The sequence below is a fragment of the Lates calcarifer genome, linkage group LG4 (assembly GCF_001640805.2).
Source record: "Lates calcarifer isolate ASB-BC8 linkage group LG4, TLL_Latcal_v3, whole genome shotgun sequence".
Taxonomy (NCBI): domain Eukaryota; kingdom Metazoa; phylum Chordata; class Actinopteri; family Centropomidae; genus Lates; species Lates calcarifer.
This window is the reverse complement of record NC_066836.1, coordinates 12,568,734-12,850,378: the sequence shown is the minus strand read 5'-3', so window position 1 is coordinate 12,850,378 and position 281,645 is coordinate 12,568,734. Positions and strand designations below refer to the sequence as shown.

The window sequence follows — 281,645 nt, the reverse complement described above, 5'->3', positions numbered from 1 at the left end:
AAAATGAGAAGAGAAATAATGGGGAGTATGGAGAAGACCACAGGAGGTGAACGCAGCTGGTACATGCAGTAAATGAAAAGGAAACAACAACTAAAAATACATGGTTGTAACCTGGACACGCTGTGAAGCTCAGAAGTACATTTTGTGCAGGCTGGAACCTTTAAGTGCAAACGTTTGCAAGAAAATCATGACATCATTTACTAAATTTCCTCTCCCTTTCCACTGAAACTGATCACACAGTCTGCTGGACACATTCCCAGAGCCTGTAGATGTGTTCTGTGCGTGTGTGTTTCTGTATGTGTGTGTGTGTGTGTGTGTGTGTGTGTGTGTGTGAACGTGAGAGGGAACATAAAAAAAGACCATACTAGAGAGGAAAAGACTCAAGAGCAACACGAATGCTTGTCGGAGCAGCTTAGTGATGTGCCAGAGGAGAGAGCTCACAGAAAATAATTGGATTTCATTTTGGTCCTCAGGAAAAAAAAAAAAAAAAAAAAGATGCATGCTGTCTCCTTGGAGCTTCTGCTACAGGTATCATAAAGGCCGAGAAATGTCTGAGTCCTGCAAGTACACAAAGCCCAGCTGCAAGAATAGAAAACTCTTCCTTTTGATAATGAAGAAAAACCTGTACTGCTTCACAAAAAATGCCCTTTCCAACACTACAAATAGAAACAATGCTATAGGTGGTTTTTGGATACTGAAGTTAGACGCTAGCAGCTCCACTCATCCCAGTGTCTTTTTTAACTGTGCCTTTATCATGAAATCCACAGCTAATTCATCACAATAAGCCGTTTATTTGCACATCAGCACCTGTTGTTTACTTTGAGAGCAGGCTGTGTGGTGATGTAGTGGATTAGTATGCATTGAGGATTTCTGCATTAGCTGGCATGCCATAATGATGCCTGTAATGATGACAAGATAGTCACAGCTACAACATCTGTATTTGGAATATGTGCATTTATATTCAAGGCATCCATCTTGAATGGTAATTTTCTTATTTCTGCAGTATCGGTTGTGAAGATGAAGAACAAAATTAGGACAAATGCATTGATTGATTGTTAAAAAGGCTGAAATTATGCATGTTTATGTTAGTCTGTGTCTACTTGTGGTCTTAAAATTATGAAGTTATGGAAGCCAGTGCAGTGTGTGAGAAGCTAACAGCCAGCAGCTAGTTAGCTTAGCTTTACAGGTAAGGCTTGTGTTCAACCAATCATTGTACACGTTCCCCCTTGTGCTGGGAGAGTGCCTACTCTGAACTGGGTTCTAAAAAAGTCCCTCAAAACATGTTCTAAGAACCATAATCATTCCCTGTTCTTGCAGTGCGGATGCAGTAAAAAAAAAAAAAAAAGAAAAAGAAAAAAAAAAGGTTCCTCTGGTCCAAAAAACACCTTGAGTGCAGCCTCTGTTTCCTACTGTTTCTGGTATTTATGCTAAGCTAAGCTAACCAGCCACTCAAAATATTGAATAAAGAGACATGGGCATGGTATCAATCTTCTCTTCTAAATTTCTTCTAATATAAATATATTAATGTAGCATAAATCTAACAGGGTCATTTTAGAAGACACTGATAGAGTTTCTGATAGAAATAGTACATCAGAAAACACTCCTTGGAGTTGTTTTCAAAAGCATTGTCTGTGTTTAGATTCACTTTGTAGGAGTTGTAGTCCTTATAAGGGACCATTGCAACTTGCTTAGATCCATGCACCAGCCATACATGAAAACCTCATTTATAACTACTGTAGTTTAGAGAGATTTCAGCTACAGAACCTGCCTATTGCTTCTCCTGCAGAGTCCTGTGCTCAGGAGTCTGTATTTGAACCTCTTAATAATGTTCCTCTGCAAGCTTACTTCAGATCTCTGTCTTCAGACAAGTCCACTTCCACTGCCAATACAAATGCCATATCATAAATATTAATGTAAAGGTCTAATAAACATTAATGGGAGAGAAGATAAATCCCACTGAAGAAAATACCCACTCTATTCAAGAGACTATTTTCCGGTGCACAGGCGAAGAAAAATAGCTAGTTAGAGTTATAGGACATAAAGTGGCCATCTAGGGACACACACATTTTTACAGTCTATTAATCTATGAATAATTAAAGGCTCTCAGTAACCCCAGAGGAGATTACAGCACTTTGTCTTTCAATACAGCAACTTGTTTAGTGCTGTCCAAGTACAGCACATTGCAGACTCTATTGTCAGGAGGCTGGCGCACAAAAAATGAACACCTGCACTAAATTTTTACAAAGAGCAGAACAAAATAGGTCAAAAAAGAGGGTGCAGTGCTCTGATATTGGTATTGTCTAATTGGAAGTGACAAAAATATGCAACTACCAAATTCCTTTTACTTGTTATTTTTATTACAAAGCGACAAGAGATCATTTTCCTTTTCAGTTCCTCTTGCTGGGGAAGAGGTTTTTCATCAGTTTTACACAGGAAAGTATTAAAATCATTTGTCATTATTCTGCCACAGTCATAATGCAGCAGGATTGATGATGATTTTTTCCAGTTTTCTGGGCAGTGAAGAGATGTCCAAACAACAGCTGTTATTGCTGCTTCGCTTGCTTTGAGATTTCAAATGCTCGCTCACAGCGCTGGTGACAGTAAACAAGAGCTTCTGCACGCACATGATAAAAACAAATAGTTTCCGATCTCATCAAAGGCCAGGCGGACGGAGATGGATTTGGAGCCAAGCCGCTGCCAGCGTCAAGTGTCTTATAAATGAAAACATTCTGTTTTTTCTCCACACTGTATTCTGCTCGCAGTAACAGAAGACCACCTTCATTGGCACCGACAGGCTGATTTATATTTAAATCTGCTAATTCAAATAAGGGTTACGGATGCTGGTATTCCTGATACTGACTGTATCTGACTGAAATGTTAATGATAGTGGTGTTTCTGATGTGTTGAAATTAAATAAATGAATAAATAAATTATAGAAATAACAAGATAATGACATTGTATATTGATTAGAGAGCAAAACAATAAAAACAAGGTGAAACAACTCTGATAAAACTAAGAGTGCCTAACTGAGGTAATTTCCATTGCCTTCAGTGTCATCAGCAAAATGTAAAAACTTTACAGGCAATTTCTGAAACTCTCAGGGAGACAGTGACAAGAGACAACTGTGGGTGAAGCCGTGGGTGTAATAAGAGTCCTGTGTCCTGTAGTTACATAAAAATTGCAGCATTTTGTTTGAGCTGGAGGTGGATGATTGATTTGTGTAATGAAATAGTTCAAATGAGATAACTGCTCAAGATGTGTGATTGTAAAGACAAAAATATATTTTGGCTATGATCCTAAGAAATTTTACATCATTCTAAATATATGGTTTCCGCTTTTACAACTTTGGATGAACTGGGTGAGAGCTGACAGACATATAAATGGGGCCTGGTATCTCAAAGTTGGATTTGATGGGCTGTTTTTCCTCATTCTAGACTGAAGTGGCCTTTTAAACCAGATTAAATCAAATGTGGCTCTTTAGATGTGCTTTAGAATAATCCTTCAGTCCCACTATGAGTCTAATCCCTTCAATTGGTTTGGGTGATGTGATAATATTCTCTAAATCATAAGGTGATGGATATACCTAAACCATTTAATATTTTTCCATACTGTTTATACAGAGGTATCTAACTGTTAAATATCTCTGCTATCTTTGCAGGTAACATCACAGGTTAGTGAATAAAAAGGTGACTTCCCAATTCAATTTCTAGACCCAAATTTGTGAATAAGGATCAATGTCACTGTAATATATCACATATAACATTATAACAACAGTTTTATCTCTTATCACCCACTCTATATCACTATAGCATTCGATTTTGGTCACAAAATGATTGAAGGACCAGTAAGTACATTTTTCTAAGTGTATAATCACCATCACTACATAGGGAGGGGGTCCTCTTCCATGGAGTCTGCCATGTTGCGCCACCATGTTTCTACAGTAGCCCTGTGTGGACAAACCAAACAGTGGCTCTATAAGGGACCTTTTGTGTTTTTACATTGACACAGTGATAACACTGTTTCCTTTAGGGAGACTGTTATGGTGTGGTGGGTTGTGTCCCCTCTGCTTGCTGAGTGTCAGTTAGTTGGAGATAAATTATTGCACATGCATCACTAAACGGGTATCTAATCTTTGAGCCTAAAATACAAAAATATGCAATAACAGTGAAAAAAATTAATGAATAAAAAACCAACACATAGACCACAAAGGAGAGTTTGGAAAATACACATAATTTGTCAGAGAAGTAAGATAAACAAATTACATTAATTATAAATTTGGAGACACAGGTAAGAATTAGGGAAGGGCTGACATTTTGAATTGTGAAAGCAGGAAAATAACAACTGCAGCTAATAACATTAATGATGGGTCTTTTCTATTTATATGCGGCAATAGCTGTAAGCCAGAAAGAACAAAACCAGAATACCTGGTACTAACACACGTCAATGAAATTATGTTGTTACGGCAATTATGTTGTTAGTTGTATGTGTTTGAAAAGTTAAAACATCAGAGAGCAAGGTTTAAAGTGGACTGTTTTTCTCAGCTTCTTAAAAAGGTGCTCATTGACATAAAGGAGGATAAAGATACTTAGACTGTCTGGTAGAAAAACTACATTTGTTTAATCCTAGTGTCCCAGAGGCTCAAAAGCATAATTAATATTGTTTAATCAGTTTGATACATCATGACTTTTCCTAATAAAACCTGATTTTGAACAACTGTGTGAATGAGAAAATGACTCCCCTCAAGGGAAAATTCAGCAGCATCAAGCAATATAAGCGAGGCACGTCACACCCATGGGATATCAAACTGTGGGTAAGGAGTGGAATCTCTGGCATGCTCTGCGACTTTGATGTGTGCCAAGGCAGTGTCAACAGAAAAGGAGCCAAATCTGAACCTGGATTGTCAGGTGATGTGATGAAACTTGCCTCCATGCTTCCAAAAGGTCCAAACTACAAGGTCTCTGATGAGAAGAGATTGAAGAAAAAAGGGGAGAGGAGTAGAGTGGGTGACCATGACTATATACTGTTATGGGGCTACATAAGCAAACAACCCTGCAAAAGAACCCTTGGTTGTTCTGCTTATTTGTTCAGACAATGTGATCACAAATATAGAAATTCTCCTCCCAACTAGGGCCACTGTTACAATAGAACATTGTTTCCCAAAAAACATACTAAAATGTAGAACATTCTCAGGCTAAAAATGCCCAAAAACATGAAATCACAGTGACCCTGATCTTTGACTTTTGACCACCAAAATGTAGTCACTTCTTCTTTGAGTCTGAGTGACAGTTTCTGCCACATTTCAAGAAATTCTGTAAAAGCATTATTGAGATATCGCGTTCACTAGAATCAGACTGAGAATATAATGCCTCCGGCCATGGCTGTCACTAGAACGGAGGCATAAAAATGGGCTTTACAGGGTTAATAGCAAAGACAAAGAATGAATTACTCCTTTTACAAGAGTGTTCCTGAAAACTATGGCTTGTAACTGCAGACAAGGGTTTTTCAAGCATGAGACAAATGTGGTAGAAATGGGAGGAAATTGGTAGACAGCACTGCCACTTTTAAAGAAATGGTGAACAGAAAGAATGATTGTGTTGGTGTGAGACAATGGTTATCAAACAGGTGAAAAGAAAAAGACTTGCAGTTAATTTTCTTACTGAATAATAAGAACAATATTTCAGTACAACTGTCAACATGGCAGACAATCATTTTACATAATGCTGGACTGACCCACAAACAAACTGGAAAACAAACCTACGGTAAGAATCGGTCTCTAAACTTTTAATCACTTTAACACAAAAGCATCTACTTCCTCTCAGTCACAAAGCAGTAATAAGTGGAACCATCCCAGAAATGTATTCATGAAAAATGTGGAGGGAAACAGTGTCACAATGTTACTGCAGAGACTGTTTCATTTTTCTTCAGCATTATTAGGCAATTACCTCCTTCCATTTATCACATACTGAGTTCAGCAGACAATCTTGCATATAAACTAACTCAGACCCACGTGTATGCTCTCCCTCTCTGTCTCTGTCTCTCTCACACACAAATTCACTTTCTCTAATGACAAGCATGCATGTAGAGGTGTCAACACGGAAGCGCATGCACACACATATACACACACAAGCACACATCTCTGTTCCAATAGGATTAGCATATCATTTCACAGAATAAAGTGGAGCTTCTGTGCAGGAACAGACACACTGAAGAAGAAGCAGCAGGTTTCTGCGGATTAGACGCATATTCATGAATACATGAGGCCTGACATCTTCTGCTTGGGCAGATAATTTGGCTGTAATTAGTTGAGATGTTAAAGTCTGTTATGAAGTGTCTTTGTAATTAAAATATTTGCAGTTCTTGAAGAAGGACGGAAAGAAAGAGAAAAAGAAATTTTACAAAAATTGAGAATGATAAGATTGGTGGTTCACAAACTGAAGAAAAAACAACAACTTTTAGATTTTGATGATTATGGTTACACCACCTACAGGCTAAAAAGGCTTATGTAGTTTAGTAATGGATATAGAGAAGATGTGTTTGGGTAAATGTAGCTCACATATACTCACAGGGGACCTAGTGCGCACACCTTCCAAAATCCCGGCTACCCATTATGTGTGTCTGCGATGGAGGCTGGTAGAGCAGAGAAGGATATCCAGGAGCACTGGAGGTTGGACCGGCACCCAACTATGAATTAATAAGGGCTCTAACAGCAAAAGCACAGAGGCTGAGTATTTTATTTCTTTTCTAGCCAGGCAAGTTCAACAGGAGTTTTATTTTCCTGGTTACTTCTTCATTTTCTCTACATTGTGGTTTGGTAAATCCAACACTGCCCCCTAATGTTAATGTTTTGTGCATGATATTAACACATTACTGGACACTTGGAGATGTCGGAACTCAGTACAGGGACTTTTGAGGGAAGTTTTGGGTTACTACTGACACAATAAGCATATTCTTGTCATCCATAAGTAAGATTCTTCGCTTATTATCAAACCATTTTTGATTTGGCTATTTCCAAAACAAAAAAATTGTCTTCAAGGCTGCTTACTACTGTGGTATGAAGGACTTTTGAAGGACTTGTTCATCATTTTAGAAAAACATGCCAGGAGGTAGATGAGAAGATTGACACTAACCTCATGTCTGCTCGGTGTATAAATGAAGCTAGCTTAGCTTAGCATAAGGACCGGAAAACAGAGAAGACAGCTAGCCGTACAAAACAAACAAAACAACGGAAACATAAATGCCTCCTGGCTCCAGTCTCATATGAGTCATAAGAGTGGTATCAATCTCATTTAACCCTTAGCAAGAAAGCAAAGCAAAGCATATTTCCTAAAATGCTTCCTTCCTTCAAGCCTGTAGATAATGAGAAATTAAAGTTAATGTTTTAGCTTGCCACGCCTGTATATCAGCGTTGCACCTTTTTGATGAAGGAAAAATATTTTGGCGGAAGCACCCATTTCGGAGCAGCTTGAAGAGGAATGCCATAATTTGATTCGACCACACACATTCATCAAACATCGCACCCTTTTGAACGCAGCAAAAATGTCAACACTCTGTTCACAGTGTGAAAATACTGGAGAAATCAGTACACTCTTCACAGCAGAATCGAGCCGACTTGACGTGATTTGCATTTCTGCTGAAGTGCTGAGTGAAGATTCATCTCTTGAGAATGCAGTAATTTGTCTGCATCTGTAATTAGCAGAGATACACACAAGGATGTGCATACCTGATAGGAAACCTGGTTTTATTGCTTGTTACAGAAATCAGATAAGTAAGCAAAAGTCAAAGTGAGGAAAGAGGTTGTAACAGATGGTGAGCAGTAATATAAAACTTTGCTCATGCAAATGAGTGTCTGACCTGGCTACAATATGCACGAGTAATAATTACACAAAAATATGTTAATTTAAATGAGAAGTCTTGTTTAGATGTAATTTTTCTGAAAAATAATAATCACAATAATTAGTGATAGAAGAAAACACCTTATCTGCAATTGGAGTGTTCTGAAAAGTCACTCCTAAATGTTCAAAACATTGCAGTATGGTTGGACATATTTTTCTTTAGTTAAGACTGTCATTGTCCTCAGAGAGACCTGAACTGTAACTGAGATCCAACAGCCACTCTAATTCCAGTGGCGTTGCGTTTGCCTCTCAGTGTCAAAGTGCGCAGCAGGGACTGCCATTGTGTAATGCCGGAGGGCTGTTTCCACTCAACAGTGGCTGACTGTGTAGATATGTGAGCTGTGTTTGGCCTCATGGATCCTTCTCTAAGTAACAAATTTTGCCAGACAAACACACTCAACTGGACAAGTTCAACTGGACAATCTTTCACATATCTGAAATCCTAACAAGAACTAGATTTGAGACAGTGAAGGGTCTTGAACACATGGTTGCTCTGAAAAAATCCAAAAGCCTAATAAGTGATGAAGGCTGCAAAACAGTTATAACTACCCCCTAAATACATGACATCTGTTGCATTGCTTCTCCCGCTCAACAATATCTATGTGTATCGCCTGTTAAATAAACTAACACATATAATAGGCAAGCTTTTATTTCACTGTCAGAAGTTAGTGATCAAGAGTTCAATTGTCAGCAAACTGACTCAGTGATGTGAGTTACACAGTAAACACACTACACACACACACTAATGTTTGCTGCCATAAGCTAGACCATATAAAGCTATATCAGTGTTGCAAAGCAACTACATTTACTTGGTAATGAATTCAACTTCATGGATAAATAATTCTTTCAAAGTTTAAGTAGTCTCACATTAATACTTTCTTTCCTGTAATAATAACAGCTAGTTTGCTCACACAGTCTGCTTATTGACAAAAAGGCAGAGGCTCATAACGATGACGGTAATAACAAATCTCTTTATAGCTGCTGTCTCCAGTGTCTTTACTGAGAAGAGATTAGAGGAGATGAGGCATTGTTGGGAGAAATGTTTGCTTCACCTCCATGAAATTACCAGACTGAGCACTCTTGGTGACACACTAAAACCACACAAGCAGCTCTTAAATGGACCCCAAAGTAAATTAAGCCAATTCAAGAAACACCATTAGCATCTTTCTGTGCCCGGTGGTATTACCTCCTACATGTGTGAACATGCCTTATACAAAAGTCTGGCTGACAAAATCTGGAGAAACAGAAACAGAAAGAATTAGAATTCTCATGATCAAATTGTCAACATAATTAACTTGAGGCTTGAGCTTTATGGGAGGTCACAGGCTAAAACTTGGAGGGACTCCTAAGAACTGTCATTTTTCAGAGGAAGAGGAGCAGGAGAGAAGTACTGATTAAAAATGTGTTCAACACTCTTAGCCTGGAAGTGAAGTGCTTAGCCAGGAGAGAAAGAGGAGAGAGGAAGAGTTGAGTGGAAGGGAGGAGCAGCAGTCAAGGCCTGTGCCAGCTGCTCTGTTCTCACATGGGATGGCTGTAATTAATTTGGACACTTGGCTGCTGGGTGGCATCAGCGATAATATGTGTGTGTGTGTGTGTATGAGTGCACGTGTGTGTGTGTGTGTGTGTGTGTCTGTCTGTCTGTGTGTGTGTGTGTGTGTGTGTGTGTGTGTGCATGCACAGGCCTTTTATCAGTGATGACATATCCCTGCCCTCCTACTGTATGTTGCCCTTGAGGTGGCTATTTGCATTAGTGAACAGGGCACATAAGCTAGCTGACACACACACATTCACACACACACACACACACACACACACACACACACACACACACACACACACACACACACAGCAATGTCCGCTAATACCATTATACAGTATATAATTATTATTTCTGATATTTTTGCAATTCACAATTGGAAATTGAGTAGTGGCCATATGTATAAGAAACAATTTTGCCTATCACACCAGGGAATAACAGTGGTTTCCCATGTTTAAGTCCTGTATTTTCTTGACCCATCCATCCACCCCAGCCTCTTCCTGACTTGGACTTTGTTGCCATTTCTACTACATCAATTAACTTCCTCTTTTGCTCCCATCATAATTACTGAGACCACTAGAGGTTGCATGACAAAAAAGAATATAAAAATAAAAAATATAAGTATGGGATGTAATAGCCTGCCTGCAAAGATGACCTATAGAGTTGGTTTTCATTTTGCAGGTGTTCTCATAACTATGGATGAATGAGGCATCTTTAACCTGTTGAGAGAAGAAACCTGGGAAAACAACAGAAACCAGACTTTTCCCTGGCACAGTGTCAATCCCTGGGTGCCTCTTGTTGTAAATCTTTTCCATACTGCACACCTCAGACCATGAGGGGTAAAATATTATCTTAGTCTGAGTGCCAATAGCAACGTGTGAGGGCCAGGCACCAGCCGCCTCCAATCATTTCAAGGAGTATAACATCAAATTAACTGAGAAGGATAAAACCAAACCCCAAGATTCACAAATTGCAAAGGGAGGAAAATCAGCTATCAGCAGATAATTGTTAAAGCATTGTTTAATGATGGGGCAGGGCTACAAGCTGTAAACCCAAAAGCTTAGATATGAGGCTTAGATGTGTGACAACACAGCAAGCTTAAGTATAAGTTGCCTGATAAACATGAATGTTTATATTTATCCAGGGGAGCTCTACTGAGCACACTCACTCTTTTCCAGTAACAATTTCCCAATGCTGGCCACTAAGGTGGATGTTTCAGCAGCTGGGATGCTCTCGCCACCAACTCTGGAGCTGCAAAGAAGAATTTCACACTTCTTCCATTCAATCACTTGGAGTTTGAAGTTACTTTCAAGCAGGCCATCAAAAGAGCATGAAAGTCATGCAGAACGTCTTACCTCTGGCCCACTGGGGAGTACTGTCACCAAAGGTATGATGTTGAATAAGGATTACGCAACTGACATAGGTGATTTCCACACACTTGGTTGTCCACCATAGCAATCTGGGAGTCCATTGCAAAATGCCAAACTGTTCTGCTCCTGTGGACTATCTACCATGTGTCACATATGAACTGTCCACATGCTGGTCTGAAGCATCTTTTTTTCTGCAGCTACTGTATGCAGACCGTGGCTTCCAAACTGGCCAAAAATGAATGGTTCAGGCAGGCTACATCATAGGTAGAGATATACAGCACTTACTGTGAAAGAGAAACTGAGTTTTTGTTGCCATAGCCACATCAGCGAATGGAATGTGACTAACTATACACTATGGAATAGGAAATGTCACTGTCTGTATGTTGCTTTGATGCAGTTGTGTAATATTTACTCATCTGGTGTGATACATCGTCCTTAGAGTCTCTCTAACAAAAATTGCACTGTCAAATCAGGATTGTCTGGCTTCAGTTCATGGGTCAGGATAAAGGGAATTTCATGCAGACCATAACCATCAACTTTCCCCATAACCTTAACTAAAAGTTTTAGTTGACTAACCTTGACCATTCCTTAAAGAAATTCTCCAGCAATTTAGAGTTGCACTCAGATAAAGTTTGACTCACAAGGGACAGATTAAAAAAAAGGGTTGGTCAAAATTGAAGCAGCAGGAGGAATGCTATTCTGACTTTTAGTCCCTCATATAGGTCAAGCTCCACAGACACTGGATCAATAGCATCTTTCATTAAATCTTCCCTGCCTCCTAAATGCCCACTTTGTTCAAAAACCTACACCCACAGTTTGTAACACACAAATTCTATTAAAACTTTTAAGTCTTAAGCCCAAGCCAAGATAACCCTGAGGTCATTACTTGGGTTATTTTCTTTGTAAAACTTCCTCAGTATGTTCCATGAAGTTGCCGAAGGAAGATACCTACTGCTGAGTTACAGTGACCCAAATGGATGAAGGGGTGGATATTCAAATGATGACACTGACAGTGGCAACTCATTCAGTCCCAGCAGGAAATCATGCTCTAAATGCATGTTAACATCTTCCACGATGACTGTAAAAAGGACTTCTATAGGTTATTTAAACCATTAGCCATATTATGGCCTTTTCTGCAGTCACTTAAAAATTATCTGAAATGAGAGTAACATGTGAATGTGTGCTCATTCTATTAGACTTGTCCATTTACCACCAAGGGACCTTGGCATGACTCATGCTGGCATATAATTATGTTCTGCCACTCCTACGTACAGACTCTACAAATGGCTGCTATGGGCACAATTCAAACTCAAAGTCTTCACTTACAGGTCCAAATACCAGATAGCAGACTTGGCTTTGACCAACAGGCTTTATTATAGATATTCAGAGTGCCCCCTAATGGTCCAGCTGGGATTATGACAAGCTGTAATCAAGAGTGAGTACTTGAGTACTGTCATTATACAGTATATCATGAAAAAAATGGTGCAGCTGCTTCAAATTAGTAAAAAAAAAAAAAAAAAAAAAAAAAAAAACATATTTTAAAGGGAGAAATGAGAGATATATTTAAATGAAGAAAAATGTTTATATGTGAGGAGGAGAGAGAAAAAAGAGGAAATGTGCATGTGCCACAGTCCTAATTAGTCAACCTTGGGCAGGCTGATGAAGGACAAACCATCGACAGAGCGCTGTGCCTGCAGGCAGCCAGAAAGGGGAACACACACTGACACAAAAATACACACACACTCCGTCCCTCGCTCTCCCTTCCTCCCACCCACCCACACACACGCACTGCTTTAATTAAATTTACAGATGTCAAAGCTCTGATCACGAAAGCAAATCCCCCTCCTCCCTCCTGTCATTCATCCGTCCATCTATCCTTGCATCCGTCCCTCTTTCCCACCCATCCCGAGCCATGAGGATAGCTCTGAGTGGTGTGACGGTTAAAGTCTTGCCGTTCAAACTGAAACACTTACCCCACACACACACACACACACAGGCAGACTCCCTTACATCCACTCTGTCACGCACACATGCTCAGACACACACAGAGAGAAAGTGATTCCAGACAGCTATTGATCTGTTATGTAGCTGATAGGACAGTAATGAACTTCCTGTAGAACAAACAGCAGCCTGTGGAAAGAGAAATCTGCTCCAAATGTCCCTGGCACATCAAAGATTTCTGACTGATGTTTTTATTTTAGTTTTTTTTATAGTCTGCACCGACTTTTACATTTTTGAGAGCTTGTATTTTCGCAGCACATAAAACTGCAGCACTGTCAAACCATTTTGTGTCATAATAGCTGAAGTGGCATTCTAGTGATGACTGTCTTCACCAAGGACAAGAAGGATGGAGAAAATGAAAAAAATGCATATATTTTTAATGTTTAACCACTTTTCTTACTTCACATTCTCCCCTGAGATAATGAACTGCTTTACTATACTCTATGTCAGTGTTTCCCAGTCAGAGGTATGTGTATCCCAGGGGGTATTTCTGCAGTTGCCACTGGGTACATAGAAAGACTGTGAGTGACTCAACTAATTTGAAAAATTGATGATTAGGTACCAAAAAATATCTAGAGATCGACATATTTGTGTTTAAGAAGAAAATATGCACACAAATAGGATTACAATTTCCTGTGAGGATGATGCTTCTGGCTCAGGGTGGTAGTAACACCTGAACACTTTGTGCTGCATTTGAGAATGAAAAATTATTTGGCACACGAGCACTAGAATACGAAATACATGGCTAACATGGATAAATGGTTAAAATATCAAATTGTCCCCAAGTGGTGGCAGTACAACTATAACTGCAAAGGGAACAAAGGAAAGAAAGAGTAAACATGAAATCTGATACTATACTATGCTTACTAACCAACTGCGATATTTTTTGAAATACTATAATTTCCTCAAAACATCTACTTTTATTTTTGTTTAAATACTGACCAAACAATTTACTTTTACTGCTGAAAAAGAGCTGCATGCTTATACAGTATTGTTAAATGTAATCACTGAAATAATTAACACAGATGTGTACATATAATTTACAATGAAAGTTTTGCACCATAAATTCTAAGTGATTTCAGTGGTGTATCAGGCAACATAATCATACTGGGATATTATATCAACAAGTGCCTGAGACATACATAATTAATGTTGATTCAACATTTACAACATCATTTGACTCTTCAGTTAAACCAGTTGTTTCCAGCTATGGAGTAGTCAAATCAATCTAAGAGGGTCATGAGATGGTTATGAAAGCAGAGACAAAAAATATATTTATTCTTTCAGGCATTTCTCTAATCTTCTTTTAATGTGAATTACTGGTTAATTTTAGCACTTCGGATCTCTAGAAATTATTCAAATAAATCACACTGACACTGGCCTGGTGGAAATATGAAAAACAAAGATGAGATTTAAGAGGTCACGAATCAAAAAGGTTGGGGGCCACTGATAAGTAACAAGGATCAAGGTGATTGTTGTGAGGGATTGTAAACAAGTTTTTTTTTTGTTTTTTTTTCTTTTTCATAAAATAACACATTTTTTATTTGCATCTTGATTTTTTTCTTACTGTATACTGCAGAGCTATACAGTTACTAGCCTCCAGAACACTGGACTGTAACTTACTGTTTTGTAAGGGGTCACAAGCAAAAAAAGTGGAGTTGGAAACCACTAAGTTAAACCAACCAAGTGGAAAATCATTTCAGCCAACAAACTCTTGAGTCTTTTCATTATTAGACTCACAGACAGCAGTGGAAATCTATAGGCTATAGCAGGTCGAGTGCACAAACTCACTCACCCCGGCTACATGAGGACGAAGCCCACTTTGAGTGTCAGGTTAGCTCCATGTTCAACTTGTCAGGCACTTACATGGATGACCTGAAGTGCTGATAGGCTCCATTACACTCTCCAAAAGAGACCAAATGATCATGAAATAACATGATAAGGACTGACCTTGCCTCCCCTCTCTTAACTGTGCAAAGAAGTACTTCTCTTTGTCTCCCTGTTCTCCTCACAGAGCTGTATCACCATTAAGGTAATGGAGCCGCTGGAGCAAAGTCTGAGTGTGCATGCGACAGAGATACAGAGAGAGAGAGTATGTATGTCCTAAATGCCCCTGGCGCCTCCCTTGAATTTAGAGAGGAGCCCATCAATCTTGGTGTCCGGCTGCCCGTCCAATAGCAATGACACCACGGTACGGTATCTGTATTTGTGTGTGAATAAGTGTGTGTGTGTGTGTGTCCTAGGGGGGACTTTCTGCTAAAAGGAAGATAATGGGATGTAATGGAGACGAGGCTTATATTCTTTCTCTCTCTTTCTCTATCCCTCCTTCATTCTTTCTCTCTTACACCTCTCTTCATGCTCTCTCTCCACAGAAAAGCCTGTGTTTCACTCTGACTGACAGTCAACACAGTTCTACACAGTTAAAACTCCTTTGCCTTGGGCAGCAGCTGAACGTAAATCTTAGATATTCCTGTAGGATGCGCTGCATTCGGGCAGGGTTTAAAAGTGAGAGAGCAAGAAGAACACCACCCCCCCACCCCCATTTCATGGGAAAACTGAATCCAAGCAGAATCTCCAAATGTATTAATTTTGTGCGTCTGCTCTTTCCTCCTTCACGATAACAAGCTTTTAATCCACTTAACTTTTTTTTGTCAGTTAAAAAACCCCAGCAGTAGTTTTCAACTTGTCAGGGATCATTCACTCCGCCCCCAACAACGTGCATAATCTAAAATTCAAGAAAAAAAAAAAACACTTATCAAAAATGTCTACCCTCTAGTGATAATATAGAGAAAATAAAATAAACCAGCTTGGATAATATACAGTTCACAACACACACGCACAGCTGTATCATAAACCTGCTCATGCACATACATAAACACACAAGCAGCTCCATCAGCATGACTTACACACACATACGCAGGGTTTCAGGGAGAACTCTAGGGGCTGCTTTAATAGACAGGGATTTACCTTTAGGATTTATCATAAGAGCCCTGTAATAAGAGAGACAGAGAGAGAGAGAGTAACAAATAGTAAACTGAGCTGAGCTCCAGGCAAGAAGAAGCAATGTGTGGGGAGAACTAAATTATAATTTCAAACATTGCTTCCTTTTCTCCCTCCCTCCTCTTCCCTCCTCCTCCCTCCAGTTCTTCTCAAACACAGTCCCTCCTCCCTCCTCCTCCTCTTTACGCTCACCTCCTCAGCCTGAAGTTGGATTCACACGCTCATGTGTCAGGGTGTTGCAGGGATGAGATCTGAGGCTGGAGAAATTGATGCAACACTCATATGCCAAATGGGACAGCCTACTCAACCAAGCATCATTTTGACGCAGTGTCAATTACTTAAGACAGGGTTGTGACTGTGTATGTAACAGCTTCTTTTTGTCACAGTTTTGTCTCTATGGTGTAATGTACTGCACTGGCACTGTGCCTTCTTTGGGTCTGTCTTCACAAAATATGACAGATGTGAAATTTTATGTGAAGTGTTTTGCATATTGTCCCTCAAAGGCAAAGTGCTAGATGTGCAAGGTCCATTAGACCCACACATGCATAACAAAGTGAGTGATTGAATAAGTAAGTATATTTCAAAGAGTCAATGTGTTGCAAAGCATTACATCACTTATCAGTGTCTTCAAGCCATACAATCATAAATCTTTCAAACAGGCATGTTGTTTAATTAAAATTCAAGCACATTAAAAAATTATGCAAGTTGGACAGTTACATATTAAAATCTTTACTAATGAGATGGGGAGTCGATGAGCTCTGAAATGCAACTGGCTGTTGCATTTGCTTACCAACTCCATCTCTACTAAACAAGATGGAGAGTTTGTGGCCATGCTAGCAATTCTGTGAGGCAGCACTTACCCAACATAAATGCTAACAACAACAAGCTAATGTGCTCACAATACTAACATGCTGGTGTTAAGTGGGTATGATGTTTACCATGTTCACGATCTTAGTTTAGTGTGTTAGCATGCTAACATTTGCAGACACAACAAGTGCAGCTAAAGCTGATGGTAAAGTCATCTAGAGCTATTTTGTCACTAACCAAAGCATTGGACACGCTGTAGTTTGTGTCAATTCAACTTGTAGGTGTTGAGGTTTAGGTGCTAGTGTGGCTAAACAGTCTTGACATGACACTATCCTAAGGTGTTTTGTGTGCACTTGAAAAAGTCCAGTGTAATGTTATGTGTCACTACAGCTGTCACATTTTTTAAGGTTTGCAGAGACTAAACATCTTCCACAACAACTGCACCATCTTTATGGTTCCTGATTTTTGCTTTAACATACAGGACAGCAAAAAAATGAGCATGACAGTTCAGTTTTGGCCACGGAAATACTACTTTTACAAAATAAGTTAATTATCTAGGCTCAAACTCCATTTTCTAGCCAATAAATGGACCTTGACAGATGCTTATTTTAGCAGAACTATAATTTTCCGTTTGCTGACTTTTAGTTACTTTACAGTGGAATAGATTTGGTTTTAGTGCATTTTATGCCACTGGGAGCTGTGTGTTGTTTATGCAACACGCTCAAGCAAAAACATTGCCTGCAAAACAAAAGGGATTTTTGCAATATAGGATCCATGCAGTTCATACAGTATGTACAATACAGCTTCGACTTCATAACCTCTGAACTTGTTGTCACTTGGATAGCAGTACATCATAAATTATTTTCAACATAACTTTCTTTCTTTAAGTTTATTCTTACTTTTCAAACCAAAATGCAGCCATACAGTACAAGTTCAGCTGAGTGCAGTGCATTGGAAACCAGTGTTATGCCAACATGGTCAGATGGGGGCAATGATAATCATTTTGAAACACCATTACACACACCATATATCCTTTTATATGATCTGTGAATGGACTTCACTGAGGAGGATGCCCACTTTGCCCTTGGTTTAATGGCAGTGTAAGTTGATAGAGTCGCTGCTACAGACACTATAATGTGCCTGATGCATCATATTCCTCTTGCTCGTTCTCTACACAGTTTGGCAGCAATGTGTACACTGTAAGGTCATCACCATGACTTCGCTAGGGGGTTCATTGCAAACAAACGACCCATAGACCTTGAGAAGGTGTCATTACATAGTAAATAACATTCAAGCTTGTCATATCACTCAAACCCTCTGCAAACCTTCAGGACATTAGGAGGCAATGGAAATGGGCAGTTTTAACAGCCAACAGTATTTGCAGCATACGTATGTGTGTTCTGTATTACCCATATTACTTCAGGAGAGGCCTTAGTCTTACTCATCTAATATCAAATACATCTGAAAGTTGCATCAAACATTTGTTTAGAGCAGTCACATTCCCTCATGTCCAAATACTGTTGTCATCTGTAATTAGAATAAGAATAAAGTAGTTATATCAATAGCTGAAAAACAGCAGCAGAATTTCTATTATATATTTGGATGTTAGCATGCACACTGTGTATTTGAGAGACTGCAATGAGATGGAAAGATAACCCCGCCACTTTCTTCACTGTTATCTGTACTCAGCGGTGGTATTTAGCCTGACAACCCCTTCTTTGAAAGCGAATGATCTTTTTTTAATACATATTCATGATTCCCATGGTGTATCCTTCTCATGACCTCTGGATCAGTAACTCATCTGCAGCCAACAAGGATGGTGTCACACACTCACACACAGAGCCTTGATCTGAATAACATCCAGAGAACTGGAGCCAACAAATGTCTATTTTTTTTTTTTCAATCAAATCCAATTACTTACTGTGCGGCCGGTAAAGCATGAGATGGGGAATGATGGATAGATAAAAACGTAGAAGCGTAACCAGAGAGAGAAAATGACAGAATGGGGAGAGGGGAGGGGAAACTGGGAAGGTGTAAAAGCAGGTATGGGGAAAAGGGGGGGGTGCGAGGGTGGGCTGTTATGTAATGAGAGCAAAGGAACAATGAAGGGATCAATGCAGAAAGACAGAGTAATGTCAGCTGGGTGAGTATGCAGACAGAGGGGTGAGGAATAATAAGAATATATTCAATTCTAGTGCTAAATGCTAGTTGTAACCTAGAATAAAGTAGATGGTAGGAGAAGAGAACTTATGGGGGTACAGTATTAGAGAGGGATTGGGGTTGGCAGAAATATAGATTATAGCCAGAGCTATAAAAAAAAGAAAAAAAAGATGACACCACATCTGTGGCTTGTAGATTGCTGCACTGGCTGCCTGTTTTGATCATCTGAGGTCAGGGAAAACTAGCGAATGCAGCAGCCCCAGCAGCACAGTGCAGCATGCTGAGACAGTTACAACTGAATATCAGAGTCTCCGCTGAGTAAGAAGAAAGACTCAACTCAACCATGGAGCTGTTCCCAGTAAAAAGAAATTAATCTATAAATACAATATAGTTTTAAGTGTTTTTGAATAACAGTGCTTCACTTCATTAAACAGAAACAACACTACAAGTCTACAGAAATGTTAGTGGCTCTGTAAGGCTGCATTTAGGCACAGCACTGAGCTAAATGCTAACACCAATGTGCTAATATTCTGCTATTTAGCAGATATAGCGTTTATCATCTTAGTTAAATGTGTTATATTGTTAATATATAGTAGATATTTTGCCATAAAACAAAGTATTGGACAAACTGTATTGTTGCCCCGATAATGGCACTATATGAAAATAATGTCAACAAAAGTTTTTATGGTTCATCCTAAAGGGAACACGAATGTTTGTACTAAATTTCATGGCAGCCCATCCATTAATTGTAGACATTTCTCTCAAAGTCACAAAAGTCAACTTCATGGTGGTGCTGGAAGCAAACTCAGCAGGATTCATCCTCTGGACACCATGAGTATTAATACCAAAATTCATGAAAATCCATCCAATTGTTGTTGAGATATTTGAGCTTGGACCAAAGTTGTGAAAAGACTGACAAACAGATACTGCCATCCATACCGCCACACCACTAGCTTGGCTAAAAAACACAAATACACAAGTGCTAGTGGGCTGTTTCATTTGTGTGACATACACTATCCAATACTGGCAGTGTGATATATGTATACTGGTACCCAAACTGTCTCCTGCTTATTAATATTTGAAAACAAAGTTACAAACAGACAAGTGTCAGGGTCTGCATGTGTATGAATCCTGGAGGGATATACTGTATTACTCTGCTGCACAGCAGCTTAGTGGAAATGTAATATGCCTGTGTCGATTTGGAGGAGCACGGTACAGATAACTGTCTCCGTCTCTGGCTGGCAGTGTCACAGCCACTTGGGGGTTTTCTGTCACATCTGATTTTCTACACACTGCTCCTCTACATGTGTATGCTTGTGAGTAACAGAGTGATTAACATTTAAGGGGTTGATTTAAATTTTTTGATTCAAATGACTGTAACTCTGTGATGGGAGAGGAACAGGAAGCAGATGTCAGATCTCGCACTCTCTCTCTTTGTCTGTCTATCTTCCCATATCCACTCTCCCTCCAGTGAGAATAAAATGTAGGTGTGAAGGAGTGTCAGGGGAATAATCAAAAATATTTCATTATTTAAATTTCAGCTGTTTTGCTCCCCATTTCTCAGCTTTTATAGCATGACTGACTATGCAATAAAAGAGGTGGGAGACAGCCTTTTCTTACACTACACTTAGGAAGCATAAGCAAACAGCCAACTAACACAGTTATAAGAACCCAACACATAATAATAATATGACATGGAAAATGTGGCTTGTATGACAGATATCGCAGCAGTTCTGGTGTCATTATTCACCTCGCTACAGTGTATTATAGCTATAGTGCAAATGACTTCTTTAATGCTGTCTCAGTTTCATAGTCATAGTGCATTAGTATACAAACCAGTGAATGCTACGTTTTTATATCATGAATACGTTACAAAATGACTCTGTCAGTATCTCTAATGCAGCATATTTTTTCTATCAGCGCATTTTTTATCTGCTGGTGTCTGAAGGTTTCATCCCTGCCAAGGAGAGCAACAGGCAGAGCGACGCTGAATGAATGCAATATGCTGCTGGGGCTCCTGTATGTTGATATTATCTGTCAGGTATCATTGGTGTTACACTGGAAACTTGAAGCCAAAGAAACATCGACTGTTCAGCCATCCATGTGAACTTTAAATACCCAGTCTGTTGCCTTACTATGAAGCACAAAACCTGAAGCAGCTCCTGTCAGATTAAGTCTCTCAAATTCAGTTAAAAAATGTTACATTTCAGTGACATGAATAGATTAGATAAAGCCTGAAATTAGCAACAGACAGTAACAAACACTGTCGGCTGTTGCTGACTATCAATACTTCTTGCTGTTAGTGTTCAGTTAGTTTTTTCTTTTGAATGAATATTTCATGGAGACGTTGCCATCTCTGCAAATACTATCTATTCCCTCATGTTTTAAGTTTTTGTTTTTCAATACACCTCATTCAGTAACAAAGGAACTGAACACATGCATATACATTTAGGGATAAGTATTGATGCTGTACACAACAGAGCTGACTATCTGACAAGCACAGATGCTATGAAGAGTAAAGAGTGTTGGTATTGCAAACAGATTTAAATTCAAAACTGACAACAGTATGGATTTTTTGGAGGCTCTCCCATCAAATTTTATGCTCATCTCTGACTAAGATCTAACGCTCCCCGCCAACTCACGGAGAAAACTTGCTGACATCCTTGACACGCCACTCAGTCCCTGCTGTTTTGGATTGACGACGCCGCACTGTGACAGAGGAAGCAAACTAATACTTGCCACTCAACCAGGCTGGATAGCAGGAGACGAGTGATTGCACTGTTGATGGGGGTAATTCTGCACAGATAGAGGGTGGGGGGAGAAGGAGGAGGAGGAGGGGGGGGGCACGATAAATAACAGAATACAAATGCTGCGTGATTGATAAATACAGTGTGACAGTACTCTGTCTGCTCTGTGAAAGTCAGCAGAAGAGGAGGCCGTTCTGAATCAATGAAAGACAACAAAAACTGCTGCAGTGAAACTTTACAGAGGAGGAGGTACCCAGAGGAAAATCTTTGCAAAAACCAGTGCAGCCACCATATTTTGTCATATCATAGGATCTTGAAACAGTGAATTATTCTGCCATTAAAGAAATTGTTTTAAAACTTTAAGCTTATTTGCTTTCTTGCCAATTTAGACCAAAACCATTCTCATATCTACACAATAAATATGACGCTACAAATAGCAGCCTGTTAGCTTAGCTTAGCATAAAGACTGGAAACGGGGACACGGCTTGTCTGGGTTTGTCTGAAGATAACAAAATCCTTCTATGAGCAGCTCTGTTTTCAAGCTCAATGCTACGCTAACCAGCTGCTGGCTCAAGCTCAAAAAGACAAATATCAATCTTCTCATTGTACTCAAGACAGGAGACAAAAGTACTTCTCAAAACTATCATATTAAAGGGAGGGTTATTCACCTGAACTATGAAAAATAATGTTTTGTTGTCTATCTGTGCAGGTTTTTGCAAAGAGATTCATCGCCATCTTGTCGCTGTCCAAATGCATGTACTAGTACTACATATAACTTCCTGTAAAATGGTGGACTGATGTTTTTTCTACTTCATTTTATTTCTGCATATGAAACAAAAAGCATTTAACTTGTAAATCTGAAAGCTTCTGGAGGTGCTGGTAGGTGAATTTTGTTTCATTTGGAAAGACCCATCCAGCTGTTTCCAGTCTTTCTGCTAAGCTAAGCTAAGCTAACCGGCTCCAGCTTTGTATTGAACAGACGAATGTGAGTGTGGTATCAATCTTTTCATCTGACTTTTGCCAAAAAAGTGATTAAGCCTATTTTGTCTTAACTGTAATCGAGTATCATCACAGGACAATTTTGTCACAGCCTGGTTGTAATTTCAAGTAAGGGTGTTTTTAGTTAGAGAAAATATACCAATTTATAAGACCCCACTTTTGAAGGGAGACAAAAGAATTCCTGAAAACAAAAAATGCACTTGATATTAAAACACAAAGAGCAGAAGGCAAAAAAAGGAGAACAGTCCAAACGCCAAGTGTATTTCAATACGCAACCTAGTAACATTGTCTGGGAATTGTTCAACGAGAAAATGTCATTTGGCCCATGTGGATCTCTATCTGTTTGGCTTATGACATTTGGCAGGCATTTGAGTTCCTGTGTGGGAAACCTTTTCGAAACTGATTTCTTAAGCAAACACAGAAGAAATGCAAAAGAGTTTTCTGGTGGCTCTGAATGTTTGTGGATATACTCCTTACTTTCTAATCTCAGCTCAAGTTATTTTACCACAATTCTTTCCCATAACGCTCCTGTCTATGTATGGAGGAAATGAACAGAATCCCAGAATCCTAGTGAGTGAATTTACAGTGCCAAATAAATATTATCCTCACACTGATGGAAGCAGCTCGTGCCAGAACAGTTATTTTCTCCATGATGCACTCTTCATCTCAAGTCTGCCTCAAAGCATCAATCTAGTCTTCTGTCAGCAGAGAGCAGCTCATATTATTTAACTGACATCTTAGAAAGACTGGCCTCAAATCATCACACCCAGAGAGGGAGAGAGTTATGCATGTGGACAGAAAGCACTAGAAATGAAAAGAGAGAAAACTGAGTGAGAAAATAATACATATACATTCATAACCTAATGTAAGGACAGAAATAGAAATGTAGAAGAAATAACTGTACAATGATGTTGCGAGCCCCAGCAGACTCTATCGTGGGTGTCTCAGCTCCTACTCTATATAATTCTCAGTGCTCCTATGCTCTTTGAGGAGAGGCTTTAGCATATCTCCAAGACCAGGAGGTCAAATATGGAGAGAGTCCAATGGAGTGGGAGAGATAATACGCTAAAAACCTGCGTTCTCCCAGGAGCATACACCGGGACCCAGGGAAGAAGACAGGAGGAGGAGAAAGGAAAAAGGGAAACCATAAGAGAGAAGAGAAAACGCACCACCTGAACCCACTGAACAGGCCAGCTCAGGTGTTGTGAGAGAAAGAATTGTTACCACAGTAAATGAAAAGTGTGTTGGATGGCTGTCATCCCACTTAATTATTTTGGAAAAAGAGTCAGTATTTGTGGCACAAGGAGGACATCTAGTGGTTCTCCTGTGACTAGCAGGGCACCTGTATCAGCTTAATGGAGGTTTAGACTAAGAAAGCTGTAACTAATTATATTCATTAGTGATTAATGTTACAATTATCATCTCAATTAATTCTATTCATCTATAAAATGCCAAAAAAAAGTGTGTGTTTGGCATTATACCATGAAAAACGCCTGGTGAACTGTCTGTTGATCGACTAACTGACTCAGCTCCAACTAAAGCACTAAAATTCTGATTAATCTGAATTTACATGGAAGAAAACTTCCAAAAAACAGACCTCTCTGCTGTTTCCATTGCTCTGTTTTCACCATTACAGTGCCAGTGTTCCCTGATCCGTTAAAAAATCATAATCACGTAGATAAAAAGTCCAGCACAGAGTTCATGACTGGATTTACTGATTTAAGAAGCCTGATTGTGTCCTGCTCTTATTCAACTAATGTTAATATGCAAATCATCCTAAACAGATCACTGAACCTGAGTGAAATATATAGTTTTGGTGGACACACCTGTTATCCACACTGTACCTCATTTCATTTTACATGAGTTAGTATTCTTTGACTTTCATTTCAGACCTCACGGTTGGAAATTGACTCATGAGTGCAATCAGAAAAAAGTATCTAACAAAATTAATGAAAATATTGTTAATCCAATTTTGTTTTCAAATTTCCCTGTAGGCCTATGTGACAAAACTTAGCCTAAATCGTAGTGAAGCTCATTTTGCATTTTCTCTTGCTCTTCATCAAAAGTTAATGCAGCTGAATGGTGTGTTTTCCTGATGTACACTTGAGAGCTTGCCGTATATTCAAACTACAAACATCAAGTATTTGATTGAGAGCTTCCTGTGCTCTCTCCCTCTCTCTCACACACACACACACATACATCAGGACATCCCAAAAGTGCCAAGGTTTGTAGCTCATTAAAAGTCAGAGAGATTCCTTTTATTACTCTTTTCTAAACATAGTTAGGCCATGTGTAGATCTGCCAACTATCAGCATGTCTAACCTCCTGAGCAGCCACCGGCTTAACCAGGAACAGGCTGACTCTTTCCCAGAGAGCAAAGCTGAAGAAGTTTCTCCAATGCTCTTGATGGCAAAGTTGATGGGCCTTGAAGCAAGCTTAAGCGCTGGCAGAGAACGAGAGAGGATAAACATGCAAGCAGGAGAGGGAGTGATTCAGGGGGGTTGGATCAAAGTGGGAACTCTAAAACCAGATACACCCGCCATACAATTAAATCCAAAAACTCCAAGGAAGAGAAGAAAGTCAACAGTTCTGCTGTCAGTGCTGCTTTGGCAAGATATTAAACCCACAACAGCTCTACAGGAGTTGGCCGGATCTGTCTGTCTGATTTAGTTATTTAAGTAGAAATGTAAAAAACTATCTTTCTTCACAAAACTCTACAAGCTAACAGACAGGGTAAAGATAGACACTAAAATGGCAGTCACATACATTTATTATTAAATTCTTTTGGAAAAAAATCTGCAATTCAGTGATTCAAAACAGTGAAGAACACTCCCACTTTTTATTCATTCTTTTAAAAACCCACATTTTACTTTCTTATGTATTTGTGTTTTAATACAGTTGAAAGCAGGGACTGTTGCAGTGCCCTCCTCTGTGGTGCGTTGAGTCAACTACAATATTTGAAATATGATTTGTCAAAAAAGCAAAGCATCTGACCTGTGTTGTCAGGGAAATCAGACCAAGAAGACAAACTATGATCAAACATTGACGTCATAAAAGCAAACTGCAAGTTTGGTCATTTGCTACAATAAAATGTTGCAGTTCAAAAGCATTATCTGAACTCTCACATGTCAGAATGTCCTTGAACTGTCCAAGAACGTGACTTTAAAACGGTCCCTCTTCATGTATTATTATCAGTGCATAACAGAACAATGGCTTACTTTACTTCACTGTGATAGATACCCTGGCGCATCTACAAGTAGCTGCGAACTCAAACATCAGATCAATCCAAAAACTTATGGCATAAATCCAGTCATATGTAAAGTATACCAATTTGTAGCTACTGAGCTAAATTGTGCAAAACCACTGATACAGTTCTTTGAAAAGTTACTTCTCAGTTCTCTGAGGCCACATCAGGCATCGCTGCAACTCAGGCTTATGAGGAGTTGATGGAGGCATGATGTAAAAGAGCGATATCATTGGCAGAGTCTGATTTATAGCTCAACAATTAAAATTCTGTCACACTGATGAAACAAAACATTTAAACAATTATTTTCTATCTGAATCCCTCCAGCTATTTACGTAAATATGAAACTTTACAGTGACAAAAAAAGAAGATTAACTGTGCTACAGTTCCCAGACTTTTAAGAGAATTAAAGTTTTTCAGTTTGAAACTGACATCATTATTATTACACTTTAGATGAAGAGAGGACATAGACTACAGCATTTCCCAACAGCAATCCCCTTCTTCCCTACATTTGGGGATGATTTAACCCAAATTTTACAACTATCTTACCCTTAACATTCACTTTTTTCACTTTCTTATATTGCACCCAGAACTCAGGGCCTTTATCTCATATACCAACATAAAGCTAAATAGATCCTTACATTAGCTTCACATTCATTTAAAACAGTCATTGTCAGACTTTCTTGGCACCCCCCCAAAAGGACTGAAAGTGTATTGTAAAACATCATCAATTAAGAGCTTGTTGTAAAAACTGTGTAAATGAGTGTGATGACAGTGTAAACATGATCAGTTAAAATGAATTACATCTGTAAAGACCCTCACCTCTGTGTTTCTGTTTTTCATTTTCATCAATGTTTTGATATCTATCAATCCAGTTCTGTATGGCCATTCAATTCTTATTGCTCCTTTTCACGACTGCTCACACCAAATTAAATCTTTACTTCTTTTTCAAGCCACTACATTCTTTCTCCGTCTCCCTCTGCCCCTCCCTAAGCTCTTACCACTGCTCTTGCTGCTGTACCTCTTTTTCTTTGTTTCTGCTTCTGGCTCAAAATCAGAGTCATTCTCATTTTTTGGTCGTCTTCTTGATCTCCCTGTGCTCTTCCTCTGTGGCCGTTTCTCCTCATTTTCCTCCTCCTCCTCCTCCTCCTCCTCTTCTGAGATGAAGGAAACATCGCTGTCTGACTGCTCGCCCTCACTTTCCTCATCGTTGGAACCTGTTTTCTTTAACTTCTTCACCTTTGATTTGGAAGTCTTCCCGTTTGAACGCCGGTCTTCATTTTGCCCCGACACACCCGAGTCGCCCACTGAGTTTCTCTTAGGCCTTCCTCTGGGCCTACCTGTGCTCCTCTTTTTCTTTTTTGGCGCATCTGTTCTCTCCTTCTGCACCTCCTCTTGTGTATCATGTTCCTCCTCTGCATTCTCAAACTCCGAGTCTGTGCCTCGCTTATTCTCACTGACCTCAGCGTCGCCAACGTCGCTCACCTTTTCGTTGATCTTACCCCTCTTCTGTTCACACCCAGAAGCAGACATGTGGTAACGCTGGACATGACTCTTTAAACTCACGTTGTGGTTGAAGGATTTGTCGCAGTGCCGACACTTATAAGGCCTCTCCCCAGTGTGCAGACGCATGTGAGATTTGAGGTGGCTCGTCTGGTTGAAGCCACGCTGGCACACCAAACACTTGTACGGCTTCAGGCCTGTGTGCACGACAGAGTGTCTCCGCAGATGATGCACATCCTTGAATTCAATCCCACAGACTCCACATTTGAACTCCTTTGGCCTTCTGTGGTTTGACAGGTGGACGCTGCGCTCTTTACTGGTGGCAAATGTCTCTGGACAGTCGGGGCATTTATAGGGATCTTTGCTGTCTTGATGGATCTGTTCGTGTTTGAGTTTGTCCACCCTTGTTTTGAACGTGATGTGGCAGTATTTACAAGGGTGTTCATAGGTTTCATCATGGATTTTGCTGTGATTTTTGAGAGAAATCTCAGTCACACATCTTTTGCCACAGATATTGCAGGAATAGGGCTTAATTTTGTGCTCGCACGTGTGAGGCTTCAGAATATTGAAAAAACTCCCACACTCTGTGCAGAGCTCATTAATTTTGAGGCCGCCCGGGGAATCAAACTCTTCCTCCTCTTCGCCTTCATCTTCGGTTTCCTCCTCGGATTCCTTTGTGAGCTCCTCAGCCAGCAGAGAATCCTCAGCTGGATTCCACTCCCCGTCTGAGCTCACCCCGCCTTCATCACCTTCCTCCCCTTCATCCGAGGGATCGCTTTCTTCATCGCTAAAAGTAACAATCTCAGAGAAAGCTGCACTGCTGGGGTTGTCATCTGTTGGCATTGCCTAAGAACAAGACAATGACAAGAATGACAACCTGGGTAAAACTTTTCCAAGTCTATGCAGCACTGAGTATTACAGCCAAATAACCAAAAATGGCGGTGCAAGCAAAGGACACGTTAATTTACTGTTCTAAATCAGAGTTTTTCAAACTGTGAGGCGTGCCCCCCTGGAGGGAGAGAAGTGAGGCAGGAGCTGCAATTTGTGTCAAAATTCCTACTCCTTCTCTGAACCATGAGTCAGTCAAAGTGTCACAGCGTCATGCTTTGAAAACCTCCGTTCTAAATGAACGGTTTATTTTATATGAACCAACCTTTGGGGTCTTTGGAGTTACTTCTTCAACTGCTGGGACGCTGGCATTGACCTGGCTTTTCCACTGATGTCTGTACTCACACTGAGGGCACTGCTGGTTGATGATCAGTACCCCACAGTTGACCTTCTCCATCTGAAGTTTAGAGCCGCACGACGGGCACTTGCGGCGAAACAACTCGAGCAGGCAGCTTTCGTTCACTTGGTACTTTCCTGTCATCTGTAGAAGTGCAGTTCTAAAAAAACAAAAAAACAATCAAAATGAAGTCATGTGAGCTACATGGGTAGAATGCTGAAAAATGTTAAGAAAGTTTAACTTACTTTTCCTTGTTGAAATCAGTATTCTTAACATCTTGCTCATTCTGGTGATATCCAGGGGTGTCAGCATCTGAAACATGAGGTGAACACAACACTTGACACTGGACTTGCTTGGAAACCGACAAGATAAAGTTTGCAAATCACATGTAAAAAATCACTGTGTACAGTTTCTTACCATTTAAAGTAAATTTAGACTTTTCAGCGCAGGAAGTTGGACTGTTACATGTATCGAGCTCATCACACTGACAAGCAACTTCTGTGGTTTCCACAGGCTCCTGCACAAAATCACAAACGTTACAAACAAAATGCTTCCATCCACAGCAACTTAGAGTGACGTGAATATATATGTTTATACGACAGCTCTGTGAGTGCGGCGACTGAACGATGTGTATACTGGAGAAGTGCACTGTGAATGGTCTCATTAGACTGCACGTGTGGGCGGTGGGATAACGTAGTCTCACAGTGTTTATCATACTGTGTGTGACCTCAGCAACACTGCAGGCGAAAGTCAGCTGGTCATAGCTTTATGACCACCTGTCAGTGCAGGCAGAATTTAAATTGGGTTAATTAAGGACACACATATTAAACTATGTGGACATCATTTATTTCATGCAGGCCATATGTTCATATCAATTAATCTGCCAATTGTTATCTTGATTAATTATTTCCCAGAGCACAAGGTGATGTCATTAAATGCCTTGTTTTGTCTGATCAATGATCCAAAATCCCAAAAATATTTAATTTACTATAATGTAAAACAAGAAAAAGCAGCACATTCACACATTTGAGAGTTTGGAGCTGTAATGTTTTTTTTTGTTTTCACTGCTTAAATGATCCAAATAGTTAGGAATTACACTTCTTCCAGTTCATTGTGATTAGTGTGTCATACAGTATGTTGACAGATTGGTCATGTGAATGCACAGGGGTTATGTTTATTATCATATACATACTTCTTTGATATTCTTTAACTACACGGACACTCAGGTTTTCTCCTGCTCTGTTAGTTTGTCACTGCTTAATGTGACAAACACCTCGATAATGAAACACTTTGACTTGTCTTCATGATTGATCACTTGATTAGGTTACAAACATTAACGACCGCTGAGATTAACTCCTCTAAATAAACCCCGCGTGCTGCTCGGGTCAAAGGTAAAATGATCTGCAACCATCAGCTGGAAATGTTGGCTTTGTTTTACATACACGGTCCTCTGATGTGCGGAGTAGACAGGAAGGGGGTTAGTGCAGCAGATGTTACCACAGCAGACTCACCACATGTTGTGGGCTCTCCAGAGGTTCCTCTGGCTCTGACTTGATACACACTGATGGGGCAGCGTTGGGCTTCAGCTGGACCGCGCCAGTCGGAGCCAGGTTTTCAAAACAGTCATCAGTGAAGTGTTCACTACAGATGGTGATATCAGTCCAGCACGATTCTTTAAGTCGCTGTCCATTGACTTCGAAGACAAACTGGACCCACTCGAGTCTCTGCTCTGGATCCTCCGGTAACTTGAACCGCTGTGCACTGCGACGCCACGAATCACATCCGAGGACGGAGCACATCCCGGGTGTGTGATTGGTCTCTCCAGCTTTGAAGGTGGTTGGACCTGACTGACAGAATATGTGGGTTGTTGAAGTTTGACGGACAGTGAGCCAGACTGCAGGGTCAACCGATTTCCAACAACAACACTGACAAGCTAGCTGTTAGCCATTTTTACTGTTGGTCGTGGTAGTAACGGAATGGGCGGGGCTTCTGTGGCCGGGTGCGCATGGTTTGGTGTCCGGCGTATCCCGGCGACATGTCTATATGTGATGAAATCCCATGTAATTGCTGTCATTTGGGGTCATAACTTACGCAAATAGCCTCTCATAGCATTCACATTGTTTACTGTGGTCCAGCAGCGCGATGGTGTGACAGTGAGGACACTGAGAACTCAAATACTGTTAACAGCAAACCTAAAGTAGTCAAGTAACATAAACCTGACACAAATAATAAATGTATAAGCACTGTGTACATGTAGAAGCCCCTCACTTCACCAGCAGACTCGGTAACATATACCACAGATGTGTATTGATGCAGGTCACCATGGGTCTGTAGAGCTTATCAAATTGACAGATTCACAATTTTCAAGTCTTAAAACAATAGTCAGGAACCCACATTGCTTTCACCAGTCATTCCTCCTATTCATACTAGCCACTAAAAGACCCCTTCCTTATGCTCTTTCAAATCCACAGTCTTCCTTCCATGCAAAAATGTGTGAACAAAGCTAATGAGGATTCTGCAGTCTCGGTTACACAAATCAAGTGGATATATTCCAAAGTAACCGTCATTTTAGTTTCACCCTGAGCTGCAGAGAAGGGATAGTCACAAAAAAGTCAGTTTACCACTAAAAATGCCTAACTTTGAAAGATATCAATTTAATTTGTTTATCTCAGACTGCTGAGGTCTCATATTGACTTTAGGTAAACTTTTAAATACTTTAAATCCCTCTCACACTGGAATCACATTAGTGATGGATCTCTAAATGTGATTATAGGAAGCACAAACTGTTTTGGTCTTCATATGGGCACCTGATTATTGCTTACAACCACACTTGAAAAATTGTGAACCCATCCTCTAAAGGGCAGCACACCTCAAATTATTATAAAAATATTTCCTCATGGAGTTCCATTATTTATCTAACTAGACAGTTAGTTTTGAGACATCCATCTCTGGTATTTCTGCCTCCACCACAACAGAGAGGATGTGAATTAAATACTGAGCGAGATATCTCTCCAGAGGTTGCTCTGAGCAACACAAATAAATGAAAATTCTTTTACTCATATTGGGCTGGAGGTAGAAATCTGAGATATCAACAAACCTGAACAAACAAAATCTATCTGTATAGCCTGGCTGTTGCCAGTTGGATATGATGCGGTATTATTCAACATTACTTCAGTTTTCAGGCATTTAACATCAGCCCAGTTTAATCTACTTGTACCCAGTCTGATCAGTTAGCAGGATTCAAAAGTATCTTAGAAGTAAAGTAACGTTATCTCTTAACAGTACAAAGCAATGAAATTTGACAAGACCTCAGCCAGAGTACCTGTTTAGTTTCTCATACTATCATGGAAAACAGTCCAGTTCTATATGACATTCTCACCCGTATTTCTCTAAATAAAAGCTCACTTCAGTAACTTTTTTAGCTCAAGTGTCTTCAACTGCTTGATTCTTTCTTGGTCTCCCCCTGCGTTTCCCTGAGCTTTTACCACTGCTCTGGCGGCTGCGCCTCTTTTTCTTCGAGTCCTGCGGCTGAAAATTAGAGTCATTGTCAGACATTTTTGGCCTTCCTCTTGATCTGCTTGTGCTCAACATCCCTCTCTCACTCCTCTCCTCTTCCTCCCCCTTTAAGTCAGAGGAAAAATCGCTTTCAGTCGGCTCATCCTCACTTTCTTCATCACTGCAATGTGTTCTCTTTGACTTCTGCATCTTTGATTTTCTGGTCCTGGTGCGTGAACTCAGGCCTTGCATTTCCCTGGCCAGCTCCAAGCTGCCTGCTGCATTTCTCTTAGGCCTTCCTATGGGTCTGCTTGTGCTCCTTGTTCTCCTTTGTGGCAAATCTATTCTCTCCTCCTCTACCGTCTCTTCTTTATCACGCTCTTCCTCTCCATTGTCCAGCTCAGAGTCTGCACCTCTCCTGCTGACGTTCTCCTGATCGTCATTAGGATCGCTTACAGTTTTCTTTACTTTTCCCCTCTTACGTCCACACCCAGAAGCAGACGCGTGGTAACGCTGGACGTGACTCTTCAAGCTCACGTTGTGGTTGAAGCATTTGTCACAGTGCTGACACTTAAAAGGCCTCTCCCCAGTGTGCAGACGCATGTGAGATTTGAGGTGACCTGCCTGGTTGAAGCCACGCTGGCACATCGAACACTTGTACGGCCTTACTCCCGTGTGCACAACCAGGTGTCTCTGAAGAGAACGGGGGTGGTTGAACTCAATCCCGCAGATGTGACATTTTAACTGCTTGGGGCCTCTGTGAACCTCCAGGTGGACTCTGCGTTCCGTATTTGTGGCAAATGTCTCTGAACAGTCGGGACATTTGTAGGGCTTTCCTTGAGTTACGTGAATCTGCTGGTGAGTGATTTTGTCCACCTTTGTTTTGAACGTAACGTGGCAGTATTTGCACCGATGCTCATAGCTTTCATCATGGACTCTGCTGTGAGAGTTTAGAGCAACTTCACTGACACATCTCTTGCCACAGATATTGCAGGAGTAGGGCTTAATTTTATGCTCACACGTGTGAGGCTTCCGTTTATTGAAGAACATCCCACACTCTGTGCAGAGCTGACTGTACTTGACAGGGAGTGGAGGATAATCATCAAAATCATCTTCGGTTTCCTCGTCAGATTCATTATGAAGCCCTTTAGCCAGCGACATCTCATCCGTTGGATTCCAATCTTCGTCTGAATCCTCATCACCGTCATCACCCGATTCCTCTGTTTCATCCATATGGTCCTCCTCCTTATTGATAACGGCAACAGCTGTGACGCTGCTGTGGTCGCCATCTACTGACACGCTCTGTAGAAGGACAGTGACAAGAATGAATGTGGCTAAAATTTTACTGAAGCTTTCTTTGATGCACAACACTATCAAAACGTTAGACTCTTAAGTTATAAGCAGTGTGTCTGGATATAGAGCAGTTTATCAGACTACTGACGTCCTACCTCTGGAGTTACGTCTTCAGTTGGCGGGACGCTGGCATTGACCTGGCTCTTCCACTGGTTTCTGTACTCACACTGAAGGCACTGTTGGTTCAAGACGATGAGTACACCATGGATAACCTTCTCCACCTTCACTTTAGAACCACATAACGGGCACTTGCTGCTGAACAACTGGAGGAGCCGGTTTTCATTCACAACATACTTCCCCTTCATCTGAAGAAGCGCGGCTCTGATAAAAGAATTTGTAAATAAAACACTTTGAGACCCTGGTGGTTTTAGAAGCTAATCTGGTATAATCAAAGATAACTGCTAGTATAACTTACTTTTCCCGGATCATATCGATATTCACAATCTTTTGCAGCATCTGACCATAATCACACATGAAAGCATCTGAAGTATCGCTCGGCACTGGGCTTACTGGGACAGCTGAAAATTAAAGTTCATAATTCACGTGAAAAGATTTGAATACATACCCAAAACATTTATACCGGCACATGACTATCTGAAGTTTCTTACCTACTGATTCTTCAGAAGGACCATCACATGCCTCAAGCCGATCACACTGAGAGGCACCTTGTGTGGTTTCCACAGGCTCCTAGAAAGAGTAGCAAAAGCACAAGGTCATAGGTGAACAAAGACGGGCTGCCACCGAACCACAGTCCTTGAGTTATTTTATCATCTCTGCATCAAAGACATTGGAGGTGTGACCAAATCAGTAAGAGCTTATGAAACACGTGTCAGTACAACATTTCTACTGGAAAAGTGAAAATATGCAGATGTGAGTTACTTTCACAAAGCACTCCTGTTATGATTCTTAATGTGTGTTTCTAGTTTGATATATTTTATATTGTGTATATTACATATTATGTATGTATGAAAATTGTATGAAAAGCACTTAACATACATACTTGTTTCTTATTTCTCTCTTTAATACTGGAGGAGGCAGAAAAAATAAACCTAACACTTAATTCAATTAAAGTATCATGCTGAAATAATCCTGGATGTTAGTGTGTCGTTACTTTAATAGATAAAATAATAAAACCAGAATACTTAATTAGTCTACTCATCAGCCTAGTAAAACACTTGGAGTATAATGTCTGCAGTTGGCAACTATAATATCCTACTGCTGTGGCTGTTCTTACTGCTTTTAGTTATATTTGGTTCCTTTAATTTATGTATTTGTTCAGAAATTGAGAGCGAGCTACTGGAAAGCGCCTGAAAGCATCTTTGAGTGTAAGACTCAAAGCAAACCACCCCCGAGGAAAATATAATGCGAATCATCAGTCTATAGCATCTTGTTGATATGGAGAGTAGGGACAAGGGGATACACAGTGTCTTTTAAAGTGTAGTAGGTTTCACCTGTCGAAGCAGACACACCTAATGTGGACTCACCTGATCTGGCTCAGGCTGAGACTTCGCACATTGTTTTGGGGCAGCGTTGGGCTTCAGCTGGACCGCGCCAGTCGGAGCCAAGTTTTCAAAACAGTCATCGGTGAAGTGTTCACTACAGATGTTAATATCAGTCCAGGACGATTCTTTAAGTCGCTGTCCATTGACTTCGAAGACAAACTGGACCCACTCGAGTCTCTGCTCTGGATCCTCCGGTAACTTGAACCGCTGCGCACTGCGACGCCACGAATCACATCCGAGGACGGAGCACATCCCGGGTGTGTGTTTGGTCTCTCCAGCTCTTTAAGTGGTCGGGTCGTGTTATGGTCGTTGTTTACGGTGCCTATGGAATAAACCCCTGTGTGGACCCTTGCCATCTAGAGTTTAGAAGTGTCAACCAGCCATTTCTGCTACAGCAGTGGCGCGTAGTGGTGGCGGGGTTTCATGAGTGGGCGTGGCTTAATGGCGAGGTTCGCGCGGTTTGTTTTCCGGCGTATCCCGTCGGCTTTAAAGTCAATACACGAGATTACTTGGAAAAATACAAGGAAAGTTACAAAGGCCCACGATTTTTTATTTCTTCCTTTGCTGCTGGAGAGCGGGAAAATAAAAAATCGTGAAAATAAAGGTCTGTCACGCTGACACAATCCTGTTAGTATGTCATTACTTTAATGATAAAATAAATACTTGACCATTTAACACAACTGCTTACCTGTGTCCACCTAAAACAATGCAGTCCTGGGCAGAAGTTTTAGAGCGCTAAATAATGCTTTAAAAACTAATTAAGGTTTTTAGTTAACATGAATATTCCAGGTATTAGAGTTTTCTAATAGTATTTGATATCAGAAAAGGCTACTGCCTTTGCAACAGGTGATTTTTCTAAAAGAAGCCACTGATAAATTTATTTAAAATTAACTCTTAATGTAACTCATTGGTACAAAGGTGTGAACACCACAAACTATAAAGTCCATTCACCCCTGTTGTACTGGGTCTAAATCTTAGTTGTGTCTAAAATGTGTGGAATAAGTAATTTACAATTAAATCATATGGTATGGAACAAATCAACCAACCAGTATTATAAAGGATAACATTGGGAAGGTACAGCAGAAAGGAATACAGACACTTTATATTAGTCCTATTTAATATACTTATATCCAGTCTGATCCAATGGTGCACACATCAGTTGACAAGATTCAATAGTAAAGCTTCTAAAAACCATAAAAGGCAATTCAATTTGACCATACTGACAAATGTACACCCAGTACATGTTTTGTCAGTCAGAGTATGTAATAAGTCCAGTTCTGTTACATGGCTCCTTTCTTTTCACAGTTGTAGAAATTCAATCAATTCTTTAGCTCCATTTGTTTGCGCTTCCGTGATCTTTTACCACTGTTTTGGCTGCTGTATCGCTTTTTCCTTTTATCTGCTGGGTCAAAATCAGAGTCACTGTCTGAATTTTTCGCTCTTCCCCTTGATTTTGCTGTGTTCTTCATCGCCTTCTTCCTTTTCTCCCCTTCCTCCTCTGCTGAATCAAAGCCAGTAATGTCACTGTCAGTCGGCTCGTCCTCACTTTCTTCATCGCTGTGCTGTGATCTCCTTGACTTCCGCACTTTCCGAGTCTTAGTGTTTGAACCTGGTTCTTCCAACTGAATTGCCACAACTACACTGTCTGATGCATAACTCTTAGGCCTTCCAATGGGTCTACCTGTGGTTTTCCTTTTCTTTTTATGCCTGAATCCTCCCTCGTGCTGCACCTCCTCGTCTGTATCCTGTTCCTCCTCTACATTCTCAAGCCCTGAGCCTGCACCTCTTCTGTTCCCATTACTCTGAGCATCACCACTATCACTTGCCCTTTCAATTGTCTTTTCTTTCTTCTGTTCACACCCAGAACTGGATGTGTGGTAACGCTGGACGTGACTCTTCAAGCTCACGTTGTGGTTGAAGCATTTGTCACAGTGCTGACACTTAAAAGGCCTCTCCCCAGTGTGCAGACGCATGTGAGATTTGAGGTGACCTGCCTGGTTGAAGCCACGCTGGCACACCGAACACTTAAAAGGCCTTTCGCCTGTGTGCACAGCCAAGTGTCTCTGAAGAGAAAGGGGCCACAGGAATTCAATCCCACAGATGTGACATTTTAACTGCTTGGGACCTCTGTGAACCTCCAGGTGGCTTTTGCGTTCCTTATTTGTGGCAAATGTCTCTGAACAGTCGGGACATTTGTAGGGCTTTCCTTGGGTTAGGTGGATCTGCTCATGGGTGATTTTGTCCACCTTTGTTTTGAACGTAACGTGGCAGTATTTGCACCGATGCTCATAGTTTTCATCATGGATTCTGCTGTGAGAATTCAGAGCATTCTCACTGACACATCTCTTGCCACAGATATTGCAGGAGTAGGGCTTAATTTTATGCTCACACGTGTGAGGCCTCCGTTTATTGAAAAACATCCCACACTCTGCGCAGAGCTGACTGTACTTGACGGGGAGTGGAGGATAATCATCAAAATCTTCCCCTGTGTCGTCATTTTCGGTTTCCTCGTCAGGTTCCTTCTGACTTACTCTAGTTGAAAATGGATTCCTCACTGGCAGCCAATCTTCATCTGAATCTATATTCCCCTGATCACTCGATTCCTCTGCTGCGTCCATTGGATCACTCTCCTCATCAATGACAGCAACGATCTCAGGGAGGCCTGAGTCATCTGCTGGTGCTGCCTGTGATACAATGACAAGAATGGGTATGGGTGAAGTTAAACATTCAACAAGAATATGCACAGAAATGAACCGCAAACATGCTCAAATTTGCAAAGAATTAAAATAAATACTGTAGCTGCTACCACTCATATTATTCAAATCCAATTTGTTATTGTGTATATAGTCCTGTTAACATCATTTCATATTGCTTATAAAGTTTTTAATATTTTGTCTAGTTTATATTTTATTTTGTATTTTCTATTATTATTACTGTTACTATTATCTCTTATCCCAAATGCATAGGAAAAATATTGGATGTCATAGATTTTAAAGCTTTCTTTAATGCACAATACAATCAAAAAGTAAATTAATCTCTCTGGGGGTGTATGTGAATAAAGTGGTACTGACGTCCTACCTCTGGAGTTACGTCTTCAGTTGGCGGGACAATGGCATTGACCTGGCTTTTCCACTGGTTTCTGTACTCACACTGAAGGCAATGTTGGTTCAAGACGATGAGTACGCCATAGGTGACCTTCTCCATCTGAAGTTTACAGCCGCATAATGGGCACTTGCAGCTGAACAACTGGAGCAGGCGTTTCTCGTTCACAACAAACTTCCCCTTCATCTTTAGCAGTGCAGCTCTAAAAATCAATTTAAATGAAATATTAAAACAGTATCTGACATAAAAAATTGGGAAAGTGAGCAAAAATGTTGAGTGCAAATGAAAGAAAACATACTTTTCCCTGATCAAATCAATATTCACATTTTTTGGTTGGATCTGGCCACATACAAGAGTATCTGAAGGACCCTTTGAGGGTGATACACCTCTTGGGACTGGGCCTCCTTGGGCAGCTGCAAAATTCAAATTCAAGAACATGTGAGGAAATACTTCACTTTACTTAACTTTTAATGACACACATGTATTTTTTTTACCCATTGAAGTTAGTCTTGATTCTTCAGAAAGGGAAGATGGACTATCACATGTTTTAAGCTGATCACACATAGAAGCATCTTCTGTGGTTTCTGCAGGCTCCTACACAAAAGTCACAAAAGTATGACCTTGTAGTTAACCAAAAGCAACACATAATACACTGAAAATGGTGTTTGGTTTATATTATAGTACTACATATTTTGATTTTATGTGAATATATGGAAGGTTTGTGTGTGCACTTACTGTACAGTGTGTATACTCACCAGCTAAATGGTAAATGGCAACCATCTTTGTTAGTGTACCTTAATTTTATATGACCTTTGTTTGACCTAAACACCATTCCCCTGCCTATCCAGGCAAAATCCCCAACATGGTGCAAATGGTGCAAAAATCCCCAACATTTAACCAAACCTAGTCAGTGTTAATTATGTATTTATTCATCAGAGGTGCATCACCACAGCATGGAAATGACCACCTCTACAAACATAAACATTAACAATGTATTTTAGCTTAACTTTCCTATCTAACTAAACTAGGAGTAGTCCAGTCCTTTTTACAAGTGTATAATATGTGATTATATTACATTTAGAAACACAGTGGTATTACAAATAAGGCAGGAACATTATTAGTAATCTTAATACTTAATATTTTAGTTAGAATTAATCACTTGATTTCATTTATGAGCAGTTATTAAACAACTAACGGCAACAGAAAGAAAACGTGGTAAATAAAACAGTGTGTTTTGACTGTAAGTAAGTTCTATGTTATCAGCCATCAGAGGAAACTTTCAGTGATGTGTTGAGTAGGAGAAACTAAAGTATCTGGTTCAGAGTTACAGTTTGTAATGGTTGGGAGCTGCAACAACAGACTCACCACACGTTTTGGTCTCTCAACATCTGGCTGCGGTTCTTGTGACTCCGACTGGAGACACACCGATGGGACAGCACTGGGAGTTAGCAGGACCGTGCCAGTCGGTGCCGCATATATAAAACAGTCACCTTTAAAATGTTCACTACAAATGGTTATATCAGTCCAGGACGATTCTTTAAAACGCTGCTTGTTGACTGTAGCGAGAAACTGAACCCACTCCAGTCTCCTCTCCGGATCCTCCGGTAACTTGAACCGTTGCGCACTGCGACGCCACGAATCACATCCGACGACGGAGCACATCCCGGGTATAGGTTATGTCCCTCCAGCTCTGTCAGTGGTCGGGTCGCGTTATAAATGTTAATAAAGACCGCAATATGCACGGACACAGCTGTGTTTTTCCAACCTCAGCCACAGCGCTTGGCTAATTTAGCTAGCCGTTGTTTCTACGGTAGCCATGGCGGCCAAATAGGCGTGGTTGTGATGGGTCCGCATGGTTTCTGACCAGGCGTACACCGGTCAATCTAGAGACTAGCGCACTCAGTTGGCAGCATTTTGGTTACACCCAGCTAAATGTATTAATGTAGTCTAAGGAGGCAGTCCCGCAATAAGTTCTTCCTACATGAAGATCATTATACAGACAAGTGTTTCTATTATTTTGTCCACCTCATTTATGGAGGATATGAATGACGGAAACACCTCTCTGTATGACACTATAATTCAACGGCACCAGAGTCGGTTATGAAGTATCTGACCAATATTACTGAGAATTTGACCATTTGAATTTAGAAAATTATTATTCCTGTAAATATGATTTCTGTGTCAGCTCCTGACCAGAAAATGTGAGAATCAAACCAGTTTTGTCCGATTAAAGTTTCGAAAATAGCAGCTGACGTGTATGCCTGTGCAGGTCTGGAAACTTTCCAGGAGGTGTCACTATTGAGCTTCTAAAGTTTTGTATCATGACTGACTGTAGCCAGTTGGTTGTTTATGGTATAATAATATTCAAATTCACCTCTCAGTTCAGAATCATTCTTTTGTTAAGATTAGCCTCTTTTTATTACCTTGTGTATGTACAGTAATGTGAGTTGTAGGCACTAATGGTATAATGAGCATGCTTTCACAATTAATGTCACGAATACTTTTTTAGTTATGAATTAAGTTTATACAAAGTGCAGCAAACAGAAAGGATCAGGGCTCTGTGGGGTCCAGGCCAACAGCTGCAGAACTCCTTGCTCTTGCTGTCACTGAAGTCAAGTCAAGTCAAATTTTATTTATATAGCGCCAATTCACAACAGAAGTTATCTCGAGACAGTTCTTTATCACTGTGGTTGAGGTCATTGTCATGCTGGAGAATGAATCTGGGACACACCAGACACCTCCCCGATGACTCTGTGTGATAGATAAGAATCTAAACATCTAAAGTGGCTAAAACCTTTTTCACAGTAAAATCATATGCATATATGAAAAGCTGACCAACTATAACCTAATCAGTGAGGTCACACTGAGATTAAGATTTCATTTGCAAGAGAGTGCCTGGAAAATAACTGATTCTAAGGAACAATACACTTTTGATTACTATAACAAGTACATTTATTGCATCAGAATAATGTGGGGATCAAATTTCCAATATCAACACTGCACTTGCTGCATTTCTGTTTCAGCTACTGGACTATCACCAAACTACAGAAGTAGTTGTAGCCCACAGGTTCGTGCTCTGTTCTCAAAAATATTAAAATACACTGCAAACTCCCCTGAGGATCAGTGGTTACCCTCTCATACATCCTCAAAAGATGATCTGCTAGATGTAAAGTGGAAAAGAAAAAACAGCACTATGTGGCTCCTCTCAGCTGTGTGTGTGTGCGTCCATGTGTGAAGCAGTAAAACTATCAAATCCCCCAAGTCAAAGAGCACATGTTTTCCAGGAGGTGGAGTTGTATAACCAAAGTGCATGCCTCAAACATGCCTTTTGTGTCTCATGGGACCTGTAAGTGTAAATAATCTTTAAGATTCACTGAATTCTGTCTTTAACTATTTAATACCTGGAGTCCAGGGGTCCAAAACATGGCATTATTAGCAGCTGATGATCCTGTGACATACTATGCATCCTTGTCATTGTCAAAGAACAAACATTTTCAAATGTAGCCTGCATAAAAGAGCAGAGGAATCGTACAGCTCATATTGAAACTCATTGGGAAATTGATATTTAACCATTTTTTTCTAGAGGATTTCACAAACCTGCTTGTTTTTTGTTTTTATTTTTGTTTTTGCTTTATAAATGAAATCCTGAATTGCGTCTTCTAAAGCTGATTCTTCACTCCTGCAGAGGCACGTGGCTGAAATATGGGTTCGGGGTCATGTGTGTGGTTTTAAACACATGGCCCCTGAACAAACAGGAATGCCATTCTCAACTACAGTTGTTGCAGCAGGCTTGCGTAGCAGGTGGTGACAAGTTACATATGTTACACTTCTGTGTCTCTCTGGACATAACACACATATTTCTAATGCCCAAAAGCATGGTATAAGGTCAAGACAAGTCTATTAATCACTGCTGCATATACACTATACAGTATAGTTGTGACACCTGTCAAGCAATCTCTCATCACACTGCCTCAAAATTAATTTGTATCCTTGTGTTTGTTTGTGTGTGTACATGCCTGTGATATGTGTGCAGTAGCTATTATTTATTATTTTATTGAGTGTTTGAATAAGGCTGTGTTAATTACCATACCAATGTGAGGTAAGGACAGTCTGCATTCCAAAAACCGCCTCTTTAATATCATCACTCACCATCAGTATTATTGGTTGAATGTGCTGAAACCTCAATGAGCAAAACTTATTAGGAATGTGCTGTTAAACAGTAAACATCAGGATAGGGCAATAAACCCGGCAGTGCACACAAACACACAGTGTGAGAACTGCATGTTTACACAACAACAAACCCGTTCCTTTCACGGTGATTGCGGTTCAGTATGAAGTTCCCATGTGACTGAGCCAGAGAGAGGAGGGGAGGCCGATCCAAAAAGTGTAGAAAATGTAATTTTCTTGGATGTTTGAGCACAAAGGAATTTGACCCTCTGACTCCCGTTTACATTCTCTCATCTGTCATCATATAAATTCTGGGAAAGAAAGTGAGTGAGGGAGAGAGAAAGAAAGCGAGAGAGAGACGTGGTCGAAACATGTCAGCTGCCTTTCACATCCACAGAGGAATGTTGGCGAGTCTTCACAATGTTGTCAGTCAGTGCGCCAGATAAGAGCTCTCAGTTCATAAATAAGATTGATGGCATCACATACCACCAGATCCTGCTCTGTGTTTTCCCATACAAGCCTCTCTGTCAAAAGCATCCGTGCTATCTCACCAGCTCATATCCTCTCTGTCCAAGTCCAGGCATGCTGAGGTGTTTCAACATTATTCCTCCTCCAATTATCGAACCACACAACAGCAGGATACAGTCTGACTTTGTTCGCACAGTTGTGAAGGGGAATGAAGAGCAAATGTTTCCTGGCGCAGAAAACTGACCTTTAATACTTTGTTTAGTGAACAATCGAAGAAAATTGTGTTTAGGGCCCCACAGTGCTACTCAGTGACATTAAGCCAAGGAGCCCTCAGAATACTAATATATGAAAAATAAACTCCTTCTTGATATATTGTCAAATAAGTTCTTGCACACAATCACATCTTGATGACAGGCATTCAAAAGGATCAGAAGAAGCCACAAAATCCTTTTTCTTCCTTTGATATATCTGTGACATTTTTTATACAATAGAAAATGACCTCAGTCTGGAATCAAAGCTGCCTTTGTTGACAAAAGAGACGGTTACAAGAGATGGTCACAATTGAAGCAACAGAGGACATAACATATATTTTTAGTCCCTAGTGTAGATTAAGTTCTTAAGATACTGGATCCTACATAGCACTTTCGCACCTTTTGTTAATAAACTACCCTTGCCTGAGGTAATGCCTGCATTTTTCAAACACCATGCCACAGTTTTTATTACAGTTTTTCTGATTAAAATGTTCAGTCTTAGCCAAGATGATGTCATCAGGGTTATTGTGGAAATCCTCTTCTAATGGATCTAGGTCTAGATCATCTGGATCATGGTTGATGGACTTTTCACTTCCTGGCAACCCAAACTTTGTTTCTATTACTGGCTTATAACTGATCTATGAAGCATTTTTAGATTTAACCTAAAGCTAAAATTAGGTGCTTTATCTTAAGGTAACTTTATAAGGGAAACAACATAGATAGCCAAACGAAACTGAGTATTACAAGTGTGACATGGTTTAATTTTGATATATCAAGCTTCTCTTCCATAGCTAATTGTTATATTTCACACAAATGTTGCATGTGTTTGGATGACTGGTGAACCATGTGAGCGGACACTGATGACACCATAACATCCATTGTCCTCGTCATTGTCATTCTCATTGTCCCACTACATTGTAAAGTCTCATTGTGAGCACTGCTCAACCGGCCCAAACTGGTACAAGTCAATATTTGTGACTATGTGTGTTCATGCACAAGTGTGTGTGTGTGTGTGTGTGTGTGTGTGAGGAGAGACAGGGAGATATATCCTGAGTCAGATACCTCATAGCTGAGCTTCCCATTCTCTCCATCCTCACGACCAGAAATAGTACATAAACACCTCTGGGTGTGAGGTTTAAATCGGAGGCAATGAGAGCATTTAGGAATGCAGGACACGTTAGCAGAGGTGGACAGTGGCACACGGGAATTTCAAACGGTATTAGTGGCTAATCCAGGAGAAACCTGTCTTTGTCATGTATAGGGTTACGTGTCCCCGCGAGAATGTGATCTATGTCAAGCATGCTCTTCATGGAAAGAGGAGAACAAGAGAGCAGGCCACCCGAGAAAGCTGAACTCAAAAGAATTCAGCTCTGGTATTCATTAATGAAGAGCACTCTGCTGTGGTAGAATGAGGAGATCAAGTGACAATGTGAGAAAGAAGATTCATAACATTTACCAGAAAAACAATAATTTTATAAACAAATAAGAGGAAACAAGAGTAAAATCCTGTGTAAATGACACAATTCACAAGTCAGGGAGCCAGTTAATGTATATTAGAATATTTTATTGCTTTATGAAATGTTGCATGAATTCAACTGTAAAAACCTTCATACTGTTTGAAGTTCACAGAAATGTCTGTTTTGAAGTCAACACTTGGTTGGTTGGGTACAGCTTGACATGACCGTGATTGTCGGCACATAACTTACGACAAACATACAAACATTAAACTCTTTGGCGTCCTGCTCAAAGCACTATTATATCTAAAATAACAATACAAACATCTGTATAAAATATATAATAACAATAATAATAATAATAATTAACCTGTTTGTTAGTTCAAAGCTCACAGTAAACAAGAAACCAACACGGTATAGTTTTCAACTTTTATCCCGTAGTGGTGATCCAAACCAGCAGAATCACCACATCAGGAAACACACTCACATACTGTAATCACACATGCAAACATAGTCTGAGAAGGAAAACGTCTTTAAAAAAAAAAAAAAAAACACACACACACACACACACACAGATGATGAAATCAACACTATGATGCATCACCCTCCCAAAAATACAAACAACACCAGGTCTGTGTCAGTTTGGCAAAAAAAAAAAAAAAAAACATACCAAATTGTCATTTATATATTATATGCATCTCACTGTTTGCACTCCTCTGAGCCTTGTATAGAACCAGCTACTTGGGCTTAATGAATATGGACAGCGAGAGCATTTAAATCAGCAGTGTCTCATGTGTTATCAGCTTAAATTATTGAGCAAAAGGGAAGTCTTCCAAACAGATAATATGCATGTGATAGGAATGAGGTTATTCAGATCAACATTTTCTGGAGAGGAGGGGAATGCAGGTCACATAGATAACCTTTTACTGAATATTTATCTAGAAGAAGAACACGAGGCTTAAGTTAATATTTGGGGAATGTGGAAACCAGATAAGATAAATATGTAGCTTTGTAATTCACTGGATTGGGAAAAGAGATAAAGAGGGTGATGAATGGGGGTGGGAAGCAGCAATTATTTTATATATATATATATATATATATTTCTATAAATATTTTGGCATACACTCTCTGAGAACATGTTGCCCTATTACAATCCACAATACTGTCCAAGTACCTCAGAAGATTCATCTTTTCTCACCCAGCCGGGCAGACTGCCTGCAGCTGTCCAGCTCAGTGAGAGTAAGTGAGTCAGAGCACAGCTCTGTAAAAATGTGAAAACAGTCCTTTTTTTATGCTTTGGCCTCTTTCCACAACATTCTTGTATTCAATGTTTTCTTCCTCTCGCCATTCAAAGACTCGCACTCTTCACAGATTCTCAGAATTGCTTTTGTTTTCTCATTTAAAATCCACTTCTCAGTTCTTTAAATGAAGATTTCCACTGCCTCTGACTCCAGCTCTTCCAGGCCTCTGAAAGGGTTTAACAGCAGCTTCTTTGGAGCTGCCTTGTCTGGAAAAAGAAGAAAGAAAGAGGAGAGAGTAAGTAATTATAGACATGTTTTGAGGCTAAAACAGTGGAAAAATGTTCCAGATACAGCTCAGCTATCAGTGAGTAAAGGTTAACAGAGAATTTTCCGCAGTCAAACAGGCCACTCTGGTGAATGTGCTCGGTCAACAGATCCACATTATTTCCTAACCATGCACATTCCACAAGGCCCACATTATGAACCATGACCTGGACAGATGGTATCTGATTGGCTGGTTAAGCGACAGCATGGTTAATCAATGTAGAGACAAAGTGGAGGTCCAAAACTCCTCTCATATAGGCAGAAAAAGCCTGCTCACATGCACTGTATGTGCGTGTGTGAGTGTGTGTTTTGCGCAGCGGAGTTGTCTAGTCACACTCTACACTGCACGTGTGCAAATCGTTCATCGTTCAGGTTTTATACTGAGAGTATTATCGGATTACTGGCCCTCGTAAACAAACACACTCATACATATTTGATAGATCACTCACCATTGTGGAGCTTAGTCGTGCTGCTGGCAGCCTCTTTGGCTTTGGTTCCCTCCACCTGCCGCTCTAGCGTTCCCGGTTCAGACTGAGCGGAGAACTGACGGTTCGGCAGCGTCTGATCGTCTGAGAGACTCTTACCTAAAAGACAACATTGCAAGGAAATGTCAGCATCTGTCAACTCTCATTGATTCCAAAGAGTTAATTCACAGAAAAGCTACCTCTGATTATTTATTCTCCTTATATATTTTAATGGTGTCTGTCTGAGGATGTGAGATGTACAGTAGGCTGCTTTGCCTTTGTAAACCCCCCCCCCTCCTGCCATGTTAATAATTTAGATAAGGGAACATTATTCTCCTCACCTCGACTCTTTGCGTTGCTCTTGAGGGTGTTGATGGAGGGAGTGGAGGAGGCGGGTCGTAGCGGTGCCCCCGCCACGTTCAGGAGGTTCGTCCGGGGACTTTGCTCATCCTTCCGTCCCTGGTCCTGGTGCAGCCGCTGGTTGAGGATCTTAATGACAGCATCCTTTTCTAAGATCTGAGCATAAAGGGCACGGATCCTGATACAAAACAGAAACATAAAAATACAAATTAGCGAGCAGAAAAGCTAATGGTGACAAAACCTTATGTAAATCTGTCAAGATTTGCACAGGTAATTCTTCATAGGTATGCACCTGTTCTCCATCTCTTGATTCCTGTAGTCGGCAACTGGCAGGTCCTCGTTGAAACTGTTGTTAGAGGAGTGGCAGGGCGAGTGGTTGATGATGGTGGTGTCTCTGAAAAGGTTATGCAATCACAGTTTAGCTTAAATGCCAATGAGCTGAAAAATGGAATGTCTCAGCAACTATCAAACCCCATATTTACCTCTGGGCGGCAGCAGTGGCAGCCACCTCCATGGCAAACTGCCTCATGGTACTCTCCTCTAGGTACTTCTGCTCCCAGCGCACCATGTCGGCTTCAAGGGCCAGGATTCGCTCCTCCCGCTCACGCAGACGCTCCTGGAGGGAGCTCATGGTCACTCCTGGTGGCTGGGATTGCCTCTGTGGTGGAAAGAAAAGGCAGGAACAGACAGGTTAGTTGATAAGAAGCGCCATGAAACAATTAAGTGCAGAAGCTTGACGCTCGCGTGTTACACCGCATATCAAATGCAGATGGGTTTTGCATTTTCCGACAAAATTCACCTGTTGTGCCCTCAGACTCCTCAGCTCCTGCTCTAGTCGCGTCCTGAGCTTCATCTCCAGGCTCTCCCTCTTCTCGCAGGTGGACTGCAGCTGAGCCAGCGCGCTCTGGAGCCTCTCCACCTTCTCCACGTAGGCCCTCTTCCTCCTCAGCTCCTCCTCGAGCTGGCGGCCGCGTCCCCGGGCCGCCTCCAGGGCCTCCTCGAGCCGCTTCGCCTTGAGGCTCTGCTCCTCCGCCGTTGCTCGCAGCCGCTCCAGCTCTCGCTCCGCGCGCTCCCGCTCAAAGTTCTGCTCCTCATCTAAAGCAAAAAATAAAAGTAAAGGAAGCTGAGTTAAATACATGTTTGATGCCTGTGGACATGATTTTAATAGCAGTGACGCACAAATGTTATGAGATCCTCTCTAAAAAAAAAAAAATCTATGGCCGTCAATCCACAATTTCTCCCTCCTGAGCCTAAACCAAGTAATGAGTACCAGAGTTGCTGCATGGTGGCCAGTGTTCTTCATTTAGTGAAGCTCTCCTGGAATGCTGAGAGGAAGGAGGAAGGGGGAGAAAGCCGCCCTATCCCTTTGACCCACATAGCATGGAGCATTCCTCATCAAGGCCATACAAACACCACCACCACTCTGCTTGAGTCCAGTTCCTCAAACAGACAACATAAATCACAGTAACAACAGGTGAGGGTGAGGGTGGTGGTGGAGTGGAAGGGAGGTGGGGGGGGGGCTTCTTTCTACCACTTCCCCTGCTGCTCTGTGATTTAGAGCCAGGTCATTTCCCTCCACAAAGACAGAGGTGTGTGGATCAAATTCCCTCATTATTGAGCCTTCTTACCAAATGAGCTGAGCTTATGCAAGTGAAATTCCATGCATGCAGGACGCCCTGAGCTACAAAAAGGGCCCCATGCCATGCTGCAATCCAGTCCAATCAAGCATGTTGATTACAAAGAAGGACGTGAGAGAGCGGCAGCAGAGGAATCTCGCCAAACAAAGCCATATAACTTACTTTGCTCGAGGAGTTTTGCCATGATATGCTGGTTGTGGTCGGCTGCTTCGACTTCTTTTGCAACGTGCGTTCTGGCGTTCTCCAAGTTTTCTGTAATGCAACACAGAATTCAAATTACATTAAGCTGTAAACCAATTTATGCATGTTGGGGCTGTTACTGTGCCAGACTATTTCTACAGCATGTGGTGTTGTGATGTTCTTGTGGCAGTACCTCTGAGGTCTCTGTTGAAATCCTGCAGCCTCCTGATCTCAGCCACCAGCCTCCTCCTCAGCGTCTGCTCCAGGTTTTCCCTCTTACTGCTGCCCTGCATCAGTGTCTCGTAGGCCTCCGAAATACGCTGGATCTCCTGCTCCAACTGGAAGGAGGAAGGAAGGGAAGAGAGAGAAGGAGAGATGGAGGAGGGATGGAGGAGAGGGGGAAGAAAAGAGCACAGAGACGAAGAGGAATATTTTGGTTAACCTACTTCACATGCCAGGGAGGAGCTGGAATGTAGTTTCATGTTGTCACAGTACATAGATATACATATGGGTACATTTTGTGACTGTGTATATACAGGACACTCAGTGTGTGTGTGTATATCTGTGTATACGTGGTATAATTCTGAGAAGGAATTCAAGCCCGCACCACTCCCTGTGAGACTGATTTATATCTACATTCCTGAGGGCTGATAGCTCTAGTTCCAGGTGTGTGAGTGCACAAGAGCGTGCACGTACACAACACACCTCAAGGTTAAAATGCACACAAAGACTCTCTCTCACACACACACACACACACACACACACACACACAGAGGTCTGGGAAGGCTGCCAGCGGAGAGGGAAGGTGTGCATGCCTGTGCCTGGGTTGTGGAAATGGCAAAAGAGACACCCACCATTACAGCAGTCACACAGGCATGTTTACTCAGGGCTGCGGCCTGACGGAGAAAACTTTCCAACCCCGGCAATTATCATTCTTCAGGGCTGAGACAAGGCAACGGCCATGTGACATAACTCCAGCAGAGAGTGGAGCAGATTTTTTTTATTTTTTTTAATAAAGATTGGCAGAGGTGTCGGGTTTCTCTGAAGCTGTTTCCACCATGTTGAACAAGAAAATATCTCATTTTAGGGCCTGGTTGGTCAGAGAGTCAATCATGGGTGGCACTAAAAAGAAAGTGGAGTAAAAGTGAGAAACGAAGGTGAAAAAAGTGTTGTTTGGTGGAAAAACAAAAAGGGGCCTTTCACTTTTTACACACCACCTGCCATGGACCCTTCCCCCACCCACCAACCCCTCCTCCCCCCATCAGCTGTGTGTGGTTCGCGACCCGATCGACTGCTCTCTGACAAGCCCTAGATTACGCTGAAAATCTATGGCCTCCCTGGAACTAAAAGCGTGCACACACACACACACACACACACACACACACTCTGTCTGTGGCCTACACTGGGTCAGCTACACAATGAGAGGAGTGTGTAAACACAGTAGCAGGCTGTGACCTCTGTTTGTGCCTCTGCGGTATGAAGGTAGCAGCTGCTGATCTCATCTGTCCAGTCCAGATGAGGGAGTGCTGCCTGGAGTTGGATGTCAGGGAAGACAACTGTCGACCGGGGTTGTGTTTCGTAGACAGGTGGCTGAGATGGAGGATGTTGTCTGACCATTCAGCCAGTAAATAACTACTTTGAAGTATTTCCATATGAACTTTTTCTTTTGCCATTTTAAGCTGCTGCTACTAACTTTTAATCCTATATTTGAAGATTGCCTTTTACCTTAATTGACGGAAATTTGAGTATTTCTGGAGTATTCTTCCTGATGGATATGTCAGCTGCATTAAAAAAAAAAAAAAAGAGATTTTCTCTCATGGATATACCTTCTGAATACGGCCAGTCTTCTCCCTGTGTGCCTCCAGCTCTTGCCTCAGCCTCTCATTCTCCATCAGCAACAGCTCCACCTGGTTGGGCTCCTCCAAGCCAGCAGGTGGCAGGCTGGTGAAAGCGTTGTAGCAGGGGACATCAGCTGGCTGACCAGACTGAACATACCTGGGTGAAAGAGAGACATTATTAAGTGAAAACATACTCATATCTTAATGATGTATCTGAATTTGAGGCCACTCCAGCTGAATTAAAACATCTGGAGTTAGAGGAATGAACTTTATCTTTTGAGCAAGGCATCTGAAATATCACTCTATTCCTGTCTATCACCAAGCAGACAAGCTGACTCCAGTGTAAAGAATGTAAAAGTCTATATGAGGAACATACTTTTGTAAAAGCATCCGAGGCAACACAAGCATGTGAAACTATCCTGTTGCAGTATGCCAAGCATTACAAACACCTACAGGGCTGGACTTGTTCTCCTCTAAGTATTTCAAGAAGGAAATTGGTACACAGGCTATGGTGTGACTCACTTTAATAGGTATGTGTTTACGCGTGTGAAACACAATGACGAGTCCTGAAGGATGAATACAAGGCGGGTTCTCGTACGATAAAACTACACCACAGAGCATGATGTAATGTAAAAGTAGTTTTTAAAGCATGCACACATAATCACAGATATGGCCGTGTCCACTGAGCTCCTCTTTGTACCTGTGCTGCTGTGCCTGCACTGGCTCCTGGACCTGGTGGGGGATAAATCCTTGGCCCTGAGTGGGGGCTGAGTACTCTGGAGGGGGGCTGCGCTTTCCCAGGGTCGGCCCGGCGCTCTGGAGGGCTTGCGGGGTGTAGTAAGGTAGCTCCGGGTAGCTGTGAGAGGTGCTCTTGATGGCCTCTGCTTTGGCAGCTGCATCATTCCTCTCCAGAGATATCTGCATGCGGTGTTCACTGAGTGACCGCACATGGCTGCACTTGAGCTCCATCAAATCTGCCTCCTCATGGAAGGCCCCCTCTTGCAGGAGCTTCTCCTCATGGAGCTGCCTGATGGGACCCGTGGAGGCCCAATGAGAGGCCAGATACTGCGAGTGCGCCTTGGCCTGCTCGTAGGTCGGCAGCTCCTCCCCGTGCAGCTGGTAGAGCTGGTAGCCACTCTCTGAGTGGTGGTAGTCTCCCTGGTGCTCCTGGCCCTGAGGCTCCTGCCTCGCGGAGAGCTGAGGGAATGTAGGGTCCTCCTGGGTGAGACTCTCCAAAGAGGATCGTGGGCTCCTGCCCATGTCGCCCCCGCTGCTGGGTCCGCTGTTGCTTCCACTGCCTCCACGCAGAGCCTGCTGCTGGATGGCTAGTAAGGTACGAGTGTCTGTGGGGTTTCCATAGCGGAGCTGCTCCTGGATGAGTCGGTGCAGGACCGTGCCAGACGGCTCTTCAGTGGACGACATACTGCTTTGTGTACGTTGCTATTCTCTCTAAAGACCAAGCTGAGCTCTTTCTCAGTATGAAAGTATTTAAATAAATCAGCTGTGAACCTGGGACACAACAAGATGAGAGAATAATGTAGAATCAGTCTGAGGTGACCAAGATAAACATAAACAACATGAGACAATTGATAACTAAACACATTAACATACTAATAATAAAGTCACATACGGATGAAAGGCTATTTGTTGAAGCATGTAGGCCTTGACACAGACTTTTATATCATGCAAACACATTTCCCCTAATGTCAAATCCTTTACATAAACATCTTTCATAAATGTTTTGTTCCAGTATTTACATGAAAATAGTAAAGCCCCGAGTCTCCTGTACCAACAGCGACAACACGGGGATGTGGAGACATTTTCCACAGCAGGCAGAAAGTGCTTGCGCCAAAAATTCCAATCTCACGGGGGAGCAAAAGCGCACAAAAAACCGCATCGTAAAATAACTTTTTCTTTGCTCTAACAGGAGTTTTGTCGCTGTTAATAACTTTAAATTCCCTCCCAACACACTACATTCTCAAAGTTTAAACCAGAAGTAGCAGTGTAGCTGCCTTAGTCGTGTTTTGTGTTCAGTTTTCTATCGTGGCAAATAGAAGGGGGGGAAAAGACGCTCTTCTTACCAGCTCACGCTCTCATCATAACAAAACGTTGTTCTCGATCTCGAAGTCAAATTCAGAGTAATTCCACTATTTCCATGAGGATTTCCTTTTTTTTTCGACTCAAACGTGTCTCATCTTTCTCCACCCCCCCAGGACGGTCCGTCGCGGTCCTCTCTTGCTGTGAAATGATTGTGGAGCGAGAGCAGGCGGCGATAATAAGTAACCGAGGAGGGACTGAGGTCGGAATGCCAGGAATGTAAAACGCGAGGTCCCTCGGGGATCAAAAGCGTAAAACCACACGGGAGGCGGGGGGAGGAATAGGAGGAGGGAGGTTGCAATGCGCTTTATCATTACCAATGAGGAGTTAAAAAAGAAGTATAGGAAAGGGCATTTGTTTTACAAAGCGGGGAGTGAATGTGTTTGGGAATAAATGCATTCATGCTCAGAGAAAGAGCGAGAGATCTGTCTTCTTTTCCCTCCTATGAGACTTTACACAGGTTTTCAGTGGCAGCACTGGTGCTCTGTTTCTCTGATTAACTGATTCATTAAGTACTCCGATCACTTACTCGAGTTACAGTAGCAACACCACATTATAAAAAATGTGTACATTATAAAAAAAAGGAAGTTTGAAGTTGAGGTGCAAAGTTGTATAAAAGGTAAATGCTCTCTTAAAAGCACAGTTATCTCAAAATTATGCTTGATTACAGTACATTAGTGAATGACTGAGTTACTCTGCACCACAGGAAAGAATATCTGTGTCAGTATATCTTTATTACTGATATACTGACACAAGCAGTACTTTAATGCAACAGTTGGTTGAGTTGGGGCTTAATTTAATTGCTTTATACTGCTGAGTTCTAAATCTATACCAGTGCATCATGTTTTACAAACAGATCACATGTTTTGCATTTAAAATATTGATCTAATAAGTAACTATAACTCTTAAACAAATGTATTGGAGTAATAAGTACAATATTTCCCTCCAATATGTAATAGAGTAGAAGCATAGAGTAAAATGAAAATACTCAAGTACCTTAAAATGTACTTCCTACTGTTGAATACATTTTATGTCTTTCTAAATATATGCAAATACATGCTTATGTAAGTATTTGTATGTATATGTATGTATGCTTCTTATGTGTGATAGACATACGCCTCTATACTCGTAATTTTAGTGGTATATGCAAATCACTGCAGGCATTCACTGCAGGTCAGTATGGGTAGGTAAAAACTGTCTGTACAAGTGTGTGAAGACTGTGCATGCCTTAATTCTGTGTGTGTGTGTGTGTGTGTGTGTGTCACTGTGGTGTGTGTGGCAGCTGTCCCCTGGAATCTGAGGTCTGTGCATGCCCCATTACTACAAACACAGTGGCTCTTTGTACCCAACATCACACTACATGGTGCAGAACAGCGCCTGCCCTGGAGAATGCCACACATGGGCACTCCCTCCTGCTGATTTACAGGTTCAAATCTCAAACATGCAGGGCTTGTCCTCCGGCTGAGACGAGGTTACACACAGAATCACAAGACGGATGGATGGAGACTCAGTCAGAAGGATAATTAACCCTTCTTCCAGTCACAAATTAGGTCATTTGCACAATTTATCTTCTCCAAATGATAGGCCAAACCGCAACACAACATCCATTTTTGCTTCCTTGAAGAGATAAACTTCCCGCCTTGAGGGAGGAAGCGAGTCTTTATGACACGCTTTATTTCTGTCCGAGCCAAAAAACAAGACAGAGCTATTTATTACCTGCTTGGACATAACTGCTGCTATATCAAGGACTTTAGACAGGGACTCTGGATTCTACTGTAGGCCTTTAAATAGCAGAGATTTTAGGCATAACACTCTAATGATATCTCTGGGCAGTGGAGGGAGAGAAAGAAAGGAAGAGAGAGGGAGGGTTATAGATGTTATCCTGCTCCTGAATAATCCACAAATGTAGAAAAAAGAAAACAAACTCCAACAGAATCAATAAAGAAATGGATGCAATCAAAGCACGACAGGCCACAGTCATTGATTGTCTTACAGTATGCGACCATTGGCCTGCGGCTGGTTATCTCATTAGACCTAGAAATCTATAGGCCCAATCAGTTGGTATTGATGGTATGTGTCCACAAATATCTCTCTGGCTCTTTCACACTCCTTAATTAAACACACACATGCATACATACACATTCCCCTCATGTTTCAGATGCTGTGTATTCTTAAAGTGGCTCTTTTTAAAAAAAAAAAACATGCAGACACTGCGTCTCTGTGGGCGGCACTCACACTGGTCAGCAAAGTGGAACATGTTTGCGTTTCCCCTTCAGATCCACACAGCGAAGCAGCAGAGCCTCCACCTTTTTAAAAGTCTGGTCATGTCATTTAACACCACCTCACTACTTCCTCTGCTCCCTCTGTGTGTGTGTGTGTGCCTGTTGGTGGACAACGCCTCTGGCCATTTTGTCGTCCATTGTAGCACACTTCCTGTGAACTTCCAGAGGAATGCAAGGCCGACCCTTTGAAAATTATGGATGCTTTCAAAGAGTCATTACAGGAGATGAACATCTAAAATGGTGTGCCACAAAAATTCCTCACTGTCTGTCTGAAGGTGCTGAAACCCCAAAGCAGACAAACCTTAAATTTCATGAGTTATTCCTTGTTTGCACTCAGAAGAGTGGCACTGAGGAATATTTGAGGACACCCTGTAAAATAAAACACAATTGTGTTGTTGCTATACAGAGTAAAACTATATTGCTTTTGAGGTTTTGGTGGAAACATGAGCACAAATGAGGCAACAGTGAGAGTACTCAAACTACCAGTTACACAATTGGAAACAGTCTGACTCTAAATTTACTCATCTGTGCTGTGTGTTAAAGTCAGTATAAAAATGTCTTTGTGAAAGGGAGGGAGGAAGGAAGACAACACGTCTGTGTGTGTGTTAACAGACGGGGAGCCCTTAAAGGTACAAACTACCATTTCAAAAAGCTCTTTGATCAATGCACTTCATGCAACTTTATTGATTTTGACTTCACCAAAATGGATCCAGTACAAAGAACCAGAACAAAAAGAAACAGTAGGTTATGAAACAGAAAAGACCCATACCCTCCTACGTAAGAGCAAGATAAGACAGATTGAGACAAAAATGACACGCTGTTTGATTGGTGGTTTTGTGTCTTTTTGTAGTTTTTCAGTTTCTCCTTGAAGTCATTTTTCATCTCTTTGTAGCTCCAATAAGAAAAGAGGCCCTGGCCCAGGGGCCTCCAACACCTTGGGCAGTGCTACTGAAATATTAGCTTGTATCTTAAAAGTGACTTAATTAATTATTTTGCAACCAACAGGAGAACAGATCATGAGGCTGAAACATAAATTAATTATGTTTAGTTCAACAGCTGTTAGAAAGAGAGGCTATTTAATAACATTATCCAGTATATTTGTTATACTGTATATGGATAAGAGACTAGTGATTTTAATGTTACTTTAATGTTACTTCAAACTATAATCCCCCCACCCCCCACTACATGTTACATTAATGTACATATATGCATTACATTAATGCACATCCGGACAATCACTGCCACCTTCTAACATTTTTGCACTTTACACTTTACTTTTTAATTATGTATATTTATGTTCCTTGTAAATATAATTCTTGCTCTTTGCTCTTTTCTTTTACTATAACTGTCCTTTAGCACCAATACACCAAGACAAATTCCTTGTATGTGCAAACTTACTTGGCAATAAAGTCTGATTCTGAGTCTGAAGACAATTGTTAATAGGTACTGTGTCCAGGGACAGATCTACTGTAATGTCCTGTGTAGATGGTAGGTTGCTACACTGTGATTCTTGAGGGTAATGTCAGCAACAAAACAAGCTATTATGTTACACCTGGTGGGATCAAAAACATTGTGATGCCCAAGTCAAAACTATTATATCAACATCAGTTACTGGGCTAATTGACAATACAGAAGCTATTATGAGATTAAGTGTACGTGTATTAAGATTTCTTTTTTTTTTTTTTTGCATCTGTCTGTGTAACATATCCATCAGGTTGTAATTATTGCATAATTTGTATTGTTATGTGCATTTACACCTAACAGAAGAAAACAGAGGAGACAGATTTGTTTATTTATAATAGGTCTGAGTAAAAGTAAAATAAGCACATAAACCAAAGTTACTGTTTCACTCAGTTTAGTATTTAAAAGTCAAAATCCAATTTGAAAGTTTTCCATAACGCTCCCAGCTTTGTCTCTGTGCTGTGAAAATGACTTAATCACACAGGTTTCGACTTGCACAGATCAACGTTTCCTCATTTTTAAAATGGATCTCACAGCTCCAGTAACTGAGCAGATGTGGTGAAGGGTAACTTGATGTACAACTCAACAAAAAACGTCTGCTTTTACATGTTGTAAAAATGGCCTCAATTAATTGATCATGACAGTTTCAGTATACATTGTAAACTGTTTATTTTTGATATCATTTTTTTGACAAAGCTTACTGTCCTGTATGTGCTCTCCTTTTTCTAAACTCTACAGTAGCACCAAACATTTTCTCAGTTGTATTCTTAGTCATTTATATAGACTAATGCTGCAAAGCACTTGATGAGACCAACGTTAACACAACACTTGAAAGGAAGCAACAGCCAGTTGTTTGGAATTGGTTTCAATCACAGATTTGCGACACCACAGCACATTTGCGCTGTGAGTCTGTACAAGCGTTACTGAAAGGCTGGTTAGTTTACATTCCCTGATAGTTATAACTCACAAGCCCTGATATACCAAACAGATACTGTCCAGGTAATGTGGTTGGACGACAGGTTGTGGTGCTCAGTGTGCAGATGTTGTATTAATTCCATACAAAGTTCAGCAAATATTTCATGTGTGTCTCTGTGGACGTACAGGGACAAATGTGAACTTGAACTGATGGCAGACAAACTTGCTGCCAGGAACAGCTGCCTGTACAGGCCCAGTTACATGCCAGTTACACACTCTGTGGCACTAATCAACAAGGTGTTAAAGAACAGAGGTGGAAAATATACTTTCATGATTCCCAACCAGGGGGCTGACACTCCCACGATTAACAGCAATGGACATGTTTCTGCTACGCAAACACATTAGAAACATAAAAGACAATTTTAAATCTTCAGACCTCCAAAAATCTCAACAAAGAAAATAAGAAAAATTGCATTTGGTTCAGTTGCGTTGAGTTCATAGTTCACTGACAAATAGACTCACCTGTCCAATTCATCCAAATTTTTAAAAGAACTTTTAATCCTGACCAAAGATTATTTACTGCAGTTGAGGCTTCATGTGTACATGTATGATCCATATCTGTAATTATCTCTATGTATTCTTATAGATATATACAATGATGAGGAGATCTGCTGCTTTTCTTTCACTGAAGATCCATCTTCCAGTGGAGATGGAGCTTCAGTGGAGACAATGGAGGCAACCACACAACAGACACATAAAGCCTCATATATTAGAGCCCATAATAGGTGCTGAAGGCTGTTTCATTTATCATAGTTTAGATAAGTGATTATATGAAGAGGGATTTGACATATTGTGAAACTGAAGACCAAACAATTAAATGTTTGACTCTCTCCCTATCGCTCTGTCTCTTTTTCTATCTATCTTGGTTTCTTTTCATTCCCTCAGGCATGTTAAAATCTGCAGATTACTTGATGATTATATCCGTCTTGAGACAAGCATTAAAAGGACTGGATGGGACAGGATGCATGTTACAGTGTTGGACTGTGTGGGAAAGAATGAGACAGAATAGCAGACAAGGTCATCTGATATGGCAGGATTGGTGAGGAATGTAACTGATAGCGTTGGAAGTAGTGAGATGGATTCCTCTCCTTGGCTCTCACATCCATGGATGGCTTCCTCATTCACACAATACACAATAGATGAGGACAAGGTGCGCTGCTCTTAAGCAGTATCCTGTTCTCAGGGAAACGCTGACAACGGGCTTCCCATGTATTCGTATTTCGCAACAGTTTGGCTTGTGATGTTAAGGTTGGTTTCCAGATAAAACTGTTGAGGCAAGCATGATCTAACCTAATTCTTCTTTGACACCTCTTAAGAGTAAAAGCAAAAGAAAACAAATAGGTTATTGGTTAGTTGTTTGTTTAAACTGAAGTGACAAAAAGGTTCTGCATGTCACAGCAAGTCGAGCTGCATTCAAGGGAATTTCCAGACGTTCATAGCAAACAGACTTCAGACGTGAGTCACAAGAGATGAATCTGTTAAATGTGCAAAGATGACAAAACAGATGTGTAGCGCAATCATATATGGGGCAGGTTTTGTTGTGTTGTCTTCAGTGAATGATTAAAGGGAGATGAAAGTATTCAGTGCCATTCTGTGACCAGAATGAGGCCTAAAATTTTAAACGAATACTTCCAAACTGTGGGAAATATGCTTAATCACTTTCTTTACCGAGAGTTAGATGAGAAAATGGACACCTCTCCCATGTCTTTGCAGTAAATATGAAGCTATGGCCAGTTAACTTAGCTTAGCGCAGCATAGAGATTGGAGACAGGATGAAACTGCTAGCATTAGTGTAAGCTAACTGGCTGCTGGCATTAGTTTCGTATTTACCACACTAACATGCGAGTGATATCAATCCTCTGATCTAACTCTCATCAAGAATAAGCACATTTTCCAAATGTCAAACTATTACTAAACTTGACTCTGTAATATTACAATGTACTACTGAGAGCATCTCTGGCCCATAAATGTTTATTTTTTTAAATGGACGTCATGATTTAAAGTTGAGTTTTTGACTTGCTTTCAGTGGACCCTAACTGTGATGTTCAGGTGTGTTTTCAGAGACCACATGCACACCCGACCCTGTCTGTCTGCAGAACCGGAAAATCCACATTTTTCTCCTCAGTCATGATATCTGAGAGGTCTTCTTGTGTATTGTCCTTTGCTGCGTGGAAGTCACTGTTACCAGCATTCAAAAGTGAAAGGAAGCCTAGACTATTAGCAAAAAAAAAAGAAAAAGTGACGTGTTCCTTTTATAGTACAAGAAACGTTTCTTGACATCTGTTAGTTAATTGCCCTAATATCAACCAGCACAGCATACTGCAGTCTGTAACATTATCGATGGTGATCACAAGTCACACATACAACAGAGAGGTGCAAGTTAATTAGCACGGATGCATACAATAGAAATGCCTGCATGTCACATACTGCACTATGCATGAAAATCCAGCTTTATGTTCTGTTTATTCAGGCTTTAAAAATTCCAGTGAAACTTGCGGCACACTCTCTTTATCTATTATTGAGTAGCTAATAGAAATGTTATATTTTGATGGGCATTAATCCAAAACAAAGAATACAGACTGGTAAGCCAGAAATCCACCCAACCTGATGAGCTAATAGTTGAAGTGTTAAGCAACAGGCCCAGATTTAATGGGGATTTTTGTGCTGTTGGGTAATAAAACACCTGTATGTTGCACCTTTAACATACGAGATTAATATGTTGATATCACCGTGGCAACTCTACTGTTTCTTTTTTCTCTCAAAACACCCTGAATATTTGGCCTCTGCTCTCAGACATATTACTCATACAGCACTGAGGGCAAATAGCTGAGTGTCACTGTAATGATGTTCCCTTTTCCATTTTCTTCCCATCCCCTTATTTCTCATGCTTCTTTTCTTTCTGTTCTCTTTGAGTTAACTAAAAAAAACATGCACAGCTTCTCTTGACTTGAAGGTGTTTGTTTCTTGAAGGTATTTGGAAAGACAGGTCAAGTGTCGAGACAGAAAACGAGTCATAAAGTTGTAGGTCCTACAACATGAACCACCTGCCACAGGCTACTAATAGCCAGACGCTTGATCATTTTGTAGCATGACTAATATTTCAGTTTTCTAGCCTCAGATAATAGCCCACATTTATCTCTCAGAATAGAAAAACTGGTTTTGAATCACACAATAAATCCTCTTAAAGTCTCAGTCATAACCATCTTCAGAAACTGAATTAAACAAAGGGCCTTTATAGATACCAGCCCAATCTGCCTTTTAGAGGTGGGAAAACATTTTGCAGTCTTCTGCCCTGGAGACAACATGCCTACCCCAGACGAATGACACAGCAACAAGCCATGACACCCTGTCCTAAAACAGCCCTCCAGGCCGGTGGTCCGCTGCCATCCTGGGAGGTCACCAGAATGCCAGTCATTCATTTGGGCCCCAGCATGTGTGCCCCCAGCAAATAGCTGTGCTCCTCTGCTGCTGAGGCTGCACATAGCATGTGATCTGATGGCCGGCTTTGGCCGACGGCACCATGGAAAGAGAGAGACAGAGAAAGAGAGAGAGAGAGAGAGAGAGGGCCCTGTGTCTGTGTACGAGCTCAGCAGCTCTGAAAACCTACCAGGGGCTTTCCATGGTCCAGAAGCAATGAGGGGAATGTGGGCTGGGATGGGAGGTGGGGGGCGTGGTGGGTGGGTGTGTGAGGGGTCAGTGAGGGGTGAGAAGAGAGGGTGAGCAGGTAGGTGATGGACATAGAGGCCTGGAGGGGATTGGGATGTCATGAGGGGATAGAAATTTGTTGGAGCTTGATTTGAACCGTCAATTCTAAATTAGGCAGAAAATGTCATTAGGATGGACTAGTTTACAGGATTATCATGCACTATAGATGTAGCAGCAACAGCAGAGCATACTGTATTCTCAGAGTATACTCTTAGTCTAAGATTTGTTTAAATAAATGGTTTGAATAAAAATTATCTAAAAATATTGTAGTTTCATTGCATTATTTAATCAATCTCAGTAATAATGACGGCATCATGGTTTGTGTTGTGTGCTAAAGACTGATGAAGAAGACACGCTGAGCTTTATCAACTTTCACTTTGATCTTAATGACTGACAAAGATCACTAAATAAAATGGGAAAATCTAGTTATTGCAACATAAAATGCTGAGTAGAATCTTTGGGTAAAAAGTAGATTTTGCTGCAGAATTTAAGCACAAATAATTCAACTTAAATGGTTGCTTCCAGTCTAATAGCATTCAAGTCAGTTTCACACAAATAAATTAGTTTTTCCATTGAATTGTGCATGCAGTGTGTCACATGTCAAAAGTTGAACTACATTTCTAATAAGGGTGTTTACGTTCAATCTGCAGGTTAAACATGATTTATTAACCCTGATGTATTTTAATATTATTCCTCTTTACTTTATAACTACTTGACTATTTGCACTCCTAAAAGTGTCAAACTTATATTGTGCAATATTATAATGTTTAGTCAGAGCCATTGTGCAATACCCCACTGTTATTTTGTAAGATTGCACACTAAGCCATCAAAGGCACACTCACTGGATACACTCCTCATACTTGCGTTAAAACATGATTAATAATACTTTTTTCCCCATTCCCTACTACATTACACTTATATAACTTATCTATCTTTCACCTGATCTCAGTTTACTCTCTTTTATTGTTTTATGTTGCCCTTTGCAAAGTATATGGGAATCATATGTCCTATATAAATAAACTATATGACTATAGACATTCATATTACTATAAATTATATGTAATATGAGGGTATTTTTGAAAGGGTAGTTCACCAACTAACTCTGTGGATAGTTTGCTGTTCTAAGGTTTTGAGATATCAGCCTCTGAAACAGCTGCTCTTTTAAATCAACAGCATTGTGTCTTTTCATAAATAAATAAAGTTAAATGAGAGATACTGTGTCTTTTGTTGTTGTTGTGGTTGAAAGTACTTGTACCAAAAATAAATCAAATAAATGTTTTCATAATCCAGATTAACTGATCCTTTAAATATCTCAACTACCCTTATCCATTATCTTAATTTAGACTTATTCAGCTGTGCATAGTTGTAGATGCTATAGATGACACTTAAACAGATTTTCACTGTGATTTAAACACTGGGACTTAATTGTGTCTCATGTTGCCACAACCTCTATGTTGGGGATGAGGAAGCAGTTATCATCCTTAGACAACACCTTGAACAATAACATGTACCGTAATATTTTTTTCAAATGTTTAACTCCCTCTGTGGCAGCTTGTTTCCCTGCTTGGCTTGCTGTCAGCCTATTGTGCAAATCAAACAATTTCTGAAAGTGTCAGCTGGAAAAAAAATCCATTATCTTGCGAATGACTTCCAGCTTTGGTGTTATTACCAGTAAGTGATGATGATTCAGCTGTAAGATATGTTAATGGTTGCAACTCAAGGCCTGGATGTGTCTGCTGACTTACAAAGACTCTATTGTGTCGACTAAAAGAAGGTCATTGTCTTATTTTACACAGACAGTCTATTTTTAAGGCAAGGGGCAGAGAAGCCAGGGGAAAAATATCTATTCTGAGATTAGTTCAAATAGCCAATCACAAAAAATGTTTTTAAAAATCATTTTAAATCACTTTTCAGTTGATGAAAAGTCACATTGTGCATTGACCCAGATAGATAAAGCTGTTGCTGTCTGCACTGTTTCGCTCATGTTCTTGGTAAAGAGACAGAATCAGTGACATGTTTTTGATCCTGACCAAATGTGATTACTTATCTCTATATTATCTTTGTGGTTATAATGTCCATCACTGATCTGCACTGACCAAAAACATGTCTTCAAAATTGACATAAATCACATCTGAACACAACTGACCCAAACTTTGCTCTGATGTGGAGAAAATGTCACAACATCTTTCACCCTTTCAAGAAATACAAAATAAAACCACAGTCCTTAATGTTTAAATCAAAAGCTAAACCAAGCAATCACGCAGCTGTAAGAATGACAAACAACTGTAACAGCTGACATCGTTCATTCAGAATGACACTCAAGAAGATTCAGTTATCTGATGTATCACTTTAAGAAATGCCCCGTGCACCCAGCATGATGACACGGCTGGCTTCAGTCACATTATGTGTGTCACACTTACTTGAACTTATTTAGAACAAATCCATTCAATGTGAAGAAATTATCCCAACATTACACAGTTTTTCAAATTCACCATATGACATTACGGTCATTTTGTGCTACGATGACCTTATTTCAGCTCAACAAGAAGAGCCTTTGTTTGCAGTTTGGGTCACCCTGATGCAGACATGTGAAATCAAAAGTCAAGTAATTACAGAGAGTTTAACATGCTTGACAGTCACATAAATTCTGACTTTAATTATGTTTTGATTTCATTTCTTTTCCTGCCTAATTCACGAGGCCACTTGGAGACAGTGGAACAAGCTGTGAGATATCACCTTATAAAGCTGACATAGCAAACACGTGTATGCACACTGTTGCTTATTTATATATCCATCAGTTACAGAGCAATATTATCATTCATTTGGAGACATGTTTCATACCTGATGAATGTACATCCAATTTTAGCTCTGTTTTGGTCTCCACCAGCTCCATCAGCTAATATTACAGAGTCACTGACTTCATGACTCTTTGCCACTGTTGCAACAGCAAAAACACTATACAACTATTTTATTTTTATTTTAACAGCCTCAAAATCATTTTGATGGTGAACTGACTTGTAATAGGGAGAATGGTGCCTCTGTCATTCCCAATTCTCACCCCAAATGCCTGTTGTTGCACTATGTAACTTGGGTTGATCAGGTACAATCTCACACAAGATGTGTAGTCAGTGGCTTAAACTGCTGGAATCAGGCCTAGCAAGTTCAAGAGTAATGCTGATCAGTCAAAAAGACTTGGAAGTCATCAAAAACCAGCATTCATCCAATATCCAGCTAGGAAACTTTGAAAATATCCATCCATCCATTATCTGTATTGCTCGTCCTTAGGGGTTGCAGGGGAGCCAAAGCCAATCCCAGCTGACATTGGGCGAGTGCCGGGCTATACCCTGGACAGATCACCAGTTTATCACAGGGCCAACATAAGCAAACAAACAATTACACCTATGGACAATTTAGGGTCACCAAATAACCTAACCTACATGTCCTTGGACTGTGGGAGGAAGAAGCCAGAATACCCAGAGAGAACACATGCAGGTGCAGGGAGAATATGCAAACTCCATACAGAAAGACCCAATGAGAACCAGGTTCAAACTCAGAACCTTCTTGCTGTAAGGCGACAGTGCTAACCACTGCACCACCGTGCCACCCACTTTGAAAACATCAAGAATTATGACAGAGTTTGAGGTGCTTGTTACAACAGCAGCACTTCTCTTCGCTTCTAGGGGTATACAGCCTCCAGTACCCTTAATTGTTCCAACTCTGAACCCAACAGAAGTAAAGCACCAGCATTCTGTACATAATTACCACTTCAGAGGCCACAGTTGCTCATTAAAAGTTACACAATGTTGCTTTAAACTACTATTAACTTTACAAAATGATATGATCAAATCATATTTCAATATGAAAAGGGTGGAGAAACGGCACAGCTCAAAGTATCACCTACTGTCTGAAAATATTGTCTGTACCTGTGTCACCTCTGTCCAGTTCACAGTGTGCAGAGGAATGCTCAACATCTGCTAGCCCTTGTTTCCCCTCATATAATTCTCACTCAGGACAGGGCTGTGATCACAGGAGACGCTGTTAGCGCTGCTGTCCCAAAGAAAGAATGCAAACACCCGAGAAGCTCTTCCAAGAATCCCCAGTTGAGGACTTTTCTGGAATGTCCTAATGAGCCTTCTCCGCTGTGTTTACAGTTCCAGACCGATGGCAACCCTGCAATCTGCCCTCCCAGCGTATCATTATCTGGCCTCCTCAGGGGACACACAGAGGAACAGTGAGAGTTAGAGGAGTTTTTTTTCTCCCTGACCAGACATTTAGATATTTGTCTTCAGACCATATTACTCTCAACAGCAGGAGAAAGACAGAGACAAGGGGCAACCACAGACAGTGACTTCATGAGTTTTAATCAATTGCTGTAAAGCACTTCAAATTAGGGAGATGTTCAGACAAATAGCTGGATACTGGAGAGCCACTGTCTCGTCAGATTAATCTCATTGTGTTGCGGTTGCTCAGTATGTCGGGTCTTAGCTGTGTAGTGGAGAAGAAAGGGCATTGATTCAACGTGAAGCAGAGCAAAGGGATCATTGTTTTTGACTTAAGCCCTGGTGTCAGGTTACAGGTTGAGCATCACTCAAACCAAACCAGGAAGGAAAAGTGACCTTGACATTTTACTAAAAGTGGAAACTTCATGTCAGCAGAGAGAAAAGAGTAAGCGTTTCTTGGCAGAACAGGGAAAGTATGCAACACACAGCTGTGTTGGTGGTGGTGGTATGTGTGTGTGTGTGTGTGTGTGTGTGTGTGTGTGTTGGCACTGTCTTCACCTCCAGCTAACAGTATGTTCTGATCTCCTTCAGTGAGATCAGAAACACAAATACGATCTCCGACTTTATTGACCTCAGACCTCTCTTATGTAACACAGGAATGTTGGAACGGCACCATCTCATCTCACCAAATCAAAACATTGCAAAGGAAACAGAGGTTACAGTCTGAAAAATGTTAGGGAAACCTTCTCAGATATAAAGCAGGAATGCCTTAAAAATATTGTAATCACATAGATCAGATCATGTTATCTTGTCTCACACTGTAGTTTGATCGCTTGTTTGTTAAATTCCCAATCAGTAATGGTGAAAGAAGATCCTTTATCCTAAAAGCAATATCACAATGTACTCCATGATAAGCAAAAGTCCTATGTAATTTTATGTTAGTATAGACAAATACACTTGAAGAATCAAAAGTAAAAATACCTGCTATGTAGACCTTATCAGTTGTAATGTGTTCTGTGTGTATAATTTACTGCAGAGTAACTATGAAGGGGTTACAAGGTGCAGTATTTCCTTTCTGAATGCACAGTAGATATAAGAAAACATCAATCAGACAGCCTCAGCAGCAGCTCCAACAATCAATACACATTAAGGTCAGTGAGCTTTTCCAATTGTTAACTCCCTGTGCTGATGTCTCCCAATCATGAACATACTGCATTTACAAATGTCAATGGAAAAACAGAGTGGGTTGGCATCATCCAAAACAACAGTTGAGCATACAAATCACCCAATAGCTACCTATCATATAATTGGAAATATTGATGATATAGGAAAATATTCAAAATACTTCAAAATAGCATCTTCCCATTAATAAAGCCAAATAGTGGTTGGTCAGTGGTTTAAAGAAGCAACACTTTCTGCTCTGAACTTCACACCAAGACAATGCAGGGCCCCTTGCAATTTCCTGCCTATAACAATAGTCTAAAGCGAGAGTGAGTGGTCCTGACTGGAAGTCCTGCAGGCTTCACCTCTTTCAGAAACCCTCAGACCATCAGTGGCCCAGCAGGGGAACAACCTGGAAGGCTGCCCGCAGTTATAAAGTGCCAAAAAATGCGAGGAGAGGATGCCCAAAGCGTGGGAATTTAACCTATCATATTTTCCCCGTGAATTCCAGGCCTGTGACCAGTAGAGTTGTAACAGGATGTGTGTTGGTGTTCAAGGAATTTAAACTTGTGATTTTGTAATGACTTACTGACCCAGAATGGGCGTGTGTTTGTGTGTCATTGTCTGTTGTTATGTATATGTCTGTTATTATTATTTACTTTAAATCCTTGCTCGCTCACTTACTAAACATTACACTTACTAAACATAAACATTAAACATTTTATTTATTTATTATTATCAGCCTGACAGAGCAGTGAAAAATTTACAGGTCAATACATTTAGGTTTGTTCACTAATTGTTTTTAACATTCAATTAGTGAGTTTTAGAGGTCCTGGTTGATGGATTTTTATTACCTTTTGACCAAGCCATGCTAACTGTTTCCCCCTGTTTCCAGACTTTGTGCTAAGCTAAGCTAACTGACTGCAGCTTCATTTATACCACACAGGCATGAAGTTGGTGTCAAATCCTCTCATCTAACTAACTAACTGTTCCTTTAAGAACAGCATTAGGCAAAAGTGTGTACATGATGGCCGTGGCCTTAAACAAAACACTGCTAATACTCTTGATAACCTTTGTGACATTTTTGCCTCATTATACATCATGTAGGAATGTGGCGTGGCAGGAAATAAAGTATGTAAGATTGCAGAAATGGTATGATGCAACAGAGGTGACGAGCAAGCATCAGGCCCACAACATACAGGGTACTATTTATTGGCAAACTGTTATACACAATATTTAAAACCCTTTGTGGTGCTCAGATGCTGAGTGACCCATGTTTTGTATGTACATTTAGACAGATAAACTGTATGGGAAAAGTACATGTTATTTTAGGTGTAAGAACTTAAGTATTACCACCAGAATAGACTATAGTATGAAAAGAAAAAGCACTGATTAAGCAGCAGGATGATCCCTGTCAGAGTGTGAGAATATGTTATTTTATTAGTATCAGTAATGCACCAATATGTAAGCAGCATTTTAAGGTTGCATCTGGTTGAGGTCATGCTTAGTATACTGTATTTCATAACCTAGAGCACTACATATTAATAAAAAGTACAATATTTTCCTCTGAAAAGTGATAAGGTAAATGCATAAAGTTGCTTAAAATGGAAATACTCAAGGAAAGCATGTGTACCTAAAACTGCACTTAAGTATAGTACTTAAGTAAAAAGGTACTTTCCATCACTTGTCTGTTTATAGGTCGCTTACATAAAGATATTTTCTTCATGCTTATCATATACTGTATTGTTGTTGGAAATAGTTGTGACAAGTGTCTTTTGATGTGATTTAATCTGGGTAATTCCCGCTTCTCTACAAACACAAACATTGTTTTACTGACAGATATACTTCCTGTTATCATACTGAGAATCATGGTCCATTGAAATACTGTACAACTGCATCATTTCTGATGGGTGCCATCTAGTGGTGAGAAGTTGTATGCCTTTTCCATTTCTGTTAAAACAGAGGGAGCTCTTGGGATATTTTATCAGTTTTTCCATGTGGTCGCTCATGTGGTATGCAACTAGAAACAGAAGAAAGCTCTGTGATAGTAGAGCAGGAGTCATGATAGAGGCCTGTGCAGTTAAACAGTGTAAGCAGATTTTTTTAATGCAAAATATCCCCCATCAGCCAGAATGGACTGGAGAATGAGAAAAATCATCAAATTAAAACAGAAAATCTGACTGTAGCAGCACTAACTTGCTGCCATTTACACTTTAAACTTTATGTAAGGTTTGTTATTCTCATTGCATGAAGTGGTCTTTGATTTTTCTGTTGTATCTTTTCTAGAAAAGATACAACAGAAACTGTTGTGTCTCTCTGTCAGTGATGTTACTTTCGCTGCAAGGACACAGAGCCCTCAAGGATATGCAGGATGTTTCATGAACCATTTAGAAAGTGGACCAATAAATAAACAGAGACACACATGCACAGATACACACACACAGACACACAGACACACACACTGAAATGAGCATGTTTCTCATCCTCTGTTTTGGGCCTGTAGGAGCTGAGAGCCATGGCAACCAAATACCGAGGGGAGAAAAATCTGTGCGCTGCCTGGCCGAGCTCCATTCCTCTGGCAGTCATGCTCAAACTCTTGAATCCCATGACAAAAACAACATTCCTCATCTAAGTGATAGTCTTCAAGGAATTCCTGTTAAACAGAGGCATTTCTCAGGGTGCATACCTCATTGTATTGAAACCATCTGGTATAACGTGTGAATGTAAATTCTTCTCCAGATCCACACAGAGAGACAAACTTGTCCTTGCGCATATGTGGAAATTTGCATTGTCTTTTTTTTTTTTTTTACCACCTGTCCATATGTACGTGTGTTTATTTGCTGTTATGAGACACTATTCTTGTCTGACATTGGTGTTAGTTTGCTGCAAAACTAGGCCCTGATATGGGATTAACGTCTTCTATCCTCTCCAGCACAGTTTCCCTTGTCCATGACATCTCTAATCAGAGCAGGGGGAAATTTGGGAATCTTGTCCAATAGTATAGGGTGCACATTAGTGACAAGGATGGTCAGGAAAACTTTAAGTTTCACCACTTCTGTCATTTGTCATTTGTTCAGCAATACGGCCCTAAAAGCCCAAGGTTCATTGAATGTCAGGTTATGGTAATTTGATTTACTGCAGATTTACTACATGTCTTACATTACTGACTAATTTTGCAGCCATGTCTTGTGACGTATATGACGTCAAAATCTAGTTTCAAGAACTACAAGAGCTTTGGTTTATGTATATATTACATATATAACATGACATGATACATATTCCTGAACTAAAGAGTGGTACCTTGGAGGCAACTGTTCCTTTAATGGCCATGTGTTACAGTAAAATGAACACTTCATGGTTTATATCAAAAACAGTGGTTTTGACTTGAAGATTATGTAAGTCTGTGCCACAGCAGTATATTTTAGAGTAAATGCCTCTCTGAATATTGGCTACTGTAATCTGTCTTGTCACTCTTTAAAAATCTGCAGTTTGAAAAAGTCCATTTTTCCATCATACATTTATTTCACTTGCAGTAAGAAAGAAACAAATCATTTTCACATTGCATAAGCTCATTTTAAATCAGATATGCTCATTTCATCAATACAATATTATTTAAGACTGTGAGAGCATCGTGCATGAGTGCAGGCCTGATCGTCTGTCCATCACTGATAAAACCCTTGAGAGTCTGAAAGAGGCCTAGAGATGTTGTGGAAAGCCCATTGCAAGATGCCATCAATGGAGCCCTGCTGAGATACAGAGAGAAAAAAAAACACAGTAGGATCAATTGTAACGCACAAGGCCATCATATGGTAAATGTGTGTGTGACAATATCACACAGCAACAATCTTTACTACCCTAGTAGTGGTCTTGGAGAGGAAAATTCTCTTAAAAGTCAGTACATAGAGAGTGCAGTGCAGCAGAGAGGAACTTTAACATCTGTGCACACCCTTTTCAGGCAACACAAAACACGAAACAACACCATGACACATTGCTCCCCATCACTTATTGTTTAGTCCTCTGGGCTGTGATTTACAATGATGACTCATTCCCCGTCTGTGTGTGATAAGAAGTGCAGCCATCTTGTGTCTGACATGCATGACCGCATTCATATCATGTCTACATCTGCAGTATCGACGTGTAACTGAGCCCCACTCACATCTCCCAGGATGGAGTCCAGTTCATCTTTATGGAGGACGGGTTCTGGAACCGAGGAGCTCTGATCATGACTGAGTGTGTTTTGAACCACTGGGGTGAGCTGGAGGCACACACAAACACACACACAGACACACACACACACACACACAACAGAGATTACACAGATTATACTCAGACATATTCGGATAATTACAGTTTATATACTCTAGACACAGACTATTCAAACTTGGCCTTTGTGTACACATGTGCAGACCTACCTGTAAGCCTCTGGATTCAGCCTCTTTCTCTGCAGAGCTACACCAGGGCCTGGAGCAGGCCGAGCAGATGGATCTCCCTCTAGCAAACACACATGTGCATGCACACACACACACACACACACACCGTGAGTGAGTCAGACTGTTCTCTGCGGTGTATAATGTTACTGTCAATCAATATGTCATTTCCAACACTCAAGAGGATTACAGAGGAAGAGCCCCAGATCCTTTCATATGGCAACGTAAACTGATTACAGGAGCTCTTTATGTGAAAAAAAAGAGAAATACTACCCAATATTTTCAATAAATGTTTTTAGATAATGTGGCACTGAAAAGATTTGAGTTTGTGTTTAACATTCAATCACATATAGAAGAACAAATCTTAATTTCTCAGTTGAATAAATAGTGTTGAATAAACAAGAGATCATCACATGGAGTCAGCTTCCATTTGGGATCTATGTCTCCACTGATCCTGATTTGCACTATACAATATACCATACATCCTGCTGCTGGGAGGGTAAGTACACATCCTTAGAGCACATCAACACTAACACAAACAGGAATCTACAGTACATTCACAGGAAGGACTGTATATACACAATGTGCAGTAGATGATGTTACAGTGACGCAGAGATTATGATTTGTCAACAAGCTTGTGGGAACTAAACACACCATAGATGGATCCTGTCATCTTCTAAACATGCCTCATTTTGAGTCTGCAAGATGTTATTCTGTTTTCAAAGAAGAGATGAGGAGATGTCTTACTTTGAGAAGAGGCAGTGTACGTGGAAACGCTCCAAACACTGGAGGCACTGAGTCAGGTCTCCTCCTGCGAGATGACAAACACCACACACCTCCCTCACACTGACCAGATCTCCACCTGAGCACTTGGATGCACATTAACAAAATAAATAACAGTGACTCAAAAATACAAAATGTCATTCAGAAGCCGGAGAATAAAAAAAAGGAGAGAGAAACAAATACAAAGATAAAATAAAGACAACAGGCAGAACACCAGGTCTTTACCTGGTTTCTGACACTGGGCCCATTAATAGGAGCTGTGACACTTGTGAGGGAGGAGGACGACAGTGAGGAGTAGAAAGAGACATCTATGATGGAGTTACTGGAGTTGGTGTTTGTTTGCTGAGGCTGGGCCACGAGTGCCTGTAATACAAAATGTTTTTAACCATGATCAGTATCAGAAAATTCTGAACATCAGTATTGCCCAAAACCTTAAAACAAAGCTTTTCAAACATGCAGTTGTGGGATTATGCCTTTTGAAGCAAATTTTTGCATTTGATCTCGCAAATTGTCATACAAAAATAGCATCTATTTTTGCAATATGTACAGTTTATGTAAAACAATGTGTGACTGTCTTTCAGGAACTTACCTGTAAAGGAAGTTGAGCTTCCTCTCTTTTCACTCTGTTGCCACAGCACCAATCACATTGCCAAGTGCCACTGCAAGGGTAGAGAAAACAAGGTGTCCCCAAAAACAGAGAGACTTTTATTTTGGAAAAAAAAGAGAGATGCAAATGAGTAGTTTTAACTGATTTGAATCTTTTATTTTCCACCTTGGTATGGATATGAGCGGAGGGTCGAGACAAGTCAGATGAAAAGCTCGAGGACAACCATCACAACAAATCAGCTCTCCTCCATCCTTACATACTGCACACTCATCATCATTGTAGTGAACCTAAGGACACACACATACAATACATATAAGATACATATAAGGCAAATAGACACACACACATACAATCAGAGGAAGGCCAGGTCACTGTCAGTATAAGCGGATGGAACTGGGACCTTTACCATACTTGTAGATGTCTCCCCCCTGTGGTGAAACATGGTCTTAGCAGCCTTGGACTTAGATGCTGCACTTGTCTCCTCTGATGAACCACAAGAGTAGAACTCCCCACTAACTTTAATGCACTTTCTGGCAGTCCCTGTTGAATGACAAGCATGAATTTAGTGCTGATATTCAGACAAAAAAGGTACCACTGGGAGTATATTTCAGTTCAGTTCAGGAAAGCCCCACGTTACTGTATTAACTTGATGCTGTTTAATACAAAAACTTATATTTAGTGTCCTGATGACGCATGACAGTTTTAGCAATGTTTGGAAAGATGCAAAGAATTAAAATGTTCATCCCGTGGCTTACCATCTGAGCCAAACACCTGCTTGATATGGGTCTTTTCTCTGGCTTCGTGGCTGACTGACGGCTCAGTGGAGGTGGAGGACAGGGTGACTCCTTTCTGGACAGAAGAGGACACTGCTTGCACGCCTGTGGGAGAATTTTGGTAACGTGTATCCAGAGTATGAAAGAATTGTTAATGTAATTACAGTTTAGCTGAAATTACCATTTCCAGACAGTAGCTGCGGGGTTGGATCTTCACTCTTCACTCTGTATAACTTCACCTTACCCCCTGGAGCAAAAACAAGAAAACACAAGATGAATTCTTATTCAATGCAAAACCATAAAACTTGTAAGTGTTGGACTGCTTTCAAACAAATAATTTTCAAATTTTTATTAAATTAATTAAATTCTTATTGGCCACCAAGAAGAACACATCTTGAAATGTTTCTTTCTCTTCATTCCTGTCTTAACCTTAAAACACAATAGACTGCAGTACAATAGAATGGGTGCATTATGGGAAATAACCTGGTCCATCGCTTGTCTTGGCATGATACTGTGAATGCTGATTGTGGGAGTCTCTGTCCTCATGGCTCCTCTTCTTCATGTGAGTTTTGTCACCTCCAGACGATTTCTTCTCACCTCTGGACCTTGCAGCATCTTGTCCTGTCAAAAAGAATCAGTAGTAATATAGGACATTAAGGAATAAACAGAGATGTAAATCATTTTAAAGTCTGTCCTAAAGGTTGCTGTTTCAGCTCTGCTATTGTGCCAAATGCAATTGAGATCTTAATCAACTAAACTGAAAATTTTATAAAATATGAGATATAACATAATACTAAAGAATTATATAATGGATAGTATCCTACTCTGTTCTGATCTAGATCCAATTTGGATGAACTAACACTGAGAAATAAATTCATTTCTAAGCCAAGTATTGTCTTTCCATAACACCTGAACGTCACATACTCGAGTGCAGGTTAGTGAGCAGTGTCTGCAGCTTGGGGTAGCTGTCCAGGTTGTAGTCTTTGCTCATGTTGCTCCAGAAGGCCTGGATGGTGGATCTTCTCTGCTCCAGGACCCAGGACAGAAGCGAGTACATGGCCTTGTGGATCCCTTCTCTACTCTCCTTCTCTAGAGTGTCCTACAGATCCACACAAACAGCAAGAGATACAGTATACTGTTGAGAGCTTTGCAGTAAAATCATATATTTAAAAAAAAAAAAGTCTTACCTTCAGCAGTTGGTCAGTGATGATGTTTTTGTCCGCCAAACCATAAACAAGAGGGAAAGGGTCATCTACAGCCATAGCTATGTCTGTACGCAGCTCCTTTAGTAAGGAGCGAAGGTTTGTGTCCCTAAGAGCCTCCACTCTGGACATGATCTGCTTTGCGTGGAAATGAGACACAAAGTGACCAGGACCTGAGATCATTCAAGCAGTAGTTTGGATATAAGAGGTGTGTCCTATTCAGGGAAGGAAATATTGTACAGGTGCATTGTTTCATGCTGACTGGATATGTGGGATATGCTGAACTCTTTGTGTTCAAGAACATCTTTTTTAAGTAATCCTGCCCTTCTGCTTTTAATCCATGCATACCAACACATTCATATTTACACAAATCACACTACCAGTATTGTTGAGTGCTGTTTATTGACTGGTTGGGGCTTTGAGAAACTCACAACTGAAGATCTCACCCGTGGGGAAAGCCACCCCCTCAACCTCTTGTCTCTGTGGACTTCATCTGTCCACTAACAGTACTAACTGCCTCTGTCCGCCTGTTGAATCCTCAGGGGATCAAATGACGTGTTGTCAGTCCAGGGGAATACCTGAATACCTGTCCCCTTTCATCAGGAGAACTGAGTGGAAGTGACCTGACACGTCACAGTGACAGTTTTCTTCTTAAAAGGTTCTTTCCACCTCAACTTCCCCTTAACTATCAGATTTTCAGACACTGACTCACTGCACAGAGTTTAGGTTTAGTGTGGTAATTATAATGTTGCAACAGGCAGGAAAAAATTAACACTGTAAACAAGTGATTGACAGATTGATTGTGTGACTGACTGATTGCTATGTAGCACAATTTCCTCAGCTGCTCTTAATGTGACAGGCTTCAGTAAGGAAATCATAAAACCTTTTCAAACAAAACAGAACATTTTATGTATATTTAAGGTATCAGTTAAGGCTAACTCTTAGCTAGCCAATTAGTTAAACCTCTTACATTAATTTAGAGTTTAACAACTTAGGTAATACTCTTATTCTCTTTCTCAACATGAGATGAAAGAATATATGTGTTTCATATGTGTTGCAGTTTCCCAAAAAAATAAATATTTCTTTAACTGTCTCTTGTTATGCTCTGAAGTGTTGCTAGCTTATTAGATGCCACTTAATTGTCAGTTAAGGCTAAATGTTAGCTAGCTAGTTAGTTATAATTCCAACTAAACGCTAACGTCAACCATGACAAAAATGAAAATTGTGTTGTATAAACAAGGACCTGGCTAAACGCTATTAGTCAACAATTTCCCTCCAAACACCAATTTCTCTATCATTTAAACAACAAAATTACAAACATGTTATATCTTTAAATGCTGTCTACAGGGGCCCATCCATTTTTTGTTAATAACTTATTTAATATGTGACTGACATAACAACCTGCTTGTGTATAATCTTTCCAAAACCTGTCCTCTTCTGTTACACTCTGTTGATTATAAAATATGTTCCATATCTGCAATCAGTAAAAACTGGACATAAAATTCAAAATAACATTCAATAGAGTAGACCATTTTGCTACCAGGTAAATGTTGATGGTTAGGAGAGTGAAGCCCTTTAATCTGTAATTTATTAATCATTAAACATTATTACATTATTCATACTGGTGAACAAGGACCACTTCTACAGAGGGACGTTCACAACATACATATTACATTATTATATACAGTGCAGTGCATTACAGTGGATCGTTATATGTGTATCACCGGGATGGAGGGATGGGGAGACTGGAAAGAGACAGGGATACAGGGAGGAAAAGAGGCAAAGGAGAGGAGTGGTTGGAGGGAGGGGGGAGTTGTGATAGTAAGTTGTCTTTTTATTACTTCTTTTTTTTTTTTTACCACAGTACAGTTTGTTCTATAAAAGTTAAACCCATAGAGATAGAGTGCCACATTTTCACAGCTACTGTTAGGTGAACCTACTGGAAGTTGACTCTTGTGGGAATATCAAATGAGATACGTTTTGTCATGAGATGCTATAGAGAGATGCTATAAAACATTCTAAGATAGTCAACCTCCTTCCAGAGTGCAGAGACTCTGGAGGGCAGGCCAAAGGTCAAAGGTCAAAGGTCAAAGATCAGATCAGCGTGCATGCGTGCTGCAGACATTCAGACGTGTTCGGCCCCCTCACTATTTCTCCTTCTATGTTTAGGCATCATTTTTGGTGCTTTCCCTTTTTATATATAAAAAATACAAAACATAACAGCGAAAAGAATTCCATTGGTTGTCCTGTTTTTCTCCCTTTTTCATTTTTCCAAAACTGTTTTTTGTTTGTTTTCATGTCAGTATTTTTTTTTCATCCCTTTTCTCCGCCAGTCACTTACATATTGACAAAGTATACAATATTTTACAACTGAACAAGACTGAGAGATAACATTTGATTTGTCCAATCAGATACAAGGCCCGGATCCTATATCTAATTAGAGAAGTCAACTGGAAGCTAACCAGTAGTAAGCAACACAACAAGCCTATGGTGTGAAGGGAGCTATCCGATAGCAGCTCTGCATTAACATGAGCACCCGCCCTCGGGGACAGTAGGCTCTGCCGGTTTGTCCAGCTTGATGTCGATCACTGGGAGTTATCCAGTTAAGGAAAAGGCAGGTGGCTGAGAAAGAAATCTGATATTATGACCTGACATGTCACAGTCAAATCATGCTACATTCATGCAAATGACAGATTGTGAGGAACAGGGAAAAGCCATTTATTCACCCCTTATTCCAGTGTTGTTAGCCTTGGTGCTAACAGTATAGTCACTACAAATAAACTGAATATAAGAAGAATATAACGTAGAACTCTAATTTCATTTTCAGACAGTCCCTCTCCATCCTCCATCATGCATCCTCAGCCCATGTCATTCCCTACACAGCCACTATGTTGTGCTGTATCTGTGCATGCACAATGTCTTCCTGGCTCTGTGCATTTCTTCCCTATTAAGCAAAAAAAAAAAAAAAAGGTTTAATGGCTCAAGCCTCGGTAGACAGTAGACTGGGCGTTCTGTTTGTAATAGTGCCAGCAACCACTAAGAGATTAAAAATAAGATGCCTTTTTCTCAGCTGTTTGGCTCTCGGGCACAGTGAGTCACAGCTGCTGTAAAGGATACTGCCTTCAGGATTTGCATCGTCCAAGCTTTCCATTCCAGGTAGGGCTGCTGCAACCCGACGAAACAGCTAGTATGAGGGAGGAGGAGGAGGGCAGAGGAGAGGAGAGGAGGGAGAGGAAGAGCCAGGGTGAATAGAAGGTGTAGAGAGAGGAGAAAAAGAAAGAGAATGCACAGGAGGACAGCAAGAGAAGGAAGTTAAAAATGTGTATGAAATGGCTTTTTTAAAAATGTTTTTGTTTATATGTAGTAAATTATTTTTGATGATGGTCATTTTTAGCAGTATATGTATATATTCACATGGATATTTACCTGACATGGGATCTTTAAGACTGGCATGTTGTATCAATACATTTTATTATAATTGTAGCTTAAGTATTCATGACCATTGCTTAAGAAAAAGTAGCAACACCACACTGTAAAAATACAAATAAAGAGTTCTGCTTGGAATATGTTACTTAGCATTATCTGACTGTAATGTACTTAAATATAAGAAAATATTAAAAGGAGAGAAATTCTGAAATTTTGATTATGGTAAAAAATGATTAAAATAAATAGATTATTTTATTATATTATTGATAGTGTTACACCATTATTGATTCAATTTTTAGATTATTATTGCACATGCATTAATGTGTAAGCAGGAGTTTACTGTTGTAGTTGGCTGATGTTGAAGTCATTTAAACTATTTTGTATACTGTATGACTGATTTATTTTAAATTTAACAAGTATATCTTGTGTATGATTTCTGTGTAAAATTGTAAATTGTAAAATAACTAGCTGTCAGAGAGATACAGTGGAATGAAAAAGTACAATATCTTCCTCAGAAATGTGGTGAAGCTGCAGTATAAAGTGACATTAAATGGGAACACTTGAGTACAAGTACTTCAACGTATTGAAATGCAGTACTTAATTAGGTGAACTTGCAATGTTCAGTGAGCACAAGGGTTAAATGTGCACACAATCTATTACACTTCACTGTTGCATATTATGCATTTACTACATTTTATTAAGCCACATCGATCACCTTGGAGGGGACACCAAGATGGCAGAAAGCAACTGATGCCCAAAATGCTGTGAAATATGGTGAAACTGCAGGCATCACCTGTTTGACATTGCAGCCTGTTTTGGCACTGGTCTCGATGAACATGACGTTCAGCTCTTTGGCTCTCTGCTCTCCTTCCTCGATCGTGATTTGCCTGCAGGAGAATCAGGCCAGACTCAGCATCTTGATGTTGAAGGCTAATTTATTCAATTCTGACATGTTGTTGCTTTTAACGAAATGCTCTTCGCTCAGTTAACAAAATAGCCCCATGTCAACGACTAACTTAACTGTAGCTAAATGTCTTTTATACACTGAGACTCACCTCTTCTCCTCCAGATCTGTTTTGTTGCCGACTAGCATGATGATGACATCACTTCCTCTCTCTGTCCTGACATCATCAATCCATTTGCAGGTCTGCTGGAATGAGTTCACATCTGTGGAGACCAGACTTTCAGTTCACATCCAGTCCTTAGAGTTTAAAGATTAAAACAAACAGTACAGTGCAGTGTGTGCACACAGGTAAATTAGCGGGTTGCTGCTCACTTGTTATGTCATAGACGACCACAGCTACTGTAGAGTCACGTATGTAGCTCGGGATGAGGCTCCTGAAACGTTCCTGTCCAGCTGTGTCCCACAGCTGGAGCCTTACCTGAATGTGCACACAGATAGAAACACACACCCTCAGCAGCTGTCTCAACATCACACCACATATAGAACCCTTGTAAGTACACTTCCAAAGGGGATAAGCTGTGCAGGCTGACAGAGCAACCGACAAAAAAGCAGTATTAATGCTGGCTAAAGTAGATGATCCATGGGAAAGGCTTTGACTTCTTAGGGCTAGAAAAGGCTAAGGTTTATTTCTGGCCATTACTACCCAGAAATAACCTTAGGATAATCATGTTAGTGTGTGAAGAGAACAGTAATTAAGCAAATCAAATCAAGGATTAGTCAAAACAGAGTGGAAATTGGGGCATTTCTTACTTAGGACATTGACTGACTAAAACCCCACAAGAACAAATACATGAATTCGTCTTTATGTGTGTATCGATGTGTGAATGCTCAATGACAATCGAGGTTTCCTACTGTTCGGTCTTCCAAGTACATCGTCTTTGATAGGAAGTCAATTCCAATGGTAGCCTGTGGTGGAGGAGGCACAAAAGAGGGGAAAAATCATCAGCATAACCCAGATTTAAAAAGCTAAATGTCTCCCTGCACTATCTGTTGTCCCCAGCAGAGTGAATGTTGTTAAATAAGGGGAAAATACAGAAAGCTGTTAAGAATACCAAAAAAAGAGCCAATAAGCACTGAAATTGAATCAGACTGAAAAACTAATTTCATTTGTAGTGCCCTCAGGGCTCAATCATTCAGACTTCTTATCTACCCAACTTCTGAGAAAGGCAAGGGGAATAATCATCTGTATTCTCTTTTAAAGAATCAAATATTAATATTTCCTTTGGATGATTGCATTGACGGTGTTTATTTTACATGGACTCTGATTGCAATTGGCCGCCAAAAAGCACTCACTGTAACATTAGACATTTATTAATTAGTCACTATTATAACATAAAATGCTTAATAGATTGTAGACCTGCAGTGTGATTAGTCACATTATTCCATTTATTTAAATTTAACATTTGAGGACAGTGGTTAGAAAAATCATTACACTCCATAAAATATGTCAAAACTAAGTGCAAAAAGCTTCCCACCATCACCACTTAAATTCAGTAATTAGCCATATCTGTCATCATATCATGCATTAAAATTGTGTGTTTTCTGATGTTGGTGATCTGGACCTGGTCTGAATCTTACCTGATATGTGTTGTCGAAACTGTCATACATGAATCTAGTGATGAGAGATGTTTTCCCCACTGGAACAGAGCACACAAGATGTTGATTTTTAGTAAACACGTTAATAAACAATTTCTGGAGTAAATTCCACATAATGATGGGAAAACTGGTTCATCATTTCTCAAAGGACAAAAATGATAAACTTTGATCAAATAATAACCTACATTTTGGAGGATTCATCCCTCACAATAACATTCATGTCATTGTAAAGTAAATAATCATTCTTAATATTCTACATTTTCTGTTATCTAGAGAAAGACTGTGTTTAAAAGATGCAGATATGGACTGAAATTAACCTCATTATCAAACACTGATTTCATAAAAGCATGAATTATTTTCTACTAACAACTTAATCTGCATCTGTTTTGATAATCAATGAATCATTTGAGTACAAAACATTTTCCTTGTTCCAGCTTTTCCTGTTGTCCTTTGTCATATGTGAGAGTAAACGGAATATATTTATATATTTGGGTTTTAGACTGTTTATCTGACAAAACAAGCAATTTGAAGATGTCACCTTGGGCTTTAAAAAATCTCAGCAGGCATTTTTCACCGTTTTCAGACATCCTGTCAAAAAAGATGCAGAAATGGTCCTGACCATCAAACCAATGTGGAATAAATTTATGGTGACAGCAATGCCAATGCTGGAAGGTGACTAAGCACATGAGATTGAAAGGACGTGCGGTAAGACGTGATGAGGTAAAATCCTGTTTGTCAACAATTTTTGAACAAATAGAAGTTGTGTCCACAAATTACATATGAGGGCAGAGGGCCATCCCATCACAAGACAGACAAAAAAACCACATGAACATTTGAGGCATTTAGCAGTTTACTAAACCCAGATGGCGACTTCTCCCAGGATCAAGGTGAGCCTGGTGAGCTCCATCTTTATTTACATCCCACCCGGCACCATCTTTAGCACCATTTTACATCAGGTCTACACACACACACACACACACACACACACACAGAGGGGGTGAGGACGGGACTTCTCCAGCAGGCCCTGGGCTCTCATGCAGAGGACCCTCTTTGCAGACAGCAGTGTAGTTTTGAAGCCAGCAAATTGGGCAGTGGCCACGCCAGGCCTCGATTCAGCACCATGGACAGTAACATTGCAGTACAGGCCACACACAAACACACAGGGAGGCTTTTAGTCGACATACAGCCTCCTCATAGACATGCAGCACACACACACACACACACACAGAGAGAGAGAGAGAGAGAGAGAGAGAGAGAGAGAGAGAGAGAAAAGGCATCACAATGTAAGACACAAACACCCAGTGAAGCTGCTGTCATATTAGGCCTAATTACGTGCATCCTGCTTTTTGCTGCTGTATTTTCTGGGATATGAGCTCCTCTGCTGCCACTCTGGATGTCTGATGTCTGAACACGTATCCGAGCCGCTTTACAGCGCTAAACCACTATCGATCAGCACCTCCTGAATTTGTGCCATCACATCAAACCGCGTACAGAGCCATTCCCCCACCCTCAGAATAGATGGATTATTGAATATAAAGTATAATGTTGTGGCGCTGTCAAGCCCGTTTTTGTTTGATTATTTATGGGACCGAACCGGAGACTGCGAGGTTTGGAGATGCTACCGACATCGCCAGCCTAGGGTGTGTCCCGAACTGACACATGGGGACTGTTTATTATCTTCTCTTTATTTAAAAAAAACACGAGAGGTGGGGGAAAATATTAGAGACTGTCATGTAATAGAATAAAGGATTGTTAATGTTAGAAATAAGCGATGTAAGTGAAATAAAGCCGTTATCTGGACACAGGCTGTGCATATTTGTCGGTCACTGCAGCACATCAAAACATCCGAATCCATATCGCCTGCTATGATGCGAAATATGACAATTTGCGACAACTAAATATTCCTCAGGGATATTCAGGACAATTATCTTATATTTTGGAGTGATCACAGTTGTTATATTCAATCCAAGGGTGCTTTTTATGTGCATGCGTTTTTTTTTTCTTTCTTTCTCTTTTCCTTCCTCGGTTAATCAAATTTTGTACTGTCACAGATTGTGCCAGGAGAAACATGGGCGTCAGATACACCAGAGCCAAACCAGCGCATCCCCTGGATTCAGCTAAAACTTTCAAAATCAACACGATTAACATACATGGCCTTCAACATATAGCTGCGCATGTTTGGCATTAGGGGAGGATAACCCAAACCTTCTCCCCTTCACCACCACCACCCCGAGCACTGACTCACCGCTCTGCTCTCCCAAAAATACGAGTTTAAATTTCCTCAGGGGGTTCCCCAAATCTCCTCCAGCTGACATGGTGGCAGATAAAAGAGCTCAACGTGGGTTATTTTATATGTTCTTATCGCTCGGCGTCTCCTCCGTAGTGGGTGCGCAGGGGGATCCTCCTCTCCTCACAGAATGATGGGAATGCAGCTCAGCATCCTTCTGTCAATTTCGGGAGCTTGTGCGCCTGCGCGACCTCACCTATTTCAGTCCCTCACCTTTCTATTGGACCTGAGACTACAGTTGTTATACATTAGATATAAAGTAAAAAGCTGTCATGTTAAGGAAAATAAATACAATTATGGTTACAAGTGATTTCACAGATTACCTATGTTTATATAAAACATATAATCAGCTTATAGAATATAATTTATTGCTATAGAGACTTACTTATAAAGAATTAAAATTAGATTAGTCTTTTGATTTAAAAAAAAAAAAAAAAACATTTTACAGACAAAAATGATTAATCAAATAATCCAAAAAAAAAATATCATCAGATTATTAGAACAACAAAACTTATTGTTAAGTCATTGTTATATGTAAGACATTGAATGCAGCACTTTTTCTTGTAATGGAGTTTTTTTTTTTATCATTGTTTTTTAATTATTTACAGAGTCAAAAGGAGAATGGTGAATATCATCACGGTGGAGGCAGAGAAATTCCAGATTTTAGTCTCCCATATGGGTTTTTAAAAAACTGGATCCTACACATCCCATAATGCAGTTTAGAGTCCTTCATTAGTCCCTGCCTAGTAAACACCCACATCTTTCAACCTTCATGCCCCCAGTGGTATTGTGAAATAAGTGGATTGCCCCTTTAAGTAGCAGCAGTGCTTACAAATTACAAGAGTCCTCAGAGATCTCACCATCTGAATGTAACTTTCTATCGCTATGTCATAAAGCTCTTTTAAATGTCAGTCATAGCATCATTTTGTGTTTGCAGAAGCTACAGGACTGGATAAGCTGGAGATTTGCAATAACTTTGCATCAATAATGCAACATCTCAATATACTTTTATTCAGGTCCCATCAGAAAATAAGCACACCTACATGCTATCATTTAGTGGCAAAAATGTGACATTTATCCTTAAGACTAATGTTCAAAATCAAACAGCTCTGCCTCCTTCTCCTTCCAGAAGGCAAAGCTGCGGTCAATGTATTTACAAATGTCTTCATTGTTGAAACAGGAGAAGTCTGTGCTGCTGCACTCATCTGGAGTAGCAGTTTGAACTATGACTTTTGGTACTTGTCTGGAATCTGGCAACAGTGACGTTGACGATGGTGGTGATGACGGACTGCGGCACGGTTTTGAGACCCCGAAGAAACGGACTTTGATGTCCTCGAAGCCATTGCTCCACTGTCGCCTCCCAGCCTGGATTTCCTGGAGAACCGCCTTGTGGAAATCCCGTACCGTCTCCCAGGGGAAACTACCGACATGGTCAAACACTTCAAAGCAGAGGAGATGCCTCATCTTCCTCTCCTCGGGCGACAGTTCTTGCTCTAAGATGTGGAAGTATCCCAGCATGAAGAGGTCAAGGGTCAAGCTGTCGTAGCTAACCGGAACACCGTCCTCGTCGGGCAGGAATTGTTCTGGGGAGTAGGTGACTCGAGAGGGGGAATTTTGTGAGGTAGAGGTGGACCAACAGGACTTCTGCCCCTCTTTGAATTCTAGTTTATTCTTCCAGGAGTTTAGCATCTTGTCCACAGCACCTCGTTGTTGGCAGAACTGAAACATGGAGGTGATTCTCTGTTGGGGTGGTGCTGCTGTCACTCTCCCTGACGCTGCCTCTTGTCCCTGTCTCTGCCTGGCTGCTCTGACTGAAATAGCATATGCAGATTTCTTCCAGTGGCTCAGAAACAGCACCACTATACGCTCTTTCCTTAAGCTGGTGGTCTCCATCACAGGTATAAGTCTTCTAGGAGTATCGCTGTGGCTTGCCTCACAACTGGGGCCTGTGCTGACACTCGGATTGTTTCCTCCTGAAGCCCCAACCACTACCTGGTTCTTCAACTCCTGGCCTCCTTTCACAACCCCAGCAAAGGGATAAATACCACCGATTTGACCTTCAAAGTTGGATCTTAGGTTTCTGACTGACACTCCAGACTGCTGGATCTCCTTCTCCACCCTCTCTCTCCGTGCTCTGCTGTAGCTGTTGGTCTCCAAACGGTGGCTGAAAGCAGACGCCATGCCGATGTGAGGTATCCTACAGGATCCACTAGAGGTCTCCAAATGACCCATCTCTTGGCCTTGTTGCTCGAGTCCCTGGCCCAAATCAATTCTTGAACTATCTTTCACGCCCTGCAACCCCTTCATTTCCTCCATCATGCTTTCCATTATTCTCTTCTCACCGCTATCTTCTGTGGTGTGGGTAAGATTGGCCACCAGCAGAGACATACTCTTGACAATCTCTGAAACACGACTGCACCAGACTGGCAAGGTCAGGTGCATTTTCCCCTCTGCATCCATCTGCTGTAGCACCTCTTTGTTAAGGGAGATGCTGACAATGGGATCAGGCAAAATGGCCCTCAGCTCCTCAGTCAGCCTGGTCAGCTCCAGCTCATAGACCTGGCAGCGTTTCTGCAGTGAAACAGTCTCGATCTGCTGCTGCAGGTACACCAGGTCATCCTCAGTCAGGAGCTCACCAAAAGGCCCCAAGACTGCATTGTGGGCTTGGGAGTACTTCCAACCATCCACTGGTGTGAAGCCATTAGTCATGTCCTATTAGAGGGACGGAGAGATTTTAGAAAACAGTCCAGAGGGATGATTTTGTTAAAGGAATAGACGACTTGTTGGCCAAGAGAAGTGCTTTCCAGAAGCTGTGTCATCATCGTGATTTTGGAAATTACAGCCCCTGGCTAATTAATAGTCCAGTGTATAACCTTCAATAACAACACAATCTGTCATTTTTACACTTTGGTTTCTGTAAGCGTTACACAAGACTCTTAAGAAGTGCTGATTTTGTTCCCTTTGGACAGAGCCTGACAAGTTGTTTCCCTCTGTTAACAGTCTTTATGCTAAGCTAGGTTAACTGGCTGCTGGCTGTAGCTTCATATTGATTGGACAGACACAAGAGTGGTATCAATCTTCTCATCCAGCTCTTGGATAGAGAGCTAATAAGTGTATTTCACCAATTGCCAAACTATTTCTTTACCAAAATCATCATTTTGTAAAAAGTACTAAATATATACAGTATATATATTTAAAATGAAGCATTTGTTCAGACTGGATAGACATCCACACAGATCTCCATCACAATAAACTTTTTTTTTACACACAAAATAAACAAAGCCCATTGTGTTGTGTGTTATGTGGTTTCTTCATACTACAGTTGACTGTGTTTTTTCCTCCTTCATGAAAGTCTATGCATCTTGCATTGTGCACACACAGAGCACAGAAGAAGAGTACCTGTCTCCTCTGTTCCTCCTCATCCTGCAGCCTGACCTGCAGCTGCCGCACCATCACCTGTCGTTTCCACTCTGCTATGGGGCGGCCGGCTTCATCGTGAGTGGGCACTAGGGAGTCGATGTCGGCCAGGATCACATCGACGATTGGTACCTCCTCTAAAACCTCCTCACTGTCAAGCTTCTGTCAGCGTTCAACAACGGAAAACAGTCAGTCTCACTGCTGTGCTCTGCATCTGGAGCCACATTTGAGAGTATAACATCTCTTTTTTTTAATCTCTCTACACCATCTAAAGGATTTATGATTATTGGCTGTGCAAGTATCATAAAACCAAACATCAGTAGGCTACAAGTCATGACAAAATAGTGAATTGTTTTTATTAAAATTTAATCAGCATCAGATCAAAGGCCCTAAACATCTGTGGTCTTATTTTGCCTGAATACACCTTCCTCTGGACTGTGTGGGTGTATACAAGCTCCACTTTACATTCTTTTTTTAAGTGTTGCCTGTCCTTGTCATTCGTAGATCATGAAGATTAATAACTTTACATAACTCCCAGCATATTTCCACCCAGCTACAACCTGAGCTGAGGCCTAACAGGCCTTTTTCACTGCAGACATTTTGACTTGCCGTGGCAGGAAAAGCACACGTGTTATTGACATAAAGACAGCTCTGTTCTGTTCAAGTGTCTAAATGGTATTCAGCATTCATTCATTTTATTACATATACCTGTGCCTTTACTTCTTTTTTATGTTTTTGTCATTTGAAAAACAAAAGTAGATAGCATATGGTCTGCTCTAACATAATTCGCAAATATTACCATTCTCAGCTAGTTAGATTACTACCTAATTTCAAAGCAAAGGAGCATATACAATAATAGGCAGTACTTGTCATATTAGCAGACAAAACCACTCATGTTTAACTTGAAAAATGTGGCAGCATGCTCACCGTCTGCCCAGTGAAGACCGCAGTAAAGCCAGCGTGCCTCAGAGACTTGATAGACTTCATCTGAGACATCAGGGTGAGATCTTTCTCTGGAGGCTTCAGATGGCTGAATGACGTCACCACTGTAAACAGTTATAATAAAGGTCAATGGTCAATGATGCAGCTTCAAAATCTGTCAGTATTTCTTTTACCAGTTACTCCTATTTTAATCTACATGCTGAAATCCAAATATGTTCTGTCTCTGTTAATCACCTGAGGAGGCCACCTGTACGTGCTGGATGGAGCCTGGGGTGTGTTTTTTTGAAGTGGCAGCAGGGGTCAGAGAGGGAGAGGTCACAGGAAGTGAAGCAGGAAGGCGCGGCAGGGGGAGCACTTCCTTCACTGGCTGCTGGGGACACACACACACACACACAGCAGGGATGAGTCATATTTAAAGGGACAGTTCACCAAAAACAACAACAAAAGATTTTTGCCTCAAATGTTTCTGTAATTTAATTCCCTCCACTGATGATTGGTCACCTTGTTGTTCTCCATGTTGACCCTGTGCATTCACACTCCAGTGTTTCACAGCAGCAGGAGCTCCTCTTCCTGAAAATGACAAAAACAACAACAATATACAGTGACATCAACAGACACCAGATAAACTGAGCAGAAGAAGACCCCACAGGTAGAGAAACGTGACACAGCTCGCACAGCAGTTAACTGCTCCAAAGTAATCTTCTGAGAGACTGAGACCCCCTAATGGCGTGCGCACACACACACACACACACACACACACACAGTTAATGTAAAGAACCGAGGCCGTCTAAGCTCGTAGTACCTGGAACAAAAACAAGAAATGGTGAAACTAGACCCCGGTCACTGAATGTAGCGTAGCCCACACAGAGAGCAGGAGAAAGCGTGGTAGAGTTTGGAGAGACATGATATCCTGCTTCAGGTAACCTTACTGATTCACAGGATTTTTTCACGAGCTCCATGCCATTCAATAGCCTAAATACTACAAAGACAATTACAGTGTTTTGGCAAATTAAATGCACACGACAGAGTAAGATATAAGATGACGCCTTACAGGTAGCTTCGTAAATTCTTTATGCACAATATACATGACCATAATTTTAAAAAATATTTCTATCATCTGATATCTTCATTCCACCTGTGACTGGGGAAAGCTTGCAACAGATGAGATTTTTTTTATCTGCTTCATGCATTGTATTTTATGCATTTACCAAACTGGTAACTGATGTTTTCAATTCCACCTATTACTGGCAATGGTTCATACGTTGTCTGTAACTCATTGCTACTGCTACAACATCAATTCAAAATCAGTTTTTCATGTGTTTTTTTTTTTTAATCTAATATATCTTTCACTAATTTTTCACTAATTTTTCATTCAAACTATCATCATTAGAATTGGCATATTCGCTCCAGCAATCACAACATAAATGTATACAGTACTTACAGTCTAGTTCCGAAACTGTGGAATCACCAATAGTGTGACGGCAGAAAATAATAACTGGTGACAAAAGAAAAACAATATTGAATATATATATATTTATATATATATATTGATAGAAAAAGGTAAATATTAAGGATGAAAATCCAGAGGCTGTTGTCAGCCTCTTCACCCCAGAGCAGCTAATAAACCAAGGAGCAGCATCACCTGGACCCAAACCTCAGATGGGGGGCCTTCTTAGTGTGCATAATTAAACAGGTGGGATAGGGTGACCTGAACCTGGAAGTATAGAACGATAGCAGTGTGAATGTATATAGGAGACAAGGCCGGAGGGACAGGTGTGTGTGTGCATGTTCCTCCATGTGCTCAGGTGTGTGTGTTGGTGTGTTCACACTTAGGACAGATGACAGCCACACTACATGCGTGACCAGTTGACCACTGCCTCCTGTAGCATGAGTAACTGGTATCCATGGCAGTCATATTCTAACTGACAAATGCTACATCCACCATTTTGTCTGATCTGTGAAGAAAATATTGACATAAATATTTTACCTACTCTTCAAATACCCTTGTTGGTGAATTCATTTTTAATATCTGTTTTAAAACAGCTCTTTTGTCTTTGGCTAGTTTTTACTACCTTTACTAGCCTTTCGTATTATAAGCCTTTTGTAATACAGAGTACACCATCAGCTCACATAACTGAGAGTTCAAATTTGCCAAGTTCAGCTCAGGAGTCCTCTGTTTGGTTTTCCATGAACATGGGACAATGTGACTAATGTTTGTTTCTGTATGTTTTCTTGTTACTGTACCTGTTCATTTTTCACAAAATATTTGGCTTAACTCTTCTATTTGTTTTGGCAATCACCATCATTGTTGTCCACTGTTGTTTTTACAGTTGCAGTGTGTTTAGCTCACTGCATAGCTGTGCACTTAGAGTACATGCACAGTGAGGGCATGTAGCCAGGTGGACAGAGATATGGAAAAAGAAACACAACACATAGTTAAATATTCAACATTCATTGCATAGAAATGACCTACATTATCTTACCAAACTTATTGTTCATCAGTGGTCTGGTGTAACCTCAGTGCCTGATGGGAGGTCGCTGCCCCTCACTCAGTCCAGGGCCTTTGTGTCAAGCCCAGTATTTCTGCCTCTGTTATTAGGGGATTAGTCTGACTGGCCCAGCTGAGGCGCAGCACATGGTGGGTACATAATCAATAATAGAACGCTGCACAGACACAGCAGAACAATCTCACACACATGCACATGTGCCCAGTCTGAGCAAAAGTACAAACTGTTACACAACAGACATCGAAAGACCATTATGTTATGTTATCCATTTATTAGATTGCTCTGTCAGCAAAACACTGCCTTGGGGTCATGTTTAATCAGACTTTTTCCCCTCATGTTAAACCTGACAGAGCAAAAACAGCTTTATTTACAGTAGAAACTAATGCACATGTCAATCAAGAAATATAATGTGCTGCACTAAAGTAGTCACTCCAACTCAAGGTTTTTCAGCCTCCACTTAATAAGTTTTGCCTAATCAATATTTTTTAAAGTGACAAAATGCTGTTATGGCAAGTAACTCAAAGTGAGAATAAAATATATCATGACAGTCAAGATATCACAGAGATATCACATGAAATTACAATGTGTTAGTTGTTTGTTTGGTTAATGAATAAAGCATAGAATCTATTATATGAGACTTTATAAATATGACAGTGATATATCAGGGAACATTCTAAAATGAGGAGCTACATATTTCTTGATCCATGCTCTCTGGGACTGTTGAAAAATTCAGAACATTTGCTTCATTCAGCACTGATTATCATCAGTTTGTATAATACAGGGCACATTGCATTAGAAGAGGTGTCCCAGGAGTAGGATTATTCATTTTTCATTTTCATTTTTCATCTGTTTTGTTGATATGTGAAGTGTCTTTGATGTTGCTTTTAAATAAAATATAATTACACAGGTTTTTGACCTGTGTGGTACTTTTCAGACATCAACAGTAGAAAAACAACAATCTCTGCTTTGTTGTTATTGACTTGCAGAAACATGTAGGACACCAGTCAGTTATTTAATTGGTGACTTAACAGGGCTCAGGATTCCAGGGGCAGGTATAATGTCGGTGGAGCACAATCATAATTATGATAGTAAACATTTTGTCTTGGTATGATGAAGCCCAGAGGCACCTTGAACAACACAGGACCAAAAATTGATCCCTGGGGAACTCCACACATCAACCTTCAAAGAGACATGCTATAGTGTGAAAGCAGAAATTTCCATTTGGTAGTTATTAATCATCGCTGGAACACTTGCAGCCATGATAGTACTGTATATTTCTATGTTATAATGTTTTTTCTTGTACATGTTAGGTACAGCATATCTGCTGTTTGGTGGGTGATTAGGACAATATCATTGGAAGTCAGATCTAAAAGATGAAATTACCACAGTCATCACAAAGTAACAAATTCAACATATACTAATCCATTTGCTGTAATATGAGATTTACGGTGGGCTGTTAGCATCTCATAAAGCCAGATACTATATACAGATTTAAGTGGTTACCAAAAATGAACAACGGCAACAATTAGTCACATGACACAAAACTGTTGCATAAGTTTAACACTCATTTATTTATTCGCCTTATTTTTTTCTTCACAACTTTTGTTACGTGTCCACAGACATGAGAAAAAACTCCAGAACACTCAAAAGATAAACGTGAGCACTGAGATTAAGACTTCATCACAGGCTAGGAACTGTTTCTGCTTCTGTCAAGCAGCTCAGAGCAAGAGCACAGACCTGGGATCATCTACCTGCTCCGCAATGACCACCTGATCCACATTAAGCTGAAATGTGCAAAACTGGTCCCAGACCAGCACTCTTTACTCTAAGGTGACACCTGACAAAGCAGCAGGCCAGTTATTCTTATTCATCATGGTATACAGAGGAAGAGAGAGTTAATATCATCTGTGTGATGAGACCCAACACAGAAAATCTCCATTTATATACAAGACAGAACCAAGAGGGAGGTTTCCGGTTAGTCATTACAAGGATCATGAATGACAATACTTTACAAGCAGCACTTCGGGGGTGGGGGGCTGTCGTCATTAGCAAGCGGTAAGGCAGGAGAGAGGGACAGAGTACAGCAGAAGATAAGTGGACCTGCATGCTTCGATCCAGAGCTATGACAATTAAAAAGCAGCCAAATATGAAATAATCAACTCATTTACCTTTTAACAATTATTGTCCAGTGCCCTAAAACTGTCTCTCAAGGTGTTTTTTTTTTTTTTAACACGATACCCTTGAATAGTTAGGGCTGGAAGCACTGCACAACATCTGCCAGTTATAACCTTAAAAAATCTATGCAATTTGGTGCAGTGTTGATGGTGGTTTGATTGCTGAAGTGAAAATGGCACAGTTTCAGAATCTTATCTTCTCCTCCTTTCAGGACAGGGCCGTAGCGTTTTTAAACACAAACCAGTTTTCCATACATTCTTAAAACATCGTGTCAAATCATATTAAATAAAGATGCTTTGTGCATGAGTGCAATATATTATAAGAACATAATCTACCCTTCAAAACTTCATAAATAAAACTTTCCATTTGTCCTCTGTTCCAGCAGACAGCATTAACATGATATATCTAAAAGCGTTAAAGCAAACAAATAAAGGCGATTATACTAAGATGACCCAAAAACAGTCAGAAATAAAGGATTTAATTACACTGAATTCTTTGCCCATAGAGAGAATATCATTAAAAAAGCAACAAATCCAAAGTGAAATATGAAATACATTTGTATTAGATTTTGTACAGATTTTGAAAGTATTAGGCTTCGTTGCTCAACAGGTTGGTTGGCCTGTGGCATTAAGAGTCCTTAATACTTTCTGTTGACTGACTGAAAGTCAGATTAACTGATCATAACCAGAGGAAAAAGAGAAAGACGAAATGGCTGGCTGACCACGTCTTTGTTGAAAATTTTATAAATGAAAAAGGTGTTTTTCTATTGAGTGAAGATATATGGATAATATTATTTTAAATGTAAATAACATAACAAATATGCACAATAATATCTAAATATCTGTAAACAATCTAGCAACAACAAGCTATTTCTTAGATAAATATCTTATTCAACTGATGACATTTATTCAAGACTAATATTCTGGGTCATCTTGGTATACTGCAAAGTAACAGAAACAGGTAAAAGCAACCAGAAACCATCCTTGACATAAAAAGTCAAAACTACACCAGAGCTAATCATACTGTACTGGTTTCCGACATAAGCATCAGGTTGTCAAATGTTTAGCATCTACAGTACAATCTACAGTACAGCTAAGGGGGAGGGTTCTTTTTAAATGCAACATTTACAGTCAATGATAATGAAATATGCGCTGCACTGTACTGTTACAGGCTGTACCAACATACTATAAAGCATCATTGATAATATTCACTCTCCAAAACATTGAAATAGATCATCAATATTTAAAAAAAAGATCCATTGCATCTACTATTACTCTACATAAAAGCTTACTCTTGGACACATGTAACTAACTTTAGTGTGGATGTCAAAGACAATGATGAAGAAGGGAGAGAAGAAAAAGAGGTGAAGAAAGGGAGGCACTATCTGGTGCATGGGCAACGCTCTTGCCCACTCAAAGCAACTGCCCTCAACAGATTACAGGTCCAGGATCATTTACAACTTCCCGTTTAGCTACTAGAGGAGACTTATAGTAAACTTATTTGATGTAACAACTCTGCTGGCCCCTAACAGACAGAATAAGTGCTTATTTGATAAGAATTTAAACACACACATACAGTACAGGTGTCCTCCTGGTGTACTCACCATATAAAACACCTTAGGTCAATTTAGATAGAATTGATGGAATTGATTCATTTTAAGAAATAGGACAGTTTCAAAAACTTGCTAATTTTCTTTCTTGCAAAAAGGTAGATGAGAAGATCTAGAGGTTATGCATATAACCAATGTTCTCTGAGAGAAGGTAACTAAGTACATCAGTATGCTTAGCATAAAGAAACAGGGGAGACATCTTGCCTAGCTCAACTTTAAGACAAAAAAAATCTGGCTACCGACACCTCTAAAACTCACTAATTAACACATTATATCTCATTGTGTCTTGGTTTATCGAGAAAGTCTCTGCACCCTGCTAGGAAGCAGTCCAGCACTTAACTCCCTGTAAAATCTTCAGTTTGTGTTATCAAACAAACCACCTAAATTTAATTAGTGAACTTTAGATACTGGTATGTTGGTGATTTTGTTATCTATGGACAAAACCTGGCCAGGTTTCCCCCTGTTTCCAGCTAGGCTAAGCTAAGCCAACCAGCTGCTGGCCATAGCTTCATATTTAGCATAGTATTGATCTTATCTTTCTCTGCAAGATAGGAAATAGGCATTTTTCTCTAATTCTCTATTTGTTTAACAGCCAATGATTCTCAAAAACTGTCTGCTAACACAAGTGCACAGAAGACAATGTTTGAAGCATTTACAACATGAAAACAGTGCTTTGGTTAAAACAAAGTGATACATTAACTCAATAAAGACAATAAAGTGCCATGCAACAAAACTGATCAGTGGTCCTGTCACAAATAAACAGTGCAGAGAACATAAGATAGCCACATTAAATAATATTTTCCTTTATGGGTATACGCACAAGGGAGTATGTTTTTTTTGTTTGTTTTTTTTTTTTAAAAAAAAAGCACATATGAAGTACAAGGCAAGGACATGTGTTATCTCTCCTGATTGTGGATTATTTTGCCTTAGTCTAGCCAAGGAACTCAATTTTCATTGAAGCAGTTAAAAAAGAACGACAACAATGATACAACAAATTACCCTTTAGTCCTAACAAATCTCTCCTCATGCTACTTCAGTGTTAAAATGACCGATCTGCTATCTGAAACCGCTGCAGTGAAACAAATACTCTATGTTTTAGAGCACCAAGCCATTCCAAACTGAGGTAATGTACAGTATATGTATAATGGTTGTACGTGGAGCTGTCATTCCTGCACACTTCTACGCTTCTACACGGAGACACATCCGGTTTGATGTTCTCATTTTCCCCCTCACCTGATGGCATTTATTAGAAATACATGAATGGTTGGTTTACAACTGGGACTTATTTTCAGTTATGATAAATGAAGGAGGGATTGAGCACATATTAACTTTCTACAGGGATTTGGTAGCCTCACAGATGATAGATTTCTACATGTGAAAACTAATCAGATGCCCAGCAGAGGTATGTTAATTAACATGTTTGGGTGGTTAGTTTTTCTTATGTGTTTTTCTAATGGTCAGGAGGGAACACACCATGCAGGGTTTGAGGTGTCGACTGCAAGGAGAGAGAAGGGAAAGTTTTGTTGGGGTTTGGGATGAGCGACCGAGTGGCGTCATACAGGAGGGTACTTAAATGGTTTTATGTGTAAGTTTGTTTATATGGTCAGTGTTCATTAGAGCAGGATGGTGAGCGGAGCTTTTAGATTGTATTGTTTTGTTCATTTTGTTTTGTTTTGTTTTCCACCAGGCTGGTTCACCTCTCACATCCGCTGGGCAGACGGGACCGACTGGACCGATTTTCTCCGCGACAGCTTTGACCTGAGGAAAGAAGATGAAACATTGGAAAATGGGAAAGTAAGGTGCTATAAACTATATAAAAAGTAGCTTTGAAAACACTAATTTTACAAGTACCATTAGTTTCTGATTACTTCTTAAGAAGTTTCCTGGAAAAAATGCAGTTGTTAATATCTGGAGGAATTTCTCTTTTTTTTGTGGCCACTTGGGGGCAGTGGACAGTGAACACAACATTGATATATCTTTTAAGATGATGTGGTGAACTTGTTAGCTAACAGTTGTTTATCTGAATGTACCACAGCTGTGTTTCTGGTCACCTGAGGAACATAAATCCAATATCTACTCTGTTTTAGCTCTGTTTTTGGTCCCTACCAGCCCCTGTGGGATTCCATGTAAATATGATGAGCGGTCACAGGTCAACACAGGTACTTTATTTAAGTGGTCACAAGCCAAAAAGGTTGGGTACCACTGCTCTGGGTTAAGTAAATTGATTAACTGGAAGTCTACCAATTTACCACATCTCCAATATTGTATCATATTACATACTCTTCCACCTGGCATCATTATAATCATTTAGGATCCTGTGAAAGGATTACCACAGTTATGTTAAAAATGTTTAAACCAACAGAAAACGGCTCATCCATGTTGCTTTTTAGCTTCTCCTCCACCCACCTGATGGTGCCGGCTAACAGAGGGTTGAAAGCGTACAGCCAGTCATGCATCTCTTTGTCATTGGTGGCCTGCAGCAGTATCCCACGATGCTCAGTGCACACAGCGAACGTGTTGGGAGTCTGGACACATGTAACAGCCTGAGGTTACTAAAGTTCATTCAGCTTCACAGAGTTACTGCTGCTTTTTTAAAACTCAGATATCAGTTTTAATAATAAACTGAGGTTTATTGTCGTACCCGTAGTAAGGTCTGTTTGTCTTCACTGTATTCCACCTTTGCAGACGACAGGTTGATGACAGCTCTCTCAACGCTGTCCCTCTCACTGCGGTACAGGTAGACGTAGGGCCTGCGCACAACCACATAGCGCTTCACCCAGCCACTGGTGTGGGGCTCCAGGAAGTGCAAGTAGCCCTTCTTTGACACAATGGGACTGCATATGATGAAAGAAATACTAAAGTTATGACAAAATGAATAAAACTTGACCACAATTGCTTTGAAATTATGTTTATTCCCCCTAATGAAAACAGTAAAGGGTGGTGTGTGTAGTCTGACCTGACACGGATTTCCTGTATATCAGGAACAAAGGTGCATCCTCTGAGAGCTTTCTTTCTGTCCACTGGGCTGAATGGGTCCAGATCTGGGGTGGACGCTCCAGAACTGGGTTCAGTGTGTCTTCACAACACAAACAACATGTTCATAAAAAAGGACCCAGCATTCTTTGACTTAATTCATAAAAAAATTCAAAGTGAAGTGAAAGTTTCTTGCAATAATGGCTTAGCACTAAAATAGAGGTTCTCAACAAGTACAGTTAAAGCAGTAACCTGCAACGTCTCACACTCTTTTCATTAAATTTGAACATTTTATTTGTCGTGTGCAGTAATAATAGCTCTCCAAAAAATTTACCAGCAAGGGAGACAGGGAGGGTCTAATGAAAGAGGTTATCAAGTCGCATTATGGGAAATGTAGGATCCACTGTTTTTTGGGTTTGATTTCTGTCATGGACTAAAAGTCAGGGTATCTTAGCCTCTGCTAAAGTCCACCTTTATGGACGTACAATACAAAGTAGATGGAGTAACCAACAAACACCATTCAAGAGTGGTTCAATCTATACCAACTTCAAGGAAAGTTTAAAGGTGCAATATGTAAGTTTTTGCTATTGCTACATAGCCAACGTTAGCATTAACAATTTTACTTACCAAGAGCTTCAGTCATTTTTGTGTTTATAAGACAAGAGGTTAGTATATACCCTCTGGGTAGCGCTACTTCTTCGTCCTGTCATGTTGGACTAAAGACAGTCTGGACGCTACAGTGACTCACTATCACAAAGTGGTATTACGATGGGGCTAGCTGGTTAGAAGGCTAACTTCAATGGAAGAAAGAAGTGATAAAAATAGAAGCAAAGCCAGAGTTAACACTGGTGTTGCTTTTCACAGCTGGAGACAGCTCTTGACAAGTGAAGGAATGAAGTTTGATGCTAAACTTGCAACATTTCTTCTAGACTGGTAAGAAAGCAGCTGTTAATGCTAATGTTGGCTATGTAGCAATAGCACCTTTAAAATTTGAAGGTCTGAACCTTTATAGGGGATTCTAGATTTTTTAGAAAAACCTGCACGTAGTTACATACCTAATGTCATAGTGTCCCTCGACCAGTGACGGGCAGGTAGAGGATGGAGTGAGCGTGCTCAGTCCGGACGATGATGATTCCCTCATTAGTGATGCAGACATCTCAGAAAGCTAAAACACACCCACACACAAACACACACACACACACACACAACAAATCGTGCATGGAGAAGCACACACACGGAACAAGAGGGACAAATACAGATACAGACAAAACAAACCAGCAAACAATTAAGCACATACAACACAGACATGCATTCAGAAAACAACTCAATCAGACAACTTGTCATTTTTTAGAACAATGTACTGTAGAACCATGTCTGTACCACTGCTAACACAAATCCTTATTATGTCTAAGAGCCCCTCACTGATTTACATGTTAAAGAGGACATGCAGGAGTAACATTAGGTTAGTGGAAGCCTCGCAGTCTCTGAGGAGGAGGGACAGTGAGGGATGAGGTAGGGGGAAAAAAGGAGGGTAAAGGTGCTAAATTATTTCAAGGGATGAAATGTGGATGCATGGGTTTTGGAGGACGGACTTAAGCAGGAGACCATGGTCAATATTATCTCAAATAATCCTGATTGCCATGTCTGGCATAGTTAATATTTAACCCAGGTCTACTGAGTGGTTTTTAAGACAGAAAACATAACTGATATTAAATTATTAGACAGGATTAGGAAGAAAGAAACGTTAAAAAAAAAAAAAAAAAAACTGTGCTTAACAAATGACTGAATGACTTAATGCAGAGGCAGAGAGTGGGTGGAGTGCGGGGCTTAAATATTGTGTGAAGGTACAGCAGTAAATGTTAGGTTCAGAAGGATTATAGGGCCGGGTTAGAGGGCCTAGGCTGGGGCTCACCTTGCTCTCACTGGCACTGCTGCTCACCTGGCTGTACTCCCTGTTGAAGGTGTGCATCAGCAGACGCAGACACTAAAAAGAAAAGAATAAAAAAAACAAGAGTTTTTTATAATTATGTTGAATATATTCTGTATGTGATCATAACAGTAAAAAAAAAAACAGATAAGCTAGGATGAAAGGTCTGGAGCCCTCGGAGAGCAGCAGTCACCTTGGCAGCCAGCTCCCTCTGCCTCTGGTTGGGGCTCTCAGGGGCAGGGCTGCTGCTGGGACTGTGGCTGAGGACGGGACTCTTTGCAAAGTCGCTGATGTCGCCGCTCTTGTAGAGGGCTTCCTGTCCCGCCTGCAGAGTCGCCTCCAGCTTCTCCCTCAGCAGCAGGTAGTGCCTGGTCTTCTCCACCTATTACCACAGGCACAAACAAATTTCACTTCACTTGACTGTGCAAAAGATGATCTACAGGCAATCTCTGTTGTGTTTCCTAACTCATCTTCTCTAGGTGTCATCTTACATCTTATAAACCTCTTCAGTCTACAAACTGACCTCCTGCAGTAAGCTGAGTTTCTCCAGCTCCCACTGGTGGTCCAGGATGAGGCTGTCACTGCGAGGCCTCCACCCGGCCAGGTTTTCCTCTCCTCGGACGTACGCCACCGAGGTGTCCAGCACGCGCCTGCGACGACGCTGCATGCCTAATGAAGAGGAAGAAAACAGTCCACGCTTTTAGCACGACAAAACACAGCGTCACATCTGAGTTACATTTATGTTATTTTTTATTGATGACATTCTTCTTAGTTTTACTTCCATCTCACCTGGACTTCCATTGTCTGCCACATGGCACAGAGTGACTTCATAGACTCCTGTGACACGGTTGCTAAGATGGAGAGAGGCAATGTTTCAACAGCGAATTTGAAAAAGAGATCACTTCCAATTAAACTGCAATTTTCATTTTTTAAAAGATAAACAGATGTTATAGTGTAAATCTTTACCTCTCAGCGGGCCGGAGGCAGCCAGTGCTGAAGAGGTTTCTGATGGAGCGAGAGGCCGGCAGCTTCGTGTCACGGGAGTAAAAGACCATGCAGAAATCTTTGGTGATCACAGTTGGCTGAGTGCAGTTCTCCATCTAGTTAAAATACATAGTAACAAGTAACAAATCAGAATCCATTCACAAGAGTGCAAACTGATGTGAAACTGATGTAATTTCCATGTATCCTCCTGTACCTCTAGATAAGCAGAGAGGGTGATGTAGATCTTCTCCCCATAGGGAGTGACTCTGTTCAGCAGCAGAGAGTTGTGCATGGAGCTGTCCCATGCTGCCTCGAATCGGTAGAAAGTTCTGGCACGAGAAAAACAAAAGGTCAACGCCGTCTATCTACGCCGTTTTTAAAGAAGAAACAATCAACCTGACAAAACAAAAACCTGTGAGCAGATGGGCATCTCGTTACCAGAAACAACAAATTGAAAAGATAAAAAAATGATTGTCATTATACCTATGATCAACTCCCAAGGAGACGCTGCCATTAACAAAGAATAAAGAGAAACAGGACAAGAGTTAGAAACTTTTAACTGCAGCTGTTAAAAGTTTAAACTCAGCAAACAATACTGATCCATGCAAAACTGAAAAATGCACTCAAGCAAAATAATATCTGATTTACAAAGAAACAAACAAAGCAACTGATCAGTCTATATGATATACTGTAGGTTTGTTAACAAATTAAAATGAAATATTGTGTAAAGTTAAAAAATATCAGTAAAAACAGATAGATAGATAGATAGATAGATAGATAGATAGATAGATAGATAGATAGATAGATAGATAGATAGATAGATAGATAGATGCATACTTGTCGTCGTGTTTTGGCCAGAAGTATCCAGAGGACAGGATGTTGAGGGAAAGGATGTTGGGGTCTATGATGGTCTCATCAGCCTCTGGTGTGTTTCGAATGCGACCTGAAGCCAAACAAATCATGATGACATTAGACATTATTACTTTAAAGAAGGACTTTTCATTTCTGACCAGTTTGTTTTCCCTCATTACTCACCGATAACCAGCTCCTTCACCTCTTTCCACTCAATATCATTTCCTGTTTCATGAGCGATGGTAACCGTGATCCTCCTCTGAATGCCCTGTGGAGTCAAGAGAAGACGGAAAGCAAAGCGGTTTGTTACTCTTCTGAAACGTAATCTCTGCTCTTAAAACAATAAATAATAAAAAATAAAATCTGGAAAGTGATTGAATCAAGCCACTTAACACTGAACACTCTGAAGTCTATTTACATGTCTTTAGGGAAACATGTCGGTAATGTGGTGAAATGTGGTCAGACCTGATGTAAGAGGAATGTGCCATGACAGGGCATCCCGCCTCTGTGGTCAACAACAGCAGGGATGTAGCTGGAGAATGGAAATAACAAATACATTTTCAGTGAGATATACTGTATGTATTCACTGCAGTGACAGGAAAAAATACTATTGTGTCCCCTGGTTTTATGGTATCGAAGATATGACTCACTCTCCGTTGGCCTCCAGCTCACAGATCTCAAAGAAGACCATGAGGTCGTATTTGGCGTGACATGGTCCTGCAGTGGAGCGAGTCAAAGTGCTGAGCTTTGTGGCCGGCACTGAGAAATGAAGAGAGAACAGATTAATGTGTGACAGACTACAACAATGTATACCAGACTGAACTGGACTGGACTGAGCTGTAACTGGCTAAAGACAGAGTTAGTGAAGAGGACAGAGCAGGTTGTGAAGCGTCACCATTTATAGTCAAGTCAATTTTATTTTTATAGTCCAATATCACAAATCACAAATTTGCCTCAGGAGGTTTCACAATCTGTACCCACTGTCCTTTTCTCATTAATTTATCTATTATGGATTATTATAGATTACATCAAATGATTAAATCAAACTCAGGTCTAAAAAATCTATTACATAAAAGGAGGTGAAATGCAATATGATCTTTGATATACTCTTAGAAACTGCTCACCTGGTTTGGATAAGGGCATCACCCTGGGGAACTGCCTCCTTGACGGTCTCAGCGGACTGAAAAACAAGACAAGGAAACCAAAACATGAGGAAACGTTCTAAAAATCCATCAGCTGACAATTAATCAATTATTAAAGTTTAAATTTCCTGACCTGATCAGGTCTTTGCAGAGTGGAGGGAAAGGCTGTTTCTGATAGTGACCAAAGACCTCAAAGACGATGGGCTGGGTCTTTATGTACTCCACAAAGGACTTGGTCACTTCCACTGTGATCTAACAGAGGAGAGAAGGAATGTAACTACAACTACACCCTTTGGACAACTACTCAGACAACCTGTTAATAACTAAAAGAATAACTAAGAAATTATTTTAAAGGAAGAGTAAAAACACTGCAGTATTATTTGTTAATAACGGGAGTGAAGAGTGCAGTGCTCACATTTTGTACGTGGTAGAAGCCTAGCGGAGGCCCTCTGCCGGTGTTCTTCAGTGGCTCAGTGGAGAACGCTTCGTCATGACGGTGGATGAAACTGAAATAAGAAAAGACATTAAAATGCCTGATAATGGTATTTACTGACTACCACACAGACACATTCTGATTAACCAAAGACATGTAGAGCTTGAAGTGTTACTGTTCACTCACTTGAACTGGCAGAAGATGTCGGCATACTCGGCCGAAATGCTGGAGGCCTGTAAGACGGTGACTCTGAAGGTGAAGGTGCTGCCGATCTTCAGGTGGGACAGAGCTTTCTCTGGAGAGAGGTCCAGAGGAAGATCCAGACCCAGACCTAAACTCTTCACTGGGCTGCAGGGAGCCTCCAGGGTGGCTGCAGGAGACAGAGAAAGACACATTGACATTTCACAGTGAAACCGTCTTAGATCATTTTCCTATAAAGCTAAGTATTTATTTTAGCACTGTGGTATGAAGAATATTTAATGGGTTCTTCCTGTCTGATTTAAAGCTTAGAAAATTTGATCTTTATGAATTGTGAGCGCTGTAAGCCCTGAAAGGTCAAAGTAACATCAACACAGTACATCTCCTCACACAGGACACAGGAAATATCGTCAGACTAGCATCATTTCCAGTCCCTGTAAAGCTCTCTTCTCACCAACACAAGTGTTGTTGTTGACTTCGTCCGCAGAGATCCCTGTCTCAGCGGTTTGTCCCTCTCCCTCCACAATTCGCAGCTCCTCCTGAGAGGTGTTCGAGTGCGACAGACTACCAGAGCACGACTCAGTCTGGAACTAAAGTAAAAGACAGGAAACCATGAGCTTGGGCTCCATTTACACCAGACGTTGACGTCCAACTGCAGCAACTCAGGAAGAAATTCATATTTGCATCTATTCTCTCTACATCTCTGCACCCACTAATTAGATTATCTGACACATGCAGAGAAAACCATTAGAAATCAAATACCTTCTCAAACTGTTTGTCTTCAAAGGAGATCTTGGCAGTGCCTGACTGCCTCACACCAGAGCCGTAATCCGGAGCCTCCTCATCAGCTGAACGGAGATATAATGTTTCAGTAATGTGTTACAATTACAAATACTCAAATACAAACCATCTCAAAAGAACAGCTACAATGACTTGTTCAACAGCATGTGACTGTTAAAACTAATACTCAGCCTTCATTTTTGTACCTGAGATGGCCTGCACAGCCACTCTGAGGAAACCTTTCACCTCTCCTTTCTCGCTGACGATGGCCACGCGATGCACCAGGGGCACCGGGTACAGCAGGTTACTCAGGTACACAAAAGCCCTGAGGAGATACAGCAAGGGAGCGATGAGGGAGATTTCAGTTTTAACAACCGTTTATCGTGCAATAAAAGAGCAAGATTTCAATAAATACTGCCTCCAGGAGAGAAAATTCAGCTGGTGACCGACCTGCCGACCAGACGGAACCAGGGGAAGCGGTCGTAGAAGGGATCGCCTCCGGTCAGGGCGTGGTCGCAGTCCTCCACAGCGCTGCTGGGGAGCTCTGCGGCACGGTCATACATTTCTCTCATCAGGTCCAGCCTCTGCCTGCAGCAAATAGTATAAAAAAACATTTGAAAAGATATTTAAGGCCCCTGAACAAACCAGGACAGAACAACAGGTGAAGCTAAAATAAGCAGTTACACACTTAATTTACTGTACTTTATAAAGACACTAGGGGGCAGTAGAACAAGTTTATAAAGGATGACATGAACTTTTGTATTACTTAGTGTTAAAGCTTTTTTGGAAACGGTCCCCATCCAGATATGAACTGGGGATGCTGTGGTTCTTGATCAGAGCTGCAGCCCTTCGGCTACTCAGGCTTCTTATTTTGCATGCTTCTATATTCATAGCTCTGTTATAGTTTTATGTATTACATTTCATCTTATTCTCATATTAAACATTGGGTGATAAGGTGATTTTTAAAATGGAATCAGCTTTAAGCCATGTATCCACTGTTCTAATGACGAATGCTGATTTTACCTGAGTTTCTCCAGAGTCCAGTAATGTGTGGCTCCATTTTTCTGATCCTGTACTTCGACAGCTACAATGGTCTGAGGGAAAGGTCGTCTCTCTCTCTCTTTGGCCACGCAGGGGGGCAACAGATCAGGCGGCAGTGGAGAGTAGAGAGTGTCTGTCAACAGGACGAACTGGAACTGCACCTGCGGACGACACGAGACATAAATATATGAGTGACGGCTTATTTCTATCCTACTGTGATATATATGAAAAATCTACAAATCTTATAAGATTCAGCAGTGGTGACTCAGACATATCAGACAGGAAAGTCTCTATGCAGAGTTTAAGCAAAATAAATTCCTGATGTGGTGATATTTACCTTCATTAAACAATGACATTTTTAAAAGTAACACAGATCAAATTCAGGTGCAATCATACCTGCAGCTGTGAAACAGCAGGAGGGTTTCATAGCCAGAATATTCAGCATAAAATATGTTTTTTATCCTCTGCTGATTATAATACAACATTCCATTGGAGGGATGGTTCAAATCAATAAATGGCCGAGGCATGAAGCAGAAATGTTTGATTTTGGTCAAAAAACAGTCAATATTATAAATTTTAAAATTCATACCACCAGAGAGGCCTCAGTATTTTCAGTATATTGTGCAGTCTGTCAGATTTTGATGACTCACAGAGCTGAATCATCGCAATAAGTCCAGACAATCAATTACATTTCGAGAGACTCACACTGATGCAAATCCAATTAAATGCACAATGATCAATAGCCACAGGCAGACACTTTCATACACTTCACTCTGCTTCCAGTCTGGGCCAGAATCACATTAAAATAAATCTGTACCCTGACTTTAAAAAATATAAATCTCTACCAGTGCAAGAAGGCTTTCTTTCAAGGTTTTTATAGAAAAAAAAAAAAACTCCCTATGTCACCTTCTTCTTCAGCTCCACACTGATAGCATTGGCCTCTTTGAGGAAGATGGCATTGCCCCAGAGAAGATCCCTGAGAGAGGTGAACTGGTAGAAACGCCACTTTCTGAAAGCCCACAGAGCCAGCTCGGTCTCACGCTTTGTCCACGGCACTGGAGAGTTTATGAGAGGTGATGTTTGAATAAAATCTGATCAAATAAAAGCCTGATTGAGAAACGTGATTGTTTGCAAGAATATAGGGAGTTAAAACTGGCAGTATCACCTTCCTCTTCAGGCTCCTCCTCTTCCTCTGGTGACTCCAGGTACCGAGAGTCCACTTGTTTCTGCAGCGCCTCCAGTTTACTCTCATAGTCCTGAAAGAAAGTACACGATCCAGATCAGGAACAGAATACTAATATTCTGCTTTTGCTTTCAATGAATAAACAATTAAACAGGCTTTTTTTCCATGGAATAAAACATCAATGTCATGACATGACATGAATTAAAATCTGATGTTTTCAAATGGAGCTTTCTCTTACCAGTCTTTGTTGCTCTAGCAGGTTACTGGCTTCTTCTCTTTCTTTACGGTACTGATCCTCAAGTTCCTGAAGCCTGAGAGGAAAGTTACATATAAGAAAATAACAGTGTAATGTAATAATCACAATCATCGTTATGAGTTCAGTATCCTCCTACACACACACATACACACCTCTGCTCCATCTCCTGCTTCATGTCGATGCCTTGTTTCTCCAGCAGCTCTCTCTGAGCGAAGGCCCAGTCGACGGGCTCCACCGGTGTCTCAGCGCACGGCGTCCTCTCTCGCTCCAGACGGGCCTGCTCTGGGTCGTTGAAACGAAACACATGGCTCTTTCCCATGATGATGCGATTCCCTACAAAATGCAAATAGGAAAAAGTTTTAAAGCCTTATTGTATGATGATGACACAGTAATGAGAAAGCGAACACTGGCATAAAAATGGCATCAATTGCAGATTACACCTTTTCCATATACCACTTATGCACAAGGGTCATGGGGGGACTGGAGGCTATCCCATCTGACACTGGGCAAGGGGCGGGGTACACCCTGGACAGATCGCCAGTCCATCACAGGGCCAACACATAGAGACAAACAACCATTTAAACAACCTATGGGCAATTTAGAGTCACCAATTAACCTAACTTGCATGTCTTTGGACTGTGGGAGGAACCTAGAGTACCCGGAAAGAACCAAAACTCCACACAGAAAAGCCCCAAGTGAACAAGCGCTCAAACCAGGAACCTTCTTGCTGTGAGGAAAAACAGTGCTAACCACTGCACCACCATGTCAACCTCTTAAGTTTTCCAGGGTGAGTGAAAGCCTTTGGTAGTTGTTCTGATTTTCAAACAATTGCTCTGACTTCTCTCTCTCTCACTATACCTGTCTACATTTGCTCTTCAAGTACAATTGCTTTGTTTTCCACCTCTTCCCAAAGACACTTACCAGACCGCAGAACAATGGGTGATGTCACTCTCTTCCCATTGACGTACGTCTCTGCCCCCTCACATGGCTCAAGGATGACACATCCTAAAAAACATTTATAAAACCAAGTATTTAAAATATAGGCAATATAACAGATGGTGGGCTTGATTTGTAATATGTGTTTACAAGCTGGAACATTTGTTTAACAAATTGTAATCCTACATATCAAGCCAGATAGAGAGGGAGAGCAGCCAGCCATTTACCTTCTCCCTGGGGGCCTGTGGTGCTGCTGAAGGTGCAGTGTTCATCTTTGATAAAATGGCCGCTGAGAACAATGTCTTGGCGAGTCTTGGCGTTTTCGCGGCCAACCCTGCAGGAAGATAAGGTGAGATAAATCCCCCAAAACAGTTCTGTATCTAGATTAAATGTTGGAGAAAATATCTAAAAACCTTACTTGGTAATCCCATCTTTAATGTAATACAGCAGACACTCAGACATCAGTGGGTCCTCATTCAGGTTCACCAGATGCGGAGTCTAAAAGGGGTAAATCATGACAATCAAAACAGTTTTTGTGGTTGTGTGAGTTCAGACAAATATTGTAAAAATGACAAACTATGGTCCAAAAGTGGCAAGCATCTTACCTTTTTCGGAGAGAAGACACCCACAGTGCCTCCGTCCTCTCTCATGGCAACACCCATCTCAGCCAGCAGGGCCTCTCTACAGAAAGCACACAGTCAGGGTCATAACATCCGATTTTACAGGCAACAATAGGATTATAGTTGATCAAAAGGTATGATCTGAGGATGTTTTTTAATGACCCACAATTCTGCCCTGAGACACAGAATACCTTAACAAGTTGGTGCTTTGAGCTAAATGCTAGCATGCTCACAATGATGCTGTTGTTTAGCAGGTATGATATTTACCAACTTAGTTTTGCCTAGTCGCACTACATATCCATAATAAATAAATATATGAGAATGTCATTAGCTTCACAGGTATTCGGTCAAGTTATTACAATTCATCCTGAGGGGAACATGAATGTCTCATGATAATCCCTTTAGTAGTTGTTGATACATTTCACTTTCACAAAAGATCAACCTAATGGTGGCGCTAGAGGAGTCATCCTGAAGGGATTGTGAATGTTTGTCCAAAAATTCATGGCAATCCATCTAATAGTTGTTGACATATTTCCATCTGGACCACAGTGCTGGACCGACCAGCTGACAGACAGACTGAAATTTACATCCCTAGATCCGAGCCACTAGCATGACTAAACATGTGGTGTATTCCTGCTTTCAAAGCGGTCTAGCAATCCAGAAATTGAAAATATTCTTGAAAACTTAATGTGCAAATTTATCTCTGACAATCACAACTGGTGATTGTTTTAGTTTAGGTGGACCAGATGGGTGTTAAATAGTTAAATATACTGTGGATTTCAGGGGAAAGGTTAAGTAAAGAATAATGGGACTGTCTCCATTGCTATGAGGATGAGCAGGTGGTAGGAGTAACAGCTGAGGATGGGTCTTACATGTGAAAAATAGAGCTATAAAACGCTACATGGATATTTTGGACCAACCTCTCCATGCGAATGGCCTCAGTACGACGCAGCTTCTCCTCCCAGGTCTCATTGAGCTCTGCGATGATTTTCTCAGTTTCCTGTTGATGAAATTCAAAATTGTGGTAAATTCATCCCACTCACCTTATTTCATGCCCACAAGCACATATCTAACCTCCCATTTCCCAACTCAGCATCCTTTCTTACCTTGAGCCTCTCGATGGCCTCCTCGCTGGCCGGGCTGAAGATGCGATCGTGGAGGTTGCTGATGGACCCGGCGCGACTGGACAGTGCCGAGAGCGAAGGAGAGGGGCTCATACCCGTCATGGCGTTGGTCACTGTGGAGAGATCACCCCTTTGATTGACAGCCTGGCGATTATTCACAAAGTTCTTGTAATCGCACAGGTCTGCCAGAGAGAGAGGCGTTGCGTGGGAGAAAGCAAGGAAGGAAGGAAGGAAGGAAAGACAGAAGGAGGGAAGGTAGGAGCAGACGCCAGGTAATTGAGGAGAGACATCAGGGATTGAGAGGAACACGCGGAAAAATGGATATAAAGGAAAAAAACAGGGGAACAACGGGGAGGAGTACAAAAAAAAGAAGAGAAAGCTCAAATAATGGATCAAAGAAGCAGAGGTCATTTGCTTACCAAAGCCATCGCAGACAGAGAGAAAAGAGCAACTCAAACCGAAAGAGCACAAAATGCCAGATAGACTGAAAGTTAGACATCAGCAGATTTTTTTTTCTCTGACACTCAAATACACAGAAACACACTCAACAAGCTCGCAAGCATGAGAATGTTATGAAAAAGAAAAGAGAAAATATACATGTCACTACAGTGCATTAAGACTAAAAACAGCTTGTTTTTTGTTTTTTGTTTTTTTAGGTGAAGCATGTCCTAATGTCTTTGAAACTGTTCAGCACAGCCTTTGGTAGCATAGCTCCTGGCAGTGCAGCCCTCAAAGCTCCTGACTCATAGCATCAATTAGCTCCACACACAGAGAACCAGGATGCAACAGAAAGAGCTCCTGAGCAATCTAAAATGGCGTCCTCCCAGTCAGTCCTTTCTTCCATGATCTCTAATAATTGTTTTAGGAAATGCATTGAACAGCATGCTTCGTGCCAACCCGGGCTTTAATGCTGTCTGCTTTTTTGTATGTTGGAAAAAAAGAGTCCTTTTGAGATCACAACGCAAATGTTTTCAGCTAATTTTAACTTGTGCTTTAAGGAGTAAGGTACTTCCCATATTAAAAAGAAAGAGAGAAAACATTTATTACCATGGAAATGAGAACTAATGGAAAGAAAAAGGAGGCCATTTTGCAGAATTCTTTGGAAAATTAATGGATTACAGCAACAAGGTCAAACCTCACAAATTGTTTTTGTGTTGCTCTAAACAATCATTGTATGCTTTACGCATTTTTAAAATCAAATTACAGTCTTGTCTGACTTCACATATGGTCTCTTGAGGTAGTGAATTAGGTCTCTGGTGTGGTGGAAGAGGAAGGCCAGCTTGGGATTCATTTCTATTAGTTGCAAAGCGCAGGCTCGCTAAGGTTATACACACATTTCAAACCAGTGATGACGGGGCCGGTGCAGCGATACGCTGATAAGACAGAGGAGAGAAGAGACAGTGTGTGAGAGACACTGTCTTAAATGGACTGAGAGAAAAAAAAAAACCTGCACAAACACTCTGAGTGCAGGTTTATGCATGTGTGTGCCTGTGTAAGCCTATATATGTGCATTTTCTGTGAGTGAGAGTTGTGTTTCCCCCTGTGACACTCACTCTCTATGATGTCTCCCAGGCCCTGTGCATACAGCAGGTCCTTGAGGCGAGCCACCTCCTCTTTCAGCTCACGCACCAGACGGTTGTTGGGGTCCTCGTTGATCACGGCGTTGCAGCGGATCTGTTTGGCACGATCGGCATACCTGGAGGGACAAAGGTCACTGAGGTCAAGAAGCCATTAAGTTATAAGCATGATTCCTCAATCTCTGCAAACTGAATTAACCAACTGTATGAGATATAGAATAAGAAGGATGGTATGTTCCAAAGCCGAGGAAAAAAAGAACTACAGAGATTACGGTGCATTCATTTGTTAAGATGCTATACAATCACTGCAAAAGGGTCAGCAGGTATTTGTAAGAGTCCATTACTGATGCAACACTACAGAGCTGCATAATGTAAAGTCCATTTTCCTCTGGAATATGTAAATATATGCACCATCTGTTCATCTTCTCTACAGGCTGAATCTGTGCTGTGTGACATTATCTTAAAAATCTTCCTTGCGGGGGAGAAATGTTACACATAATTATACTTAATTATCTTTAAAAAGGTATTCTATTGACATTTTCCTCACCGGAGGGTACTGAGGGTTTCATCATAGTTAATATCAGCAGGGCTGAGGGCAGCCACCATAGCTGTGCGAGAGTTTCCTCCTAAAGGACAGAAAATAAGAAAATGCTTTAATTGACAAAGGACATGGATTTTTTGTGGTAAAAACTGAGGTTTAGTACTCTGTTTGCATACCCAAGTTCTCCCTCAGTAGCCAGGTCAGAACTGAGTCTCTGTAGGGAATAAAGCTCTCCACCTTCTTCTTTTTCTTGTTCTGTACACAAAATAAGCACAAATTTATTTGGTACTGGCCCTGAGAAAATCCTATTTGCTTTTTCAAAATTGTGATAGTTGGTATTGCTTACCTTGTTTGGTGCCGAGTCCTGACAGTTAAAAGAGAAATACCAATATTTGTTATTTGAATAAGAAGAAATAAGAATCTACGGCAGAATATCTTTAATGAGAAAAACATACCAGTTCAGCTAGAGCAGAAATAACTTTCCCCAGTGTGGTTAAAGACTTGTTGATGTTTGCTCCTTCCTGAAAATACAAAGAAATGAAAATGATTTGGCTTCTGTTCATGTGAAAATGTTTTTGTCTATCCATCCTGCAGCTATGCAAAAACACCATCACCACCACCAACACCCTTTCTCACCTTCAGTCTGGTTCCTTTGGCTCCAGTTGAGTCGGCTCTCTCACTGCCAGCCAAGTCCACCAGACTGATCTTGCTGACCTGTATGACGACAGAAAATATTTTCAAATTAGACCGCTCAGAACAAAAAAGGTTAACAACCACAACAGCAAAAACATTTTAACCTGAAACTGCACTGGGAGAACTGGCAGTAAAACTTTATGTGCGGTTATCGATTAATAACACATTGATCAGATAACAGCGCTGCAGACAGCCTGAACTCAGGTCATAAAAGGTTGGCCTCTGCTATAACTGTGACAATCTTCAGAATAAGAAAACTATAGCTCTTGTTGATTTGTTTTTTTCTAAAAGCTGAAGAAAAAAAAACATCTGTCAGACAGGCTGATCTCTAAGGTGTCAATATGAGCTGAGCTTGGCGTCAGGACCTTTTCTGATGTGTTTTCCGTCTCCATGTCGTGTTTCTTCTGTGTGAAGATGATGTTGAAAACAGCATGGGAGCGGCTGCTGGTCTCGTTCATGTTGGTAGCAGCCACAGTCCTGAAAACAGTAAAAATGCTGTTACTTTAGGTACATGTTACTGACTCATATGTTGATATTTAGTTGTTCCATCCACTGATTAATGAATTTATCACAACAAAATCACTCATCTGTTCATCTTTTCCTTCCATTATTACATCTACCAACTAATGACTGGTTAACGCATCATTAACATTCAAACTGGTTCTGTCACCTGGCCTTGTTTCCAGAGTCCATCAGGTCCTGGATGTCGTTGTAGGAGGTGACGGCTAGCTTGGAGAGATCCTCCACGTAGGGCCCCATCAGAGGGTGCTCTCTGACACGAAGGTTTCCTTTGTTTTTGGGGTTCAGCAGGTCACGGACACGCTCACAGTAAATCTCCATGTAACTCACCTGAAGGAGGCAAAGAGGCAGGCATGTCATAAAAATATTTTATGAGTTACAAACTGATTCTCTCTGCTAACTGGTTAGCATGCTAACTTCAGCAGACAGAACTGGAAGAAAAACAAGAGCTAATGTTGCTGTTGCTTTCTACCACTGGAGACAGCGCCTTGGTGAATAAAGAATTTTTAAAGTTTGATGCTGAACTTGCAATATTTGAGTAAACAGCTTTTAATGCTAACGCTGGCTACATAGCGATAGCAAAAACTTACACATAGCTCCTTTACAAGATTATAATCAAGTGAATTAGCTTCCAACTATCTGATACAATGATATAATTACAGGGCCCCTCTGAAATTGTTGTATGTCCCACGACATCAGAGCTTAATTCAGTGAACAGACTTTCATATTCATAGTTTGGAATGTTCAATATTGTGCAATGTGTTTCAAAACAGAGACAAACTGAAAAGTATGGTAGAGTCTGAAATCACTCACCTCCACAGAGTAAGACATGCTATTGTCATTATTGCTGTCATTGATCTTGGTGAAGAGGTCCTCACAGAGCTAGAAAACAAATAATGGACTGTCATTTTTGTGGCCAGAGTTACATCTTTAAAACTTTTTGTATAATTTAACACTGATTTAAGAGGTAAAAGCATCAATCTCAAAGGACCAATATGGCTGAGTTTCAGTCACATCAACATGAATTTTCAACAAATATTTACATCATTTGTCAGGGCTGTATGCTATGTTATTATATTATTATATTATTGTATGCTATATTACCAGAGGTATGATTCCTTGCTGGTCTTTCTCTTGTCGGCCCATCATGGTGTAGCTTTTGCCCGCTCCCGTCTGGCCATATGCAAATATGCACACGTTGTAGCCTTCAAAGGCGTGAAGCAGCATCTCCTCTCCAATGTCCTTGTACACCTGCATCTGAGACGCATAGTTGATGTCCTCAGGCTGCAGACATGGTGGGAGTGGAGCAGAAAGAAAGACAAAAAAAAAAAACATGAGAGAGGCAGACAATCAGTGTTTTTCACAGCCTGAATATGTTTTAATAGACATTAAAAACACACTTGGTGATTAGTTTTAGAGAAAGACATTAATTTTCTTATCTCTGCCAAGAGGAGTAAAACTGAAATGATGCCATGAAACTCACCGTGGTATGTGACCAGTATGAAAAGTCGAAGTTAAAGCTCTTGTTTTCTTTCGGCTGTTTGGGGTTCAGGATTGCTAAATTAGAGAAAAACAGACTCAGTCAGAGGCACCAGAAGCTGAGACATTCTAATAACCTGCACATTATTTAACTTCAGTCTATTCATTGTCAGTCCCTAACGGAGTCAGTATGATTTCCTACCTCACAAACACACATTCAGGTTTTTTTTTTTTGTCTTTGCATGTCAGGGTCCCATATTGTCTTTCACCTGAGTTTTTGTTTTCAATCTACAGTCCTTGTTTGGGAATGTAATAGAACATAACAGGTCAGAAAGGACTTTTAGACTTCAGTTAGTATCAATGGCAGCAGTTTTAAATGCACCATCATCCCTTTTTTTTAAAGAGGGGAGGAGTGCAGTGTATGTGGAATATGAAACAAGAACCAAGCAGGAGCAGATGCTCTGCTGGCTGCAAACTGAATCCACTGTACTGCCCCCTGCAGACAAGTTCAACACAGCAGCGGCAATGTCCAGCTGAAACATGCACTCAGTCACAAACAACACACTGTGGCTATAATGCAGAGAAATATAAGAGGAGAGAGAGCCCTCACATTCGCAGTCAGTGAAGTTTAATGAATCAAAATAATGAAAGGTTGAATCTTAGGCTCTAATGAGGTCATTAAAAACACCGACAGGCACAACAGGCACACACACACACATTTGCATCAGCTGACCCTGTGTCTGGGCTCAACCAGAACAATGGGGTCTTTTTTCGGTCCCTGGAGCTTGCACGATGAGAGCAGAGAGCTGCAGTAGTCGCTATATCCTACATACATACACACACACACACACACACACACACACACACACACACACACACACACACACACACACACACTGATGGGCTCAAGGCCTGACAGAAGCTATTGTTTCCCTCCCTAGCTGCCAAGATGCTGCGTGCCTCCCTGCCCACTCTCTTGTCGCCAGAGGGCAAAGCTGCCTACGACACAAATATCTGAGGTGAAATGCTAAACTTGGCTCAATGTAGGTCACAGAAATGTGGTCAAAACGGGGGGTTTCTGGGCTTCACACTCTAAAGCTATGCATGCTGTGCCTCATACATGTGGTTACAACCACTGTGTCAGTCTGTCCCAGTTAACATGTTGTGATATTATTAGTTTTTAAGATCTCTTCACTGTAGGTGTCATTAACTGCACATGTTTTCTTCTTCACTTAACAGAAAAAAGTGACCACATGACTGCAGTATTTTACAGACTACAGAAAGTATGCACTGTCGATTGAATGTTCTTAACATGATGCATTCATTCAAATGTGCATTTCTTTCTATGTGAAATGTTTTAATGTGATTGTAGAATCTTCCCATGTCTTTGGATGTTATACACATTATTGTTTGTAACTCAAGAAAAATCAAGACAAGCCAGGCTAAAGTAGTTTAGTCCCTGGGACAATGTCTTTTTTTAACACCACCACACTTTTTCATATTCCACACATGGTGGCTTTAACCTATTAACCCATCAGTGAGGACAGTTAATGTCTCCGCGATTAAAGTACATTTCTTTTACACCAAAATGTGCAGCGCCTGATCCTCATTATTGCATCTCTCAACACTATGTAAACATTAAACATCCACATCCATCAGCATTAATGTTAAGTTTATGCTCTGCAGTCAGGTCAACTCCCTGTACACTTAAAAAAAAAACAATGATTGATTTCAGACTCACTTGTGGTGTTTCCTGACATCTGAATGATGCATTTACTCTCCTTCCCGATCTCCCTGGAGTTGAAGGGTCGGACCCTCACCGCCACCTTCACCGACGCCCCCGCCATGATGCAGGTGGCTGTGTGAGCGAGCGGAAGAGCTGGAGATCCGTGTGGCTGCACAGACTCACACCTGGCACCTGCGCAGGTAGATGATGAGAAGAGTTTATTGGATTTATCAGCAATGATAACAAATAGAATAAAGATGGACCATGTGGCATCATTGCACCTGTACATCATATAATATGGTGAAATACCTACAAATGTAGAATTCTTTTGAAACTATAATAGCTTGTTGTTGTTATTATAATCTAATATTGAGGACAGGGCCTTGTTGGCCTAAGCAAACAGCTATGACTAACACGACACATCCTCCATTTCCAGGCCCTGAATCAGTCAGCTTGGCTTCAAGGCAGAGACTAACAGCTTCCAAAACACGCTGACTAAATAGCCAGCCCCATCATTTGGCAAGAAGATCATCAGCATCCCTCCTATTCTACAGTAAAATGGCTGCTTATTCCTCGGGCATCATCCCCTCGCCTCCCTCATCCATCACGGCTGAAGGCCTTGTGATGAAACTGTGCCTCCTCACGGCTTCAGAAAACAACACACACAACCCATATCGTCTAGAAACAGCTGATGCGTTTTTTTTTCACAGCATCTTTACATTAATCACTCCTCTCACTGCAGCTGAAACCCTTATATGTTTGTTGTTTTTTTTTCCAGCTCATGACAGGATCGTTTGGGTTGATTTTTAACGGTGTGTTTGTTTCAAGGCAGCGCGGCGCACATCCATCTCCATCCAACCCAAACCGATGAATAACAAAATTCCTCCTCAGCATCTTTGTTTTTTTTTAAAAAAAAAAAAAAAAAAAAAAAACCCACTATAGATCCAGTCTAACAACACAAAAGACATGAATTCCTACAAAATTTGCGGAAAAGACTGCGAATATTTATAACCTATGTAAATATTGCCTCCTCCATCTTGCTTCGCCTGCCGCACCTCAAAGACAGGCCTCGTAAACACAAACGGCACAGACACTATATCATCTAACACTGCGTCAGAAAGGAGGTCAGATCACATAAATAGAGCTTACATGACGTTTAGAGTTGAAATGTTCACATAATTGATTCAAATTGCCAGCGATGTGTTTTCTTTTCCCCCAAATGTGGATCCGGTTATTTTTAAAAGACAATTGTTGACAGCAAACATTAAATATCCTAACGCAGCGTAATTATTTATCGTCTCTAATGTGCCAAAGACCTAGAAAGCACAAACACACATATACACACACCTGCCGTCCTCACCAAGGCGTGACAGACCTTCAGCGCCGATGCTGTACCACGAAAAACAAGCTCAGAGGATCCGCGTCTTACCTCAGCAACTCAGACTCGACGACCGCAGAGGATGAAACCTCCTCTGCCCATTCAAAACAGCGCCCAGGATCCTCCGGTGCCTCCTTCTCGAATCTCCTTCACCAGCCTCGTATTTCTGCCTTTCTCCCTGTCTTTGGTCAACCTACAGCATCCTTTCCCTTAGCGCATCCATACATGGAGAATCCGCCGGGGAAAGAGAGAGCGAGAGAGAGAGAGAGAGAGAGAGAGAGAGTCAGCCTCAGCTTCAGCAGCACAGCAGCGCTGGGTGGGCTGAGTGTCGAACAACACAGCGGTGCGTCAGTCAGAAAAAGAGTGGGAGACGGGGAGGAGCGAGGAGCGAGGTACAGATGGATAAACAGGAGGATGGGTGCGGGATGCTCCAGCGAGCCGCCGTCAGTCTGTCCGTCGGTCAAGCAGTCAGCCTGAAAGTGGAAAGTGTGGGGGGGGGGCTGTTGCTGCTGTGCCAGGGAAAGCTGGGAGGCGGTGGTGACATCAGCATCAGCATCATCAGCATCATCCGCATCATCCGCAGCAGGCAGCCATGAGGCAGAGAGAGCGATGCAGCACAGAGACTCAGCAGAGGAGGAGAAGGAGAGGACCACGGTTGGATTACTTAACAGATCAACAGGGGCCCAGGAGCTCTGAGGACTCTGTGTGAAGTGACTGTTTATACTTCTCGTTGGGAAGTCAATCAAACAACCACAAAGAGTCACAAAATGAGCAAAAAGAGACACACAACAAACAAAAGAGACACGAAATGTGTACCACTTGACACTTAATGACCACAAAGAGAAGCTAAACAAGTACAAAGAGACACAAAACAGTCACAAAGTTACACAGAGACACAAAATAAGGAAAAATAGATGCAAAAAAAGTATGCCTTGACACAGAAAGACCACAAAGGGATGTAAAATGAGTAAAAAGACACACAAAACTACTAAATAGAGATACATAAGGCAACAAGAGACTCAAAATAATTGAGCAGACACAAAACAACTGAAAGCAGATGCAAAACAGCCACAAAGAGACACAAAATCAGTCAAAATAGACATTCAGACTTTCAGTACAATTTCCTGATTGCACTCACATACTTTCAATGTAGCATTAGTACTTCTACCTCAATAAAGATTTGAATTCTTCTTCCACCACTGGAGACACCACATCACACAACAGTAAGATAGTATTACAGTTGCTACAAGTTGCCTTTCTGAAGTGACCAAGCAAAAGCCACAAAGGCCAACTTCCTGACAAGTATCTAAAAAAGTAACTAAAACAGTAAATAACATCTAAGTTTGACCTATCAATTTCATCTCAAGGTCTTATCATGGCATTATAGATGTTAATATTTACTATTTTTTATACACAGCTACTAAATAAACATTTGAAGATTGAAGTTCAAGCTCTAAGGTGTTGACACATGAATCCATTTCTTCTAAATATGTAAATGTAATGTTACATGAACTTGTCTGGACTGACTCTGCTTTACTGCGTCAATATGACACTGTGTCCTAAAATTAATATCCACTTTCCAAGTTCAAAACAAGATTGTGGAAGTTTATTTGGGAAGTGGCTACCAATTAATTTTGTTTTGTTTTGATGAGAAGGATCACGAAATCAACATATTTATCCATGTGTACACACTGTAGTACTGTCAAGTGGATGATAAGTGATTAAAATGAGCTTCAGATAACGTGACCATGTCTGCAGCAGCTCTATTGACAAGACAGTGTTATGGCTCCCCCTGTGGACAAATGTGTGTGCCTGTCTCTCTTTCCCTCTGCCCTTTCCCAGCTCCGCCTCCTCTCTGTTTGGGTAGATTTTGAGATTTCAGTCCAGGGCAAAGGCCAGAGAGAGGGTAACACACAGTTCCACTTATTTACCAGAGGTGTAATTATTGACCAAGCCAGACCCAGAGAGAGGCACCTTCTGGTGATCCTCTAATGACATAACAGTTACAAAGAAAAGGCAACAATATTGTATTTTGTTCAATTACTGACAACAATTAAAGAATAAACCTGACATTTCAACTTTCAAAAGAAAGAAAAAGCTTTTGTTTCCTGTAGTCAAACTGTGAGGACATTTATAAAGTACAGCAAAATCACCATTTCATCAGGAAATATCTTAAACATCACTGAAAATTTTGAATGTCAATGTTTGACCTGAGTAGTGGAGTTTGGAGTTCTTTCAATCTTTAACAACCCTTAAAAAAACATGATTTCAATGATTTCCTCACCCTTCCTCATACTATAAAACTTTGCTTACATTCACAAAAACGACTGACATTGATGTCTACATGATGTTATGTTTTCAAAGTTCTGTGCACACTTGAACTAGACAGTGTTGAGTTTAGTCTGTTTGACCATGAGCATGAAACATCAGGAACTGTCAACATTTTGTGTAAGCATGAATTTTTCTAATGGGACATTTGGTGAGCCACAGTAATGGTGGAAAAGAACTAATTTGTTTCTACTCACCCTCCCCTGCAATGTTTTGTTTTGAGAATTACGAGCCACTATGATTCTGGCCTTCGTCCTCTGGCATGGACGGGCCTCTACACACTTGGCACTAAAATTAACAAGTAATGCAACCTCAGCAGAGCTGAGCCCAAAATACAGATGTGAAGCACCCAAAACAAACTGAGGATCAGGATCTGATTTTATTTTCCCTAAATAAAATCACATCTGAGATCCAGTCTGATGTCTAGTGTGAACTGCCACATGTTTCAGATGCATCTAAATACAATTTGTATTTCTAGACAACTGAAGTTTAATTGTTATTTTTATTTACCTGTCCTCTGTGGGTAAATACCTTTTGTATAGAAACAAGAAAACAATTTAATCTGGAAATCATCTGAAACAATAAAACACTCATAATTACACTCTATATAATTATAAAATGAAGTTAACAAGTCTGATACGACCTTAAATCCTTCCAAATCTTGCTTTACAACTACCTAACATTATGGGTATGCTGCTTATGCACATTATAAAGTGTATGCTGCTTATGCACCCTATAGACAATGAAAATGAGCTGTTTCCCAGAGTGTGTGTTGATGTGTCTATTGGTACGAGTGGGTGGATGTGGGTATGTGTGGGTGTGTGACTGTATATTTGCCTGTCCTCCCCCTTCCTGCCTGTCCCCATCAGAGATTGGTTCTCTGAGAGGAGACTCCTCTTTACAAACCCAATGCTGAGGGGACTGGAGGTGCAGACAAAATCAACAAACCACCTGCAAACTAACCTGAACCAGTTCCAAGCTGCAAAGTGCAGGTCCTCGCTTTTCCACAAGAGTTCAAGAGTCAGTTGTTGTGGAGCTCGACCAAAAATGAGTCACAAAAACCAGTCCTGCTGGATCCAAACTGTAACTGTGACAAAACACACACTGTTGACCTTATTGCTGACCTTACTGCACTGAATAGACATACTTTTGAATTCAATTACAAGATTGGAAAAAATCAAAAACTATTGCAAGCCACATAGACATCTATAGTGTGGACACTGTGTTGGCTGGATAATAAAGAATTCACCAGGATTTTTAGAATTTATTTCCTAATTTTGAATGTTTAAAAAAGTTTAATAACAATAATAATAAATTTTATTTATAAGCGCCTTTCTGGTCACTCAAGGACACTGTACAATATACAATAATAAATAAAACAACAATGAATAAATTCAACAAACAATTTTAAAAAATATAAAAATCTGGATTTTAAACCTTGAGGTTGACCAAAAATCTACATTACAACACACACTTTACTATGATTTTCCTTTCACTATTATTGCCAAATACGCCATTGTGCACCTTAACGCCAACCCTAAAGTCAAGTGACGAACACCGCCCCGTGGCCAAAAGGTCAAAGACCTGTTTGTTTTAAATCTTCAACCAAAACTCACAGTGAGACTCAGACTCTTCGTCACTTCGGCGTAGGCTTCTCGGGAACCAGGACACCAGCCGTGATGCAGCGGGCTTTGTTCAGCCGGAGCACGCTGCTCGCCCAGCAGGCGGCAGCGGCCATCGACAGTCCGTTAGCCGCGAGGAGCGCGCCCCTGCTGCAGCGCCTGGACCGCACCATGTCCTCCGTCACCATCCCGCCGCCGGCTTGCATTCTCCGGCCGCTCGAGGCTCCACTGCGTTACCTGTTCGGACCGGGACCCTCAAACGTTCCCCCACGTATTTTAGCTGCGGGGGGAAGGCCTATAATTGGTCACCTGCACCCAGAAATGTATGAGGTAAATGTTTAGTTTGAAACTCAGATACAGCGAGGTACTTTATCATTTATAGTTACTTTATGGTGAAAGTAAGCAAACAGTACTCAAGTGCTGAAGTTGAGAAACATTTGGATGAGCAGGTGTATTTTGTGTCTTGAACTGAAATGTTGGTTTTATTAGAAAACATTCAACTTAAAAGGTTTGCTGTGGTACACCGGTTACTCATGTTAACAATTATACCACAAAAATACAATGCAACTTATTCCAATCAGAGAAAAATCATATTTATGGTCAAAGATCAGCAGTTGTGCGTAATTGCGCACAGACTACGTACACACCCATTAGAACCACTCACTAACTGTGACCATATCTGACAAATGAATAATTTGACATTTTCATTTTTGTGTCTTAGATCATGAATGACATCAAGAAAGGGATCCAGTACGCCTTTCAAACAGAGAACAACATGACTATATCTATGAGCGGCTCCGGGCACGCGGCTATGGAGTGTGCGGTGTTCAACACGGTGGAGCCCGGAGAGAGCGTGCTCGTCGCCATCAACGGAATCTGGGGAGAGCGCGTGGCAGAAATTGCAGAGAGAATGGGTACGTCTTTTACGCACGGGTTTTTACGCACGCATCCACCGGACACTCCAATCTATCTGCTCAGTATTTAATCATGTTTTTGTTTTGTTTTTTCATCTTTAGGTGCCAATGTACATAAAATGGTAAAAACACCTGGAGGATATTTCACTAATAAGGAAATTGAACAGGTAGGCACAATGTCCCTGAAGCAGCCTGTAACAGACTGTTTCTGCACTTTATGTACTTCCATACAGTCTATAGACTGAACTGAACACACAATATACTAATACGCTGACTTTCTTCTTACTCCTGTTTGTAGGCCATAGAAAAGCACAAGCCTGTCCTATTTTTCCTCACACACGGAGAGTCCTCTGCCGGCCTCTGTCACCCAGTAGATGGCATTGGGGACATCTGCAGAAAGTGAGGCTCACGCTGTATCTGTCTCAAACAGAATATAAGACAAATAGTTACATGTAATTACCAAGCATGCCTTCATATTTCTCACTGATCGCTGTCAAATCTCCGTCAGACATAACTGCCTCTTCCTGGTCGACACAGTTGCTTCACTCGGAGCAGCGCCAATTTTTATGGACAAGCAAAGTGAGTAAGAAAATGATGAAAGCTTAAATTCATCTGCCTGCTACCACCTTTCAGTTGTGTGTGATATAATCTGCCTCTCGTGCTCACAGATATTGACATCCTGTACACTGGTTCTCAGAAGGCTCTGAATGCACCTCCTGGCACAGCTCCCATCTCTTTTAATGACAGAGCATGGTAAGGAGGGACACTGTGGTGTGTGTGTGTGTGTGTGTGTGTGTGTGTGTGTGTGTGTACCCTGCATGTATGTTCCAAAACTGTCACAACTACATAAAAACTGAGAACAAAAAAGTTGTTAAAGCAACAGAACCTCTTTTTCTCTGTTGCCCCTCACAGCCACAAGATGTTTAACAGGAAAACAAAACCAGTATCCTACCTCTTTGACATGACACACTTGTCCAACTACTGGGGTTGTGATGGCAAACCAGCCAGACTGTAAGTCCACCACAGCAAACTGATAACAAGCTCCAGAGTCACTGCAACATGCCGTCCTTATTCTCTTCACAGCCTCTTAAACTTTAATTTACCTGGATTAGAATGAGACTAAAAATATTTTTACATTTTTTTTTTAAGTTTGTCGTAGTAGTCCATAACACCAATGTTTGATATGAGAATAATATTTAATCGAGTGTGCTCTGCGTAGATATCACCACACTGGTCCAGTGTCTGGATTCTTCGCTTTGAGAGAGAGTCTGGCAATTCTTGCTGAGAAGGTAAAGGGGAATTTTACTACTTTCTGTAGCTACATAAATGACATTTTCTAGGAATTATTACTTGTGTTTAGTTCATATTTTATAATGAATTCAATTAGAAATCCTTTAAAGTTTTGTGAATACACAATCTTTACACCGGTGCCTTATCTCCAGTCTTTCTTTTGAAACAGGAATGATGCTACTTTTCACATACACTGCTCCCCAGGCAGCATCTCCCCTCACTTTTGAATCTGTCTGATGGTCACTGAGCTGAATCGATCTTTGTCTCCCTCTAGGGGCTGGAGGAGTCCTGGAAAAAACACAAGGAGGTGGCAGCCTACCTGTACCGGGGGCTGGAAGATCTGGGCCTCAAGCTCTTCATTCCAGAGAGGGTGAGGCAGACATGCTGCAAAACAATGCAATGGCTAACTGCTGTATTCAGGTGCCACACAAAACTACAACTAAAAAAAGATGGCATTTAAGAAGAACCGCAGATATACTGTGCCAAGAGAGGAAAATTTGCATATATCACTTGACAGGAACATAATGACTATTAGAGTGTGCAGCTCTTTTTAGATGTGGGTGTGTTTTCAACATATCACAACTAACCAAGGTTATTATGGCAGCATTCCTCATCGATGTTGCCCTGTTTTGATCACAGACATTGTTTTGATTGCGTGACATGCCCTGCAGGATTTGAGGCTTCCTTCCGTCACCACCATTGCCATCCCCGACGGCTACAACTGGAGGGAGCTGCTGGCCTATATCATGAAACACCACCAGATGGAGATGACTGGAGGCCTGGGCCCTTCCATCGGCATGGTGAGATGTTGCTGCTATTGCCCTGTACAGAAAACAAATTTATTACGTTACAGTCACGGACATCAGCTGACATTATGGTAGCTAACCTGAATAGAAGCACCACTGTCAGTGTCTTGGCAGCAGTAGCTAATATTTCAGATAGTAAAGAGGAAAAATTGTTGTTTTACTTTCTTATTCATTATTTCTTTTCCCTAAAATAAATACTTTGTAAGGGGTTATAAAGCTGATATTTTGACAACACATCTCCTGGTACCTGATATCGATTCTCACACCAAAATAATATAATTCATTCTAACAAAAGCAACGTCATCAGTCTGGTGTTTTTACAGCTCTCTGAATCAGGCTGCTGAGTCACTCTCCACTGCTCTTTTCATTAGGTGATGAGGATTGGACTGATGGGATACAACTGTGAGAAGACTAATGCTGACATGGCACTGCATGCCCTGGCAGACGCTCTCAAGAACTGCAAAAAGAGCAAGGCTTAAAGACACCAGAGTCCCACAGCACTGACCCTGTGCTTGTTCATTAAGGAAATAAAAAATAAACAATCAGACGTCCTTACATGCAGGACATCCGGAGCAGTGCACACACATTTTAGGAATTTATCTGAGCATTTTACTGCAGATTTTATAAAACACCGGTCATGTGCCTTTCTTGTACAAGCTGGCTAGTTTTGAGGGGGGGGGGAAGGCAGACATTGTCATATAGTCCATGCTGAGTGCACTGAAAAATGTCAATAAAGTGTGCTTTATTTTATCAGACCCTTCTCCTGCCTCACTGTGTGGAAAACGTAGGAAATTATTTCAGATATAGCAGCAGAGGTCTGTGAAAATGAACCCTAGTTATATTTACTAAACGTTTTTTTTTTTTTTTTTTACTTTTCTGTGGTGCTTAACTGTCGTAACTACATTTCCCATAATTCCCCACTGTAATTATATACTACGTCACATTATAGCAACACTGTCGCAGTCCTGCACCTTCAGTCACATTTAACCTTGTATTTCTGCCTGCTTATTCTTGTTTGACTGCAGTTTACATGACTAATGGCGTGTCCTGTAAATCACACAGGTAAGAAAATTATTTAATTTTAAACTGAGAGCAATAAGTATTTAAACTATGTAACATTTATAGGAGTTTGTTTGAACTATCACTTGCAACAATATCGCGGTGACCACAAACTTACGACAATGATACTTTAAAAGTAGCTTTTAGCTAAATTATTCAGTAAAAATTATCAGAGTATTAACGTAAAATGTATCCCCAAGTGTGTCTGTTATACCTTTCATACTCAGCTCAAGCTCACCGATGGATGTTTGTGAATTTCACGTAGACGTGGTGCGATTACGTGAACCTGCTTTCAAACGAAAGTAGCCAATTTTAGCCTCAGTGACGATAAAACAAACAGTAGCCACCGTTCGGACCAAGCTGTCTCCACGCTTTGACTTTGCATGCCAGTGAATGGGTCTTTTTTTTGGTTCGTCGAAGTACGGACGTTGTAAATTTGGTGTCGTTTTTCTAATGAGTAGCTACATTAAGAAACTCTGTCACCTTCTTCTGTGTTTTTCAATGAATCTTCTTCTTCTGGTTTCTGCCAAACTGCACAAGAACATTACCGCCATCTACTGTTCAATACGAGACTAGCAGTTATAGGCCTTTGCTTCACTGCAGCAGAATACTCTTAGTTGACAGTTTATTAGGTACACCCAACCGAAACTAATGCAGTCTGATACATCAGTACTGCAGTAAATCCTCCCTTCATGAAGGTCATACAAACATTAATCTGTGGAAAAATTTGCTTCAAATTATATTTGGTACATGAAATATTTATTTATAATATTTAATTCTGTACAGATATTAGCCACCTCTAAGGCTGTGGTGGAAGTGCCATTCAGATCCTTACTTGAGTGAAAGTACATTGATGTAAAAATATTCCATTACAAGTTAAAGCACAAGGAACAGAAATATCATCAGCTAAATGTATGAGAAGCATGAGAAGTAAAAGTACTTTTTTCTTTTTGCAGAAAAAATGCTCTAGTGACTGATGTATCACTACATCATATCATTTGATCGCTCTGGTAAAATAGAAATATCTCAAAAATGTACTTAAATACAGTACTTGAGTAAATGTAGTTCATTACTTTCCACCACTGCAGCAATGTCATCTGACTCCCGAACTGGTCCGTCACAGGATTTTAGATGTATTCACCAAATGATATGACTTTATATGCTGGGAATGATCTGTTTTATAAAATTACTGGGTGTTGAGTCAAAACTAAATTTGTGGTATCACCCATCACTACCTCCTGTGATTCATTTTCTTTCTGTGTTTTAATGATAATGCAGCATAAACTGTTTATGTTTTAGCATCAGCTGAGTTGAACCCAGCCATCCTGCCCCTAGACTGGCTCCTGGGAACCTGGGAGTCAGAGGAGCCTGGGGAGGGCTGCTTCCCGACCATCAACCCTTTCCGCTACATAGAGACACTGTGCTTCAGCCACGTGGGTCAACCAGTTATCAACTTCATGTAGGTTAACACACGAGCAGTCAGACTTCCTTTCACATCAGGTCCTCACTGATTGTTTGAAAGTTTCAAACCTGTTCCACGTCTGACCACAGCCAGCACCACTGATGAACTCTGTACCTGTCACCAGACCCAACACTGCTGTCACAGATTTTCACAAAACAGCTTTAAAATTCAGTTTTATGGTAATTTTGCTTTGTACAAGTAGTAATACTACTACTACTAACAAGAAGAAGGAGGAGGAGGAGGAGGAGGGAAATTTATATGTTACATATGTATTTCACTCATAAACCAAACTGGATACAAATATATTGTAAATACACACACTCTGACAAATATACCTGAATTGAATAAGATTATAAAAAGGCTCGGAAGCTATATGAACAAGGGGAAGCTATTTCACAGGGGTAGCAGAAAAGCCTTTCAGTCTGTCGACAGCCCACAGCTGATTCTGTGCTGATACTGTGTTGACAGGTTCAACGCCTTCCATGCAGAGTCTAAAAAACCTCTGCACAGGGAGTGTGGTTTCATTCGAATTCAGCCGGGAACCAACAGAGTGGCGTTTATCATTGCACAAAACTCAGGTAGTTACAATTTATGTTGCTGGATATAACCTTGTTTTAAGTCCACGTTTGTCATTTCTGGAATATTTTGCAGTTTACTGGAAACAGGGCATTTAGACAAGCTCCCAAAGGAATCAGCTGCTTTACAGAAATATACAGAATGTATTCTACAATGTGTTTTGCATTGATTATATTAGATGGGACTTTTTCTACATCTATAATGCAAGTAAATCTCATGTAACAATAGAAGTATCATGTGGAAATATGTGAGGCACCTCTCTGTGATGATTTCAAATGTACAATTTAAGACATTATTGCTTAAATACAAGCTAATTAGATTGATACCAGTGTAAGAGTAAGTTGACTAATTAACTTTCTTGTCTCCACAAGCAAACACACACTCACATCCGTGTTGTGCTGTCTTGTGCAGGTCTGGTGGAGATCGAGGAGGGCGAGCTGACAGGGCACCAGCTGAACCTGCAGACTCACGCTCTAGCCAGAATTTCTTTTGCCAAGGAGCCTCATGTACAGCAGGTAAAACTCAGATTCTCTGTTCCTGCATCATGTACCAGTCATCAGTTATTAACCACAAATCTGTGTAATATTTAAATCCACAAAATATTATCAATACTTTTCTCTGGAAACTATTTTAAGGAATAAAACAACATCTTTGCTGCTTTGTGTGCGTCAACCTCGCCTCCTCTTTCCCATCTCTCAGATTTCCAGAGTGTTTCAGCTCCGACCAGATGGGAGGCTGGAGCAGACAGTTTCCATGGCAACAGACAACCAACCGCTGATGCAGCACCTGCGCATCACCTACCGTCGGTCATCTTGACCCAACAAGCAGACAGGCTACTTATACACAGAAATACCATAGGCTGGAATGACAAATATTGCTAAAAAAAAAGAAAGGCTTGATCAGTAACTGAGTCAGATAACCATATAAACAACCTACAGCTAAACAATTATATACAGTAATTCTGCAATATGGTGTGTTGGATGAGCTGGAGAAGTTATGGTGTCACATCAGTGCACCTCAAATTAAACTTAACAATTAATGGTGAATTTTACATGACACACACAAATAACAGGGCTTTGTTTAGGCACTACAGTGGGATAGATGCACTGAGGATTAATGCTACAGTCAAAAATAATAATAATCTTTGAGCTGGAAAGCTTTTAAAGCACTGATGAAAGAATATTGAGCACAGTGTCATTTTATTGTATCTTCTTTGCACTATTATAAGATTAAAAGCTATAAAGTAAGTGCTGCTCCTGGGGTCAATGTGTGGGATCAGTGTTTTTTAGTGTGAGATTCAGAGTTACAGAGATTTATTTATAGATTGGGTGGCACTGATTTAAAGTTATGGTTTCAGGTAGTACATACAACCTTTTAAAAGAGTTTCTGTCACGGGTATTAGGGTGTTTAGGTGTAAGGTTTATGTCTCTGAATGAATAGATTCTTTGGTATAGATACTAACATTAAAAGATCACACATTAAAATTTTTTTGGCAGATGTCTTTTACTTTATATGTACCTCTTCTTAAAAATTATTTATGTTCTTACAGGTTTTTTTTCTGTCTTTATGGACTGAATGTTTAATGCCAATTGCAATAAAGTCTTCCATGTAAATGGAAGGCCCATAGAATCTAATACCTGGTTATCCCCCAGATACCAAATATCAATTAAAAAAAAAAAAAAATCAACAGTGAATCCATGTGTGAAGATTAAAGTTTATTGTGGATTTAAAAAAACATTCAGACACGTTCATAAATTAACACTGTGAAAGTGACAACCATCATACCACACAATCATCCCAAAGAGCTGTCGTGTTGGCTCTCTTTATACTGCAGCGGTCATAATTGAAATAAAAAAATAAAATCATAAATAAACTATTTACAGATTAAAAAGGGAATTCATACCATCAAAAATATGTGCATTCAGTATGTACCATTCCTCTGTCCTTAAGTTCTTTGGCCATAAAATGGGCCCAATAAGACCCAATGTTTCTCAATTAATCGTGTCAAACATTGCAGCAGGAAGTTTAGTAGGTCACAACATTTTGGATTATATTAGGAAAGAGACACTCTGTGCTTTGGTTAAGTACAATAGTGTAGATTAAACCCATTAAGTGTAAGCAGTTGAAACCACCTGATATTGCTCTCCCGGGTGAAACACCTTTGCTTCAGGATCCCGGTCCTTCCCAGACTCAGTAAAACTCAAAGACCCAGCCAGCTGAGCAGGAATTTTCATTACAACATAAAGCTTCCACCTTCTCATCACTCCTGTAGGTAAATATTCTGAGACAGACATCACATCTAAACATCAGACCATTAATCCCAGGAGTATGAACACAGCTCACATTCACTCTGAACACCATCACACATTACAGTTACAACACTGGAGAAGCCTGGTTTTACTGCACCGGTGTAAGCAGTGTGAACATATACACAAGAGGTGGAGTGACACAAACTTGTTCCATTGCCATTTATGCTCTTAAGCATCACGATGACTACTCTTTGGATGAAGGGTAATCAACTTAAAGACTCATCTGACACCGAGATTACACAAACATGATGCTGATGAAACATTTACCGATGGCCCCTCAGCAACAGACTGATATCTGCTGGCAAGTCTCCTTCGCCATCTCCCAACTCCAGCTTTTTATTGACAAGGCTGAGATTTTCAATCTCCTATCAGACAACCACAATGACTGCCGCGCGCTCCCTGTCTCGGCCGCTCACGGCTCCTTCATGATGTAGACATACATCGTGGTGAGGAAGTACTTCAGGGACTCGACGACAGAGGACAGCCAGTGATGTTCAGGGGTCAGATCCTTCTTTATCACACATTTCGTGATCTCCGCCTGATAAAAGGAAGTTGAGAGATCGTTTAAGTATTTGATCCCGTGAAATGTAATTAATATGGATGGAAAAATAAGGCTATAATGAAATGAATACATATGTAATTTAACCACTGCTGATAACATGACACTGAAATATAAATCATTGAACTGATGCCATTTAAACATTTGGCTTTTTTTTTCTTTTTTCTTTTTTTTTTTACATTTTACATTCTTCAAAGCAAGTTTTTGATACCGTAAAACTTAAAATTACAGTCTGAACATTTTAAAATCTATTGAAAAACTTTAAGTATATGTGCAATTCAATTGCATTATTGCTGCTTATGAGATTCAAATTATTATTGCCATTCTTTGCCTCACCAACAACACACTTCTGACCAAATACATTATTAGAACTATTAGAAAAGGAAACAGGTTCACTTGTACTCTGTTTCATGAGGAAAAACGGAAGACAAGGTGTTTCAGGAAAAAGGCAGGACTCTAATGGTCAAAAACAAAAAAATAAGTGAAAGCCAGTTGTAAATTTGCTTTGGGGAAACAAACATATCCCAACTATGTCTGACTGGCATTTAAAATCTTATTTGAGAAAAGCAGCTACAAATGCATGTTTACTGTCTTTTGACCAGGACAGAGCTATAGAAACAAATACTACCACTGCAGATCTTTGCATCAGATCAACCAGCAGGAAGCTACAGTATGTTAAGGAGAGAGTCTTAACTGGGCCTTTCTGAGCAGGCTACCATCAGATTTTACAGAACTCCCCTCTCACTGACTATCAGAGCTTATGAAAGTAAACTGAGCTCTGATCCATAAACAAGATAACATAAATTAGTCGTGTTGTTTCAACAGAAGCAGCCAGAACGCTACCAGCTTTAATCCCCAGAGAAACAAGCAGATACAAGCAGTGTTTTTCCTCCTTGTTCTCTCAAATGGCAGAGTTAATTTTGTTTGTTCAAATTCCTCTCAAAGACTCTAATCTTGCAGCGAAATACACGAGAGACTATATTTAGTTTAATTGTTGCAAATCGGCTCAACATTTTCTCCACAGCGCAGCTCACGCATCACAACCGAAAGTGATCATGATTATCAGCACGTACAGCAGCGGTCACTTACCCATCCTCCCCGTCTCTTCAGCCAGGGAACCAGGAACTTGCGGACAAACTGTCCCAGACTGTCCACCACAATGTGAACAGTTGTTGGATGTCCTTGTCGGACACAGTCCACTGCCAGGGCTCCAGCTACCGCATACATGGCTACCACCTTGCCCCATGTTATACCTGTAGCAAGACAAACAGACATCACTGGGTTATGTTTTAAGTCAATCTGTGGGTAGATGTGCAGGAACTGGTGCTTGTCATTCATGCAGTGCTTATTAATGTACTTTTTGAACCTCACTGTGCAGCAGCTGTTTTCACTTCATTAAAGTAAAGCTAAAATGTGTCTGTGCTCATCTTATATCTGTGTTTGGACTGCAACAGTTAGTCAGCTAATCAATTAGTAGATTGACAAATTATCATGCAACTATTTCAATAATCAATCATTTAAAGTTAATCAAAAAAAGCCAAATTTTCTAGTTTCAGTCTCTCAAAATGTGAATATTTCATTTATATATTTCATTTTTCATAAACTGAATATCTTTGGGTTTTGGGCAAAGTAAGACATTTAAAGATGCCATTTTGTACCTTGAGTAATTGTAACACACACTTTACTCCATTTTCTGGTGATTAATTGACCATACAGTTATTCAAGAACATAACTGACAGGTTAATCAATAATGAAAATAATCACTAGCTGCAGTCCTATTTTAAGTTTAGTTTAAGACATGGATGTATGAGCAGGATTTTGTGACAGGTAGTTTGGAGCCAATTGTGCAGGTATGATGATGGAAACCTGAAACTTCCAGTGCACAGACCCTGATGTGTGAAGTAGGAGAGCTCTTCTATTCAAAAGTTTAACGTTTGAAATGAACTTTTTTTAATGAAACAGAAGGAGTAAATGTAATTTTATGCATTCTTAACAAGGGAATTTTGTAGAAACATGAGAAACAAATTATTATTCAAAAGCAGGCTATTTCTACATGTATTAAAACATGTCCAGTGGGCATCTTTAAGCCTCAGTGATTCACCCTGAAATTGATTCTGTCTTGCACCACTCACAGGAACAGTTTGTTTGATAAGTGAGAAGCAAAGAAAAAAAAATCCACACTTCATGCGCTTCAAGCCTCCGTGGTGGCAGAATTTCCTGACCAGAACTGATAAACTGCCACATTTCTCCCAACATAAACACTCCTTCTCCCGGTCCATGCCGAGCACTAACATCCATCTCCTCTGAGGTTTCTCTTTCCTCACAGTCTTGCTATATATTCTGTGACCTGATGTGAGGCTTGTGTGGCAGCTGATGGACCTTGTACTGAAATAAACTGCAAATACGAGGCGAGAGTCAACAAACAGGGGCATTTGTGTTGATGTGGCCGATAAGAGGTCTTAGTGCGTTACATGCTAGCTGTAATTTAAAGAGGGCGAGACTGGGTTGCCTTTGCAGAGAGGTGGGCGAAGAACTGACGCAGGCTTGAGACGAGGAGAGGTCAACAAGTTCAGAAAATGCTTTTGCGTTCACCACTCAGAAGCAACAGAGTCATAAAGCTGAATGGGGCCAAATCTTTGTTACCTAAACAATCCAGTCTGATAATTAAGGGCATCCGGCCATTTCTAAGTGAGTTTCCAGGGCTGAGGGGACTGTTATAATGACTGCCAGTGATGCAGTACAGGGTCTAATGGCATTAGCCTCCTTTAAGGTTCTGCTTGCATTGTCATGGCTGATCCTCAGAGCTGACCTACAGCGTCTGACTGCGGCTATAAGGGGATAGAGCTCTGGGCGAGCTTAAATGAGATAACTGTCCACGGAAGCTGTCAGAGCACGTCACGTCTCACTCCCTACTGAGAAGCAGGCCAAGAATAGAGACAAGATTGTCAGGGATAAAGCTGGAGGAGGAGGAGGAGGAGGAGGAGGGCAGAAGGAGAAAGAACAGAAGTGGGAGGCAGGCGAAGATAGATGGAGAAGAGACAAGCCATGTTGATTTTACTGAGGGAGACCATGGTACAGATGGCTGGTTAACCGCTTCCAAAAAAAAAAAAAAATGTGGTTGTGATTTGTAGTCAGATCCGGCAGACTTATCGCTCCTTTGAGGTCTCTAAATTAATGTTAAGCACTTGGAGTCATGATAACAAATACTAAAAAAGCTTAAAAAAAAAAAAAAAAAAAAAAGGTAGTTATAAAACAAATCCCGAACAGCAGGAAAAACAAACTTGACAGACTTTGTTTCTATTTATATCCAGGATTTTGACCCGTCCCAGAAGGCTGGAGCAGCTTGGGTTCACCAGTTTGTTATTCTTTAGAAGGAATCCCACGCTGTTTCCAAAAATTACACCCCTGTGATGTCAGCATGAGCACAAGTTTAGCAAGAACACAGGCATGAAAATTATGTTAAGTGAGTCCGTTTTTGATTTTTCCTGGTATGGTGCCAAATCTTCAGTTGTTCATTGTGCTGCGGCCAGACCATCTTATCCTACCCCGAGGGCTCACACAGAAGACATAAAGTCACTGTTTTTTATTTGGGTACTTCAAAATGTCATAGCTGGTTTGAATAGTGCACAAAGCAGAACTGTTGTTAAGACAACTTAAAACAAGTCTGGGAGCTAGAACGAACAAGTTCAAGTCAAGACCCAGGCTGACAAAAACCTAAGTCCTCTCCAAAGACTGAGATTAAACTAGGATTCAACCATTTTAAAACTTTTTTGTTAGGGTTGTTCTTTCAAAATTTACTAAGGAAAATCTGTGACATTTAAGGCTTTGGTTATGTTTTAAACAAAAGAGTTGGTACGAGGTGTCATGCAAATACGTCTCAAGACAAACATGTTTGTGGCTTGAGGGCAGGGTGAAAAGCCTCCTTCTGGCAGTATGACACTCCTCGTCCTCTGTCCATAACTCCACGTCTTTGAATGAATTGTACAAATAGGGATAATAGTGAACACATTTGGACAGTCCCTCCTCAAAGACACGGTGCTGCACTTGTTTGTACTTGCAAAAAGTGGTGGAGGTAGCTGTTCAGTGAATGAAAAAAAGGGAGGAAGGAAATTAAATCCCTGTTTGCTCTCTCACTTTCTCACACCTGGACAATGGCTGAGTGAACTGTGCATGATTGTCTGATAATCCATTACATTAAGTTAAAAAGTTTTTGTTCACAGGCCCTTAAATCACCTCATCTGTATCTGTTAGTGACAGTTTGGCCACAACAGGATGAATGTTCAGGATGTTTATTTCAGACCTTTATTACCTTTCAAAACAAAACTCTTGCTATTATAGAGTTTTAAAACACCCAACTGTGACTTTTCAAACACCAGTTTGCCAAAAATCTTAACTGAACTTTTTTAAAAGACATAAGACCAGATGAGTGACAAAGACTAAGATTAAGTTCGAGACACTGAATCAAGTGGGTAAAATGCAGATGGTCACACCCTGATCTGTAGGTGTTGAGCACAATATCTGCATCCACAGTTATGTGATTATTCATAATAACTAATCACGCTGGTCGTAGAATAAAACATGACTGAGTGTGTTTCTTATTTCAGTGTCCAAACCAAAGAGTTGTGTCCATGGCATGCACACAACTTCCTCCTAACAATCCCTCAGTCACTGCTCACTGTAGAGTAAACTATTGAGTGTCTCTTATAAACGGAGTACTGAATTAGTGATGACAGCCTGCCACATTCAGTTTTTTTCAGCTGGGTTTTTGTACTATGAAAAAATTGCATACTATGACACTTTGCAATCAGGCTGCTTAATATTAAATGTGGCATTGCTTGGGTCATAACACACCTTAATTCAAATTAGAGACAGACTATGTTCACGAGAAGCAATAATCCTTTATGTACAGACTCTGAATATGTGAAACTGATCAATGCTTTCACTTCAAGAAACACCAGTGTCTAAACCTAGTGACTCTTTATAGATGTAGGAACCATTTTAAAGTCTCACCCCACCTACGTGTGATTCACACCCACTCACTCTTCACTGAAAGCACCTCTCACCCAACAGGACCTGATAAAATCTGCAGGGGGACACCTGCTAAAGTGACTGCCTCCATCAGTCGTCTGAGACACCACAGCTTCCTGAGCTGGCAGATCTCCTCTGGCTGAAGACTACATGTTTAGTTTCTAATGTGCTACATCATCGTCATCATCATCAACACCATCAAGTTCAGAGCAGCCGTGTACCTGTTGAAAAGATCTCTGTTGCCACGCCGATGAAGGCATCCGAAACCATGTTCTCCATGGCAACAGAGACGTTGAGCTGCCGCGCCACGTTCCTGAACAAACTGGGCTGTATACACTCCAGCTCGTCGCCTAGGTAACAGAGGGGGAGCACAGACAAAAAAAAAAAAGGAGAAGCATCAAAAGTCTGTTAGAAAGACCACAGTTATTCTGAATGAATGAGGCAGAAACCAAAACACAGATTCAGTTTAAACCAATTCTTTAAACATTCTGGGTTATGCAAACCATCAAACAATTCAACCGCTCAACCAGTTCAAACAGATGACTCTGTTCTGCTGGTGGAGGGTCACTTAGATGTCAGGATGTCAAAGTAAAACATGTATGTCTCTGCTGGTCTCTTTTAAAAAAGACACAGGGCACCTTAGCTGTCTTAAGTGAGTCAGGTCCTCCAGATGTAATCGCCCAGTTCAAGCTGTTCATTCACACACGCTCATCATAATCCTTAACTCATCATCTGCTCCGAGCTTATCACAGCTCGAAATACACAGTATACACCTATGGTACAGCAATCATTCTGAGAGTCACGTCTGAGGAGTTGTTCGGCTTAGTTTCTTGATTGTGTATCAATTATCTGTTCCAGCTCTGTTGAGTCATCCACATCCTCAGCCTACTGTTATCTAAAAGTAGATTAGAGCGAAGCAACTCTGCTTTTTAGACCAAAGAGGAGTGATCATATCGCCGTCAGCTCACACTGTCACACTGGCTTTCAGCTAAGGACACACCAGATAATGGGAACTTAGTGATTGCTTTGAGAGCTCGTTATTGATAAGTCAGAGTTAGACTGCAGTGTGTCATTTCTACTGTGTCATTTCAAATATATGATTCTAAACATTACAGATCATTTGTCCTGTTTATAACACCACCAGTATAAACTGCTAAAAAAAAAAAAAAAAAATGGAAAATTACTTCCATTTGATGCAGACCAGGATCCAAAGGAAAACACAGAGCTTCGAGGGTAGATTGAAAATGTGTAAACAGTTTCTGTTTTTAAAAACTTTGAGGATTGTGCAGCCCTTGTCAGAGTGTTGCATACTCTTAAGAGTTATGTTTTAACTTGTTTAAGTGAAGTTTAAAGAGAGACTTAAAGACAGATCATAGTATAAACTGTGATGTGGCCATTTAATGCTACTTGAGCTATCCTCTCCCGACAATATGAGGAAAAGCCAATCATGTCCACAAAATCAAAGGGTCAAAGACTCTTCTCAGACTTCACAGCTTTTCAGGTTTCTCTTACCGAGACAGAGAAGCACCGAGGACACCTCAGCAAGTGCTGCGTTCGAGGGAGAGAGGTTGAGCTCAGTTTTGGACCATCCCAGCCCGTTCTGGTTGAGTCTGGACAGAATGTAGTCTCTGCACAAGGCTTTGGACTGGGACACCAGCTCCTTCTCGGTCAACGACCGGTCAAACACATCCAGGACCTCTGCTGCAAACACAGAAGACCTCCGTAGGACCTCCATGTCGCCCACCCCACCCCCACCCCCTCCCTGCAGAGGATCTGTGTCAGGGAGCGTCTGACCTCTTTGGATCAGCTGTGTCTCAGCCCGTCTTTAGTGGTGGAGACAATATAGCAGCTGTGAGGAAAGAAAGCCTTATTCAGAGGCAGTTACAGGCATGAATTACACCATTTCTTCTTGAAACCTTATTTTTAACAGGAAGAGAAAAGAGAGAAGAAAAAAAAAAAACAGCAAGCAAGCAGCTTGTGTGATTAAATTAATACTTCCTGCTTCTTTTTTCTCACGTTTATTAGAAATGTGGATGTGTAAAGACATGTAAACAGCGGAATCTAAATCAGACCAGAAACTTATATAATAATATGATGGAGGCGTTATTGTTGTGAGTCACATGGTGGGACAGTCAAGATATTGCTACACTTCTTGGATTATGCAACATCAAGCACTGATACCAGAAGATGACAAGGGAAATGTTTTTGCTGCTATGGCAGCAGCACACATATCTTGATTTGAGATTTTTAAAAAATGCATCACCCATTAGACTTTTCGGGTGTAATCTTAGGTAAACTTCAAAGACTAATGCATTTGAATTACTGTTAAATTGTTTGATACACATTTATGCTGATGTACACAAAGAAAGGGCACGCTCACCTTCAACAGTGTATCCAAATTAAGATGCACCCGCTGCTGATGTGATTTTTCCAAAGAGAGACATCCAATCAGTTAATCAGAAAACATTTCAAACCAGCTCTCTGTGGTGTTTCCCAGCCAAAAAAACGCCCAACTGTCAGAGCAAGAAAAAAACCCAGCTCGCCTACTCTCAAACGCAACTGTTTCGGACAATTAACAAACCACCGGCGAAGTTCCGGCCTCAGGTTAAATTTCCAAGAGGGCTCGTGGTCTGGTCGGTCCACTCGTTTCCCCCAAAAAGCGCACCGACTGATCTGAGAGACACAGTTAGAGGACGCCTACCTGTTGTTCCACCTTCCCATTGGCAGCTCAGCGGGTGCGTTGGTTTTAGCGCCAGGAAAAGCCCGGAGGGAGGAGTTTGGCGCCCGCCTGCCTCCCATGCAGCCGATAAATGAGACCAAATCACAGCGCAGCGGACAGAGGGAGACAAATCAACTGTACCTACAGTTTCATTCACAAGTCCAGGCAGATCACCCTGCGTAATACTCCGACAGGATCCACCTTTATTGTCATAAACATAAAAAAAAACATTTTATCGCTTCATTTGTTTCCACGTTTGTGCGTAAAAGGCACAACTTTTACTTTTAAAGGTCTCGAGTGAGTTACAGGAGGTGTGAAACATCTCTCTCCTGATGCAGTGTCACATGCGAGTCGTTGAAATGGGGTTTCCCAGCACAGGTAGGAGGCTACAGGTGTGTCCCTCTGCAGCTGATCTCCCGCCAAAGTTTATGTAAGTGTTCCTGCTGAGGCCAAAAGTGTCGCGGTTTTAATCCCGTGCAGAGCCGATAAATATAGATGTCCTACCCTGCACTGATACACTGCTCACCGAGCTTCATGCTCTTTGTATGATGTAGGTTTAGTACTTTGTCACTGGGACAGTTTTTATTTTATTTAATTTTATTAGACCCACATGAAAATATAATATAGCAAAGTTACATTCAGTGGATTACTCATTTTTACCTATGTAAATCTCAGATGCTGGAACTGGTGAAATGCGGTAGTGTCGACACAATTTATCATGTGTTCAACAATAAAAAGCAAAGAAAACAAGGTCAGTCAGAGGAGACTGTTATAAACAATGAGCCTGTTTGAGGACTCTCCTCCAGGCAACAAACCGGAAGCTTATCAGTTCATTTCTCCCTCTATCTCACATGCGTGTGTTACCTGCCAGACTAATATGACAAGCATATATTCTTTTAACAGCAGCCCTTCAAAATAAAAACAAAGACTCAGCCCTAGTCGATATTTTATATATACAAAGGAAATCAATTTACTTTTAATAGTAACTGCTTTAACCTATTATTATTTATTAGGATAAATGCTATTGTTAATCACATTTTTAGTTAACTGTTTGGCCGCTGGGTGTCGCTGTTACTCACTTTTTTCTTTTTTCTTTTCTTTTTTTTTTTTTTTTTGTTAACGTTTCATTAGAGGGAGGCTCAAGAATTTCAATGCTACAAAAGTGTTATTAGCTTTCCAGCGGTGATGAGGCCATTTATGCAAGAACTCTTTCTCCCTCGCCTCTTATTTGGGACCACAACCGTATAGAAATACAATAAAACACAACATTACAATGACATTTGTAAGAAGAGTTCATGAATAATAGTCTAATGTTTGTCATATAATAATGACAGCGTTCACACAGATCATAAGGAACAATAGTGACAAAAAATAACGTAAATAATGGTCGTCTTAATGTCTATGAACATGTTTATTTTAATTGTGTTTATTTCTCCTGGGGACACTTTTTTAAAAAAGCAATAGAAAGAGTAATACTTTGAATAAACATTATTAACACATGTTAATATATAATATAATGTGACACAACAACTGAAACAATGTCTGCAGATAGATAAAGTTGGTAAATAGACACGTATAGTATTTCTGTTTGAAATTCACCATCTATGATATCAATCATCTAATTCCCCTTTAAGTCTTAAATTGCTGTACATCACCAGATCTCTCCAAATCCTTGAGTAAGGTTAAAGAACAAGATATGACAACTCACAACAGTAATGTCACTCTCAAACAGTCTCCCATGTTTTTCCGTTGTTGAGAGACTGGTGTTTCAGTAATTAACATGTTAGTGGGTGAGTTTCTAAGTGATTCTGTTTTAAAGGAAAGTGTGGCCAAGAAAAAAAACAAAAACAAACCTCGCCCACTTTGGAGTCAGTATTCACATTCATTTGTTGAAATGATACCATGTCACCTGCAGTGTATCACTACAAGCACAGTGAAAGTGACAACCCTTTTTTAACACTTTCTTTTTTATCAGATAGTGTGTAAACTTGCAATGAATTAAACATTTCAATGTTGCAAACTGTTAACTCTTATTGTGAAACACAATACTCAGCATGTTAGACACCATTACTAACCACACATGGAATCCAGTTTTGTCTCATTATAAGCAACACAAAGAGTGATGGAGTACCAGATTCCAATTACGTCAGTCACAGAAAAGTTTTATTACCTTTGGTGACCATGTGACTCTCCTGTTGGGCAGTCTCAGCTGCTATTTCATAAACCACCATACTGAGAAATGCCTGTTTGCCATTCATGTTTAGTGAGTCCTTCCATTCACTTTCAGCAGCCATGCTTGCCCTTTCACATCCAGAGGCATCTCTCCTGTGTAATTTGTCACAATTGGCTAATTGAAGACAACCAGTATGTCTTGAGGACTCTGTCTATTCTCTGGTTGTACAGCTGGGCAGAGAGCTATAGTCCAGAGACAGCATCATGTTGTGCTGTTGTCGGTTGGTATCTATTTGATAAATTCTGCTATTGGGCAAAACCTGGACTTGAATGAATGGTAAACAGTCACAAGACCAAGAGGAACAGGGAGTTTGTTGTAGTGTGTTTTGATATAGCGGCTATGAAAAACAGCTGACCATGCGATTAGAGACAATGACACCAACTCTCACAATCAGGTCCAGTTTATGTCTCGAACCTCCATCAGTCAAAAGTCAGGGTCAAAAACTTGCCAGTGCACACAGCAACATAATAATATCTTCTGGTTATGCTGCTTTTCTGCACATTAGATTCAACATTAGAGTTTTGTCCCTTTGCCAGCTGCTTATGAACGAGATAACATGTTATCATCCAGAGTCTCAGCTAATGGGCGACATATAAATACAATAAGAAATGCTTCTTTGCAGCTTCTCCTTGGTAGAGACACTTGTTGTGTAAACAGCTGCATTCCCCTCATTCTCTTTAGAGATCAATGAGTGAAACTAAACTGTTAAATGTGTTAACAAGCTCCAGTACTTTTTCATTTGAGATTTTGGTGACCTAGGGCAAGTGAGGCTGAGAGCCACACCCTTAAGTGGCCATCAAGTAGCCACTTATCATGTGTTAGGGCTTCTCTGAAACATACACTGTTGAGCACATGCACTGTCAAAGTCTAAATTGCATGACATATAAACATTCGATCCAGTTGCTGTTGTATTTTTTTCCAGAATCTTCTCAGTGGTAAATTGTCTACAAGCTAAAAGTTGAAACCAGTGCAGTGCTGTAATGCACTTACATAGGCCTTGAATAAAACCCTTGAATAAAAAGTCACTTCTTCCTTCAGCTCTCTAATTTGCAGTTAGATTTATGTGCATTTTTCAACTTTGAATGACATCCACGCCTGTGCTTCACAGCAGAGCCACCATGTGCACAACTGTCAAAATAATATGTAAACAGACACAGACATTTTCTCCTTCCCTCCCTCCCTCCCTCTCTCTCTCTCGTGCACAGATTCCTTTCATTCCTGCCAACCTCTGGGCCTAACGTACATGTGGAGGAGTAAATTTCAAACTCCATCCAGGTCTCACACCCCACTGTTGCCAGTGCTCGGAGAACAGGTAAAACCAGAGGCACAGGAGAGCTCGTCACAGCAGCAAAGGTTTGACAGGAACCCAGCCTCTGTGCCACAACACATGAAGGGATGGGCAGCGCACAATGTGACGTTATGTTCGTGAATGTGCCTGATTTTACCTTTAGCCTAAATAATGTCTGAGGGACATTTTTTGAAATAAACTGTAGTGAAATGATCACATCTTTCTGGAGTGGCACTATAAAATCATCACTTTTACTTTGGTTAGATATTAATATTTAACCTAAAACATTTTCATTTTATTATTGTTTCATATTAGTGTCACCTTTCACACAAAACTAGATTTTTTTTTTAATCCTCATGTGCTTATTAATTGTTTTCTGTTGCCCAACAATGGGGCCATTCACTGCCTGGGTCTTGGTTTCTTTAAGCAGGGTCCTGCAACTCTCTGACCCATCTCCTTTCACTACCATTGAAGAGACAGTCCAATCACAAACAGGCTAAGTGAGGCTAGAAAGGTGGAGCTTAGCACTGAAACAGGGTGTGGTCCTGAAACCAGCAAGGTCTGTAGTAGTGCCCTGGGGTTTAAATTGAGTTGAATGATCTCAGTCCCATAGTTATCATAGCTGGTTTGTTACTTTTACTCAGCCCTCTCTAGCTTTCTCTCTGTTTCCCCCCCTCCCTCATTTCTTACCCGTGAGAGTTTTAGCCCTTGTTGGATTTTTAGTTAAAAAAAGAAATATTAGATGTTTGAGGACAGCTGGAGGCAAACACCCACGGAGTAGCTTTGCATGTACCTGGTCTCCACCTTGATCACACTCACCGGTGGCTGCTGATCTGTTGGATCCTCTGGGTTTTGAGTGCTGCCTGTGCAGGAGTGAGTGCTGAGGACCTGTGCTCAGTGGGTGAGTCACTTTTTTTCTTTCTTTCTTTTTTTTATTTCAGCAGTTTCAGGGATGTTGCCATACCGGCTAAACTCAAGTATCACTTGTATCTGTGCTGCTCCGGTAAAAGAAAGAAAAGAAAAAAGCATATGTTTGTGGTTAGATCAGTGTCTTTTGCCAGAGACTCATTCAGTTCAGTGTTAAGTCAAGCATGTCTTTTGAAATCCATGATCACCTCATATCTCAGTAGCTCACTTGGTTGGCTAGGCTTGCCATATAGGCCAAGTTCTTTGCCTCACCTGTTTGACTTGCTCTGTTAGTCAGCGTGAGAGTATTTCATTGTTTTTAGACTGACAGCAGAATTCAGATGTGTCACAATCCTTCATTCAATCAAACATTTACAGATATCTATTTTTTCTTTTGACTTACTGAATGAAATTAAGTATTTCCTTTTAAATGAAGCACAGAGTTGGGGCTAAAACAATGAGGATTTTTAGCTTACATGCTATGCTTTAAATGGAGAAAGGAGCTCCTTGTATGTGTTTCTGTTGTGTATTTTTTTTTAAAGCGTGCACATTATGGGCTCACAAGGTTGTTTAATGAGCCTTGTGCAGCTGTCTCCTGTTTGTTCAGTAAGCGAGGTAGCAGGTGGACGGGTTGTGTAGTTGCTCACCTGCTCGGCCAAACCTCACTTTCAGCTCGGTTCTTCACCTCTTGTTTTCTGATCCTTTTGTCTTTTCATTTTGATTTTTCAGGGGCTTGATAGAACAGAGAAAGCAGGCAGTCACCATGCTGCGAGAGGCGCTATCAAACATTTTAAAATTCCACAATTATCTACAATCAAGAACTGGTAAGTGTCTTTGTCGGAGATTTTCACCTGTGTTTTGTTAAAACATGAATGATGATGATGACTGCTGATCTAATGGCATAGTAAAATTGTGGATAAAAAACTTTGCAAAGGGCATTTTTTGCTATTGTTTTGGCAAAATCACTCCATGAATATGCCCAGAACTGGACTAGATTTACAGTTGACCCTCATGATCCATGATCCAATAAGGAGTGTGTTTGTGCATGTTTTTTGTCCTCCCCAGATGCCAGAGTCAGAGACTACCCTCTGATGCAGAGTCCCGTTCAGATGACCACCATCCTGATGGCCTACGTCGTCTTCTCAGTGTACATCGGGCCTCGCCTAATGGCGAACCGCAAACCTTTCCGCCTAAACACAGTCATGATCATCTACAACCTCAGCATGGTTTTACTGAACGCCTACATAGTCTATGAGGTAAGAAAGATGATTGACAAATGGAGCTGGTAGCTGACTCAGATCCCTCAAGGAGAGTCAAACAAATATGTTGCTGACGTCAAATTAACAGCTGTTGATGTGTATTCGACTCCTAGTTCCTGATGTCGGGATGGGCTACCACCTTCACATGGAGATGTGACCTAATTGACCCCTCCAGCAGCCCGCAGGCTCTTAGGGTAAGTCAGCAAATGGTTCATTGTTTTCCAGTTCTGATTTTTTGATAAATATTTGCACCATTTGTTGTTTGATTGTTCACAGATATGAGATTACAGCCGTTTTATTCTTTTTCTTTCCCTCAGATGATTCGAGTGGCTTGGTTGTTTTATTTTTCTAAATTCATTGAACTCCTTGACACAGTAAGGTCATTTTTATCTCTCCAAATGAGCCTTTCTAGTGATTAATACCTTTTCTAACCTTTTTGTGGCATATCTTTTTTTTTAATTGCAGGTATTCTTTGTGTTGAGGAAGAAACAAAACCAAATCACATTTCTCCATGTATTCCATCACTCCTTCATGCCCTGGACGTGGTGGTGGGGCATCACTCTGACTCCTGGTGAGGTTTACTCAGCATAATATAAATGTGACTTAATCACTTGTATCCAAATGCGTTGGGATCTGAAAACAGGGGTAATGCATCAAAACTTAGTCTTAGTCCTGGTTGAAAACACTGTCATTATGGATGACCTTTTGATTATTAAATAGCCAATAATTTATTATTTCCTGTGTCTCCTCAAGCCGGAGGAATGGGCTCCTTCCATGCCATGGTGAACGCAACAGTCCACGTTATCATGTACTTCTACTATGGACTTTCTGCTGCAGGACCTCGCTTCCAGAAATACCTGTGGTGGAAGAAGTATATGACTGCCATCCAGCTTGTACGTCCTTTTTTTTTTTGTGTGTGTGTGTTAAAATGGTTGCCATATTTGATTTTTACTATGCTTCTTGGTTAATGTTAGATTTCTAATAGCTGTCTATTCTTTCCCTGTTGTTTCACAGATACAGTTTGTTCTGGTCTCCATTCACATCAGCCAGTACTACTTCATGGAGAAGTGTGACTACCAGGTCCCGTTATGGATCCACTTGATCTGGATGTATGGCATCTTCTTCTTCCTCCTCTTCTCCAACTTTTGGGTGCAGGCCTACATTAAGGGCAAACGGCTTCCTGCCACAGAGGACAAGCTAAAACTGAACGGCTCCGCCAGTGAACCCATCACTGTGGTGGCCAACGGCAAACACCTGGGAAGAGAACGGGAGAATGGAAAGGTGCCCTATTACACCAACGGCAAAATCTTCCTGGGCAAAGTAAAGGAAATCTAAGTGACTCTGGAAATGAGAAGGAAGAAGAAGAATACGAGGCGGCTCTATAGAGCCACCTTGAGTATGTCATTCATCATTCATATCTAGTGGCTTATTGGAGTGGCACAGATTCCAATAGGCTACTTATAAACTTCTTAATTTCTATATAAGTCTAGTCTTTTTTGAAAATATATGCACACTTCTTGGGATATGAATGGCATATTTTGTTTTGCCGGTGAGCTCTACATGTGATATAGTGTTTGTTAGTTGTTGCGAAAACTATTAACTGTGACACACACACTGTATGAAGACTGGTGCTCATTTTTGTCACTGATAGTATTCTTCAACTCAAGCTTAAGACACACAAGCTTGACCTGCACTACACTGTTTGGCTGGCATGATGCTTGTTGCTTGGGAGTATTGCACACTTTCCACTGAAGACTAGCACATGTAAATAAGTGCTGCAAAGTTTATGTCAAAAAACAAGGTTTTGTAGATGTCAATACAACAATATGTTTTTATTTATCATTTGAAATAAAAAAAATTTAGATAAAGGTCTGTGTCATTTGGAAAGCAGTTATGGTGTGCACTTTGTAAGAAACATACCACACCTTGATTTTTCAATTTTAAGAATTGTGGAAAAGAAATGTTAGACTGTATATTACAGTATTGATGCATTTTGCATTTTTTTGCATAATTAGGCAGTGACATATGTGTTTATCCATATTAATCCACTCTGAGTTTTGCAACACTGTATGGTCTCTTCTCTTAACACACTGTGAGGTTAATAGAAAGACTGCTTTCTATGACATTAGAATTAAATAAAAAGAGTGCTGTAGATGCCCGTCTCTAAATATCACTGCAACGCATGTATACTGATTGATAAACTTACCAGTGTTTTTACTGTTGTTTCTTACTCATGTGCAAGGTGACAGTGGAAGGGTGATGAGAGTTTTGAAGCAGAGCAAGCCTTTTAAATTTCATTCTGATGTTTGCCAAAAGAATTAGAAAACTAATGGATGTTTATTCAGAATTAACTCTCATGACGTTCAATAGATGAACCTGTTTCTCGACTTGATTTTCTCCACCGTTAAGAGTCCAAGATTCTGTGTGAAAGAATTGAGAATGTAAAACATAAATGAGTGTGTGTAGTTCTCCTCGTGGTCTTGCTGCTAGCAAAAACAAGCACTGTATTGTCATTCCTGTGAAGCAGGTTTCCAACCAGTTATGGAGATTTTTGTTCCAACCAAACACAATAGCAAATAACTACTAATTTATTAATTCATTTATGAAAAATGTATTCTTTGATTAGAGTTGAGCTGATCAAATACATCAGCTGCTGAAGTAAGTGAAAACCAACACTGGACTGAATCTTCTATCAACCTGCAAACTCTCTGCATTTACAAATGTTTAGCAATATCCTGTCTTTGACTTGGAATAGTTTTTATTCAGATCAGGTTGTCTGATAGTAGTGTGAGTGAATCTGGGCCTGCAGCATAGATGTGTGACTTGGTTTATGTCAGATCATCATGCACATAAACTAGAAGGACACCATGTATCTTTCAGTCTGTCTCAACTGATAAAAGATGCTTTAAATTGTGTTAATAAAAATGAGTAGCATATCTGAGGGAAACATGATCATAATGGAGCTAATTCTTCCTTAACACTGGGGATTAAAAACAAGTCTCATACCAAGCAAATATTTGTTTCAGTAAAGTTATTCCATAAATCATTTGATAACATTATTGGAAAAAAAAAAATATATATATATATATAAATATAAAATACAGATATTACCCTATCCCTACAGTTTAACATGGCAGTAGTAATACATGCCAATTAACCGACAGGACATAAGGTAAACAAACATTTATTTATAACCCAGTCCACTGTATACAATGTATCCTGATTACAATAAGCTATGTGAAGGTCATAAATACATTTAAGAACAGTACAGCTTAAACACCAACACTTGTAGGTTACCACATTATATAAACAACTGAGATCAACAACTCACTGTATTACCAACAAGAGCAGTAAGATGCAAGTTATGGCTAAAACACTGGGTGGAAATCTTTATTGTGGATTAAATAAAACATTTGCACAAATTCATTCAGCATAGACCAAAAAAAAAAACCCCCTCAAAAGTCAAAACAAAAAAGGAAATTATCTGATGGACTGATGAATGACACTACTGGTTGATTTGACCATCCTTTCTTTGGCCTTCTTCTTGACAGGATCCACTTCGAAGCTTTTCCACAGACGAATGGTTTCATCTCCAGCGACAGTGGCAACGGTAGAGCAGTCTGGGCTCAGAGTCAAACTCAGAACTCTGTCCTCATGGCCTAAAACAGAGAATTAATATTTAGACCAGCAGAAAGATTCACTAGAGGGTTCCTTTTAAGTAAAGTATGAGTCAACAAGTAGGAGGGGGGCTTCAAAAAGTTTGTGGAAAAAAAAAAAAAAAAAAAAAACAGTTTAAGTTATGTTTATTTTTGTGTTGCAACATGTGTAACAGTTCATGTTAGAACACGTTAGTACAAGAATGTACAGGTGCACTGAGATCAAAATCCCTGCCTGTGATTTTTAGCTATGCATTTTTTCCACAAACTGTGGAAAAAAAAAAAAAAAAAAAAAAAAAAAAAAAAAAACTGTCAAAACAGTTACATACCGTTGAGGTCTGCGACTCTGGTGAGAGAAGGATACTTCCAGATGACAACATTGTTGTGGGCATATCCATGGGCAGAGACCAGCTCCTTGTAGTTTGGTGCAAACACCAGGGACGAGATCTGAAAAGCAAGTGGTATCATGTAATGTCAGAAAAGGAGCTACAGTAATATATGTGTGTCTGTCTGTCAAGGGTCTAGAAGTGAGTGGTTACCTGGGACTGAGTGTCAAGTGAGCTGATGCAGGAGCCACTGTTTACATTCCAGATACGGATGTGACGATCACTGGTGCCACCTCCAGATGCGAGGATGTTTGGCTGCCATGGACACCAGGCCAAAGCCTACAATAATGACAACACATCCAAAAGTGAGTTTGACATTTTACACATCAGTGGCAGAGAATATTTGACAAGTATTTACAGGTCATCCTAATTGCTGTTAGTAGGAGTATTAAGCTGCTCACCTTGACAGCTCCTTGATGTTCACTCCAGCAGCGGACTGACTGGCTTTCATTGCTGGCGCTGCCCTCCTGCACACGGGGCCATACACATACCAAGTTGTCATTGCCTCCACTGGCTAGGTATCGCCCATCAGGGGACCACTTCAGCCCGCACACCTCCTGTGAGTGACCATTGAGCGTGAAGATGTGATGGTCTGCCACCCTCACATCATGATGGTGAATGTGTCCTGATCTGGAGCCACTGTGGGGGTGGACAGGAGAGAAAACATTAAAAATCAGAGCTCAAAAAAAAAAAAAAAAAAAAAAAAAAAACTACCCAGTGCAAATGTTCATTTTTGTCAGATGAGGAAACAACTGTACCTGGAAAGAACATGGTCATTCCAACTCAGGCTACCAACTCTAGCTGTGTGGCTAGCCATGCTGCGTAAACGCTTCTGGTTTTCAACATCCCACAACTAAAAACAAAAAACAAGAGAAATCACGGTTAAAAATAAAATATTCTTTGAGTGCTATGTGTCCTTATGAATTTGGGGAGGGGGCGGGGGGGTTCACCAACACACTGACCTGAACTTTGCAATCACTGGTGCCGATAGCTAGGTAGCTTCCCTCTTTGGTCCAGGACAATGAGCAGATGTAGTCCTCCTCACGCTCCATCTTCATAAGAAGAGTGATGTCTCCTTGAGTGGCATCCCACAGATAAACACTGTTATGAAGAGCCACAGCAAGAATATTTCGGCTGCTCCAGTCAAGCAGGTTCAAATCTGTGGGGGGGAAAAAAAAGGGAATGTCCTCTTACATAAAGATCTAAATAGGATTAAAATCTTTACATTAATATTGTGGCGATGTATTGCTTAATGGTTGCAGAGAATCCAAGATGTGCTAAGTTATGCTTACATTACTGTTATCACAGAACTAAATGCCAACATGCATGAATGCCATTAGGAAGCACATCTTAAGAGCCAAACCCACAGAAATCATTTCGAAGCTCAGGAGCATCCAAGATTCTGTCAGGAGTTGAAGATATGTATCTCGACTTTTTGACTGAGGCAGGAGTTGCTCCCTGACTGTAGAGGACTTTCAAGTTGTTCTGATAGCCTGCAAGTTAAACACAAAAACACAGATACTCACTTTCTACATTCATCCAATATTCTTGCAGAGCAGAGCGTTGGCATGCAGATGTCCTTACCTTCTGGTGCATTCAGTGGTTTCCCTCCGAGGTGCAGGATCTTTGCATCTTCAATGTTGTACCCATTAAGTGACATAGACCAGGCTTTCTGGCTTTCCTTTAAAAAACAGATAGCCTTGATCAGTAAACGCCTTAATTTACAAAGGGATCGTAAAAGGAGGCATCAAAATGAACCACTTACTGATGTTCCTGCTGTATTGTTTGTGTCCATAGGCTCGTTCTCTTTTGTGAGCAGGAAACTTGCCACATCCATTTGTTTGCTGTTTCTGGTGGGGATGAAGCGGTCGCCTCCCATCTTAGAGGGCGTTTGTTTTTTGTTTTTGCCTAGAATACAAAAAATGCACACATACAACAAAGCGGTTACTATCTGCAGAGATAACACAACTTTGTTAGCCCTAACGTTGCTTGAATACAGCGGGTATACTCTACCTGGTGTTTTGCTCGGCGTTTTTGATGAACTCAGCGACACATTGGCAGATTTTCCGGGCGACAAACCGCTTAATGCGGATGTGTTTGATGAACTGGCCTTTCTCTGCCACCTCGCCATGGGAGCGTTTGTGATGGGCATATCCAGCTTCAGGATACTGTGGATGTCGTTCTCAAACCCAAACTGCGCCATCTTGTCCAGGTTTTCACACGACCTGAACATCACAACGATAATAAGAAAAGCGTTCACCGGATGTGCAACAGCAACTGGCCACGGTTGAGTTTTAGGTGTGTGAGCTGGACCTCAGAGTTAACGTTAGCACTAGCAGCTAACCCAAATCCAAGTCAGTTAAACAAACACAAGTTAGCATTAACTATTTTAAAAGTTTAATCAGCGCGCGATGAAAACCAAAAGCAAACTCCGCTGACTATCTTAATCAAAAGTGGCTGTGACTTATAAGAAACAAATTTCGCTCACCTCTTCCAGAAAACGTGGAGTACACTGATACAGCTCTGTGCTTTCTCTCTCCTCCAAAGTTTGAATTTCGTGTAAATGACGCCACACGGTTTAAATGCCTGAAAGCCCTCCTGTGATTGGTTCGTTCAAGGAGCTACCGTTATCGCCATGGCACTGCTATGGTAACATTTACGAATGCGTTAATGTGATTGGTGGAAGAGACTTCCTGAGAGATCAACGTCTGGGGAAAAAAAACTCCTCCCCTTAAAAATAATCTACCGCCATCCACTGGTCAAAGATGGTATTACGGTCATGACCTAGCTGCGTGAAATGTAGAGGAAATAGTAGAAAAACTACAAGATTTTCTGAAGAAAGATTAAATAGGTAGCTTCACTTCACAGTTATTTATCAAATGCATTTGATAAATTATATTTTTTGCTTATTGCAATGTTAAGGAACGTATTTGCTGGGCATATAATAAGAGGACATTTTATTTTAAAGCATAAAGTGAATCACAATATTGTTTGTATAAATCAATCTCTGTGATGGAATCACAGCATCTCTGCATATTTGCAATATCATATGGTTGGTGTTGCAAAGTGTTGCCTATCATAAACATTTTATGAGATATGTACTTTTTGATCCAGTAAGAATTGCCTTTGATATACCAATTCAAAGGAGCATGGGAATTACTTGGTGATTAACTGTCAGTTATGATTGTGGTTATCTGATTGGACATAGAAAATCAAAGTCTTCTCAAATCTTCAGGTGAGTATCTAACAAATGGTCAAGCCATTCACATCTTAATCATGTGATGTATGTAGGAGAACTAAACCTAATTATTAACCAATTCAAAACTTGTTACTTATGTAAATTTTTTTTCTTTTAGGTTTTCCCTTGTCCTTTACATGAAATTAAGTTAGTACAGTTGATGAAGATTAATTGTCCTTGCTAATAACTTCTCTGGTTTTAGAAAAACCAAAACCAGAGACATTTATAAGGTCTTTGATTTCTGATCAAAAGTGATTACATGATTAGGTGTATGTGTATTAACTAGATTAATGGAGTTGAAGTGAATCATTTAGGCACTAAAACATCTCCAAAGCCCAAAAGAAAAACAAATAGTTTTGGAGATAACTTTAGTTATTACACTTGTTTCATTTTTTTAAGAGAATTATACAAATTCTAAGGAGGAGATATACAAATGACTGGCGTCTGTGCGAACACTTTGCAGCAACCAGGAAGCACAATTTCCTGAAAACAAAATAGGATACACTGATAGCATTCATTCTCAGTGGGCGTCTACTAAACAAATGTCATGCAGGGGTTATACAGGCCCACTAAGTAGCTCAAAGGATACAGTATATTCTGTCTAAGACTAAACTTTATCAAAACAAAACAAACAAAATATAACATCTGATCCATAGTGTACTGGTGTTTTGAAATGTTATGTGTGCTGCGCAAGTTACATTACATGTTGATCATTTTTTTTACATGCACTCTAAGGTGAAAAAAAAAATTTAATTAGCTATATAAGAAGAATACCTTCCCTAGGTACAATCAACCTGTCCAGAATAGAGAAAAAGAAAAAATGTAAAATCATGGATATTTTTTAAATCTGTTGTCCTAATACTACAGATTAAGGTTACGTGAAATGAAAAATGTGACAATATAGAATAAACATGACATAAAAGTATCTTTAATTAAACATTTCTATAAATTTTACACCAACAACAACAGAGGAAGAAAACAACACACTGACATTCACAACAATATACAGCATCTCAAAGAAATCTGAAAACATTTAACCATTAGGAACATTTTTCAAACTTAACAACAGCACAGTCAGCTGTGGGTCAGCCTCTTTGGATAAAGTCAGTCCATCCAGGGTTTGGCAGAGTTTCAATGTGATTGGTCTCAGGGCAAAACAAAATGCTTGATTTCAGCAGGGCTTTATCTACAGAGTCTGAGACAATCTGTTACATTCTTAATTTGCATCAGATGCTGAATGTGCTTGAAGCAAAATGCTTCCATTGTACATTTTCACATAGGCTGAGTGCTTGAATATGTCTGGAAAAAAAAAAAAAAATCCGCCAGTACAGTTATTTTATTCATTGTGTAAAAAGAAGCTTGTATGTGTGCAGCTCCTGCCAGCAGTGAACATACCTACATTTCTGTGTGTGTGTGTGTGTGTACATGCATAAATATAAAAATATTCACAATAAAAGCACCAGTGTAAAGTGTGATACATGCATGTTAAAGTGCATATATTGATGTGGTCTGATATTCAGACTGTGGCATTACAGTAGGCTGTTGGGACTGTGGCAAGGGTTCATGTAGTGACTCTCCAAAAAAAGGTTAAATCAGTAAGTGGACATTCAGCTGCAGAAACGGAGTAGAAAACTCCAACGGGAGACTGTTATTCACCTGAAGTTTTGAATTACAAGGTACGGTAACCACAGTCTTTTAACTCTGGACCCATTTCAGCCATGTCCTTAGGGTAATGTATAAGGGATCCAATGACACCTGCAGAGAAATCAAAGAGCACAGATTAGCTAATTCCTGAGTAACTCCACCAAGCAAAGAAAAATAAAACCAAATAAATACATTCTGGATTTTTTAACTTTCATCTATCATCTATGTTTAACCAGCTGACCTAGAAACTGCAGTCCTATTCAGTCATAATAAAAGTGAGGCAATACTGTTCAGTATCATTCACTAAATCAGAATTAAAACCACATGACTGGCATGAAAACACCTTGAAAATGCCCATCCAAAGGGTATGTTATCTTCAGTTCATTTAATATTTAACTTTCTATCCATCTTCTCCTAGACTGTTAACAGAGAAGTGAACAGAGACTAAAAGAGAAAACATAGGCGTTGTTGTTTTCTTACCTCCAGGGTGCCTCAAACCTAGGCAGAGAGTGTGAGAAAGACAAAACACATGACCATGCTTTATATTTCCCCGTGAGTATGAGGCTCCATACCAAAAATCATGTGACAGGGCACAATGTTAAAATGAAGTCATGTTATGCTGCATTTTATGAGGGTAACTGAGGTATTACATTCAAACAGAGGTAAACATTACATAGTTCCTGCTGTTAACTGATAATGTACAACACATCACTGTGTTACTCTCTTGACAGTGAATCATTTTGTTCTATCACGAAGAGTGCTTTTGAGAATGTCACTGTGATTAAAGGCTGTACAACATTCATAATTATTATCTAAATGGAAAAATCTTATTTACTCACCCCGGTTTTTGGAGAGGAGGAGGCTGATTATGACTAGGCCAGTAAAAGCCAAGAGTGCCAAGATTGGGATCAGGACCTGAGGCAAAGGAATCCCTGGAACTAAGAGGACATTTCAGATTTGTAACCAGACTGCTTGTCAACAAAACTGGTCACTGAAAAAAATGTGAGGAAGGTATGTAGAGATGGAGTGCAATCACAGGGACAAACTGATGTTTAACTTGAGCATAAGCTTCTTTTTTTTTTTTTTTAAGTACTGTATGTATTGTGTCATATGACTAACAGTCAAATGCCATCAGCTGCCTCCACAATACACAGCCACCAGCAGCATTGAAGCATTTTGTTTCCCACTTTTCAACCTTATTTAGAGTCAAAACAGTAAAGGTATTGTCTATCATGATCTCAATATCTCTTATCATTAACACTGTAGTGACAATGCAGTAAAGTGAATTAATGATTAATGTAGAATGGAGGTGTCCTGCCTTACAATGTCACAGGCACACTGCCTTTATTGCTACAATCTTTTAGTTTCTGTTTCAAAATTAAGGCTACTTCTTTTGCACCTGATGATTTTTTTTTCTTCAATAAGTGCATTAAGCAAGGCCTAAATTGTCAATCAATAGAAAATTAATCAGAAATTTTGATCATTGATATTCATTTTAAGAGAAAGAAAGAAATAATCAAATTCTCTGTTTCCAGCATCTCTACTCTAACATAAAACAGCAAAATCAGATACTAGAAACAGCATCTGCTTTTGCTGTTTTATGTTATTGTAAATTGAATATCTTTCAGTTTTGGACTGTTGTTCAGACAGAGCAAGACATCTGATGACGTCCCCTTGGACTCTGGGAGAGTGGGATGAACATGTTACAGTAATACTTTCTGATGTTTAAGACTAAAATGGTCGATCAATAACTGAAAAATTAAATCATCACCTTAATCAACAATGAAACTAATCATTAACATGCAGCCTTAGTGTATACTATTCTTATTATTCAGATTTAGTCATTTGATTGAACATTAACAGTTGGTGACCACAGCAAAAACCTGCAGTATCAACAGGCACATTATTATTGTAAACAGAAGAGCTGCACTAGGAGCTAAGTCATATCTCTACACATAGTGCTTTCTGGGGAAGATGCTCTTATTAGGTTTCACAACTCATAAAGCTTGATGATGCTGATATTTGTTCTCGAAAGCCACAAAGAAAACATACCTGACTGTTCCTCCGAAAGCTTCAGTTCTTTCATTAGTTGGATGCATGCCTTCTCGAGGTGGATCTTCCCTGTCCTTGTGTTCTGCACTTCCTGGTCCCACAACACTTTGAGGGCCAATGCTTGTGGTACATGGGCTGTCCATGTGTCAGTGTGGTCCAGAGTCAGATAGACCTTTCCATCATAGAAAACACGGTCTGTCCAGTGCAGCTGAGACCCCTCCAGTATGCATTCACGAGAGCGAAGAACAGTGTGGTTACCTAAGGATGAGAGATAAAAACTATTAACAAAAAAATAATTGACTGAACGGGACATTGAGTTGAGTCATTACATTCATTTATAGAACATGGTGATTTCCTTACTCAGCGGTGAAGTCTGGTTGACACTGATAAGAGCAGGAAGGAGTGTATCAGTTGAAATGGTTTGGACAATGCGGTTGAACTCCTGGCTTGTGCCAGTGAGGGAGACTCCGTTGAGAAGAACCTGCTCCTTGACCTGCTGAACACCCACCACACCCCACTGTTGAACCTGAACAATAATGGCATCTAATGGAAGACAACCAAAATCCATGCAGTGGGGAGAGAAAAAAAAAGGCGAGACTTCAAATGTTGCAGTAGATGTTGATTCCCTGTAGGAATGTTTTCAAATGACACAACAGATGATGCAAAATAGGATTCAAATGTAATTTGCACTGAAAATACTCAGATCCTCAACTATAAGTAGTAGTGGGCCTGGCACAAAACAGCCTTGTCTTACAATTATACTTGGGTAAACATAAATTAACAACAGCGAAACCAAAAGTAAAAGCACTCATTCTGATAAACAGTCCAGCTTTCATGTGACATTAGGTTCAGCTCCTCTAAATGTTTGGTAGTTGGTAGTTACTACAGCATTTTGCAATGTGATTTTTTTAATCTCTCAAGTTACTTAGTCTTTGCATTTGTCAGGTAAACACAGTGAAATAAAAAGCACCAGCTTTGCCAAGCCACGCCTGTGCAACAGTCCTACAATAAATCCTTTATTTCCCCAGTTTTTGTTGTCACTGTCAGACAAAAAGGGGGATGCCCTGGATTATATTATGATGGGAGGGTTTCTGTTCCGGTATGTATATTAACCGTGGCAGATTCTACACTAAACTTCAAATATAATGCAACACTACTTCTGTTTGTCATAAATAACCACAGGGTTAAACCAACACCCCTCTGACAGAGTCAACAAAACAGGAGCACTTCGCTTCACAAACTCTTCACTCGAGGGCTTATGTATTGACATTTTGCAGGTGTATATGATACTTCGATGAGTTGCAGAATAATCTATTATGATACGATGAAACGTGCAAGAGTAAAGCATGAGGTTAAAAGTATAAAGTTTTACCAAACTGAATAACTCATGGAAGAGTAAAACAGTAGTTTGGTACTTTCAACCTACAACGGGAATAGCAGCCATCAGTCTACGTAGCCTACTATGGGTAATGTTGTACAGGCTAAGTTAACGTACATAGGTTAAACCCAGTACACAGTCTGTTTAGCAGATTTGTGTGGTTATTTTTTTTCCTGGACTAATCTATTTGTTACCCAATGCAATGCAAAGAGACAAGCTTCTTACCTACTGGAATAGGAAAAGCCCGAGATAAGTGGCACAACATTAGCACAAGAATGCAAAGAAAATTCATTTTTGGTGTTTCTCGTTTGCAGCTTCAGTATCCAGGCAGTGTTGAGCCGTGAAGGAAGGACGAAATTCTCCACGGTTTTAAATTGTCGGGGTTGTCTTAAGCCATTTAAACGTAACCAGTACTGTAGAACAAGACCTTTAACAAGTAGACTACAGCACGACCACTGTCACGGACAACAGTCGGCAGAATTCTCCTCCTCCGCTCCCCTGTGGTTTATTTAAATGTACACTCGCTTTGCTTGCCGCTGATTGGCTGATGTAGCTGGCACGCGGATAGTAAGGTCGTCACCCGTAGAGCCTGTAACGCTGGGTTCTGCTTTGCAAAGTCAGTTTAACAAACAAACATGTCTAAGGTCTGGGTTGACTGCTCGAGAAGGCGAACTTAACCGGTTCCCTAACCCCAACAGGTGGTAAGAATTCTTTCAATCAGCTCTGAGTGTGGTAACCGTGGCAACCAGTGACCATTCTCCATGGCAACGGGTAATGACAGAGCCCCAAGTTCAGGTTCGTTTTTAGCAGGAGCTAACTCAGAATGATAAAGCAGGTTTCAATTTCAAGTAAGAGTAATGGAGTAACAGTAGTAACAGTAGTGGAAATTGCAGGGGTCACCGGTTTTCATTCATTTTGTAACAATCAATTTTTGCACACAGTTGAAATAGGCCTGTCAATTCAAACACCATGTCAACATCCTGTTAAGTGTTTTTGTCAAAAGTATGGCCTCACTATGTGTAAATGTGGAGTCAAAAACTCTGGTGGAAAGTTACTGAGTACATTTACACAAGTACTGTGCTCAAGTACAATTTTGTTTTATTTTACTTAACTGCTTTAATTTTTGTTACTTGATACCTACTACTAACTTATTTCTGAGGGAAATAGTTTTAATTTACTGAAGCCTACCAGTAACTTTTCAGATTAAGATTTTGCAAGTTGTCACTTTCCAGTGCAAACTAATCTTCTCCAGAAATGTTTTAATTCTAACTTTTCAGATGAATTGAAAGAATAATTGTTCCTTTATGAGTTGAGAAACTGTCTTACTTTAAGCAAAGTAACCCATTTTTAACCCACTGGAGTGGATTATTTGGATTATTATTTTATTATAAAAAAATGCATTGTCACAAAGTTAAAACCTGTTTTTTAGCTCATGAAAAGTTGATGTTTTGGATATGCACAGTTCTCACAGGACTGTGGGGGCTGCATCAAATGAACACTTTTCATACATTTTACATGAAAATACTAAAGTGATTCTATTAAAGCTCTTCATCTATTGTTTGTTGTGTTTCTGTGGAGAGAGCTTTAATTTTACTAATAATGTCACATGACCTCTCTGAGGTGACCCTGAGCCGACACAGACACTGGGAACGAGGCTTTAAGTATGCCAATGTTTGTCTTGTCCCTGGCTCTGAGCAGGCGGTCCACTTAAAACACTGCTGTCAGCAGGGTTCAGGTCAGGTGTCATCAAGGCTCGAAGGAATACACCATCTAACTCATTGTGTAGGGATACACAAGAAATCCAACATTGCATGTACAAAATGCTGCGGTACTGTGCAGAGTCTGGTCACCCATTCCCATTACCCATTCTGTTTTTTGTTTGAAAATGTTAATAAGTAAATTTTACTGCTGCCCAACGTGTCAATGATTCTGTGACATGCAGCTTCCAAAAATATTTAGCCAGTGTTGTCAGTTATTTTCCATCTTGGTGAGCAAAAACTTTTTGAACTTTCTCTTTTGTTATCCTGGATGACCTAGTCTGATAATGAGGAACAGTTTGTGTATCCCTGTATCTCAGACTGATTATCCAAATATTAGGTCAAGTATGAATTCTACTGTATGTTCCTATTCTTTATCATATCTGATGCTTCATATGAAGAGTTTGTTTTCAGGAAACAAGTGACATAGTAGCAAGTATCTACAGTATCTGTTTATCTTCTCTCTCTCTCTCTCTCTCTCTCTCTGTGTGTGTGTGTGCGTGTGTCATATTCACATATAAAATGTTACATGTCATGTCGTCTCCAGACCTTTAAACTATGTTTCTCAGTCTTCCACAGGCATAATCTTAAAATGGAAGGTATGCAGGACAGATGGGAAGTGATTGTATAAACAGTCTGCAGTGAGAGAGCAGGGGACTTAACACAGAGAGGGGATTTTGGTCTGCTTTGCAGCGTAAAATGATCTAAATCTGTCTGTAGACAATCCTTGCACAAGCTTGTGATCCCGCTCACTTAAAATGACATGTTTCTTGTGTTGGTTTTCTTTTTCAGGTTGTTTGAATATGTATGTGCAGTTTGTTCTCATAATCAAAGTCAGAAATGACGAATCAGGAATTAAACAGGCATCCATTTAGAATATTTCTGTGTTAAACTGTATGGTCTGTAATAATACACTGAATAGAGAAAAAAAATGCCCAACCTTGGGGTTCGCCTAGAAAGTACCAGTTTAACCTTTACTTCAGGAAAATTAGGAATACCACAAATAGGTATGGTCAGGTAAGGTTGATTGTATTGTACCTTATAACAACAAGGGAATAAAAGTGCTTTACAACATAAATAGATATTATGAGAAGATATTTAAAAAACACAAGACAACAAGACAAAGACAATACAAAGACACACATAACTGGGATTTAGAAAGAGAGATTAAACAGCAGTATAAAATTAACAGATTTAAATAAATAATCACAAATTTGATTTATTAAAAGGAAGTGGCTTACAGAAGAGTCTTACAGAGGACCTGTTATGCATTTCCTTATTTCCTGTCATACATATATATATGTTACAGTGTCTGATACTCATATTAAACCTCTTTTTACTTTCAGGCTGAGCTGATGTCAGCTGACGACATATTCCATATTTCAATATGCTCACAAGCACCGCTGTTCTGTAGTTTGTTTATGTTGCTCCAGAAATAGAGGCAGCCTCTGGAACCCAACCAGTCAGAACAGAGTGGGCTCCTCTGGTGCTAAAACAGCCAGTTTCAGACAGAAGCTGAACTCAGGGGCTGCATAAAGGACAAAGCAATTGTAGTGGAGTCTGAGAACAGAAATATTGAACTGGAGGATGAGCATAATAGGTCCCCTTTAAAGCCTTGATTTAAAAGAACTGACAGTTGTAGCAGCTTGTTACAACCCTGCAGGTGTCTAGAAGTAAGGCAAGCAACAGCTGCTGTTGTGGTCTGGGGAGCAATGTCATGTATTGTTTAGTGTATTAACCAGAAGAAGTTACAGGCGCTCTCAGCAGTTAAACACAACAAAAAAGGAATCAGGTGAGACAAAGAACAAAGGGAAGGATGGCGGGTGGCGCCAAACCATGTAATAAACAAAACAAAATCCACTTCCTGACCCACTGACTGTCTGAGGCTGAAAGAAATGAAAATAACACAACGCAGAGCTGCATTTGTGTTCAATGGACAATTAAAGCATCTACAGGTGGTGCCAAAGGAAATGTATGAAATAATGAGAAATAACCCATAGTTATTGTCCAGACAATATATTACATATTGTACAAGTTAACGTCGTAACAAAGACGTGGTCTGCACAGCCATCCCTGACAATGATCTCACATTTCTGGGAGTTTGTTCCACACGTGTTGTGAATGCTGCTTCACTGTCCTTAGTTATGACCCTGCAGACCTTACCCAGGTGACCTGATCTGATAAATACATAAAACACTTTCACTGAAATGTTAGCAACAAAATATACTGAAAACGTCAAAAAAGCAATAGCAATAGCTAATAGCTTATATTACTGTATATATTACATTATTGGATCAGTATCACAGATGCATTAACATGTGAATACCATCTCACTGGGCACTCCTCAGTGTGTCATGACAAGGACAAACATTCCTCGATGATTTCACAGCAGGGGTGTGTCTCTCTTTTCAAGAATCTCTGGAAGACTCATCTTTTCCTAGAGCACTTTCTCTCATAACACCAACACCCTAACATTGTTTCTTTAACTGATCTCCTTGCACTTATTGAACAGATTTAGTACTTAGTACTTAGGCCTCCTACTTGCTTTGGATAAAAGTGTCTGTCAAATAAGTAAATGTAAATATAATGTAAATGTGAACAGCATTGTAATGTTGTAGTTGATCAAGGTGGAGCTGATTTTAACTAGTTTATACATTACTGGGTGATTTAATCTGTAATGTATAATATTGTATCTGTTTTATTATATGTATGTAAAATGTTAATGTGCAATCATGGGCAGTTTACGAGTAAAAGGCCCCCACTTTATTCAGCCACTGGGCCTGTGCCGGTAGTCCTGTTCTGTAATCTGTCCATGTCAGCGACGTGACTACTATGTATGACTGTCAGACGATTCCGATGGAGTAAAAAGTACAATATGTTCCCTAAAATGCAGTGCAAGTACAACATAGCATTAAATGTAAATACCCTAAATTAAACACCACTGCGGGTTTTATGATAGCCTACAAAATGTTGTAAACACACCGTACATTAACCTATGACACCTACCTGTTCTCCTCGGTTTTTTTGTGTGACACAGCGCCCTCTTGTGCCCGGCCGCAGGACGAGCCTCCACCGGATTGGCTGAGCGGTTGTCAGGAGTGTTTACAGGAAACATGGCTTCCCTGTCTGTTGGAGAGCTTCAAGAAATGGAAGGTGAGTAAATATGTAAAGGCGCAGCCGTTCTATGGTTACACTATCTGGGTAAACCGACATTCATTTGTGTCCGTTTTTGTATGCGCACATCCGTCGACTCGTTCTCCTCGTTACTAACCAGACCTCCATCCTTGGTTAGCTAGCGAGCTAACAGGCTAACAACAAGACTCGTTAGCTGGCGATTCAGTCAACTCACCCTGTCCTGCTAATCCATATACACCTGATTTCACGTTCTCTTAGCTGCGTTCTGTAGTCTAATGGTCTGAGACTGGATTTCATGTTTAACATAATCTATCCGCCCATATGACACATTTCCAATTTTAGCTCGTAAACCTGTCCACTGTGGTCCATCCAGCTAACTAGCTAACTAACATGGTTAGCAGTGCTCAGCCTGTGTGTTCTTGTAAGTGAACTAACCTTAGCCTGCATGCTGTCTCTAATGTGGAATTATATCACATCCACAGCAGTTAACAGTGACAGATTTATTCACTGGTAGATGTAATCCCGATCGGGCACACAATGTTCTCACAATTTTAGCACGCTTTGTAGTAGAGATACATAATAGTCTAATATGCAAGGTTTGTAGCATGCTCCTCATGACACCCCCCTGATTCCTCAGTGGGAGAGGTGGGACCGGGCCTGGTCTTTGCATCATATTATGCGTGCCTCAGCTAAATGTGTCACTGATACACCAGATAATCAGAGGACATCTCTGCATCTGGATGGTGAAATTAAGCTTCTCTTCTCTTCGCCTGCTGACTGTAGTGGACCGGAGGGGTGAGTCCGAGGAGTCTGGGGATGATGAGACCAGGAGGAGGAGTATCAATGGCGACGTGGACCCCAATCAGCCCACTGCTACAAGTAAATCATCACATCTCCAGCACGTTGAAAGTTTTTTGTGTCCATATCTTGTTTACAGTGACCTAATTAGTTTATCTGATTTAATCGTGCTCCAATTAAAGGTAAAGAAGAGTCTCCTGTTGACATGGACACCATAACCTTGGACCCAGAGGAAGAGGTTAGAAGATGTTCCAATCACACTACTGCTGTTGATAATAAAAGACTTCAGCTATATTTTAGAAAGCGAACTTTTTGTTGTAGATTTTATTTGTAGAGCTTGGTGGGGAATACAAAACTCTTGTAATGTTTTAGTGAAAATCTCTATGTTCTTTTATGAAAAATGTTTCACTACTCCAAAGTAGTGTGTCAGCTGGGCACTTGTATGTTCATAACAAAATGCAACCCAATTACAAAGTATTATTACTTGCAGGCAGGATGTCATCCTAAACTGTCTGTTGTCCTTCTAGGACGTTGATCTTGTTCATTGTCGTATTGGGAAGATTGAGGGATTGGAGGTGCTACAAAAGGCTAAAGTAAGTAAACTCAGTATTTAATGCCACTGTTACTGTGATGAAGTAATGGTGGTGGCTTGGTATGAAGGGGTTATTATTTTATTTTCCTTACCAGAAAAACTGAATTGATAGAATTTTCAGCCATAAACACTTTTGAAATAAGAGCAGTTTGGTGTCTGTGATAAATTCAAGCTGTTATTTAATTGCCTTCTTTTAATTTCTCTGTTTATGCAGACACTCTCCTTACGACAGAACCTCATCAAAAAGTTAGAAAACCTTGACAGTTTGAGCTCACTGCGGGAAATAGATCTCTATGACAATCAGATCCGCAAACTGGAGAACCTGCACAACCTCACAGAGTTGGAGTAAGTCTGAAAGTCTGTTATGTCCACACATGATAGAGGTTCCATCTAAAGAGCAGAAAGTCAAGTTGACTAAGTAGATATAAAGTGATATTGGGATAGTGGTAGTATTTTTCATATGGTTGATATAACAGAACAAAGAACCCGGGTGTTAAGTACAGTTTATTCTAATGAGGAAATTTGTTTGATGAACAGGCAGCTCGATGTGTCCTTCAACATTTTGAGGAAGGTGGAGGGTTTGGAGCAGTTGACTCGGCTGAAGAAACTTTTTCTGCTTCACAACAAAATAAGCAGCATTGCCAACCTGGATCACCTCACAAACCTGGAGATGCTGGAGCTGGGCTCCAATCGCATCCGGGTGAGACTTTAGGCAGTGAGAAGTTTGGTTAAACCTTTTTGTAAACGTGGCATATGCAATGAATATCTTAACATGTTGCTGTGACATGATGTTAACAAGATATTAGTTAAATAATCAACATTATTTTAACAAGTTTCTTTGTTGTTTTCACAGGTTATAGAGAACCTGGATTCACTGTCGTCTTTGCAAAGTTTGTTTCTTGGCACCAATAAAATAACAAAGCTTCAGAATCTGGAGGGTTTACACAACCTGACTGTTTTAAGCATTCAGGTATTCTAACTCCCTCTTAAGCATTCAGGAGTGGTTACAGTAGTTAAACTTAAATATGTCTACTGGCACATTGGTTAATAATACATGCATTTATTCTCAGAGTAACCGGATCACTAAAATTGAGGGCCTGCAGAACCTTGTCAACCTGAAAGAGCTCTATCTGAGCCACAATGGCATCGAGGTCATTGAGGGCCTGGAGAACAATGTGAGTTATAGAAATTCAGCAGTCCATTTCTGAAAGGACTGGATGCCAAACTCTCCATCATGCTTTTTGCTAACTGTGCGAACATGCACAACAAACTTTAGTCTATACATTAAAACACTGTCTGTTTTCCCTCACAGAAAAAGCTTACAACCCTGGACATTGCAGCCAATCGAGTAAAGAAAATTGAAAACATCAGCCATCTGACAGACCTGCAGGAGTTCTGGGTACAGATCATTTGTGAAGTTTAACAGAAACACTTTTTTTTTTTTTTTAATTATTCAACATTGTCACAGAGTCATACCAGTACCTAGTACCAGTATCTGTTTAATTTATAGTCTCAATAAGCCATCACAGTTAGCCAGTATGCAAAATGGCATCGCCCTGGAACTAATCATTAAATTATTAATAACACGTGCTTATCCTGCAGCATAAAATGCAACTTATCAAAGAATATTTAACTGGTCAATAAAAACTGATGAATAAAATACTTACTACTAAGATCAACAAAGAGCTAGAACAATCTGAATTGAAAGATTAGTTAAATTACAAAGTTAAAAGTAACACAAGAAGTTTTCTACTAGACAGTACATGTTTTCACAAATATAAAAGCTGGATTCATGAAGTGATGCAGTTATTCAAGTTTTAAACACAAAACCAAATCAAGTTTTCATTTTCATTCCTCAGTTTCTTGTTGACATTGTGGTTGCTATTTACGCAGCACTTGGCAAAGGTAATCTGTCAATTTTACAACTTGGCGAAAGTTTCAAGATCACTTACGTGAGCACGCATGGAAAAGCATGGAAAAATGATTGGAAAAGTTGACAGAAAGCACTGATAACTAGATTTCTACCTCATCTTATATATGTTATGAATTATTGTTTAATCCATTTATTATTTATTTGTTTATATAGTCCTTAATATCCCCATTGTCTCATTAATCGTTCCTTTTATCGAGTGATTAAACGTCGATTAATTATTTCAGTGCTCTCCACATTCTCCATTTGTTGCAATCATGCAAGAGAATGCTAATTTTGTTGTCTTATTTGCCACGTCGTTCTTCCATTCTCTCCCCAGATGAACGATAATCAGATAGATAACTGGTCAGACCTTGACGAGCTGAAGAACGCCAAGTCTCTGGAGACGGTCTATCTTGAAAGAAACCCGCTACAGAAGGATCCACAGTACCGGCGAAAGATCATGCTGGCGCTACCCAGTGTGCGCCAGATCGACGCTACCTTCATCCGCTTCTAAACTGCAGTATACAACTCACCTGCCAACTTTACAGTGTTCTCCCTCACCCGCCCCTCCCCTACCCTCCCCTCCCCTCCCCTCCCATGCACACAGAAACAAACTTCATTTTGAAACACATTGGCCTCTCTGAGTCATATAGTCACTCCATACACAGATACACATTCCAACTTTAAACTCACCCATGGCTCTCACTCAACATACATGTATGCATGTATGCACTCATTCACTCACACCTTGATCTATGCTATTGTGTGGAAGCTTATTTATTTATTAAGCTGGATATGAACTGTGAAAGTACCTGACGCCCATTTCCTCATTTTACCTCTGCACTTACTTTTCTTTTATTGTTTTGCATGTAGGACACGGTATGGAGACGTCCTTGTTCCTCAGTCATACAGTGCTCACCATCAGAATAAGAAATCAGTCTCATTTATCACATTTTTGAAGTTGCACTGCTAACACGAGAAAGGAATGGGTGGCATTCTTAATATTTGAGGGATTTTATTAGTTTATTCCATTTGGTTGGACAGGATGAGACTGTTCTTATAAGGTCCACAGTGAGTAAAAGAACAAATTAAACATCAACATTAAAGGGAAAGTCCACGCCAAAATATAATTTGCCTATTTTTAATCTTCAAAATACTACTTATTGTCTCATTTGGTTTGACGTGCCTCAAAATTGTCCTGACCCAGTCACCAAAACATCTAAAATGAAGCCTAAGATGCCAAACTGACGCCTCTTTAAAGCAGTTTAGCAAAATTGCACTTAACATACATCAGGCTTTTTAAGGCAAACATCAGCAGAAACTAATGAGTCATTTTAATAAACTGGTATCCTGGGCTCATTTTGATGTCTATTTCTTGTCCAGATATTTTACAGTTCATAGGCTAATTTTCTGATTAACAAGACTGACCTGTGCAGTAAAATAAAGCTCATGAGAATGTAAATTCATTTAACGTGTTCATAAAGATGGTTTTGTAATCAGTCATACATCACCATTTCTTTCTTTTCTTTTTTTTTTTTGACCTGATTACAGCTTTGGTTCTCCTGACTTTAGGAAACATGGTCATGAATATTATTTGAACTGATTACAGTAAAATGTAGATTGTGAAGTGAAATTACTAAAGGGTGATTTAAAGGGCGAAGTGATGTTAACTAATGTAAGATAAATGACTTCATGCTGTTGGCACAGACAATTTTTTAAACACATTTTGAGGTTTACTAAAGACACCACAGTGACACATTCTGTATTATTCTCATTTGGCCTTCGGTATTGCTTAAAAAGAAATATTGATGTATATTTATTGGCCACGTTTGCCACCTTGAACCAAAAGCAAATGACTTATTCTTGTGGTCTCTTGTATATAATGCTCGAGTGCACTTGATTTATTCCCTTTTAAAATTAAAAAGTGATGCATCTTTTATATGAAATGAATTTCCCACCTCAGGGCTAAAAGGTCACATGTCAATATGGTACAGAAGCATCAGATTTCAGGGCATCGCCGGGTTTAGATGGAGAGTGCTAAGTGCTTTCTTTCTGTGTAAGATACTGAGCATTATCTAATTTTATTCCATCTGGGTTTATAGTGGGCCCTCAAATTGTTAAAGTGGGCCGAGTTAATACTGAATATCTCTCTGTAGATTAAAAAAAAAAAACATCCTGGTTTGTATCATGTCTTTAACTGACAATTTTCTTTTCAAAGGAGCAGAAATTGTGATTACAAACCTTTTAAATCCAATTGTTCATGGTTAGTGACCTTGACCATAACTCAGCTGTAGAACATTTATGAGCCCATATCAGACTATCAGCAACTGAAGGACATTATGCATTATTGATCGTTATTGTTATGAATGTAATGGTATTTTATATTCAGCTTTAACTTCAATTACGTTATAATTGGCCAGTGGGGTTGGAAGTGTCACTTTGTGTATTTGTAAATATAGTTTGGACATCTCATGTAGAAAGTCAGTGCCATCATCACCTTCCCTTTGTAAAGTGATATACTTTTTTTTCTTGTTTATGCCAGGCAGCACAACAGATCTGTGTGAGATACCGTAATCAAGATAACTTGACCTGTAGTGGTCACTGACTGAGCAATTATTTCAATTGCTATTAGCTCATTGTTGTTAGAACTGAGTCTTCAGGTTTTGGACTTGGTTGATGCTGTTTTCAAACTGAATGTATTATGCAAATAACAATAAATGACACTACTTAAATAGTAAGTCTGTGTGGTTTTAATGTACAAGCTATAATATTTGTCATGACTGAAATAATGTCAATCTTGATTAAGTATCCTTCAGGACCTTCCTCCAAAACCTTTTTCTAACTTTCTTAATTTGCATCAAAGAGGAACAACAATAATCATTCAAAAGCATAGTATAAAAAAGGGAAATCCCTTAAATCCATCCATGAATGGTCACTTTGAATTTCAAATTAAATCAAATTCAGTAAAATTACTGAATGTCTTCTTGTTTGTCATGCCTTTAACTGGGGTGCCAGCCAACATAGATTAGAAGACGAGCATGCACTTCACCCCAATTAAGATGGAACCCCATCAAGATAGAACATCACATCCAATTCATCAATCTGCACACTCATTCTCTCAACTCAAAGTTTGGACATCCTAATACTCAATTACTCAAAAAAAAAAAAAAAAAAATTAAGACCATATCTGGTGTCGAATCTTTTGCATACACGTGTATGTGCACTAGCCATAGTCTATGCCAGGAACATGCTATTTTTGCTTTCCGAACTACATTACCCACAATACATCACAATCCTTTGGTGACGCATGGGGCTCGCGCCGCGCCAGGCAGGGGAAAAGGACGGCGTAGCGCATGCGCCACATTTATGTTGTTGTTTGTGGCGGTAAGATGGCGGCGCTCGGAGACACCTCAGCTCCGGGGGTGAACGGGTTAATACAACAATTCACAGCAATAACAGGTAAAAATAATATTTCATTCAGCATCTAATCTATTAAGTAGGTCTGGGTTGTCCAACAGGAATAGCTCCCTTGTCCAACAAATCACGAAATTAGTGCGCAGATAAGAAAACGGACGTTAAGTCTTGCTCTGGCCCCTGCGCTGTCAATGCTTTGCAGAGGGGAAAAAGCAGAGCCAGTTATCTGCTAAACTCAAGTGAAAGACTCCGAAAAGGTATCGCAGAACCACTAGCCTTTGATGTTATCTGTCACAGCCACTTTGAAACATCAGATTTTCTCTGTGGTGCTCATTAAAAATACTGTATCGTTAGCCTGGAACTGGTTTTGTGTTCTTTTTGCACTGCCTGGTTCTTTGATAGTGTGGAATGGACGTCGTCTGTGAACATTTCCCTTCTTCATCACCAGCCAGGCTTCATGTTGTCCCAACTGTCAGCTTCACTCCGACTATGCTCTTAACCACACTCGAATGAGCGCACTCTCCGACTACTCTCTCAGATTTCCTAGGTGGTTTGTATACGCTGAGACACGATGGACAGTTTTTCAGTTTTAAGTTATTTATCGGAGAAAACAGGAGACTCAGGTCGGGGGCTGCTACTAGACTTGGAAAGTGAAACGGACATGCGCAGTACAAACGGAAAGATCATTGAAGCCAGACGGTGTCCTGCTCTTTACAAAGGCTAAAAGTTGATCCTCAGATGTAGTGTTTTCTCACATGCATAATATTATAGTGCTGTAGCGCATTGTGGCGATTTTTATTTTGGATACATTAAAAGACTATTCTGGTGTTTTTGCACGCATTAGCCTGCTACAGGCTAGTAGTTAGTTCGCTACAAATCGTGTAACCTGTATTTAGCATTGCTGCCTACTGCTATTTCCCAAAGCATACCATCGCCCAGACAGTTGTTTGACTTTCATTTCAGTACAGTGTTGCAGTCAACTTGTTAAGACCAGTAGTGTAAGAAGTTTTCAGACACGTACCTGAGTAATGGTGACAATATCACACAATAGATAGATATACTCAGCGACAAGTAAAAGTCCTTATTAAGTAGAATGGCCCATTTCGGAATAATTTTAACTACTTGATATACTGCTTGATAGCGTATAAAGTCTGTAAATACATAATAATACATCTTTTTTTGTTGGTTATATTTTGTGTCATTCGTCTCAATCTGCAAAGTAACTATTGATTAAAGTTATCAAATAAATGTTGTGGAGTAAAAAGTAGAATATTTCCTTCAGAAGTGTATTGAAATATAAAGTGGCAGAAAATGGCAATACTCAAGTAAAGTACAAGTACTCCAGAATTGTATGTGAATAAAGTACTTGTGTGAATTCACCTAGTTACTTTCCACTACTGGCAGAGACTTGTTGAAAATCAGGTAATCCATCACAGTGACGGGCATATCTGCCTTTATGACTGATCATTACACTGTTTTAGCTTTTTATAAGAGATCTCATGAATGCAAAGTTTTTGATTCTACATTTACACACTAAATCAATACTAAACAGGATGTTCTCATTGACAAGGAGTTTGACAAACCTGTTTCAATTGTTTGCAAAAATGCATTGTCACAAAATAGTGAAGTCAGTGAAAACCTGTAGTGCTCTGAAAGGCAAGAGATTAATGAAAACTGGTTAGCGGTATGTATACATAACAGGTAACAACATGCAGAAATTTTTCAAATGCAGAAATTTTCAATGGATTAATTTGATACACAAACATCAAATTTTTACTTTGTCATTACAGATTGGTCCGTTATCACAGTAAATGTTGGGAGTTAAGTAACAAGAAATTGCTGCACAGAAATCTAGCCATTCATTATTCATACGGTTTATCACGGAGGGGTCTAGAGCCAATTGTAGCTGACACTGGGTGAGAGGCGGGGTACACCCTGGACAGAATTGCTGTACAGAAATGCAAAGATATATCTGAGATGATTTAGAAACAGTGCTGCCATTACAAAGTTTGTCCTCAAGAGATCTCTGACAAATGACTAACTAACTTTATGTTAAAATCAAATACCGGCCAGTATATTACAGAATTTAAAAAACACTAACTTAAAAATATCTATATTGGCTCCATCAGTCAGACTTTAGTCTGACAACATACTGAAATGAACTGAAGCCAGGGGTCCTCTTAAACGCAAGTACTGAAGCTGAAGATTAAGAAGATGCTTTAAAAATAAAGTTTAGCAGTAATGTGCACATGACATGTAGTAAGCAAGCTACAACATTCAAACATTAATACAGTCCTTTAAATAGGTTATTTCAATCTGTGAACATCAAATTTTACTCTGTCACTGGTGAGGTACAGTTTTCCATCATAGGGTTGGGTAATAGGGTGAAGTACTTCATCAGTTGTATTGTTTTGCACATTTAAACTTTGGTACCAACTGAAGTACATGAGTAGTGTGAGTGTTCACACACATGTAGCTGTACAACCTTATCTATTTTACTCAGTATGTTTATGTCCAATGCTCCTCTAGGAGCCACAGAGAGCGTAGGCAAACATATGTTGGAAGCATGCAACAACAACCTGGAGATGGCCGTGACCATGTTTCTGGATGGAGGCGGGATAGCAGAGGAGCCCAGCACCAGCTCCAGTTCAGCAGCTTCGAGCAGCAGCAGAGCTCCCCCTTCAGAGTAAGCTCATAGTTTTCTTTACAAACTTGTGTCAAACAAAAGTAGAGCACAGTCTTCAGACTTTCTTGCCATGTGTAGTATCTCAAATATACACTCTGAATTTTTTCTTGCGCCCCTAAATTTCTCAGGCAAGTATCTTTATAACTGATTAATATAGATGTTTTGCTCTAGATTGTTTTATATCTTAGATTTACGTGTGTCTCCTCATGTCTCAGTGAAGTACGAGCACCCATTCCCCAGAAGCAGGACATATTAGTGGAACCTGAACCACTTTTTGGAGGTATTGTACTCCTTTTTCTTACATTCTACCTCATTCTCTTTCATCGCTGTTTTTACTGGCCACACTGTTTCAGTCATCTGCTGAGTTTGACTTTTGATGTGTCTTGTATGTTACACGTGCAGTGCCAAAGCGAAGACGACCTGCTCGATCAATATTCGATGGTTTCAGAGACTTCCAAACAGAAACAAGTGAGTAGTATTAAAGATTTCCAAGCTTAAGTTGTCACCAGACACTGTCATTTTTGTCCAAAAATAAGTACCCATTATTATGCTCACAGTCATAAACTTGGTCTCTTTAGAAAAGCAATGTGTTCAACCAAAAAGTCAGAATGAGTATAAGAGACGCTGAACAGAAGTTATAGAGGCACAAACAATGTATAATTGTCAAGGTTGTGTGTAGAGTGGGTCCAATACAGACCAAAACATACCTAAAGCAGCTCTGCCAAGGCCAAAGTGTTCCATAGGTACGACAGTGTATTTTAAAAAGGTCAAAGAATCTGGTTGGGGGTGAATGTGGTATGAATGAATGCTGCATAATAACAACCAACAACAGCCAAGTGACAAAGTTAGATACTTTTCTCTCTGTCTCTGACTATGGATGTTTTTCTTTCCCTAGTTCGCCAGGAACAGGAGCTGCGTAACGGTGGTACAGTGGATAAGAAACTGAGCACCCTGGCAGACCTTTTCCGTCCACCCATTGAGCTCATGCACAAAGGCAGCTTTGAGACGGTACGGAGTCAACTCAGTTTACACTTTACACCGCATGCCTTAAGTCCGTTTGTGTGAGCTGTTAATGAAATTTCAGATGGTGACTGTGTGGATCACAGGTGGAAAGGGGCAGGAGTCTGGAGGTTGTCAGGGTTTTTTTAATGTTAATGTTATTTAATGTTGAAATCAGCTGTCGGAGAGATTCCGTCCACCATGGGATGTAATCACGTACCACTGATGCAGATGGTTAGATGGTTATGTTCCCCATAAAGGAAAACCTGTTAGCTTGGTGAATGTAATTAACTGTTTTTAATCAAAATGTAGCTTGAACACTTACATGTTTCTGGTCTTCATCCACACTTGTCAACTTAGCAATTGTACAATTTACAAATTCTTCTGTGGCAGCAACAGGCATGGCTGGAGGAATTATTTTTTTCCGGTTGTCTCTCTGTCTGTCTGCCTGTCCGTCCCTGCCATTCTCATAAAATGTGATATCTCAGGAAAGCCAAACTTGGCACAAACATTCATCTGGACTCAAGGATGAACTGATGAGATTTTAGTGGTCAGAGGTCAAAGATGAATGTCAGTGTGACCTCACAAAACACATTTGTGTTCAGAACTCAAGAATTCATAAGCTAAATATGACAACCTCTCATAGAAATGTCTAAAAGGATAAAATTGTGGATTTTATAACCAAAAGGTCAAAGGTCAACTTCACTGTGACATCACAACATTTGGCAGAAACACTTTCCTGGCCATTATTCAACACCACAACTCAGGAGCATAATGGGAGATTGTTACCATTTCCTGCAACTGGACTGGCCAGTAATGCTGGTGTTTCTGACTCTGTATTTCCTCTTTTTTGTTTACAGGCAAAAGACTGTGGACAGCTGGAGAACAAGTGGCTAATGATCAACATTCAAAATGTTCAGGACTTCGCCTGCCAGTGCCTGAACAGGGATGTTTGGAGTAATGATGCAGTGAAAACCATCATCAGAGAACACTTCATATTCTGGCAGGTACGCATTTTCAAAACAGGATCTGATGTCACGTTCTTGCAAACACTGCACTGAGGTGTTTGTGTGTTGAGGTCAGGTGACAAAGTTGATCAATCATTGAAGAGAAAATACAAGTCAGTCATTACATGTTTTAACTCTTCATCTCTATGGAATTGTACCATTTCTTTGATTACAGGTATATCATGATAGTGAAGAGGGACAAAGATACATCCAATTCTATAAGCTGAACAAGTTTCCCTACATTTCCATCCTCGACCCCCGCACAGGTGAGTTGTGAGTTTGTGTGGTAATGCCTTCCTGCTATGTAGTTTTTAGAAGTTTAACAAACACAAAACATAAGTGGCATAAGAAAGATTGCTATTTTTAGAAGATGCTATTTTTTGTGTTGGTTTATTTTTCTAAATTCACAACATTTTCCTCTTGCATGCATGACTTTTAGAACACAAGATAATGCATTAGTGTACTACAGTATTCAACATCCTGTGACAGACAAGAGTTTCTTGTATAATTAAGTGATGGGATCAATACAGGACTACAACAGTTTTCACTTAATAAATAATAAAGATGAATGTGAACTGTATTATCATCTGTATGACAATACAAATAGAATAATGTTAGTGTTACCCGAGATGTTTACGTCTGCAAACTAGTTCCAGTTTGATTTGATTGAACACATTTCTCCAGTCATTAACTTTCCCTGCTTTTTCTGTCCTCTGATAATCTATAAATTAATTTTGTTCCTGACCTGTAGCATAAAATGTTCTGTTTTAGGTCAAAAAATGGTGGAGTGGAATCAGCTAGATGTGGCATCGTTCCTGGAGCAGGCGACCGGCTTTCTGGCAGAGCACGGGCAGCTCGACGGGCCGTCCTGCCACGCACCCCCCGCCAAACGTGCTCGCTCTGTGGGTCTCTCATCCCATGTGTCACTTCTAATTCTCATTCTGTCTCTGCTCTTAAAAGATCTCTCTTCTCTGTCTGTCTTGATTCACAAGTGTTTATCAGTTGTTTAATCCTGTACCCTTAGTAAATTATCAATATTAACATATTTTCAGCATTGTGATATTTGATTCAAAGAGCTGGGCAAAAAAAATCACACAGCCTGGGCTGGTGTATTAAGTTTTACCCCATTCTTGTGTGATTTTTTTTGCCCAGCTCTTTGATTTGATTTCTACAGCTGCACTCTCTCTGTCTGTTTGTAGGAGAGTCTGATTGATGCCAGTGAAGACAGTCAGCTGGAGGCAGCGATCCGAGCCTCCCTACAGGAGACCCACTACGAGTCCTCAAATGTCCCCGAAGCCCCCGATTCCCCCCGATCAGATGACGAATCGGACGCAGAGCCTTTCTCTGACAGCGAGGGCCCCATCTCCGTTGATGGATCAGACAGCGAAACGCCAGCACCCCACGAAGAGAAAAGTTCTACCAGCAAACACACCCCGGTCCCTTCAGCCACTGCGGCACAGCAACGTCTACATCCGGATAGTTCCACCTCTTCCCACAGAAAGTCTCCGTACAAAGAAAACAACCACAGTCACAAGAAAGAGGAGAGCAAAAAGAACCACCTGGAGCCCTCAGCTGCTGGTCCACGTCACTCTCAGCCCGACCCAGATTCTGGGGGGAACCACTGTTCCTCAGTGGCAGAAAGCGCTGGATCGTCAAAGACCAGCACCACCAACACCTGTGACGTGGACTGTCCCGATGACAATGGTACGAGAATGTGTAATTCTAAACCTGGAATAGCTATGTCGGCGGTTCACGTGTGAGGATGTGTTTGAATGGAAAATGTCTTTGAGTTCATTTTCAGCCTGCAAACAGACCTCTCTCAAAATGTTCCCTTTTAACGATTAGTTAATGAGCACTCACAGGGTCAGTCCAAACTCTGCTAAAGCTTTGAGTAGTACTCAGTGAGAGCTGGAACATGCTGATGCTGTTGTGATACTGGAACGCTGCGTTAAAGTGGGGCATCTTTTGAGCTTTAAGCCAAATTTATAGATTTATGGGGTTGACGTATGACTTTTTAAAAAAACTACGAAAACTACATATTAGTGCTATGACTAAATACCATGTGAGACCTCAAGAGCTATGATTGGTCAACTTAGGCTGCTTGTTTTTTCAACTACAAGTTCACAGACATGGTGAAGAATGTTGATAGATAACATCAAGCAAGTAAATGAAAGGCTTAGCTGCCATTAACACACATCTTGCAAAGCCATTTCCAGTGCAAACCTTCTTCTTACCATGCAGCATTCTATTTATATACTGCTAACTGTATATTACATGACTGAGGGAATAATGACATGGCAAAAGCACTGCTTTCCCACAGTGAAATTTATAAAGATATTAATCACAGTCATTTCTTAAAGATATTAATCACACTGTTTTTTCTTCTTTTTTGCCCCTCACACACAGGTCCCAAAGCGAGGTTGATGCTCCGCTACCCAGATGGACAGAGAGAACAGATTTCTTTGTCTTCTAAAGCAAAACTATTGGTGAGAACACACCATAGTAACAGTTTAATATTTTGGGAAATACACTTGTGTGTTAGAAGAGATGAAGCCACTCTCACATCTTGGACTATTTCTTGGCCTGTACTGCTTGTCAGACTCCAGGAAGTTGTCTGGCTCATTACTCTTGACAAAACAGCGAATTGTTGTTTGTACACTTATGTTTTTGTACAGATTAAACAAATAAGATGCAACATTTTGAGCTAGCTAGGCTAGTTGTTTGCCTGTTTCCAGTCTTTATGAAAAGCTAAGCTAAGGACTGCTTATTTTAGCTTCTTATTTATTGTCCTCCCACTTCTTTAACTAAAATAATTGTGAGCATTTCCTTGTTTTACCCAGTCAGCAGTGAATGTTATCACATGAATACACATTGTTACTTAAAATATCTCACTTCTAGTTTTATCACTCCCTCTCTTTCTCTTCAAGGCCCTGGTAAGACATGTCCAGTCCAAGGGTTACCCTAACGAACGCTTCGAACTCGTCACCAACTTTCCTAGAAGGAAGCTCGCCCACTTGGACTATGACATCACACTGCAGGAGGCGGGGCTTTGTCCACAGGAGACTGTATTTGTGCAGGAGAGGAACTAGCCTTTTCCCAGACACACTCACTTTTTGCTTTTCTCTATCTCTCTGGTAGACCTCACCCTTTCACCAACGATCTGGGACGATGTTACTGGCCTTGATCCCATAACCTTCTGTTCTCCTGGAATTAGGCCCCATTTTTTTGCCAAGACAACTCTTAGTGGATGGACTATTTCCCCCCCGCCACTCTACTAGTCTGAATACTGACGTCTCTACTGACAGCCTAATCCCTTTGTAGCACCCTACCATTGGCCAGTAAGTGTTGCAGATGCCAGCAGTTTTTTAAATGTGCTATATTCTGTTCTGATGCAGGCTTCAGTTTGTTCAGATGACTAAAGCACATCAGGATAGAATATATATGATATAGCCCATATTTGAATGAAAAAGAACCCAAGAAATGGATCACAAATTGATGATGAGGCACCAGGGACTTGTACAAAAAGACTTTTACCTCCCACAAAGGATGTTAAATGTCAGAGTTTATTTTCTAGCTCTTCTTGTTATTTTTCTGTACCTGGGGACAGGTAACGGGATGCTCATCTTGTTTATTTTGACCCAAGTTTGGTCTCTCACTCGGTCATTGTTTGAACAATTGTAATTATTTGGAAAGCAGGGGCACTAAAGAGAAAAGGTCTGCAAAGTTACAACTCAAGAAAACGTGTCAGATACCAGCGACACGCTTGTGTAGATCTGAGAGGATTTGGGCTGATCTACATATTTTTACTCAAGTTTCTATTAGAGACTAGTAGATTGTTTTTGGATTTCAACTTTTGATACAGAAGGGGATGAATGGAGGGTGGTACATCTCATCAGTCGGACCTACACTGTACAGAGATGGCTTAGAGAGACTGATATTTAGCTGTAGTCATTGTTTCTTTTCTTTTTTTTATATGCTGCCAAGAAAATATGCTGATGTTGAAATATAACCACCAAAACCAAGGGAGATTCTGCTTGGTCTTTTTATTATTAGTTATTGAAAGAAACCTCATAAACTCATAACTAATGTAGGTAAAAACCCAAACCAAAATCAAAATATTTATTTGAAAGTCTCATAGAGGTAGAAGGAGAAACACGTCAGAATCAGCTACAATAAATTATAGTGCACAAGTTTGTTGCACTGTGGATGGAAACAAAAGGAACAGTGTGTTTTCCGAATTTGTTATGAAAATTTAGCAACATTGAGGCTGATTCAGATTCTTAATTTGATATTTTTAGAATAATCTTATAAACATCTTTTCAGTGTCCATATTATATTATTTTAGATTGCCTGATGCACTGGTGACATGTCGTACCTCAAAGAACGATGTCTGCTAAATGAAACAAGATAGTAGCTGTGTGAGGATGTTAGCCAACAAGGAGTTGAAACCTGTCCCTTAACAAGACAGGGCAATGGAGATAGGACTTGGATAGACAAGGCCTGAAGCACATGAGCACATGGTTATAGTTACAGCTTTATAATAAGATGCAACAATTGACCTTTTGACATTGAGCATCTGTTGCGGCTTCTCACAGTTCCTCACATGGACAGTTGGTGGTGGTAATGTGCCTTAAAAGGTAACAAATCACCAATAAATGAGGAGAAGATGACCATTAACTAGTGGGACTAATGCCTGTTCCAGAATATTCAAACAGAAAATGCTGTCAGTATGTCAGACTCTGCATCACGATGAACCTTTAAGTCTCTGCTGTTACTTCTGCTGAGAAGAGCTGCTCTCTCACTCTCATATATTTCTTTATTTAAAGCTAAGTCCTGGAAGAATGGAAGTGATGTGCACTGCCACATTACTTTATATGTAATATCACAATAAGATATTAGGTAAAATGTCAGCTTAAATCGCACGCTAATCAAATACATGCTTGATTACAGAAATTACATTTGTGTTTTATATTCTCTTTAAAAGGATGAGGGCCCCAACTGACTATAGTAGCAGCATCTGTTCGGGGCAATGGTCAGAGTTAAAAGAAAAGGACCTGCAGCTGTACAAACAAATGAGGACACTGACTCTTTTTCACTCCTCACACTGTGTGGACACTACAGTACGACAAGGGCATTCCTTCACCACCTGTTTTTGTGTGTGTGTGGTGGTTGAGGAGGAATGTGCTGGCAAAGGGAACTAAAGGAGGACACGTTTTACCCATCCAATTAAAGAAAACACAACTATAAAAACATTATTTTTTTGTATGGCAGCATCTGGAATTTTGGGTTTGTTCTGTGTACTAATTCCCAGGTCAAAATATCAACTTCAAATCAGTATACTATTCAAAACTGTGATGGACAATTCACACTTACAGCTTGTTTTATTGTTTTGCTAATTGCATTTCATATAAAACCTGAATTTATTTGCCTGTGCTGATGAAAGGTTAATGAGGGCACTGTGGGCAGCAGCCTCAGACCTGGTTTGTTTGAAGGGTTGAGTGTTGTATAAGAAGGCTGTTGAACCCAGTCATCTACAGACCTTTCAGCTCGTTCTCAGAATGAAGTCAATGGAAGTTAATGTGTCAGCGAGCCATCTGGGGGCACCCCACCGACTTTTACACATCGAGTTCAGTTAACTCGTCACAGCCGGTGATAACAGTTGTGTAACATCTTCTGTGACTCTGGAGGAACTTTGTGCAGTTTGACAAAATAACTTCAATCATGTCATCAGGGTTATATTATGTATTTATTAGTGTGAGGTGTAAAAGTACAAAGACTGGAGGTGTGGGGTTTGAAAGAAGTGAACATTATGGAGGCAGGGAGGGTCTGAAAGAGATGCACTATGGGAAATGTAGGATCTTGCATTTTTGGAGCTTGGCCCACATTAGAGACCAAAAGGCAGCGTATCTCTTCCTCTGCTGCATCGATTTTGATGTTTCTTTTTCCTACTTCATGGGACTGAAATAGTGCATAGCTGGAGTATCCCTTAATATACACAAATGACGTGGGCCTGCAGTCTAGAGAGGCATGTTTGTGGATGGAAGAATTGAATCATCAGACTGGCTGGTAAAAAATCTATTTGGGGACCTCCTACAAAATATCTGTAACTATAAATAAAATAGGATTCCTGAAAGCCAAAGACCTACAACAGAAATGCATTTTGAGACATTTTAATGTGTTGGTTTAGGGGTTGGATTTTAAAACATGCCACTTTGTCCTTAAGCTTCAACCTATATAGGGGAAGTGGTGGAAGGTAATTATGTACATTTAAATAAGTACTATACTCAAGTAAGATACTAGTAAGTAAAGTATGAGTACCATCTCCAACAATGTATCGGTGCAGTAAAAGCTCACCACTGCTGTCACATGACGAGGTGTTCGGGCCGGCAGCTTCTGAATTTCCTGATTAACAAGCTAGATGTGTTTTCTCTAGAAACTGTCTGTCACTCTCATAGGCCTTGATCAAAAGTATTAACATCACATGTAGGTATGAAGATGAGTCATCGCCGGCTGAGCACCATGTCACTGTTAACTCCTGCAGTTAAACTTGACTTTTACCTCTTTGTCACAAAAATACATGGCAGGTGTTTTGTGCAACATTTTCCCTACAGTACATCCGAAACAGACTAAGAAAATGTGTATATCCAACCTATAACGTATGGTTAACCTCCTGCTCTGCATGTTTCTGGAAAACTATCATTGATGATAAGCTTATCTCCTCTTGATTTAGCAAAGTCAGGACGGCCTGGTGGACTATAATCACTGTCCCACATGCAGTCAGTCACAAGAGGCCCTGTGGTATTCCAATACACTGGATTGCAAAGTTAAAATCAATTGAAATTATTACCTGTTATTGATGTGAGGCACGCTTAAATATTCATGTTTACCACTGGAAATATAAATCAGAAACCTGAGTTTATATCCATACAATTTCATTTTTTGGAATTTCACACTCAAAACTCAGTTTTAAGTTCACACAGAGTTTCTGCTTGCTGTCTCCAACAGAAATCCCTGTTGAGTGAACAGAAACAGTGAAAATAATTAAATAAATAAAAAGCATGCCTCCCTTTGTATAAATAATGCAGTGTAGTGAATGTCGCCTTGTGCAGAGAGCACAGGATAGTTATTACCCTGTTAACTGTGTTATCAGGAGGTGTTGTTACTCTAACACCGCTGAGTGAAGCGTCAGCATTGATTGACAAAGGCACAGGCATCTATGAGAGCTCAGGAAAAAAAAAACTAAAACAAACAAGAACCAAGTTTTTAATTAGTCAGAAATCAACAATTAAGTCGTTATTGTGGTGGCAACAGACAAAACCAGTGGCTATAGCGAGCAGGCAAGAGACCCAACACTCAGAGGGAAATGCTGGCTGACGACAATAAACACAGGGTCTAATGACTGAACTGTGAAACAGGTGTGAAGGGAGGAAACCAATCAGGTGATGAGCTACAGAGGACACTGAAGACCACTGGTGGACAGGTGAGGAACGACTGTTAAAAACATATTAACTGGAAGAAGGAACAATGTCCGACTACACCCTGTAGCACCTGAATATAGTCACAAAATGCATTGCATATGACAGATTATGATCATCAGTTAATATTGTTTTCAGGCTGTAAAATAAAATGAAATACTCAATGCCAGTAAACATGTTCAGGCAACTAAGAATGCATGAAATGAAGAATCTACTTTAAGTATTAAATCCTGATAGTCTGCTCATTACCTAGTCACAGTTTTGTGTAAATAAAACTACTAATGTGATGCAAAACTGTGGATAGAAGTCTATGTACACTCAGTACCTGGGTTTATCTCAGTGGAGTGGGGTAAAAATACAGAATTAGTCATGGTGGGGTGAGACTAAGGTCAGGGTTACATACACTGTAATGATTCAGCCAAAAAAAAAAAAAAAAAAAATCTGGAACATTTACGTTATCCAAATAAAGAGTTGAGAAATCTGCTGATTCACCTTGTTAAAAACATTTTGATGACTGATTGATTTTTGCTGCTTTGAAAGAAATGACTGCACAGAATTTGCCGATGGCAAGTTTCTGACTGATTAAACTGTCCCATTGTTCTCACTGTGAATCACTGAATCATTGCTGGTCAACTCCACTTTAGATTCACGTGCATTATTTGCTTTACAGGGCAAAACGGATAAAAGGAATAAATCTAAGCAGATTGCATTGTCAGTGATTATACCCTCATCTCCCCCTGCTACATCAGAATCTCATAGAATCTTGATCACACTCTTAGTCATTACTGATTTATTACTCTGTTTGTTCCTATTCTCATGGAGAGAGAAATTGGCTTTAAAAAGTCTATTGAGTACAGTAAGTGTTAGCAGACACACAAAAAACATGTAAGTAAGGAAGAGTACAAAAAGTGCAGAACAGGGTGAACTAAATTACCTGAGAACAGTTTAATGAAGGCTATCACTTACAAAGAATTTGGCTTTGGATGCAGGATGGTGAAGGATGGTCCTCTGGTTTCCTGGAAGAGTGTTGGCAAACAAAAGGATTTTTATCAGTTATACCAGTGACCTCATGCCTTAGTTATATTTTATACTTTGGTTCCACCAAGACCTGTCCAATAAACCCATCTTTTTATCTTACAGAACCACGACATGAGGGTTAACTTACACTGTCCTCAAAACTGAAGTCCATTAGATCTTCCAAACTTGCACCACCAAAAACAGCTAAAAAAAAAAAAAAAAAAAAAAAAAGAAGTCTATTGTGAAAGTTGTTGGGTGAAATTTCAATATTTGGCAGATGACAACAAAGGAGGAGGTGTTGTTGGTAGGCTTTACAAATCAACGTGAACCTTCGCTCTTGTGTTGGGTAATATTGACTCTGTAAACTCCCCTCTTATGTGGGTCATACATACTGCAGCTTTTCTAAATGAAATACTCTGATAAAGGCAATATTTTAAAAATTTTAAACTTTAATAATTACCAAGAAATATACTACATAACTTCAGATTTTACAATACGTCCCCATAAAGTGCATTATTCTGTGTTGATAAGCTGGTGGTTACAGTGCCAGGCCTCATGATAAAATCCTGTAATTTTACAATAAGGATATTATGCAATAGAGGAGGAGCAGCACTACATTTCAGAGGGTGCAACTTTTTATTTTTGGTAACACTTTATCTTAGGGTACACTTATTCATCATTAACTAGTTGCTTATTAGCATGTATATTAGTTCCTTATTAGTCATTATAAAGTAATAAAGTATTTATTAATCCCTTATTCTACGAAACACAAAACTAGTTAGTTTTTAGTTAGTCATGATCAAGACCTCACTTTACAATAGGGAACATATTCTAAGTTATGGAGACTTAATTTAGACTTATCTGGACACTATTAATACTTGTAGTTGTGTGTTTAGTTATGTAAGAATAGACCACATTTATCAAGAGTTAATAAGGGAGAATTACTGTTCTTAATATGATTAATACAGAGCTAATATGCATGCTAATATGCAACTAGTTAATGGTGAGTAAGTGCACTGTATTTTTCACTCTGCTACATGTATCTGACAGCTGTAGTTACTGGTTATGTTGTGGATTATGATTTTACTGACAATATATAAGGATTCATTTCTAAAATATGATGCACTGCTGTCACTGACACTATACAAAGTAGGTAAGATAAGCTCCACCTCAAACTAAGAGTAAAATGCTACTTTCACATTGATTAATTAGTAATAATAATAGCACAAATGCAATGGAGTCATTCTGTTCCATAACAAGCACTTACACTTTTGACACTTTAAGTATATATTGCAGATAATTCTGCACTTTTACTACAGTAAGATTGAGAGTTTAGGTCATTTACTTGTGATAAGAGTATTTTTATGGTTTACTTAAATAAAGGATCTGAGTTTGGAGTAGCAGGATTGTAGCAGAATTGATTAATCAGAGAAGAGTCATTTAATTAAATGCATTCACTGGTGCAGCACTACATTTTCTTTTCTGATCACTGTATTTTGCTCTGTGACCAAAAAGATTTATGGCCTGATAAATTACAATCATTACAATGTCAGTCAATCACAGTCACCTCATTTGTCACATGCAGTGCAACACAAAGCAGGAGAGAACACTGTGAAGCTTTGTGATTGGTGTCCTATTACTGTTTTCTGTTGCTTTAGATGATTTCAGGTCAGTGCGAACAATAGTTCAGCTGTTTCAAAAGGAGCATCTGTGACTTTCCAGTGTGAGGAAATTTCAGATTGTCCTTCTCTGCCACTAAAGTACACACGCGCGCACACACATTAGGAAACCTGAGCAAACAGGCATTTTATCATCCCCCCCCCCCCCCCTCAGCCTAGTCAGAGAGGTTGGATATAAAAGCCCGAACTGCCTCCCTGTCACTCTGCTCTACTGACCTGGACATCCAACATGAGGCCTCTGCTTCTCGTGGCACTGCTCGGATGCCTCGGTAAGGACTTTTTTTTTTTTTTTTTTTTTTTGCAGAAGGCATATTTCATTGGGTTTTTTTATTTTGTTTTCTTGTTTTTTTTTTTTTCTTAACTAAACGCTCATTTTAACTGCGTACTCATTCATCCACCTGCATCCACAGCCGCCGTGTTCGCGGCCCCAGCTGAGAAGGTGAGATGGTGCGTCAAGTCGGAACAAGAACACCGGAAGTGTCAGGACCTCGTTGCTCAGGCTCCTGTCTTCTCCTGCGTGAAAAAAGACAACACCATCGACTGTATCATCGCCATTAAGGTGAGAAAATGAACGTCATCAGGAACGTAGGCTTATATCACTGGCTGCTCTGCTTTCAGTGTTAACGTTTGGATTTTATCTTTTATCCTGTAAAAATGGCTGCTCAGTTGATATTGATTTTTATTCGCTCAATCACTGATTGAAGAAATACTACTTCATGATGATGTAAATGTGCACTCAAAATCTTAAGCAAGTAAAAGTACAGAGGTGTACTTTAAGTATTAGGAGTACTACTCATCATGCAGGATGGTCTCAATCACAGTGTATCATTATTTCATATATTAATCACTGTAAGTGTTGATAGCCTCCATTAATGTGTAAGCAGCATCTTTATGCAACTTTATACACTGTTAGTGATCATTTCATTATCGTCCAAAATCTTAATCTGTGTAGTAATGATAGCAATAAAACAATCAGATAAACGTGGTGGAGTAAAAAGTGCAAGACTTTTCAATGAAATATAATGAAGTAGGATTATAAAGCAGCAGAAAATGGGAGCACTCTGGTAAAGTACAAGTGCTTCACAAATTGTATATAAGTGCAGTACTTGATTAAATGTATGAGTGAGGTTTCACCTCTGCCACAATGTCAAAAAGCGCCAGTACAAGTTCAAGTCTTGTATTCAAAATCAGACTTAACGTAAGTATCATCATGAAAATATGCTGTATGTAAAAGTGTAAAATATCAAACTCATTATGTAGAATGTTTTAACACGTTATTTTAATTCTTGGTATCACTGTTGCATTAATGTATGTGAGTTGGAGATGTTTTAATCTGCTTTATATACTGCTGAGAGGATTTTTACACAGAACTGCCTCATATTATACAAAGTATTCATAAAATCTTTCATGCAAAATAACTATTACAACTGTAAAATATATTTTCCTTTAAAAAATAGCAGAGTAGACGTGTGGGAGAAGTACACAGATCTTAAACATTATGCAATAATACAGTAATTCAATACATTTCTGCTGCATTTGATAATCAATAAAAAATCATTTGAGCAGCTGGTAAGAGTAAACATTGTGCTACTGGTCAGTAAAGATCTGTTTTTTTCTGACAGGCTGGTGAAGCAGATGCCATCACTTTGGATGGAGGAGACATCTACACTGCTGGACTGAACAACTACGACCTGCATCCCATTATTGCTGAGGACTATGGCCCCTGTATGTCTACTAATCTAAGTCTTTACTGGTGAAATAAGCATGAGCAAAAAGGATGTTTATAATCTTCTATGAGCTTTGTGTTATAACCTTTTTTTAACGTACAATTGTTCTGTGCACATTTAGCTTCAGAGACCTGCTACTACGCTGTCGCTGTGGCGAAGAAGGGCACACAGTTTGGCTTCCAAGACCTCAGAGGGAAGAAATCCTGCCACACCGGGCTGGGGAAATCTGCAGGCTGGAACATTCCCATTGGAACTCTGGTGTCCATGAACATAATCCCCTGGCAAGGCGTTTCAGTCAAACCAGTGGAGGAGGGTGAGTTAAATGTTTTGTACAATCCACAAAGACGTTACTTATACACATTGCAAGCGATCATAGCATGGAATGTGTGCTTTAGCTGTGTCACAGGTGAGACCATCGACAATAACACTTGATAGTTTTGGTGTCACTGGGTTACAGGAAGTGACAGGCAGTAACCCCTCAAAACTCAGTGTTTCTAAAATCCTGGGTACGGCCCTTCTTTTTGTTTTACAGCGGTGAGCGAGTTCTTCGTGTCCAGCTGTGCCCCGGGGGCGACGAGGGGCAGCAGTCTGTGCGCCCTGTGCAAGGGAGACTGCTCCAGGTCCCACAGCGAGCCTTACTATGACTACGGCGGTGCTTTCCAGTGAGTATGAGTATTACACTGCCCTCTATCTACCTACCTTTATATACTGTATTTGTCTTCCAGATGACATTTTTTATGTAATCTAATGCTCTCTGAAACCCACGCTCACTGTGGAAATACACCACTGGTGATGATTCAGCCTCTAATGTTGACGCACCTGTGGACTGGTCTATTTAACAGATGTCTGGCGGAGGGTGCTGGAGACGTGGCTTTTGTGAAGCATCTCACTGTCCCTGGTCAGTATAACACAATCATCTATTCGAGTATGTGATGAAATATTGACTGGTTATTTGTTTTAAATCTGTATCACAAGGCCATGAAATACATAGAGTTTCTCTTTCCATTTTAAGCATCTCTTTCAATGATTATCTGCTGTTGGTGGATCAGCCTCAATGCTTTTTTGACAGTGAACATCCCTTCTCTTCCGAGTTTTCTAATTATTTTGTCAAATGAATACCCATTCTGTATGAGGGTCCAACATGTCTATATCAACAAAACACTCCTTTGTTAAACCATAAACTAAAGCATAGCAGTGAGAGGATGAGTCAGGGATTTATTTGGAACTGGAAGATTGAAACAGGAAAACAAAATCACACTTTTAAATCATTGTTGTGAAACACATTCAGATTCTGAAAAGGCCAACTACGAGCTGCTGTGCAAGGATAACACCAGAGCGCCTATCGACAACTATAAATCCTGCTACCTGGCCAAGGTACCAGCTCACGCTGTCGTCTCCCGTAAGGACCAACAGCTGACAGATTTAATCTGGAAATCCCTCACCACAGTCCAGGTAAAGTGCTCCACAGGACAAGGAGTGAGCGGGAGAGCTGAATGCCTGATGAGGAGGAGGATAATGAGCCATTTAAACATGTGCTTACTTTGTGTCTTTTCAGAACTTTAACCTCTTCTCCTCTGAGGGCTATGGTGCCAAGAATCTGATGTTCAAGGACTCAACCATGAAGCTGGTGCAGCTGCCGCCTAACACAGACTCCTTCCTCTATCTGGGTGCTGAATACATGAGCATTGTCCGTTCCCTCAAGAAAGGTAGCGTAAACACGAGTGAATGAAGCGCACAGAGGCACATACAAACATATTGCCACTGGCTCATGGTTATATTTCACGTCACTCTCCAGAGCAGGCCGCAGGCGCCGCGTCCACAGCCATTAGATGGTGCGCCGTTGGCCATGCTGAGACCTCCAAGTGTGACGCGTGGAGCATTAACAGTGTGACTGATGACGGCACCTCCACCATTGAATGCCAGAACGGTGGCTCAGTTGAAGAATGCCTGAAAAAGATTATGGTAAAACAGTCTTGGCTGAAATGGGGGAATGTTACTAACTTTGTTGCTCCATTTTGTGACATTTATTTCTGATTATCTGTTGCTTGTTATTTTTTATTATATTTATGTTTTAATTATTCTGCAGCGTAAAGAGGCTGATGCAATGGCGGTAGATGGAGGACAGGTGTACACAGCTGGAAAGTGCGGCCTGGTTCCTGCTATGGTGGAGCAGTATAATGAATGTAGGATGCTTAGATAGCTTAGAAGCCATTACATATAATCCTGTGCTTTTGTTCTACCTTTTTTACCCTGAGTAATATTTGGATGTCTGTCTCTCTCCACAGCTCACTGCACTAACCCAGGTAATAAACCTGTTTGCATTTCTGTTCTTTCTAGTCATAATAATATCCACTGAAATTATGAGGAAATTATTTGTAAATTACTGAACAATAAAATCAAAAATTACCCATCTAGTCATCTTATAGAACAATATTTATCTATCTCCCTTTTTAAATTAAATTAACTATAACTAATAATTATCTGGTCGTTCTTTTTTATATTTCCACTCTTGTAGGTGAAGCCTCATCTTATTACGCAGTGGCTGTAGTAAAGAAAGGCTCAGGTGTGACCTGGGAGACCCTAAAGGGCAAGAGGTCCTGCCACACAGGCATCGGCAGAACCGCCGGCTGGAACATCCCCATGGGTCACGTCCACAGAATTACTCAAGACTGTGACTTCAGTAAGTAACCATCTGCTTATCTAAGCACATTATAGGCTAATTCAGAAATTAAAAAAAGGTGTTCATGCTAATTTGAAATTGTGTATATTAACATTTTCTATCAACATAATGAGAAATAATGAGAATTTAATACACAGCATCTGCAAAATGCTCACATATTTGTTTCCCTACAATGTCCAGTTGTGGCAACTAAAGCGCTGTTTACAGTATGCTTAAGCAACTCAAAAAAAAACAACAAAAAACAGTCTCTCCCTAACTTAAGCAAAAGTGTTATTGTAGCCTCAGCTCAATCTAAAACAAAACCCTGTGCTTTGTAATCCCAGCATCCACTTCAACCACCTCCCTGAAACTTCTGTGCTCTTTGCACACCTCTAACTGTAACACACTGTACTGACTGTATCTCTTCCTCTCCTCAGCAAAGTTCTTTTCCAGCGGCTGTGCCCCCGGAGCAGATCTCACCTCCCCATTCTGTACCCAGTGTGCTGGCAGTGGCAAAGCTGTGGGTGACGAGTCCAAGTGCAAAGCCAGTGCTGATGAGCAGTACTATGGCTACGCTGGAGCCTTCAGGTAGGCGGCGACGGTGCAGTAATTCTCTGCAGAAGGTGCATGTATGTTAAAGGAATAGTTTGACGCTTCCAGCCACACAGCCACACCCCAGGATGGAAACATTGTCGTCACATTGCCTAAGTTACGTTTTGCATGTCATTGTAGATGTCTCGTGGAGGGTGCCGGTGATGTCGCCTTCATCAAACACACAATCGTTGGCGAGAACAGTGACGGTAAGAGACCAACTTTGGCATCATGCCTCATCAACGTCAGCATTGTTTCCTATAAAACTAAAGCACTCATCCCACCTCCTCTTGTCAAAGGTAATGGTCCGTCGTGGGCTAGCAATGTAAGGTCCGCTGACTACGAGCTGATCTGCCCCGGGCTGGGTCCGGTGCCGGTCACAGATTTCCTCTCGTGCAACTTGGCCAAGGTTCCCGCGCATGCTGTGGTGACTCGTCCAGAGAGCCGCACCGAGGTGATCACCATCCTCCAGGATCAGCAGGTCAGTGATCAATTTTCACTTTTAGTTTTTGGTTGTTTACTTTCTAAAATATGGACTAGGATTATAAATTCAGTACATTTTGGAGAGGCATGTTTTTGCCCCATTTTATAAGATTTTCAGGATAATTATGGTGGGGTTTTTTCCCAGTGCAAGTGTGTTGAGAATCTGAAATAAAATATTTTCACGACATTTTATCAATTTAGCGCTAAGTTTATACTACTAACATTTGTCCTAACACCTGACCAATGCTTTAAAGTGGTAATTTGGCTTCCAAAAGCCTCTCTGTTATTTGCACACATTGTTTTTGCACACTGCACTTTTAATCAGCATTTTTGCCTCAAACCTCTGTCTATTTCTGACCCTGTTATGGACATATAACTAGCACATCTAGGTCAAATTTTAAAGAGTGAATAACTGAAGATTTTGTTTTTTATTTATAGGGCAAATTTGGAACCGGTGCCATTGATTCTCCATTCAGAATGTTCCAGTCAGAAGGAGGAAAGAACCTCCTCTTCAAGGACTCAACTAAATGTCTCCAGGAGATTCCATCTGGAACAAACTACGAACAGTTTTTGGGACAAGATTACATGAGTGCCATGAATTCACTCAGACAGTGCAGTGACACCACTCCAGGTTTGTACTACTGTGGGTTAAATGAGGGTGAACAGGACAGTAATTTAACAGATAAATAATAAAAGTGTGTCACACACACCATAAAAATATGTTTCTGCTCATTCTCTATTTTTCTCTTCCCAACAGATCTGGAGAAATCTTGCACTTTCCATTCCTGTCAGCAAAAAATCTAGTGGTGACCATGGACCGTGTGGTGCCTCAGATAGCTCTCAGTGATTCGAGCACCTTACCCACACTTCCCACACTCGACCCAAAAATTGCATTCAGCATTCTCTTACCAATCCTGTTGCAGACCTGTTTTTAGAAAAACAAACAGATGCATTGCACTATCATAACCAACAAATCGACTAGTATCTCTGACCAATCATGCCCCTGTGGAGCTATTTTCATGCTGTTGAAACAAAATGTTACACTATCACTATCATTAGACCAACTATGTTTTGTTAACACATGCCTCACTTTTCTCAAATAAAGACTTTTTAATGCTCCTTTGTGGTGACAATTGTGTTGAATCTCAAGCATTTATTTTAAATATCAATGTACACATAAGTGTTTTAATTTTGTTTCAGGGCCAAAAACAGTCTAAAACAAGCCCTCACTTATTGGCTTTTATGTAACTTTCAGGATTTTGTTGCAAAAAAGTCCCGTAATCCAAAAGTACTTTTACATAAAGGACACACGTCTAATAAACATAATGAACAAACAGGACAAACAGACATGTTTCAGTGTCTTGTATGATAGTGAGATACATCACCATGATGCACTACTGACTTATTAACTCATCATTAAAATAATAATAATCAGTCAATAGTTACCACAATATTACAAACTGAATTTATTTTACAAACTATTCTCTGATAAGGGGAGTCATTTTTCCAGGCTTTATGATTGCACAAGAATGCACCATTCTAGCAGCCCTCTACAGTCTGCACCTTCAGCCGCATTGATTTTGGAACTGAATAGTTGATAGATAAACATCTGTTTGGAATAATTTGTTTGAGTGGGCTGCTCAAATGATAAGGGTCGAGGTACTTTTAGGTGCTCTGAAAAAATCTCCTTCCCGTTCAAAATCTGTTAACAGAGAGTTTTCACAGTACATGGACCCAGTCCAAATCAATTGTTAGGCAAACAGACAAACAGATTGTCATTGGCTGAGGCTGCTGGCACGGCTGGATTGACTCACTAGACCCCGGGGACAAAAAGCTACAGGCTCCCATCAACATTCATTTGTTGAAATTAGGTTAGATTTAGAAATAAGTACAATTTAATTTTGACTCTGGTCTGTCTACAGTAATAATGCAGGACAAATTTTAAGACCTTTACTATATCAGTTGTTATTGTGTGACAGGCTGCTACTAATGATTATCTTCATTACTGATTAATCTGCTGATTATTTTCTCAGTTACCTGTTTTGTCTATAAGATGTCAGTATAAAACAGTAAAAATTGTTCATTAAAATTTCCCACAGCCAACTTCAACCAGCACACCAAAACCTAAAGACATTCATGTACAACAAAAAAAAGCATCAAATCCTGATATTTGACAGGATGACAAAACAGTTGCGGATTCTGTTTAGTAGTTATGTGTTTGGGGATATGTTTGCACAAACTTTTGCGTGAATGGCTGGTTGAATGTTTAGTGTCCTATTTGCCCCATAAAAACACAGTATGTTTCAAACTTCTATGGCTGAAACGATACTGGATCAATCGATTAGTCAATGAACAGAAAATTAATCAGAAACTTTTCATGATCTTTTAATCGATTGTCATTTTTCAAGTAAAATCTGAATTATTTGAATGATCCAGCCTCTCAAAATACTGCTTTTCTAGTCAAATACAACATATGTTTGGGTTTTGGCTTCTTCATTGGAACAGTAATTTGAATATGAAACCTTGGACTCTAAGACTCGCACATTTTATGGAGGAAAAAAAACATCATATTACTGAGCAACGAAAATAACTGCCTGTTGCAACCTCTTATCATTTCCATTAGTAAAACAAATGCAGTGTGTCTGCTGCAACTAACAGTTATTTTGCTAATTGATGAATATGCAGATTATTTTCTCAACTAATCACTTATTTGTTTAGTTTATGAAATGTTAACAGGTAGTGAAAAACGCCCATTCAAACCTCCTCCAGCCTTAAAATTTCATGATTTGTCTGTCCATCATCTAAAAATCATAGACATTTTGACAAAGAAATGTGTTATATGTATGGCTTATTTTGGTGTGATGATATTATTAACAAGAAATTCAATATACTTGTTCTTCAAGTTTACTCCCAATTAAACAGTTTAAAAAGAGAGGAAAACTATATAATTGGATTTGGAGCTGCAGTCAAACATGCAAAGATTTCCATACGTTTTGGATCATATAAAACAAGAGCTCTGTTGTGCTGACAATTATCTACATCAAATTCAAATCTTGATGTGAAGAATTGACTTGAAAAATACATTTCTTTTACAGTTTTTAAATGTATTTCTTTATGTTTAGGAGGAATTTTAAATTTTGTTCTAAAATTCACCCCATATCTTGAGTATCAGATTATCGTAAAGCATGGGTTGATGAACTGACAGAAGCTCCCCTATCACATGACTAAGGAAACGGCATTAAATTTTAATTTTCCCGGAAGCTACCCATGCGACTTGGAGGCGCACCGGCTCCACAGACGAGAAACACCGCACTATGGCCTCGCTCTGAGTCTCCTCACACGACTGTGGTGTACGTACCGAACCGGCAATCCGTCACCATCGACGCCCTGATCATGGACCTACGGTCCAGAGGCTTTTTTCGGGGCAATCGGAGTTGTCAATAGTACTCCCAAAGTACTATATTATTTGATTTTGAGCACTGTCACTTTTGCACGCCCGGGGATTTAAACCGAAGTGACAGCAGCAGCAGCACTCACCCCAGCTGCCGGTTAGCTAACTAGCTCGCTAAGTCAGTAGCCAAGAAAAGGGCATCACTTTTCTTTTGGAGTAAAGGACAAGGGAACTACAACACCACTGCTTTCATTAACTGAAGACTGATCAGAGGCCGACCCCCCGAGTTCACATCTTACAACATATTCACTACTGATTCCCGGTAAGAGTAAAAAAAACATAAGACAGTGCTAGCTTGAAGAGTACCGGAGCCTGGTTTCATTTTTGTCAAAGGCACACAGGCTAGTCAGTGTTAGCCGGTGTTAGCAGGCCCCACCGGCTGTCAGTCTATACACTGGGAGGGCTAGCCAACTAATCTTGGTCAGAATACGAGGTGGGATAATACCGGTGTAATCTGCGTGTTTTAACGTCAGCTCGGTGGTTATTTTATCGAGAAAGGGGCTGAGCTAAAGTGGACCTAACGTTGGCTGAAGTGACAGCCAGGGTTACTCGCTCTCGTGGCTAATGGACACCGTTGTCACCGCAGGCTCTGTGAGGTAACGGCAGTTAGCCTCGACGCTAACCGATTCATGGTTTAAAAACGATTTTTACTGTGTTTTCACGTCCAGCGAAAGTTTGATCCAGACCCCGATCTTATTAGCCCTCTCCAAACGGCAGTAGCTTCAGGTGTCTGTCAGGTTGATGGTTTGTACCCGTGGAGCTTGTTGGGCCTGTAATTAAATACACCTCGGAGGACAGGGTTGGGCTAAATCGCTAACGTTAACCAACAATAGCTCAACTGTAACCTAATCGGTGTCAAGTGTTGCAACATTACTGTCACGTCCGGCTTACTTGTTATCGTCTGGTTTTTTTATTAGTAAACACACAGTCCATCGGCTCAGTAAAACTATCCGTTTACGCTAAGGTTAAATGTGGACTCAGCGTTGAGCCACGTAGCGTAACTAGGCGAAATGTCTATGATAGTGAGACACGTAACATTAGCCGGCTGTTGGCTAACGATTTAACCTGCTTCGGCCGGGAACGCTGCCTCGCTAGCGGGCCAGCAAATTATCTTCCTTGTTATAACTTGGCTAAGACACAGTGGTAGTCGTTTCCCTGGAGTACCTGTCATATTTAATGTCGGCTCATAATGCTGTTGGCCGTCACTGCGGGCAGAACCATATGGTAGCTTTGTGCATCGATGCCCCGTCTGAGAGAAGCATGGCATTGCTAGCTAGCAGCTAACGATACTTCGTGTGTCAGCAGGTGGATGGTGTATGACACGTCTGCTATTAGTATTCATCACTTTCCATTAATACTAACATTTATCCACGTTGCCTGCGCCTATATAATAATCATTTACCAAAATTAGAAAACTGTTGTCAGGCGTTGTAAAGGATTTCGGCTAAAGATTATCTGAATGGATTATTTGCACATGGAGCTAGCACAACCAGGGGGCATTGAAGTCACTGTTAACACAGTAAATGAACTTTGACCTGAGGTATCCATTTTCTTAAATTCACTCAAAACCGGACTAGACCAAGTTTTTTTTGGTGGTAGTCACATAAGAGCTAGAAGTAGATCTCCTGTCATCCCTATAGGTATTCCATTAATATTAGCTTTTTACTGTTTGACACAGTCATGATCATTTAGGAATGTGCATTTTAAAGCACCATCTGTTCAGCAATTGAGTTCATAGGGGGTCAGGAGCAATTGTTAAGGATTGTCAAGTCAGTGTCTTCTCCTTTTGGGGTGATTTTAATAGCCAGCACAACCCTTTTTCTACTCAAACAATAGGCTGTTTTGGGTGGAGGTAAACTCACACCAGACTGTTGCAATCTGATGTGACCAAGGAATCTGTAAAGGTTTTTAGCATTAATACTAGTGTTAGTGGTGTGAGTCATGCAGGATACAAGGGGACAAGATTGTGAGAGGTGGTAGTGTTATCATAGGCGAAACCACGGACCACACCCTCACTGCTTGGTTAGATGTTGCCACAGTAGTTGTTCATGTCTTCACACTGTGTTGTCTGATATCTGACCTGTATGGATTCACTTAATAGGTGTAATATAGATGTGTTACACCACTGTCTTCTAGTGAAGCATTTTCAGTTTTAAATAGTAATTTTATGTCATTGCCTTTGATAATACTTGACTAATGCTTAGTTGTTGTTCTTTTTTGTATTTTTTTTACTCCTCTCTTCCTCAGAAAGGCTGGCAACACAACGCCACCCTAATGCAGAACCATAAAAGAACGTGAAATGAACAAACCACCACAGCCTATAACGGGACCCACTTCTGTCCCAAACCCTGCCCCTTCCCCTGGATTAACACAGGTAAGAGCCACTGACCTTGTAAAATTGAAGTGTTTTTTTTCCTCAGGGGGGGGACTTTCTGGTAACATCTTTTTTTTTTTTTTTTCTCTTCCCACCTCTCAAGGCTGCCTACGGCCCCGGACAGCCCCCTTCTCTTGTTTTTGCCACCCCTCCACCTCCACAAATGAACTCTGCGCCACAGCCAAGACAGGTATTGTTCACAGCATGTTTTTTAAATTTGATTTTTGCTAAGGTTTTTGCATTCAGAGACTAAGTATCTGATATGTTTCACCTTGTATGAGAGCCCTCCCTCTCCTGCTCTTTTCATGAGGCTCTTTGACACGGCTTTTCCTGCTATAAGGCTTTGGCTAAATCGCTAAATCCGTGTATGTGTGTGTTTATAGCCTACTTGCCATCTTTCTCCTTGAATGTCAATCTTGTCTTTCCTCTCTTCTGCTGTCCTCCCAGTTTGCTGCAGGGCCCCGTACTTTACACCAACAGGTACTAACAACCCTCTCTTTTCCCTACATCCCCTCTGTCTCCTTAGTGTAATGCATGCTTTTAGTTCCACATGTTGGAGAATTAGATTAGAACGCTGTAGTGTCTGTTAGATGAATTAACTTTTCCTGAGGCTCCAGTAACGCTGACTTCCATATCTCATTCTAGAAATGCATATATATGTGTGTGTGTGTGTGTGTGTGTATGTGTATGTATATGTATATGTATATACACACACACACACATATATATATACACATATATATATTTGGGGTCATGATTTTTTAAAAGCAGTGTTCACCCTGGTTTTTATTTATTTTTTATTCATCCTGCATCTGCACATACCTACAGTTTATTTTTACCCCCATGCTTCCCTGCATTTGCAAGACAATCTCCCACACCTGTTATGATAATGACAGAATAACTGACTGTACAGTGTCATTTCTTTTTGAAATGCTTCATGATCATGTCAAAATTAAAAAAAGAACCACCCTTTAAAAAAAAAACTTTAGATAACCTTAACATACATTGACACGGTTGATCACTGACACGGGGGGGGGGGGGGTCAGGTCAGTAGTTTGATGTTAAAGTAAATAGATCTTTGGTACCTGCAGCATTCTAACATCAGTTTCTGCATGCGCCTGCAGCCCTTAAAACTATTCTTTAACCACTCAAATGTGGGACTCACAAGACTTGAGGGGAACCCCCTTGTATGCAGACCCCCGTTACAGTGTTGCATGTGCAGCAAATGGTTGTTTAAACGTACTGTTCATGACTGAGAGATACACTGCCGCCTTTCAAGCCTTCCACATTGTCTGTTGTCCTCATTTTCACCTTAATCTCACTCCCTCTCTTGCCTCTCTGCTCATGTGTTGCGCGGCTGAAGGGTGGATACAGAGCGTTACAGGTAACAGCTTTTCTCTTCATCCCCTCCACCCCCACTCCCCACCCCTCTTAACTTGGGCTAACCTCAGTGTGGCAGGGAGACATGAGACCCAGTACAATTTAGACTCAGTGTAACCCGAAACCTGAACTTTGCTGTACACATTGGGCAGTTGCTGTGAGTGCATTGCTTCCAGTTGAGGTGCTGCTATATTCTAACACATGGTTTAGGACTACCGCAGTAAAGATGCTAAATGCACACACACACAGCAATAGGTTTGCTTGCGCTGAGACACGTTCATCATTCTTCTCTCCCTCTTATTTCCCCCCCTCGTCTGTTCTCCAGAGTTACTATCCAAACCGACCAACCATGGCCACCAGTGCTCCAAGGGTACAGACGAGTAGTGGCCCTCGACCTGTTGGACCTGCTCACGTCTACCCGCCCAGCTCCCAGATGATGATGATTTCCCAGCAGCAGCTGTCTTTTGCTGGCTCCCCTCAGAGCTACTTCATCCCCCCTCATGGACAGGTTGGTTCACATCAGTAATTATCTGTTTGATACAATGGGATACAATGTATTAATGCTCTACCCAACAACCTGCAGATTCTGTTTTAAAAAGTTGGGAGCCAAGGACTCAGACATTTAGGTGTTGAATGCAGATGTTCTTTTTGAAAAAAGCGAGTACCACCCACTCTAGAGTGAGCTTATTATATTAAGGGAGATTTGCATTATGGGTTATGTTGTTTGTAGCCCTCATTTTGGAAGGCTAGTGAATTTCTTAATGTGGTATCTTTAAGAGTTAGTCAGTTCCAGAATTATTTAGGAATCCCAGTTGAACCCTGTGGGGTTTCTGATGGGCCATGTAGTACATTTAAAAACATATTTGCACAAATTACAAAAATGTTACAGGTTCTTTTCTTATCAAAACAGGTGAGATGGACCTGGAGGTCTCGCATTTTAATTGTCCCCTCTGTTGTTGTTGTTTCTGCAGTACCGGCCTCCATACATGCCTCCCACTCAGCAGTATCCTGTGACCAGCGGTACAGCGGGATTCTACCCGGGAACCAGCCCTGCTGAATACACCACTTATGGTAAGGGGGTTTTTGCCCAAGACCACCAACAACCAAGCACAACCATAAACATGTTAAACACGATGATTATCTTCCAAAAGAGGTTAAACCTCTCTTAAACTTCAGAAATTTGAATTTTTAAAGTTGTGGGATCTGGTTTTAGCCTGTGCTCATTTACACACCTTTTTGCCCACAACTTGTCAGTAGGTGTGTCATGGTTTTGCCTGGATGGTTGGTGCATTTTTTTATTTATTTTTTTTTTTTTTAATGTCTTTCTAGTTCAAAACACTGCTGTATGTGGTGAACTGCCAGTTGCATGTGGTCTGGCTTAATTCTGCTTCGGCCTGTGTTCTTTCTATCTGCAGTCTCACCTGACACTGCCTCATAGGTTCCATGAAATGGCTTTGAGACTTTGACTTCTGCTTCTTTTCTGTTCTTTTTCTGGATGTATGTCCATATGAAACAGGATGTTTGGGTGGAATTTAATGTTAAGAGGCAACAGGTTTGACTAGTAATGAGAGTTCCAAAATTAACCAGGAGAAAGACTCCACAATGGAAGGCAAACATTTAAGTATGGCCATAACCACTGAACTTTTTTTGGAACATTTTTGGAAAATGCCACCCCAAACACACCTAACCTGTGTTGCTGCTGTTCTTCTGCAGATTTGTTTTTGGAATTTGTGAAGGATCAAACTAAAATCTCACATTTTATCGGCAGTGACCAGAACTTTAAACTCTCCAGGACGAAAAAGTGCAACTTTTAATTTAATGTCATGCATAAAAGCTGGTATTTTTGTGGCATTAAAGAATAAGACGCAGCCAGGAACACGAGGAAAAAGTATGAAAAAGGCATCGTTCATTTCATGGGACCTTGTTAACACCCTGCTTCCTCTGGATCCTCTCATTAACTCATTCTGCATCTGTCTTTTCCTGCCCTCTCTCCTTCTTTACCTCCCTCTCCCGTTCCCTCACTCCCTTCCTCTCCCTTTTGCTGCGTTGGTTCAGAGCCCTCTCTTGCTGCGAGGGAGAGGCGGGGTGGTGGGGGGAGAGGAGGTGGGCGAGAGAACGGCCGTCTCTCTCTCCACGGTGCTCCTCTCACCTCCCAGCGCTACCCCGGTGAGTAGTGTGTGTGCTTGTGTGTCGGTCGGCAGGCTTCAGTGGCAAAAAAAAAAATATCTCTGTGGCACTTCCTGTCATTACTGTGTTTTTGTTTTCTTTTGGTAATACAGGTTTAGTTTTTACATGTAAGTGGATATAAATGTAGGCCACATACACAAATTAATGTGTGTAATAATTATATTATTTTTTAAAAAGTTAGTAAGCACACGGAAAACATTCTATAAAAATCTCTATAAATGTTTTTTAATAAAATAGTGAAGCCTTACCAAAATGAATAATGGCAGTACACCTTTTACTGTAGTGGTATCTCACTTATAAATTAGTGTAATAGCATTGTAATGTGTCTAAAGATGTTGCCTTTTTAACCCATTTTGCCCAGCTTTTAATAGGAGGTATGCCTAGAGTAACCAGTTTAATGTTAACAAAACAGAAATAAAGGTTATCACCTAAAAAGTGACAGATCACGAAATGTCTTTTCATCCACAAATCAGCATAACTGCACTCTCTGGCCTGTGCTGTTGCCAGCTGCTCTGACAATGGCAACAATGGAAAGAAAATGTAAAGCACCAATTACAATCTGCTGATCCATGAAATCAGTTTATTTAAATTTTCTGCTGATGACGAGCCACCTGCCCACCTGCAGGGGCCGATGGTGAGCTGAGAAGTATCGGCCAGCAGGTCTCTTGCTAGCTTGGGTAGTGCTCAACACATGTTTCCTAGCCGAAATTCCACTTTTGCAATTTTATGTGTTTAAAACATCAATGGTTTCAGAGTTAAAATTTTTTGTGTCTTGATCCACACACCTCATATAGGCTCAATGTGGACTCTAGTTGTTTTGATTTCCTACTGGAATTTCCAAACTGTGACTGCAATTGTTGGGTTTTTGTGTGTTCTTGTGGTAAATATCAATAAGGCCCCCAGCTGTGGAGTGACATGGATTTCAGCAATCACAGCAGCAGTCAACAAGAAAATGTTTATAGTGGCACCTTGAAGTCCTTTTTACAATAGTTATACCTATAATTCTCACAAGCTGCCTTGTGGAAAACACACTAAATACAAAATGTTTGGTCATAATCCCATGAATAAAAATATTTTGTGAATCTTGGGTGGATGGTCATTTTAATGTGAGTGTTGTTTTCTTTTCATTAATGCCTTTTTTTTGTTTTGTTTTGTTTCGCTCTAACTTTACAGCAGGAGCATACTACCCAGCTCAGCCGCAGTACTCTCCGTCTGTCCAGCCTGCACCAGTCATGATCAGCCCCGCCCAACAACAGCAACAAGCCCCGCCTCCACAGCAACCACCGGCACAGTCACAAGGCCCGCTAAAGAGGGAACGCAAACCGGTAGTGTGTCACAACAAAAGAGCAGCACATCTCTTGTCTGAGGTCAAAAAAAAGAAATGAATGGAGAGTGTTTTGTTCTGTTCAATGTGGAACTTTCCCTTTTAAAAATAACAATAGTTTTTATGATGATGGGTGGCAGCTATAGATCAGTAGTGACAGGATCGGCACTTACTCTTTGTAATTTAATGTCAGATACATGTTCTGTGGAAATGTAACCAATATCTGCCCTGTCTCCTGATAGATAAGGATACGAGACCCCAACCAGGGCGGGCGTGATATCACAGAGGAGATAATGTCCGGTGGAAGGTCCACCACCACACCGACTCCCCCACAGGTAAGATTTCAATTTCTATTGACTCATTTAAACTTGATATGTAGTTAAATGTAGTTAAAGGCAGAATTGTAAGTCCTGAGTTGCACATGTGTTTGTAACTCTGGAGTTAAGTTTTTCTTACTTTGTGTGGAAAATTGAGTGAATGTAAAGGACTGAAAGAGTTCTAAGTGGTGAAGCTCAAGCTGTAAAATAACATTTCCAGTTTGCAGTTCTGACTCACGCAGTTTTTCTAAATTTGAAGCGAAAAACAGCATTGGCCAGTTTCAGGTCTTAAGATTTAATTACACATAAGAACAAACAGACAGCTCTAGGAAATCTTTGCTGTTTTCCATTTTGTAAGAAAAGAGACATTTGAGTCGGTTTGTATGAATCAAAGCCCATCGTGTTGAAGAGAATACAAAGCACCCCATAGGAATTCTTTACACACCAGCCCTCCAACTTATTTATTTTTCGCAAGGGTAGTTTCATGTTTTTAGATCTCTATGGTAACATAATTAACACAGCTCAAATCTAGCACAGAGAGCAAACAGAAAGATGAAGCAAGTACACACAGTTATGCAGTGTTGTTTTCAGCTGTGGTTCTACTTTGAGGATAATTTAACTCATCTACATTGAACCAGGTCAAATATGCCAAACACTTGATCAGATAATAGAGTTTATTAACCTATGGTGTACCTAACAAGCTGGCAACATGGTGTGTTTCCATTTTGATCTGTGTTTTAAGAACAACTATTTTGTGATTGTAGGCCTCCATAGGTGATGGAAGTCCTGCACAGACCAACGGTGAAGTCGTACAACCTGTAACTCCAGTAACGAGAAGAGGTGAGTACATTTTCTCATTTTGGTTTCTATAAAAACTCAAGCATTGTATATTCCATGTTTTCCTTTGGAGCTGGTATGTGACTATATCACGCGGTTCATTGCCTAGATGAAAACATGGAGACCCCTGCTAGCTCTGAAACCCCCCCTCCACCTCCTGCCACACCAAACGCAGAGCCCATGGTGGAGTCCAAACAGGAAAAGGACACCCAGGTGACACCGTCTGCTGAATTAGCCGCACAATCTGTAGCCCCCACAGCTGCTACTGAGGTGCCATCACCGTCGATAAAGGACCAGCAGCCTCCCTCTTCTCTCCCTCCTGCAGTAGCATCTACTACTCCTCCCGCTGAGGCGGAAAATACAGACGATACGAAAGTCGGCGACACGGTAGATGCTCCTGTCGTCCCCTCAGCATCATTAGCCGCACAAGAGGCTCCTGTCAAAATGGAGGAGCCGCAGGCTGCCCCAGCTCCTGCTGAGAAGGCACCAGAAAAGGAGGAAAGGAAAACAGAGGAAGCGATGAAAATGGAAAAAGAGGAGCAGGTGGTCAGCTCCAAGTCAGAGCCTGCAGTCGAGGTTGAAGCAATAGTCAGCGTGGCAAAAGAAGAAACTGCTGCAAAGACAGCAACTGAGATGTCTCAGCCTCCACACCCTGCCCTGGAACCTGCTGCTCCACAGACCCAGAACGCTGTCCAGAGCTCTGCCCCCGAACCTGAGCCCACGCCGGCTGAACCGGCAGAGCCTCTTCTCGCCAACGGCCTCCCTCAGGACATTGAGGAACTGTCTGAGGACACGGCAGTTTCAGACACTACACCCCTTGACAAGCCTGACGCTTCTCAATCTCAGGAACCCACGCCTGTGGCTAAAACAGTGACGCCAGCCCAGGAGGAGGAGGATGAGGTGGAGGTGGTGGTGGAGGAGGAGGAGAAGAAGAAAGGGGAAGAGGGGAAGGAGAAAAGTGAGGATGTCCCCCCTCCCTCTGGTCCTACAGAGGAATCTACTATGCAAGGTAGACGATTCTCACTTGCGTCTATGATTGTCATATTTGTTGTTTTTATTTTTATGTGAGATTTTAACATCAGCACTTTATCCTTTCTTCAAAGCTGCTACGTCTGTGCCAAAGAAGAGGAAGAACATGAAGGAGCTCAACAAGAAGGAGGCCATCGGAGACCTCCTGGATGCCTTCACAGAGGTGTGTATCAATCCAGTTGGTCTTTTACAGTTTCAGCTGTATCAATAATGTTTTTAAACACGATGTTCTTTCTCCTCATCTCCTCTTCCTGTTTTATTTGCTGCAGGAGCAGGGTGCCAAGCCCGCTCCCGAACCCTCATCCACTCAGGCCGACCCTGTCCCTGTTGCTCCAGCTGAACCTCCCGCTGAGCCCGCTGACGAGACCTGGGAAGAGAAAGAGGACAAGCAGAGCGCAGAACCCGACAGGCCCAAAGCCACACCTGAGCCAACTGAGCAGAAATACCAGTACAAAGAAGGTAAGCTATGGCTAAGATTCTCCAGGAGTGACAGAGTTTTAAGTTTTTGCATGTAGTTTTCCCAACTGTCCTCAGTCACCTCTTCCACGTTAAACACATAGTCCTCTGCTTTTACACGTCTCTCGCACTTCCATCAGAACAATGGAAGCCGATAAACCCAGAAGAGAAGAAGCGGTACGACAGGGAGTTTCTCCTGGGCTTCCAGTTTATCAGCGCCAGTATGAACAAACCCGAGGGCCTGCCCATCATCAGCGACGTGGTCCTGGACAAGGTTGGTTATGTTTTGCATAATTCTGCAATAGAGTATTACGTAACTGTAGTCTGCAACATTCAGCACCTACTATGCTGGAACTTCAACTTATGAGTAATAAATAAGTAGAGCCATATATTAAAATGCTTAGTAAGGATTTGCTAGATTAGATCTGTTTATCCATTTATATCTCCTAATACTTTTTTTTTTTTTTTTTTTGGCTGAGCACTCATTTGTCTTCTTACTGTACCTTCAGGTGAACAAGACTCCCCTGCGGCCCGCTGACCCATCCCGACTGATGAACGTTGGTCCTGATTTCACCCCCTCGTATTTGGGGAATCTTGGGAGCAGATCAGTGGGAGGACCACGAGGCCCGGTAAGTGAAATTGTCCGTTCCCCCTCTGGGGCGATTTGTTATTAAAAGAAATTCTTGTCCTCTTTTTGGTGTTTGATTTGTTGAATAATGTTTGCTTTTAACTACCATTTCTAAATACGTACCCTTTCCCCTACTCTCAGCCCCCTGGGCCACGTCGCTCCCAGCAGGGTCAGCGTAAAGAACCCAGGAAGATCATCAGCAGCATGTCCCTCAGCGATGACGTGCAGCTTAACAAGGCCGAGAAGGCCTGGAAGCCCACGGTGAAGAAGGGTGCTCGCAGCCGCGGCAGCGAGGAGGCCGAAGAAGAGAATTCGGAGCAGGTCAAGACCCAGGAGCTGTTCAAGCGCCTGCGCAGCATCCTCAACAAGCTGACGCCTCAGAAGTTCCAGGAGCTGATGAAACAGGTGACGGAGCTGACGATAGACACCGAGGAGAGGTTGAAGGGAGCCATTGACCTCATCTTTGAGAAGGCCATCTCAGAGCCCAACTTCTCTGTGGCCTACGCCAACATGTGCCGCTGCCTTATGGGAGTAAGTCATGTGACTGTGTCTCAGTCTTGTTCTCGTATTATTTGTTCCAGTGATGACTTCTGTTTTGTGCCACGTGTCTGGGCCACTGAATGCTTATGATGGTAATGAGGAACTGATGGAGCAAACTGTAGCTTTTCATTGTCTGTTAACCTTTTATGCTATATAATTATTAGTGATGATAAAAATGTAGATTCATCAAAAGATACTAATTGTTTTCCCTCTTCAGCTGAAAGTCCCTACTTCAGACAAACCAGGAATTTATGTCAACTTCCGCAAACTGCTGCTCAACCGCTGCCAGAAAGAGTTTGAGAAGGACCAGGATGATGATGAGATTTTCGAGAAGAAGCAGAAAGAGATGGAGGCTTCCAAAGATGTAAGAAATCACTTTTATGGCCACTGTCCCAGCCGCCACATTTTCTGCCCTTTTTATTTAGACCGAACTGATCGTTTTACCCTCCATCACTAAGCGCAAATATTTGTATCTGCCACCAGGATGAAGAGCGTGAGCGTCTGAGGGTGGAGCTGGAGGAGGCCAGAGACAAGGCCCGCCGCCGCTCGCTGGGTAACATAAAGTTCATAGGCGAGCTCTTTAAGCTTAAGATGCTGACAGAGGCCATCATGCATGACTGCGTAGTGAAACTACTGAAGAACCATGACGAAGAGTCTCTGGAGTGTCTCTGCAGGCTGCTCTCTACCATTGGCAAAGATCTGGACTTTGAAAAGGCCAAGGTGAGTAAAGCACGGACCAAAGGGTAAATTTGAAACTGTGTCTCCAGGGATGACTTTTGTTTTTGTGCCACGTGTCTGGGCCACTGATCATTAGTGATGGGATTGAGGAACTGAGGAGACAGAAACGCATGAATCAGTCTCACTGATTGTACACACCGATGGTCGACAGCCATGACTCATAAGAGCCGCTTTTTGTCTGTGTCCTCGTCAGCCTCGTATGGATCAGTATTTCAACCAGATGGACAAGATAATCAAAGAGAGGAAGACCTCATCCAGGATCCGCTTCATGCTGCAAGACGTGTTGGACCTCAGGAGGGTAAATATTATTTCATCCACAGCAGTTTGTATAAATAAAGAGCTGGTAACAGGTGACTAAAGATGGTGACTAATGCTCAGATGTAGTCTTGAATGAGCAGAATTGTGTTTGAAGTAATCATCAGGGATTATGAATCACATGGAAATCTTAAGTGTTATTAAACAACTGGTGTTGGAGCATTTCAGGCCTGTTTCAACAACCATCTTCCGTCTCTGCTACACAGAATAACTGGGTGCCTCGCAGAGGAGACCAAGGTCCCAAAACGATCGACCAAATCCACAAAGAGGCAGAGATGGAGGAGCACAGGGAGCAGATCAAAGTCCAGCAGCAGCTCATGTCTAAGAAGGAGGCAGGAGGAGGAGTAGGAGGAGGCAGGATGGGAGGGAGCATGGGGGGCCGTGGACCTCACACGCCAGGGGGCGGCCGGGTTACCCAGCCTCAGGACGAGGGTTGGAACACGGTGCCTATTTCCAAGAACAGGCCCATCGACACCACCCGCCTCAGCAAGATCACAAAGGTAATTGAAGCTCTCACTAAAAATCTTGTTCTCCAAAACCTCCAGGTTTAGCTTTTCATTCTTTTTTTTTTTTGTTGTTGATGCTTGATGTTGTTGTTGATGCTTGATGTTGTTGTTGATGCTTGATGTAACTCGTTTTAAAATAGAACTTTTCTATGTGTTTCCCTGCAGCCTGGTGCTCTGGATTTCAACAATCAACTGTTGGCTCCAGGAGGCAAAGGCATGTGGGGTAGCTGGGGCAAAGGCAGCAGTGGAGGAACTGGAGCTAAGCCAGCAAGTGGAGAGCAGGGTAAAAAAAAAAAAAAAACATTCCTCAGAAAGACTGTGGTTTAGGAAGCTTCAGTGGTTTATGGGATTTAATCTGTCTTTTTCCCTCTTTTAGATTCTGGTCGTCCAACTACCAGCACCCTCAACCGTTTCTCTGCGCTGCAGCAGTCTGGGTCATTGTTGTCTTCAGCAGACTCTGATCGCAGAGTTCCTCAGAGGTATTAGGAAGCTGTGAATCTTTCGAGCTGTGAAATCTCCTGTTCTTGTTACTGTTTCACAGCAAAGGAGAGTTAATAGCCCAGCTATATTAAGTAAAACATGTGATAAAGTGGATCTCTGTCTCGCTTACAACCTTTAGGTCAAGCTCCAGTCGCGAGCGCGGTGGTGACAGAGACAGGGGCGACCGCGAGAGGGACCGCTTTGACCGCTTCGACCGCAGCGAGGGACGGGAAGGTCGCGACGACAGGAGCAACCGGAACCAAATCACCAAGAGGAGCTTCAGCAGGGAGTCGCAGGAGCGCGGCGGCAGGGGCGGAGACAGCCGGGCCACGACTGAGCCCGTGCGCCGCGTCGCCAGCATGACTGACGACAGGGACAGAGGAAGTCGGGACAGGGGAAGCAGAGACAGAGGAAGCCGGGACCGAGGGAGCCGGGACAGGGGTCCAAGCAAAGATCTCGCAGGTAATAAAACCCGTACAGCGAAAAGAGAGATTTTGAAATGGATGCAATGGGGACTGAGCTTTAATTTGTGTTGTCGTGTTGTTTTTCTGCAGCCAAGCGTGAGAGCGCCCCCACTCCTCCTCCTTCTCTTCCTAAACCCGCTTTGTCTGAGGAGGAGGTGGAGAAGAAGACGAACGCCATCATTGAAGAATACCTCCACATCAATGACTTGAAGGTACAAACATGACACCGCTAACACTTAGATCCAACACGGAATTTTACTTTTAGAAAAACCCGCTCTGATGGTCTCTCCCCTTCCTCCTCCTCCTCCTCCTCCTCCTCCTCCTGGTGCTGTAGGAGGCGCTGCAGTGCGTGGCGGAGCTCAACAGTGCCTCGCTGCTCTACGTGTTCGTGCGGAACGGCGTAGAGTCGACGCTTGAGCGCAGCACCATCGCCAGGGAGCACATGGGCCTGCTGCTGCACCAGCTCATAAAGGCGGGGACGTTGCCCACACAGCAGTACTACAAAGGGTGAGCGTTAAACAGGAAAAACATCACAAAACATGTTTCTGATTTGAGAAAACAAAATTAAAAGCGTGTGGTTTTCTGGGGCTCCGTAGGCTACAAGAGATCCTGGAGGCAGCAGAGGACATGGCCATAGATATACCTCACATCTGGCTCTACCTGGCTGAACTCATCACCCCCATGCTTCATGAGGGAGGCATCCCTATGGGACAGCTCTTCAGGTGAGGCTTTGGATTGAGGATGGAGGCTGACAAACATTGATACCTTTTATTGTTTTATTTATTTCTGAATGCACAAGGCAGTCAGATGTAAAGCAGGGTCAGATTTATGGACATATTTAAAACACAGATGTTACTCGTTTTACTGACAGATGCTTGAATGTCACTGATCATCTACCTTCTGATACAAGGAAGTTTGTCAAACATAAAACTAGGTCATTTATTCCTGTAGCAGAGCTTGGGGGGGAAAAAAAAGGGCTAAACCTATTTCTTAACACATCAAATGGTTTGAACAGTCAAGCTTTTTTTTTTTTTTTTTTTTTTAACCTTTGAGTGTAACTGGTTTTATTCATAATGGCAGTAAATAATACAGAGTTACAATTTAGTTTAAAGAAAGTGAAAAGCTTATTTTAGTGTAATTGTGTCTTTAGGGAGATCTCAAAGCCTCTCGTGCCTCTGGGGAAGGCCGCCGTGCTGCTGGTACAGATCCTCAAGTTGCTCTGCAAAGGAATGGTACGTCCTACATAAACCTCAGAAATCTGATCCTGAATGCTTCAGCATCCGCAAACTGAGCGCACACTTTAACAGTTTGTTCATTACATGTTGTACAACAAAACAATTCCCTAATACTCTATAATACAGGTTTTGTGTGTAAGATTCACTGGATTTAATGTTTGTTTTTTCTTTCTTTCTCTCATTAGACTCCTAAAAAAGTCGGAGCCATGTGGACGGAGGCTGGGCTGAACTGGAGTGATTTCTTGCCCAAAGATGAAGACGTCAACAAGTTTGTCACTGATCAGGTCTGTAGGAGACGGTGGTATGAGACAGTGTAACACTGATAACTGAAAACAACCTCTCAGGCTGGGTGGGGGGTGTGAGGGTGAAACACTTTATTTATTTATTTATTTTTTAATCTAGTTTAGCCTCTTAGAAAAATGACTCATGATTGTTCAATAATAAATATTAGAATAAGAAATCATTGAACAAAATCCATTGAAGGCCTCTGATAGGACACTGCTCACTAGTGTTTTTTATCAGCTTAGTTTACTGTCAAGTCAACAGGTCAGGAATAGGTTAAGCCCTCTGCTGGACCATAAGGTGAACTACTTCTGATGACACATTGAATTCAAAGAGGTTGGAACAGGTTAAATGTTTTTCTCCACATTCAGACAAATGTTCAAATTTTGGATAAAAACTGTAGCCATGGAGTTACAGGAGTAGAGATTCTGTATTTTAGACGAAACATCCACATAAGTGCATGTTGCTATTCTTCTGTTTTTGTTTTGTTTTTGGTTTTTTTCACGTTGGTTTTTGGTTGTAGAAATTTAAAGACTTAAAAAAAAAAAAAACAAATTCAATGACAGAGTTCCAAATTTTAAATGCAAACAACAAACAAGTCGATCACTCACAAGATCATTTTCAAACTTTCTTTTTTGTGTTACACATTACAGAAAGTGGATTTCACAACAGGAGAGGAGATGGAATCAAAGGAAGTGGGAAAGAAGAAGGTCCTGAGTGGAGAGGAGCTCAGCAAACAGCTGGACAGACTCCTTCAGGACAAGGCCAACAACCAGCGAATCAGAGACTGGGTTGAGGTGTGTGACAGTAATATTGCGATGTTTCTCTCTGAGTTTTTAATTGATCTAAAAGTTGCATGAATCATTTAAGTTTCCCCCTAATCAACGATTGTGTCGTCTTTTTTCAGGCTAACTTGGACGAGGAGCAGGCGACTTCCAACCAGTTCATTCGAGCGTTGATGACATCAGTGTGTCAGTCTGCCATCATATGTAAGTATAAGTGATGCAGCACGTAGACAGAAGAGCTGTCTGTTGCACCAATATCACTTAACACAAATCACAATATGTGACTGATTTTGCAGCTCAAGAAGTAAATATTTGTAATGGCACAACGGACAGTTTATCTCAGTTCATGATTTGTCTGAACAAATGTTTGTTATCCCTCGTTTCAGGCGACAACCCATACAGGGTGGATGCACGGCAGATCAACCAGAGGGCCAGTCTGCTGCAGAAATACCTGTGCGACGAGCTGAAGGAGCTGCAGGCCCTTTACGCCCTGCAGGCTCTGATGGTGCACATGGAGCAGCCAGCAAGTGAGTGTCCCGCTGTTAGTCTACCTCTGCCGGGAGTAAAGTGTTAGAGCGAGACATACATAGGTGGAGACAAAAACAAATACATCACAGTACAGTAGCCCCTGTAAGAAATGCTTCAAATCAGTGGAGCTCATAGTTTTCAGTTATTCAGTTAAATACTGTCACTGTTGAGACTTAAAAAACTGATATTTAACTAAAAAAAAAGCATCAGTTACATTTATTTATAACTTGGATTATGTTTTTTTTAAACTGACATCTATTAAGAGATTGTGGTTTCATTCAGAATAATACGGTTACTAAATAATGCACTGCATTTATCCTGTGTCATTTTGTTTAACTGTGTGACATTTAAGCAATACAATCTTGACAATGCAACAAAAAAGTACACTCCATGAAATGTTCATTTGTCTCCTCTCACTATCCCACAATGCAATGCCTCAGTTTACCGCTCATTCACAAGAGTAAAGTGTAAGTTTATGTATTATGTAATGAGTAGTAAATGAACGGCATATCAAATATCAAAGCAATGAGATGAGCGCAGTTAAAAACACTGACACAGAAATGAACAGTATTGTTCTAAATTTAACAGACGGTTGGTTCATGTGTGGATTTTAGGGCATTTAATCAAATATGATGGTAACTGTAGGACATTCAGTGTTGGTACGGATCTGTTTATTTCTTTTACAGCCGTTAAGACTGCATCTACACAAGTAGATGTAGTAGATGTCTCATTTTTAAAATGTGTCCACACTTGTGTTTCCAGGCTGTTTGCATAGAGAGCTCTGCTCACAGTGAGCAGCAGCTCCCGACAGTGACTGGGCAGCCTGCGTTATCATCCTGAAAAAGCTCGGTTTTCGTCTGTACACACCAAAGACTTTCTAAGACTCGTCCAATCTGGAGACTGCTTTGAAAAACCCAAAAGCTTATTTGTGTGAGAGCCTTCTGACCAGACGAAAACAGAGAGAGAAAGATGCGTTTAAAATTGAAGCAGTTTAATTTGGACGTAATCTCGGAACGGGTTTTTGAAAACCTCTCTGGACGCTGACACTTGGTGTTAATTAGTATATTGACCAGTGTAGCTGCATTTGTAATTGGTTAATTGTCTCTTTCTCTTTTGCAAGTGCGAAATAATGAACTGTGGCCAGAAAAGTCTAAATTATGATGCCATATGCCAAACACGGGATATCTGTGTCAGCACAGTCAACCCTGACTGAAGGACACTCAGTGGGTTATTTGTTTAAAAGTATGAGCTTGTGTTAATTGCAGGCTGTTGTATTGTGAGGTTTGTGTTATTTTTTCCCTCCCTGGCAGCAAATGCAGGGTGAGATCTAATTTGCCGCAACAAAAACCATCAGTCGTTTCATTACCAGCGTCGGTTCAGTACTGACCCGTGTGTTGTGTCTCTGCAGACCTGCTGCGGATGTTCTTCGACGCCCTGTACGACGAGGACGTCATTAAAGAGGAGGCCTTCTACAAGTGGGAATCCAGCAAAGACCCAGCAGAGCAAACAGGCAAAGGTGTGGCCTTGAAATCCGTCACCGCCTTCTTCACCTGGCTCCGCGAGGCCGAGGAGGAGTCTGACAAGGACTAAAAGACAGAAACTTAAAGCCGCCGCTGCCCTTCCTTTGTTAAGGTGGGGAGAAGGGGGGGGGGGGCTCCACAGGCGGCCGTGGCGAGTCGAGGACAATATTGCCAGAGAGGCAGACTCAAATCAATCCTCAGTGAGGATAAATCTTTATTATTTTTTTTTTCTTTTCTTTGAGGGATGGACTCAGAAAACAATCATTTCTCTCTACCCTGCCTCTCTCTGCTTCCTCATTATTTCCCCACCTGCTTGTCACAGCAAGTGTCCTAATCAAATAAACTTGAAAACTGATTCAGCAGGATTGCTTGTTAACGAGGTGTGAAGTATCCCACATCACTACAAAAACTTTTTTGTCACAATAACAAAAACCAACAGGCTGCTTTTCTACACTTCTAGATAATTACAATGCCTATCATCCCATCTGATCTGCAAGAATAAACAGCAGGGCGTGTGGTGTAGTGGGTTCCCCTGATACATGGGTGGTATCATGCCATAATGTGTGTTCAATCCATACACAGCTCTTCTCCTATGTCTTTGTCCCTTACTGGAGTGTGCAGCATGACTGAAGTGTGTTTCTATTAATTATAAGGGCGGGGAGGTGGGGGGCGAAACGTCGCTCAACAAACATGTACATGAACTAATCTTAATTTGTTGGATGGAGTTTTTAAAGCAAATGGGTTTGTCTATTTTCACTTCCTGTTTCCTATCATGAACTCACAGAGGATGGAAAAAACAGGAGGACTGGTGTTGACCTTTGACCTTGACTACTAGGGGGTGGTCTTAATGCTTCCTCTAAGCCATCCTCACCCATCCCCAGTAGTGAACCACACTGACTCTTCATCTTTACCTCTTCTGTACTTAAAACCTGAGCTGTCGTAGAGGACACTTAATGACCCAATCACCGTTAAAACTTGAAATCTACAGAAAAAATTGACTTGATGATATATATAAAGTTAAAAAAAACAAAAAAAAAAAACACAGAAATGATCCGAAAGCCTTTTCTACTTTAAGTGGAAACTAATTTCAGGAGCGTTCTGTAAATATATAACGATAATAATAATAATGATAATAAAAACTTTTTTTTCCAGTTTTATTTTTCAGAAACGATAAATTGCTGATGTAATTGCAGTGTATCCTTTTCCAACAGCAGTTGTCCAGATGCAGAGAGGTGCTTTAGATAATCCATTGATTATTAGTTTTATTGGAATTTTGTAAATATTTTTTTGCTTTCTTTATTTAAGAAATTATTGCTTCTTTTGCATCGGAAACTGGAAAGATGAGGTAACGGAACATTGCAAATAAAGGACTTATTAAGTTGCCGAGTAGAGTTTTGTATAAGTTTGTTGGATGTCCCGGTTATTTTGTAGTTGTGTGAAACGTTGTTTCAGTCATTTGGGGTTCGGGGGAGGGGACATGACTTTACTTAAGAATTAAATATAGTTTCTGTTTCATAAAACTTTAATGTGGGCGCTATCAGCTACGATCACTCAGTCACAGTGAGCTGGTCATAATGTAGTTGAGTGAGAGAGAGTGAGTCCAGGCCAGGTTAACCCATTAAGTCTCCCCTGGGGTTGTATCGAGCAGTTGGCCCCGACTGACCCTGTGTTTCTCACGCTCTCTGTGCATTATGTACAATACAGTACACATGATGGGTTCACTACAATTTGCAGAGATGCCACTGACAATTATCTCTCTGTAAACGTCAATCACAGGTTCCCAGAGCCTGAGATGATGACTCTGTCTGACCCACATAAACCCCCAAGATATTCCATTTACATCTGAAATGAAGAAAAGCAGCAAAAACCAGTGACTGCTGAAGTCACCTGACAAGCAAACAAAACAAAACAACAACAAAAAACATTCATTTTGTTTATTGATCAATAGTTTCAGCTGTTGTAATTTGTCTTTGGTCCCAGATGTAATCATATCCTGGAACACAATCTAACCCCAGGCCTTCATCATTTCTGTTGATATTGTGATTTGATGGTGCCTGTTTGCACTCACTTAGATTACACACACACACACACACACACACACACACACACTTAAAACAGCTGATACACCTCAAGGACCCCTGGAGGTCTGGGGCCCCGCGGGGCTGTACAGCAGTGGGTTGTGCGCATGTGTACTTGCTGTGCTATTATACTTAACGTTACACTGCTGAACAAATCAGGTCAAATTGAAAATGGATTCTGCTTTTTTTTTTGACACGAGACTGCAGTAAATCTCTGCACATGAGCCGTCTGTCCATCCCGCGTGCGTCCCGTTCAATCATGATAAAATAGACTGATGTTAAAATAGATCTCAAGAGGAAAAACAAAGATGACAAGTAAAAGCCGCGGGTTACAGTATCTTGATGCTGGCTGCGTGGGGAAGGAGGAGAGGAGGGTTGGGGGGGGGTGACACCGCCTTACGTTGATGACGCGCGCCATCGGGAGACATTTGGACACAGCCTATGTGCAATAACCCATACGCCGAGCGAGCAACAAATGGTGCGCGCGCGCGGTGCCCGGGGATGTGATGCTCGGAGTTTTGGAGAGACCGTATGGCGTTGATGCCGTAGCTACCGCAGACCCCCTGCAGCGCGAGGACAAAACCGCGCGGTATCATCTGTTGATCGGGATCGGGAAACAATTAAAGCGCATTATCATGAGCCGCCGCCGCGGTCCGACTTCCAGGTAAGGGAAAGGGAACACAACGACAGCCGCGCGAGCATCGTTAAAGCTGTGTTTGAGGGAGCATGTTAGAAAGAGGGGAGGGGGGGGTTCTCTCGGTATTTCCGCCGTGTTTATCCGATGCAGGTACGGAGCTATTGGTATGCAGATGGTAGACTTCAGAGGTTGCCAGGAGACCCGCTGCTGCTGCTGCATCCGCGCCTGTCGTGCGTTACCCCCCCCCCCCCCAACCAACACCCCCCCCCCCCCCTCGTAATTGCAGGACTTACAGCAGGCCTGCACCCATCAATGGCGGGGTGATGTGTTATTCAACCGCTTCTGTTGCTTGAATGCACCATTTCCAGAAAAAAAAAAAACACACACACACAGCTCCTCAAATCAGCGCTGCAGATCCCTCCATTCATGCCACATATACAGGCTGGAGGCTGCAGACACTCCGGCTTAACTCGATCCCACTTGTTGGTCCTAAAGGTCATATCATCGCAGGGCTCTGGGGACGTAAGAGGAGGCGTGTATGTAAAATAATAAGAAGGAAGGGACTTTACAGGAAACGTAATTACAGCTGCAAACGACGCTACACACGCGGTTGTTGTTCGGATTGAAGCCAATTAGCAGCAGCTGCAGAAGAGGCCTGACAATCAGCATGGTGAAGTGTGAGTCCTTTTTAAAAGCAACATCACACAATTAACAGCTCCACAGAGGCCAAACCATGTGCAGGTGCGCTGGGGGGAAAAAAAATGTAGGAGAACATTCTCAGAAATCAAGAATCAAACAGAGCAGGGCTGCAGCTTCCATTTATTGTCATCATTAATTCATCTTTTGATTATTTTCGCTGCTTGCTGAGTTAATTATTGAGTCTTTAAAAAGTAAAAGTAGAAAATAGTGGAGAGAGAGAGAGAGTGCCCAAAACACCAAAACATGAAATTTACAATTATTAAAAACAAAGAAAAGCAGATTTTTATTTTTTTTTTTTACATTTGAGAAGCAGGGACCAGTGAATGTTTGGCATCCTTGCTCGATAAAAGATTCGAACAACTGTTGGACCTTTAGAGTCGTTGTTGTTATCAAATAATTGACTTAAACAAAAGGGATGTGACCTATATGCTGTATATATACTGTATGTTCCCACTCTGGGGGTTTTGACCTTTCCAGTGGGTCAGTGATGAATCTGAGGGGTTTTGAGATGATTCACGAGGAAGGAAAGATGAGAGAAAAAAAATCATATGTTTTCCTGTTTTTTTTTTTGTCCAATTGTACAGCTTGTGTAACTGCTATACGTTATTCAAATGACACATGACATTTTTTAGGCCAAAATCCCCACCACCACACACACACACACACACACACAAGCTGTGTCGAGGGTTCACAGGTAGACAGCAAACAGGACACTGAACTAAAAAGATTAAGGTGGCTGACAGATGCTGTTGCCTGGCTCGTGACCGAACGTGATCTACATTTGTAGCAAATGTGTGTCTGTTGTTGTGTCCCTTGTTTTCGTGTGCCTGCTCGCAACAAGATTATTTAAAAGCCAAGCGTCTGTGCTGTCGAAAATCCGTGTGAGTCCCAGGAGGGAGCCTCCACATGCTCAACATGTGTGGTGTGTTTATCATGTGCTGAGCACGAGTGACATCTGCAGAGCTCACAGGTGTGTTCTGCAGCTGAAGCTCTCCTCCTCCTCCTCAGAGGAGCCGTTCACACCTTCATATCTCTGCCTCTCAGGTCCCTGCACCTGCCCCCCCGTTTTGCCCCCTGACACACTTTCGCTGTCGGTTTTTTTTTTTTTTTTTAAACCTCACCATAAGCCTTTAACGCACAGTCGGTCAGGAGCCTCTTCTTTCTTATAGCTGCTTTGGGAGCAAATCTGCTTAAGGATATCTGTCAAGTCATGCACATGCTCCGAGTTGCGTTTCCTGCTCATCAAACACATCAAAAACAAACAAACAAACAATCAAACAAAAATACATTTCAAGCCTCTCCACGTGCGTCGCTGGCACAGACCCACGAGATCTGCTGTGTCTGGCCGTTGTGTGTGTTGTGGAGTTAGTTAGGTGGTGCTATCACTTTTTTTAAAAATCAGGATCAGCGGCCTCAGTGTGAGCAAGCCCCTCGCACAGGAGCCGCTTACCAGGGGCTGGTCGCACGCCATATGTTTGTGAGAGAGACAGAGACAGAGAGAGAGAGAGAGGCCGTCTCCACCCCTCAGCCTCAACCATTTTAACTGGTTTCACCGGCTTACCGTGGCTTTAGCATCTGTGCAGTAAATTTAGGGCATGGCTGTTCGGCTGCTCGGTTTTAACCGGCAAACCCAAGCTGTGACTTGTAGTTGCGCCGTGACGGGTCCGTCTCTGCATGTCCACGATGAGGCTGAGGTCCAGGAGTAGAGAGGGAAGGGAGAGACGAAGGAATGAGGATGAGGTAGGAAAAAAAAAAGAAGTCTTTTTGACTGTATACATCTCTACCTGGGGATGAAGCGTGGAGACTACAGCTGGATTGAGTTTGAGCTTTTTATTTAGATGGCATTAGGAGGTTTCTGGGACACTGAATATTGGCAAAGTCATTATTTACTGGTTTTGGGAACACTGAAACACACACACACACACAAATGTAGACAAAACAGCTTCTTTAAAAAAAAAAAAAACCTTTATGGCACAAGTGGCAAAAGAAGGAATTCAGTTTATGTTTCTTGTAGGTGAAATTTGAGGAGAGTGAAATGATTCCAAAGTCAGGAAAATCTCCAGCAGACTCACGGAAAAGTGTCGGCATCCATGAGTTTGCAGCTCTCGCCAGATCCTCCTTAAACGGTAACAACCATTTATTTTTTATTTTACACTAAATGTCTTTCTGTTTCTGTTTCTATTTTTTGAGTTACAACCTCAAACTCTTGACCATTTCCACCTCTTGTGTCCAGGTATCTCGCAGGCAGTGAGGGACCATGTGACAAAGCCCACCTCCCTGGCTCAGGGCCGGGTCGCCCACCTCATAGAGTGGAAAGGTTGGCCCAAACCTGCAGACCCTCCTCCGGCCGCCCACTCCCACTTCACCTCCTACTGCCACCTGAGCGAAGGAGAGAAAGAGGCGCGGTTCGCTGCAGGTATTTATTTGTATGTGACCTTTAGCTAGGGATTTGTTCCCTATCCAGTGTTTCTTCTTCTTTTTTAAAAAAAATACACACCGAGTGCAGTGTAACCAGCTGGCTGTCTGTATGTTACTTGCCTGTCTGTGTGGGCATGTGCATCCTCACTTACTTAGCCCTGGTTTAGCTCCAGCATCATCTCCTGGCCGACTCCCACCTTCTGTCACGCACCTAATCCCCCTCCTCCTCCTCCTCCTCACCTAAAACTCCTGTATGTCAGCTGTCCAAGTCCCACCCTCCGTGCTGTCTCTCGGGTGACGGCTCGTCTTGGCAGCAGATGGTGGCCTATTAGACACTCTCCCAAAACACCTCACTGCCCACCAATGGTACAGCAGCTCCTGTTGTTTTGCTGTGACTCATCCTCTCTGGCGCCGGTGACATCGGCGTGGTTTGATCAAGAGGGAGAAGACAGGGAGGGGGGGCAGTAGGGAACACAGTGAGTGTACATCATGTTCATTATTAAGTCTGATCAACACTCACTGATCACACACACTTAAGACATTTTTCTTGCTTTCTTAGATTAATAGAAAAAGCATGTGACTCAAGCTGAAGCAGTCAGTTGACAATATTAACAGTTACTGTCTTAAATGTGAGTATTTGCTGCTTTCCTCTATTTTATATCATTGTAAACTGAATATTTTTTTGACTATTGCTCAGACAAAACAAGCAAGTTGAAGATATAATCTGCATTAAACTATTTTCAAGAAAGTAACAGGCAGATAATAAAGACTAAACAGTTCCTTATTAAAATGATATAGGAGCAAAATGTATGATGCATACTCTGTGTAAAAACAGACAGTATGGAAACAAATTAACTCCCCAGAAAAAGAGGTGTAAGTCCAGTTGGCAGTGTTACTCCAGCCTTGTTTAATATTGATATTGATATATTGGCAAAACCACCGGAACAGTCGGATTTCCTCTGTCTCAGTCTGTTAGAAACATTCATTCAGTGATTTTCATCCCCTTTAATGAGTCACGGGACAAATCTGAGACATCAAGAGGAGAGAGGATTAGCAGGATTCAAAAGCAGAGAAAACAAATGTTTGCTCTGTGATTTGTCCTCGTTTCCTTGCCTTTTTTTTTTTTAATTACTGAAAATTTTTACGCCTGGAAGTTCAAATAAGATATGCTACAGATGAACAATACTGCAAAGAGGTGTCTGGACACTTCTGTCCCTCCATTTTCTTTTACAAGTGAAATTCACTCTTTTTGATGGAAAAAAAGATGAAAATAGTCTGTTCAGTGTCCTAAATTTTCATGTCGATAAAAAAGTAATTAGGTAATTTATGCCTTTACGTTTAATTGTAGTGTCTTCCTCAGTTTAAGCCATTAACAAGTTCTGTGATGTTTACATGAGAAGTTATTAAGCATTAAATAGAGGTACAATATGAAAAATCAGGCAGAACCACATTGGAAATCACTGCATTCATTTCTTGGACCTGTGTTACCGTCAGGAGTGGCTGAGCAGTTTGCCATTGCTGAGGCTAAGCTGCGCGCCTGGGCATCTATGGACGACGATGAGGAGGAAGACTCCAACGATGAAGACTCCCCCAATAACGGACACACTCATGCCTTCTCCAGCCGGAGCTCAGGTATCCACAGATGTCTCCATTTTGTGTCATTTCATCTCATTTCACTCATTCGTCTTCTTCATTTTGTGCGTCATCACTGACAAAACGGCTCATCTCCCCCCTCCCTCCCCAACGACCCATCCATCCATCCATCCATCCCCAGGTGTTCTGACTCTTTGCTCCTCCCTCAGACGCCGCCACGTCCAATCCTATCACGGGAGCGCCACGCCAGCCTGAGGGCGACGGCAGCGAGGCGCCACCCTCCGACATTCCCCTGTGCTCCAACAGCAGCGGCAGCGGCGCCAGTGGTGGCAGTGGTGGCAGCCTGCTCTGTGGTAGGCCCACATCTCACAATGTCCCACATTCATCCCAGACCAATTCACCTACTTTACCCAGCGACTGCATGAGTCCGTTCCTGGAGGAAGAGGAGGCAGAAGAGGAGGAGGAGGAGGAGGAAAGGCTGGGTGGTCATGAGGAGCAGCTGGCTCCTTTGCGGGAGCACGTCTGCATCCACCACAAGCCCGAGTGGAGGCCCCGGGCCAGGAGCAGCAGGTTCGACTCCTGCTACTCCACCTCTCACTCCGAGTCTCCCGGAGAGGAGGACGAGGAGGACGAGGAAGAGGAGGAAGGCAGCGTGTTTCACGATGTTCGGGTGTGGCACTGCAGCCAGAGGAGCTTCTTCTCCGACCGAGCCTCCTCTGGAGTGGCCTCGTTTGACGAGGAGGAGGAGGAGAGGGATGAAGAAGAGGAGAAGAAGGAGGAGAAAGAGTATTTGATGTGATGTGTCGTCCATCTTTATGTCTCTTTGAGTCCATGTTGATTCTGGATATGACATAATCTGTTCTGCTTTCACTGTGAACCTCTCTTCACCTCCTCCTCCTCCCTCTGATCATCGCTCCTCCACTCGCAGCCTTCTGTCTCTCATCCTCCAGGCCTTTCATGTACTGATCTCGTTCCACCATTCATCGCTGCTGTAAACAGTATACATAGATATGTATATATATATACACATTTATATATGTACATATCTAGTTATACATTGGAGAGAACCAGAATGTAAAGCTGTTGTTCAAACTGAGTTTTGTACATTTTTTTGTGAAGAGTCATGTGTTGCTATTGCATTGGTTTTCTATGGATATTTTGCAGTGTTGTTTTATTCTGGGTCATGCTGTGTCACGTGGGTCGGGCTATGTTTGATACTGAATGTCTGAATGTTCTGCATATATAAATATGATTTTTTTTTTGGAAAGAAAAGTCTTTGTCCTTTTTTTTTATTCGCCTGCACAAACAGAAACTAAGACACATGAAGAAGAAACACAATTTCTCAACTCATCTTTTAAAGGTGTTTTTCTTTCAATTTAATCATTCACTCATGTACAAAAACAATTTCATGTTCTCTGAAAAATAACAATGGCTGTTGGATTTCAAATGCATAATTCTCCTATGTACAGAGCATGTACGTAGATCTCATCCGTGTATTTTCATATGTACAAAGCATATACAGGCCAGTGCCATATAAAGGGAGATACTACAGACTTATTGCTTAACTAGATACGCTGCAAATTAGCTTATACACTCTCTACATTTAACTCCTTATACGTTATCTTATATGGCGAGCACTACTTCACATTCTATATGCAAACATAAAGTTAAGACGTTAATAAATCGTTGCACAAATGTTTACACAGACAAAATATGTGAGCCCGAGTCGGTGTGCCGCGGTGGTAATCACGTAAGATTGGAATATGGCTCAAAATCAGCACGTGAAGCTAAAATACTTACACCCATTTGAAGGTCGTAACAAGGACTCACACACACACACACACACACTTTGCTCTACAACAAGTTTTTGGACTCGTGGGTTATCGCTGTGCTTCGTACAGTAGTTACATTTCTCAACATCGCATTAGAGGCCAGGCTGGATTAAAATGTACTCTGTCATAGAGATATGTGGAAATATCTACAGGCCGCATATATTACATGTATGCGTATAAGTGTGTGTGTGTGTGTGTGTATGTGTGTGTGTGTGTGTGCTCTATACAACACCCAGTGTCTTCCCGTCACTCGGAGCTCAAGTGTTGTTCCTTTATCATGCTAGAAACACATTAAAACACAGTAAATTCACATAGCAGAAGATGCAGAGGCAGTTCAAACGACGAGACCCGACAGTCTACATTGCCCTTATTGAATCAGCCCCTATAAAGCCAAACAAGGCTACATGTGCAGTAAATTATATTCATGGTAATTACAATGTGCTTCACCATTAGTTGGAGCCCTGTACTAAGCCTGGTGGACCTTTTGGAAGCTGCCTTTGTCATCGTGTGAATAGATCCCAGCTGATTGTGGATATTTGGGCCTGATAAAGATGCCAATATTTGACAGGAAAATTAAAAAAAAAATTTTAAAAAATGTACTGCTAATGAATCTGTGACATGTAACCCTGCAGAGCCTGCAGAGTGTTGTAAACAATGGAGTCTGGACAAACTAATGATGATATTGTTGCCATTAAATCACCTTTTACTGCATTATTACTGTAAATTTATTGCATATCAGCCGACATATAACCAACACCAATATATCTTGATATTAATAGTCGACAGATTCTGTGTCAACAACCCTCTGATGTGTTAGTCCAGGGCAAGTGAATAGGTAGTTGTTTGAATTCATACCATCATGTGCTCATTAGAATAATTTTCCACGTCTTTGTTCTCCTGTGCTTTCTTCTCCATTATTTGCTCCTTTTAATTTCATCTCCCTCCGTTTATTTGCATGTGACTTATTTCTCTCTGTGATAATGTCTGAAGTCATGTTTACGGGATGTTTGTTTGTCATGAAGACTCAAATGATGTTGAAGAGTCTGGGCCAGATTGGAGCATGGCAAGGAAGGTGTCAAAAAGTCTCTCGCACAAACAAACAAACACACACACACACTCACACTCACACACATTTAAAGATAAAGCTGGGGATATTCTATATTTCTTGTTAACAAATCCCATTAAAAGACCAAACTAGTACTTCCCTGTGTCGCCAAAGTCTGATATAGTTTATTCCTGTGCGTCATAAAGCTCTATTGTTGTCCAAAAACAAATAAAAACACAACAAAACACATTGTTGTGCTGGTTGACATGATCCTCCGTTACAATAAGTGTGGGCACTGTAGTTTATTTTTGAGTCAAATCCCACAGACACAGTCCTCACTAAGAATACACAATCTGTATCTCAAAAAACTCCCTAACAGATAATTATTTTAGCAAATGTTTCCTATTCGAGTAATGTTTGGGAAAAAAACACAGTGCCCACATACTTGTTGCCCTGGGTAACGTGTCCCTACATCACAGTGAATTTGGACAATATCCCACATACGAAGTTCTGTAAATACTCACCACAAGGGAAAATTTGTACTAATCCACGTCTGAAAATAGTCCCCTACAAAAGCACTGCTCTCATTTGAGTTTGCTAAAAACCAACCAAATTGAGTTTCAAAGGTGATTCTTGACTTTGGAAACCGCAGTTCCAAACATGGGCAAGAAGCTGAAAGCTCCAAAACAGCTACTACGTAGAGCGTGTGGTGTCATTGTTTTGCTAACTTGTGAACAAATGAACTGTCATAATTAAACTGGTAAATAAACAGCTGTTACTAGCAATGTCGGCTATGTAGTGATTGCAAAACTTACAAATAGCTCCTTTAACAATGTCAAATTACCCACAATGCAACTATACCACTGACAGCTTGGTCAGAGATTCAGGTGTGTTATGCTAGTAGCAGCTAATGTAGCCTTGAGCTGCTAGCCTCAAACATAAATGAGTACTGAGCTACAGAGATCTGGTAAACTCACTTCTTTCTAACTCCACACTCTCAGACTGTTTTCATTTTCAAACTTGTCGTCTTCAGACCCAGTCAATGCTGACCGAAGTGACATGATGTGTAAAAATAATTTTTCGTTAAAGGTTCATGTCGTCAGTAGGAATGAATGAGCTTGAGGCTGAGAGCCACAGACAGGACAGGACTGTCAGAGACGGATAAACCCATTGTTGCTTTTGGTCTTTCCACAAGATTTGTTGACAGTTATAAGGAATAAAGACTAAAACCAGATTCATCCTTTTAACAGGCATCTGCACAGTTTGAAACACAACACTAAACTTCACATCTACCCACACTCACTCTCACTCACTCCCTCACACCACAACAACAAGGTTAGAAACTCAGGTATCTAGGCTGGACTTGGAGGTGAGTGTGACCTCTACAAATGTTAGAAACGTCAACATTCATGAGGCGACAGCATTAATCTGATCATTCTGACTGATCCTCAGTGTGGGCGGGGATAACCTCTCCCTCAGGTTCTGATAGGTCCTTGTTCAGAGACGGACTGCCCTGCTCTTGCTCTGTTTCGTCCGGTTCGGGAGTTTGGCTAGGGGGGTCATAGTCACAGGCCAGCTCTGATTCCTCAGTGTGGGAGGGGCTGCAGTCAAAAGTAAACTCTGATTGGTCCTCAGTGAACGAGGGGCTTTCCTGGAGCACCAGGTCCGACGACTGGTTTGTAATGTCGCCGGGGCTGGTTTCAAACTGCAAATTGGTTTGGTCCGAGAAGTTGACGGGGATCTCTTTGTACTGGAGATCGGGCTGGTCCTCCACGTCTGGAGGGTTGGGCTCCCGTGGCAACGAGAGACCCCTGTGGCGGATGCACAGCTTGTGTAGTTCAGTTACCTCAGATACGTTTGTGCTGTTCCCACTGTCACGGAAACTGGCCAGTGGAGGGCGCACTTTCACTCCAGTCACCGTCACTGAGCCCTCAATGGCCTTCCGCAACTGGAGAGCCAGTAGCCAGCAGGAAAAAAAGAAAGAGAGGGCGAGGTTTAATGATGGTTTACAGAAAACATTCTCCATCAGATCTCAACAACTGAAGGAAACACACATATGCACACCTCTTTGAGAGAGACCACTCCGACCAGACGTCCCATGCTGGTCACATAGGCGTGATCCAGGCCCAGCAGAGAGAAGATAGTGTGAGTCTGTGGAGGAGGACAGATGGGTCGTGGCCTGGATACAGACTCAGAGGGGAGGGGGGTTCATTTGCATTTTGGATCAGGGTTTTGTAAGCTGTAATGCTGGGATCAGATTTATTTATTTTTTTGGGCATTTCTGCTTTATTTTCATAGATAGCCTGGACATGATTTGAGCTGGGACCCCTGCAGTGAGGACTTGGTCTTGATATGTGGTATGTGCTCTACCAGGAAAGCCACTGGGGCACCCAGACTGCATGAGATATACATACATACATTATATCTATCTATCTATCTATCTATATATATATATATATATATATGATTTTTTTAAAAAAATCTTTTGGTCACTGTGTCAGACCAGACCTAAGTCATGAATTTATGCTCTTGTGAGACATGACAGACGACACTTTGGACACCAACCAATCATAGGTTGCCGCACTAAGTGGCACTGAAATTCACTCCAGTCACAGTCATTAAGTGAGCGGTGCAGGTGGGCTCTGTCTTTTTCCCTCCCAGCTGGTGTAGAAAAAGGGTGAGTATGCAAAGGTTGATGCTGAAAAAAAAAATATGCCTCTTGATATAGTTTAGTCTGATCCCAGCATTAGTCAAAGCACTGAAACCACAGTGAGGAAATACACCAGAACTATGTCATGTGACAGATGCATTCATTTGATGTTTGTGGTTAAACTCACCATGTAGCTACTTTTTTAATGTGTTTAGTTTGTGTAATTTGACATAAATCCCTGCAGGACTCAGTGAGTTAAGAGCTAAAATACATAATCAGAAATGAGGAGAAACGATGCTTAGCTCATTTTCTGAGTGTTTACTGTTGAAGATTCATATTTCATGATGAGGAAAATTACCTGCTGTGGTGAAAAGGTCAATTTAATTTCAGTGTGTTTCAGGGCTTTTTGTTGACATTTTACCTTATGCAAAGATGTTTGCTCCACCAGCTGGAAGGGCGCGGGATCAATCTTGCAGTTCTTGAAATCTACCGGCTCATCGAGCTGCTGCTCCTCCCACTCCGCTATCTGAGAAGAGAGGGGATGACGTGACACTGAAAACTTCTAAACTGTGAATTGGAAAACACAATTCTGTTTGAATTATTTGTGTAGGTCTAACCTCTGATGGCGTCATGCAATCCTCCACTTCAGTGGAGTCCTAAAAATGAGGGGAAAAAAATGAGTAAGACATGCACTGTCCTGACAAGTGAGGCTATACACCAGAACCAACACAATATATATGAAACTGGGAGCAATCAGAGGGGATGATCTGTTTGTTTGTGTTTACAGTATGTAAAATACACAACTGTAAACCAATTAAACATTTATATCTTATATCTACTAGAGTTTCTAGGGTAAAGGTGAAGGAGAAGGCACCCAGTACCCAGAAAGTCAAACTGACAGCACCAATAACTTTAAGAATCAACCACCTTCAAATTAAAACACAGCAACACACAACCGTACACAGGACGAGCATTAACAGCAGCTGAGAGTGAAAGCTGATGAAACACTTGGTTTAACACTAACAATTAAATCTTTACCACTTAAAGAAACGCCCCACCCCTCTCTCTCTCTCTCTCACACACACACACTTTCTCTCGCTCTCTCTGCAAAGCCACTCTAATGCTTCGGTTGGTGCACCACAAATATTTTGGTCCAGCACTCACTACGTGCGTGTCGCAAGGCAACGGTTACTAAGCAACAGTCTCTAGGCGGCAGACAATCTTACCGCCATGGAGATCCTCACACGTTTGGGCTTGGGCTTTCTTTTTTCAGGAGGAGCCGGCCCAGCCGGGCTCTTCCAGCCGGGGAGAGAAGGTATCAACAACAGCACAACATTAACACAGCATCAGTGAAACTGGACAGTTGTAACCCCCTTTTTTAACATGGTGTCACGGCAACATTGGATCCCAGTCTGACTTCTGCCGGGAGAAGTCTCCATGATGCGAGCACAATGTTGCTGAAAGGGTATAATTACTACAGCACAGATGAAGGTGAGGGCACAAAGTCTGTACAAGAAACCCAATGTTAATACAACATTGGATGATAGATACACTGCCAGAATAAAAGGTTTTAAACACCATCTATTTAAGCATCTTTGTTAAGTAGTTTGAGCCCTTATGTGTTCCCTGAAACATAAGTATCCTCATTTTATTCCACAGTGTCTGACAACTCTTTTCAGCTGCCACTTCTCATGAGCAGGGAGATAAATGTGAAGTGAAAGTCAAGTTGAAGAGACAACAGACACTTGACCTGTTAAACACAGGTGGAACGAATAACATTATTAATTTCTCCACTGCATGACAATCAGTGCTGGAACTGAGCCCTCGTTATTAGCTCCACCTGTGTTTTTCCTGCTGCGATAGCTCGAAATGTGGGAGAGAAACTGTGACTTCGATTCGTTTGGAAACAATAAAATAAGAAGAGTGCCCTTGTGCCAGCAACGCTACTAAAGTTAGCTAGACATATTTTTAGAGACTGAAGCAGATGAAAAGCAGATGATACTCAATGAGCAAACACATTAGTCCAAAATATAGTGAAGCTCATCTTGAGTTCACTGGCAATAGGCTTTTTAAAGCAAGGACATTTTGATATGTCGCAGTAGGAAAATCACAGGTGTAAATAATCAAAGTAATGACAGCTGAATTCCATTTAGCTGCTTCAGTTTCAGGGTCCTGGTGTTGCAGAGTCACTGTTGATGTTATTAGCAACACCTGCGCTTTTCCTACTATTACTAGTTAAAATGTCTGTGGGAAAAAAAACTGTGGATAAACTGTAAACGAATCCTGGCACTTGCATGTTTCATTGGCACAACAAAAAAGCAACGACAAGCATGCTATTTATGTTTGCTTGGAGTAACATCTTCAAATTACTTATTTTGTCCAACCAACAGCTAAAAATTCAATTTCCAGTTTAAATTAACTTCATTGTTTCATTTATTGTCAAATTATTGGTGATTCATTTTCTGAGAATGGACTAACTGATAAATCAACTAATCATTTCAGCTCTGCTTAAATAGCTTCAGCTTCTAAAGACACCTGCCGTGCTATGTGATGTTTTGTGGCTGCTTGAAATATTCCACGTCTTGTGCGTCACTTTATCCACATTTCCCTAAAAACCAGCCTGACATATTTAGTATCTTTGGAAGCTTTGATCTCCATTAGAAGCTTAACAAACTTCTGTGACGAGTTTAATGCATCAGAGCTAACCAAAAATGCTAAAATGTAGGATGTTCAAAAACATTTGACTGGCAGTGAATGTGTTGTGTAAGAGGGGAGGGCGGGGGGGGAATGATTCACAAAAGAATTAACACTAAAAAGCTACGACCACAGATCCCACAGGAAAACCCTGCTGCCTTGTGGGTGGATCCTGCCTTTCAGCAGCAGTAGCAGGGGGGAGGAGGAGGAGGAGGAGGTGGACGGCATATGCGTGGACTCAGAGAGAGCACACACACACACCCTCGCGTACGATACGTGTCACACTCTTACAGCACACTTGCACCCATGCATTTTTTATATCCCTCTTTCTCGCGCTCGGGCTCACCTCCAGCAGCTCCTTGTCTTGGTCGGCACAGGAGAGGGTCTGAGAGCCTCGGAGAGGAAAATAACAATCATTTTTTTAATTAAATTTTGGATTTTGACCTTTATTTCAAATCAGTTTGTTCTCTGTGTCGCGCATTAGTGTTCCTCTGTGTGTGTGAAGTACATACTGTTTGGTGTCTCTGTGTCGCTGATGGCAGACACAGTTTTCAAGGCAGATTTCAGAGGGAGCTGAACATTGGAAACCACTGGGCTGAAGGAGGAAGACTCCTCTGTGGAGATCTACATGGAAAATATATTAACAGAACAAGCCAGACACAAGCGCACATGCACAGACACACACACACACAGATAACACAGAAAAGACAAATACGAGCACATGCACGTAAACAAACAGGACAGCACAGGTAAGGGCACAGACGACAGAGACACAGAAGACATGTGTTAATGTAAAAATAGAAGTAAAGGACATCTACACAGTCTGTAAACACTTACCACAACAGCTGTCCAAAAACTCCATCTGTGCCTTTACCTACTGCTACATGCGTCACACATGCTGTGTCTGATCCACTCTTAAGTCTATCGCTACCACCCAACCCAAGCCAGACTTCGCCCCAGCCCAGCCCTGGCGCCCCCGGACGCCTCACACCTGTTGGGTGCTCACCAAGAAGCGGACCCCTTGGCGAGCGCTGGTCGAGGCGTTGATGTGGGTGTGGGTGCAGGGCGAGCTGGGGGTGCTGTCGGTGGTCAGGCTGGGAAGGTGGTCGTGAGTGCCGTTGTCCTGGGCCAGCTGGCGCAGGTACTCGAGCCTCCGTTGACGGCCCAGTTGAAGAGAGAGCAGAGACTGGAGCTGCAGTCGCTCGATGGAGCCCAGCAGGATCATGGAGTCTGAAGGAGAAAGATGAAAAGAAAGATGTCAGTGATAAAAAGGCAATGGAGAAAAATCACACGTGAAAATTGAGAAACAAGAAATAAAATAATCAAGGTGGTGGTCAGGAGATGTTGATAAAAGTGCAAAAATGTACATTTATTATTTAATTAGGATACTAGACTTGCACACAAAGGTGGTACACAGGGTACTGTCCGAGATTTCTCTTTTATCGTAGTATTGATATGCTTTTTTGATAGCTAAATTTGAAATCTAAAAGTTATAAAAGATTTTTTTCCACATTAGAAGACAAACTTCTCAGTTGTACAAAAACTGTGAGAAAAAAAGTATTTTTCCAATAACAACAAAATCTCTCCAGACATTCAGAGCCAGCTTTCAGTACACAACGGCTTTAAATACTGTACTTGTGCTACAGACATATTTCGGTCAGCCCTCTGTGCATATACTATAACCTATTTCTTTATTGACCTGGTTTGTGCATGGTTGAAACAGGAAAGGACCTCTCTTATCACTGTTGTCACAAAGTTGGAGGAACACTGTTGTTTAAAGGTGCTATATGTAAGTTGTTGCTATTGCTACATAGCCGACATTAGCACCAACGGGTGTTTACTAAGCTTCAGCCATCCTTGCATTTACAAAACAAGAGGTTAAAATACGCCCTCTGAGCAGCACAACTTCTTCATCCTGTCATGTTGGACTGAGGGCAGACTGGACACTACAGTGACCCACTATCACAAAGTGGTATTAGGAGATGGGACAGGGCTAGCTGGTTAGCATGCTAACTTCAGTGGAAGAATAGAATTGATTAAAAAAAGAAGCAAAACAAGAGTTAACACCGCCGCTGCTCTCCACTGGTGGAGAGTTGTTTGATCCTGAACTCACAATGTTTCTTCTAGACTACTAGGTAAACAGCTGGTAATGCTAACACTGGCTATGTAGCAATGGGCGAAAATGTACCAAGAACAAACCATGAAAAATAACTCTGTACAGTACATATTGTGTATGCACTCACCTCTGGATTCAACTAGGGCCAGTGTTTTGAGCTGACCAGTCAGCAGCATCTCCTGCAGGTCCCGATAGGAAGAGTTAAGAGTGATGTAGCGCACATCCCTGACCATGATGTCCTCCACACGGATATTATACTTCCTGAGAGGAGAGGAGAAGATAGAGGTTAGGTGATGAGAAGGGGGAGCAGGAAGAAGTGAAAACAAGAAGAGGGAAGGAAATGAAAGGCAAGGTGGGTAGAGAGAAGATGAAGAAGTAGTGGAACAAAGAACAAATGAGAGAACAAATAAACAAGCGACAACTCTGTCCTGAGAACTCAAACAAACAGATCGGACACGCTGACTCACTCGTGATGTCCCATGCCCAGCTCAGGCAGGTAAGGAAGCTTCTTGATGCGGATGATTGAGTCATACAGAGAGGGTTGGAGCGCCTGGGCCACGGCGTTGGCCAGGATGACGGCGATCATCACAGGCAGGATGTGGGAGATCTGACCGGTCAGTTCAAACACAATGACCGCTGTGGATACAGTGTGGGTGACTGCTCCAGACAGCGCTGCAGCACCTGTGTAGGAGGGAGGAGAATTTAAGTGAAATCTTTCTTTTTATGTCTCGACTCATCACAGCCATTCACATACACTTAATAGAGGAGGATTTAGTGTGTGATCATAGACAAAATTAGATTGTGCAATGTTAAATGAACGTGAAAAATAGCTGCGTGCTATTAATCAGAGAAGAATTTACTACAAGACTGTAAATCCAAACAGGATTTTCTGCAGGATGTTGTTCTAATTCATAACATTTAACACCGTCCTGTCGCACTAACCAGTGAGTCATGACTGTGGCAATCTTGTATTGAACGATTTTCTACTTTATTTCGGCCTAAAACGTAATATTCAATTTAAGTGGAATCAATTTTCATCAGTCACATTCTATAAGCTGATACAAAGTGATAAAAATAGCTGCGGTTTTGCAGCTTTCAATCGAGGGAGAGAAAGGAAGAGTTAAAAGTGGTTGGAAAAGTTAGTTATCATAGTAATCAAGACAAATTAGGTACAGAAAGTTGAATTAAACCTTTAACCATTTTAGAGCAACTCACCAACTACAGCATAACCACCAGGAACTATGGGATACACACTGCCGTCAGCATGTATGCCATCAGGAAACATGGCAGCCATGATCTCGCCGACGAGTCTGCCAAATGCTGCACCTGTCCATTACACACAGGTACAGCGAAAAGTTATTTTAAGGAGTTCTTACAGCTGCAGCAGAAGCCGGTAGAAAAGTAGATTTTATTCACCGATGAGGAAAACTGGCATGAAAGCCCCACATGGAACAGGCATGGTGGTGGCCACAGCAGACATCCAGAACTGAAACAAGGAGAGACGAGGTTCATTCTGAGAGATCATGAATGTCAAATCATCGTCACTATCAAATGCTATGCGTGCACAAGGCCTACCTTCATGATGATGAAGAGGATGAGTGTGATGAAGACGTTGACTTGGGGATGTTTCCAGGCGTGGTGGTGGCTGATGTAGTCGAACTCCTCGGCCACGCCCTGACGGCACCATGTGCGGTTGTCGAACAGCGCCACCAGAGACTCGTGCTGCGTCAGCTGACGAGTCGACACAAGGGCAAAGTTATTTTTAAAATGTCTGTTTATTACATCATCATACCTGACTGTATGCCTTCTTAGGAGGCTCTGTTGACCACACAAGGTCAGCAGCAAAAACTCTGATGGAAATCTCTGCAGCCAAAAATGCTGCATTCAAGGGCAGTTTGCTGTGTTATGGTGCTGGACAGACTTTCACTTCAGACTAAAGACTGGACATTTTTATACCTTATTCTGCTGCATTGTTTGCATTTAATGTATTTACCCAAGACTCCATGGAAGGTAATGATGATACTAAGTGAAGTATCCTGGTGAAATAAAGTCCTTTTGGGATATTGTTAAGTTTTAAATTGAGTGATTTCCAGCAGCAAGTGAAAACAAAACAGGTAGAGACTAATGAGATTATTATTGTTTTGAAGGTATTTGGTTGTAAACTTAAGGATTGGACAAAATTTTTACCTGATTGTGGCATTAGAAGAAAAGTCCATGGATCACTTAAATCATCAGGATTTATCCCCGGGGAATCATGAATCTCTTAAGTTTTATGGTAATGCAACCAGTAATTGTTGAGATATTTCAGTCTGAGTGATGGACTAAGAGAGAGGCAGAGTCAGCTGTGCTATCGTGACTAAAACTCTCCTATCAGGGTGACATCATTTCACCTCCTTACAGTACAGCTCCACTTGTTTTAAATATTTTCTAGAAACAAAAAGAATAACTTTTTTAATACCGGCGCAGCAATCTGTTTTATTCTATTTCAGGAAGTTTCCATAAATGAGCATCACTACCTGAAAAGAAGGAAAACTGCACTGGGAAAAAAATCCTCTCAACCCACCAGCAGATTTTTTTTCTTGTTAGGAGAGTTTGAAAGGCTCAAAGTGAAACTAAATGGCTTGTTATGCAGGATGACTGTGCAGTGTGGCAGGTGCACAGGCAACTTCAGCTCACAAAACTGTGTGCTCTGCATCTCTGCCTATAAAAGCTCAACCTACATTTCACTTTTTTGACATTTGTTAAACTTTTCCAGTGGCAGCATAGTTCAATATGTCTGCATCCACTCATTCTGAAACACAGGCTTACTGCTTGGGTTATTTTTTTGCAATGTTGCATCTGGCAGGTTTTGGATTTAGCAACCCTTAATATTCATCTATTTGAGAAGCGTGTGCAGAAGAACTTAAACATAGAACCGTACTAACACAGTGACAACAACATCAGTTTTCTGTTCTCTCTGCAGAGAAAATTGTCCTAACAGTAACCCATTAGAAAAAATGACAGCATTGGGTGGCTTAAGCAGAAGCAAAAAATGACCCACACAACCTGACACCAACTCTCACATCACTTAAAATGATCATCAATCATTTAGCAACAATAGAGACATGCTTTCATACTGTCAGAGGAGTGTGAAAGTATATTCTCACCTGTCCAGCCATGAACTGCCCGAAGCCCGGAGGGAACGTGAGTGTGGAGACCAGCAGGGTGACGAGTGCAGGATACACCAGACGCCTGACAGGAAGAGAGGGACTGCAGGGTCATTAATGGGTGCACTTGTCACACTGTATGTGCACACTTGATTTCTGACTAGTGGGAATGGAAAGTCTATAAATAGCTCCCTGTGATGTGGGTGAAACTGACCCAATTTATACAAGGACTTTACCTAAATATCCCAAAACTACATTAACACTGTGACATAAGACACAGAGCCAGTTTTAAACAAAATTTTAGGGGCACATGATCTTGAGACTTTGGTCTTTCTTGGGTGTGATTACATTTTTACATGTTGGAATGTGACTTTTCTTAATGTTTAATATTAATGGGATCTTAAAGGAACAGTTCACCATTTTGGGGAAATACACTTATTCGCTTTCTAGATGAGAGTGAGATGAGAGGATTGATAGCACTCTTATATATATATGAATGTCAAACAGGGAAAACAGCTATCCTAGCCTTCACAAATCAGATAAAATATGATACCTAGTGAGCTTTAGAGGTGCTAGTTGACAGGTTTTCTTAACGTCTAACGCTGCTCAAAACGTCTAAATGTTCCTTCAAGGTGGACAAAGGTAATAGAGGGTCTGTAAAGCTTCTATGTAACATGAGGGATCAGATACTCACTTCCTCAGCAAGAACTTGTTGATAGTTTTCTGTTTCCTCATGCACTCTACAATCAGTCGGTTCAGGTAGACAAACAGAGCACCACCAAAACCACAGGCAATCCTACAAACAGACAAACACACCTGATTGGTCTGTTGAAGGTGAAACAGAAGAGCATCCTGGGATTAAACAAAACCTGAAACTGAGTCACTCCACAACCGAAATACAGCTTCATCTTTGCTCCACCTGGTGGAGTCAGTCACTTTTCTGAGGCTCTCTGACATGAAAAGCCAACCAATGTGAATGTATTGTTTTCTCTATTAAAGCATTCTGACATCAAACAAATCAGACTCGGCACGTGACGATCTGGATACAGGCTCTACCTGTAATCAGCAGAGTAAAAAGTTAATTTCATGCCCCGCTCATCGAATAAAATTCAACCTTCAGACTCTCAACTCAGGAATGTGAACACAGAGACAGAGAGAGAGAGAGACAGACTGAATGAGAGCTCAGATCTCCTCATTAATTCCGGCGTCAGACTGCTCTGGGATCAGTTTAATGTGGCGTCAGTCCAGAGAAACACACTCACCCGAGGATGGCGAACGCCGGCAGCTCCTGAAGGTCAAACGGGAAGTCCAGACGGAAACGGGTCTTAAAGAGAGCAGTGATGGTCTCTGAGGAAAAAAAAAAAAAAAGACTGCCGTCACGGTGTCGAAACTGTACAGCAATATGTTAAAGGAAGAAATGTACATGCATTAAATGGGCATTTAGTATATAATATAATATAATATAATATAATATAATATAATATAATATAATATAATATAACATAATTCAGTGATGCTATATTCATTTTATATAATAATATTGACCCTTGTCTGATTAAAGTTATTGATGATATAAAGTGAGATTTCTTCACTTGTTTCAGATCAAATTTTGAGATCTTTATTATCACTGTATGAGACAACAGAAAAAAAACACACGATAACACAGGTAGAGTCACAAACACACAGAGATACACAAACACAAAAATGCATCATTAAACAGGTAGGAGAGGGACATGGAGAGCAAGTGATGTTTTTTTTATGTTTTACCTTCCTCCTGATTCCACACTGCCAGCACCCTGAATATGAAGGCACTGAAGGTGGCAGCAAAGAAGCCCCTCCAGTAGTTCCTCACAGCAAAAAACGTTGATGTTACCTCAATACTGAACAGCACCCCTGCAACACAGACACACACACTTTTAATCCCACACAAAAACAGATCAATTTCTTGGGCACACTTTATTCACGTGTCCTGGACGGCATCATTATCACGGCTGCGACTAATGACTGTTTTTTCATTACTGGACATTAGTCAGTTGGTTATTTCCCTAATTAATAATTTTATTTGTAAAATATCAGGAAATTGCATAAAATGGCTATAATTTCTCACAGCCTAAAACACAAAGATATTTAGTTGATTCTTCTTTATAACAAAGAAAAGCATAAAATAATCACGACCTGTTTATGCTGCTCATTGTATTGAAAATGCTAAAAAGCTCCGTGACATGTGTATGAATCCTCTGTCTGGTCCAGTTGATCAAACTGAATGAGGCAAAGTGTCAATCATGTGCCAAAAACAAGCTCCACTCGCCTCTTGTTGTGTAGCCATAAGCATCTATTCTACTCTATTCTGCTCCGCACAAAGAATACTCACAAAAATCTGACAAAATATTCATAACTCAAGGCTTTTCTTGCTGGCTTTTTTGGTCCTCATCAGCAGATGACGTGAGATGTCACTCAAAGCTCTGGAAAAAAGCTAATAAGAGGACCTTGAGTTAAGCTTATTTTGTCAAGTTATTATCTCCAAGATCAAGCATTCATTTTTACACTCAAGAATGGACACACATTTTGTAATATGTGTGTCCATTCTAGCTCTTCAGTACCTTTAGCGTTCATGTTTCACCCCACAGAACAAACGTGTTGGACTGAACAAACAACAGACTGATGATTTTGCCACTCTCAGGCCAATGAGTGTGTTTACTCCCAAAAATTTAATACCAATCAACACACAAATGATAAAATATCTTGTATACAAGTAGAGAATTTGTTCTTATGGTGGTGCAAGAAGAAAAGCTCATGGAGTCTACAAAAATGGAAAAGGTTCATCCTCAGGGGAGCATGAATGTGTCTAACAAATTTAATGGAATCTTTCAAATCATTGAAGGGAGGAGGAGGTCACTAAAATTCAAGTTGTTCCTGTTTTGATACTGTTTTTGAGGTCAAAAGGGAACTCTCGATTTTAATTTTTAAGCCAACATGAAAATGAAGTCCTATCAGTGCTAAGAAAAAAAAAAGAAGAAATTCAAACATCTACATTTCCAAGACAGATGGGCAACTCCTGCTGAAGAAGCTCCATCACAGCTATTTTTTTCATTCCACTGCAAATTAGTTTGTTGCCTCGACTAGAAGAAAGGTCACAGACATTAAAATTGCACATGAATATTTGTGTGAAAGGATTTTTCCCCAATGTTTTAGATCACACTATCTGTCCAATATGTTTCTCTGAATCGGAGTTAGACTGACGGACTGGCCATGATTGGCATCTTCTGCTGCTGGCGGGGTAAATATTCTCCTCATCTAATTAGCTCCCATAATTTTCCACCATAATTAGATACCATTCAATCAGAGGCTGCAGCCACGTTGTCTTACCTCCGATAGGGGCAGCGAAGCAGCAGCCCACACCCACTGCACAGGCAGCCGACAGCATCTCAGTGTTCCTCAACTCGTTCTGTCCAAACAGAGTCAGATATACACACAGATAGACACACACACAGACAGAGCCGCACATGCCAGCAAATACACACACACACACACACACACATCCCAACAGGTGTACATGTTCGTGCAAATGCCACAAACACACAATACCCAACAAATGCATCTCTCATGAGAAAAAAAATGTCACCAACTGTTCACAAATGCAACAGTTTTACTGTAAAGCTGCTGCTGAATCTTTTCACATTCGATGAGATTACATATATATATATGTGTGTGTGGTGGGATAAGGGAGGCCATAATTGAAAACACAGATCTGAGTGTTGAAATCATGGAATGAGATGTTTGTAACAAAGCAAAGGCAACACAGATCGATGTCTCGCTGCAACGGTTCACTGAGCAGAATCAAACACAGCGCAGACAAATGGAAAGGCATCAATCTATCTCAGCCTCTGAAATGGGCAGCATGGATTATTAATGTTGATGGAATTGGCAATAAAGAAACTATCTGACTCATGCATTCATACCTTGCTTCCCTCAAAGGGCTCTTCCTTTAGCAGTAAAAGTGAAACACACACACACACACACACACACACACACACACAAAAAAAGACAGAAATATGTGTAAGTGCCATCTGTGGAGAGGTTACCTTTTTTTATCCTCCTCCTGGAAGACATCCAACTCATTATCCAAACCACACAAAATCAAACAAGCGGCGAATGAGCTTCAGCAAACACAGTCTTGATTCCATGGTGGACCGAAATGACATGTTCCCAGACTGATTATGTTTAATGGCCGCAGTCGACCCCCTGGACTATTTGAGTCCCTCTAACTGCGCTGACGTGTGTTTTCCTTTCTCCACATCACTGAGGTCTATCTTCCTCTGTAGTGATGGGGATGCTGGTGCTGTTGTTACATAGAGGAGAGCTCTCCCAGCACAGCGACATTGTCCAGTGCAGAAACAGACAAGAGCCAAAGGTGAGGTCTCACGTGAGTGGAGGCGAGAGTGTGTGTCCTGGCAGAAAAAAAAAGACAAAAAAAAAAAAAAAAAACCAAACAAACAAACAAACAAAAAACTGTCAAAGACTTTTCATAGTGCAGCAGTGTTTGGGTGTTATTCTGTAGTTTTCTTTCTTACATAATTACAAGATCAAAAATTTGTAAAAATAAAGATGATTTTTGATACCATATGAAACATTACAGTACATTTCATATATTTTGTATTCACTATTATATTTATTCAAGTAGAACTATATCTACAATATGTATATTTCATCTGTTACTTCTATAACAATTATACCTCAATAACCTGCAGAGTTGCACTACTCGACTCTTACTTCTGCAAAGCACAGCTTCATATACAACGCTCAAATTATGTTATGTGTGGTTATGTGTATGTGTAGTACAGGAATGGGATAAGAACTTGAACTAAGAACTTTACTGATCCTTTAGGGAGGTTCCCCTCAGGAAATTCTGAATTTTTAGATTGATTTCTTTAGATAGATAAGAACTTTATTGTATGTAGCTTCTGAATGCTATTGAATTATTTGTCTTATACTTTTGTATGTATTAGTTTAAAATAGTTAAAGGGTAAAGGAAAAATCTCTTGAATTCCTGAGCACATTTTATTATTTAGTGTTTTTTTCTCTCTCTCACAGATAACTAGTCAATCATGGATCACAGAAATATTTTCAGTGGTAAACATGTAAGATTTGGAATAAGTCCCTCAAGGTAAATTAAAACAAATGCCTTTTTAGAAACCATCATTTGGCACATTTAGTAGTGGGCCATAAAGAGCAGAGATGGTCTGATGGTCAAATAAACTGGTAGTGATGAAAAGGTCCCCAGGTTGATCCCCAGATTATGGGTGGCTAATGAGACGCTCCGTCACCCTCAACTGCTCCAGTAGAGCAGGTCATTGGCCAACAGATCAGACTGTGGTTGTACTATGCAGTTTCCAGGGGTGAACGAGTGTGTAGCAAACTGCTTGAGTGTGAACAGGACGTTCCTGGAAAAGAGAGCATTGGTCTCTGTGAAATTTCCCTTGATCATAAACAGATAAAAAAAGAAACACAGGCATCACAGCTTTGAGTGAGAAGCGACTGGAGAAACTTTTACAGGTGCAGTGTAAGGCCCAGCTGCAGCGCAAGTTCAAATCATGAATCATTCATTCAATTAATGATGATTTATGCAAATCATGAATTAATCACCTTATAAGTCAAATCTTTAGGCACACATAAATCAGGCAGATAATAGGGAACAACACCTCTTTACAGAGCTGTAGCAAGGATTTTAGAACAACTGCAACTAGATTTTTCTGAATGAAATTTGACATTTTATTTATTAATATCATTGTTTAACTTTCTATGAATTTAAAAGATTCTTATCCATCGCACAGTACAATCAGGGAAGCGTCTGATCGGTCCCAAATTCATTCTACAGCGAGAAAAAGACCCCAAACATACACAGTCGCAAAGAACAATATGCAGAGATGTGAAGAAAGAGGAGTCCTGCTGTTGTGGTCTGGCCCTCACAGAGTCCTGATCTCAACATCAGCTAAAAGCATCCTCAGTTTACTTGTAGTGCCTCAGAGATATTAAGTAGGTTCATCACAAAAAGAAGTCTGGAATACACTGACCCAGAGATGTCCACTATTTAAGTAAGTTTAAGTGGGTTTCTTTTTTAATGTACAGACATAAAATTGATTATCATTATATTATCAGAAACAAAGCAAATGTCGATTCGCTGCAGTCTGTAACCTGGTGTTATTTCATCATGATTCAGCTGGATGACATTTCAACAAGACAAGTGTGACCAACCTGATTAACATTTAGAGTACAGAGAGCACAACACGTCTCTCACCACAACCTGCCATACAGATGGATAATTAATGATTAATGAATGATATGTTAATTAAGAAGCATTATTGATTTCACGTCTGAGAGATGATATGTAGATGAAATGGCGAATGTTCCAGTCAGAGGCAGAATCTGTGAATGTCCTTAAAGCTCATTAACAAGTTTGAATTTGTGCATCTGCATGCCTGAAAATCTGCAGAATAATTTTAATGCGGTTACCATTCTCACCATGTAAATCCCACCGAAAAGAGCGGCCATGAATTTGCTCAGGAGGGCGGCGCACAGGCTGGCAACGTGAACGAAGGGGCCCTAACAGGGAGGACGAGAGAGAGATGAGGGTGTTAGCGGACAGGATATGACTGAGAGCACATTTTAGCGCTGAGTATAGAGCATGCTGTACTGAAGTTTAGGGGCATTATTCAAAACATTTGCAAGATTAAACCCCCACTCAGATTCAGCTCAAACAACTTTATCACTCCCCCCGAAATGGGAAGTGCAAGTGATCTTGGCAGTAAATCGCTTTTTTTATTTTCACAGCCATGGATTTAATGATAGTAGGAGGTTATTATATCCTGTCGGCAGGAAACCTCAAAACCCGTCGAGCTATCTGTCTTGTGTAATTCGTGCAGCCAAGAAGCCTGTGATGGGAGGGGATGAGGGGAAAAAAATAAAACCCCTCTACCTCCTTCCCCAGGGGCATCCCGCTGCCCAGGGCGCAGGTCAGGCCGATGACTTTGGCCACAAACGTCTTAAAAGTCAGGTACTCCTTCAGGACCACCCCCCTCAGTATCGTCTTCATCTCAGGAATACCTGAACCTGCCAAATGAAAACAAAGAGAGGCCAGGTGGAGTGATGGAGCGGAGAGAAAAGATGAGGTGACAGAGAGCAATTACAGAGAGGGGGATGAGAGGAATAGATGAAGAGTAAAGGGGGGTGGGAGGGGTTGGGGGGGTTTGGGTTGAAGGCTGATTGATATTCATATAGTTTTCTGTATGCACATCTCATCAGAGGTATATTTTATGGATTTTCCTGCGGGTGTGACCACTGAGGAACATATAGCAGATGTCCTTGGAGGCCTTATGCTGCATTATGGGGCCAATTACATTATTCAAACACAGACATGTGACCATGAATTAGAGATATGAATACATATGTTTGTGCATAAATGTGTGTGTGTGTGTATCTTACCCACAGCCTGAGGCGCCAGTATCTGCGTGAATCCCGCAGAGAAAGTGATGAGCACTACAGGGTAGGTGACCCAGGCGATGTACTGCAGGAGCATGTTACTGTCCAGTCCACCATACATCCACTTCTGTGCTGCACATACACACACATAAGTAACTTCATCACAGTATAATGCGGTAGAACTCCCACATCTATCAAGATTTATCTCCCCTGATCTTCCTCCTCTTCATTACCTCTTTGTGCTTCTCTCCCTCTCTTGCCTTATTCATGCGTTTCTCTTCACCTTTTGCAGCCTGGTGCCCCCCATGCCTCATTCATCATTTAGCTCTCTTACAGGCAAATTAACCGTTTTATAAAAGAGTTGAAGAGGAGGAAGAAAAACTGCTTGGATCAGAACATCTACCAGCATCAACACTAAGCTAGCTACATATGAGAGTGCACCTATTTCTCTCCGTTCTGGTCCTCTGACTACCACAAAGGAAATAAAAGGTCACTTGTTCCCAACCTCGCGACTCTTTGGGGGCCTGACGAAATAAAATCAACCAGTAATTTACTAGAGAATGAAAAAGTTTGAAAAAAGAGTTATGTTTTATCAATTTTCCTATGTTGCTAATCATCCTGCAAAATTTAGGGTGCTGTGTGACCACTCATTTTACATATAATACAATATAGCCGTTAATGCAGATGTATGAACATTCAGTGCAGGAAAAACAATTTGCCTGGTTAACTGATCATGTTTGTAAATGACAATCAAATCCCTATTTCCTGCAGAAAAAACTGAAAAATGTGAAAATGAAAATGACTAAACCACAAGCTGTCACAGAGAAGCAGGAGGAGACTAAACAGAGGTTTAACCAGAGAATCTGTGCCACTCTTCACCAGATGTTGGCTGTGATGAACAGTGTTGTTGGCTGCCTGTGTTTTCAGATTTATCCAGATTTGTGTGGATGTAAAAATGAGCTCTTGATGCGCAAGAGTGAATAATCTCTGCAAAAAATGAGGAAAAAAATCCTCTTTGTTTACAGTTTAATCAAAATCAGGATCAAATTTTCTTCCTTGTTAAATTTGCTTTTAAAACAATAATTAATTATCAAGTAACCGAATTAATTTAAAGTGTTGAAATTGGTGCATGTGGTGCACATTTATCGATCCTTTAAATATTAATGAAAGCCACTTTGTTAGCCACAGTTCAAGATCAATATTACTCGGTGGCAGTCGGCCATTCAATCTGTATTGATATTTTACCGTTACTCCACTTCACACGATGCCTGACCAGCTGTGCTTTGTAAAGCTTGGCTTAATTCTTTCAACTTCGCTGCCTCTGTGAGGAAAAGTCCTACATTCACTGTCTGTCCGTCTCTCTCTCTTCTCTGGCTCTCTGTCTCTTTCCTACCTTCTTGGCAGAAGGCGATGGCGTAGTCCATGACCCAGCTGACCAGAGCCATGAGCAGCCCCAGCAGAATGAGGAAGATCCAGTCCTCCCCGACCCGTGAGATCAGGAACTTCTGGCAGCGAGATGCACACACTGAGGGCACAGAGATGAGAGAAGAGAGGAGCTGAAGCAAAGCAAAAGTAAACTCTCTGAGATGAATCTGTGAGACGTGATGGGACTGCAGAGAGAGACGTGTTGGTGTGAGACTCAAAGAACCAGCAGTGTCAGAGAGGAAGGAGAATATGTAATGACAGAGGAGAAAAGCAAGTATATTTCATTCACAGAGGCCATTCAAAGTGCTTGCACCTACAGCAATGCATTAAATACATTAAACAAAAACATACAATAAGAAAAAGGTGTAAATATAATATAAATAAGTATAAAAGGTATAAGGGTTGAGCAATATGACAATATATGAGAAATATATTTGACATTTATTTTTTACCATATTGTGATCTCTCAGTTTAATACTACCAGTTAAATTACATCAGTGTTACAGATCAATGAGCAGGATTGATTGCGACTGCTGGATTCAAAGTATTTCCGTATCAATGTACAATTGTCAGGCATTTAATTAACCGGATTAGATTAGAAAGAGATGGAAGTTTGTGGCTTTTTTCAAATCTATAAAAAAAAAAAAAAGAAGTCATAACTGGACACGAATCCTCTAATTATCTGAGCTCAAGTAATTAGAGGGGGGACAATCAATCCTCGTCCTCCTGTGTGAATAAAGAAAAATTGGACAGTGTGGGCAGAGAGATGTGTATTTCCTGGTGCGAGTGAGCGGTGAAAGAACAATAGTAAACTAAAGGAGGTTTTATTACGTGGTGGATGTGATGACAGTGAGAGCATCGCTTTATCTTTATCCACTTCAAACAGGAGAATATGGAGACAAAACAAAGCTGGGTCACAGTTATAAATTCTACCATTACATTATAATCTATAACTCTGAGCTAGGTCAGCTAAAAGAAGCATCACTGGACTCATTTCTTCTCTGTCTGCGGACACTGCCAAAGCCTGGAATTCACTTCAATATCCAGAGCATTCATAGATGTGCCCGTCCCCAGAGAAGCTAAAAATGTGCTACTAACACATTTGCCAGATCCATATATTTCATAAAAACGCTACAGTCAAGATACCTCAAGCTTTTTATTTATTTATTTTGTTTCAAAAGCATCCTGCTTGGAACTCATTTAGTGACGTTCATCATGGAGAAAACTGTCAAATATTTGGAGGAACGTACAGAGCACCAGATGTGTGGATGACAGTAAACGGGCTGATGGGAAGGAAAAAAAAAAAAAGAGAGAGAGAGAGACAGGAAGACACGGATCAGACAGACCATGCTGCTGAAAGTACAAAGTTGGTGATATATATTTTCTTAGTGTCAACAAATTCAATGAAAAGACCAAAACCAACAGTGGGTGTATTGTACCAACACTGTGAGTTTTGCCTCGATAGTCAGAGCCAGAATAGAATAGATTCTTCTGTGCCACAGATCGCCATGAGCATCACCTCTGTACTCTGTGACATGTAAGACTGCAACTAATATCATCAATTATCTGCCTATTTCATTAGAGGTCAGAGTTCAAGGTCATGTCATGTTTTTCATCTGTACAAAAATCCAAAAATATGACATTTTCTAATGTAAGACAAGTAAAAACAGTAAATTCTCAGGTTGTGGAACAATCAAATGTCATTTTCAGTGAATTGACAAATTGATTCACTTACTGCTGCAGCTCTAGTGATGTGTTCCTCTGATGCAACGAACATGGTCACTGAAAAACTACAGTGCCCAGCTGTTTTAGGAAATTACTAAACCTAAAAATGTATAAATGTGTGTGTGTGTATATATATATATATGTGTGTGTGTAATGTTTTTAATAAGTGCAGCTATATAACCACTGATGATATTCTGCTGATATTTTTTTGTCTGTTACTTGTTTTAACTCTTACATATAGCATTTTTTTCTTCTATAATTTGCCAGTTTTGTCATGATGCTGCTTGTACAATATGTTTAGAATTATAGGGAAAAATATTGTGCTCATAAATATTTCTTGTTGCTGGAATGACATTGCTAACGTGGTAAATAATATATATTTTTCAAAAACAAAGAGACATTGCAGCAGTGTTTCTGGTGCAGGATTCAGGTCATGGGGGGATGCTGAGTCTCCCAAGGGAGGTGGGGCACAACTGTGTGCATGACGGGACAAGCTGCCCGGCAGCCAGGCCACCTGCTGGATGGTGAGTTGCCAGCAGAGAACATGCACATGGAGTACACATGCAAACACGCTTGCGTGCAGACGAACCCGTCACACAGTGGACACAGAGGGAAATTTCACAGAGAAATATTAAGAGATAAATCAACATGTAAATTAGACGGCCCTGTTCTTCACTGGATCTATACATTTTTATTTCACAGTTGAGTGGACATTCCCATGTGAGAGGAGCTGAGGTAAGTCCCATTCCCACAGCTTCTCTTTTTTTGTCCCTCTCTTTCTCTCACACACACACACACACACACACATTTTGTCTGGCACCTGCCACACTTCCGTGTGCATCTTGGCTTGCATTCACATCCGCAGGCTCAGTGGCATTCACAGATGTCTTCTCCTGATCCCATAATAAAAAAACAGAAAGAGGGGAAAAAAAAAAATCACACCCAGTGCCAGACACTTTCTCCACCTCTGCTAGTCCTGCATTGCATCACCTGATGAAAACAACATGTGACACGATGCATGATGCTGATCCGTGGAGTAACTGGTAGACAGAGATGAGAGTAACGTCAGCTATGAAATCATCCCCCTCCCCCCCCGACATAAGATTCACTCCACAAGTCAAAATAAACACAGTGAAGCAGTGCGTGTTTTTAGCTCTCCGTCACAACCGGCAGCAGAGCCTTTAGCTGCATGTGTAGGCTGCCTTGTTCAAAAGCTGCAGCTTCAGTTACTGATCTGAGCCGAGGCACTCGCACTCGTAGTCCATCACCCACAGAGATGATGTTCCCACACACAAATACATGAGAGGGAAACACTAAAACTCCCACTCCCACCAAAGTCTTCTCTCCTTACACATTACCTAACAAGACAAAAGCAGAACCCGTCCAGCCTTAGCGTCTATCCATCTAAGGACGAGTCTAAAAATACAAACACCTCTTGATCTACGAGCACACACGGCGACGCAGACAGCGAGCACACCAATCACTCCAGCTGGCTCTTGATCTGAGAGTGATTGTTTTAAATGGCTTCCATTACAGCCAGCGAGCGGGGCTGAGCTGATATAGTGTAGCTTTCACCTATGGTGCAATCTATCGAACTTTAATCAGATCAGCAGTCACAAGGGCAAAAAGGCAGAGATGGAGCCTGGAAAACAGCCACGCCAGCTCACTTGTGCAAACACGAGTGAGAAACAAACACTTTCTCTCCCTTTTCCTTTTCTCACTTTTTCCTGAGATTACCTAATATGTGTTAAAACTTAAATGTGCTGATTTTGGTGTTTAAAGGGTCAGTTCAACCAAATCTGGGGGTGCAACTATTTTCGAGACTATTTTCATTATCGATCATCACTGTCACCTATTTTCTCAATAAATCAATTCATAATTTAATCTATAAGAGGGGTTCGGTAAATCTTACACCGTGGGCCCCACAAGACAGATCCAAAAAAACTGCAACTACATTTCCTGTAATTTGGGAGATGTAAACAGGAAGAATTATGTTGCCATGGATTCAATGAGTTATATTGTGAGCTACGACTTTTAGCCTGTTTTATATAAAAGTATGCAAAATTTTTTATTAGCAGTTTCTGTTTGCAATGCACCCATGGATGTACTGACAACTGTCACTAGATTACTTTGATACTCAAGAAAATTTTAAAATGTTATAATTGTAATGCAAGTTCTGGGTTTTCAAAGAGCATCTCCTTAGTGTGATTGTTAGGCAGATTAAAGAGCCTAAACCTCAAAAACATTTAATTCAATATGACAGAAGACTAAAAAAGAAAGAAGACTGAGAGAACCAATGAAATTCTGGCATCTTTGCTAAACAATGACAAACCTGCAGTCTGTTTTCAAATAATAGCTGAAAAACAATTTTCTGTCGATCGACTAATCAATTAATACACAACGTATTTCAGCTCTAACAAAAATCACAGACATAACCACAGAACCAAGACATCTTCCACTCTCCTCTAGTGCATTCTAGCCTGGTAGATCAGGTTTTATGTGATCAGGTTTGATAAATTTCCATCAGTAAGTTTCATCCATCATATCAACACAGTGTAGGTGAGGGGAGATTTCATTTGTGGAGTGCACAGCGTTGAAAAATGAAAATGACACTGAAATGTGTCTTTCTAAAAACAGTGTCTGTGTTACCATCACTGTGGATTATCCCCAGACATCACTCTGAATAGTTTTTATAAGAACTATTTCTAGTAGTTCTAACGTTTTAATTTGGGTTCTGCCGCTCTGTTGACTTGCAAAAGTAATCCCTTTAATTTCAGTAACCTGCATAAACGAAGGTTAAATAAAGTATAAATAAAAATAAGAACAACTGGAGGACCCAAATACACACACACACACACACACACTCGGAGCCACAGTTTTTCACTCTATCATTGTCGAGTACATCAGTCTGAAGTGGAGCGCTCTTCTGGTGCCACTCCCTTATCTGCAGTCATCTGGGAAGACTAGACATAAAATAATCTGACAGTTCAGACCAGTGTGCTGCTCACACAAACAAAAATACACTCAGAGCAAAGCAAATATCTCCTCACACTCACACACACACACACACACACGTGGACGGCAGGCCACTGGCAGCCAGCAGAGGGGGCTGTCTTTGTCTTTGACATTGAGACAGCCCTGTTAGCTGGAGGTCATTGCTCAGATCAGTCACATTTAATCCTGTTCACATCCTCTTCCTGCTCCCTTGTGTCAGGTAGCTGCTCTGCTGTACTTTAAGAAGTCAATGTTTTCACACAACTTTCACGCTCGCTGGAGCGCTGCAATCTGCTGCACAAGGCTGCTTCAGGGCTACACACACACACACACCACAAGAACCACTTTGTTTATGTGCATTAAACGCTGCTTCCGTCCGACCTTCAGGACACGTCTGTGTGTGTCTACGCTACCTGCGCCCTCCTGGGGCTTGTTTAGTGATCATCACTTACACTGGCACTTTGCACAGGGGTCCTTCTCATACTCCAGCAGATCTGCGGCACGACTGCGAACGCTGGTGTTCCTCCGCAGTCCTCCGCCGTCCCGAACTCCTCCATCCCGTAGGCGGGCTGCTTCCTCCTTGGCATACACACCCAGCTCCTGGGTGTACCGCCCATACATCTGTGTGTAAGTAAGACAAGGGAAAAAAAAGAGAACTTTTTATACAGGTACTGCGAGTGGGAGGCGGTGAAAGAAATGTCAGTGTGAGGCAGCAGGTTTTTCACTTGATAAAGTGAAGGGGTCATATAAAGATAGTCAGCCTCTGTAAACACACCGAGGTTCAAACTCTGTCAGACTCACTCGACAGAGCACGGTGTCACAAAATGTACTGACTTCAACTCACAACTTCACATAATTCACAGCTTTTTTCAAGTCTCTTCTAGGAAAAAAAAAATCCACTCAGCATTGACTCAACAGTCGTGTAATGACTTTTCTTCAGACAGATGAGCAGACAATAAGCTCCACCTGTCAGCACCCCGCTGATTAACTCTGCAGGGCTGCCACACAATTGACTCCTAACGATGAAAGGCAGCCTTCTTAGAAAACTACACATAATCAATCATGTATAAAGCCCGAGTCTGAGCCACAACCGTGGCTGTTGTTGTTGCAGTTTTGGTCAGTGTGTGGGTACTAACACCATAATGGAGCTTTTCAAGTGTCTGTTTGGTGTAGTAGTGGTGGCTGTTGTTGTTTCAGTCAGTGATGTTACTGCTCAGAACTACTGGGCACCGCCTCTGCAGAAACCTCAACCTCCTCTTCCTTCTCAGCCGCCTCAGCAACGGTTGAAAATTCCTCCACCTTCAGTTCCCTTCGATAAATGCCTGGTGGAGGTGAACGAGAAGATCCAGTGTGGGACTCCAGATATCACAGCCGAGCAGTGTGAATACATAAACTGCTGCTTTGATGGGCGGCAGTGCTACTATGGGAAAGCAGGTATCCATGCTCTCTAGTGTGGTTTCTAGTGCCTCTCACACAAACGCTGCGTGGTGAGTAATAAAAATACAAACAACTGCGACAGAGAAATTCATCGCTTTTCTTTCTGCAGTGACTGTGCAGTGTACCAGGGATGGCCAGTTTGTGGTGGTTGTGGCTAAAGATGCCACTCTGCCCCACATAGATGTGGATTCAGTCAGTCTGCTGGAAACAAACGATGCCTCCTGTGCCCCTGTTGGTGTCACCTCTGCCTTTGCAATCTTTCAGTTCCCTGTGACTGCATGTGGTACAATGATCAAGGTGGGCGGCGAAGCCTTTGGATTACTGATGCAATGCTTTTAACCTAATGTTTTAGGGTTGCAACATCCAGTTAAATCCTTGTTAAACTTTTGACAATCATTCAATCTATAAATATCATAGTGGTGACTCTGCATTACTGTAGCCAAAACTGAATCTTTAGCTGTCTATTTTGAGAATAAAACTGAGCTAGGACCTGTCTTTCATGCCGTACCCTTCTCTTCATCTGTATCTGTAGCAAAATGCCAAAAAGAGGGGGGGTGGGGGGGTGGATGAGATGGATCAGAGTATTTCCACTTCAGAATGTGGAAATGCAGGGTATTTGTGCTTTTTGCTTGATGCATAACCCAAACAACTGGCTGTCAACATTTTATATTCAATCTGCTGTCTCCACACTGTCCTCTTCCTACAGGAGGAAGAGGGTTATGTGGTTTATGAGAACCACATGTCTTCCTCGTATGAGGTGGGAATTGGCCCCAGAGGCTCAATCACCAGGGACAGTCACTTTGAGTGAGTTCATATAAAATTGATCAGCCCTTCTTTGGCTTTGTGACTCGCTGATGTGTCCCGAGACGTTAAATCCTCTGCTCTCTCCCGACAGGCTGCTGTTCCAGTGCAGATACTCTGGCACAGCTGTGGAGGCTCTCGTCATGGAGGTGAACCCTCTTCCCCCTCCCGTGCCGGTCGCCGCTGCAGGACCCCTCAGAGTGGAGCTCAGGCTGGGCAGTGGACAGTGTCACTCAAAGGGATGTGTGGAGGGTGAGTGGTTAATGGCTCTGCAACACCACCAGCCAATACAGAGATTCTGGCACACGTATAATATAGAATTGCGCTCTCCTGACTTCAGAGGAGGTGGCATATAGCTCCTTCTACACTGCAGCGGACTACCCCATTGTTAAAGTGCTGAGGGAGCCTGTGTATGTTGAGGTGCAAATCCTGGAGAGGTCTGATCCAAACATCATCTTGAACCTGGAGCACTGCTGGGCCACCTCTACCCCAAATCCTCACAGCCTGCCACAGTGGGACCTTCTGATTGATGGGTATATAAAACATTGATTTCTAATTCTGAAATTGTAGCTTCCAGGATCTTGGTTCTGTTTCTGTGGCTAACGTGAGTTCTTCTTGGCTACAGGTGTCCCTACCATGACGACCGTTACTTAACAACAGTGGTGCCTGTGGACGGCTCCTCTGGGCTTCAGTACCCATCACACTACAAGCGTTTCATCTTTAAGATGTTCACGTTTGTGGATCAAGACACCTTCACCCCTCAGCAGGACACGGTACAGTATAGCTCATTAACATGGATCTCAATAACTGAGAAAATTTGAATTGTGTTCTTGATCTTATTTATATAATTTTAATATCTTCCATACTCTCCAGGTGTTCATCCACTGTGCTACAGCAGCGTGTTATCCCAGCAGCACAAACTCTTGTCAACAGCCATGCCACCGGCAACGTGAGTAGCTCCTTACAGCAGCAACTAAATGTTGTTCAATCTATATTGAAAATGTTAAAATGCCTGTTCTATAGCTGCTTCAGCTATATCATAACATTCAGTGAGGAAGGATACAGAAGTTCCCAGAGCCCAGGGTGGGGAAAAATTAAAAATCCTCACACTGGAAGAGTGGTGACCAGAGGTTTTTTTTTTTTTTTTTTTTTTTTTTTTTTTTTAAAAGCTGCTGTAAAACCACACACATCCACACATCAGGTGACAGATGCAATTTCCTTTCTCCTCTTGCAGGAAGAGCAGTGGCTGCAGCGAGGAAAGTTTCCTCAAACCAGAGGGCTCTAGTCTCGAGCAGAGAGGTGATCCTGACTAAGCAGAGGACAACGTCTGCTCCTGATGCCAAATCAAAGAGATGACAGTCCATTGGCAGCCATGTCTGACTGTGACTTTCTTTTAAAAATAAAAGCTTTTTAAAAGCTTGTGCTCACAACTGGCTCATGTCTGAAATGCTACTTGAAGGTCACCAGCTGAACCTTTTTTTTTTTTTTTTTTTTTTGCTGAGGTAGATGTTTTACTCTGAGGCAGTGTGGTTGAGCCAGTAATGTAACCCCTCTTGCTGATTTTTGTGCTGAGAAATCACAAGGCTGCATTACAATTGGGTACTTTGCTGTAAGTTTATACTTAGCTGAAATATGTAATGCAGCGCAATGAGGAAGACTCATTTCTACATTCTACTTATCAGCTGGGAATAAGTGGTTGTAGCTGAGAAATGCATTACTAGAGACATGTTGAGCTTAACACCAGTTTCTACAGCACTGGTGGCATGAACAGGATTCAAACCTTTTTATTTATCTCCCTGAACACTGATCTCTTTCTAGCATGCCAGATTAGGATGAGCATCACGACTCCTCCAGACTCGCAGCTCGTCTCCTTCCTGTTCTCCCTCTTTATTTTTTGATAACAGTCCCTCTAGGTTTCTCTGTATGCTACAACTTGCAACATCTCTCCTCCACTGCTCTGTACTAACACCCCCCCACCCCCCACCCCTTTCATTGAGATGGGCATCACGACTCCTCCAGACTCTTTCTGCTCTCATGAACAGGGAGGAGCAGAGTGGAAAGGCAGAGTGAGCCATTCTATAGGTTCACTTCTGACTGGCGAGGAAAGAGGACTGTCCATGCTGTCGCAGATGCTCATCTCCCTTCCACTTTAACCTCTCAACCTGCTGGGAGGCGTTTAAGCAAGACAGTGGCTATACATCACATTCAGCCAGTAGTGCTGTCTCATAAGCCACACAGCATAAAATCCCAGTAGGTGTGAGATGACACACTAACAGCTGCTGTGTGGACATACATAAACATGTCAGAGGGAGTGAAATGTAAACAGGTTTTGCCACTGGTTTAAAAACGCTGTCAATTACAGCAAACTGATGGATGCAGAGTGGACAGATTGTGTGTGGAATATAAAAAATTAAGCAAATGAGAATCAGTGAAAACCAATCTCTAGGCCCTCAAATCCAGTCATTTAATTTGACTATATCTTCTGCATCAAACAAAATCCAGATTTCACTCTGATATAAAAAATTAAGATTTAACTACACCAAGTCCTGATAATAATTTTGGATTCTACTAAGGTGGCATGGTGGGGCAGTGATTAGCACTGTTGAATCACAAGAAGAAGGTCTCGGGTTTGAACCCCAGTTGGCCTGGTACTTTTCTGTGTGGAGTTTGTGTGCATTGGCTCTCTCTGGGTACAGTCCAAAGACCGTGCATGTTAGGTTTACTGGTGACTCTACATTGCCCATAGGTGTGAATGTGAGTGTGAATGGCTGTTTGTATGTTGCCCCTGTGATGGACTGGTGATCTGTCTAGGGTGTACCTCTCCCCCAGTGTCAGCTGGGACAGGCTTCAGCCCCCCTGCTACCCTTATTGATAAGCGGTATAGATAATGGATGGATGGACTCGTCTAGTTCACATTTTTCCAGGTCTTGTTTTAAAACAATGCTAGCATGCCTATGTGTATGTATATATGTCTGTCCCTTAAGAGATCCCTAAAGCAATTCCAATATGAGGACTAGATTTTTGTCCCTCAGCTCTTAAAGGGAAATCGCTTTAGGAAGGAGTCTCTTCACAGTCAGTATGAACAGCAGAAACAATCACAGTGACCGCTAAATATTTCACTGTACATATGGATGTGATATTGCTTTAAGAAAGACTAGAAAACGTGTGAACCTGTCCTTTAAACTTGCAGTGAAACAGAGGGAAACTTAGTATTCCAGTGTTGTGTTTGGCTTTGTGATGCAAAGACAACACAACCTTCATACCATGGTGGTCAGCATAATTCCTGAAACTCAGAAAGGCATTCACATGTGCTACAACATCATTATGTAATTACCACTCATAATGAATTCAGTTTTTTTGAAGATTATTTCTGAGGAATAGACAATGAACATGGGAAGGAGGAGGAGCACAACATGAACTGAACTGAACTGAACTGGAGACGCTGCAGTATGTGACACTGTATGCCTCTTAACTCTAAGCCTCCTAGGACACCAGAGGGAGAAATTATAAATCACTTTGCTGATTCAAATAGTTTTGTTCAATTCAATTCAAAGATTTGTATCTAAAATGACTCATATCTGTCACCTTCTGAGGACTGTGACCAGTGAAATACTGCACTGATGGTTTCCCTATTTGGCAACTTGTCTACATTTTATCATCACTACACTGGTTAAACTCTATTCACAGCCGAATTTCAACTTTCCTTCTGAATCTTTATTTGTTGGCAAACAAATTTTCAAGCACCCACACGTACAGTATAGACACATACAAACCAACAACCAGCACCAGACAAACTCCCACTAGGAGTATAAACTGGGCCTGTTAGTGTTTCTTTCTTGGGCCTGTGTGAAATCAATTGCTGGCCATCTGGAGCACGGCCCCCTGGGAGAGCAGCAGGTGGGACCCTGTGGGTTAAATGAGCTGTTATCTGTAACTAGTTTACCTCCCACATGACCAACTTCTGTATCTACATTAGTCAGTTTACCTCCCACATCGCAACCCTTTAAACCAGTTCAACTCCTGCCTCCCACAGGTTGCTACTGACTTGTTTTTCAGAGGCCACAATGCCTACAGAGAGCAGTGTTCCAGTTCAGCACAAAATTGAACTGTTTCACAATGGATGAAAATGTGTTTGTCAACTCACATTCATCTAACTAACTATATTGGACAATAATAAACTGGCCAACATCCTGGAGCCAGAAAAACTCAAATGTGGACAAAGAGAAGAGGAAGCCTGAGCAGAGCAGAGCTGCAGCTTTTGTTCAGTTATTCTGGGAATACGAGTCAACGACCACCTCTGCTGAAAATACTGAAAAATATGCATTAAGTCTGCCGGTAGTGCCCATGTGCTCCTTCAGTTATTTCAGAAAAAAAAGCTTTTCCCTCACATTACATGTACATGTATAGAGATATTATATAAGCTGCTTTTAGCCTCTATTTTTCAAAATGAATACAGAGTTTTCCCTTGTTAAATGTGCACTTGTGAAACTGGAACCTGTTCAGTACAGTACTTCTGTATTGCGGCATGTGGCTCCTATACCACAGCTGACAGTCATTAGTTGGGGTGGGGAATATAAAGAAACATAATGTGAGGCAGTTTGTTCATTCTTGGTTTTTGATGTACCATTTATAATGTGGCTGTTACTGTACCTGTTTAAACCTAGTTGTGATCCTGCAGTAATATTATCATTCATCTGGAGTTGTGTTTCTGGCCACCTGATCAATGAAATTCCAATAATCACTTCCCTCAGATATGTAGCTCTGTTTTTGGTCTCTGCTCACTGGATAGTATGCAGTGGATTTTTAGACCGTTTTCTCTGAAAACATCTGCGGCTGAGAGAGTGACGCCACGAGAGCACCAAGAGTGAAACAAAACAGTAAAGATGTGGCAGCTAAACCATGAGCTGAAAGTTGCGAAATAAAGCGAAAGGAAGCTTCAGATGATAATTCTCTGCAGGCCAATGACCACGAGCAACCCCACTGACATCATCAGGTTAATTTATCTTGAATTGAATTTATTGGATTAACGAAAACGGCATCTATAAATTGTTTCTCCCAAAAAAAATCGAGAAAATTTACTATTTTATGTCAATACGGTAATATTAAATACTAAAACAGAAGACTTTATTCATACTGTCCAATAAAACTAGACCACTGATGAAAGTTCGTTACAGATACATCAGTATCTGTGTTTACAGCGGCTGATATGTGACAAGAAACTGCAGAACAGAAATGCCGAACCAGGTTTGAGGAAATGTGGAAACAGTATCTCTGTAACATAGTTAAATAATACATTGATTTTTCAACTTTAACTGTATCTTGGTCACAATTAAAGGGATCTTCATCTATATGTCTTTTAAAAGTACTATCAGCAGATATATTGTTCCTACATATGTACTCACAAGAAAAGCACTTTCATTCATCAGCTACTGCAACTTACATGTCACTCTACAGCAGCACTCACTGTGCAGGATCACCCACCAACTTTTTCACAAGAAGAGAACACAACATGTCCACCAGCTCTCTTCTGCGTAAGACCCCCCACTTTACTGCTACATCACTCGCTTTGCCACTTTTCTAAGTCAGGCCATGTGCATGCCTAGCACAACAGATGAGATTAAAAAGTTCCCTATTATTCAGCAATTCCCAAGGCACTGCAGGATAATTTATTCATTGTGAAGAAACAGCAAGGACAAATATTTGACACTATAATGAGGAAGGCTTGAACATCTAAAACTTTCATCCTTGCTGCTTTTAATTAATACATATTCATAGGAAGATTTTAATCTCCTCTTTTTTCTAGTGTATCAGAATCAAGGGAGCCATCACTGTAGAGAGAAGGAGAAGATGGATGTTTTATATTATGTGTTTAAGTCCCACATAATGTTATGGCGGTGTGATTACTTAAGTGCGTGCTGAGTGTGTATCGATGAGACCAGGGGACTAGCAGGAGGACTAAAGCGTCCAGGCTAATCTGAGCCCTGTAGCCTCCAGGGACTAGACTGAAAATTGAATTAGAGGAGGAAGTAACAAATTTGACTCATCCCACTGTCTGCATTTGCATTAATATAGGTGGCGGATGCTGCTTTTATAGTTACCTATGAGTCAGAACTCTCCCTCACGCACACACTTGCAGTCAGTGAAATAAACATGAAAACTCTCAATGCTGTCGAGCAGACCTGTGCAAACGGAGAGACGTGAAAATACATCACCACACACGCCGATCTTATTAGTAGAAAGCAGCACAAAGGATGGGAGAGAGGTTGGGGGTGGAGGCTGATGTCAGTGAGACTGAAGGATCAAGCTAAGAGAGTGACATCTTGTCAGAAAAAGACTTGAGGGGGGAAGCGGGCTGTTCTGCGCACATCATGACACTCATCCATGGAGATTATGTTTGCAACAGGTTTAAAATGAGCATTACCAGGAGTCAGAGCGAGAAAATAAATGACACACTGAAAACTCTGCCTATGGTTTTGTAAAGATACACTCAAGATGTCAAGAAATAGTAAATAGTAAATTTCCCACAAGTGGGATAAATAAAGTATATCTTAAATAGCAATACTTCCTGTGGTGGAAAGTACTTACAGTTTAAGTACTGTAATTCTAATCACTAAGTAAAATTTTGAGGTACTTATACCTCACTTCAATACGTCCATTTTATGCTGCTTTATACTTTCATACTCCATTACACTGGTTCTGTTGAGCGGTACTGCATTAGAAACATCTCTCAGTTTTACAGCACCACAGGCCACATCCTCATTTTAAACAGTTGAATCAACTCCTCTTTAAAACGAACATAAAGGGGGGGATTTATCGCAAGACTGTTATATCATACTGCGTTAGTTTTAGCTAGGTGTACCTAATAAACTGATCCATGTAATGCACTTTTATTTACAGTACCTCTCATTCACCTGTTCAGACATACATCTATTTTGATAATTGACTCCAGCTTTTCAAATTACACAATTTGCTGTTTTTCTTTGGGTTTTGCAAGGTTGACTGGACAAAACAAGTAATTTGAAATTCTGCGAGGTCGTTTTTTATTTTTTTCTGACAGAATTTTGAAAATTAGACTGAATTTTGTGATTTTTTAAATCAATTGATTATGGAAATAATTCAGATTTTAATCAATAATTAAAATAATAGTTGTAGCCCTGGTTGAGAACTATAGCCACTAGTTAGTAAGATTTTACATACAAAACATGAACAAGAATTAAAAATGAATGTGATGAATTTTAATTGAATAAACAACTCAACAGTGTATAAATTAGTTCAAATTTAGCTCCACCTTGACTAACTACAGTATTAAAATGCTGCTTAAAACTATACTATACTATACTGTTACTGAGGTAAACTGAGTATTTGGTATTTCTGTTTTTAAAGGAGCTCAGTACTTCTTCCAACACAGTTTATTTCACAGTACCATTTATTCATTATAGGTTGTGAACTGATGTTTACTATTAGAAATTATTAAGCACTGAGGGTTTTTATCACACAGTGTATGAGTATACTGCATTTTTAAATGGCTGTTTTGCCATTTTGATAAATGATACTCTTTGGTTCGTGAGCACACCCTCCACAGTACAATGAGCATAGTCTATTTTAAGAGTCAAATGAATTGAGAAAGATTTTTACTGTCTGCAGTCTCTGCAGCGGTCTGTTCAGTGGTGTGCAGGTAACAGCACTATTTGGAAGTGACAGGACCTTAAAATGGACTCAAGCCAGCCTCTGTGCGAGAGAACAGACAGAATGCTGACTATGAGGAACTAGACCCCCCTGAAGAGACAGCACTTTTATGTGTGTGTGTGTGTGTGTGTGTGTGTGTGCGCGCGTGTGTATCCGTGTGTGTATGCAACAGCGACAGAGGAAGAAAAAGATGCTGAGATACTAGACAGACATATACGCTATTCAAATTCTATCTGAATATCTGAGCGCTCTCAACAAGGAAAGCACAAGGAAAGTTCTCTTACACGATGGCTGCACCAAATGGCAACGAGAGGTACAGTAACACTGTTTAATTTCAAAGCCCAGAAATCCTTTAAACGTGATGGGAGTAAACTGCAAACAGCATGCTCATGTTTACCAACCCAACTGGTCTGTGACAATTTACACAATAGAATACAAAAGAGAAGAGGGAGGCAACAGATCTCACACTGGCTAAGTCTAGTTCTCTCTGGACAGAAAACTCGCTCACTGCTGTTCAGGAGACAATCTGTGTCTGAAATCTGCACAGTGCAATAGTATGTGAAGCCTTAGCACTGCATGTACAACTGCAGTTATTGTGCATACTAAAATGTATGCAGTAGTATTCTATTATGTGGAATTAAAATGATTCCACTTGGACACAAGTATTTAGTATTTTTTCTTTTAGTTTTCCAGTGGTTGGGAGATTGTCCATAATCAATACCAGAATTTCAATTGGGCAAAGCAGCTGCCAATATGATCTCACTGAGGGAATATGGACCATCTTCTCTTCTGACTGCAACACTGTATGCGTATTTTACATAAAGATGTTGCAGTAGTGTAGCTTTAAATATTTATCAACCACAGACATATGGAGAGAGATGAGAAAGAGTGAGAATTGGATCCTCTCCGTGGAGCATCTTGATACTCAAGTGCAGCAGGTTGCTCAGAAACAAACACACAGATGCATACATCCCGAAAAGACCAGCAAGCGTGTGTGCACACTGTATATCATTTCTGCGGTGCTGCAGTGCCCCTGTCGTGGCGGGGTGGGGGTGGGGGTGGAGGGGAAGTGCGGGGTGGGCGGCTTTTTTCCCCTCTTCAGGTGGATCATGACTTTGATCCCTGCGGCAGTCAAAATCCTCAAGCCTCCCGCTGCTGGAAGGACATGAACACGCTGTTGCTAACATCTGCTCTGACAGAGAGCAACCACACATTTCGTTTAAGCACAAATGTGTAGGCAGGTGCATATGCGTAGGTGAAGTGGATACCCTCCTACACACACATGCGTACATGCACACCAACGATCAAAATGCACACATGCGAGACCTATGGAGCAAAACTTGCCCACGCTTCTGAGAAGAGAAAACACATGCATACACGCGAAGCCCCTATGACACATCCAGACCTCCCACACCTCTGAAAGCCACTTCTGAAAAGGCCACAGATGGAGGTGTAGCAACACAGAGACACACCGTCTTCCTCTATCTTTCTTTTCAGTCTCTGACCTGCCTCTTCACCCAATTTACCTGCTCCATCCCTCCATCCTCATGAGACACCGCGCTGTCCCAGCATGCACTGCACCTGACAGCAGTTGTAGAAACGCAGTGACCCATGAACCAGACCCTGGGTTGCTTTCCAACTGTCAGCCACCGCTCACAGGATCTCTCCTGCTATCTCCAAGCAGGAGGCACAGAAAACAACAGCGGCTGCATAAAATAAAGACCTGACTTCATTCACGCTGCTTTGTTGGTGAAAATCTTAATGGTTAAAAATAGCTTGTTTATTCTCTGTCTTACTATTCCCTTTGGAGAAGTGGGCTCAGTGAGGTTAGTGAGGACAGTGAAATGCTTTCTAAGAATCTCCAGCAGCTGAAAATACAGCATCATTGCACAATGTGTGAATGGCTATAATTTACATATTAAATAATTGTTTTCTTTAGGGATAATTTTCCACAGAGGGAAATGTAATTATGGTCATTTGTAATGCAATTATATCAATTATTCAGTCGTTAGCTCATTTATATGATAACTTTATGATACCAACCACATTTCATATTAATGGACTCTCACGGCAATGCTGACTGATTGTAAAACTCCAGCACCAACAGCAGCCATAAATTAAAGGGTTATTTTTGTTCTATTGTCACAGTAAACAGTACAGTCTATCAGCGGCTGATTCTATAGAAAGATTACTGCCAGAGATGTATAAATACTGGAGGGAAATGGCTGCACAATGGTTGTGGATGAAGAGATGACATTTCTGTGCCGCTTGTTCCTGGAGAAGTTATCAGACAGATCTATATTTTTTCTCTATCAACTCCATGTCATCTGCTCAGTCCTGCAGTGTAGTCTGTGCTGCCAGAATTCAAGCAAATGAGTGTACTGAAAATCCTCTGAATCTTGCTGATGGCAAACAATAAAACGCAGAAGATCCTATTGTAAACAATAGGATCCAATTTTAGGCTATGGCTGCACCTGCAAGAAAACACAGTGAGTCTTCACCCATCTTTTTCTCCTTTTTTTTCGGGTGGGGTTTAATATCTATCTCTACATGTCATTCAGTTTTCCATGAGAGAAAACACAGATGCTTTGTTTCACCTGAGGGAAGGTATGTGATGAATAGTGCTGCCACTTAGAAAGTATTGGGACACAGGTTGCACAATTGCTTGCATGTGCAGATACACACTCTCTCTCTCTCTCTCTCACACACACACACACACACACACACAGACACACACACACACACGTGTATCTATTTTTGGGTAATGGACTGGTATGCAGGGAGTGAATGAAAAAACCATTGATCTTAGCGCTGTGGTCAGAGAGGAGGGAGGGGACAGACAGCACGTTCCAATCTTCAGAGACTCCAGAGGAGAAGACTGCCATTTTACATTAGTATTGATCTTTTACACTGAGACACACAGTGCGGCATTGATCTTCAGGGCCAAACAAGAACAGAAAAACACCTATGTAACACTTGGGCCGTGCGGTCGCAGACGCTGCCCCATCGAATGTGTGAAAGCACACATGCCTGCACGGACACAAGAAGGACAGAAGATGAGAGACAACTGCAGTCACGGATGCACAAATCAGGGTGGGCGGACACTTTATTCCACTGTTTGCCTGCCTGCCTGTATATCTGTCTCTCTTCCTGTCCCTTTATCTGAATATAGACATCCGTGTGTGAAGCGCTCCAGGGTATCACTGTCAGTCCTGTGATGACATGAGTGGGGAAAACTGGTGCATGAGGCAATTAATATTCAGAAACCACTCCACTTTTAGTCCATAAGTAGAAGGGGGCCGCTCTAGCAAACAGGAAGGGCTGACAGTGGAATAGATGAGGGGGGCATGAGGAGGGACAAGATCTGCAGGAGAAGTAGAGGAGATAAGGAAGACACTGGGACGTGTGCGAAATACATGAGGGCTCTGTAAGCAGAGTGGGGTTTTAATCTTATATTTCAAGGATGTTAACATCTTAATAATGACCCATTAGGCCATACATAAAGTGATCAGAGATAGCCCTACATGCATTTCTTCAAGCTGAACAAATTAATCTGACACGGTTTGGTGAAATCTAAATTGATAAAGAGTTAATTATGAGGGTGGGTGCAGGCAGAGACTGATGCAACACCTGTGGATCAAGGTGAATGAGCGGAGTGCAGGGAGGGACACTGAATTTAACACAGCAGCAGCTAGAAGAGAGCGCAGAACGAAAACACTCTAAAAATCAGCAAATACTGTATCTGAGGGGATATTCAGTAAAAAAAAAAAAAAAAAAAAGCTGCTACAATCTCCCACTGTCCTCATACAGGACACAGTTGAGCAAGCAGCAGCCCTAGCTCCATCCCCCCCGTCCACACAAGCATCCATGAACACCCCCCTCTCCATCCCTACACGCCCGACACATGACTGAAAACATCATCCATGACCTCATCCGAAACTCACCAAAGTTTGCTGATACTGAAGCGTCCGGTTTTCGCCCTTGTCCTTCGCCATTGCCGCAATATCCTCATTAAAGGCGCCCAATCCGAGACTCTCGGGGAGCGCAGGTCGCCCCGCTAATTAATCTGCGGAGGAGGAGGAGGAGGAGAACTCAGCGCGGCCGCCTGCCATCACATGTGCAGCGTGTAACAGGTTTCTTATCATGAGCCCTCCTGCATGATGCAGAGCGCAGCCGCCTGCGTCGCAGCCTTGTATGCGCGTGCGTGTGTGTGTGAGCCAGATGAGAGTGTGGCTGGCTGTCTCCTCACAGCAGCGCTGGTGCGGTTTGACTGCAAAACACCGCCTCCCTCCTCCAGTCTCACTGTGCTACTGTCTCTCTCTGGAGTTCCTGGACTTGATGATGATGATGTTTCGGGATTTCTTGTGCTTTTGTGCGGAGGCGCGTGCAGGTGCATTAAAGGACTCTTTGGACACACTGTGATGTGCAGGGTGTGTTTTTTTTTTCCCCCCTTGAACGACTCATCTGTCCTTTGCTCCCGATTTGAGTCATCACTGGATTGATCAAGTGTGATGAGTAATTCAGGGTGAGGCTGGTGGTGTGCTCAGATTTATGGCTCCATCTATGTCATGAAGAAATGTTTGCAATAACCCCTTCAGTGACTGGATAAAGAAAGAAAAGCCATAATGGCTCTTTTACTTTGTTACTGTACTTCATTTAATAGGATAAGTAGCTTCAAGTTCAGATGGTTCAGTATTTTGTAAGATCAATTGTTCTTCAAGGGGTACTCCAACTATTTAGTATTACTCTATCATAAAGATGGAGGTCTCTGTTTTGGTCAAGATCCAAAAACTGGATCCTACATAACATTATGTGACTCAATAGTGTACTTAAATAGGCCTTCTCTGTCTGTGTCTGATAAATGTCCATGTCCATGATAAATGTCTCTTAGACTTTGGAGAGCTCCTTCTAAAGCACACAGAATGAATGCACAGCCTGTGTGGTACATGCCTTGTGACAAATAAATCGAATTTTGTGTGCAAAATGCGCAATGCCCCTTTAAATTTCAAATCTTCTCATGCTGATGCAATCTGAACCAAAATGACAGTGACACTCTTTAACTCTTTGAAGCATGAAGGCAATAAGCAGACGGGGCCTTGAGGGGAAAATATAAGTGATAACTGAGTGACGGCTTGTTAGACTGAAGGATACCGTGAAGAGCAGCAACACCACGATGAAGAAAATGTAAGGTCCCCCATTCGACAAATTTCAAATGTCTTTTTCTGTGTCTGTCTCTTTAGGCTTTTTTCATTCTTCCACAAGTGAAGACAACGTCAGCATTTTCTGACAGTTTATCCAGAAACTAAAGAGATAAAGAAAAAGCATACAAAACAAATACAAACAGGTGACAAATTCAAGTAAAATTCTGATGGGAGTGGTCCTTCTCAGCAATGCCCCCATCTAACAGGTATGAGGTTACACTGAATGCTATAATGAGGATGAAAAGCATGCGAATCATATGCTATGGCCTTCAAATTCACCAAACTTTTGACAGCGCTCTCCACCATCATCATCAAAACACCAAATGAGGGATTTTTTGGGGATGGGGTGGGGGGGGGTTTATAGTGGTCCAACACCTCAATAAGACAATTTCTGTTGGTTTTTCCTTGTATGTACTCGTGTATCTGAGCACAAGAGATTTAGTCAGAATTTATGGATTGCCTCATATTCAGTATGTGTATTTTACACAGGAGAGCCACTGATTCCTCTCGGCTGCCACACATCAGCATAGGAAGCATTTTGCAGTTAAGTGCCATGCTCATGGGCACCACAGCAATCACTTTTGAGCATGTGCAACTTGTTCATCTTTCCTCTCCTGTGCCATAAAACTGCCTTGCGTGTGTTTATGCGTGCGCATGTTTGCAGAAGTGCCTCTCGGGGGAGCTTGCATCCAACTCTAAACGCTCACACTTGAAGGTTTGTTGCGCTCTTAGATCGTTTCCTTCCCTCAGATGACACACACACATTATCATACCGTGAGCTCATCTCTCTGGGCTTTCACTAAAGGCTTTTCATAGGTGCTACTCACACGCAGGAGAAATCTATTGCGCCGAAAGATGTGGTGCCAAGCGAGACTCGCGCCTGAAAGATAACCACTGTTCCAACGATTCACTGCTGCTTTGACAGGAGCCAAACACCCATCGCGTTTGCCAACATGCCTTCAGTTGCATGGAAAATTCAGGTTTAGAAATGTTGAGGAGTTCAGGACTTTCCTAGGGCCAAAGAAAACACTCGATTCATCACAGTGTCATGAAGCTGTACCACCAGAACAGCAAGTCACTAATGAATTCAAGCTTCAAAACCAGTGGAATGCCATTAAATAATTTAACTGGTCACAGGCCAACGTGTATTTGAATATCAAACTAACTGATATTTTACAGGTTAAAAGACTTAGTTCCTCTGGGAGTTAAACCTATGACTGGCTGACAGATGAAACAGTCCCGCATAAGGCTGCAGCTGATTGGCTGTTGGCAAGGCAACCAGTTCAAAGCCCTGGACCACCGGCACCAGAATGAACCAGGGCCTCTGAGACCACTATGGGATTTCACCCAAAAAACACACACTCTCTCTCTCTCTTTCTCTCTCTCTCTCTCTCTCTCACACACACACACACACACACACACTTTTCATTCACGGATCTCATTATTCATGCACCTCAGGTTCATGCGCACCTTGGGCCCTACAACTTGTCCTCACATCAAATCCCTCTTGTAAGTGAGGGCCAGAGAGTGTCACCACTCTCGTTTTTATCAGGGGTAGCTGGCAGCCACACAGGCAGGCAGAGAGGTACCCCGGCCCCGGCAGCAGAGGAACTGGGTGCTCTGCAGCCCCGAGCACCAGCACACTGACCCACATCTCTCCACCTCCACAGGATTCTTTCGAAATACACCATCCACCTCTGCATACCAGGAGGAAAAACAACATGTCTCCTGTCTTTTTAGTGACAGTGAAGAGAAAGATCAATGGGTTTCTTAACAGAGCTGAGCATCCACACACTGTGAAAGCATGAGTAAACGGTCACATGCATTTGCCAGATGTTAATACAAAATGGTTAATTATGGTTACTAAGGGGCTGTGTTAAGAATTAAGTGATGGTTAGATTTAATTTAAATTATTTATGTGCCATGAGGGAAAGTTGTTGAGCTTAAAAGTGATGGTAAAAAATTATTTATTCTAATGTACTAGGCATAAATGTGTGCATTTTTTCTCAGTTATATTTTACTGCAATACATCTACACTACTACAAGGACCTTGAGTCCTTGATGTGCAACATTAGGATGTACAACCACCTGTGCCCCTTTCTGTTTTGTGAGGCAAGTTTCTCAATTGTCAGTCATTCCTGTTGGCTACAGCTGGCAGATAACACTTAGACCTAACGGGAGATAACCACAAAATGTCACCGGAATACCAGCAAAGACACCATGACCCAATCAGACCTTCAATTACCATTTGCCCTTGAGCCGGATATGGACAAAGTTGGGGAGATACGCATGGATCTAACACTTCAGAGAGAGAGAAGTGGTCCATCTTGTCAGGACGCAGCATTATTACTTACGGTTTCCACTGGGGCTGCTTTCCTCCTCTTTTTTCCTTCTCTCCTCCTCGGGCTACAGATTCAAAACCGTCAGCTGTGTCATTGCGTCTTAGCGGGAATAATGCCTGGAATAAAAGTGAAGGGAGCTACAGGTTGCAGCGCACACTCAATCGACGACGTGATCCGGGCTGCGGATGACACCCGGCGGATGTCACTTCACTCCAACCGGAGGGGAAAATCTCAGGAGATCCTAGAGACCGGCCTGTTGCTGATGCGCAATCCACATAGCACCGGGCCAAAGTTGTCAACGCGGCGCGTAATTACCGGCTTTGCGCCTCCAGAGCAGCGCACAGCGGAGCAGGCAGCTGCTGGCTGGCTTTGGAGACCAGGAGCGACAACAGCCGGCCGTCTGAGAGCGCGGCGGCATGGGATTGTGAGTGAAAGAAACTCTGGGATAAGACGCTACAGTCTCCTCATCGGCTCCAGTGGAGGTGGGAGGGAAACAGCGGGGTACCGGGTGTCGTGTCCGTGATGCAATGCGGGTGCCGCCAGTGCCATGGCCCGCAGTTTTCTCCTTGTGTGCAGAAATCCAGGCGCTCCGGTCATTATCTGCGGAGCCGCTGCGCACATTCGTCTTAATTAACGGCGATCGGGATTGTCTGCAAAGATAGGTGGAGGCTTGGACGGAGAAAAACAGAACATGTGTTTAGTATTCATGCTCTCTGTATTTATCTGCATCTCTCTCTCTCTCTCCCGCTCTCTCTCACTCTCTCCCTCCTCTCTCCTTGTGACAACACGCGCACGCGTGCACACTTTAAGGTCTAATATTAGGCGTCATGCGTCTTAATCATGGCACTCATAAACAGCTTAGGCGCAAATAGAAGAGGGCAGGGGCTCGGTCAATGTCCAGTGGTGGGGTGCGGGGTGAGCACGTGTTTCAGAGATGAGGATGGATGGTGCATTCCCCCATATTTTCTCTTATCCATGCCTTTGACAGCTATTATACCTCCTCGATCCCACCCCCCAGCAATTGAATTGGACCGTCACCGCGTACTCCAGCTGCGCCCCCCCGGCATAACACCCTGATGGATGACTGCATGCATCCGGGTGAAGACCGCTTGTTCACTTCTCCTTCTGGGTGATAAATACAGTGAGTATGGCTTTTAAACTAAGCTCTGGTGGCTAATCACATCGGTAGTGATTTCACCTTACAAAAAAACACACACCTGTTTAAATATATAAAAACAGCTTGGTCAAAATCCAGGTGTAGTTATTCCCAAAAAACGTTGCAAAACAAAAAAATAGGCTTGGATCTGTTCTTATGTGAAAAATAATGTGGTTTGCCAACAACCTTGGATACAGAGTTGTGGGTGTCTTAAATTCTAAAAACACTCTTTTGTAAGTCACGTATGTACATTATATCAGACAGAGAAGTCAACACACACAGGCTACACAACCACAAACCTCACACACGCCCACATGCTGTATGTGGGCTGTGTAGCTCCCTCTGACATCAATTTTGTGACTTATATGAACTCAAGCTGCTACTTCTATTGGCCAGAGCAAACCCTGACAAAAAAGTAAATAGCCTCCAGCAGTAGCGGATATCAGCTGTGTAAATGGAGTCTTTCACAATAATAAATCATTAACCTTTTAGTCAGCAAGCATGCTGTCCCCTGAATGCTCCGAAAGACAACCCTGTCCAAACAAGAGGCAAAATAATCCCACTAATATCAATGAAATGCCACTCTCGGTGTATAACGTTTTGTCATGCTGCGCAGCAGGGAAGTTGGAGCGCATCCTGCTCTCGGGCTAGATAACACTCGCACTTCCCACTACTGAATAAGAAGGTGGGAAATCAAGTGGTGAGAAGACAAAAAGGACACAAAGCTCCTCTTTATGAGCCACTGCAGTGGACACAGGGCATTTTTCCACCTGGCAAATCTCTTAATGGAACAAATGTGGACTCATCGGGAGAGGCCGAGCAGGGCATGGCTTTAAGCAGTGAGTAGTGCGCCTCAACTAATCAAAGTTTTACTTGTGAAGATAGTAGTGGAAGTGCTGTAACCCGAATAAGCTGGGCTTGTGGCACCTCAGTTTCAGTGTGTGTTCATGTGTTCGTCCAGGACTCCTGCTGCTCTGTATGGTAGCCTCTGAGGTGTGGGATGCTGAGACCAAACCTATACACTTTGTGTGTAATAGAGCCGCCAGGAGGGCTATGAATATTGTGGCAGAGTTGGAGAGTACACTGGTGAGGATATAACTGAATTTCTTTGCAATTAAGAGACAAAGTTTCCCCAAACATTTCTGTCTCCCTTCCTACTGCTGGGCTGATGTATCTGTTCCTTCTGTTTATCTGTTGTTACCTGTAGTCTCCCATCAGTCTGTCTCTCTGCTGTCCACCTGTTTGTCTGGCTCCTGTCACCTCTCTTCCTTGTCTCATCCTTGGCAGAAAGGCTGCAATAGCGTCATGACCCTCTCCACACCGGTTCAGCTACCCTGCACAGAGCTTCATGTAGCATCTTGGGAAAACAAATCAGTATGTGGGCGCATGTATGAGTCAAAAATCCTCTACCATAGTGGATTTATTGCTTGCTTACTTTTAATTTTAGCAGTTTACCTTGTTTTTAATAATTTCCTCTAAAGGCAGATTCCGTTGGCTCTCTTTTTCCATATATGTGTTACTGCAGCACCAGGAGAGGAGAGGAGACGTAGTTGCATCCCTGAGGCTTCTTATTGAAGGTGTGAAGGTTGTGAAGGCCCTGAGTCAGCCAGGATGCGGCACTTTATTGCTGCAGAGATTGGAGAACAACATCAACAACTACCTGCTCATTCTCACAGACCTTCAACTGAGTGTAAGAAGCTGTCATGGTTACAAACTGCATGCAAACAAGTGTATGAGCAGTCCCAGTAAGCACCGATTTGTCACTCAAAAGAAGTGTGCATGTCAAGGTTAAAATAGCTAGAAATTTAAGTAATAAGTTTCTGGGTGTCTTTAATACATATTACCATTTAGATGGATGTATTTCACTGTTAAGAGGATCCTAATTTACACTTAAATATAACCTACACGTCTAAATGCATTTTGACCTGCAAATGACCAAATAAAAGTTAACTGGGCTCAGTCTGTCTTTATCACTCACACACAAACAGAGCCAAGTAAAATTCATCAACATGTTAATGGAAGTTTGCACATAGTTACTGAAAACGTGTTGATGCGCTTCTCTCAGACTGGTCTGTATTAGATTCAGAGGCATTATCAGTTTCCTCTGGTGAGGAAATATCCTGATTTCTTGTAAATCTGTGGCTCTCTGAAACAACTGTTCCCTGGGAGTGATGATGTTATGTTGTGTGACCCCAAGCCTTCCTTCCTCCGGACAAGAAGATGATAGCAGTGCATACTTTCCGAATGAGACAGTTTTTCTCCAAAGTCACACAAGTGCAAGATGGTTGTCCTGTGATCAGGGTTTTACATTGTGTCCTCAAATTTGGGAAGTTAATTTGTGGAGTTGTCAAGAATCAGTGTTATTAAGAATACACGTTACCATCAAATAGAGAAATGTTTGAAATGTTGTCTCTTTTGTTTCCATGTCTAGCCACCTTATCTCACTCTTGTTCATATTCTCTCTGTTCATTTTCAAAGCATCTTCATTGTTGTGTTTTATTTTTGGACCAGCAGGGGCCAGTGGTGAGTCCATCATTGTCTTGTGTTCCTCAAAGCTCCCAGAGTCTGAGCACAGTCCTGTTGAGATACAACCAACTGATCTCAGGCAAACTGGAGCAGTTCATGATTCACCTGGAAGACAGATGCACTTCCCAGTGACAGAAGAACAATTTCAGGCACCCATTATTCTTCATAAATGGGGGATCTACTGGTGCCTTAACAGCAGGACTGATCTGGATCTCCTAACCCTGCCTAAAAATTCTCATGTGTAAAAAGTCTACTTTCCTACATTGTGATATAGACTCACGTTCTTTAAGAGTAAAAAGCAGCACACCCATCTCTGCTGGACATGAAGAGAAACTACACCTGGACAAGTAGAGGGAAAAACTGCAGTATGGCTGCAATGATGAGCATCATGGACAAATGAATGTCTAACAGGAAGGAGGTTCTTTGTATCATTCTACCTAAGGCTAAGGATGCTTTAAATATTTAGGCCTGCAGAACCAATGCAGGCCTGCAAAGTAGCTTCTCTTTTTCAAATGTAGCTTACAGGCAGCTTCTCCAAGTCTCCACTGTATGTAAAATGACTAGAATCCAAATAATTGTTTTATGTTAGAGATAGTTCTCCAGCTTTACTACATGGCCAGAACCAAAATGTCAACTTGGTTGCTTGAATTCATGTTTTCAAGCCAAATTTGTCTCCTCCTTAATCAGTGGTACAAAAGTTTTCTTAAAGTGGTTATCACACTAGCAACACTAGACAGCCATTGCACATTAAATGACAAAATCATATAGAGGCTGCTTATCAAACGCACTTACTTCAGAATAATAAAGACAGGAAAATACTGCTATACCTTTCTGGTATGAATTTGGTAAGCAGATTATGTTTATTCTCATTGCACTTTTAGATCTTCTTTCTGTTTACATTTTTATATTAAAGTTTAGAATTGGCTGCAGCTGTGTATATATTAATTCATGTATTGCTTTATTTCAATTCAGGAAATCTAACTTAGGTTTCTTTGTTTATGTCTGTGTGTAAATGCCCAGATTTTTAATCTAAGAAATTTGTACAACACTATACATATAAGCTGTTTATGATGATACAAAATATTCGCAATATAATATGCAATAAACTGATGCATTACACCCATTATTATTACTCGTGTTATCTATTTAATTTGTTAGCTAGGTGGATAGTTTTAGGCTAGCCATTTGCGTATGCTAACTTATCAACAGATACATCCCAGGCGAAAACTGTGAGTGGATGAGTTAATTACAGGAAATAACGTCATTTTAAGCTCATTAGTAAACCCTTGTTACCTGTAAAAGGTGAGCCGGGCTGGGCACGGTTGGTCAGTACAGGTGAGTGCCGGCAGCATGGGGAGCTAATGCTAGTTTGAACGCTGGTAGACGTCACCATAGCTACAAAATTCTAGACGCTAGGCTATAGTGAGCACGTGCACTCGAAGGACTTTCAGTTGACGGCAGTGAGCTGAAGTTTTGAGCTGCAATTTCCGTTAACTTAACCGTCATGTCGGAGAAGGCTCCTCTTCTACATTATCGACTTACCACCAGCGCCAGTCCGGAGCCGAAAGATGTGTCGAAACACAGCAGGGCCAAGGCGGGCAGAAGCGGCCGACGGTCTGAGGACAGAACCGTCCGAAAGCTCGGAGTGGTGTTTGGAGTGGTCATACCAACTTTATTGTCCATGTTCAGTGTCGTTGTGTTTCTGCGAATTGGTGAGTAGGGGGGAGCAACCATATAAGTACAAAAAGAAACACTTGAAACTCCGGAAACATGGGTCATTCTGTTTGCCTCAGGCTGCTTTCAGTTGAGGAGTGTTTGCTAGCCATTTAAAGGCCGTGACCAAAGATTATCGAGTAATCTATTCATCCATTTTCTCGGTTAATGAGATTAGACATTTGTCTGTAAAATGTTATAAGATAGATAGATAGATAGATAAAAATGCCTTTTTATTTCCCACAGCCCAAGTTGACGTCGTTAAACATAACGTTTTGTCCGGCTAATACTCCAAAACTAAATGTTTGGCGTTTTTGTTTTAAAACATGGCTTAATCAATTAGTCAAATATAAAATTAGTTGCTTTGTCAGTTGACCAGTTGATTAACTGCTTGTTCCAGCTCTCACTGAAGTAGATACATTTATTTGGGTCTTGTAAAAATTCAAATGCAGTCGCAAGTAATTTCACTTCAGGAAGTATTTATTTTAACTTTACATGGCTTGTTTTTTCAAGAGCTGAAGCCAGAATTTTTCCTTATGGAATAAAATGTTGCTCAGAAATAGTAAATATCTAGCTTGTTGATAAAATGTTGCAAAGGTGTGGAAAATGCCCTGCCTAAGATAAGTATTAGGTTACCTTATTATCAAAAGACGTCTTCCTTCTTCTTGCAGGGTTTGTTGTGGGTCAAGCAGGGCTCTATCAGTCTATTGCCATGTTCCTGGTGGCCTACTTTATTATCACAATGACTGTGCTTTCTGTGTGCGCTATCTCTACCAATGGAGCTTTAGATGCTGGTGGTGCCTACTGTATCCTTTTAACAGCTGAAACACATTGTCGCTGTAACACCTTAGTTGTGTGTTTGTTTAGTTGTGTGATTAAGTCTGACCAATAGATTGACAAAAAATCTGCACAAATCTCCCTATGGTCTGCTTTTTCCACAGGTTTCCTCTTGGTAAGTGGTCATTGACCCTTAACTTTATTAATTGTGTGACATATTTAGTCCACTCTTGACTTGGTTTATTTGAATCTGGAGTCAGAAATTCCTCAACTAGGATCCCTAGACATGATCAGCCGAGCCCTGGGTCCAGAGTTTGGTGGCAGCATCGGAATCATGTTTTTCTTTGCCAATGTGTGTGGCAGTGCTCTCTATGTGTTGGGTCTGGTCGAGGCTATTATGTCTGCCTTTGGCATCCCAGAGGGTAAGGTCCATTAACACATGGTGAGACATCCAGGCATGTGAGAGTGCTCATATTAACCCGGTTTTACTGTCAATTCACAGAGGGTGCTACAGCTGTTGCAGGTCACCATCAGGTGTTGCCTTCAGGATACTGGTGGTCTGTGCTTTATGGCACTGTCCTTCTCTTCCTGTGTTTCATTGTCTGCTTGGTGAGATATATAAATACATTTTTCATTTTCCTTAATCTTTTTAAATTAAGATACATTTTTATTCATTTATCTTGGACTTATTTAAATGAAGGGAGTTTTGTGACCTATTTTCAGCTGTTTTACTAAATAAACAAATTTTTAGAATAAAATGACTCAAGTCTAAGCCTTGCTAGCTGCCCAAAGAGGCTACAGTGTTGCTTAAACCACACAATCACAAAAGTCGTTGGATAGATCCAATAACACATTCACCAGTTTTCTTGTAAAGAAAAACTTGGAACACATGACACAATCCAAATTTTGATTTTGTCCTGACTACAATTTTTAAAGGAAAAAAAAATGAAATTGACATAAGTACAATTGAATATTTTTCCCAAATGGTGGTCACCATGATCATTATGAGGACCATAAATATTCATTAGCAATTATTTTTTGCCAATAAGATGCCTTCTGTTAGAGAAAACCTGGACTGTAGTGGTGTGATGGTTAAAGTCAGAAGTTCATCAAATCTTTATCAATCATCACTGGTCCATATGCACCATGTTTGTTATCACAGGTGGGAGCCCACATCTATGCCAAAGCCACCTTTATCATTTTCATCATAGTCACAACAGTCCTGGCTTCCATTTTCATCAGTTTCTTCATTGTGGGGCCTGTTGTGGTGATTCTGCCAGATACTTCTGTTCTGAACAGCACCAGCCTGAGCATTGCCAATTATACTGGTTTCCGGCTCCACACCTTGGAGGTCAACCTATTGCGTAAGTGTTGGACATGTTGTCAAATGTAATGTAATGGATGCACATTTATAGGGTTTGAAAATCTCTCTAAACAATGTTGGACCTGTAGAAAAAGAACTTACAATATCAGCTGTTTAAGCAGAACAACAAAAAATAATTATTGGTTTTTGCTGTAGATCCCTGTTTGTACAGGTGATTCCTGATATGTATGAATGATCAAACTTCCTGTCACTCCCTTTAGCCAGTTACACAGTAGACTACACCACTGGTGCCATGATGAGTTTTGCCACAGTGTTTGCTGTCATGTTCAATGGCTGCACTGGAATAATGGCAGGCTCCAACATGTCAGGTAAGATGATGTCACAATAACTTCAATAGATAAATTGTGGAAAAAATGTGTACAACTTCAATAAGGAAGGAACCTGTAAATTTTCCCAGTTCAGGAGCTGGATCAAATAACAATCAAAACACAAATTCCATGACAGAATCTGCACCTCTTTTCTCAATCAGATGGTCTAGACTCATGTAACCCGAAACTAAGGATGCATTCATGTGGTCTCCCTCAACATGTGAAGTACAGACCTTTTTAAATTAAGTACAAAGTAGTTGCCCTTCAACAGCCAACAAAATATTGCTACCAGCTGTAAACTGGGACAGTTTTCATAATAACCCAGGTTTACATTATAATGTTAGATGAGACATTTGATTTAAGCACATGATTGACACTTTGTGGTCATGGTGATCAGATAAATAATAAATATATGTATTTCTATTTTTCTCAAATGTCCTTTGATTGACAGCAAATCCAGGCTGCTTGTGACGACAGGAATTATAATTTATGCCTGAGTTCCATCATTTTTTTTTTTTTTTTTTTTTTTTTTTTTTTTAAACACCTTCCAGTGGTGTTTTGTACTATTTACCAGTGACAAGTAACCATCTGGTAATTATACAATATGGCTGTGTGATATTTCCACAGTTGAAGAGAATCACCTGATTTTACTACGTAGCAACTGACCAGCACACAGTGGATTATGAGATACTGAGGGATGCACCAGTTTTATTCTTCAAACTTGGACAGAGAAAGGCTGCATTTCTCAGTAATATTTGGTGAGGGTGAGGGAAGTTTTAATTGGGATAGAAAATGATTTTGGTGGGTCCAGTCCCTGGTTTAAGATGCAATATGAGGTTTACTTATATGGGAAAGGCTGAACTTTGACAGAACTTCAATCAGGTGTCAGTAGATGTGGTTACTGTTTTTTTTTTTAAGAGCGAACTTCTGTTATGTGTTTTTCAGGTGACCTGAAAAACCCCAGCTATTCCATACCAAGAGGAACCCTTGCAGCTGTCCTTATAACTTTCATCACGTACAATCTGCTTAGCCTGCTGGCTGCATGGTCCTGTGACCGGTTAGTCACACGAATGCAGACACAGTCAAACACACTTAAATTGATCCTGCTGGAATATAAACAAAAGTTATAGGTACCATAGCGTCTGATCATCAAAATCAGCAGCATCAAAATCTGATGTGTAGAAAAAACTGCCCATGATGCTGTGGTCACGTAAATATTTAATGGTTTTATTCGACAGAAGTGGTTGCATCAAAGCACTTTTGCATATTTTTGCTGATTTTACTCAGATTTATTTAGTTTGCACACATATTAATCAAGTTAAAATAGTGCATTATAAACACAGTTAATCTGCTGAATCAATTATTTTGTACATTGTTGACTCATCTCTTATTTGGAATTTTATCCGTCGTTCTTAGTCACCTACTCCAAAGAGACTACAGCTTCCTGGGAGACATCAATATATGGCCGCCCCTGGTGACAGTTGGGATTTACTCCTCTACTATGTCTGCTGCCATGAGTAACCTGATAGGAGCCTCCAGGATCTTGTATGCCCTGTCCAAAGACAACCTGTTTGGTGAGATTCTTGAAAATGTGTGCTGCTGCCCAATTTTTTGGGAGAGCAGCAAATTATTTCTTGTTATTTGGCAGAGTGGGGTGTTAGCTGATGTGGCCTCTGACCATTTCTGTAGTGAGAGTGATTTAATTACTGATCTTGCTTGTTTAGGTTATGATCAGGGCTAAATAGTTGTTCCAGAGTATATGAGAGCATATCCAACTCCAGCTGGTCTTCTATAAAGCTGAGTCAACATTTTAATAATCAGCCATCTGTTGAAAGAGGCCTCCATCTCAAATGTGAGAAATTGACACTTGTTATTAATTTCATCATGCTTCGTTTTCCTACTGGAGGCATATTAATTTGGAAAGCATCATTTGACAACAGATGGCTTTCAGTGTTGACTTTCTCAGAAGAAAAAAATCCTTTCATTGTGTGTTTGGCTTAAGGACGAGCGCAGGATGACTCAGTTGTTTACCTGATTTAGGACCATGAGCAATAACGGACAGAGAGTGACTTTGATTTTGTTAATGTTATAAATCTCTACAGGTGGTGTCCTGGCTCTGGCAAGGAAAACATCTCGGAGTGGGAACCCCTGGGCCTCGGTGCTCGTCTCCTGGTTGCTCGTACAGGTAAGACACTTTCTACATTGTATACAAGGAGTTGTAATAATTTACCTGTGTGCATCAGGTTTAGAATAACTAACAGTTACTTCCTTTGCTCTTACTTTCATATTGATCTCCCACATGTGAGATTAGTGACCTAGTTCAAAATTATGGTTTGTGAAATGACTGTTTCACTAACCTCCAAACGGATATCTTTTATGGTTGCACATTGCACCCTAATCTCTTATGAATGAATGAAGATGACACACCAACAGATAGAACAATACAACATTAATGTTAAAAAGCAGGTGAAGATGAAAAATTAGAGCCTTTGACACCCTAATTGTTTGTCTTTACTTATTGTTTCCTTTTGCTTTTTGATTCTAATTTGTAAAAGTCATTTTCAGTAGTGGGGAAGATGACGTCTGAACATCGTTGCACTAATCCCATAATACACAATTACTGAAATTACATCACCTTTTACATTAGACTGAATATTACCACTGCTTTTTAGAGCTGGAGTCAAGGCAGATAAATTAACAGCTGATCATCTAAATAGATATCAGATCTGGATTGTCTGATCTTTCTCCTGCCACTCAGCTGTGCGAAACAATTTGTGCGTCATCGTGCTCACCTTTGGATTGGCTGAACATTTGTCAGGTCAACAGCACTAAAAGTTTGAAAGGTTTTGCCAGGGAGACAGAGCAGGGCACGGTCACTTTTACTCTAGTAAGTGAACTCTTCATTTCACCACCATACTATTTAGACTCAGAATATTAGCTAGATAGCAAGGTTTGTTAGATTTTATGTTGAGTGAAATTTTCAACAAAGTCATAGACATATGTAGTATAACTGTAGTTTAAACCAGTTAAGCTGTCTATCATTGTGGTTCATGTTGGGATCAATGGACTTCCAGGGATCTGAGACTTCTCATCTAGTCTAGATATAGGGAGCGTTTTTGTATTATGCACTTGTTCATTTTTATTGCTAGATGTATTACATATCTGAATTGTGTTTAAAAATTTCTAACATGAATGAGATCTAAGCAGCTCAAGATACCAAATATTGATTAGATATTTGTCACTAAAAGTATATTTTGTCAAATCCCTTTGAGCCTAATCTTTAGGAACTCTGGTTTATTATACAATTATTCTTTTAAGTGGTGCTTGAATATATATTGTAAGTCAAATGAATGTTCTTTATTCCTGCCACTAGGTGGTGCTGTTTGCTGGTAAATTGAATACCATAGCTGGAATTGTCACTATCTTCTTCTTGTTGGTCTATGCTGCTGTGAACCTGGCCTGTTTGGCTCTCGAATGGGCTTCTGCACCAAATTTCAGGTAAAGTGTAGGATATTGTAGTGAACTAAGCTTCCTGTTCTGGATTTTATCTACATAAAAACTTTTTTAAAAGTCTTTTTCATTCCATAGGATGTCATTCTCTTCTTTTTTTTTAATGTAGGCCCTCATTTCGTTGTTTTACCTGGCATACCTGTGCACTGGGCATCCTTGGCTGCCTGATCATGATGTTCCTGATCAGTGCCATTTACGCCTTCGCCAGTATAGCCTTTATGCTGCTTCTCTTGATGCTTATCCACTACCTTGGTCCCATCAGCAACTGGGGATACATCAGCCAGGCTCTCATCTTCCACCAGGTGCACAGTCACAAACAAACCGTCTTTCTCACATGAAGCGGTATTATTATGAAACCTTCCATGAATTGCTACATCATCACATTTCTGTTTCATCCTGTCTTTCATTCTCTCAGGTACGCAAGTACCTGTTGATGTTGGATGTTCGTAAAGACCATGTGAAATTCTGGAGGCCCCAGGTGCTGCTGATGGTAGCAAATCCTCGCAGCTGTACAGGTCTCATGACTTTCATTAATGACCTAAAGAAGAGTGGCCTCTATGTACTGGGACATGTGAAGCTGGGTTTACTAGGTAATAATTTTGTTGGTAGGATGCAGACATATATTACTGGATTGGTGTTAAACCCAAAATTGACATTTTTAGTACTACACCCTCTGTAAGCTTTAAAGCTATTGAAGGCTGTTTAAAAGTTGATAGTTAGACCTTTTGATAAGAACAATAGACATGGTGAGCTTGAAGTAATTTAATTTGCAATGATTTCTAATGCTGACAAGGTTTCACACTGAGGTAACTCACAACAAATAAACACATTCTGCTCCTGAAGTAATGAGATGGTTCTCTTCTCTTTCTGCAGATGGGTTGCCTTCTGATCCTTTGCAGAGTCATTATGACTCCTGGCTGTCTCTAGTGGATCATCTAAACATCAAGGCATTTGTCAACCTTACCTTGGCTGATTCTGTCCAACACGGAGTTCAGAACCTGCTTTTCATTACAGGATTTGGTAGGCAAGTTTACCTTATTGCTGTGCAATGATGATAATGATGATGTCAGTTTTCCATTATTGAACTATGATAATGTTTTACCTTATGGTTTTTATTCAAAATACATATTTTGTATATGTATATGTTTGCATCTAGGTGGAATGAGGCCAAACACCATTGTCTTGGGTTTCTATGATGACTGCACCCCTCAAGACCATCTCCAAGGTAAAATTCTTGTGTCTACAAGCCATGGCTTGGATGTAGTCTGTCCAACCACAGACCCTGGAGAACAGCGGGCCCCCTTCTTCCCCAGTGTGCGGGGTGCTGGGGAAGCCAAAAATCTTCAGGAAGAAGAGTATGTGTCAGTGATCGCTGATGCTGTAAAAATGGGGAAGAATGTGACATTGGCTCGTTACTTCAACCAGTTCAACCGGGAAGAGGTGTTGGGGTCAGGAAGAAAGATTAGAGGTCATCAAAGCATGACAGGGCCATTTGTTGATGTGTGGCCTCTGAATCTGCTACGACCAGACAGCAGTGGCTATGTCGACATCTGCTCACTGTTCCTCTTGCAGCTGGCCTGCGTGCTTCAAGAGACCCGTGCCTGGAAACAGGCAAGGCTCCGCCTCTTCCTGTGTGTGGAGGCTGGTTGCAGTCTGCAGGAAGAGGAGGAGAAGAAGCTCAGGGTGATGCTAAAGGAGCTGAGAATCTCAGCTCAGGTTCAGATGGTGGCCTGGGACCAGGTGGTGGCGCTGCACTGGCAGAGACGAGGAGGAAAGGAGAGAGGGAATCTAGGAGAGTCTGCACAGAACAAGGAAAAGGTGGAGAAAGAAGAAGCTGAGAAGGAAGATGGTGTCCAAACGTTCCCCAATAATGCTGCTCAGCTTACAGATGAATACATCTGTGCTGTCAACGATCTGATTCACCGACATGGAGCCCCTAAGCCTGCTGTGCGTTTCCTGTATTTGCCACGTCCACCAGCAGACACAAATCGCTACTGTGCCTACCTGCATCAGGTGGACCTGTTGAGTCGAGACCTTGGCCCAACATTGCTCATTCATGGAGTCACTCCTGTGGTCACTACTGATCTCTAGATTTTTACCATCAACTCTTAATCCATAAATTATTCTGTTTCTGTATTGCTGCCACCAGTTTATTCACCTGATATTTAAGCTGTCAACCTCAGTATCAGACCTGGAACTGAGATCAGAGAGTCCTACCCAAATTTAGTATTTATACAGCTAATGCTTCCCTTACATTAGTAAAACACTATGAGATGGATCTGATGACCTTCAAATTGACTTCTGATATTGAGATTAGAGTGTTTTAGGCTGTTAAGTTATCACTTGGAGATGGCTCTGTAGTGGCATACAACTGCATAATTTGCACATTTTGTGGGGTGAAAGGAGGAAAAGTTTTTGCAGTTCCCTCCCTCAGTTAAAGTTGGTAAGAGTATTAGTTAATCCCATGCTCTTGCCTGTCCTTCCTTGTATTTATTAAAATGTTTGGGGACAGAGTTTCACCACCATTGTGACTTTTTGTTCGTGTTAATAGAAAAATAAATTGAATTGTTGTATCACCTCTGTATTTCTTAACTGCAGTTTAATTCATAATTGAACAGAGAAAGGCCATATGCTCATAAATAACTTTTCAATAGCTTCCTGTATTTTCTAGTTCAGTCTATTTAGAGCACGGTTGGGGCGTAACTGAGACTTGCCTGTTGAACACCTGAAGAGGGCGATATAGGCCCAGTATCATGGCTGTGGTGACTGTTGCTGTACCAAGTCTGAATTTACTAGGCTGTTGGTATACCATAGTAATAGTGCTAGTTGATAGATGTGCATCTGTACTTTTGGCACATGTAGGCTAGTCTGAGGTCAAATTATTTCCTGTTTGCAGTATCTTTATCTAAACTTGCGTATGCGTGAATGTGAGGCTGCTTCCTGTAACCTGTCTATCATCAGAATATCTGCATTTCTGTGCCTCGGTTGGAATGAAATTTGGTGTGCACATCACATGGGCAGATGAGAAGAAGCCTGCAGGTGCAAAAAAGCTCATGCAAAGCTCGTGTTTGATGGATAATAGTTGGTACTCACACAGTGCTGTCCCATTCCTCAAAGAATTTTAGTTCATGTGACTCCTTGACATCTTCACTGAGCTCACAGATGATATCAAAATTTCTAAGGATGCAGCACTTGGGGGTTTGAGTATTTGGTGTGCACATGCATATTCATGAATAACATTAAGATATTCATCAGATTTGACAGTATCATGAATGGGGTATGTTGAATCCCTAATTTCTAATGCTTAAAGAATAATCAATGTATTTGATTAAGTGTACAGAATAGAAGAGAGAGTCTTCCGTGACCGTGATGTCATCATTGTAAGAGGGTAGTCATTCCCCTGATTGGGACCTGACAGTGGTACTTGTTAAGGGCTGAAGATCTGGATGGATGTGCTGTGATGTGACGTGATGTTCAGCAGGCCTTCTGATGAGGTCAGTGCAGGGCCCATGGATGCTGACCACAGCAGAGAGAAGAACAGTTTTAAATTGTGGCAGCAACAAGATGATTGACTCTGAAGCCATGGCTAAATCTGAGTGGTTTAGATGAAAGAGTGATCACTGTCAGTGTATTGAGTTGGTAGCAGGGTAAAGTAAGAGAAGGAACATAGTCCTGATTAAACTTTTGCTAAGCTTCATTAGCGCATTCGTTCTAATGCGCTGAGAGCTACCTGAATGATTCAGTGTATCATTTGGCACAGGAACTGTGTGGTGGGCAATTGTGCGACTGTACTTAATGACAGAGAGTCAACGTCATCTGTGGCATATGTCACGTTTGGTTAGATCGAATTCCATGAGTTTGTATAGAGGAGTATTGACACCCACCTACACATCACTGACAAACTGCATGTGGGAGGAAGTGTGTTCACAGATGGAGGAAGATTGGGCTCCAAGTACTATTAAGGGATACCACATTCACAGATGATGATGATGACGATGAAACATGGGCATCTAAGATGTAATGTAATGTAATCTCTATACATTTTTAAGTGCCGACTTTATTTGGAAATCACGAAAAAGCAACAGTGCACTGGTAGATATACCCAAAATGTAAGGGCAGTTTTGGTCTCAGATTTGGCATTATCTTTCTCTTCTGCTTAAGCCAACAAGTGGAAACATGCAAGGACTGAATCACTTCCGACTGGGGATTGGCGTAGAGAAGGAGATTTGCTGATGCAGGAAAGGCGTAATTAACTATGAATATTAAAAAATACTGAGGTCCTCTGCTAGGCCCATGTTTTGTGAAAGAGGAGGTAGTGTTACAGGTACTAAAGGTGTTAGTTCCCTTTGAGGATAAGTATTTTTTTTCTGAAATCAAATGGACAATATAAGATATTAAATGTAAATAATTGGAACATTTGTTTTGATTTAAGACAGTTATAAATATTTAGAGACTGGAGATGGAAAATTACCTTGTCTATATTCAAGCCCACAGTATCTATCTGAGGTAGTTGAGAAAGAAGTGTTACCTGTGTCCATATGTCAATTTTCTGCTCAGTTCCAGTTTTGAAGGGGAATATGCTGGCTACCTTTTATCAATAAACTTTAGACGGCTTCATTTCATTTTGATGACACTGATTAACCTTAGCCACTGAAAGTGCATTTATGCAGTCCACATGTATCACCATCATCATCAGTAACGCAGTTCGAGGTGTGAAGTGGTGCTTGTTATCTGCTGACTAATACCTTTAATACCATATATAGTAGGATTTTCACACAGTCTTGATTTGGAAATAATTCTGATCTGCACGTTATCATCAAACACCCACCAATCAATGGCAGGAATTGAGCCTTAAGAGGGGCATGGACATCCTGTCACCTGCCCCCTGGGATCATCTGTGAATTGGGGTCACGCAGGAAATGTAATCTTTTGAGAAATGATCAGAATGCCAGACAGACATAAGAGTGGAATTCCTGTGGGAGTAATGTGACTAAAAACAAGTATCACAAAAAGTAATAAATCAGCATCAGTGAAAATTGAAGATTATATTGATTAATCCTTCCTAACATCACTTTGTCACAAGAAGAATAATAAAGCACTTGTCTGTACTGCACATCCTTTCTGGAATATTATATAATATTATCCAATAAATAGTGTTTTACTGATCACACAACTTGGCTGATTTAGTATCCTTAGCACACTGTGGCAGATAAGATTAATTTAGCCACATAATTTCTGTGCTTAACCTTAAGCAAAAAACATTATTATGTGAATGTGATATGTGATTTTATTGGCATGAGAAGGTCGGGCATGATACAGCTCATCTAATTGGCTTGAATCAACTTTTCAATAAGGTGTGATTCTCTCATTTGTTTAACACCCTCTAATGTTTGTTGTAGACTTGAATTACAGTTCTAATGTTAACATATTAAGGCTAATAGGCTCTCTATGAAAGAGTATTTAGCAATTTACGTGTATTAATAGCTCAATCACCTATGTCTTTCTTTGTAAAGAACTTTTCTGGGAAAATCCAAACAATGTTGCAATGTTTGTGCTTGTCCCCAAGTGCCTTTCTTCTGCTCCCCTATAGCGCTGACAGTGTGCAACAGTAGCTAACATTAGCTTAGAAATGGAGCAGCCACTGGTTTTGGGAATGAATGTGGAACCTTTAAAGATGGGGATTTTGGAGGGAATGTTTGCTCAGTTGACAGACGTCTTAGACTAGTTCTGGTGGTTGCCACTTGCTCATTCCACCTAAGTGCTACCCAGCACAGCCAGTCACTCGGACCCAAAACCTTTGCCCCAATTGGTTTTGTGTAGTTCCTTGACTAACAAAACGTTTGCAAGCAGTAAAACTAATATTTCTTACTTCCACACTCCACTATGTATTAGCTGTCACCTTGGTATGAAAAACAACCTGGCTAATGCAGTTTCTCACTGGCGGTCGTTTGGTGGCGGTGGGCAACAGCTACAATGTAGAGAGATAACGCCATCTGTGTCATACATTTCCGGCAGAATTCCATGAGTTTTCATATAGGAGTACTGACACCCGCCTACTCATCACTGACTGCATGTGGGAGGGAGTGTGTTCACAGACAGAGGCAGCCTGGGCTCTAAGTTCTATAAAGGGATACCACGTTGACTGTCAGGCAAGTAACCTAGACGCCTGCTAAAATATGAAGCACTGAATACGACATACAGCAGTCCTGCTCTCCTTCCTACACAAAGTAAAATGTTGAACTCACAAAAAAAAAATTTACTCATATTTTCTGAACAGTCCTACGTGTCAGTTTGAGGGTGATCCCTCCATGCTCACAGGATGAAGGGAGTGAATCACTTCCGACTGTTTGGCTGTGGGATGGAGAGTTGCTGATGTGTGAAGAGCTGTCACTTATTAACCAAAAAAAGAGACCATATCTGTCTGTGGACCTTTATTAGGTACTTTTGTTGAATGGTACAAAACAGTATTGACAGTTATTTTTTTGTTGAATGGGGGATGCATTAGTGCCCACTTGACAGAGAGTGGGCGGTAATGCAAGTGTTTTATCTTCAATAAAAAGGACAATGTGTTTATGGAAATTCTCAATTAAAGGCAGCTGTACTGACACACATTCAGCAGGCATCAGCAGCTCTGGTGCATTTTCTAAAATAGACAATATATAACATGGGAAATTAGTTTTTCAAATTGCCATATAACTGAATGACTGTTTGATGTCCTGTTTGATTTTCAGGCAAACACTATTTAACATACAGTATCTAACTTTTAGAAAAAAGTTATCTAACCTGGTGCCATGTATCAAGGCTGAGTCCTTGGCCCAGATTCAAACCCAGCCTAGGCCTTTTGCTGCATGTCACTCCCCGTCTCCTGCCTTTCCCCGCTTCTCTCTACTGCTACTATCTAATAAGGCAGAAATGCCCCCAAAAAACAGTGTTTTTAAATGCTCCTGAAACATCAGATAAAACCGCATGTTAATTGCTTGTACACAGACTTTAAAAAAAAAATACAGGAACACTGACAAATCACAGCAAAGTAGGAGCTATGAGAGCAAGAATGATAATGACCTGTGTCTTTTTAAGCAGTGCTTAGTAAGCTGTCATAAAAAAGTGGACCCTTATGGAGAAAAAATCAAGAGCTGAACGTTTCCTTGTGAATCAAACATACTCAGAGCTGCAGGGATGATGAGATCTTTTGACATTTTTTCTCTTCAAAATTCAGTCTTTAGCAATCTGTTGGCTTTGATTTGAGATAGTCAGTCTGATTATCTCCCTGTTGGCTTAATTTGCTGAGATTTTCACATTTCAAATTTTTCAATTCTCCTTGTACAGCCAGAGGTGATGTACAGGAAATGAGTTATGTATTCCATATAATTAAGGAGTGAAAGCAAATGGAGTGGAATAATGATCATGTTTTGCTGGAGGGTACTAGCGGAAAGACATTGTTTGTCACATAGTCATGTGCTGCTTTAGTGTTTTTCTGATCAGCAGTATGTGCCTCAAACTCAAAATGGCTCAGTTGAGAGAGATTAAAATGTCAGCTTTGCCATCTGCTATCAGTCTACTGTCAGCGCTTTGGAAATCCAAAAGTGTTTTTGAAAATCTGTAACATGGCTGTAACTTTCTTGGCAAGAGGAAATACTTTAATGCAAGCATCCACCCACATACTGTAGTAGACTCAAATAATTAAGAGGCAGGCAACAAAGCTATTTAACTTGAACTGTTAAATACTGTTTTAAATAGATTATCCAGGTTTGAGTGTCTCCATGACGCTCAAACCTGGATTATTTTTTGTGTTTTCGTCATTGTTGCCCCCATGTGTCTAGTGCTATTGTGAGTCATCAGACATGATTTCAGTGTCATCAAAACATCTAGCAGTATGTTTCTAATTCATAAATATCCTTATCTGCTTCTTTTTCTTTAGTTTTGTCATCATGGCTCTGACAAGATGTATCTCCAGTTTCTGATTAACTGTCAGCTACATTTTTCCTCAAGTATGAGAAGCCCTGAGATGTAAAATAATGGTGTGTGGGAGCTGGCAGTAGTCCATCCCATAGTGCTACTAATATCTGTGGTCTGATGTGAAACTATCCCACATCATCTGCCTCTCCTCTCTGGATCTGTTCCAGTGACGTAGTTCAAACTGCTGTTACTGTGGAAATAGCACCACTTCATGTAAGAGTAGGAGGAAGACTGCAGACAGTTTTAGCTGGTGGGAGTGCGCGCTTCTTTCTCCTATTGTACGCACAACCTCTATATATATAGCTATTTGTGAACTAATGATAACACACATATTTGACCGCTAACCATATAATTAATGTCAGTTTTGTCACAATCTCAAAGTCCAACATATAATTTATATTCCTGTGAATTGGAGTGCCAGTTTTGTGGTATCCACTGGGGTATTAGAAGCTTCATTTTATGTTGTGTTGGTGGATTGTTTGACTGCTGACAGCAAGTTTTTATTCAGACTTTGCTAGTGGTACAAAAAATGAAATGACTATCAAGACGCCATGTCTCTATACAGTAGCTTATGGTTCACTTCAGTCCCATAGTGTGTAAAATGGAGCACTAACAAACCATACAAACACCAGTGTTACTCTTCTGAATGGGATATCTCTGAAATGCCTGGAAGGAATTCCTTCAAGCTCGCTTAGACTCAAGGACGATTTTATTTTGGTGGTCAAAGATAAGGCTGAACAGTTAATCAAAATGTTATCAAAATCGCACTATGGCTAAGTGCAATATCCAAATCCCAGGAGCTTCAGTTTTTAAGGGCAAAATGTGTCACAACATATCACTATAAATGACGCATTGTGGTGTTACATTTTTTTTCTGGGAAAATGAAATTCAAAAATTCCCACTGAAATTGTGACTCATGTCACACTATATGTCAAAATAGTTGCAATAGGATTTTTTTGTGTATCGTTCAGCCCTGGTCAGGAACACATGGGGAGAATTTCATTACATTCGGCACAAACATATTTGAAGCTTATGTCTACTGTCATGGCTGCAACTTTGTGTTCTATCAAAATCAGCTTTATTGGCCAAGCATATAGTCGACAATCAGAAGAACAAGAACAACAGAGCTAAACCAAATCAAGTCAAATCAGTTTTATAAAATTTTTAACTATCTATCTATTTGGCTATTTATCCCACGTGACTGTGTGAGTGGAAGAGGATGTGACTAGGGAATGGGAGTCTAAACATGTGTGCATCCTACTTGTTTTTGGGGCTACACATGCTTGGCATGTTCGTCTGCTTTCTCACCTTTTCCTTTTGCATTGGCTCAGCCTGACGCAGAGCACAAGGCAACCAGCACCCATCAAAGCTGGCTGATTCTTTCTGCCATCTGGTGCTTTGTTCCTTATGTGGAAACTTGTTTTCCAATGCAAGTATAGATCACACTACAGACTCGGATCCATCTGTGGTCCCAGACATTGAATTAGATGTTGAAGGAATCAAGACAACAACCATTTTGAGTGGCTTATTGTTGTCTTGTTTCAGCAATAAAGAATCAGAGTATTACCCACTCTGTACGTTATTATTTTATATATAAACAGCGTGTCACTTAATCAGGTTTTTTCAGTTTTATACATTTTGACAACTCTACTCATACAAACCATATATGTTTCTCTGTGGCTTTTTTCCAATTCTAACAGCTTGGAAAATCCTGCATTTACAGATAAATGCTAATGAGAGGAAGAATTTGCATCTTGTTAAAAATGTGTGGTGATAATTTCTTACTGCCGATTCTTCTCTGCTAATGGCATCTGTTCCCAGAGCAGATGGTAAGACAGTGTCACAGTACCTCTCTAAATGTGTGAATGGAGGTCAGGAAAGTGAGAGATGTAATAATCAGTGTATCTCATTAGTGTGACAGAGTGGCACCAAGTGCGACTGGTTAAATACACTTATTTTTGGGTCATGCCCTATACCTCCTAGTTTATACTTCACATTTTAATCTTCTTTTGTGTCTTCTAAACACTTTGATAAATGCTATGTTGACTTATTTTTATGGCTTATGGCTCAGTGGTTAGTAATGGCTCCTGGATGACTCAATCCATACGTCTTTGTGTATCTCTGCTCTGTTTCCTCACACAGTCCAGAAATGCTGGTTAATTTGAGACGCCAAATCGCCTATAGGTGTGTGTAAAGTGGTTGTTGGTCTAAATGTGTTGGTGTTCCCCACCTCCCATTGTGAGCTGGGAAACACTCCAGCCCTTCACAACTCTGAACAGAATATGTGGATTTTGAATAAGGATAAAGGGAGGTATTGAAGATAGGATGAAGGATATTTGCTGGATCATTTTAAAGCAGTGAGTTTATTTTATGGAGCACTGTTGGTCACTGATGCAAAGTTCTCTCACGCAGACTAGCTCTGGATGTTCTGCATGTTGCAGAAGGTATCATTGATGTGCACTTACCTTTTAATTCACATAATACACATCAGCAATAGACCTGCAGCCTACTTAAACTGTAGTATAAATTTGCAGTAAAAGCAGATTGCCAAAATAAGGGCACACAGCGTAGCATTATTCCAAAGATTGCCACACCAGGTATAGACATTGCTGTGTCTTGACAAAAAAAAAACAAAAAAAACAAAAAAACAAATATCACTGGCCACAGAAATTTGACCAATGTCTCTTCTACATACTGAAACCCATTCAGAGTTTACCCTGGAATACAGCCAAAGTTCAAGTAAAAAATATTGGTAGCGTGAATAAAACATACAGTCTCCTCTAATCAGGGCTCTCAGTATCAACAATGGGACTATTTATTGGGGTGCATTCCAGTTCAGGTAACTACCTATAAATATGGTGCAAACAGACAAAAAGACAACAAAAAGAGCTCCCAGTAGGTCAGCGAGCGTCAAAAAAAAAAAATTAAAAAAAATCTGGGAAGCCACTAAATGAAACTTACTGGCTTTAGTTGAGTGAACACATGGGCTCTGAGAAGCAATG

General features: G+C 40.9%; 22 protein-coding genes and 2 non-coding genes across 49 annotated transcripts; 13 read left to right on the top strand and 11 right to left on the bottom strand.

Annotated features, from left to right (window-relative positions):
* Positions 1–25,265: 25,265 nt before the first annotated feature.
* LOC108883483 (zinc finger protein 90) lies at positions 25,266–30,298 on the bottom strand. The gene is made up of 5 exons (XM_018676683.2): positions 29,997–30,298; positions 28,903–29,002; positions 28,731–28,797; positions 28,414–28,645; positions 25,266–28,106 (listed from the first exon to the last, which is right to left on the bottom strand). Exons 1-5 carry the CDS (start codon positions 30,282–30,284, stop codon positions 26,706–26,708), a joined length of 2,088 nt encoding a protein of 695 aa, XP_018532199.1. The 5' UTR covers positions 30,285–30,298; the 3' UTR covers positions 25,266–26,705.
* Positions 30,299–31,898: 1,600 nt separating this feature from the next.
* On the bottom strand, positions 31,899–39,927 carry LOC108883222 (uncharacterized). The gene is made up of 11 exons (XM_018676150.2): positions 39,303–39,927; positions 38,432–38,531; positions 38,236–38,350; positions 37,914–38,139; positions 36,157–37,519; positions 35,229–35,319; positions 34,818–35,115; positions 33,942–34,020; positions 33,749–33,851; positions 33,429–33,654; positions 31,899–33,282 (listed from the first exon to the last, which is right to left on the bottom strand). Exons 1-11 carry the CDS (start codon positions 39,597–39,599, stop codon positions 31,909–31,911), a joined length of 4,272 nt encoding a protein of 1,423 aa, XP_018531666.1. The 5' UTR covers positions 39,600–39,927; the 3' UTR covers positions 31,899–31,908.
* Positions 39,928–44,366: 4,439 nt separating this feature from the next.
* amotl2b (angiomotin like 2b) lies at positions 44,367–52,596 on the bottom strand. The gene is made up of 11 exons (XM_018676682.2): positions 52,403–52,596; positions 51,022–51,830; positions 50,310–50,478; positions 48,677–48,821; positions 48,466–48,555; positions 47,466–47,761; positions 47,149–47,324; positions 46,959–47,060; positions 46,648–46,844; positions 46,292–46,426; positions 44,367–45,784 (listed from the first exon to the last, which is right to left on the bottom strand). The coding sequence occupies exons 2-11, from the start codon at positions 51,741–51,743 to the stop codon at positions 45,699–45,701; spliced, it is 2,118 nt and encodes a 705-aa protein (XP_018532198.1). The 5' UTR covers positions 51,744–51,830; positions 52,403–52,596; the 3' UTR covers positions 44,367–45,698.
* Positions 52,597–69,726: 17,130 nt separating this feature from the next.
* aire (autoimmune regulator) lies at positions 69,727–75,488 on the bottom strand. The gene is made up of 13 exons (XM_018676679.2): positions 74,000–75,488; positions 73,737–73,911; positions 73,296–73,433; positions 72,994–73,059; positions 72,795–72,917; positions 72,446–72,579; positions 72,205–72,326; positions 72,022–72,091; positions 71,658–71,795; positions 71,397–71,518; positions 70,635–70,713; positions 70,379–70,477; positions 69,727–69,968 (listed from the first exon to the last, which is right to left on the bottom strand). Exons 1-13 carry the CDS (start codon positions 74,195–74,197, stop codon positions 69,885–69,887), a joined length of 1,548 nt encoding a protein of 515 aa, XP_018532195.1. The 5' UTR covers positions 74,198–75,488; the 3' UTR covers positions 69,727–69,884.
* A 70-nt stretch (positions 75,489–75,558) lies between these two features.
* LOC108883481 (ras-related protein Rab-6B) lies at positions 75,559–82,451 on the bottom strand. Its single transcript, XM_018676681.2, has 8 exons — positions 82,246–82,451; positions 79,983–80,041; positions 79,257–79,310; positions 78,717–78,822; positions 78,496–78,607; positions 78,234–78,327; positions 77,132–77,198; positions 75,559–76,602 (listed from the first exon to the last, which is right to left on the bottom strand). Exons 1-8 carry the CDS (start codon positions 82,313–82,315, stop codon positions 76,538–76,540), a joined length of 627 nt encoding a protein of 208 aa, XP_018532197.1. The 5' UTR covers positions 82,316–82,451; the 3' UTR covers positions 75,559–76,537.
* A 489-nt stretch (positions 82,452–82,940) lies between these two features.
* Positions 82,941–87,229, bottom strand: espnlb (espin like b). The gene is made up of 5 exons (XM_018676678.2): positions 87,148–87,229; positions 86,881–87,013; positions 86,632–86,750; positions 85,687–85,866; positions 82,941–84,999 (listed from the first exon to the last, which is right to left on the bottom strand). The coding sequence occupies exons 1-5, from the start codon at positions 87,175–87,177 to the stop codon at positions 83,374–83,376; spliced, it is 2,088 nt and encodes a 695-aa protein (XP_018532194.1). The 5' UTR covers positions 87,178–87,229; the 3' UTR covers positions 82,941–83,373.
* Positions 87,230–90,705: 3,476 nt separating this feature from the next.
* Positions 90,706–115,766, bottom strand: kif1ab (kinesin family member 1Ab). Of its 5 annotated transcripts, XM_018676674.2 has the most exons (49): positions 115,351–115,765; positions 113,937–114,113; positions 112,200–112,273; positions 111,821–112,000; positions 111,530–111,598; positions 110,868–111,046; positions 110,563–110,674; positions 110,141–110,218; positions 109,960–110,025; positions 109,851–109,868; positions 109,681–109,759; positions 109,511–109,589; positions 108,940–109,082; positions 108,721–108,759; positions 107,369–107,499; positions 107,183–107,262; positions 106,248–106,323; positions 106,061–106,140; positions 105,870–105,976; positions 105,628–105,711; positions 104,859–105,039; positions 104,689–104,761; positions 104,433–104,523; positions 104,174–104,322; positions 103,250–103,428; positions 102,677–102,814; positions 102,433–102,551; positions 102,209–102,294; positions 101,901–102,036; positions 101,435–101,618; positions 101,231–101,321; positions 100,949–101,067; positions 100,798–100,853; positions 100,324–100,432; positions 100,139–100,205; positions 99,857–99,941; positions 99,659–99,764; positions 99,305–99,328; positions 99,036–99,150; positions 98,804–98,937; positions 98,627–98,688; positions 98,361–98,506; positions 98,031–98,219; positions 97,823–97,894; positions 96,966–97,075; positions 95,894–96,013; positions 95,579–95,771; positions 95,344–95,462; positions 90,706–94,695 (listed from the first exon to the last, which is right to left on the bottom strand). In XM_018676674.2, exons 2-49 carry the CDS (start codon positions 114,040–114,042, stop codon positions 94,638–94,640), a joined length of 5,091 nt encoding a protein of 1,696 aa, XP_018532190.1. In that variant the 5' UTR covers positions 114,043–114,113; positions 115,351–115,765; the 3' UTR covers positions 90,706–94,637. The 5 variants fall into 5 exon arrangements, with proteins under 5 accessions (XP_018532190.1, XP_018532189.1, XP_018532191.1 ...); XM_018676673.2 differs by lacking the exon at positions 108,721–108,759 and having other exon boundaries at positions 107,369–107,568; positions 115,351–115,766; XM_018676675.2 differs by lacking the exon at positions 108,721–108,759 and having other exon boundaries at positions 115,351–115,764.
* Positions 115,767–119,242: 3,476 nt separating this feature from the next.
* Positions 119,243–123,014, top strand: agxtb (alanine--glyoxylate and serine--pyruvate aminotransferase b). The gene is made up of 11 exons (XM_018676669.2): positions 119,243–119,579; positions 119,971–120,163; positions 120,266–120,330; positions 120,462–120,562; positions 120,672–120,742; positions 120,832–120,916; positions 121,076–121,174; positions 121,383–121,452; positions 121,728–121,823; positions 122,125–122,253; positions 122,631–123,014. Exons 1-11 carry the CDS (start codon positions 119,307–119,309, stop codon positions 122,736–122,738), a joined length of 1,290 nt encoding a protein of 429 aa, XP_018532185.1. The 5' UTR covers positions 119,243–119,306; the 3' UTR covers positions 122,739–123,014.
* Positions 123,015–123,166: 152 nt separating this feature from the next.
* On the top strand, positions 123,167–126,842 carry thap4 (THAP domain containing 4). The gene is made up of 5 exons (XM_018676671.2): positions 123,167–123,321; positions 124,618–124,777; positions 125,249–125,358; positions 125,768–125,871; positions 126,056–126,842. The coding sequence occupies exons 1-5, from the start codon at positions 123,297–123,299 to the stop codon at positions 126,170–126,172; spliced, it is 516 nt and encodes a 171-aa protein (XP_018532187.1). The 5' UTR covers positions 123,167–123,296; the 3' UTR covers positions 126,173–126,842.
* Positions 126,843–127,050: 208 nt separating this feature from the next.
* Positions 127,051–135,991, bottom strand: LOC108883475 (bcl-2-related ovarian killer protein homolog B). Its single transcript, XM_018676670.2, has 5 exons — positions 135,633–135,991; positions 134,765–135,101; positions 133,474–133,602; positions 129,314–129,477; positions 127,051–128,203 (listed from the first exon to the last, which is right to left on the bottom strand). Exons 2-5 carry the CDS (start codon positions 134,985–134,987, stop codon positions 128,078–128,080), a joined length of 642 nt encoding a protein of 213 aa, XP_018532186.1. The 5' UTR covers positions 134,988–135,101; positions 135,633–135,991; the 3' UTR covers positions 127,051–128,077.
* A 4,049-nt stretch (positions 135,992–140,040) lies between these two features.
* Positions 140,041–143,827, top strand: elovl1a (ELOVL fatty acid elongase 1a). The gene is made up of 8 exons (XM_018676668.2): positions 140,041–140,393; positions 141,128–141,222; positions 141,464–141,654; positions 141,771–141,851; positions 141,975–142,031; positions 142,123–142,228; positions 142,411–142,550; positions 142,672–143,827. Exons 2-8 carry the CDS (start codon positions 141,162–141,164, stop codon positions 142,990–142,992), a joined length of 957 nt encoding a protein of 318 aa, XP_018532184.1. The 5' UTR covers positions 140,041–140,393; positions 141,128–141,161; the 3' UTR covers positions 142,993–143,827.
* Positions 143,828–144,825: 998 nt separating this feature from the next.
* On the bottom strand, positions 144,826–148,331 carry cdc20 (cell division cycle 20 homolog). Of its 2 annotated transcripts, none has more exons than XM_018676667.2 (11): positions 148,188–148,331; positions 147,713–147,924; positions 147,465–147,607; positions 147,284–147,380; positions 147,067–147,192; positions 146,662–146,858; positions 146,458–146,552; positions 146,101–146,338; positions 145,853–145,978; positions 145,643–145,760; positions 144,826–145,316 (listed from the first exon to the last, which is right to left on the bottom strand). In XM_018676667.2, exons 2-11 carry the CDS (start codon positions 147,900–147,902, stop codon positions 145,138–145,140), a joined length of 1,509 nt encoding a protein of 502 aa, XP_018532183.1. In that variant the 5' UTR covers positions 147,903–147,924; positions 148,188–148,331; the 3' UTR covers positions 144,826–145,137. The 2 variants fall into 2 exon arrangements, with proteins under 2 accessions (XP_018532183.1, XP_050925988.1); XM_051070031.1 differs by having other exon boundaries at positions 147,713–147,933; positions 148,189–148,247.
* A 1,518-nt stretch (positions 148,332–149,849) lies between these two features.
* On the bottom strand, positions 149,850–154,759 carry si:dkeyp-13a3.10 (uncharacterized). Of its 2 annotated transcripts, XM_018676665.2 has the most exons (7): positions 154,237–154,759; positions 152,994–153,176; positions 152,634–152,891; positions 151,421–151,519; positions 151,062–151,079; positions 150,594–150,692; positions 149,850–150,236 (listed from the first exon to the last, which is right to left on the bottom strand). In XM_018676665.2, exons 1-6 carry the CDS (start codon positions 154,301–154,303, stop codon positions 150,607–150,609), a joined length of 711 nt encoding a protein of 236 aa, XP_018532181.1. In that variant the 5' UTR covers positions 154,304–154,759; the 3' UTR covers positions 149,850–150,236; positions 150,594–150,606. The 2 variants fall into 2 exon arrangements, with proteins under 2 accessions (XP_018532181.1, XP_018532180.1); XM_018676664.2 differs by having other exon boundaries at positions 149,850–150,692; positions 154,237–154,758.
* A 4,037-nt stretch (positions 154,760–158,796) lies between these two features.
* On the top strand, positions 158,797–164,943 carry ppp1r7 (protein phosphatase 1, regulatory (inhibitor) subunit 7). Its single transcript, XM_018676661.2, has 10 exons — positions 158,797–158,921; positions 159,687–159,782; positions 159,884–159,939; positions 160,229–160,294; positions 160,508–160,638; positions 160,831–160,993; positions 161,147–161,263; positions 161,364–161,468; positions 161,606–161,692; positions 162,543–164,943. Exons 1-10 carry the CDS (start codon positions 158,882–158,884, stop codon positions 162,717–162,719), a joined length of 1,038 nt encoding a protein of 345 aa, XP_018532177.1. The 5' UTR covers positions 158,797–158,881; the 3' UTR covers positions 162,720–164,943.
* A 584-nt stretch (positions 164,944–165,527) lies between these two features.
* On the top strand, positions 165,528–174,333 carry ubxn7 (UBX domain protein 7). Its single transcript, XM_018676660.2, has 11 exons — positions 165,528–165,664; positions 168,149–168,305; positions 168,521–168,585; positions 168,708–168,773; positions 169,201–169,313; positions 170,165–170,311; positions 170,487–170,577; positions 171,083–171,213; positions 171,511–172,015; positions 172,718–172,797; positions 173,239–174,333. Exons 1-11 carry the CDS (start codon positions 165,559–165,561, stop codon positions 173,398–173,400), a joined length of 1,623 nt encoding a protein of 540 aa, XP_018532176.1. The 5' UTR covers positions 165,528–165,558; the 3' UTR covers positions 173,401–174,333.
* A 6,285-nt stretch (positions 174,334–180,618) lies between these two features.
* tfa (transferrin-a) lies at positions 180,619–187,061 on the top strand. The gene is made up of 17 exons (XM_018676659.2): positions 180,619–180,751; positions 180,893–181,041; positions 182,105–182,207; positions 182,331–182,522; positions 182,742–182,871; positions 183,052–183,107; positions 183,498–183,661; positions 183,765–183,915; positions 184,005–184,171; positions 184,296–184,392; positions 184,495–184,512; positions 184,725–184,889; positions 185,306–185,456; positions 185,601–185,668; positions 185,759–185,940; positions 186,381–186,573; positions 186,700–187,061. The coding sequence occupies exons 1-17, from the start codon at positions 180,712–180,714 to the stop codon at positions 186,744–186,746; spliced, it is 2,073 nt and encodes a 690-aa protein (XP_018532175.1). The 5' UTR covers positions 180,619–180,711; the 3' UTR covers positions 186,747–187,061.
* A 2,143-nt stretch (positions 187,062–189,204) lies between these two features.
* Positions 189,205–208,701, top strand: eif4g1a (eukaryotic translation initiation factor 4 gamma, 1a). 9 transcript variants are annotated; one of them, XM_051070016.1, is made up of 32 exons: positions 189,205–189,655; positions 191,645–191,767; positions 191,871–191,957; positions 192,215–192,247; positions 193,473–193,655; positions 194,119–194,218; positions 195,203–195,313; positions 196,508–196,701; positions 196,901–196,993; positions 197,740–197,815; positions 197,922–198,821; positions 198,916–199,004; positions 199,111–199,300; positions 199,438–199,571; positions 199,807–199,926; positions 200,067–200,456; positions 200,683–200,829; positions 200,949–201,185; positions 201,397–201,501; positions 201,725–202,018; positions 202,190–202,307; positions 202,401–202,503; positions 202,644–202,966; positions 203,059–203,180; positions 203,303–203,475; positions 203,565–203,690; positions 204,119–204,200; positions 204,389–204,487; positions 205,139–205,282; positions 205,393–205,474; positions 205,657–205,797; positions 207,207–208,701. In XM_051070016.1, the coding sequence occupies exons 2-32, from the start codon at positions 191,693–191,695 to the stop codon at positions 207,386–207,388; spliced, it is 5,253 nt and encodes a 1,750-aa protein (XP_050925973.1). In that variant the 5' UTR covers positions 189,205–189,655; positions 191,645–191,692; the 3' UTR covers positions 207,389–208,701. The 9 variants fall into 9 exon arrangements, with proteins under 9 accessions (XP_050925973.1, XP_050925975.1, XP_050925972.1 ...); XM_051070018.1 differs by having other exon boundaries at positions 191,641–191,767; positions 199,117–199,300; XM_051070015.1 differs by having other exon boundaries at positions 191,641–191,767.
* Positions 200,501–200,577, top strand: LOC127142422 (small nucleolar RNA SNORD66). The gene has a single exon (XR_007813151.1). It is a non-coding gene; the product is annotated as a small nucleolar RNA SNORD66 (small nucleolar RNA).
* On the top strand, positions 201,227–201,303 carry LOC127142415 (small nucleolar RNA SNORD66). The gene has a single exon (XR_007813144.1). It is a non-coding gene; the product is annotated as a small nucleolar RNA SNORD66 (small nucleolar RNA).
* A 1,091-nt stretch (positions 208,702–209,792) lies between the features above and the next one.
* Positions 209,793–216,004, top strand: fam131aa (family with sequence similarity 131 member Aa). Of its 3 annotated transcripts, none has more exons than XM_018676645.2 (5): positions 209,793–210,060; positions 212,747–212,858; positions 212,966–213,148; positions 214,645–214,782; positions 214,953–216,004. In XM_018676645.2, exons 2-5 carry the CDS (start codon positions 212,768–212,770, stop codon positions 215,540–215,542), a joined length of 1,002 nt encoding a protein of 333 aa, XP_018532161.1. In that variant the 5' UTR covers positions 209,793–210,060; positions 212,747–212,767; the 3' UTR covers positions 215,543–216,004. The 3 variants fall into 3 exon arrangements, with proteins under 3 accessions (XP_018532161.1, XP_050925986.1, XP_018532159.1); XM_051070029.1 differs by lacking the exon at positions 209,793–210,060 and adding an exon at positions 210,086–210,710; XM_018676643.2 differs by lacking the exon at positions 209,793–210,060 and adding an exon at positions 211,861–212,472.
* Positions 216,005–216,719: 715 nt separating this feature from the next.
* Positions 216,720–259,450, bottom strand: clcn2a (chloride channel, voltage-sensitive 2a). 8 transcript variants are annotated; one of them, XM_018676639.2, is made up of 25 exons: positions 259,326–259,450; positions 242,299–242,467; positions 237,096–237,227; positions 235,706–235,834; positions 235,200–235,333; positions 234,737–234,826; positions 232,186–232,209; positions 231,593–231,671; positions 229,994–230,119; positions 229,489–229,573; positions 228,921–229,022; positions 228,227–228,329; positions 226,656–226,811; positions 226,497–226,566; positions 226,296–226,406; positions 225,548–225,761; positions 225,208–225,341; positions 223,956–224,194; positions 223,477–223,588; positions 223,311–223,357; positions 221,497–221,565; positions 220,888–220,926; positions 220,692–220,796; positions 219,685–219,771; positions 216,720–219,568 (listed from the first exon to the last, which is right to left on the bottom strand). In XM_018676639.2, exons 2-25 carry the CDS (start codon positions 242,465–242,467, stop codon positions 219,053–219,055), a joined length of 3,072 nt encoding a protein of 1,023 aa, XP_018532155.1. In that variant the 5' UTR covers positions 259,326–259,450; the 3' UTR covers positions 216,720–219,052. The 8 variants fall into 8 exon arrangements, with proteins under 8 accessions (XP_018532155.1, XP_050925979.1, XP_018532154.1 ...); XM_051070022.1 differs by lacking the exon at positions 259,326–259,450 and adding an exon at positions 255,715–256,255; XM_018676638.2 differs by lacking the exon at positions 259,326–259,450 and adding an exon at positions 255,715–256,255 and having other exon boundaries at positions 228,227–228,311.
* LOC108883462 (zona pellucida sperm-binding protein 4) lies at positions 242,895–245,514 on the top strand. Its single transcript, XM_018676642.2, has 8 exons — positions 242,895–243,280; positions 243,393–243,580; positions 243,990–244,087; positions 244,179–244,336; positions 244,425–244,617; positions 244,710–244,857; positions 244,958–245,033; positions 245,319–245,514. The coding sequence occupies exons 1-8, from the start codon at positions 242,989–242,991 to the stop codon at positions 245,438–245,440; spliced, it is 1,275 nt and encodes a 424-aa protein (XP_018532158.1). The 5' UTR covers positions 242,895–242,988; the 3' UTR covers positions 245,441–245,514.
* A 1,572-nt stretch (positions 259,451–261,022) lies between the features above and the next one.
* Positions 261,023–264,124, top strand: thpo (thrombopoietin). 2 transcript variants are annotated; one of them, XM_051070030.1, is made up of 5 exons: positions 261,023–261,308; positions 261,431–261,555; positions 261,757–261,843; positions 261,995–262,159; positions 262,981–264,124. In XM_051070030.1, the coding sequence occupies exons 1-5, from the start codon at positions 261,296–261,298 to the stop codon at positions 263,125–263,127; spliced, it is 537 nt and encodes a 178-aa protein (XP_050925987.1). In that variant the 5' UTR covers positions 261,023–261,295; the 3' UTR covers positions 263,128–264,124. The 2 variants fall into 2 exon arrangements, with proteins under 2 accessions (XP_050925987.1, XP_018532163.1); XM_018676647.2 differs by having other exon boundaries at positions 261,032–261,308; positions 262,984–264,124.
* A 179-nt stretch (positions 264,125–264,303) lies between these two features.
* Positions 264,304–273,384, top strand: LOC108883461 (solute carrier family 12 member 9). 2 transcript variants are annotated; one of them, XM_051070028.1, is made up of 15 exons: positions 264,304–264,707; positions 265,380–265,514; positions 265,770–265,907; positions 265,988–266,094; positions 266,648–266,849; positions 267,070–267,177; positions 268,123–268,234; positions 268,594–268,751; positions 269,280–269,362; positions 270,551–270,675; positions 270,797–270,989; positions 271,103–271,277; positions 271,561–271,707; positions 271,844–271,912; positions 272,260–272,616. In XM_051070028.1, exons 1-15 carry the CDS (start codon positions 264,500–264,502, stop codon positions 272,523–272,525), a joined length of 2,226 nt encoding a protein of 741 aa, XP_050925985.1. In that variant the 5' UTR covers positions 264,304–264,499; the 3' UTR covers positions 272,526–272,616. The 2 variants fall into 2 exon arrangements, with proteins under 2 accessions (XP_050925985.1, XP_018532156.1); XM_018676640.2 differs by having other exon boundaries at positions 271,844–273,384.
* Positions 273,385–281,645: the final 8,261 nt, after the last annotated feature.

Coding starts and splice junctions, on each gene's coding strand:
- eif4g1a (XM_051070016.1), top strand. CDS start 191,693: ATGAACAAACCACCACAGCCTATAACGGGACCCACTTCTGTCCCAAAC. Junction 196,994..197,739: donor CCACACCGACTCCCCCACAG/GTAAGATTTCAA, acceptor TTGTGATTGTAG/GCCTCCATAGGTGATGGAAG. Junction 198,822..198,915: donor AGAGGAATCTACTATGCAAG/GTAGACGATTCT, acceptor CTTTCTTCAAAG/CTGCTACGTCTGTGCCAAAG.
- LOC108883475 (XM_018676670.2), bottom strand. CDS start 134,987: ATGGAGGTCCTACGGAGGTCTTCTGTGTTTGCAGCAGAGGTCCTGGAT. Junction 133,603..134,764: donor CTCGGTGCTTCTCTGTCTCG/GTAAGAGAAACC, acceptor TCTGTTACCTAG/GCGACGAGCTGGAGTGTATA. Junction 128,204..129,313: donor TGAAGAGACGGGGAGGATGG/GTAAGTGACCGC, acceptor TCCTTTTATCAG/GCGGAGATCACGAAATGTGT.
- tfa (XM_018676659.2), top strand. CDS start 180,712: ATGAGGCCTCTGCTTCTCGTGGCACTGCTCGGATGCCTCG. Junction 184,172..184,295: donor AATGCCTGAAAAAGATTATG/GTAAAACAGTCT, acceptor ATTATTCTGCAG/CGTAAAGAGGCTGATGCAAT. Junction 185,457..185,600: donor GGCTACGCTGGAGCCTTCAG/GTAGGCGGCGAC, acceptor ATGTCATTGTAG/ATGTCTCGTGGAGGGTGCCG.
- agxtb (XM_018676669.2), top strand. CDS start 119,307: ATGCAGCGGGCTTTGTTCAGCCGGAGCACGCTGCTCGCCCAGCAGGCG. Junction 119,580..119,970: donor TGCACCCAGAAATGTATGAG/GTAAATGTTTAG, acceptor TTTGTGTCTTAG/ATCATGAATGACATCAAGAA. Junction 120,917..121,075: donor TCTTTTAATGACAGAGCATG/GTAAGGAGGGAC, acceptor TGCCCCTCACAG/CCACAAGATGTTTAACAGGA.
- cdc20 (XM_051070031.1), bottom strand. CDS start 147,932: ATGTTCAGGTCGTGTGAAAACCTGGACAAGATGGCGCAGTTTGGGTTT. Junction 147,608..147,712: donor AACGCCGAGCAAAACACCAG/GTAGAGTATACC, acceptor TTTGTATTCTAG/GCAAAAACAAAAAACAAACG. Junction 146,553..146,661: donor CCAGTGATTGCAAAGTTCAG/GTCAGTGTGTTG, acceptor TTTTGTTTTTAG/TTGTGGGATGTTGAAAACCA.
- fam131aa (XM_018676643.2), top strand. CDS start 212,407: ATGTCCACGATGAGGCTGAGGTCCAGGAGTAGAGAGGGAAGGGAGAGA. Junction 213,149..214,644: donor AGAGGCGCGGTTCGCTGCAG/GTATTTATTTGT, acceptor TGTTACCGTCAG/GAGTGGCTGAGCAGTTTGCC. Junction 214,783..214,952: donor CTTCTCCAGCCGGAGCTCAG/GTATCCACAGAT, acceptor CTCCTCCCTCAG/ACGCCGCCACGTCCAATCCT.
- LOC108883222 (XM_018676150.2), bottom strand. CDS start 39,599: ATGTGCTCCGTCGTCGGATGTGATTCGTGGCGTCGCAGTGCGCAACGG. Junction 38,351..38,431: donor ATCAAGACTAACTTCAATGG/GTAAAAAAAATA, acceptor TGAATTTTGCAG/CTGCCCAAGGAGGCCCAGTC. Junction 38,140..38,235: donor ATTGATTTGATCAGGGAAAA/GTATGTTTTCTT, acceptor ATTGATTTTTAG/AGCTGCACTGCTAAAGATGA.
- amotl2b (XM_018676682.2), bottom strand. CDS start 51,743: ATGTCGTCCACTGAAGAGCCGTCTGGCACGGTCCTGCACCGACTCATC. Junction 48,822..50,309: donor AGACTGGCCGTATTCAGAAG/GTATATCCATGA, acceptor TCCTCCTTCCAG/TTGGAGCAGGAGATCCAGCG. Junction 46,427..46,647: donor GAGCAACGCAAAGAGTCGAG/GTGAGGAGAATA, acceptor GTTGTCTTTTAG/GTAAGAGTCTCTCAGACGAT.
- espnlb (XM_018676678.2), bottom strand. CDS start 87,177: ATGCACAGGGTCAACATGGAGAACAACAAG. Junction 87,014..87,147: donor TCAACATGGAGAACAACAAG/GTGACCAATCAT, acceptor TGTCCCCAGCAG/CCAGTGAAGGAAGTGCTCCC. Junction 85,867..86,631: donor CGGTCTTCACTGGGCAGACG/GTGAGCATGCTG, acceptor GAACGCTGACAG/AAGCTTGACAGTGAGGAGGT.
- ubxn7 (XM_018676660.2), top strand. CDS start 165,559: ATGCGCCACATTTATGTTGTTGTTTGTGGCGGTAAGATGGCGGCGCTC. Junction 170,312..170,486: donor AACACTTCATATTCTGGCAG/GTACGCATTTTC, acceptor CTTTGATTACAG/GTATATCATGATAGTGAAGA. Junction 170,578..171,082: donor CATCCTCGACCCCCGCACAG/GTGAGTTGTGAG, acceptor GTTCTGTTTTAG/GTCAAAAAATGGTGGAGTGG.
- LOC108883483 (XM_018676683.2), bottom strand. CDS start 30,284: ATGTGCTCCGTCCTCGGATGTGATTCGTGGCGTCGCAGTGCACAGCGG. Junction 28,646..28,730: donor ACTGATTTCAACAAGGAAAA/GTAAGTTAAACT, acceptor TTGTTTTTTTAG/AACTGCACTTCTACAGATGA. Junction 28,107..28,413: donor TAACTCCAAAGACCCCAAAG/GTTGGTTCATAT, acceptor TCTTGTTCTTAG/GCAATGCCAACAGATGACAA.
- kif1ab (XM_018676673.2), bottom strand. CDS start 114,042: ATGGCGGGGGCGTCGGTGAAGGTGGCGGTGAGGGTCCGACCCTTCAAC. Junction 102,815..103,249: donor TGGACTCTGGAGAAACTCAG/GTAAAATCAGCA, acceptor TATTTGCTGCAG/GCAGAGGCTGGACCTGATGA. Junction 99,765..99,856: donor GGTGAAGGAGCTGGTTATCG/GTGAGTAATGAG, acceptor GTTTGGCTTCAG/GTCGCATTCGAAACACACCA.
- elovl1a (XM_018676668.2), top strand. CDS start 141,162: ATGCTGCGAGAGGCGCTATCAAACATTTTAAAATTCCACAATTATCTA. Junction 141,655..141,770: donor ACGCCTACATAGTCTATGAG/GTAAGAAAGATG, acceptor TTCGACTCCTAG/TTCCTGATGTCGGGATGGGC. Junction 142,229..142,410: donor GGGCATCACTCTGACTCCTG/GTGAGGTTTACT, acceptor TGTCTCCTCAAG/CCGGAGGAATGGGCTCCTTC.
- LOC108883461 (XM_018676640.2), top strand. CDS start 264,500: ATGTCGGAGAAGGCTCCTCTTCTACATTATCGACTTACCACCAGCGCC. Junction 265,515..265,769: donor AGATGCTGGTGGTGCCTACT/GTATCCTTTTAA, acceptor TAGGATCCCTAG/ACATGATCAGCCGAGCCCTG. Junction 268,752..269,279: donor GTCCAAAGACAACCTGTTTG/GTGAGATTCTTG, acceptor AAATCTCTACAG/GTGGTGTCCTGGCTCTGGCA.
- LOC108883462 (XM_018676642.2), top strand. CDS start 242,989: ATGGAGCTTTTCAAGTGTCTGTTTGGTGTAGTAGTGGTGGCTGTTGTT. Junction 243,281..243,392: donor GTGCTACTATGGGAAAGCAG/GTATCCATGCTC, acceptor TTCTTTCTGCAG/TGACTGTGCAGTGTACCAGG. Junction 244,618..244,709: donor TGGGACCTTCTGATTGATGG/GTATATAAAACA, acceptor TCTTGGCTACAG/GTGTCCCTACCATGACGACC.
- clcn2a (XM_051070022.1), bottom strand. CDS start 255,765: ATGGCGAAGGACAAGGGCGAAAACCGGACGCTTCAGTATCAGCAAACT. Junction 235,835..237,095: donor CATCGCCTTCTGCCAAGAAG/GTAGGAAAGAGA, acceptor GTGTATGTGCAG/CACAGAAGTGGATGTATGGT. Junction 225,342..225,547: donor CTGGGCATGGGACATCACGA/GTGAGTCAGCGT, acceptor CTCTCCTCTCAG/GAAGTATAATATCCGTGTGG.
- thpo (XM_051070030.1), top strand. Junction 261,556..261,756: donor CAGAGTTGGAGAGTACACTG/GTGAGGATATAA, acceptor CATCCTTGGCAG/AAAGGCTGCAATAGCGTCAT. Junction 262,160..262,980: donor TCACAGACCTTCAACTGAGT/GTAAGAAGCTGT, acceptor TTTTTGGACCAG/CAGGGGCCAGTGGTGAGTCC.
- ppp1r7 (XM_018676661.2), top strand. CDS start 158,882: ATGGCTTCCCTGTCTGTTGGAGAGCTTCAAGAAATGGAAG. Junction 158,922..159,686: donor AGAGCTTCAAGAAATGGAAG/GTGAGTAAATAT, acceptor TGCTGACTGTAG/TGGACCGGAGGGGTGAGTCC. Junction 160,994..161,146: donor TGGGCTCCAATCGCATCCGG/GTGAGACTTTAG, acceptor TTGTTTTCACAG/GTTATAGAGAACCTGGATTC.
- aire (XM_018676679.2), bottom strand. CDS start 74,197: ATGATCTCAGGTCCTGGTCACTTTGTGTCTCATTTCCACGCAAAGCAG. Junction 72,327..72,445: donor GGGAGACATCTACAAGTATG/GTAAAGGTCCCA, acceptor GTGTGTCCTTAG/GTTCACTACAATGATGATGA. Junction 71,796..72,021: donor AAGCTCAACTTCCTTTACAG/GTAAGTTCCTGA, acceptor TTTGTATTACAG/GCACTCGTGGCCCAGCCTCA.
- LOC108883481 (XM_018676681.2), bottom strand. CDS start 82,315: ATGTCAGCTGGAGGAGATTTGGGGAACCCCCTGAGGAAATTTAAACTC. Junction 78,608..78,716: donor GGTCGTCTATGACATAACAA/GTGAGCAGCAAC, acceptor TGGTCTCCACAG/ATGTGAACTCATTCCAGCAG. Junction 76,603..77,131: donor CGATGCAAATCCTGAAGGCA/GTATCCTTTACA, acceptor GATAACTCCCAG/TGATCGACATCAAGCTGGAC.
- thap4 (XM_018676671.2), top strand. CDS start 123,297: ATGGCGTGTCCTGTAAATCACACAG. Junction 125,359..125,767: donor TATCATTGCACAAAACTCAG/GTAGTTACAATT, acceptor TGTCTTGTGCAG/GTCTGGTGGAGATCGAGGAG. Junction 125,872..126,055: donor AGGAGCCTCATGTACAGCAG/GTAAAACTCAGA, acceptor CCCATCTCTCAG/ATTTCCAGAGTGTTTCAGCT.
- si:dkeyp-13a3.10 (XM_018676665.2), bottom strand. CDS start 154,303: ATGAATTTTCTTTGCATTCTTGTGCTAATGTTGTGCCACTTATCTCGG. Junction 153,177..154,236: donor GGCTTTTCCTATTCCAGTAG/GTAAGAAGCTTG, acceptor GTCTTCCATTAG/ATGCCATTATTGTTCAGGTT. Junction 151,520..152,633: donor GCTTTCGGAGGAACAGTCAG/GTATGTTTTCTT, acceptor ATGTCCTCTTAG/TTCCAGGGATTCCTTTGCCT.